We start from the raw sequence: 288,358 nt of genomic DNA, 5'->3' as shown, positions 1-288,358 counted from the left end.
TGCGTACTTGATGGTATCTGGATCTCAAGTCAATCTTAGAGAACATTACTGCTCCCTTCAGCTTATCAAACAAATCATCAATTCTCGGTAATGGGTACCTGTTCTTGATGGTCACCTTGTTCAATTTCCTATAGTCAATGCACAATCTAAGAGTACCATCTTTCTTCTTCACAAACAATATTGGTGCACCCCAAAGTGATACACTCGGCCTAATGTATCCCTTGTCAAGCATCTCCTTCAGCTGCAACTTTAACTCTACCAACTTAGGTGTGCTCATCTTGTAAGGTGCTTTTGATATTGGAGTTGCCCCTGGCACTAACTCATTAGAAAATTTTACCTCCTTGTGAGGTGGAAACTCTGAGATGTCCTCAGGAAACACATCCTTGAACTTCTGTAGAACTAGGTATCTTCTCAACATCTGCATCCTCAACTTCCTTACCCTTGTCACTATAAATGTGAACTACAAATAACATACACCCTTTCCTGCAACTACGCTTTGCCTACATAGTTGTCACCATTCTAACTGATGTGGCTTTCTTCTTACCCTATAAGAATCTTGGTTCCCCATTTTCATCAACACACTCAATGGATTTGTCATAACAATCTACCTTGGTTCTATGAAGATACAACCAATCCATGCCCAACAACATACTGTATGATCCCAATGGTAATATATTCAGATGTGCTATGGTAGGCATACCATTTAAATCAAACGCACAAGCTCTTACCTAATGATGAAATCGATTCTTTCTACCTATAGCCAACTATAGTAACCAAGATTCTACATGAAATTCCTTACTCAAACCATACTTATCCACCAAGTCAGGACTAACATAGCTATAATTAGATCCAGGGTCAATCAAAATAGAAATAACTTGATCACAAAACTTACCGTCCATCTCAACTATAAATTCTTGGTGCTCTGCTTTTTTGTTGTCCATGGTTGCATAAATACGAGGAATGCTCTACCCAACATCCCCAATAGTCTATGCCTCCTGTGCACTGTATACCTTAGGCCTACCACCCTGGCTCTATGGACATTCTCTCCTAAGGCGTTCCTCACCACATGTCCAACATTCCAACCATCCATTACCATTACCTTTATGCCGCTGATGTGATCCATGTCCCCCGCATTAAACTTCTTTTGAGGTGTCACATTTTCTTTCTCCTCTGCATTTTGAGGCCTTTCTCTCTTAGGTCTTCATTTACCTTTACCTTTAACTTTCCCTTTCCATCTTTGTTGAGATTCATTCTTACACTTTGACTATTCATAGCAATGCTTCAATTTCCCAATGACTTCCTCAAGTGACCGAGGCTCATCATACTTAGTCCAATATCTAAATGATAATGGAAAACCACTGACAAATCACTGAAATTTAGCCTTTTCATTCGTAAGATATGTTACATACCTCAATAGATCTAGAAACTTGGTCACTTACTCTTCATATTTCATTGACCCCATCTTTAGCTCATAGAATTATTTGGCCTTACTGTCGTAGTACCATTTTGACAAGTACTTCTTTCTGAAAATCCTCTTGAACTCATGCCAACTCAATTCATTTGCCTTGATGTCTCTGACCTACTTTACATCTTCCCACAAAATGTCTGCTTTACCTTTCAACCTAAAGATATCAATTCTGGCATTCATTTTATCTATGTACTCATGCAACTCAAAGAATTTGTTCATCCTAAGTATCCAAGCCTCTGCATCTTTTGGATTCTTTGCATCTCCATCAAAATTAGGTGGCTTGGATTTCTTAGATTCATCTGGCAAGTATCCCCTATCACTCCTCCTGTAATGATGATAACGATGATGATAATGAGGCTTGTCAGCACCATAACTAGAATAGTACCTGTACTCATCACCCCTCCTATTCGGAGTGTCCAACAACCTGCCATCTCTCACCGTGTCAGCTTTATCTAACCTGTGTCTACCTAGATACCTACTTCCATATGCCCCATTATTTCTTTCTTCCTATCCATGACTGATCCGAAGTGGCCCTTGTTGCTACAGTTTTGACAAACTTTGAAGGAGTATCGCATTAACCTCTGCCTGTTTCTCTTGTGCTTGTATTACCCTATCATTTTCTTCCTTAAAACTCCTTATCTCTTCCTTTAATCTTCTCATGTGACTGCCAAATCATAAGAGTTCCCACCATGCTACTCATCCGATTCATAGGGAGAGTCTTTGTAGTCTACCATCTTGCTATTCATTTTGACCTTTTTCCTGTAAGGCATAATATGTCACATAAACCAAATCATAAAAAACCAACACACCTTAGTATAATTTGGGGAGGATACCTCATCTGCAAGATCATCCAAATCAGCGTGACACATGTATAACATGATCATAACAGTATATAGACATATACAAATAAGCACATTAACACATAAACATCATTCTAGTTAGAGTCTAGTCATCAATGCATGACCATATCGACTACACATACCATGACCTCATGCATGCCAACAACAACCATTATGCCATTGTACACATGGCCACATGCAACCATCAACATGCATAAGAAATGCATAATCAACCATACATACACATGAACACATGTAATCAAGAATAAGCGAACAATACTTGTAACCAAACCTACAAGACTGATACGTGTAACCAAACATACAAGAATGCAACTTAACCTACAAGAATTTAACCAAACGACACATAACAACATGTAAGCAGCATATAATAACATGTATCCAGTCATACACTCATGATGATACATTCCATAATAACAACATCAAGTTCCTCTTAACAACATCACTACAACCGTGATCAACATTATGCAATGCAACAAGCACATGGAATGCAAGTGTAAGAGACACACATGCAACTAACATGCATGCATGACTAACACAAAACCCATCTAGTCTGAGCGGTGAACCATGCTTTGATACCATTCTGTAACACCCTCCTCCCACATCTACCCAAGTAACTGGCCAACCAGGGTAGACATGTGACAAGAGGTTACTGTGATTGGATTAACCTCCTATGTGACCTTAAGGAAACGGAATTGATGAAAACAAAACATACAAAACTTCCACATCAGCTATAGGATCCTTGAGAAGCATCCCAACACTTCAGGTAGCATGCCCCTAGGTCCTACTAAATTTTTTAATCACTTGACCTCTAGACACTTTCATACTATGGGAACGCCAACGTACAAGAACCTTTGAACGCTCTCACAGGCCTACAAGCTAGTGTCTAGGGAGAATTTTGTCCAGTTCTGTGCCAGCGTCCCTGGGATTTGAGCCACTCTTTCAGGCTCAGAGCCTAGGTCACTACTCGGAATGGAATGACATCTTCAAAGCAGTAAAATAACAAGGAAACAATGATGCAAAAGTAATTAGTTCAACAAGCCCTTAACCAAACCCTTATTATCCATGACATGAATTTCGTCAAACATATCACAAACATGTAATCTATAGGTGTAAACAACAGATTTAAGCATAGGGATCTCATACTTATCTGATAATTGCTAAGAACCTGTTATCACAAAATCACTACTAAGGGCTGCAACCAAGCAAGATTTCATGTAACTCTTTCAACCTAACTTTAGATCAAAGCTTAGCCTCTTTGATCAGAGAGGGCTCTCTCACAAACTCTTGATAAAAATCATTCACTACAACAGATGGCTAACTCTTTACTCAGTCATGAAAGCAAAAGGCTGGTTGGAAACATATCAAACTGGTTCTCATTGGGCTATGGAGTCTCATATACTAAGTAAACAAGAAAAACATATTCATTTCATGGAAGTCAAGGCTCTTTGCATTACATGTCAAACATACTCCATCAAAACCACAGCTTGCCAAACACACAGGAAGTCAGAGCATAAGATTATGAATTCTGAGTGATTGTGTTACAACAAGGCTGTAAAAGAACATAAAATATAAAATACCATCATTATATTTGAACACAATAATCCATCGAGAATCTTGAGAAGAAATCAACACTGTTTTACTATTACTGTCACAAGTCTTACAATGGCCCAAATAACTCTGTTTTTGTATAAAATGTCCAACCTTTTTTACATCAGAGTCATTTCTATATATAGCAAACCAAAATAATACTACCTGAGACTCCTCAACAAGCATGAAGGGAGCTCGGAATTCTATCATTAATTATCTTATCTATATCTTAAACAAACTAATTAATTACAAAGGTATTGTGCTACGAAAACAGAGGATTCCATTCCCATTGAAACTTCAAGTCTATCTCCTCGTGTGCATTGATGCGTTCTTGAAACTTGACACCTGTAGCACTTCAATAATAGCCAAGCCAAGCTGGAAGAACATTCACTGAATGAGCAGCTTCGGATGCCTGATATATGGATGATTCATCAACAAATAAGAATCTGTGCCCTATGTTCACGGTCTCTGTCTCCCATTAGTGTTCATGCATTTAAGATCATGCTTCAAGCCATTTAATCCTCTAATAGTCACGTATGATGGAAGAAATCTTATGATCTGGCCATCTCACAAACTGAACAAGTGTACCACTCAACACCTCGGCAACCCTACCAGAACCCTAAAAATTCGGACATAAAGTGAAAACTTTAACAAAAGACAAAATTTCACCTTTTCCTTGAATACTTACACCTGGCACCTTTTTAAACATCTGAATGACTTTCTATAATCTCCATGCTAGCCTCGAGTCATCCCTTTAAGATTTGCTGACCTCAGCACTCAATCTCAAATTTTTCACATAAACAGTCATCTACAGCAGTTTCGTAGCGCGCTACGAAACTGCTGTAGGTAATCAAAACTAAGCATATGAACCTTAAAGCAACAATGACTTAACTCTGCGATTTCTTCAACCATTTTATACAGGTGTAAGGACTTCAAAAAGTTTCAAAAAGTTTCAAAATGATGACAGCCAAAATTTACCAAAATTTGGAAGGCAAATTTCCCCTTGGATCAATTAGCTAGTTTGCCTAGCTTCCTTTTAAAGCTGCTAACTTCTTCCTTTAACACCTTGTTTTCTGCTCTTAAGCTTGTATTCATTTGTTTCATGATTTTTGCCTGCTTCAGAGCTGGCACTGTCCACACATATGCATCAGATACTGAGTCAGCTTGGCTAATCAAACTTGTTCTGCCTTTCATTACAGCCTTTTTATAATTTGTATATCTTACTGCCCTTTCCTTAGAAACATTTTTAATCTGAGGTATTTCTTCCTTTGTTGCTCCAGCTTGTTTCTTAATAGCAATAACATTTCCACTTTGACTGATGATAACCTTATTATCCTTGTTCTTGCTTTTGGCTGCTTGAACTATTCCGGTGAAAACCTCAAGTACCTCTGTCCTAGGCACTTCTAAAGGTGCCTTCTCTTTCTGCGCTTTCTCCACTTCTTTGATTTGCCTTCTTGTAACTGGTCTGCATGGCTTAAAAGCATATTCTTTACTTGGCTCTTCAAATTTCAATCTTTTAGAAGCCCTTGATTTTTTAGAACTTTCAGGTGAGGACTGAGTGAGGTCAATATGCATTGGCTGCACCGAGTGATCTTGCTCAAATTCTAGTGGTTCAATTTGTATTGGCTGATCTTGCTCCAGTTCAATGGCTTCAAGTAAGTCATTTAAACTACCCTTTGAAATAGGACCTTCTTCCACAGTGACTGACTTTCCTTTTTCCTTGTTTAGTTGACCTCTGGTTCTCACCCTTGAAATCTTTTCAACTTCACTTGTTTTAGCTTCATCCTTCCTTTTCTGAATATTCTGCTTTGATGACTGAGGTGTTTCCTTAGATGATGACTTAGGGGTTTCCTTTTCAGATACTCTAGATGACTTAGGAGTTTTCTCCACTGATGCTTCAGGTGTCTCTTTAGCTAATGGCTTAGGAGTTTTCTTCACTGATGCTTCAGGTGTCTCTTTAGCTGCCACAAACTTCTCTGATTTCCTTGATTTAGTTTTAGGCTTCTTATGGTCTGTCACTTCTCTTCTAAGTTCAGCCAAAGTGGGTTCTTCACTCCTTTCTTCCCTTTCTCTCACAGGCAATGGAGTGAGGCCTGTTTTTCTTGGGAAGCCGGCCATAAACACAAATGAATCCCAATCTCTACCAATTTTTTGTAAACTATCCAACACCAGCAACTTTACTAGACCGTGATGAAAAAGGGATGTTTCACAACCATCTTTCTTTAACTGAATTTTATCACACATTTTGCTAATGCTCCTGAACAAATAGAAAGGTATGTCTATTGAAACCTTACCTGTGAAATGTAACAGAAGTTTGAAGTGGTAGGAGTAAACTTTATTGTACCTACCCTCACATGTCAGGTATTTCTGGATGCATGTGAGGAGCATAGCATAATTCTCTTTTATATAACTCCTTGGCACCGCTTTGGTGAGGTCTTCATCTACATAAGGTTCCTTCAAAAACTCTTTGCAGGGACTCATGTCGAACTTGAAGTTTTTGAACCATTCTTGGCCACCCCTCGGAATTTCAGTGACAGTGGAAATAACTTCAGGAGACACCGGAAACTATAACATTGCCACCTTCGAATTCAGTCCAGTGAAATTTAATGCGAAAGCCTTCGTCACCTTTGCATGTCCTCCCTTCAATTTTTCACAAAACCGCCAGCAGCCAGCATTTCGAAAGGCTCTTGCTACACCTTCATCCCTGAGAGTAACATCTAACCCCTCCGGCTCTGTCCTCACACACTTACCAGATCGGTGTTCCCTCCTTTCCATCCTGCTTTGAATATTTTCACACAGGAAACTAATGGTAGCTTGTAGCACGAAAACAAACTTTGACTTTGGAGTGCAGGCTCGCTTGCAGTAGTCCTTTTAAATAAGAACTTGGGCTTCTCATACAGCAAACATGTTTACATATTATGAAAAACCCATTATGATATAACCATTCCTTGTAACATCCCTTAAACTAACACTCAAATGCATGACTTTGGACCTTATGGCGGAATAATGGTTTATCATGACATGGAGAGGACGTAAACTGACAATCATGAACGGACCTATGACTCACTTCTCTCAGATTTGACATTCAAAGGAAAAGCGCTACAAAAAACCCTGAAACCCCGATTTCGTAGCGCGGGCAGTTCAAATTTAACAAGATGCGCTACGAAATCGCTGACAAACAGAACGCTGCGAAAAAACGAAAACATCATTTCGCAGCTAAACTGACCAATCAAACCTGCGCTGCGAAACTGCGCAAAGTACTAATGACATCAAACCTGCGTTGCGAAACTGCGCAAAGTACCAATGACATGACATGCTTTAACTAACAATGATGGAGGGTGTCTAATGATTTTTCCTTTACACGAATTCACATCAATACCTTTTGAAATTCAAATTTCAAATTGACATACACCAATAAACCTATTCACAAGACTTAAAAGCTTTATATAAAACTTATGGACAACCTTATATACATGAACTATAGTTCTAAGTGATAACAGTGGCTCCACTTGGGATAGTGTGCCCCTGTGGTACACTAAGAACACGCAGTACCAGTGCCTTTATCCATTTATTACACTCACATATGGCTGACGAGCATCCCTTTCAAACCTTGTGGGCCTTCTCCTCGGGCTAAAGTCTTCTTGTTCAGCTTGTCACTTATTACTAACATGAAACACTCAGAAAATGATTATTTACAATGATCATGGACTACTTGGCAGATTTTTCACTGATAATAATGCTTTAAGAACCTGCCATTAACAGGTCCACCAGCATACTGTGATCCATCAACTTCTTGTAGAATATAAGTATTGTTTCCATGGAAAGCAGAGATCAAATATGGCCCCTTCCATAAATTCTCAAATTTGCCATGTTTGCCTTTTTCTTCAATCTTGGCTTCCCACTTCAAAACCTTGTCATCAATCTGAAAGGTCACATCTTTAATCTTCTTGTCAAAAGCCCTCTTGACTCTATTCTGATTTTGTTGATAGTCTTCAACCACTTCATTCCTTTTCTCTTGTAATGCTATCAATTGATTAATCCTCCGCTGTATGGCATTTGGCTCTTCTTCAAGTCCTTGAATTAGCTTCATAACTGGTACACCAAGAGACGTTGGAAAAATAGCTTCTGCTCCATACACAAGTTCATAAGGTGAGGTTCCAATAGATCTTTTAGTGCAAATGCGATCAGCCCACAATGCATACTTCAGCTTTAAGTGCCAAGTCTTTTTGTTTTCTTGCAGCAGTTTTTTGATAATCCTCACAAGACTTTTGTTTGAGCTTTCAGCTAGACCATTGCCCTGTGGATAATAGGCTGTTGAGTGACCAAGAGTAATATGGTATTGGTGACAAAAATTTATCATTCTCTTAGACTTAAAAGCCTGAGCATTGTCTGTGATAAGCTTGAGTGGACATCCAAACCTTGATAAGATGTTGTTCTCTAAAAAGGAAATAATGACTGCATCATTAGCTTGCCTAGTTGGTACCGCTTCTATCCACTTTGTAAAATAATCAGTGGCTATAAGTATCCACCGATGTTGGCCTGATGAAGAGGGATGTATCTCACCTATAAAATCTAGCCCCCACTGCTGAAAGGGTGCTTCTACATAAATAGGAACTAGTGGCATAGGCATAAGCTTCCTTTTACCTTCAAACAACTGACATTCATGACAAGCTGCAACCTTCTTGTAAATGTCTTTGAACATGGTGGGCCAAAAATACCCGGCTCTCAATATTTTATTAGCAGTAGCCTTCCAATAATGGTGGCCTCCACAATCTCCCTTATGAAATTCCTCAATCACCCTATCAGCCTCTTCTTCAATCAAACGACTTAATAGAATTCCTCCAGCATCCTTCGAAAATAAATTCTGCTCATAAACAAAATATCTAAGGGATTTCAGCTTGATGAAACGAGCTTTAGACTTGGAAAGGTTGTCAGGGGCTCTGTTGTGCTGTAGAACAAATGAGACATCCTTATACCATTCAGATATCAGAAATTTTTCATTGATCTGAACCAACTCTTCCTCTTCTTCAAAAATTTCTGATATTTCTGCATTGAAATTAATGTCACTGCTGTCTAGATTTGAGTGAGTTAACAGCTCTGCCAACCCTTGACCCTTCACCAATTTAGTTGGCCTAATTTCAATATCATATTCCAACAATTTGGCTATCCATTTTCCTCTTTTACCATCCGGGTCTGCTTGTGTAAGAATTTCTTTAATAACAGCACTTGGCACAAATGCAACAATATGAGAATGTAACACATAGATTCTAAAATCTTTGATTTCCTTTACCAATGCATATGCCTGCTTCTCTAAAATGTTATACTTTAATTCAGCATTAGCCAATGTTTTACTAAAGAATGAAATAGGCTGCTCAGTACCTTGATTTCCTTTTTGCAATAGAACTCCAGCAATTGTATCCTCAGAGGCATATGTGAATATTAGAAATTCCTTGGCGAAATCAGGGCTGATAAGAACTGGTGCTTGAGTGAGTGCTTTCTTAATTTCTTCAAATGACTTCCTTGCCTCAGCTGTCCACTTGAAATCTGCTCCCTTCTTTAGCATTTTTGTGATGTGCTTAACCACCTCCGCAAAGTTGGGAATGAACCTCCTAACAAAATTAACTTTACCAAGAAAAGACTGAACCTCTTTCTTGCTCCTTGGCAAATCCAACTTTGAAATAGCACTGACTCTATTAGGATCTATCTTAATTCCTTCTTGAGAAATGATATGCCCAAGCAATTTACCAGAAGTCAAAGCAAAGATACTTTTGGTTGGGTTCAAAGAAATGCCAAACCTCCTACACTTCAATAGTATCTTTTCAAGATGCTTTAAATGATCTTCCTCTCTCTTTGAAAAGACTGTGATATCATCAAGATATACCACTACTGATTTATCTTTTTCCTCTGCAAAAGCAATGTCCATAGCCCTTTGGAAAGTCGCCCCTGCATTCATGAGGCCAAAAGGCATCTTTGCATACATAAATGTGCCCCATGGTGTAGTAAAGGTTGTCTTCTCCTGATCCTCTGGATGAACAAGGATTTGATTGTATCCTGAAAAGCCATCTAACATTGACATTCTTTGAGAGCCAACAATATTCTGCAACATAAGATCCATTTTAGGAAGAGGATAATTGTCTTTCAGTGAAGCCTTGTTCAAATTCCTGAAGTCTATGCAAATCCTTATCTCTCCATTCTTTTTCCTAACTGGTACCAAGTTAGCTAACCAATTTGAAAATCTGATAGGAACAATAATCTTTGCATCAAAAAGCTTCTTGACTTCTTTCTCAATCAATGGCATTAGCAGAGGATTAATTCTTCTCAATTTTTGCTTAAAAGGTTTCTCATTTGGCTTGATTGGGATTGTATGCTGTATAACTGAGGAATCATATTGTTTCAGATCAGTATAATTCCATGCAAACACATCAATGAACTTCTTCATTAACTCAATGTACTTAACTTTTAGATCAGCTGATAAAAATTTTGAAATTTTGACCAATTTAGGCGCTACTAAATCACCTAGATTGCAACTCTCTATTTCCTCTTCATTTGCTTGCAACCTTGGCGCCTTAAACACATCATTCTGATCAAAGAGTTTCTCAAGTGGAATCAGACCTTTAGGAATCAGATTATTTTGCAGCTGTAACACTTCAAACTTTTCTTTTGTTTCTACTAACATGTTTTGCTGATCAATTTGACAATGTTCAAATTCTCCTTTCAATTCTAGGAAACTTTTCACCTGCTGGTCATCTTCAAAGACTTGCCAATTTAGTATATTATCCGGGATCACTGGCCTATGGCGGACTTTCACTTCATAACTATCAGAAGCATGTTTGGGAATGACAAAAAGACTAGCTGCTACAGCAAGAGAATCTGCCATGGAATTCTGATCTCTGGTTTTGATATTGAAAGTATATGACTGAAATTTCTCCAACATTTCCAACACCAAGTTCCTATAAGCTCTCATTCTTGCATCTTTTGTTTGATAAGCACCTTGAACTTGCTTTATAACTAGCTCAGAATCTCCATACACAGCAATGTTCTTTGCCTTAAACTCAATCAAATTTTCTAAGCCTAAAACCAGGGACTCATACTCGGCCATGTTATTTGTGCAATCAAAATTGAGTTTATAAGACAGAAACTTACTTTCATCAGCTGGACTCATGATCCAAATTCCAGCCCCAGCACCTTCTTTCCCTGCTGCTCCATCAAAATACAAAGACCAGCAACCAGAAATATCTTCTTCATCACTTTGCTGCAACTCTTCACACTGATTTTCTGCTTTTTCTTTCTGTGATTCTTCTCCCACTGATTCATTAAATAGAATAGCTGATCCCAGGCCTGTGTCACAAGAATAAATGGGAAAATTCTGTGGTTTATCCTTGCTGCTCACCATATATGCCATCCTTGTTTCACGGTATAACCTTCTCTGCTCTCCAAATACTGGAATAGTAGCATAAGTCAAATCCATCTGCATGGTACCTTTAATTTTAGCTGCCCATGACCTTGAGAGTAATATTCCAAATTTAGGTGGAACATCTGCCACAACAATATCCATGACAGTGGTTTTAGTTGGGATTTGTGTGAGTGCCACAACCACATCCTTTATCAACCCAATACAATGAACCCTCTTTGAATCAAAAGAAAATAAGTCTTTATAAGGCCTGGTCACTTCTAATCCTAACCTTTCCATAATGACTTTAGGCATAAGGTTATGAGATGCCCCTGAATCCAACATGGCATTATGAAGAGTCATCTCATGTATATTGATGCTTATATAAAAAGGAGGAAACTCATCATTATGCTCATCTTCAAGCCTTGGGCCTAAACAAATGATAGGATTGTCTTCTTGCAAATTTAAAATATCAGCTCCTCCTGGGGGAGAATTAAGCATTTCCACAATCTTACTTCTATACTTGTTCACTTTCAAGATTTCATTAAATGGGACTGATATTTTAATTTTAGCAATCTCATTTTCTATATTGAACACAGGGGTAGTCCTTTCAATTTCCTTAGGAAAAGCAAGAGTTTGATTATCCTTCTTCTCAAGAGGAGAATCACTTTTTTCATCAGCTTGTTTTGGCTTTTCTTTTTTGTCTTCCACTGCTTTTGAAACATTCTTCTTGGGCTGAACCTTATTTGCTGTAATGGGGACATCTCTATTTCTGAGGTTGTATTGCTTTTGGATTTCAAATATGGCATGCTGATAACCCTTTAAGAAATCTGAAGGTTCTTCCTCAGCTTTTAGTTGGCTGGACTCATCATGTTCCTCCTTTGTTAGAAAGATCTCTGAATCTTCTTCACCAAGAAAATGAATAGATTCCTCAGGTTCCTCAGGTTCTTCCTCTCCATCTACCATATTTTGCTGAAACGGAGGTCTTACAGGAGGATCGGCTTGTTGATTTCTATTCTCCCTTGGCCTTTGCTGATTTTGAGGTCTTCTAAACAGAGGGTTTCTAAACCGAGGTTCTTGTTGTGCTTGAGGAGCAGCAGTATTCCCAAGTGCTAATTGGTCCATCAATTTCTCCATAGTCTTCATCATGGTTTCAAATTTGTCTTCTTGAGCAGAGGTAGAAGGCCTCTCCTCTTCCTTTATCTTAGTCTTAGCCATCTTGGACTTTTTAGCAGCAAGTATATTCACCTCCACTTTGATAGCATCATTTTGCATGTCAGCTAGTGTAGCAGACTCTCTTTCTCTGAGTAAGAGAGAAAAATCAGAATCAAAAGACTCAGCATATCTTAACTGCGCCAAAGCTCCAGGAGGTTTCAAGTGAGCTGGAATGGAATTATAAATTTTATTAAACCTCTTAGAAAAATTTTGAATAGTCTCATCTGGAGCTCTTCTTAAGTTATTGTATTCAGTGAGGGCCTGAACTGGATTAGTTCTATTTCCCCATTTCCTCAGAAAGCTATCTTCAAACTCAGCCAAACTGTGAATGCTACCAGCTCCCAAGGCTTTAAACCATTTCCTGACCTCCCCAATGAAAGACTGAGCAAACAATCTCAATTTGACATCTTCATCATCCACTTCATACCTATCAATAAAGTCATTAAATCTATCCACATGCTCTTCAGCTGTAATGTCTTCATCTCCTCCCCATGTTGGAATCCTAGCAACATATTTATTTGGTAGATCATGCAGAACAGCAGGGAGAGCTAAAGGAGCATACCTAGCAGGTACGGCCATAATGAAAGGAGGAACAGTGACAATAGGTATGATATGACCAGAAGGACCAGAACTAGTATGAGATGTAGTCTGAGGGCTATTTGGACTAGCAGAGGCAGAAGACAAAGTATGAGTACGGAAAGGGCTATTGGGGCTTTGTAAACCACTAACAAAAGAACTCCAATTTGGGAGAGGTAAACCAATCTTTGAGTTAAGCAGAATTTCGAAAGGGTCAAGCTCCTTGAGCTGTTTTAAATCTTCTTTCTCTAATAATAGCTCAGAAGAAACAATTTCCCAAAACTCCTCTTTATCTTTTTGTGAAACTAAAGAAGAAGTATCAATACCTCTCTTTTGTAGATCCAAAATAATACCAATTAGTTCTTCTTCATTTTCAGACCTTAATATAACCTCTTGAACTTTATCATCAACAAGTTTATTCTCAGGACTTCTAGAAAACTCAGGAAATAATGACTTTGAAATACTTGAAGTACCTGGTATATCAGAGAATCTTTGTTTACTCCTTGAGATGATATTAGGATTTTCCACAGGACTAGGTGGGTTTGGATCATGGTTACTCCTTGTGTATCTTCCTTTCGAAGCCACCTTTAAACTTTAAAAACAAATGGAGTCACCAAGGTAGAATGCAGCCTCGAAAATCATTTGAACTCCTGCTACCTTCAGAAATTCAATCTTAAGCTCCCGGCAGACGCACCAAAATGTTATCACAAAATCACTACTGAGGGCTGCAACCAAGCAAGATTTCATGTAACTCTTTCAACCTAACTTTAGATCAAAGCTTAGCCTCTTTGATCAGAGAGGGCTCTCTCACAAACTCTTGATAAAAATCATTCACTACAACAGATGGCTAACTCTTTACTCAGTCATGAAAGCAAAAGGCTGGTTGGAAACATATCAAACTGGTTCTCATTGGGCTATGGAGTCTCATATACTAAGTAAACAAGAAAAACATATTCATTTCATGGAAGTCAAGGCTCTTTGCATTACATGTCAAACATACTCCATCAAAACCACAGCTTGCCAAACACACAGGAAGTCAGAGCATAAGATTATGAATTCTGAGTGATTGTGTTACAACAAGGCTGTAAAAGAACATAAAATATAAAACACCATAATTATATTTGAACACAATAATCCATCGAGAATCTTGAGAAGAAATCAACACTGTTTTACTATTACTGTCACAAGTCTTACAATGGCCCAAATAACTCTGTTTTTGTATAAAATGTCCAACCTTTTTTACATCAGAGTCATTTCTATATATAGCAAACCAAAATACTACTACCTGAGACTCCTCAACAAGCATGAAGGGAGCTCGGAATTCTATCATTAATTATCTTATCTATATCTTAAACAAACTAATTAATTACAAAGGTATTGTGCTACGAAAACAGAGGATTCCATTCCCATTGAAACTTCAAGTCTATCTCCTCGTGTGCATTGATGCGTTCTTGAAACTTGACACCTGTAGCACTTCAATAATAGCCAAGCCAAGCTGGAAGAACATTCACTGAATGAGCAGCTTCGGATGCCTGATATATGGATGATTCATCAACAAATAAGAATCTGTGCCCTATGTTCACGGTCTCTGTCTCCCATTAGTGTTCATGCATTTAAGATCATGCTTCAATCCATTTAATCCTCTAATAGTCACGTATGATGGAAGAAATCTTATGATCTGGCCATCTCACAAACTGAACAAGTGTACCACTCAACACCTCGGCAACCCTACCAGAACCCTAAAAATTCGGACATAAAGTGAAAACTTTAACAAAAGACAAAATTTCACCTTTTCCTTGAATACTTACACCTGGCACCTTTTTAAACATCTGAATGACTTTCTATAATCTCCATGCTAGCCTCGAGTCATCCCTTTAAGATTTGCTGACCTCAGCACTCAATCTCAAATTTTTCACATAAACAGTCATCTACAGCAGTTTCGTAGCGCGCTACGAAACTGCTGTAGGTAATCAAAACTAAGCATATGAACCTTAAAGCAACAATGACTTAACTCTGTGATTTCTTCAGCCATTTTACACAGGTGTAAGGACTTCAAAAAGTTTCAAAAAGTTTCAAAATGATGACAGCCAAAATTTACCAAAATTTGGAAGGCAAATTTCCCCTTGGATCAATTAGCTAGTTTGCCTAGCTTCCTTTTCAAGCTGCTAACTTCTTCCTTTAACACCTTGTTTTCTGCTCTTAAGCTTGTATTCATTTGTTTCATGATTTTTGCCTGCTTCAGAGCTAGCACTGTCCACACATATGCATCAGATACTGAGTCAGCTTGGCTAATCAAACTTGTTCTGCCTTTCATTACAGCCTTTTTATAATTTGTATATCTTACTGCTCTTTCCTTAGAAACATTTTTAATCTGAGGTATTTCTTCCTTTGTTGCTCCAGCTTGTTTCTTAATAGCAATAACATTTCCACTTTGACTGATGATAACCTTATTATCCTTGTTCTTGCTTTTGGCTGCTTGAACTATTCCGGTGAAAACCTCAAGTACCTCTGTCCTAGGCACTTCTAAAGGTGCCTTCTCTTTCTGCGCTTTCTCCACTTCTTTGATTTGCCTTCTTGTAACTGGTCTGCGTGGCTTAAAAGCATATTCTTTACTTGGCTCTTCAAATTTCAATCTTTTAGAAGCCCTTGATTTTTTAGAACTTTCAGGTGAGGACTGAGTGAGGTCAATATGCATTGGCTGCACCGAGTGATCTTGCTCAAATTCTAGTGGTTCAATTTGTATTGGCTGATCTTGCTCCAGTTCAATGGCTTCAAGTAAGTCATTTAAACTACCCTTTGAAATAGGACTTTCTTCCACAGTGACTGACTTTCCTTTTTCCTTGTTTAGTTGACCTCTGGTTCTCACCCTTGAAATCTTTTCAACTTCACTTGTTTTAGCTTCATCCTTCCTTTTCTGAATCTTCTGCTTTGATGACTGAGGTGTTTCCTTAGATGATGACTTAGGGGTTTCCTTTTCAGATACTCTAGATGACTTAGGAGTTTTCTCCACTGATGCTTCAGGTGTCTCTTTAGCTAATGGCTTAGGAGTTTTCTTCACTGATGCTTCAGGTGTCTCTTTAGCTGCCACAGACTTCTCTGATTTCCTTGATTTAGTTTTAGGCTTCTTATGGTCTGTCACTTCTCTTCTAAGTTCAGCCAAAGTGGGTTCTTCACTCCTTTCTTCCCTTTCTCTCACAGGCAATGGAGTGAGGCCTGTTTTGCTTGGGAAGCCGGCCATAAACACAAATGAATCCCAATCTCTACCAAATTTTTGTAAACTATCCAACACCAGCAACTTTACTAGACCATGATGAAAAAGGGATGTTTCACAACCATCTTTCTTTAACTGAATTTTATCACACATTTTGCTAATGCTCCTGAACAAATAGAAAGGTATGTCTATTGAAACCTTACCTGTGAAATGTAACAGAAGTTTGAAGTGGTAGGAGTAAACTTTATTGTACCTACCCTCACATGTCAGGTATTTCTGGATGCATGTGAGGAGCATAGCATAATTCTCTTTTATATAACTCCTTGGCACCGCTTTGGTGAGGTCTTCATCTACATAAGGTTCCTTCAAAAACTCTTTGCAGGGACTCATGTCGAACTTGAAGTTTTTGAACCATTCTTGGCCACCCCTCGGAATTTCAGTGACAGTGGAAATAACTTCAAGAGACACCGGAAACTCTAACATTGCCACCTTCGAATTCAGTCCAGTGAAATTTAATGCGAAAGCCTTCGTCACCTCTGCATGTCCTCCCTTCAATTTTTCGCAAAACCGCCAGCAGCCAGCATTTCGAAAGGCTCTTGCTACACCTTCATCCCTGAGAGTAACATCTAACCCCTCCGGCTCTGTCCTCACACACTTACCGGATCGGTGTTCCCTCCTTTCCATCCTGCTTTGAATATTTTCACACAGGAAACTAATGGTAGCTTGTAGCACGAAAACAAACTTCGACTTTGGAGTGCAGGCTCGCTTGCAGTAGTCCTTTTAAATAAGAACTTGGGCTTCTCATACAGCAAACATGTTTACATATTATGAAAAACCCATTATGATATAACCATTCCTTGTAACATCCCTTAAACTAACACTCAAATGCATGACTTTGGACCTTATGGCGGAATAATGGTTTATCATGACATGGAGAGGACGTAAACTGACAATCATGAATGGACCTATGACTCACTTCTCTCGGATTTGACATTCAAAGGAAAAGCGCTACAAAAAACCCTGAAACCCCGATTTCGTAGCGCGGGCAGTTCAAATTTAACAAGATGCGCTACGAAATCGCTGATAAACAGAACGCTGCGAAAAAACGAAAACATCATTTCGCAGCTAAACTGACCAATCAAACCTGCGCTGCGAAACTGCGCAAAGTACTAATGACATCAAACCTGCGCTGCGAAACTGCGCAAAGTACCAATGACATGACATGCTTTAACTAACAATGATGGAGGGTGTCTAATGATTTTTCCTTTACACGAATTCACATCAATACCTTTTGAAATTCAAATTTCAAATTGACATACACCAATAAACCTATTCACAAGACTTAAAAGCTTTATATAAAACTTATGGACAACCTTATATACATGAACTATAGTTCTAAGTGATAACAGAACCATTGTTCCCTCATGTCATTTACCACATTATCATCTATTAGGTCATAGATACATTGTCCATTCATTTACAAGTAACAACATGATGAGATCCATACATAGTTGTTGTCATAAAACATATACATAACCAACATAGTAACAATAGAAATACCATAAATACATTAGCCATATAATCCAGATTTAAACACATACATTTATACATGAAAACCAAACAGATGAATTTCTCATTAATGAATGTAGAAATTGGCTGGGGATTGGACTACCACGTTCCACCCGATCATAGATTGGTTGAGCCAAATCTCTCTTTAGCCAATCACCCTCATGCCATATTCCAAGCATGAATGTGGGACTCATAACCAACCGAAAATAACCAACAAGCATGGATGCTACCAAATTTCTACACCTACACCATGAGGAATTTGAGTGACTTCTAGTCTTTCAGGCTTTACCGCAATCCATTGTCTAATTCGGGGATCACTAGGCCCTACACTGAGACCCACTCTGCAGGCTTTACCATACATCCCATCCCTGGAATACTAGGCCCAACGGAGAGCAATCCACATTTTAGATTTACTGTATATACTACCATTCACCAAAAATGATGCCTAGGCCCACTGAGGCACACAATCTTGGCTTTACCACAACCCACTGTCTAGTTCAGGGGTTGCTAGGCCAGTGGCTTTATCGTGATCCATGGCCCAGTTCAAGGACCACTAGGCCATGTGTTTGTCATTTCGGAGATCCACCCACTCAGCTTTGAATCCATCCGACAATCCAGCTGAACTAAAGTACGAGAAACCATCTCATCAAGGCTATCAAGAAATGGCAAGGCTAGGATGAAAACACTATCACATCTGGTAAAACCCATGACATAACAAAAAAATAACCACATGCAGTACCATGCATTCCAAATATAGCAAGGAAAATACACATGCAAATTGATACCTACAAAGAATCATGTTATATATTCTTGATTCTACTTTTCCTTACTTGATCTTCGCTTCCTCTTGCCTTCTTTGCCTTTCTTGATCCAATGCCCAAGTGATCCAAGGAAACTCTAAGTATCAAGAGTGAGAGAGAGAGAGAGAATAATGAGAGAGCTCCAAAACTGAACTAAAAAAATGCTACTAACTGTTCCTCATAAGCCTTTTTATTAATGAGGCCTCTGTTTCTTTATTTTCCATTATTTTCCTTCAATTTCCTCCTCCCATGAAACCTGTGACCTCTCACATCCCTATTCTCCTAATTTCCATTTCAAAAATGCCATTTTTCCTTTCCAAAGCCTTAACCATTTACTTTGCCAATTTCATTAGCCATAATAAACCAAATGAACACCCCCTAGAATGTCTTTCCCAACATTGAGCTTGGAATAAGTGCCCCATCAACTGTGGTTATTATTTTTAACTTTTATTACATGGAATTTTCACCAGGGATGTTACGGAAATATAACGCCAATCAAAGTTCATCTACCACCAACTATATTATGGGGTGACCATATGGTCCGACAAGGGGTCGTTATTTTACTTATGATCGATTTAATCAACAACAAATTCCATTTCTAACACCTCTTGATTTTCCATAATTGGATAAGTTGAAAAATGACCCCTTATGCCATGATCCTAGGTGGCCACCCATGCTTGTTAAACTTCCTTATGATATTCCTAAGTTTGAAGGGAGGCAGGGATAAAACCCTTTCACACACATCACCACCTACCATCTATGGACTTCCTCTAATTCTTTGGTGGATTATTATGTGAGGTTGAGACTTTTCCAAAGAACCCTAACCGTAGATGCTGCCAAATGGTATATAAACTTGATAGGGAATATTATAGTGAGTTTGCTTCCTTGGCTAATACATTTTTCAATCACTTCTAGCTACCTTCATGGTAGGATCTCAAGATTGATCGTTGGAGTAGAAATAACAATAGGGTCATGACCCTAGGTTCAGGCATATGGGCCAACAAGGCTCCGATGTAGTCTAGCACAACGGTGACATTTTCACATTACCTAGAATGGCTAAGGAGTCTCACTCGAGGCGTGCCACGACCTTAGTTAGATGAGAGCTGGAATCTAGTATCAGGAAGAATCATATAAGAAAATGAAGAAGTAGAGAACACTGAATCATTCTACAAGGAAGTATGATTGCAATAGGCCATACATACTATGAAAGAGATATTTCTTAAATATACACATACTTAAATTTTTTAAAGAACAAGATTAACATACGACTAACACACGATGGTGTAGATAGCAATATTCATCATTAATCTGAGTACGAATGCATTACATCTAGCTTAATGTCTCTTTTCCAACATAAAACACTCTGTACATGACAATACATAAGCATAGAAATAATAGATACAGAGCAACTCTCTTAGCTCCACACCACCACCAACAATAACAACAACCATTTTCTGTTTTCCTTTTTGCCCTTTGAATTGTTCTTCTTTCTCTCTGTGCACCAACCTGGAGTCTAGGACTAGGTCTGACCATCACTTATTGGAGCCTTTTGAGATGCTTTAGGACTAGGACTGAGACTAGGACTATGGTATCCTGATCTCATATCAATCTTCAAGAACATTGTTGCTCCCTTCAACTGATCGAATAAGTCATCAATCCTCAACAATGAATACATGTTCTTGATGGTCACTTTGTTCAAATACCTATAATCAATTCATAAATTGAGAGTAACCGACCAACCAGGGTAAACATGCAATGAGAGAGGCCACTATGAAGGGATTCAACCTCCTTGGTGACCTTAAGGAAATGGAATCGATGAAACACATCAACCATAACTTCCACATCAACAACAACACCTCCAGGATACATCTCAGCCACTCAGGCATCCTTCCCCTGGCTCCCACTGATATTTTAGACCTCTTGACCTCTGGAAACTCTCACTCTATGGGCATGTCAGTGTCTAGGGACCTATGGATGCTCTCATAGGCTTGTAATCCAGCTTTCAGGGACTTTTTCCAACATACCTGTGCCAACATCCGTAGAATTTAAGGCACTTTTCTAGCCCAAAATTCCGGCCACTACCCAGAACTTGTTGTAACATTCACAATCCATCAAAGACACGATGACGAGGCTAATAAACGAAAAATTAACTTCAAGACTAGGTTTGACCATCCCCAGTAAGTGGTATGGTTGTTATATGGTCATTTTTTCATGATGTTTTTCTTTTGAATAGGTGATTCATTATAAATACTGCAACGAGCTAAGTTATAAAGCTCCATTGGCAATATGTTTATTTTTTAGCGGTTTTACTGAGGTCTTGGTGTGGTTTAACACTGAGGATAATGTTCCCCAAGGGGGAGGGTTCTGTAACAACCGTTGGGGATGGTCAGGCCTAGTCCTAAAGTTGATTTTTGGTTTATTAGCCTTGTCATCATGTCTTTGATGGATTGTGAATGTTACGACAAGTTCTAGGCAGTGGATAGAATTCTGGTCTAGAAAAGTGCCTTAAATTCTATGGACACTGGCACAAGTATGCTGGCAAAATTCCCCGGATGCTGGATTATAGGCCTGTGAGAGTGTCCAGAGGTCCTTGGACACTAACATGCCCATAGAATGAGAGTGTCAAGAGGTCAAAAGGTCTAAAATATTAGTAGGAGCTAGGGGAAGGATGGCTGAGTGGCTGAGATGTCTCCTGGAGGTGTTGTTGCTGATGTGGAAGTTATGGTTGATGTGTTTCGTCGATTCCATTTCCTTAAGGTCACCAAGGAGGTTGAATCCCTTCATAGTGTCCTCTATCATCACATGTTTACCCTGGTTGGCCGTTTACTCGCAGGTTAGGCATTAATTATAGGTATTTGAACAAAGTGACCATCAAGAACATGTATTCATTGTCGAGGATTGATGACTTGTTCGATCAGTTGAAGGGAGAAACAATGTTCTTGAAGATTGAGCTCAGATTAGGATACCATCAGGTACGCATCAAAGAATAGGAAATATACAATACTACATCCCAGACTGGGTGTGGGCATTATGAGTTTGCTATATGTTAGGTTCATATACCAATAGGAGTCATAATTTTGAATGACTAAGGTTAAGCCTTGTAATATTGTACATACCTTTGATTTCTACAAATGTTTTCATTATTATAAAAATTAAAAAATGTAAAGAGGGTATGTCCTAAAAGAAAAATCAAAGGACAAAAATAATAAGAGAAGGTCAAAAGAAAATAAAAATATATGAACCCCAAAAAAACAAAAAGACCATGAAAGTGTGCAAGTCTAAATTCCACTACTATTTACTTTTATGCATAATAAAGATTGTTTTCAACTTGTTATTCATGCCACAACCCATGGTAATCAAACTATTTAATCTTGGTTATTTCATGCTTTGAATTTTATGTTTATAGATTAGAGAATAAAATCTAACCAAACAGTTTAATCTTGGTAGATCTTAGTTAGGTGGAGAAAATAAAAGGAGCTCATAAGCTTAATTTGAGCCCTTGGATGATGTAAGGTTAGAATTATATAGATTACTTTTCAAAAGAAAAATAGATGAATAAGGGTTTGCTAGCCTAAATGCACCCAAAGAAATGAAAATTAGAGGTAAGAAATGGGTAAGTAGAAGAAAGGTTGATGAATTGCAAAGTTAATTGGATCAAAGCACATGCATCATGCTTAGATACATTTTTGACATGTATGGTCAACTATCGAAGCAAAGACAAAGGTTTACAAGTTCATGTGATCAACTCCCCCTCATTCACTTTTCCCCTTTACTTACTAATTTCCTATCCACAATTATGTTCTAAGTACTTTTAATCCTACAAGTCAAAGAGGCTCAGAGCATTTCTCTGACTTTTGGTGGGACCGGACCCTCGGCTTAATGACTTATGGACACAAGTGCTAGAATCCCCTTCACAAAATCATTTCCCCTTCATACAAACCATTTCCCTTCATCACCCTAAGAAAACCCATTTTCCTAAGGTTTAAACACAATTTGCCTAAGAAAAGTGAAAACCCCCCATGCAAATCCCTTTCCGATCAAAAAACCCACAAAAAAACTTTTTAACCTAAGTATAAAGTTTAGTGCACGAATGCATACCTTTTACCCTTTTACTAAGGAAAACCACTCCGCCATCGCTTTCATGTTAATTATTAATTTTATTATATAAATCCGATATAACCCTTTTCCTGTATATAAACTAAATCCCTATGCAAATACCCCCAACCCTTAGTTTTAATAAAAACTATATGAATTACCCATATCCCGATACAACCTTACTTAATTTACCTAATCCCGGTAAACCTAAATTAATCCCGTCATTAACCTCACCCGATTCCCAAATCCCGTGATTAAGCCTTGCCCGATCGCTTAACCCAGGATTAATTCCTAAATTAATCCCAAACCGTTGTAATTAAGACCCCTGCCCCACCCAACTCCCGTTCATTTCCTCCGTGCAGCTTCTCTGCCTAGCTACCATTGGATCACAATCACCCAAATCTAACGGACCACAGCCATATCCACCAAGCCTGATAGTCGACCTTTACCCACCCGATAAGGAAGTTTTCCTTGACCCCCGATGGCTACGTGTCATGCTCTAATGTAGATCGGGTGATCCCTCCTAAAAACTGCCCACACCACAAAAGTAGTGTGACAAGCCCCAGTACTACCTCCCCGCTAACTCAATAAACCGCTAGTTATTTGTAAATATGAAATTTCATGCCTTATTTGAAAAGTTGCCCGTTAAGCTTTAAATCTTGAAAACCTGTGTTTGTGTGCCTTTCGCCTGTTTAACAGTGTAAACCCATAAAACCCTTCAGTGCCACCCTGAACCTCTGTGATGCATTTCCACCTCCATTCACGTCCAAAACACTACCATGACCCCTTTCCCAGGCATCCCTGTGCAAATAAATCCATCAAGTGTCTTTCCAGCTGACCGAAGTTTTCTTAATTATTGTTGAATTTTACAAGTAATTAGTCGAAGACCAAAGCTTGGATAAACAATTTTGATACTAGTCGCAGAACCTGTTTACTCCAAGACTCAACAAGAAACCTATTAAAATCCTATATTAAGAAGAAAAGGACAATTATACAAGGAATAAAATATGAAGACAATTACACACAGAGCCGAGAAGAAAACACTTATACAAAGACATGGACAGTCAAAATAGAGGAACCAGACCAAAGATGCAGTTAGAAGACAAATGAATAAAACATACTGAGACTTGATCAATATCCCCTTCCCAATGCTGATACATGTAAAAATAAAAAAACTTACTGTTGAAACACACAATAAAAGGTTAAATTATATAGTAAAAAGGAAAGACACAGAAAGGATAAAGACAAGTCATCAGAGTGAAATAGTATCAGAGTCAGAGTATCATATGAAAGCCAGAAGTAAATAAAGCCTCCAGCGTGATAATTCAAACAAAAAAGAGCATAAAGAGCTAAAATCAAACCATAAAAGCCAGCAATACCACAATAAAAGGGACAACATGAAAGCAATTCAATAGCTACCTCTATCTTCCTGCGAGAAGATATTTGTATTTCCTAGATTAAATCTCAAGTTAGTTTGAGATATTTGTAATAAAACCTTAGTATAAATACTTCACAATTTGAAGTATGTAGGGTGGATTCTTAGACATTTCTATAGACTTCTTGATCGAAAGACTGTAAATCCATTGTAGCATTGACTGAGACAGCAAGCTGGATTGATGAATACAAACCAGATATTTCAAAGGATTCATGTGTAGAGCGAAGTGTAGGCAAGTATTTTCTCACATTGTTGTTATATCTTAAAGTTTTTCCATAACTGGAGTATTGTATTAGAATTTTTTTAATTACACTCTGTTATAACAGTTAGGCAAATACATGTTTTCTACTGATAATCTAAGTTAAGGAATTCTTAATTGCTCCTTAGTTTAGGTTGTTTATTTATAATTTATAGCAAAGGATTCTTAATTGCCCTTTGTTTCCGATCACCCTTTGTTCGTCGTTTCAATCCTGGTTTGAGAATTCTTAATTTCTCTCTCACCCTGGTTAAAGCCTTTTCCACCCCTCTGGCCTAAAGACCTACACTTTACTATGTTATCTTGTCCTTTGAACATTCCCTTTAGTGAGTCGATCCAGTCCTGTTGCTCTTTTGTTGACTCCATAGCCCAATGGACTAGAGACATCATCCTATCCATCTATTTAAAGAACCCCACCACCCAATCTTCAATACAAACCAAAACCCCCTTGAACTTTCATAACTAGCATAAAATCCCATCAAACAAAGCTAAATCATATAGAGAGAGCCCTCTCTGAGCATTAGGAAGGCTAGGTCATGATCTCCAAAAGTGGTTTATGGTTACCCCGGTGATCTCTTTCATTAACCTTGGGAAATTACTGGGTGATAACACTGTAGTTCCATTTGGTTTTACTAATTCTCGAGCTCTTTTATGTGCTTGATGAATAGTGTGTGGCATCCTTATCTGTACAAGTTTGTTATTGTATTCATTGATGATATATTGGTATATTCTAAAAATGAGGAAGAATATGTCAAAAACCTAGCAACAGTATTGATATTTCTAAGAAAGCATCAGTTGTATTCCAAGCTTAGCAAATGAAGTTTCCTTTAGATAAAGGTACACTACTTGGGGCATGTGGTTTCCAAGGAAGGCATAATATTGAATTCAGAAAAGATAAAGGCTATCATGGAGTGGGCAGCTCCTAGGAATTTGGATGAGGTAAGATCATTCATGGGGTTAGCAGGTTATTACAAGAGGTTCATCAAGAAATTATCACATATTGCTTACCCTATTACATCGTTACAAAGGAAAGGTAAGAAATTTGGATGGATAGAGGAATGTGAAGCCAGTTTTGAGAAATTGAAGCAGTTGCTGAAAAATGCTCCAGTTTTAAAGATTGCAGATCTGGAAAAATAATTTGTGGTATGTACAGATGCTTGCAAGAGAGGAATTGGTGGAGTCCCAATGCAAGAAGGATAAGTAATGTGTTATGAATCAGGGAAATAGAATGAGCACGATCAGAATTATGCGACACATGATCTTGAGTTGGCAACAATTGTCCATGCATTGAATATGTGGAGGCACTATCTTCTTGGATGGATATTTGTATTGATGAGTGATCATAGTGGATTGAGGTATCTATTTGATCAACTAAACCTGCATGCCAAACAAGCTAGATGGCTGGCGACGATAAATGAGTTTGATTTCGAGATTAGGTACATTAAGAGTAAAGAGAACAGGGTTGCATATGCTCTTAGTAGGAGGGTATATGTAAATTACATAGCAACTACGAGTTCATATGAGACAGATCTACATGATCAAATCTCGCAGGTAGGACAATAGGATGATAGGTACATAAATCTTATGCATAGGTTACAACAGGGTAAAGGTGACTAGGATGTGGACTATTGTCTCACAGGAGATGTTTTGGTAAAATTTAGGGATATGATATATGTAACAGACATTAGTGAGCTCAACTAACATTGACAACGGTGAAGAATTTCTATTATTGGCTGAATTTGAAGAAGGAAGTGGTAGATTTTGTGTCTAGATGCTTGGATTTCCATCAGGTAAAGGAAGAATGTAAGAATTCAGGTGGATTACTACAACCGATTCTGATTCCATAGTGGAAATGGGAGATCATTTCCATGGATTTTATCCTAGGTTTTCCGAGGAAATCTAGACAATATTATTCTATTATGGTTGTGGTTGACAGGTTGACAAAGGTATCTCTGATACCACTTGTAATAAATATGACCCATAAATATATGAGAATACAAATATACCCAGAAATAACAAGATAGAAATAGATAGAAATGCTTCTTTATTGATCAAAACCCTTAAGGTAGGGAAACACCATACAATCGCTCCTTAAGGAAGGAGAACACTCCACAAGCCATATTCTTATCAATACAATATTCCTTGACATCTCTCAATGTGTAGTCTCTAGCCTCTATATAGGCCTCATACATACAATAACATGGGTCATTACCATGGTTCCCTCAATACCATCTATCTAATACCATGGGCTTATCACATTATTTCTAACTACTTGTGGTCCCTTATATGATGCGGTTTAACCACTTTATTTATTAACTATAGCCCATCCTGTTATTACGTTATTCCCTTGGGTACCTCCCTTTGTACCCCATAGTATCCGCTCTGGGTATACTACATCATTCCAGTGAAGTCTATGTATTCAACTAATGATGTCGCAGAAGTATTCATCAGAGATGTAGTGATGTAGTGAGGTTGTATGGTGTTTCAAAGAAGATTGTGTCAGACAGGGATGCTAAGTTTACTTCTAGATTTTGGAAAGAGTTATTTGCAGGTTTGGGGACAAAGTTGGCCTTCAACACAACTTATCATCCACAGATAGATAGACAGACAGAGAGGGTCAAAAGGACATTTTGAGGATGTATGTGATGCATCAACAATGAAGGTGGGAAGAGTATCTTCCACTTGTTGAGTTTGCTTACAACAATGGGTACCAGGATTATTTGAGGATGAGTTCATTTGAGGCATTGTATGGGAAAAGTTGTAATACTCCCATCATTATAGAGTGTTATAATTAACAGGGTGTTGAGAGGACCAACCATGTTGGCATAAATGGAACAGGAAACAAAGGTTATCAAGAAGAATTTAAAGGTAGTACAGGACATGAAGAAAATTTATGTAGATCTAAACAGGTTGTTTAAGGAGTTTCAGGATGGGGAACAAGTGTACTTCCGTATCAAGCCCAAGAAGAGCTACTTGAGGATTTTATCATGTGCCAAGCTGACACCTCGGTTTTTTGAACCTTTCAATATTCTTGAGAGGATTAGACCAGTAGCCTATTGAATTGCACTACCTCTGAAAGTGAAAGTCCATGATGTTTTACACGTGTCATTTCTTAAGAAGTATGTGAAATATGTTGATCATGTGATTGACTAGTTTGTATTACAGGTGGAGCTAGAAGGACAATTCCAGTCGGAACCTCAGTGCATTTCGTGGGGGAAGATGTTCATGTTTTGGAACCGAGAAATCAAGCTGGTTAAAGTGTAGTGGAAGAAATTTGGGCTTGATGAAGGTACATGGGAAATGACTGATCAGATGTAGGCTATGTATCCTTCTCTATTTGTTGGTTGATCTAACTTTTTTGGCATATGTTTTAGTGTGGTATATGTATATATGTATATGGATGTAAATACCACCAATATTTGTGTTATAATGTAGAAAATCCTATATATTCAGAAGATCATGTAATGTACTAAAGCACAAGACAAGAATCTACTTCTACTTTCAACCAGCAAAAGCCAATAGATTGATGAAAATAATATGAAAAACAAGAAGATAATCAATGGCACATAACACAAGATGTATTTGGGGAAAGCCACTGCTCAAAACCCTACTATTTGTATTGCATATATCGGAAATATGAGTGAAGATACACAACGTTTTCTCACTAGAACAATTCTACACAAGTATGCTCAACTCTCTCAGCTCACAAGCTAGTTCAAGCCAAATCTTTAGCTTATCCAGTAACTCTCCAAGCCCCTAATCTCTTGTGTAATTCCTAGGATGAATAGATCACATTTAAAGGGAATTCATGCTTCCAAAACTAAAAAATCCAAACATAGGATCAACCTCTGATGCATGCATCATATTTACACTCCAGTAAATAATACAACTGATAGTACATTGTCCTTGCACTCTAGTCTCAACTGGGTCTTTCTTAGAATCAACATGCATGAGTTTCTAATGAGGGAATCTTCAGTTAACTAGAGTGACACTTGTGGATGCACTAGTGCACCAAATAACTGTTAACTCTCTATTAGTTCCACAAACAATTTGGAACTAATTTAACTGAAATTAACTCAGTAAACAGAGTAATCTAATTTCCAACTCAATTTAAACTCATACTGGAACCATAAAATTTAAAGAGAACATATACATGACTACAGAAAGACTTCCAACTCGAAATTCCTAAGCTAATTAAGTTAATTAAACTTAATTAACTATTTACACGTTGCTATGAGAATAGAATTCAATTTTAATTCTCATTTTAATTCGAGGACAAATTAAACTAGAATTTCTTGTTTCCATTTATCAACATATAAAGCTCCAATAAGCAGTATGAGTGTCATGTCATTATGGTTGTCAAGTTGTTATGTTCCTCATGTTGGTTTGATTCTCAACAAGATGATCATTGAAAATATTGCAACAAGATATGTTATAAAGCTCCATGGGAAGTATCTTTTTCTTTTTAGTAATCTTGGTGGTTGTACGTGTCATTAAACACCAAGGATAGTGTTCCCCCAATGGGGAGGGTTCTGTAATAACCCTGGTCAAAAATCTGTGTAATAAAGTTAATAAAGAAAAAATAATAACCATGGTCATGGGGCACATATTACAACTAAATGTTGGGAAAAAAAAAAAGTGATGGGGATCACTTGTGATTAATTAGTGGCTATGGAAATTGGCAAAGGTAATGACAAAGGATTTGGAAAGGAAAAGTGGAATTAATTGGCATTTTATTTATGAAAATAATGGAAAATAGGAGAAAAGGAAGGTGAAAGGTTACAAGTTGCATGTGAGGAGGAAAATGAAGGAAAATAATGGAAAATGAAGAAAACAGAGGTCTCGTTAATAAAAAAGGATTTTGAGGATCAGTTTGTATCTTTTTTCAAGTGTTATACTTTTTTAGTTTTAGCTTGGAGCTCTCTATTCTATTCTCTCTCATACTCTTGGACACATTTCTTGGAGCACTCTTGTAGGAGTGTGGCATACTTGGCATTTGGAGCAAAAAGGAAAAGGAAAAGTAAGAAGGAGCATGAGGACATCATGATTAGTAGCTACAACCGTTTTACTTTCAGATACTGAGCTACATGCATGAATTCCTTGCTAGTTATGGCATGCATGACACATGCATGTGGTTTCTTAGTTATGATCTACCATTGGCATGGAGGATTTCCTAGATTGACAGTGGATTTTCCTATCCTGTCCATTTATTTGATATCCATGGTGTTGTGGGTGTCTTTCCTTTTATTTTCGGGTTGGTTCTCATATTCCTTATGGCTGTGGGCTGAGTTACTAGTCCCTAGAAGCCTTGGTTGGACAAATGCTCTGGAAGCCCTGTAAAAACTTGGGTTGAGTTACTAGTCCTGGAAGCCTTGGTTGGAAAAATTCTTTGGAAGCCCTAGTTGGAAAAATTCTCTAGAAGCCTAACAACAGCTGTGGGTTGAGTTACTAGTCCTGGAAGACCTGGTTGGAACACATGTTCTGGAACCATCGACAACTTGGGTAGAGACATATCTGGTGATGGTTAGTGATGTTCGATTGTGAGGTGGAATCAATGGTTGAGGGTTGAGGTGGTTTTGCCTCTGGAATCCCTGGTTTGGTTTTGTTTGATTTTTTCCATGAGATCCCACATTCATGCTTGGAATATGGCACATGAGTGATTGGCTGAAAGAAAGATTTGGTTCAACCAATCTAAGGTCGGGTGGTATGTGCGTGGAAGTCCTAGACCTGATCAAATTTTTCATATGTTGATAAGAGCTCCTTTCCTCTTGTATTTGATGGGTAAGTATGCTTGTTCATATATGGTCTTTATGGCTGTTATATATTTTTTAATTCTGTTAAATATATGCTAGTTATGAGGATGTTTTATGACAATCTTGATGTATGGATCTCATCATGTTTTGATTAGAAAAAAAGTGAATTAATATATGATCTATTAGATGATATTGAAACTATTGTGATAAGGCATCAATGCTTTCTTACGAATCTCATTTACTTTTGAGACCCCTATGCTCAAATTTGTTGTTATGACCTGTAGATTACATATTTGTGATATGTTTGATGAAATGAATGTCATGGTTAGTAGGGGTCCAATCAAGTAATTGATCAAATGTTTGGATTAGTAACCTTATTTCAATGTTATTTATCATTTCTGAAGGTTTCATGAAGTTTTGATAAGTGGCCTAAGACCTAGCCCTAAAAAAATGGCACTGAATCTGGTGTCATTGGCTCAAAACTAGTTGAAAAAGTCCAAATTTGTTGGAATGCCTTGCTGTGGGAGGCCTTAATCGCATGAATGGCTTGTCATGGGAGTGACTGGGGGTCCAGATCAATGAAATGTCAAGTTGTCTCAGGTGTTAGTCACCTGGAAGGGTTGGTTGGCTCCTGAAGGTTTTGTAGTATGTGTGGAAGGTCAGAATGGTTTTGTTTTGGTGGTTCCACTTAACTATAAATGGGGAGTTGAAGCACATCATAGTAGCCTCTTGTCACATGTTCACCCTAGTGGACCGGTTAACTTGGGTAAATGTGTGTGGAAGGTGTTACACTGTGGACCTAAACGTGCATTAGGCTAAAATGAGCTCATCATATGCTATTGCACCAAATTGTACTCATCAAACTACCACACTGCTACCATACGCTCCCCTTGAGGTTATGCACCTCTCACGAACTTTATAGTCCTCTATGAATATATATGAATAATCATGGACTTCAAGAAGGACTATTATTTACTACTTGAAGAGTGATTGCTATTTTTTTCTCCATATGGTCTTTGGCTGCTTCTTTTCTTCTTTCACTGGTTTTGTGCTAGGTCCTATTTTATTTTGCTGCTTTCGTTAATTTTTCCTTGAGTAACGGGGAAACAAACAGTCTCTTTCCATATGGCCAAAGTTATGACATGTATAACACTCTGCATGACCAAGATACAAAGAAATAGGATCAAAACTCCTGCTGCTCATACCAGATTTATACCTTGCTTGAAATGTGCTTCTCCTTCATTGGTTATATTTGCAATCACATGCCTTATGGCCAAACAGGGAACATGAGAAACAATAACCATAAAAACCACAATTATACATGTTGGCCAATCTCCTTGGCTGCTAAAATTGATGCAAGCTCCACTGATTTGATCTATACATTCCGCTCTTGCAGTAAGCTGCAACATGTCCAAACTTGTGACAACTGTAACATTATACTTTATACACGAAATAAAAAAGGACTCTAGTTCCTTTGAAATTTTATAGATCTGCCATGATCTTCTCTAGTAGAAAAATATTTTCTGAATGTAGGAGGAGCTCCTTGAGATTTTCTTCTTTACTGCTACTGGTTTTGCTACTTGATCTTCTCCTAGTTCTACTTATTGTTTCCTTTTTTCTCACTCTTGTTTCTAGTATTGTTTGCTATAGGATTCTTGGGTTCTTCTTTGTTGTTTTTACATACATGCAAACTTGACTCACCCTTTTGAAATCCAAGACTGGATTAATCGAATGGTGATATTTTAATCTCAAGTAAAGTATCCAAGGCCTATTGGGTTGTGTTATATTATTTCCACGACTAGCCCTATATTAGGTTGGGTGGACCTACCTATGGTTTTGTGCATAGTCTTCGCACATGGTTTTGGATACAATGGTTTTTGGTTCATGTCAGGCGGAAAGAGTCGATTGTGCGGACACAACCAACCTCCCTAGGAGCCTAAGACTCTCTAGTGACAAACAAGACAAACAAGAGCAATCCTTCTCTAAACATGCATTTACTATATGGGAAATCAAGTGTTTAGATCCTACCTGTAGTCCAACGCTATTGTAGCAGTCCAACTCCGCTGATCCGGATGAGCTCCTCCTTCACTTTGAAACCTGCATCCACTAACAATCAAACGATTAAATAGCACTTGATAATCTCATAAAATAAAACATATTTAACACATAGACCAAGGAGTACATGAAACAACTCATAAATAACAAGTTATTGAGAAGAACGGACTCATTTGCATTAATAGGTAACAAAAGGAACAAATACAACCTGAGCCTTGGTGTTGTGCAAGTCCCTCCCAGGGTCCATCAAGAGTTCTCCTTTACTTTGACAAAGCTCACCCACTTCCAAATAGAACAAGCAAATATGGCAATCTCTCCTCACAAGCTTCTAAATGGGAGTCCTAATTCCTGCAACATCTACCCTTAGAAATGTTTAGCTTCCAACCTCCCCTCCTTCTGGCCCAATGCCTGTATTTATAGTGCTCAAGAGGAAGTTATTCAGGTCCACCATCAATGGGATAATCCCCTCTTTGGATGGGATAACTCCCTTATTGATGGGATAAGTTCCTCTTTGGTAGGGGTACATGAACCATCTGGAGGCGCTCAATACACGTCGAACAATCTTCTAGAATGCTCTAGAAATGACCACAAGTAACTTTTTAAAGATGAAACTTGCGCATTTTGACCTTTACAGGGGGACGCACCTGCCCCTTTACATACAGAGCGTACAAGGACGCAGCTTTTGTGAACATGGGATGCGTACCCGCAGGTAAGGTTGAGAGAACCTGCGTACCCAGAGATAAATACATTTATAAAGACTTTCTCTCTTTTTAGAGTTTGACATGGAGAGCAGAGGCATAAGACTTGCCTAAGAGGATAGCATGACTATTGATAGAGCCATACTAACTGTAAATAGCCATGGTGACATTTTGTAGTGTAACAGATTGCCCCCTAAAGTGCGAAGCCTGTAATAGATTAGGGTTTTGTATTATCTAGGAAGGGTGAAGCACTTTATCATTTCAAGGATTATCTCGTGGAGAGCCTGGTCAGAACCTACAATTTTCAACACAAAATACATGTATAAGATTATATCATCACTGAGGTAGGCATTCCCATACTCAGATCAAAACTTTAACTAACAGACTAACTACTCTGATACAGGAATGATCTTGCAGTACATCATAATCATAGACTTTTGTAGACACAGTATGGGCGCAGCCATCTGTTTATGATTAGTCTACTTAGATAATGAATACAAAACTCCTCGCAGCCTGGATGGTGGAAACTAGATCCAGGGTCTTCATTTCTACTTCCCGAATTGGTACGATTCTAGCCATGCGAATAAATTAGTTGATGTCGAACATGGTAGAAACCACTTGATTACCAGTCGATGATGTAAATTGTTAACAAGTGTGAGAGAGACCACCAGTAATGTCAATGGTTCTCAAAGTACCCAATACAACCCATGATATGTGAATGAATGAGTTGATGTCGAACATTTCACGGAATCCTTTGATCGAAAGTCAATGATGTAAACTGACGTCAAAGGCGAGAAACCTGCCATTGATGCATGCAGACTTCAAGGTACTGACGATTTCTAAGTCATCTCTCTAGATAATGTGCTGATGTCGATAGAAAGTGACCCGTTGTTGTTCAAGTTGAAGAAATGTTGCTGTAAGGACTGACTCAGGGATGGTCAAATGGATGACAAGTATTTTGCAGATGAAATTTTTGCTTGCAGACCTCTTGAACACATAACGACACGACAGATGGCTTGGTGATGAATAACTCAAAGTTAATCCCCTGACCCGGCTAAAGACTTTCAAAGTGGTTTGATCAACTGTGAGGTAAAAGATTTCCCAACCCAGGTGAATGAAAAGTGTCGTGTTCAAGAGTGGTAATAAAGTTTCTTCTGAGACAAAAGATAACAAATAGGCTCATTCTTCTCTCTTTTCCCCCACCATTTCTGGCAAGTACCTCTTTACTTTTAACAAGGTTGAGGAGGATAACATATGCTTGATTATAAGCTCACCCTTCGGATGAGTCCAACCTAGTTTTGATTCGAACCCTAGGAAGGAGTGGTTCATTCCTGTTTGTAATTGAACAGGTCCTTTACTGTGAAATGTTTAACGAGCCCAGTATAGGAGAAACTCGGCGTTTTTCAATTTTAGAGAGTCTGAAAAACTTAAGAAGACTCCAGGTTGAACTTTTTCGTAGATTTGTGTCCCTCAAGCCCGAAAAAGTATAAAATAATACCTGGGGGAACCGCTTGATCTTGTGACCAAGGAGTACTTTCATAATTAGTGTCACTGACCTGAAAAGTAAAAAGTGATCAAAGACACGTCGTTTTATTTCCATATCGAGTTTGAAACGACAAAAACCCGGCAATCTTTTCCTGATTTTACGGTCAGAAAAGAGCTATAAGGGGACCGTCTTTTAATTCCGTTTTAACGAGTGTAAAAGAAACGCTCGGCAATCTTTTCATATTTTAGGAGTCAGAAAAGGGCTTAAAAGATGACTCTGATATTTTGGTTCGTGAAAAATGACAATTTTCCCTCTAAATCCCTTTGTCCTGCACAAAAACGACACATTACTCATACCTGTTTAAGATAGGCAAAAATACCTTGAAAAATATCCTTCCATGGTGAAAAATGAACAAACCTAGCATTCATTCATCCAAAAAACCTATAAAAAGACTTTTTACCATGTCATTTTTACCATTTTACTATTGAGGTTGAAAAAAGGGTTTTTGGCAAGAAACTTCCCGTGGTTGCTGCGAAGAATCCGACCATCAAAATCGAACGCCGTCTCTTCCAGGTATTTCACAACATCCTCCTCTTCAATTTCATCCAATTAAAAGTTTGTTTTAGGTTTTAGTTTTGATTTTTGGGGGGTTTTGGGTTTCAAAAATCGCTCTGCGGGGTACGCAGGTGCCCTTAGGGTGACCTGCATCCCCCGACTTTTTCCTATACAGGAAAAAGCTCGGGGGACGCAGCCCACCTTCAGGCCAGCTGCGTCCCGACGCTCTGTGTCCTAAACGCGGGGTGCGTCCCCTGCGAAAGGCGGAATTTGAAACCCCAAACTCCACAAACAACCATTTGAATTTCCCCAAATTAATTCTAATCTTTGTTTCTTGGTGTGTAGGGCACTCACCATGTTGGATTGGAGAGAAAGAGAGCACGAGGACCTTGATTTAGCCGCAATTAATCATCAACCTTCCATTGATGCCCTAAAAGCATGCGGACTATATAAATACTGGGCCATACCTGGCATGAGGGTTCAGGTGAGATTCTTGGAGTGGCTGGTTGAGAGATGAAACATTCATGAGCAATGCTTTTACATCGGAGGGCACCAGCTCGAGATAGAGCCCTCTGACATATACTTTCTCACTGGCTTGCCAAATAGGGGCGAGCAACTCAATCTAGCCGGGACTAGGCCGGGTGGCCAATCCCTTGCTAGTCTCCGGGCAGATTGGTGCACACCCAATGCACACCATGCGAAAGGCGTGGAAATCAAACACATCTCTCTGCGTGAACTCAAGGTTATAGCTTTCACGATTACCAGAATTTGCGGTGCAGCCGCTTTACATATTTCCACCGGGTCCCAAATGCGGATGGCGATTGACTGTTTCCAAGGCACCATTTTCAACTGGTGTGATGCTGTGTCGGCCAATATGAAGGGCCAACTGACTAGGGCAAAGAACAGACAACTGAAGACCTTTGGATATGGGCCTCTAGTTGTGAGCTTTGCCTTAGAGAGAGTTCCGATGCTGATCCCTCAGCAACTCACTGTTGAAATCTTGGGTCCTCGGGAGCCAAAGCTGATACGATGGGTTACGGTGATGGCCCGGCATCCTGACGAGGGCACGACGGTTGTTCGATTCCCTGATAGTTATTTTCACTGGTTAGAGGACCAGGTTTTTTCGATTCAAGACTTTCCGTATGCCGAAGTAGATTTTTGAGGTGATCCGGACATGGTTCTTCCACAGGGAGAACAATGGGATGACAGAGGTACTTTATTTTTCACAAGTTTTCAAATTATATATATTTTTTGTTTTTTATATATATCGTCTCAAAACTGACAGTAAAAATTTTCAAAATGCAGATGGTGGTCCACGACGCCCAGCCAATCTCCAGCCTTTTGAGAGGAGACATCCAGTTGCACCGGTACCGGCTCCACAGGACGCGGCTGCAGAGTCACTAGCTGAGTTGGAGCAGGATCTAGAGCGTCTGACGGTGGATATACCTGAGACTACCATAGATGATATTCCTATCAGACTTCAGCGCTATGTAGTCGCAGTCCCTGGGCCGTTTAGGAGATTTTTGTGTAAGGTAGCCCGTGCAGTGGTGTCGTATAGAGAGCACCACCAGTGATTGGCTAGTCACTTTTGTAGACACATGACATTTTTGGCTTGACTTATCATTTTTGCCGATCATAAGGTGTTTTTCAACCTATGATCGAAGACGATGTATATTTTTTGACACACTCCTATCTATATATATATCACTATTACCGGCTTATCTTGTTTAACATATGTGATGAAATGTTTTTAAATTTACTTGCATGATTATCGTAAATGTCTGTCCAACATTCGAGAAGCAATTGCATCTGCTAATGTATTTAAAGACCTTGGAATATGCTGATATTCAATGTAATCAAATTCACGTTCCAAGAGACGCACTCTCAAAAAAAACCTTAATAACACAGGATTTCTAATGGCATATACTCTATTAAGCTGTAATACAACAAGTTCAGAATCTAACCTCACTATCAAACGTCGAATTCCAAATGAAATAGATTCGGATAATAATTCAACCACTGCACTGTATTCTGCAATGTTGTTCGTTGTTTGACCGAGGCTTACCCCATGCATAGAAACTAACTCGTCAGAGGGCGAATAGATAACCCAAGCTGCGGAAGAGATATTCCGTGTACTACGACAAGCACCATCAGCAAATCCAATGTATGTTTGGAGAGGCGTCGACATCTGCAATATCAAGAGTAAAACCAAGATAAGCCAGAATAACGACGAAAAACACACTCTCTAAGCTAAGCACACTGACTAAACTAACAAACATACTAGCTAGAAAGAAAACCTAACCTAACTAAAAATTCTCCATACCCACCATTTAAGCATAATACCTCTTTAGGTAAAGTCCATTTCTGGGTTTACCCAAAGAGTCCCCATCAAAATCTACCAGCTCATAAGCCCCTTTTGCTAGCTTTCGCTTTACAATGTAGGGTCCATGCCACATAGGAACGAATTTTCCAGCACCTAGCTTATCGTTAGCTTGATCATATAATAGCACTAGGTCTCCCTCCGAAAAACTTCGAGGGGTCACATTTCTATCATACTGAGCTTTCATTCGTTTCGCGTGAGTCTCGATTGCCAATGCAGCGTCACGTCGAGTCTCATCTAATTTAGCTAAGTATAATAAACGTTTCTCCTCTTCGGAAGTAGCTGGAAGTAATTCGACAGCCATTTGAAGTGATGGGATTTCGCATTCAATGGGTAACACAGCTTCCAAGCCATAAACTAGCTGGAAAGGAGTGAACCCTGTTGAAGTTTTCACTGAGGTTCGGTATGCCCATAGCGCTGAAAATAACATGTTGTGCCAATTCGACCGATGAATACCAATGGTTCGTCGGATCATGATAACCAGAACTTTGTTGATAGACTCAACCAAACCGTTGGCTTGCGGATAATAAGGAGTAGAGCTATCGTGGCGCAAACCAAGCTGGCTTGTAAGCTCAGTCATCATGATGTTTCGAAAATGGCTCCCATGGTCAGTAATGATTGCTTGTGGGACACCAAACCTAGTTATAATATGATTGAATACGAAAACTGCAGCTGTTTTGCCGCTTGCGTCGAATGTAGGCATCGCCTCGGCCCATTTAGTAAAATAATCAACCGCGAGGATGATATACGCATGCCCCCCGGCCGAGTGAGGGTTACAAGTAATAAAATCGATACCCCATTTGGCGAATGGACCAACGACAATTATAGGGTGGAGAGGAGCAGGTGGTGCGCGCATCTTGCGATCAAACACTTGACAGTTGTGGCACTTCCGGACTGCAATGATACAATCTTTAAACATAGACGGCCAGAAATAGCCAGCGCGCAACACCTTCTGAGCTGTGGCATACCCAGACATATGACCGCCACATGCTCCAGAGTGACAATCATTCAAAACCCTCTCAGCCTCTTCGTGAGTTAAACAACGTCGAAAAACTAAGTCTGCCCCCCGGCGATAAAGTGTATCTCCAATAATTTTGTATTGCTGGGATTGAAACCGAATTTTTCGACGTTCCGACTTTGAAGCTTCAGGCCGAAAGGTTTGGGTTTGGAGATAGATGATTATATCCCCGTACCACGGATCTAAAGTACTGATAAGAAACAAAGATTCGTCCGCAATGGACTCCTCTGCCACAGTCTCTGTGTCAGCACGCGGGAAATCACACATCAATTCCGCAAAAACTAAGGATTTCTTAGACTTGGACTTCTCGAACTCCAAGTCGAACTCTTGCAGGATAACGATCCATTTAGAGTACTTGCCCCCTAGCAGTTGTTTTGTCAAAATATAAATCATAGGGTTGCAATCCGAAATAACTGTAGTTTTACGGAGAAGAATGTAGTGACGAAAACGCTGGACAGCTTGAACGGCTGCCAGGGCCAATTTCTCCACATGCGAATATTTTAGCTCAGTGGGATTTAAGGTCCTACTAAGATAATATATCACATGTTCCGCTCTGAATTCATCTTCTTGAACTAACACCATTCCAATGGTGGAATGCGAAGCTGCGAGGTATAAGAAGTAGTCCTGGTTGTAGTTGGGAGGATGCAACAACGGTGCATGGGTCAACGCGTGTTTAAGTGCATCAAAAGATTGTTGGGCAATCTCGTCCCAAAAGAATTGAGCGTTCTGTTTCAACAACCGTGTAAAACCTTTAGTGACCTCGGCGTAGTTTGGAATGAATCGGCGTAAAAAGTTCGCTTTCCCTTGCAAACTTTGGAGTTGGCGCAAACTCGAAGGAGGAGGCAATTTGATGATAGCTTCGACCTTCGAGGGATCGACGCGAATGCCGGCTTTTGAAACAACAAATCCCAGCAATCGACCCGTCTCTATACAGAAAACACACTTGTGGGGATTCAACCGAATTCGATAATGCCTACACCTCATAAAGATTGCTCGTAAGTGGACAAGGTGATCAGCTCGATGTAAAGAATGAGCAGGCAAATCATCGAGATACGGTTGCACAATGTGCTTGATGTCATGAAATGCATAAGACATCGCCCGTTGAAAAGTGGCCCCGGCATTCTTAAGCCCAAAAGGTAATTTGCAATAAGCAAATGTCCCCCATGGACAAATGAATGCCGTTTTTGGTTGGTCGGCAGGTAGAATATTGATTTGATTATAGCCCGAAAAACCATCCATAAAGGAAAACATTTCACTTCCGGCACAATCATCAATAATTTGATCGATATAAGGCGTAGGATAGTTGTCTTTTGGACAAGCTCGATTTATATCCCTATAGTCGATACAGATTCTTATTGTTCCTTGTTTCTTGTTGACCGGAACAATATTCGATACCCAATCCGTTAACGGGATCGGATAAATGAAACCTGCTTTCAACAGCTTTTCGACTTCTGCTTTAATCGCAGCCGCTTTCCGAGGGTGAATCTGACGCAACCGTTGCCGGACGGGTTTAGCATCCGGGTAGGTCTTTATTTCATGAACAACAATGGCAGGATCGATTCCCGGCATTTCCTCGTAAGACCAGGCAAACACATCGCGGAATTCTTGGAATAGGGCCTTGTAAGTTTGGATTTCATCTTCTGTACATGAGGCACCTATATGAATGTTTTCCTCAATTCCGGGCTTCACTGAAATATCAATGGGAATAGTACGAGAAATATTCCCTAAATTCAACTCTGAATCAGAATGTTTCGTTGGATTCTGAGCGTCTTTGACATATTCAGCGGTAAAGATAGATGAAAAATCATTTTCAAAAGCATCATCCTTAGGTAAAAACGAAGATCTGTGATGGAGATCTTCCCATGGTAGATCGTCTACACTTAGGATTTCGCGAAGTTGTTCGTCAGATGACACGACTTCGGGAAACGCTATCCGTTCTAAGGTTGAGGTGAAAAGTGATTCTTCACTGACCACATTCATTTGGTCGAGCTCGGTTGAACGCGAGTCGGTAAAAGACATGACAGCTTCATAAGCAATTTCATATGGACTCAAAGGCATAGCATCACCGAATGAGTCTATCTCAGATTCAGATGGGACGATCCAAGGATCATCATAAATAATGTTTTCTGATGTAATCATATGAATTGTTGCAAATGAAGGGTCTGCGTTGATTGGAGGGAAAGGAAAAGTTCCCAGTAAACCGGAATCTTTAACTAAACCTACGCCAACGTCCCTATAAGGGATTGTCGTCTTACCGACATGCTGGATACTCTCTGAAGAGGCTGGGTCGGATGAAAAGTATGTCAGCTGATCAATGGTCACGATCTTACCGTTATATGGAAACTTTATTACTCTGAAGACCGATGAAACGACCGCTGTCATAGCATATGACCAACTTCGACCCAAAAGAAGGTTGTAGTCTAGAGGGGCATCAACCACCTCCACATCCAGACTAACGGTTTTACCTTCTACCCCTATAGGCAATTCCTGTAGAATACCAAACGGACGGAACCCACGGCCATCAAAGGCCTTAAGGATGGTCGGGGATTGGTTCAACGAAGGAGAACCAAGCGATCTCCAACATTGAATCGACATAATACACGTAGAAGCTCCCTCATCAATCACAGTCCGATGAATAGGCCTGTTTTTTACTATCACTGGAATTTGGAAAGCCATTTGATGGGGTAGACGCGGTGTACTATTTTCTAGATCGAAGATTATCAGGTTCGGGTCCTGAACATCAACAGCTCCGATAGCCGACAAAAGTAATTTTCGTTGTGCTGGGCATGATTGCAGCACTTCTAAAGCCGACATTGCTGAGGGTGAAACAGCTAAGTCCTCAACAATGTTGTAATTCTGGGCCGCTCTCGCATGTGGATTGAAAGCAGACCTTCGAAGTACACCCTTGGCGGGCGGTTTAATTACTAAGTCCGGGTTAGGTTTCTCGATCTGTAGTGGATCGGAACCAGGAGCTGAGGTTGATGGGTTAGAGTGAGAAGATTCTGCTTCCTTACCATCAACAGGAGCCTTACTACCATAATCTTGCGATCGAGTCGCAATCCTCACATGAGACATCATCAAAATGGGTTCTTCACTGGCAGTCGAGGAAGAACCTATCATCTTACTTTCCTGCTTTGGAAATGGATCTTTTAACACAGCAGGAGTGGGAGAACCTTTGACTATTTTCACAACCTCGGCCCGATGAGGGCAATCTCTTGTAAAATGATCCTCTTCACAAATAAGACAAGGATATCGAGGTTTGCGCTTTTCGTCATTGGTTTCCGACTTTTCCATTTTCTCCTTCGGAGCCTTGTCTGCTTTAGCCTTCTTCTTTCCTTTCTTCTTTCCACCGTTTTTTGATTTGGCCGTAGATGACTCTACAGCGTGAATATCGGCGGAAAGTTCAGGAGAAGACTCTCCTGTCGGGGAATCAGGCAAAGTGATAATAGGAGTAGTTGAAGCCTTGGAAGACTTCTTCTTGCTCTTTGTATTCACGATACCAATCATACCATCAGCGGCATGAGATCCCGAAGGAGCAGCAGCGATTTGATTCGACTTTGGAAGATCTGGAATCTTCTCGTGTAACGTACCCGACTGAGTATAAACTAAGTCAAGGTATTGCGCCTGAGCAATGACTTGCTCCTCAGTAACTACTCCGGCCTTAGCTACATCTTCAGTAATCTTCGGTAATAATGATTTAACAAACCATTCAGCTAAGATTTGGTCCGGGATAAAAACTTTCACTAACCTTCTTCGACGTCTCCACTCATGAATGTGATCAGAAATATACGTGGACGTTGATTGTTTTAGTGAAGTTAATAACTTCGTGCCGTTATCGTATCTGACCGGCAACTGAAAGTGAGTTAAGAACGAGGTAGCTAACTGGCTAAAATTGTAAAAAGAGGCCCGTGGTAACTCAATGTACCACTTGGCCGCGAGACCAATGAGTGTACGCTGGAAAAGACGTAAGCGGATCGAATCATCCGAGATAGAATTTGAAGCACACCAGAGGTGGTAAGTCATCACATGATTGGACGGATCCTCTCCAGACTTACCTTCGAACTTGGGTATATCACTGGGCAACTTATTTGGCATTGGCGGCCAGAACGAAAGATATTGAATTGGATCGTTCGTTAGGCGCGTCAAGTCTGGTAAATCCAAAGTTGCGATAAACGGTAACTGCCGGTTAGGATCTCTAAAACTCTGGGTCACAAGACCAGTCCCAGGAGGAGGATATCCAGGATAACTAGGAACAGGAGTCGCATTTGGGATATTATATCCTCCTGGAAAACCAGGATTAACCGGACCGTACTGGGGTTGTTGAGGTTGTTGATAAGTGTACCCAGGATACGGTTGATACTGGTAAACCGGCTGTTGGACAGCTTGCCCAGGTTGGTACTGTCCCTGGTACGGTGGTTGAACAAATTGAGGTTGAGTAGTGACAACCGTACTTATACCAGGCTGACCTGTAGGCATCTGGACCGTGGTTTGAATCGTAGATCCAGACAACGGTAAAGATGTCTAAGGAGTGGTTACAGAGACAGTAGAAACCGGAGCTGTCGATACTCCAGAAGTGTGGCAGATGTAGCGGTAGTTGCAGCAGCCGTTTGAGATGGAGTACTAGGTGCAATTGGCGGCTGAGTAACTACCGAAGTTACAGAAGTTTGAACATTTGACTGGACAGGTTGCGGTTGCTGGGGTGGACCAAAAACTACGGGTTGTCCAGCTTGAGGTACCAACTGTAAACTTGGCTGCAACACCTGTTGACCCTGTGATGGATCCCACACTAACATTCCGGGGTATTGACCCGTAACAGGTTGAGGATACTGAGATCCATAACCGGATTGAGGATAGGATTGATAATTGTAAGGTGCAGTTCCCATACCTTGAACATATGACTGACCTTGAGGTGGTTGATAACCTTGACCTGAGTATTGACCTTGAGGTTGATAACCTTGAGGTAAATACGGATACTGGGGTTGACCTTGACCTTGAGGTTGATACCCTTGAGGTTGATACCCTTGGGGTTGATACCCTTGAGGTTGCCATCCTTGAGGTTGCCATCCTTGAGGTTGATATTGATACTGAGGTTGACCCTGGGGTACATATTGAGGCTGGGGTTGACCTTGAGGCATGTATTGCACCATAGGTACATACTGACCTTGAGGTTTCCCCCCAGACACGATTTGTGTACCTTGAGGTTGCCCCCCAGGCGTTAACTGAGGTTGCCCCCCAGGCGGTAATTGGCCACCTTGAGGTTGGGAAACGGGAACTGAACCTGACATCATGTAAATGTCTCCTACACCCAATGGTATATTACCACTGTTTCCAGCTAATAACCCATGATCAATGGGTTGAGGAGATGCCCCCGCAAAGGTACCAGAAAGTGATTGATACCCGATGGGAACAGAAGGACCGCCGTGTAAGAAAGATTCAGGACTTTGAGTAAACACGGACGACTGACCAGACATATTTACAGGAGTATAAATACCTCCAGGTGGAAAAGGAGTACGAGGTGTAGAAAAACCTACCCCTGAGTTGTCTAAATAATTGGTTAACGAAAGGTACCAAGTAGTACTTCTAGGAGGACTGTAAAAGATAGATTCACGCTCCCTTAGATCAATAGTAAGTTGATCTTCAAGGTTAGAGACGCCTATTTCTTCCTCTGGAGCAAGTTCTTCAATAGCAATCAGACCAGTAGGAAGATTTTCGGTGATAACTCGTTCTACTCTTGGTGAATCCGGAACACTAGAAGTCGGAGTAACAGGTTCAGATATTTCAGGTTCTTCGCCTGTATCACTAGCAGACGAAAAACTACCAAAAAGCTCAGAAACTGTAACAGCTTCGGTTATAACCTATCTCTAAGCCTTGGTAATCTGAATGGACTACCAAGGAAGATTCTCCTTCTTCAGGTGAACCTACTCTACTGCCACTAGGAGGAGTTACAAGGACCTTTAAACCTTCTAGATTACCGAGGTCGTCTCGAGGAGGTGATCCCCTAAGTCTACGAGATCTTCTCAACAATTCGGCCACAGAAACAACTTCAGGAGACTGGCCCCGAAGTCTACGGGACTGTCTCGGTAATTCCGCCACAGCTAAAAACTTTTAACTACTACACACGAAAACAAAGTAAAATTTCAAATCAAACCACCTAAAGTCTCTAAAGAACCAAACAAATTTGAATCACACGCCTAAAGAATCTAGGGCGTCAAACCAAGCACAAACAGTAGCCTTCCAGACCGAAAGCGCTAGTTGGTGATGAAACCCAACATCGCCGGATTCAGTACAGAAGTGGCGGGTGGAACAGTTACCCCGGCAACCTGCTTAATGAATAGACCGGCACAAGTTCCTCCACTTTAACCGTCTCGAGTGAAGTGAACCCCCCGGAAAATCCAAGTGAGTCTAGCCGACATCTGCTCCAGGTACAGTGGGATCTTCCCTCCACCGTCACCTCAGTAGAATCCTAAAGATAATGGTCACTAAGGTTACCAACTGCAACAAATGCACCTGGGGGAACAGTCTACACTCCGACAGCACGCAAGGGCAGAGTATCAAGCTCAATCCCCTTGCCGACTCCTTGACAATAATCCAAGGTTTACCGACAAGTGACCCCTGGCTCCTCGACAATGGTTAATCCGAGGTTTACCGTTTGTAATACGTGCATGTCTGGCGTCGTTCCCAACGAGGGGGGATTGATCCCCTCACTGGTTCGGACACGAGCTCGTGCTTCTCCTTTAAGAGGAGCTTTCCCAGAGTACAAATGAGACAATTGGATTTATTCTATCACAAGATAAGCTACTTGTTTGGTTTTGTTGTCTTGGAGAGTTAATTACTCACCTACTCCAAGACACTAGCCTGATCTAAATTGGTGTTTCAGAGCCCTAGTAAATAAAAGTTACTACGTTGATTTTACTTTAAGCGTTAATTTTATGGTTTTTCTTAAAGACAAAAGGTAGCGGAAGTGAAACCAATGGTGTGTAGACTCGACTCAAACCACTACAAAGATGCACCTAAGATGATTTACGCTACTTTCCTTTTTTCAATGAAATTCTTAACTAAGAGAGTTGAGAGATGCAAATTTTATAGAAAACAACTTTCTTAGTAAAGACAATCAAAGAAACAATTCTCTTTATCTTTTCAAGCATACAAACATGACCACTCTTTACGTGCACGAAAAAACTCTTTTTCTTTCAAAAACTCTTCAAAGCTACTTGAAACAAAACTTTTCAAAGGAGATGTTTTTGTATTTTCTCTTTTTTAATAAAGCATATAAATCTATCTTAACGAAAATCAATCTTTAAAGCTATAAAATCTATGAAAACTTGACTCACAAGCAAATCAAAAAGAAATTTATTCTAAGCAAACCTAACGAGGCAAAAGCCTACAAAGATGATTCTAGGTTGTTTTACTTGACCAAAATCAAGTCAAGGACTAGCTAATGCAGAATCAAAAGGCTAGTCAAAACAAAACTCAAATATTTTTGTTCTTTTTGTAAAATGGAATTCAATACTCAATCAACAAGCACCTCGAAATTTGCCAAAGAGACAACTCAATGGTAAGTTGCTCTCACAGGTAGACTTTATGACATATCTAACTTCTAAGAATGCTGACAAAACCAGAGAGATCTAAGGCTTGACAACTTCTACCGCCAAAGTCACTACAAGACCTACTCAAAAATCAAACCCTAGGGCTTAAACTTCTATGAAATCCACTAAAACACTCAATGCTATCGAAACAAGTTCAGGTCAAGATCTTTGACAAGAGACTAATGGATCTGGGCAGTAAAAACTAAGAAAAAGCAAAATCTAAGAGAAAAAATGCAAAAAATGGAATTTTCTTAAATTTTAGCAGGGGACGCAGGCAACCCGTTAAGATAGGTGCGGGCCCTCTCTGTGCACACAGCGACAGTGCGTCCAGGGACGCACTGTGCAATACTCAGAGGGTGCATCCTACTGGAAAATTCAAGAAAAACTAAATTGAAACTAACCCTAAGCTAACCCACCCAGAAACAAATTCACAGAGCCAAAAACCAGAAAATAAATGACTTTTCTCAGAGCAAAGTTACATATAAAGGAAAAGACTTTCACATCAATGGAGTCCCCAGTGGAGTCGCCAATTTGTCAGGCGGAAAGAGTCGATTGTGCGGACACAACCAACCTCCCTAGGAGCCTAAGACTCTCTAGTGACAAACAAGACAAACAAGAGAAATCCTTCTCTAAACATGCATTTACTATATGGGAAATCAAGTGTTTGGATCCTACCTGTAGTCCAACGTTGTTGTAGCAGTCCAAATCCGCTGATCCGGATGAGCTCCTCCTTCACTTTGAAACCTACATCCACTAACAATCAAACGATTAAATAGCACTTGATAATCTCATAAAATAAAACATATTTAACACATAGACCAAGGAGTACATGAAACAACTCATAAATAACAAGTTATTGAGAAGAACGGACTCATTTGCATTAATAGGTAACAAAAGGAACAAATACAACCTGAGCCTTGGTGTTGTGCAAGTCCCTTCCAGGGTCCATCAAGAGTTCTCCTTTACTTTGACAAAGCTCACCCACTTCCAAATAGAACAAGCAAAGATGGCAATCTCTCCTCACAAGCTTCTAAATGGGAGTCCTAATTCCTGCAGCATCTACCCTTAGAAATGTTTAGCTTCCAACCTCCCCTCCTTCTGGCCCAATGCCTGCATTTATAGTGCTCAAGAGGAAGTTATTCAGGTCCACCATCAATGGGATAATCCCCTCTTTGGATGGGATATCTCCCTTATTGATGGGATAAGTTCCTCTTTGGTAGGGGTACATGAACCATCTGGAGGCGCTCAATACACGTCGAACAACCTTCTAGAATGCTCTAGAAATGACCACAAGTAACTTTTTAAAGATGAAACTTGCGCATTTTGACCTTTACAGGGGGACGCACCTGCCCCTTTACATACAGAGCGTACAAGGACGCAGCTTTTGTGAACATGGGATGCGTACCCGCAGGTAAGGTTGAGAGAACCTGCATACCCAGAGATAAATACATTTATAAAGACTTTCTCTCTTTTTGGAGTTTGACATGGAGAGCAGAGGCATAAGACTTGCCTAAGAGGATAGCATGACTATTGATAGAGCCATACTAACTGTAAATAGCCATGGTGACATTTTGTAGTGTAACAGTTCATGGGATGCGATGGTTTTCGGTCCATGGTATTGGATGTTTTGAAATGTATAAATATGTATTGTAACATTGAAAAGAAAATAATGAAAAATCAATATGGCAGTCCCGGTTTTGGGATCCAGGGGAAAATCTCTATGTATATGTGTTATTCTCTTGCATTGTTTATTTCATATGTTTTAGAATTCGTATGTAGGTAATTTCTGTATGGGGTTAAAACCTACATTTGGTATCAAAGCTATTTTGGCTTCAAGGGGATGCCTTTGTTGCTGAGGGGTTTTGCTCAGGCCTGTGGTAAACCCTGTTCAGTGGAAGATCTGCAGGACTGATTCTGCTAGTGAAAGTAGATGGCGAGCAGTGGAAAGATAAAGATCGAGAAATTTAATGGTTAGAGTTTTGAGTTGTGGAAACTCAAGATGGAGGATCTGTTGGTGGATAAAGATCAGTGAATCATAGTAGATCCGGGTACTAAACCAATGGGAGTCTCCGATGAAGAATGGAAGAAGTTGGATCAGAAGGTAAAGAGCACAATACGATTGTGTGTCGCGGATTCAGTATTGTTGAATGTATCAGGGGAAGCTACGGCTAAGGCTTTGTGGGACAAGTTAGGTACTTTGTACCAATCTAAGTCTCTGGTGAATAAACTATTCCTACGAAAAAATCTGTATAACTTGAGGATGAAAGATGGAGACTTGGTGACAGAGCATCTGAACGCATTTAATACTATGGTAAGTCAGTTATTATATGATGATATTAAAATTTCAAATGAAGATAAGTGCATTAGTTTGTTGTGTTCTCTACCAGATTCGTGGGATAGTCTGGTTATTGCAATAGGTAGAAATGCAACTACCTTGTAGTTTGATGAAATAGTCTCATCCTTGCTGACGGAGGAGATGAGCCGGAAAAATATGGAGAGCCAAAATGGTGATGCCTTGTCTCTATGAGGACGGTCCTAGAACAGAAAGAAAAATAAGTCATCGAGTGGAAGATCCAAATCTAGAGGGATATATAAATCTCTAGGAAAACCTGTAAAGGTAGTTTGTTGGAAATGCAGAAAGGAAGGGCACTACAAAAGGGAGCTCCTGACAAAGGAAAAGGATCTAATGATGCTCCTTTTTTAGAGGTGAAAACCACTTCAGATGAAGGTGGGGATGTGTACTTGGCTTCTTCAAGTACACATGTAGATCATGAGACATGGTTGATTGACTCAGGTGCATCCTTTCACTTCACTCCCCATAGAGACTGGTTTTGTGAGTATGAGAAATACGATGGTGGTGATGTCTTCTTAGGGGATGATAGGAAGGCTAGAATTGTTGGTCGTGGAAAAGTAAAGTTGAAGTTGCAAGGTAGAAGGGTTAAAACACTTCCAGGTGTTTTTCATATTCCTGCATTGGCTAGAAATCTGATTTCTGTAAGCAAAGTTGGATGATGCTGGTGTAAAAACAGTGTTCGAGAAGGATACGTACAAGATGGTTCGAGGAGAATTGGTATTGATGTGGGGAGTTCGGATTGGAACTGTGTACAAGCTACAAGGTAGCACTATTGTTGATGGGTGTAACAGTTCTATGGTTCTTGAAAGTGGAGCAGAAAATCTAGTGGTCTCTGGAGAGAAGACCAGGTTGTGGCATCAAAGGCTTGGACATATTGGAGAGAAGGGCCTTCAAATACTTCATGGTAAAGGTATGGTAGAAGGTATGAGTAATAACTCTCTGGATTTTGATTTCTATGAAAATTGTGTATATGGGATGCATAATCAGGTAAGTTTGCCCTCTAGTGGTAAGAGGGTGAAATAGATATTAAAGCTTGTGCATAGTGATGTATTTGGACCTGTGAGGGTTCCATCACTGGGTAAGTCTGTGTACTATGTATAATTTATAGATGACTTCTCAAGGAATACATGGATATATTCCTTAAGAAGAAATATGAAGTCTTTGATAGGTTTAAAGAATTTAAGGCTATGGTGGAAAACCAGGCAGAGAAGAAGATAAAGGTGTTGAGGACAAATAACAGTGGAGAGTTATGTAGTAAGGAATTTGAAGAATTCTATAAGAAGTGTGGTATAAAACGACAAAATACTACTCCATATACACCTGAGAAAAATGGAGTTGTAGAAAGAATGAACAATAAGTTGATGGAAAGGGAAATAAACAGGCTCAATGGTGTCAAGTTAGGACAAATTCTAGGAAGAGGTGGTGGAGACAACATGTTACCTGGTCAACTGATCACCTTCATTAGAGTTGGAGGATAAGACTGCACAAGAGATATGGACTGGTAAGAAACCCTCTCTTTCACATCTGAGGATATTTGGATGTGATGCGTATGTACATGTTCCAAAGGAGAAAAGAACCATGTTGGATAGTAAATCTGAAAAGTGCATCTTTATTGGGTATAAGGATGGTTTAAAGGGTTATAAGCTTTGGAACCCAGTAACAAGGAAGGTTGTGTGTAGTTGAGATGTGGTGTTCAGAGAGGTTAAAGATGTTATTAAACATTAAGTCCCATCAAAGGAACCTAAGAAGATAGAGTTTGAGCTAAAGGAGGAAGAATCAGACTCTACAGTAGAGAAGGAATCAGAAGATGAAGAGCCACAAACTCTGGGCGTGAGAAGATTAGTTCAAGAAAGAAGGAAACCATAAAGGTATAGTTCATCTGCTTTCTGTTCAAATTTTGCTTTATTTATTACTGATGATGATCCTAGAACTGTGAAGGAAACAGTAGATTCAAGGGATGCAAAACTATGGAAAGAGGCCATGGTTGATGAAATGGCATATTTGTACAAAAATGAAGCTTGGGATCTGGTGGAGTTTCTGGCTAGAAGGAAACCCATTGGCAGGAAATGGGTTTTCAAGAATAAGATAAATGCAGAAGGAAAGGTGGAAAAATACAAAGGTCGATTGGTAGCAAAAGATTATTCCCAGGTGCTGAGAATTGATTTTGGTGATATTTTTTCTCCTGTTTCCAAGGTAGCTTCTATTAGATTACTTCTATCTCTTGTTGTTGCTTTTGATTTTGAGGTAGAACAGATGGATGTAAGACAACATTTCTTCACGGGGATCTAGAAGAGGAGATATACATGAAGCAACATGAAGATTTTGCAGTGAAGGGTAAGAAAGAACTGGTATGCAAGTTAAAGAAGTCTCTGTATGGGTTAAAACAGTCACCATGGATGTGGTATCATAAATTTGATACATTTTTACGGGGACTTGGCTTCACTAGAAGCAAAGCAGATCACTGTGTGTATTTTAAATTAATTGGTGAGCATGTTATTTATCTGGTCATGTATGTGGATGATATGTTACTGGTTGGAAATGACAAATAAATTATCTAGGATTTGAAGACCCAATTGTCCTCCAAATTCAACATGAAAGATCTTGGTGTCGCACACTATATTTTGGGCATAGAAATTAAAAGAGATCGGGCAAAGAGGAAGCTCTGGTTAAACCAGAGGAAGTATGTCGAGACAATATTGCAAATGTTTAATATGCAGGATAGTAAACCGATGAAGGTTCCTATTTCTGTAGGTGTGAAGTTATCTGCTGAACAGTGTCCCAAGACACAAGAAGAGGAAGAGGACATGTCCTGTGTTCCATACGCAAGTGCATTTGGTAGCCTAATGTATGCAATGGTCTGTACTAGACCAGACATTGCACATGGAGTGGGAGTATTGAGAAGGTTTATGTCAAAACCAGGAAAGGAGCATTGGAGAACAGTGAAGCAGGTTTTCAAGTATTTGCGTGGAACTAGTGATTATGGTTTGTGCTACCAAGGAAGACCAGGATTGGACAGAGTGTTGGATATTCATGGCTTTTTTGATGCAGACTGGGCTGGAGATCTGGATCAGAGAAGATCTACAAGTGGTTATGTGTTTAACCTATTTGGATGTGCAGTTAGTTGGATGAGTAAGAAACAATCTGTAGTGGCACTATCAAATATAGAGGTAGAATACATGACAGCCACTCATGCAAGCAAGGAAGCAGTTTTGTTGCAGAGATTGTGTTCAAGTATGGGGTTAGTACAGGGAGCTATAAGGATACACTGTGACGGCCAAAGTGAAATTTTCTTGGAAAAGAACCCTGCTTATCATTCAAAGACAAAACACATTGACGTTCAATACACTTTATGAGGGATATGATAGAAGACAAAAAGGTGTTGCTGGTAAAGGTGGACACTTTGAAGAATAATGTAGATGCATTGAAAAAATCTGTGAGCTCTAAGAAGTTCTCTTGGTGTAGAGAAACAATGGGTGTTCTAGGGCTGGATAAATGACTAAGCTCTCCTATGGCCCCTTGTGGAAAGAAAAGAACAAGTGGGATAATGTTGGGTTGTGTTATATTCTTTTCACGACTAGCCCTATATTAGGTTGGGCGGACCTACCTATGGTTTTGTGCATGGTTTTCGGGTTTTGGACGTGATGGTTTTTGGTCCATGGTTTTGGATGCGTTGGTTTTCGGTCCATGGTATTGGATGCTTCGGCATGTATAAATATGTATTGTAACATTGAAAGGAAAATAATGAAAAATAAATCTAGTGGTCCTGATTTTGGGATCCAGGGGAAAATATCTGTGTATATGTGTTTGATGTGTTATTATCTCGCATTGTTTATTTTCTATGTTTTAGAATTCGTATGCAGGTAATTTTTGTACGGGGTTAAAACTTACAAGGCCACGATGCTCTTCTCCATATTCCGCTTCTTTCTGAAGGACATCACTTCAGATTCTAATCTTTTACACTCATATTCATTCTCTTTGTACTACTTCCTCATGCCTTCCTCAACTCTTTCCGATTCTACCAATTTAATCTTTAAGATGATGATCTCCTCCTTGAGTTTGGCCTCCTTATCATCACAAATATGCAATATTTTTTCTTGGCCCTTGCACGTGGTTGTTAATATATAAATATCAACTCTAAGAACCTTAACATTATCCTCATTTTCACTAGTCAATGCAACATGATCAAAATATGAATCCTGAAAATTGTAACTCAACAGAATATCATTAACACTTATACCTTTGGATTAATTTTGCTGCAAAACCTTTGGTTCTTGATCTCTCGATTTTTTCGTATTATTTGTTGAACTGCTTGCACTAGGAAGATGAGACTCTTGTGGCCAAGCTTCCTTATTTTGAAAGACATTCCTTTTTTGAAATTGTTTCCTCTTATTCTTGGCCATTCTGATTTTTTTTTTTTCAAAATTTTCGCCAACAAACCCCAAATCTACTCTCTTGCGATAGAGTTGCAACCAAGAGCCCCGCTCTGATACCAATTGTTGGAAACCTTTTAACACTACTTAGAGGGGGGAAATGGTGGGGTGAATCAGTAGTGTGATTTATATATTATTTTTAGCAAATTAAAATTCACTTACTAAATCATGCATATAACCATCTACATATTATATCATCACATGAATATAACAATGTAAGTAGCTAAATCAAACAACCATGAGAGAAACAAAACCATAAAATACAACCATAAAAACCATCACAAAAGAGACACAAGATATTTGGATGAAATCCCTTCACTGAGCAAAAAATCATCCTTGCTGCTATTGCGTTGCTCTGAATATTCTATTAATGCAATTATAGTCTTTTTACATAGATTGGTGACTTCGATCAGCTAGGAGATTCGACCTCATATACAATCAGCCAAATCCCATCAGCTTGGATACTCTATCTACTAATCAACTTAGAAGAATATGCTCTCACATGGATCTACGAACTACGATTTTCTGAAAGGCACCATGATCAATCAATCCTAACCCAACTCCAATTGGACTATCCAACTATCATTGGATTGAGAAACCATTCCTTTTGTTGAAACTTCATAATCACTACTCCACATCCATGAATTCACTACTCCTCTACTATATGTAGAACTCATTTCATATATTTTCATACTAGTTCCCAAGACTTTATGCTCAACTTGATTTAGCTTTGCAATACGATCTATAACGATAAGACATTTGTTGGGTAGGGTCCCCGTAGGTCAAATTTTTTTAAAGAATCCATATTTTGGGGAGAGGAATTCGATTCACGTAGTGTTTTAGGAGTCCAAGGGGCTTTAGGGTGGGTCAAAGCCCCTTATTTTGTAAAATAATGGGATTAAATTTTATGTTTTGAGTCCTCCCATGGTTTGCGGACCATGGTATTGTAAGGAAACAAAATATATAAAGGGATGTCTTAGTAAGTCAAAGGTGATGGGCCTCTAAATTAGACATAAATAAAGGCCCATGTTTCTAAATTAAACATAAATTAAGGCCCATATGACCATATTCAGCACATTAAACCTCTCTTTTTGCATTAGATAATGTATTTTTAGCTTTAATATATTCATTAGGAAGGTTTATGGATAATTGCATATTTGTGCCTAATATTATTTATTTTTGTGGAATATTGTGAGAATATTGGGTAGATTATTAAGATTTGGAGGAGGAGATAACTTAGGGACTTTCTCCCTACTACGGGAGGATCAACATTAAATAATAAATCAACAAGATATTATGGAATTATGGCATAAATTGTGGAGCTCCAAAGATTGAGAAAATCTAGGAATGTGTTCCCTGCCATTTAATGCAAATTCCTAGTATTGGGAACCAAATCCACTAATCAAGGGATTTTAGTGGGGGAAGCTTCCTCCTTTCAAAAGGAATGATTCCTAATCATTTTGTATAAGTACCAAGTCAAATTTTCCTCTAGGGGTGGATTTTTATTAGTCTTCTTGTGGAGAGAACTCACATTTTTGCAGCTCCATTGCCATTTCTTGCAGGGATGTAGTTGTATTGATGGAAATAATGAATACTGGTGACATGTTCAACTTCTAAATATTGGTCTCCTCAATAGGATTCTGCTTTTCCTTGGTCTTGGCCATCCCAGGATCCTCAAATCCCTTTTCTATGATTTTATTTTCTTCTTTTCACTTCTTTTTCACATGCATCTCTTGTTCTTGTTTCTTTCTATTTCAGCATTTAGTATTAATGATTTCTTGTTGTAGGATTGGGTTAAATGGTTGATGTAAGTTACTTTGCAGGATCAAAAGCATCATTTCATCCTTATAAAAATTTGTAAGGTAATAATAATCTTTGAGCTACTTCTATTAGTTTTCTTATTCCCAAATCTAGATTTCTGGAACTCCTTTGTGGCAAATAACAAGAATTTTTTGCTATTTTTTAGAGCATGATAACGAGATTCAATCGAGTTGGTTCCACTTGTATTAAATTAAAAAAACATTCTAGTTAATAACAAAAATCACCCCATTGAATTTTCACTTGGTTAGGTTAGGCATTTGATATATTTACTAGCTCATTAGTTCTCGAATTTCTAGATTTTAGACTAGTAATTTTCTTCCATTTTTTAGAATGGGTTTACAGAGGTATTTTTGAGTGATTCCACTTGGAATGGAGTCTCGTGACATCCTAGTCAATAAAAAAAATTTCCCATCCAATTTGGATTTGATTTGGTTGGTAATTTGGTGAATTATAACTCCTTATAGGAAATATGTTGTTTCTTGTAGTAGTACTATAGGAAACCCTGTAGAAGCCTTCCAACATGTATATACTTGCCCAGATTCACTCAAGAAGCTTGGTTATTGTCCCTTAGGGTTGAATCAAGACCCCTTGGCTATAAATCAATTATTAGGGAAGACTAAATACTGCTTAGGATTTTCCTCTTTACCCATGCAAAACATTTCAATGATTTGTGCTAATGGACAGATTTATGGATTGGATAATACAATGACGATTTTCTTGAATGCCACATCTAATGAGCTATGTTAATGGATCTAAAATCTTTGAAATGTAATGGTTTCAATTTAGTTCATGATCTTTACTTTATGCAATTAGAATAGGTTTCTTTCCCTATCCTTTATTTCTTGCTATAGGTTAAGGTTTCCATTTCAAGCATTTCATTTTCTGCAATTAGTTTAGAATTTGACTTTATTACATGCACTCCATTACATCATGAGATCAAGGGAAGAACACATTGTATGCTGCACATATAGTGTTAATACCTCTTAAGTTTGTATGAACCTCGGTTTGATAATTAAAGTTGGTAGCCTTGGGAGTTGCAACATTCTTGTTGCAAAACCAAGGTTCATCAAAAGGCATGTTATGTTACGCTTGGACGTTTTGAGTCTATAAATATCTTTTTGTATTTGAGTGAAGGGGAAGGCTCTTGCAGCTATGTGTGTGAAGACCATGGTAAGTCTGCAGCTGCGTGTGTAGGATAAGAAATATCGTAATTCAAAAGATTTGAAGATAATAAAGAAGATTGTGAAGGAAAATCTGTGTACTAACATGTTGTGCTTATTTTATGTAATTACTATTTACTTTCATGTTGTGCAAGTAAAAGATAGATCAAAATTGATATATGAATGTTTTTATAGTTAATTACAGTTAAGATCCATTTATTTATGCATAATAGATAGAATTTGGATCTGTGAGTAGTCTTTTTGTATGAATAGATTAGATTCGGTATAATACTAAGTAAGATTGCATAACGTAGATATAGATCTAACACTAAGTCAAGATCCACACTCCATATCCTTCTGGATGCAGAAACCTGGTTCCAACATCCCCCAATATCACCTTGGGTGAGATTGCGGTCTACGCAAGTAGGTCGTTGCTGAAAGGGCTAGTGGTATAGGGTTTTGTTGGTTAGTGCAGCTAACTCTGAACTTGGGTCTTAGTCCCTCAAGCCAACAAATGGTTCCGTTGTCAGGACCAGGATCTGTCTGAGTGATATGTGATGTGGCATCTGACCAGAAAAGAGATTCAAGACTACGTTGATCTGAAGTTGCGTTAATTTGCAGCACAAGAGAATAGAAATATGTGCTTGTCAAAAGAAAGGTGGTTGCAGAGGTATATCTATACATAACATCATGATATCTTTTTTGCATCGTTCCCTTAAGAGTTGCACACGTGGCTTTCAAAAATAGCTAGACAAAAGACCCGTTGGAAGCGTGACGAGCCTACTGCATGGACCCCAGAGCTGATTAAGTGGCTCAAGGATATTGGAAATATGATCACAAGAGTTGTTTATTCCCAGATTGATAGTGTTCTCGGACGCTTTATTACTGAATTCGAAATTGACACATCGGTATCCTACAGTGAAGCTAAGTGCCATTTTTTCAAGGGTTCGATAGATAAGTATTTGAATTCCTTAAATCTCTGGATTATGATGCTATTATGTAAAAAGGGCATACTGCGCGTGCAAGTGGATTGATGTTTAAATGGAACAAGACGAGACCTACACGTAGTAGAAAGAGATTCAGAATATACTACGATAATTTTGCTGAAGCTATTAACAATACGTTATTGGGTGAATCAGAAAGCGAAGAAGAAAGGCACAACCATAGTACACCTAGAGTGCATTGCGGTCAGATAATCAAGGCACTTTTTGGATTCCCCATCCGACCACTCCATCTCCACCTTCACCTCCACCTCATAGAACTACACCTCCACCTCCACCTCCACCTCCACTTCCCTCATTTAATATGGCTAACACAGTAAATATGCCTATTTTTAAGGGTGAGGGATCAGAGGATCCTGAGAAATTTTGGTTTGTCATAGAAGCTGTATGGAAACAACAATAGATCAATGATGAAGATATGAAGAAAGCTCAACTTGTCACAGTGTTGTAGGACAGAGCGCTATCATGGTATATTAAGTACAATACAACAAACCTAGTTGCTTCGCTAGATGAGACGAAGAAAGTACTGAACGCAAATTTCAAGAAACCAAAGTCACAGTCATAATTCAAAGAGATAGTCAATGAGACTTCCTGGGAATTAGATTAGAGACTAAAATGTTTGTTGGTACAAGTCAACTCTAAGATCTCTAATGAGCAGCACAAAGAGTGTTATATAACTATGCTATTACCACATCTCATATTATCGCTATCACAATAAAATATGGCATCACAAGCTGAGGCATTAGAAATTGTAATGAAGCTAGAAGCATCACCGGTAGAGGATACTCACATAGGAGTTCAACATATACATACCCAATTAGCGATCTTACATATGGAGCTATAAGATTTGATGAAGGGATAAGAAATTTGGCCTGATACGTACTCAGACGTTTGGTTCATAAAGTGTAAAGTGGAAGGTCACTATTAGGATGAGTCATCTATCCTAATTATTTGGCCATTGGAGGTCCTAATCCTCTAAAGACAAAACCTAATGCTGGACCAAGTACTGAGTCGATTGTTTGGTGTAGTATTTGTCGAGTTGTAGGCCAGCAAACGACTAACCACTGTTACCTATTACAGAAGCATGTGCAGGCGCCAAAGAAATTATTTTGTAACTTCTGTGAGTTAGTAGGACATGACGAAATAAATTGTTGTAGCTATGATTTAATGATAGATTAAACTGCAGCATACCGAATGTAAGCTCAAGGTCATGCGCAGGAAGATCATGGTTCACCTGCAGCCTGCGGACGATTTTAGGGCTAAGGACATGGTTGATGAGGGGGTGCTAGATGAGGTGAGGGTCAAATTATATGTTATAAATATGGTGAAGTTGGGCATTTTGCATGGGATTGTCAGAATCCTACCACCCCTTCCTGTAAGTATTGTATATAGTACGACCATGTAATAGAGGATTGTATCGTTTTGATGGCTAAAATGCAGGAAAAGAAGAATCATCAGCCTGCGTAGAACTTGCAAGTAATGAGGGCTGAACCATGTGGAGATGATCCAAGTGTTAACATAGTGTCACGAAGTGGCACAACTACAGGAGAAGATAAAAAAAAGGGAAAGAAGCCTATGGGAGATACATGGGTTAGGAAGGTTGGAGAAAAGAGTACCTAGTTCAATATGTAGAGGGAGAAAGAAACCTTCATGGAAGTGAAGAAGAGTTTCATGGACCCAAGATCTTTGACATCAAAGATGCGGATGCAACTAGTACCACAAAAGAATAATCCTAAAGTGGTTACTATGAGGGAGAACCCTAATCCGACCATTCTAAAGTGCTTTCGGTAGACCTGTATGAAGTTGCTAAGGGATCAAAAAGCAGTGGAAGGATTGCAAGAACTAATCGACAACTACGCTAGTAAAGAGAAGCCACAGCCTGAACAACACGTGGTAAACAAAGTAAAAAAAAATAAGAAAAAAACTGGCCGAGAAATGTGATTAACTGCGCAGATTGGCAAATTCAAAATGGATCAAGTAATTTTGGACTTGTGCTTGGATGCGAATGTATTACCGAAGTAGAATTGGGAGCATATGGGGCGACCAAAGCTACAATGGTCAATGATTCAGCTGTGCATGGCCAATCATCAGAAAATTATTCTGATCGGTCGATTGAAGGGCATTGTTGTGGACATGGAAGGAGCAAGTGTGATGGCAGATTTTGAAGTCATTGAGATTGTGGACAACAAAAATTTGTATCCTACTTTACTTGGAATCAATTGAGCTTTTGATATGGATTCCATAATCAATATGATAATGAGAAGTATGGTATTCAAGAATAATGGTACCAGGGTCATTGTTCCTTTGGACCCCTCTAAAGGAGAGCGATATACATAACCTGTCCACGAAGAATATGGTGATGAAGATATTGACCATATATATAAGTTAATTGCATGGGACGAAGATTGGATCAACTCCACAATAGATGGGAAGATAAGATTGGAAAAGGATGGGTCGTGTGTCTTCGACTCTGATGAAGAATTGGAGAAGTTTCTACTCTGCAATGTAATAAACTTACAAAATCTCTTCACTGCATCTCAACAGAGGTAAGTAATTTACCTTACTATGCTAGGCTAGGTGATGCCAGCTTATTTCTTAATGAGTTTGAAAGGGATGTACCGGAAGAACAATGATTCCAAGCCTTGGCTATAGCTTTGAGTACTACACCTGTGCGATGGTGGGGCACACATAAGAACATTATAGGAGATTGGAAGGAGAATCGCTGATTGATGAGGCTTAGGTTTGGTCATGCAAACACAAGACTCATAGAGAAGTAAAAAGGGAAGGATGATCCCCAGGAACACTTGTCTCATTGTACTATGGCATGGGGTGAGAACCTCGAACAGAATGGGTACATATATTTTTACACACTTTAGATGTGATACCGATGAATTGGTATCTCAAAACAGAGCTACGCCATGGCACTGCCGACTAGTACAATTTGAAGGAAAGCTTCATATTGACCTTTATTTTTAAAGATGGTTTTTAGTGTATCGATGATGCTCTTTAGAAAATCAGAGAAACAATTTTCCAGACACCAAATGAGACAACGACTTGGGTACAACCCAATTTGAATGCACAGTTGTAGCATGCAATTGAATGCTATAATATGATCATAGAGGAGGGCGAGGAATATCCATGCAACATTAACATCCATGAATTAGAAGGACAACAAAAGGTTATAGGATCATAAGTTGAGATACTTGACATAACACAACCTGTTAAGATGAAGCAAGTCAATATAGGCTCAAAGGCGGAGCCCAAATTTGCACACATCATAGATTACTGGGATGAGGATACAATATATAAGGTCACCGAATTACTACATGAGTACTAGGAGTTGTTTTTGATGAATTTCACTGAGTTAAAAGGTATTGTAGGAGATCTGGGCATAATGAAGATCACTTTGAAGCTAGATGTGAACCTCTAAAACAAAGATCATATAGCCTAAACCCAAAATACAAAGAGAAGGTGAAGGAGGAGCTCGAGAAGATGGTCATAGCTGGAATAATTGAAACTATGGAAGAATCCGAATGGGTGAGCCTGATGGTAGTGCAAGAGAAAGGGACTAAGGGAGAATTAAGGATTATTGTCGATTTAAGAAAGTTGAACAATGCATGTGTGCATGACGTGTTCCCAACACCATTTACTGATGAAGTTTTGGATAATGTAGGAGGATAACAGGCCTACTCCTTTACAAATGATTTTTCGGGTAACCATCAGATTAAGATCTCAATGGAAGATAGGAGTAAGACCACTTTTTCTACTGAATGGGGACCGTTTCAGTATCCAGTCATTTCATTTGGATTGAAGAATGCCCTGATGATATTCTCTAAAGTTGTCATCGCAACTTTTAAAGAATTCATTCACAAATTTCTAGAGGTTTACTTTGATGATTAGATAATGTTTGGCCTATTAAAGAAGCATGTTTCGAGCATGCGCTTGATGTGGGATGCCTGCAGGAAATATCAAATCTCACTAAACATAAAAAAAATGTATTTTTTGTGTACCCTATAGAATACTATTGGGACATGTTGTTTTCAATCAGGGGTTGATGGTGGACCCTGTAAAAATTGTTGTTGTTATCAATCTAGATCTATCGAATCACATAAATCAACTACGCATGATTCTAGGGAATAATGATTATTATCGAAAGTTCATAAAGGCCTACGTGTAGATCACTGTGTCGATGGAAAAATTACTGAAGAAATATGTCACCTTTTGTTGGGACGATGAATGTCAAAAGAGCCTTGACATGTTAAGGATAAAATGGTCACTGTGGTGATTCTAGTGTTTCCAGATTGGAAGAAGGAGTTCCACGTTCATGTAGATGTGTCGTGCATAGATTTGGGGGCTATTTAAGCACAACTAGGAGAAGGGGATCTTAATCACCCCATCGCATTTGTGAGTTGAAAGTTATCTAGGGAAAAAATAAATTATTCCAGAATGGAATGGGAGGGCTTAGCTAGGGTGTATGTGCTGAAAAAATTCAGGCATTACTTACTAGGCACACACTTCAAGATGTTCACGAACCATTTTACACTGAAGTACTTGATGAACAAGCTTGTATTGGGGGGGAGAAGATTTGTAGGTGGCTATTTCTATTCCAAGAGTACAATTTTGAGGTAATAGTTAAGCCAGAATGATTGAACGATGGGCCAGATCATTTATCCATAATTGAGACTGACAAGGAACCAATGAATATTGAAGAAGGATTGCCCGATGCACAACTCTTTGCAATAAGGGTTGTTGATTATCATTCCACTGATATCATTTACTATTTGTCTACTAGAGTAACCCTTTAAGAATATATGACTTAACATAAGAGAGAACTCGTATGTAGAGCTACAAATTTTTCTCTGATTACCAAACATTTGTATAAAATGGTCCCCAATGAGATATTACACAAATATGCCCCTGAGCATGAAATACACTGCATTTTGGCAGAAGCACATGGTGGTGTCGTGGGAGGAAACTATGTAGGAAAAAAAATTGTGCAAAAGATTTTAAGAGCATGACTGTGGTGGCCCACGATGCAAAAGGATTCCAAAAAATATTTTAGTGCTTGCGATGTCTGCCAAATGATCGAAAGACTGTTGAGAAGGGATGAGTTACCATTGAATCCACAAGTCACCTTGAAGGCCTTTGCTAAGTGGGCAATTGACTTTATTGGGCTGATCAATCTGCTGGGAAAGAATACTGGTTCGCGATACATTATTATTGTGACAGATTATCTGACCAGGTGGGATGAAGCACAACCGGTAAAGGATTGCAACATAGACACTGTTGTGCACTTCATCTTTGAATATATCTTATCGATATTTGGGTGTCCAAAGATCTTGATGAGCGATTGAGGATCACATTTCCTACACAACACTATTGAAGCATTAATGGAGGAGTTTCAGGTACATCATCAGAAGAGCACGCCTTATCATCCTCAGGCGAATGACATGGTTGAGGCTTTCAACAAAATTTTGGAGAATGATCTAACTAAAGTATGAAACGTCAAAAAAAATGATTGGGATGTGTGTATACCAGTAGTTTTGTGGGCATAGAGGACTACCTACAAGAAATTGTCGGGATAGACTTCGTTTAGATTGGTTTATGGACAAGAAGCCATAATGCCTATGGAATACATAGTATCGAGTCTTAGAATTTCCATAGCCATGGACACGGTGGACAATGAAATTATGGAGGAGATATTGGAACAACTTCTCACACTCAAGGAAGATCGCTTTATTTCAGGATTTCACCAAAAAGTGCAGAAAGGAAGGGAAAAGGCCCGACATGACCAACATATTAAGCAGAAAATTTTAAAGAATTTAGACTTGGTGTTATTGTATGATAGCAAGTTCGCAAAATTCCCATGAAATTAAAAAATGCATTTGTGAGGACCACATTGTTTGGGTTATCTTAGATGGTGGCGCAGTTCAGCCTGCGAAGTTGAATGGAGAATTATTTCCAGGACGAGTAAATGGGAGTAGGTTGAAACTCTATAGGGACGATTATGTCCTTGGTCGAACTACGCAATGAATACATGAAAGAAGAAGAGTCTTAGAGCTACAGGAAGTTGGAAGGAAGCACAAGACTTTAAACTACGTTGCCAAAGAAGGACTTCCTCGAGGAGGAAGTGCTGCGCAATATTAAGGAGGATTGCATAGGTGGAGGAAGATGAAACGAAGAAGGAGTAACTATGTTGCAGGGAGGGGTTTGACATAGTTCATCTAGAATATGACCATTGGGATTGATACAGTTGACTTGACAGGGAAATTGCCATTAAAAGGAGTGGGAGGGATGCATTTAATGAGCAAATCAGGGAAAATCTGCCACCAAATTCACATTTATAAGATGGATCTGAAGGAGATCATGAAGTTTGAAATTCAAAAGGGTTATAAATATGGAAACCTGCTCCACATTTGAACACTTTTCTCACTGAGATTTAGACTAGTGGTTTTTCACTTAAGTGTGATCTTAGCGTTCTGTTACATGAATTGGGAGGATATTGAGCACAAATTTCTTAGACGAGGGCTAGGATTCCTAATGAATGCTACACCACCAACACCTGTCATTGGGCCGAGGTCCCCAAGGATGAAAACTACTGGCACAAGCACGCAGAAGCAGAAGACAAAGTAGCCTCCAGTTAGGCAATCATTGAGAAAAATCACTAAGGAATAAAGAACTAAGGAGAGGATGGACAAGCAGAAACAACCGATGGAGCCCCAAGATTCAGATGTGGAAGAAGTGGCCGATGGAATAGAAGATATCACCACAAAAGATGTAGAACCAATCTCCAAGTTTCCACCTTATATGCCATCGTGAAAACCAACCTCAAAAGCTACCAAGGACCCAAATGCTATAAAATTCAAAGTATTTACACCACTGCTACTGGATGAGGTGCCGATTGAGGGAGAGTTGTTGGAAAGGGTACCACAACTGCGCATGGAGGACTTGGATCTTAATGATCAGAGCAAGTATCCCCAGTTCAAGCCCAAAAAGTATCTAAAATTAGTTTACTATGAAGAAATTGGAGTAACAAGGGTTGAAACACTACTGTGGGTGACAAAAATTCAGTGAGTTGGGCTATTGAATATGTTATATATTCTGCACTTTGGGCATAGCAATATCAACACAATTTGTGTGCGCCAGCTATTGGCGTTGGTGCATGATGGATATCTGTGGCTGGGGGTGAGGATCCCCATTGATGATATGTTGATTAGAAGGATAATTGTGCTTCCCTACCAAGGAGCGAATCTTGCTGACGCATTCGTCAGAAAATATCAAGAGAAAAAGCTGGCTGAGAAGATGAAGGAGTATGATCTAATCATGAAGTCTAGAAGATTTCTCATCAACTCCATTAATGATCTAGCTGTGCACTTTTCCACGTACATTTTGGCTGGGAAAATAATGAGAAAGTGTTAGGTGGATGAGGTATCCACGTCAGTTGTATCATTTGCTGCGTAGTGCAGTAAGGGTGTCCAGTTTAACTAGGCAGGATATTTGTCTCAAAAAAAATTGGATGACTGTCGGGAGGCATAAGAGGAGGGAATACAATTCCACTATACGTGGTTATTTCTCTTGATAACATTGACAACATGGAGAACACTAGAGGAGTCATAGTTCCCCACTAGGGATCCACATATCTAAGAGGCTACAAGGTTTTCCTCGTTGTGGGCTTCCAAGGAGCTGACCTTTATTACAGAGAACAAGATGTTTTGGGTCTTGGTTGAAATGGAGTTGCACACGATGATTAGCCAGAAGCTAAGGCTATCACCAGTTTTATTTGAGAAATACAAAGTAATTGTAGACTTCAAGGTTGAATTTCACCATGTACACATCTGCGCCAAGAAGGACCTGGAGGAGGTATGGTAAAAGCTACCATTCTTGGTCACTGATGATGACATCGCGTAAGTGGTGAGCAACTGGCCAAGTGATTGGCTAACTCCACCAATAGAAGGAGAAAAGAAAGAACAAGTAGGCACCGATCGAGCAACAACAAATTTTTTAGGTGCATGGACTGAGAAGCAGCCAACTAAGAAGGGAAACAAGAAAGGCAAAAAGAAGTGACTGAGAAAGTCACAGTTGAGCTAGACAAGGACACTGCGCTGGAGATGGAGTGCACAACCGATAAAGAAGAGGAGGCCACTGAAGGCGGTGATTAGGGTGGTGAGGACCCTTTTTTTGACACTGAGGAGGTAGATTACCCATTCATAGTTAAAAGTTAGAGACAAAATGATGGAGGAGCGCAAAAGAAGAAAAAATGAGACAGGTCCACTAGTGAAGAGTTGATGGTCCTCACTGAGCGGGACATCGAAGAGATTGGGGACACAGTTCAAGAAATTTCGGAGGAAATGTGGGGAAGCATTGAACACGAGTACAAAAAAACGTTGACAGAGGTCCAACAGGGCCTCAAGAAGCTAGAAGTTCAGGCAAGTGCAGTTCATGCAAGCGTGACATAGGCGAGTGTGGGTCAAGTGAGCATGGCACCATTTAGTACAACTACATAAATCACATACGAGCTTCGGGCTATGCAACTACCAGGGGGATCTCTACATTTCGAGATAGTTGAAGACTAAGAGCACGCGCAACACTGGAAAAATCTGAGTCTCAACCTTGCGGTGCTCCCCATTGAGACATTGCGCAAGTTACATTAGGGAGTCACTAGTGAATTGAAGATACGAGAACAACATGCTCTGTTGGTGATTAAAGAAGTTAGATATGACAACCAACAGATGTTCGAGGCTAAGAATTAGGCCATAATGGAGCATGATGAGGTCGCCATGCACAGACAAAAACTAGAAGAGGCCATCACCAAAGCATGCAGTGAGCTACCAAAGCTTCAGATCCAGATAGAGGTAGTACCAGAAGAGAAGCTTCAGAAGCTTGCGACAGTAGTAAAAGACTCAAAGGTGCAAGTTTAAAAATAAAATTTGAGCTGGAAATGCATATTGTAGAGTTGCAAATGAGGCTGCAGTCAACAACTCCACTAGAGGTTCGCCAACAACGCGCAACAGACATCAAGGCTACTATGGAAGATATAGCCACTACAGTCAAGGATGGTAGTCAAATCTTTGAAGACACTACGAAGATATGGACCTCACTGTAGGAGGACCCACATGTACAGAAGATACAAGCAGAGATCCGTGACACACAACAAAAGTTTGGCGAAATCAAAGTGATGACGCAGACCTTAGCACCTACACAACGGTTTTTCCTGTCTCTAGGAGGGATAATTTTTACAGGGATAGATTGATGAGATGTGGTGAAAAGAGAAAATCATTTCAACATTGACGCAATCATGGACCGAGTGTTATAGAAATTTTTGTGCCTTACAGCATGAAGCATGAAATTTCAATAATCTAAGGGATCCAAAGTCCCTAAACATGTTGTTCCTACCCCTAGAGGAACAAGGTCAGCAAACCACAGCACTGAATATCAGTTCTCCACCTGAAAACACTCAAAAACAAGCTAATTCTGGATCATGTCAACTGCTCCACTAAGCATCTGTGCTGAATGTCAACTGCTCCACTGTCTACCTGCGCTGAATGTCAACTGCAAGGAAGGCTACCTGCGCTGGGCGAGTTGGGACATGTGGCACAGTCATTCCTCAAGGTGTCAATGCCCAGGAAGCTTCCAAAATGACACTTGGATCAAGGAATTCGACTGGTGATGAGTAAGAGGGTCTAGATCTCCAAGTGGAAGCAAGAACCTCCAAGTGGACTCAAGAACTGAAGAACAACTGAAGTGGGAGAGGACACTAGTCAGCTTCATGCCAGCTACAAGCTGACTCATCCTTTCTCCAAAACTCCTATATATAGAGCTCTCTCATGAGGTCTAAGGAGGCTGGAATCTTGTGAATGTAAGGAAGTGTTGTTGGTTTGAGTATAGAACTATTGGGTGATTTGCTTTGAAGGAGGTGAAGAGGAGATTTCTTTCTGCTGGGAGGTGATGCTGGATTGGGCCTCTTATGGTTGTGTCACTTCCTGAACTTTACTTCTTCCATTAATAAAGCATTTGAGGTTCTTCTATATGCATGTGTTTCAATGGTGTGTTTTTATACTTGTGTATTTGATTTATTCTAATCCTTGAATCAATTATGAATGTATGCTTCTTGTAGTTTCCCTCTCTTGTTATTTTGCAGGATCTTGGTGTAGCTGGGCCAGTGAAAGAGCAAGGAGCTGGGAGCAAGCAACAAAGAGAGAAGATTGGATCAATCATTAGCGGAAGACATCGGTTAGTGGATCTCTTTCTCCCCTCTCTTACATCTCATAAAGAAGTAATCTCAAATAGCTTTGCTTTGATTGTTGCTGAGGTACTATCACCCTTAGAGTGGGATAAGGTCATTTCGTATTGGATACTTTTCCCAACAACAAATTGGCGACTCCCCTGGGGAGCGTATCTTGTTGGTTGTTTGTGTTTTTTCTATTCATTTCATAAACACATGGAGTACCGAATCGAACTGCATTTGGATCTTTCAAATGCAAAGTAGAGGGCAGCTACTCTAGCTCAGTTGCTGGGCATGTTTATGACTTGAAGAGCTGATCCACAAGGACTCTAAATAGCTCTTAGTGATAGCTTTTCATCCTCCTTTTCATCCCTTAGTGTGTACTTGATTGATAGCTTCTGATTTGGCCAAAAACTGTTGATTTTTGAGCAATCTATGACCCGGAAACTGAGAAAAACGAAAGTTTATCTCTTCAGTGCAGGCACTGTGAAGGCAGCCTGCATTTCAGCGCAGATCCCGAAGGGGCTACCTGTGCTGAATGTCAAACTGACAGTGTACTACCTGCGCTGAACCAGTTTTTCCTAGTGCTACTGGGGTTCCCTCCTGTTTGTTGCCCTGTTTTCACCCTTGTTTTTGCAGCCTATTATCAGTCAATGTACCTATCTGAAACCAACTTTCCTTGCCACTATTCCGCCTCGGTTGTATAAAGAAACTGTATTTGTTCTTTTTGTATTTCTTATATCATTTGCAGTTTCCCGTAACGAAAGTGAACTAGTCTTGCTGTGGCCTCTTAGATCTAGACCTGTGATAAGTGTCGTTTTGATCTTAAGAGTTAGTTTGTTTGCTGTTCATAGCTGATTGAGATTTTGCTTTCGTCATATGGTTTGAATTTATATATTTCTAGTGTCGAAACAAGTAAATCTTAAGGTGTCTTTTGATTTTGGAAAAGCTTGTTTGTTGGGTGTGGAGCCTTATTATCTTCTATAGTACCGGCATTTGGACCCCAGTTCAAAATGGGGCGGCAACGCCGCCCGTAAAATGATCGCTGCCGTGGGGGGTCCAGGGGGGGGGCGGCAGCGACTTTATGGAGCCCCCCCCTAGCGGGGGGTTTCGGGGGCAGCACCCCCGAAGCTAAAAACAGCTATAAAATTGCCTTGTAAAAGTATAGTAATTTCTAGTCAATCTGGGCCGTTCATTAGGCGGATGATCTGACGGTAGAACTTATGTTTAGTTTAGGGTTTTTTTCCCTAGAAGGCAACCCCTCTCTTTATATGAGGGCATTGTATTTGAGGCTGATATAGATGTGTATTCGGTGAGCGAGAAACATAGAGGTGAGACTGTGAGAGAAAACAGAGGATATTACAGCGGTTTTGCTGTAGGTTGTATCTCTTCATTTTGCTGGATAATAGAAAGGAAGGACTGGCTGTTCGGGGTGGACGTAGCCCAAACTGGGTGAACCACGTATATCTGTGTCTCTCTTGTTTTGTGCATTTTCTGTGTTTATATTTCTGCAATATTTTATGTGTTCCATTGCTCCGTAATATATAATTTTCTAACAACTGGTATCAGAGCCGAAGGTCTATTTGGCTGATAAACTCGCAGGAAAGAAGGGTTCCTGGTTCGAGTGGGAGCAATGGCGGAAGATGGTAAGTTTAGGGTCGAGAAATTCAACGGCCAAAACTTCTCGCTGTGGAAGATGCAGATGGAAGATTATCTGTATCAGAAAGATCTATACCTACAATTGGGCGGAAAAACAAAGATGCCGACGGGTATGAAAGACGAAGAATGGAACCTTCTCGATAGAAAGGCACTCGGAACAATACGGTTGTGCCTTGCTGCGTCAGTCGCCTTCAACATTTCGAAGGAAACCACGACAGAGGGTTTGATGCAGACGTTGTCGAAACTATATGAAAAACCCTCGGCCTCAAACAAGGTATTTCTTATGAAACGGTTATTTAATATGAATATGTCGGAAGGTGGATCTGTTGCAAACCATTTAAATGATTTTAATACAGTTACAAGCCAGTTAAGTTCTGTAGGGGTAAACTTTGATGATGAAGTTAGAGCTCTGTTATTCTTGTGCTCATTACCAGAAAGTTGGAATGGTTTGGTAATGGCCATTAGTAACTCCGTTTCTGGATCTATTACTTTAAAGTTTGATGATGTTGTCGGTGCTATCCTTAGCGAGGAAATGCGACGGAAAAGCTCCGGTGAGACATCGGGAAATGCTTTGAGTGCAGAGTCTAGAGGAAGAAAAATGGAAAGAGGAAAGAGCTCAGGATATCGCAGTAAATCAAGGAAAGGCAGATCCAAGTCCAGGTCGGGGATAGTGTGCTGGAAATGTGGAAAGAAAGGACACCTAAAGAAAGACTGTAGATCTCAGAAGGGAAAAGAAGGAAATGCACAGCAAGAAAACAATCATGAAGCAAATGTGACAGGTGAGGTGTTACAAGATGCTTTGATTCTTTCTTTCGAAAATATTACTGATTCCTGGGTGGTAGATTCAGGGGCCTCATTCCATGCCACACCTAAAAAGAAATACTTTTATGACTATGTTCAAGGAGATTTTGGACAAGTTCGTCTGGGTGATGACAAACCCTGTAAAATTGTTGGAATGGGTAAGGTTCTTGTAAAACAGCAGAATGGAAACCAATGGCTACTAAAGGAGGTAAGGCATGTTCTAGATCTAAAGAAAAATATGATTTCAACAGGGCAGTTAGGCAGTGAAGGTTGTGTGACAACTTTCACAGATAAAGCTTGGAAGGTCACAAAAGGAGCCCTGGTAATAGCAAAAGGTGAAAAGGTTGGTACATTGTATTTATGCAATGGTATTTCTAACTCTGTTAATGCTTTGACTTCCAAAGGAGCAGATGCAGCATTATGGCATCATAGGCTCGGACACATGAGTGAAAAAGGGATGAAGATTCTTCACTCAAGGAATTTGTTGCCAGGTTTGAAGAATGTTGATTTGGATTTCTGTGAGAACTGCATTTATGGAAAACAGAAGAGAGTCAGATTTCTCAGAGTTGGGAAAGAAAAGAAGAACGAAAAATTAGAGCTTGTGCATACAGACGTATGGGGACCTGCTCATGTATCATCTCTCGGTGGCTCTCGTTATTATGTTACTTTTATTGATGATGCAACTAGAAAAACATGGATTTATTGTATTAAGAATAAATCTGATGTATTTGATACTTTCAAGAAATGGAAAGCTTTGGTTGAGATTGAGACAGGAAAGAAATTGAAGTGTCTTAGATCAGACAATGGAGGTGAATATTGCAGCAAAGAGTTTGATAGGTACTGTTCAGAGAATGGAATTCACAGAGAGAAGACAGTTCCAAGAACACCACAAGAAAATGGTGTGTCAGAAAGGATGAACAGAACAATCATGGAGCGTGCAAGGTGCATGAGATTGCATGCAGGATTGCCTTTACAGTTTTGGGCAGATGCTGTAGATACTGCTGTTTATTTAATAAAAAGAGGACCTTCAAGTTCCTTGGATGGTGGTGTTCCAGAGGAAGCATGGACAGGGAAAAAGGTAAACTACTCTATTTTAAAACCTTTTGGTTGTGAAGCCTTTGTCCATATTGATAAAGAAAATAGAACAAAGCTTGAGGCAAAGTCAAAGAAATGTACCTTTATTGGATATGGTGTTAATGATTTTGGTTATCGCTTATATGATTATGAAAATCACAAAATCATTAGGAGCAGAGATGTAATATTCAATGAAAAGGTCTTGTATAAGAATCAGTTGCAGGAAAAGAAACAAGAAAAAGGAAACAAGGAATACGCAGTTCTTGATGAAATTACTGAAAAAGTAAAGGTGCCTGAAAATAATAATAATCAACAACCACAACAACAGAAACCATCACAACAACAGCAGGCACTCCAAACACCTGAAAGTGGTGTTAGAAGATCTACCAGGACAAGTAGATCTCCTGAACGATACTCTCCTTCATTATATTATTTATTGTTGACTGATTCCGGTGAACCTGAATGTTATGAAGAAGCAATGCAGGTTCAAAGCAAGAAGAAGTGGGAGGTAGCCATGGAAGAAGAGATGGACTCCTTAATGCATAACCAGACTTGGGATTTAGTCAGGTTGCCTGTAGGAAAAACTACATTGAAGAATAAATGGGTTTACAGGCTGAAGGAAGAAGATGGAGGAAAGCAAAGGTACAAAGCTAGACTTGTGGTGAAGGGGTTTGCATAGAAGAAAGGTATTGATTTTGATGAAATATTTTCTCCTGTTGTTAAAATGACTTCAATCAGAACTATTTTAAGTCTTGTAGCAGCTGAAGATTTGCATCTTGAGCAGTTAGATGTAAAGACAGCCTTTCTCCATGGGGATTTGGAGGAAGAGATATATATGCAGCAACCACAAGGATATGAGGTGAAAGGGAAGGAGAAACTTGTGTGCAGGTTGAAGAAGAGCTTGTATGGTTTAAAACAAGCTCCAAGGCAGTGGTATCTAAAATTTGACAAGTTTATGTCTGAACAAGGTTATACTAGATGTCACTCTGATCATTGTGTTTATCTGAAAAAGCAAAATGATGGCAGCTATATTATATTGTTATTGTATGTAGATGACATGCTTGTTGCAGGATCTAACATGCAGGAAATAAATGTGCTCAAAAGAAAATTGGCAAATTCATTTGCAATGAAGGATTTGGGTGCTGCAAAACAAATCCTTGGCATGAGAATAACTAGAGACAGGAAAAATAGAAAATTAACATTGTCTCAGAATGAGTACATACAAAAGGTGTTGAAAATATTTAACATGGAAAATGCAAAACCAGTTAGTACACCTTTTGCTAGCCATTTCAAACTTAGCAAAGAAATGTGCCCAAAGACCCAAGAAGACATGGATTATATGTCTAAAGTTCCATATGCATCAGCAGTTGGAAGTTTAATGTATGCAATGGTCTGCACAAGGCCTGATATTGCACATGCAGTGGGAGTTGTAAGCAGGTACATGAACAATCCAGGAAAGGAACATTGGATGGTAGTGAAATGGATTCTCAGATATTTGAGAGGTACCACAAATCAGGCATTATGCTTTGGTGGTTCAAACATATCCCTACAAGGATATGTTGATGCAGATATGGCAGGTGACAGAGATAATAGGAGGAGCACTACAGGATATGTATTTACTATCGGAGGAACAGCTGTCAGTTGGGTTTCAAAAATCCAAAGTGTTGTTGCACTCTCAACAACAGAAGCAGAGTATGTTGCTGCTACAGAGGCTAGTAAAGAAATGATTTGGTTACAAAGGTTTATGGGTGAATTGGGTAAGGAGCATGATATGGGCACGTTATACAGTGATAGTCAAAGTGCCATTCATCTTGCAAAGAACTCAGCATTTCATTCCAGGACAAAACACATACAGCTCAAGTACCATTTCATACGATCAGTGTTGGAAGATGGAGAGTTGAAGCTGGAAAAGATACACACTAGTCAGAACCCTGCAGATATGCTAACAAAAGTTGTAACCAGGGAGAAACTGAGAATATGCTCAGTTTCAGTTGGTCTTCAAGGATGACGATGAAGATGAGAAATAGCTAGGTCCAAAGAGGAGTCATTGTCCAGCAAATGGAGCAGCGGTGGAGTTGCTACAATCTGTCTCCAAGTGGGAGATTGTTGGGTGTGGAGCCTGATTATCTTCTATAGTACCGGCATTTTGGACCCCAGTTCAAAATGGGGCGGCAACGCCGCCCGTAAAATGATCGCTGTCGTGGGGGGTCCAGGGGGGGGCCGTTCATTAGGCGGATGATCTGACGGTAGAACTTATGTTTAGTTTAGGGTTTTTTGCCCTAGAAGGCAACCCCTCTCTTTATATGAGGGCATTGTATTTGAGGCTGATATAGATGTGTATTCGGTGAGCGAGAAACATAGAGGTGAGACTGTGAGAGAAAACAGAGGATATTACAGCGGTTTTGCTGTAGGTTGTATCTCTTCATTTTGCTGGATAATAGAAAGGAAGGACTAGCTGTTCGGGGTGGACGTAGCCCAAACTGGGTGAACCACGTATATCTGTGTCTCTCTTGTTTTGTGCGTTTTCTGTGTTTATATTTCTGCAATATTTTATGTGTTCCATTGCTCCGTAATATATAATTTTCTAACATTGTTTGCTTTCACTTGAAATTGAATTCAAAGTTATAAAACAACTTTCTTTTTTGTATTACGTCAACATTAAGAAAGAGAAAAGAAATACCTGCATTGTGCATGTGCATTTTGACAGTTTGCATGTTGATTTAGGAAAAAGTGCATTAGTGTGTGCTCTATGATCTGTGTGAAAAGATGATGTCTTTCTTTTCCCTCGGTAGTTAAGATTTTCAAAGTTGAAAGATTGAAAAGCTTGCTTATCATCTTAGACTGCATTTAGGAGTGTTACTATACATCTCGTGGTGATCCATAAAGGCAAACTGCTAAACAAGATCAACCTTAAAATAAATTGAATTTACATAACAACGCATTGAAACATAACGCAAACACATAGAGGTCTAAGCTAGAGACGTGTTCCGGTGTCGTTAAACGTGATATCTTAGCGTTGAGTGGTTGGGTGATTCCTCCACGGTGAAGCGATAAGTATCGATACGGACTTGTGCTCCCACGTACTGTCGCGTATATATTGGGAGAACCCTATAGGAACAAAGCCTTTATCCATAGGAAGCCGTGTCGGCCGCCCTACTGATCGCAATGTAGTGAACACAGCATTCACGAAGATCGACCACTCGTACCGTAAAACGTATTCTGTGGTTTTGCGAAAAGTTTGGCACACCCTCTGCCTAGAACTCCAGAGTAGTTTCTTTTGGCCTTTTTCAAAATCTATAACTGAAAATGTCCATCCGTGCATTTGTCACTTCAGGCTCGTTAAAACATCGAAGGAGACTAGAGTCATCTTTAGCTTTTTCTCAACTCTTAAAAAGTGAAAAAGCAAGTTGTGTCTAAAGCGTCGTTATAAAATTTATTTTAAATGGAACATAATCACCTTCTATTCCTGCATTGATCTGTAAGTTGAGAACATGGAACGCCCCAACCAAGGAATTCCACATGATGGAAATCCTAGTCCTTTCTCCTCTTGGGGAGAAGTTGGTGCGCCCCACATGGCCACATTGTCGCTTCTAGGACTGACAATTGGCCTGCCTATTTGGCTATTCTCAACCAATGTAGTTCAGAACACCATGGTTCCTGAACAGTCGAGTCAACAGTTAGATCAGTCTAGAGCTGCCCACCAGCCTTCTACTTCCTATAACTCTTCCTCCAATCCTTCATCTTCGCAAGGTAGAGTCGGCAAAAGCCAAGCTCCCATGGAGAAGAAGGAGAAGAAGAAGAGAGAGAAGAAGAAGAAGGAGCCTAAGGCGACTGGGGGCAAGCAAAAGACATCTGACAAAAATCCACACACAGCACAGACCGGGCCTAAATCGCCATGTGTCATATGTAAAGGAGACCACTTCCATAGATATTGTCCCTGTATTCCCCGGATACTAAGGGACTGGTCCCCTCGGTTGCACAATTCGGGAGCATCAACCTCTGATAATCATGTTGAATGCTTACCGTCAACCAACGAAAGTGAAGGTTCAAGGCAAGGAGGGGAGCAAGATCCCCCTGTAGACTGTGTGAAGGCGATCACGCCATCCACCGTTGTCCCTTCTTAGACGAAGCGAAGAGAGTTTTGGAAGATCGTCCGGCTTCACTGTTGAGACTTCCTCCTGGATACAAAAAACTCGTGCCAAGTCCTTCGTTGGTTGAGAATACAGCTGGCCCACTCAAGTGGTCAGCTGAAGCGTCAGTCATTGAAAATGAACCTACTGAATCCAGACCGGACGAAAGTCCAAAGGTCGAAATGGCAGTTGACCCGGTTCTTCCTTCAGAGGTTTCATCCTCAAATGACACCGTCACTGAAGATTCATCTTCAAATGAAACCCTCACTGAAGAGAATAAGGATGACACCATCCAGATTCTTTTCATCAACACAGACTCTGATGAGCGTCAGGGAAATGCGCCCATTCCTTTATCGTAGGAAGGAACATCGTCAGGGTCATATCCGGCCGTGTATTCGGTCCCACCACCAAGCAACCTGGTTGTATCCTTTGATTGGAACCAACTAGGCAGACCCAGGTTTCCAGCCAGTATACCATTCAGAATCATCGTCCAAATTTATAGAATGGTAATGGCTGGCACTATCATTGGTGAAGGGGCATCTGTGAGTATCCTTTCCTCTATTGCTTGGAAGGCACTGGGTTCCCCGGCGCTTTTGCCTGAGATAAGAAATCTATCGGGTTTCGATAAAGGAACCAGTCGACCATTATGGATCCTCCCCAATGTACCTATTACATTGAAAGGGAAGACCATTCAAATGAACGTGGTGGTCGTTCAAGGACCCTTGGATTATAACCTACTCCTTGGACGAGACTATATATATTGCATGGGAGCTATAGTCTCCTCACTCTTTAGAGTAATGTGTTTTCCACATGAAGGAAGGGTGGTCAAGCTCGTAGACCAACTTTCATTTCCGGGATCACACATCGCAAATAGTCACCTACCAACCCTCAATGGTCTATTCAATCAAGAAATGTCTCCACCCCCAGTCCTCCTTCCCGATGAGTGCGATTGATTCGGAAAGATGGGACTGGAACCCAGGGGGCATGCATCCTAGTCTGCTTCAGGCAGAGGAAAACCTCGGGTGTAAGATAGAATTTCCGCGAGAGAATATGACTAGTCCGTACCCCGTCCGTGGATGGAAGAGGGGTTGTTATGGAATAAGATTCTTTTGTCAAAGTTATGTGTTTGACGGAACAGGGTCATTCACCGTTGTCTATTTAGGTAGACATCGCCGAAGAAGTGTTCAGTTTGAAAGATTAACAGAACAATATTTGGGTAACCTGAAAGAGGTAAGCCTCCCTCAATAACACCAATGTTTTATCTTTGAGTAGTGTTCTTCTCTTGTCGCAAGTAGCTGCTCTCTTGTCGCAAGTAGCTGCTCTCTTGCGATCTTGCAAAAGATCTGTCAAAAGTTGGGCTGACGGGAAGACAAGTACCGCATAAGACCCGTTAAAAATAACGAGAAGACAAGTATCGTTAGAATTAGACTGGCAATACGACAAGTAGCTGTGAACACCCAAAGAAAAGCAGAGGTGAAGGAGAGGAGGGGCAGCCTTGAAATTGTATTTTATACCTGGGGGCATGCAAACCTTTTGGAGTGCAAGCTAAGAGCGGTTATTTATCTGTTTTTGGGATTAGCCGTTTCCGAACTTGCATAAAGAAAGGATGAGAGGGAGCATAGCTTTGGTAAGGCGCGAGCTCTATAAAAAATGGGATCTTACAGGGGACATTTCTTATCTTATGACTGGTATATTCGAGCAGTTTTACCGCGGAATTTATGCTCGTTAAAAAATAGAAAAGCGAGATCCGAGCAGTTTTAGTACATAGTTCATGCTTGTTAAAAAATAAACATAAGATTGAGCATTCAAGCTCATTAAAAAATGAACATACCCCGGTAAATAACCATTGTGATCGTAAATTTATTGGCCATAAAAAGCCTTGGTCATGTTTTGCACCTGCCACCTCCATTCCATTTGGCCGATCGTTCACCTCCATATGATTGTTTACCTATTTTGAGGAACAGCTGTGAAGAGTGATTTCATCTAGCCATCCTTGTGACACTGCCGTGATTGGAAAATTCCAACTTGTACCTGGAATCTTCTGCTATCCCTGTTTATCACTCGTTCCTCAAAAGACGAGTCTTCTTTAAGCTCTTTTCATCTGACTTGTAAAATATGAAAAGTTTGCCGAGTTTTGGCCTTCCAGCTCGTTAAAGTGACCGGAAGAGCTATCCCTCCTCTAGATTTTAATCTTTTTGGACATGAGGGATTATTGCACAAAAAGGTCGAGCGCTTGTTTTATTCGGCTCGTTAAAGTTATCGAAAATTCATTCCTTCTGTATTGTTTTATAATTTTTCGGACTTAAGGGATTAGATGACGAAAAAGGAATTTTGGAGTTAACTTTCTGTACCTTTTCAGACTCTCTAAAAATGAAAAGGACCGAGTTTTCCTTGTCGTTAGACTCGTTAAAATGATTAAATAGTGACAAACTTGTCTTTAGACTAGAACGAGTTTCCCTATCGCTAGGCTCGTTAAAACATAGCGATGGGCTTGCCCGAAGGGCAGGTTATAGAACAAGCATATGTTATCCTCCTCAAGCTTGACAAAAATAAAGAGGTACTGGTCAGAAATGACTGGGGAAAAATTGGGAGAACCTCAAAGCTTTAATGGTAGCAAGTCGCTCTTGAACATGACACTTTTCCTCCGTATCACATCGGGTTGGGTTGTTTCATTCACCGATCTCATCACCATGGTCTCGCCAAATCATCCACATTTGGGGTAATGCTACCGATCCATCGCATCAGTGTCGTTATATGTTCAAGAGATGTTGTTCAGAAAGAGTCAACCGTGTCTCATCCACTGCCATACATTATCCTTCATCCATCCATGATCGCCACCCTGAATCATATGTCACAGATTGTTTTCACCTCCACTAAAATCATTAGCTCCGTTCCGTGTCACTGATGTGGGATTCATTAAGGCCCTCCTTTGACAGATCACTTCTTGTAGACTTCAACTCATTATCCAAGAGGTTGATCTAGGAACACCCCCCTCAGTACTTTGAAGCTTGCATGCCTCAATGGCAAGTTTCTCACTTCCGGCGATAGGTATACATCAATGACCTTCGACCAGAAGATTTTGCGTGGTGTTTGACGCCAAGTCCTATATTCACACCACGTGAATTGTACTGCAGTACCTTGAGGGTCATTATCATTATCGGTGATTCCTCTTGCGCTTGTTAACGGTTTACATCATTGACCGGTAATCAAGCGATGTCTTTCCATGTTCGACTTCAGCGCAATTCTCACATGGATCGACTTGTACTTAGAGTGAAGATCGAACGAGTTTGAAGACCCCGGATCTAGTTTCATCCATCCGGGCTGCGATATATATTCAGGAAATATAAATACATTTGACATGTACATCATTGCAGCAGATGATCATCCTACTCAAAGGATGATAATTTCAGCAGAGAATTATCAGTCTACCATCAGACGATCGTCTGTTCTATGTTCCAAAATGAATTTATAAAGCTGAGCATGGGAATGCCCGCCTCAGCTAGATCATGAAAGCAGAATGAAAAATAATGTATTGTATTGTATTTTATTACAGGTCACCTCTCAGCGATTGAATGAACTTCGGATCCTCCTGATAAAGCATTTCACCCGATAAACGACCTCATACTTTAGGGGGCAACTGTTATAGACATTTTTGTGCCTTACAGCATGAAGCATGAAATGTCAATAATCTAAGGGATCCAAAGTCCCTAAACATGTTGTTCCTACCCCTAGAGGAACAAGGTTAGCAAACCACAGCACTAAATATCATTTCTCCACCTGAAAACACTCAAAAACAAGCTAATTCTGGATCATGTCAACTGCTCCACTGAGCATCTGCGCTGAATGTCAACTGCTCCACTGTCTACCTGCGCTGAATGTCAACTGCAAGGAAGGCTACCTGCGCTGGGCGAGTTGGGACATGTGGCACAATCATTCCTCAAGGTGTCAATGCCCAGGAAGCTTCCAAAATGACACTTGGATCAAGGAATTCGACTGGTGATGAGTAAGAGGGTCTAGATATCCAAGTGGAAGCAAGAACCTCCAAGTGGACTCAAGAACTGAAGAATAACTGAAGTGGGAGAGGACACTAGTCAGCTTCATGCCAGCTACAAGCTGACTCATCCTTTCTCCAAAACTCCTATATATAGAGCTCTCTCATGAGGTCTAAGGAGGCTGGAATCTTGTGAATGTAAGGAAGTGCTATTGGTTTGAGTATAGAACTATTGGGTGATTTTCTTTGAAGGAGGTGAAGAGGAGATTTCTTTCTGCTGGGAGGTGATGCTAGATTGGGCCTCTTATGGTTGTATCACTTCCTGAACTTTACTTCTTCCATTAATAAAGCATTTGAGGTTCTTCTATATGCATGTGTTTCAATGGTGTGTTGTTATACTTGTGCATTTGATTTATTCTAATTCTTGAATCAATTATGAATGTATGCTTCTTGTAGTTTCCCTCTCTTGTTATTTTGCAGGATCTTGGTTTAGCTGGGCCAGTGAAAGAGCAAGGAGCTGGGAGCAAGAAGCAAAGAGAGAAGATTGGATCAATCATTAGCGGAAGACATCGGTTAGTGGATCTCTTTCTCCCCTCTCTTACATCTCATAAAGAAGTAATCTCAAATAGCTTTGCTTTGATTGTTGCTGAGGTACTATCACCCTTAGAGTGGGATAGGGTCATTCCGTATTGGATACTTTTCCCAACAACACCGAGGAGGCCATTTAGCTTTCACAAACATTAGAGAACAAGATGAAGAACATCAGGCAGGCACAAAGAACCATTGAATTGGCGACAACGGGGATGATAATTGAGAAGTTGGTCAAGGAAGTCCGACAGGCTACCACGTAGTGCCTAGAGATAGTTCAGCCTGTGAAGGATGCATACAATAGTCTCAAAGAAAATATTCAGGACATACCAGCTCAGTGACTCGGGATGAGTGACATCTTTGTGTTAGGGGCATGTTGGGTAGGGTCCCCCTAGGTCAAAGTTTTGTAAAAAATACACATTTTGAGGAGCGGATTTCGATTCATGTAGTGTTTTAGAAGTCATAGGGTCTTTAAGGCAGGTCAAAGCCCCTTATTTTGTAAAAGAATGGGATTAAATTGTATGTTTTGAGTCCACCCATGGTTTGTGGACCATGGTATTGTAAGGAAAAAAGATATACGAAGGGATTTCTTAGCAAGTCAAAGGCATGTTATGTTACACTTGGAAATTTTGAGTATGTAATTATCTTTCTGTATTCAGGTGAAGGGGAAGGCTCCTGAAGTTGTGTGCATGGAGACCCTGGTAATTCTACAACTGTGTGTGTAGGGTAATAAAGATTGTAATTCTAAATACCTGAAGATAATAAAGAAGATTTTGAAGGCATATCTATGTACTTACATGTTGTGCTATTATATTCTTACTATTTACTTCTGTGTTGTGCAAGTAAAATATAGATTATAATTGATGTATGAATGCTGTTACAGTTAAGATGCATTGATTTATGCACAGTAGATAGAGTTTAGATCTATGAGTAGTCTTTTTACATAAATAGATTAGATTCGGTATAATAATAAGTAATATCATATGAAGTAGATATAGATCTAATACTAGGTCAAGATCCACACTCCATATCCTTCTAGATGCAGAAACCTGGCTCCAACATCCCCCAATATTGCCTCGGGTGAGATTACGGTCTACGTGAGCAGATCCTTGTTGAAAGGGTCGATGGTATAGGGTTTTTTTGGTTAGCGCAACTAACTCTAAACCAGGGTATGAATGTTGTTATAGTTTATTATAGTTAAGATCCATTGATTTATGCATAGTAGATAGAGTTTAGATCTGCGAGTAGTCTTTTTGTATGAATAGAACAGATTTGGTATAATACTAAGTAAGATTGCATATCGCAGATATAGATCCAAGACTAAGTCAAGATCCACACTCCGTATCATTCTGGATGCGGAAACCTGGTTCCAACGTCCCCCAATATTGCCTTGAGAGAGAATGTGGTTTGCACAAGTAGATCATTACTGAAAGGGCTAGTGGTATAAGGTTTTTTTGATCAACACAACTAACTATGAACCTGGGTCTGAGCCCCTCAAGCCAACAACAATATCATCAAATCAAAATAACAACACAAATATTCTCTCTAATCTAGAAAAATAGTGGCCACAATCTATCAAATAAAATTGAATAATATCATCACCAACAACATAAAAATATCACACACTCAACCGTAATATCAAACCCTCACTGAAAAATATAATTGCTACATACTATAATTAGAAACATACAACACAATGGCTATGTGCCAAATGCATTAGCAATCCCTGTAAGAACAAATGTGAGAGTCACCAACAAAATATACTCCAACAACATGCAAAAAATCTCCAAACAATATTTGCTACAACAGCCTCAAATATGATATAAACATTGATGCAATGCTTCAACAATCTAGTGCATTCACTGCCATTTACAATGACTCACTAAAGCAATTCTTCTCACAACTAGGTTTGAAGCATACTCACATTATGCAACTTTCTCTTCGTCACATACACACATCATCAACCCTCACTTAACTCCAAAGTGAAATATATAAAACATGAAGGGAAAAATTGGCCTATGGGCTGAGATCAAAGGTACACAAATTGTACTAAGTCAATCCACTAACATCAGTACTTGTGCACTAAATGTGTTCACATCATTGGAGGACCTTTTCAAATCATTCTCGACCTTTACAACTTAATATAGGAGCCTATGGGAATTTCCATGCCAATTTTCATTCGATTTGCGTGAGGATGCAAAGGATTTTTCCTGAAAAACCTCAGTCGCACACACAACACTAGCTTAAATTGACTGTTCTCATGCACATGTCTCCTTCCTAGCAAATTGTTGGCTTATGGGGACCTGACCTAGGTTCAGAGTTAGTTAGCCAAATAAATCCCTACACTACTGGCCCTTTCGGCATCAGCCCGAGGAGCGCGGACTGAAGTCTCACCCAAAGCGGTATGGGGGATGCTGGAACCAAGTTTCCACACCCTTGAGATGGTTGTGATGTTAGATTATTCCAACTATACCTTCTTTCATATAGGTTGCTTCATGCTCTATTCTAACCTTTAATACTTTTGCAAAGTGTTACAATCGGCCTTTGTGCAGCCCTAACCAGGGGCTGAGATGCTTTCGCGCTGCTAGGGCATTGAACTACACTATTTCTCGAACTAGACTAAGTATCTTACTTATCTTAGTGACAGATCTTAATTATCTTCGCGTAAGCAGATATTCTACCTTATTTTCACTTAACCAATACAATTATACTCATTCGTACATCATATAAGCATTAGAAGTGAAATTCATACCCAATATAACAAATGCAGAAATAGAAAATAAAGACGCAAAAATGATAGAAACTTCTCTTTATTAATACTTCCAGATGATTACAGACTCGACTCTCCCTGTGCAGTCAGCTGCAAGGGTCCACGCACTTAGTTGCAGACTACTAGGCCTCTGTGCACTCAGCTACAGAGCCTCTACCTATGCTATGACCCAAAACTTAGACTTACACTTTAGATCTTTCTTGCATACATCTTCATTATCTCCTCTATGAATTATGCTATCAAACTACTTCGAGCTTCACTCTATTTATACAATCCCATGGTCTGTGGACCATGGGTAGATATTCTATAGCCGACATCACATTATCAAAATAAGGGTGGACAACCCTATGACTCTTTAATAGTTATGAGCTCCACGCCCACAAAATGCAGAGTCTTTACATTGGAATTACAAAATTAGACCAAAATCTGGGCTCTAAGCCACAAAACTGCCCTTGGGGGATCCTGCACCCAACAGGCCCCTGACACAAACATCATGACTCACCCTCGAGTCACTCTGTAGGTGCAGAGATCTTAGCGCAAAGACCTCACAACTCCGATTGGATTGCTACAAGTTCAACAACGCACTGACAGAGAAATCGGCCACACAATGACAGATAAATTGGGCGCACGCACTACTAATTCCTTCTTTTGCTGGACAAAGTATCCTTTTGGTGCAGTTCTAGTTGTTAGAAAGTGAATTATATCTTCAAAATGTCCATCCGGTACGCGCACAACAAAGAGTTGCGCGTCGGGTAATCCTTCCTCCAAACTAGTAGGTTCTTCCCCTATCTTGATGTGCGATAGGTGATCTGGTCCTGTATTCAATCGTCCAGGCTTCAAAACAACTTCAAAGTCATATTCTTGGAATAATAAAAGCCATCTGTAGATTCACCTCCCCAACACAGGCTTATTGACTAGGTATTTTAGCACAGAGTGATCTGTATACATCTTAAAGTGACCTCCTAGCAAGTAGTGTTGATACTTCTGGAGCGCATATACCATAGCTAGCCCCTCACACATAGTGGTGGAATAGTTCTTCTCTGCTTTGGATAATCTGTGACTTGCGAAAATGATAGGGTGATCCAAGCCTTCTCCACCATCCTGTGTTAGTATTGCCCCCAGCGCTATACACGACGCGTCAACATGGACATGAAACTATTTCTTCTAGTTCGAGAAGACAAGAATTGGTGTAGTGACCATCTTTTCTTTCAATATATCCAGGCTTTTCTTACAGTCATCGTTCCAACAGAACATGACATCCTTCTTCAATAATTTTTCCATCGGCATAGTGATTTGGACATAGCATTTGATAAAATTTCTGTAATATCCTGTATGTCCCAGAGTAGCGTGCAACTGTTTCACACTTCTTGACTCTTTCAAGTTCAGAATCACCATGATCTTCGTGGGGTCTACCATTAGCCCTTGTCTGCAAACCACGTGACCCAATAGGTTTCTAAAAGGAACAAGAAACACACACTTCTTGAGGTTAAGCGTGATTTGGTATCTTCGGCAGGTATCTAGCATCAAGCGCAAGCTAGCTACATGGCGCTTAACCAACCCAAATATAGTCCAGTCATCGAAATAGACTTCCAAGAACTTATGAATATATTCCTTAAATGCCACAACAACCATGCGCGAAAAGATAGCAGACACATTCTTCAATCCAAATAGCATGACAGTATATTGAAAGCAACCCCACTCAGTTGCGAAGGTTGTCTTGTTCCTATCCTCTGGCATTATTTTGATCTGGTGGTACCTTAAGAATCCATTAGTGAAAGAATATGCTTCCTGATGCACATGTCTGCTTCCTAGCAAATTGTTGGCTTATGGGGTCCTGACCTAGGTTCAGAGTTAGTTAGCCAAACAAATCCCTACACTATTGGCCCTTTCGGGATCATCCAGCGGAGCGTGGAATGAAGTCTCACTCGAAGCAGTATGGGGGATGCTGGAACCAAGTTTCTGTACCCTTGAGATGGTTGTGCTGTTAGTTTATTCCAACTACACCTGCCTTCGTGCAGGTTGCTTCGTGCTCTATTCTAACCTTTAATACTTTCGTGAAGTGTTACAATCGGCCTTCACATAACCCTAACCAGGGGCTGAGATGCTTTCACGCTGCTAGGGCAGCGAACTACACTGTTTCCTGAACTAGACTAAGTATCTTACTTATCTTAGTGACAGATCTTAATTATCTTCACGTAAGCAGATATTATAACTTACGTTCACTTAACCAATACAATTATACTCATTCGTACATCATATAAGCATTAGAAGTGAAATTCATACCCAATGTGAAAAATGCATAAACAGAAAATAAAGATGCAAAAATGATAGAAACTTCTCTTTGTTAATACTTCCAGATGATTACAGACTCGAATCACCCTATGTAGTCAGCTGCAGGGGTCCATGCACTTAGCTGCAGACTACTAGGCCTCTGCACACTCAGCTATAGAGCCTCTACCTATGTTACGACCCAAAACTTAGACTTACACTTCAGATCTTTCTTGCATACATATTTATTATCTCCTCTATGAATTATGCTATCAAACTACTTAGAGCTTCGCTCTATTTATACAATCCCATGGTCCATGGACCATGGGTAGATATTCTATAGCCGACATTACATTATCAAAATAAGGGTAGAAAACCCTATGACTCTTTAATAACTACGCGCTCCGCGCCCACAAAATGCAGATTCTTTACATTGAAATTACAAAATTGGACCAAAATCTAGGCTTTAAGCCCCAAAACTACCCTTGGGGGATCCTGCACCCAACATGCCCCCAAAATAAACATCGTGACTCGCCCTCGAGTCACTCTATAGGTGTGGAGATCTTAACGCGAAGACCTCCCAACTCTAATTGGATTTCTACAAGTTTGGTAGCGCACTAACAGAGAAATCGGCCACACAAGGACAAAGAAATTGGGCACGCGCACTACTAATTCCTTCTTTTGATGGACAGAGTATCCTTCCAATGAAGTTCTAGTTGTTAGAAAGTGAATTGTATCTTCAAAATGTCCATCCGCTATGCACACAGCAAAGAGTTGCGCATCGGGTAATCCTTCCTCCAAACTATTAGGTTCTTCCCCTACCTCGATGCGCGATAGGTGATTTGGTCCTGCGTTCAATTGTCCAGGCTTCACAACAACTTCAAAGTCATATTCTTGGAATAATAAAATCCATCTGCAGATGCACCCCCCCCAAAACAGGCTTATTGACCAGGTATTTTAGAGCAGAGTGATCTGTATACATCTTAAAGTGACCTCCTAGCAAGTAGTGTTGATACTTCTGGAGCACATATACCATAGCTAGCCCGTCACGTGCAGTGGTGGAATAGTTATTCTCTTCTTTGGATAATCTGTGACTTGTGAACATGATAGGCTGATCCAAGCCTTCTCCACCATCCTGTGTTAGTACTGCCGCTGGCGCTATACACGATGCGTCAACATGGACATGAAACTCTTTCTTCCAGTTTGGGAAGACAAGAATCGACGCAGTGACCATCCTTTCTTTCAATATATCTAGGCTTTTGTTACAATCATCGTTCCAACAGAACGTGACATCCTTCTTCAATAATTTTTCCATCGGCACGGTGATCTGGGCATAGCCTTTGATAAACTTTCTGAAATATCATGTATGTCCCAGAGTAGCGCACAATTGTTTCACACTTCTTGACGCTTCCAAGTTCAGAATCACCGCGATCTTCGTGGGGTCTACAATCAACCCTTGTCTGCAAACCACGTGCCCCAATAGGTTCCAAAAAGGAACAAGAAACACACACTTCTTGAGGTTGAGAGCGTTTTGGAATCTTTGGCAGATATCTAGCATCAAGCACAAGCTCACTACATTGCGCTTAACCAACCCAAATACAGTCCAGTCATTGAAATAGATCTCAAAGAACTTATGAATATATTCCTTAAATGCCGCAAAAACCACACGCTAAAAGATAGCTGACACATTCTTCAATTGAAACAACATGACAATATATTGAAAGCAACCCCACTCAATCGCGAAGGTTTTCTTGCTCCTATCCTCTGGCGCGTTTTGATCTGATGGTACCCTGAGAATTCATCAGTGAAAGAATATGCTTCCTGACCACCTACATTGTCCAACACATCATCCGTGAACGGAGTTGGGAATGGATCATGTACACAAGAATCATTCAATTTTCTGAGATCCATGCATATCCTTATCTCGTCCTTCTGCTTCTTCTCTTGCACCACCATTGGGCTTACCCAGTCGGATTCTTCCACAGGCTTAATGATGCCTGCCACGAGCATTTTGTCTAGTTCTACGCAGACCTTCTCCTTGTATTTCGTATTTAAGTGGCAAGGCCTCTGCTTAACTAGCTTCACGTCAGGTTTTAATGTGATCTTCATTACTCCTAAATCTCTGATTATTCCTTTCAAATATGTATACTTGGTCAGGAATAAGTCCTGATACTTTCAGAGTAACTCAACGACCTTATCCAGTGTCGTGTAATCCCAGTAATCTCTGATCTTTTTGAATTTGGGTTCTGCCTCCATACCAATATTCACCTGCTTTGTTTTAACTGGCGTGGTTATATTAGGATTCTCAATTAGTGGTCCTTGAACCTTGTAGTGGCCTTCTAGTTTTGGAATGTTAATATTCTATGGATCCTCATCCTCCTCTTCAGTAGTTACATTATAACATTCCAGTGCACAACTCAGCTAAGTAGCCCATTCAGGCTGTGTCAAGTCTAAAGAATCCCGGGGGATCCTAAAGATGGTTGCTTTCACTTCTTGTAGCGATTCCTTAATACTTTCAAACCCATCCTCAAAAATAAATGTCATCATGAACCCTTCACGTAGGATATCCCATTCTCCTATCCCACGGAAAAGCTTTGTTTCTACATACCAATTCATTGGAATAACATCCAGGGTATGATAGAATAGTTGAACCCACTCAGGTTGTGGCTTTTCTCCATACGCCAGTGTCCACTTGGCCAGATGCACACGTGGATCATCATATCCATTATACCTGTTTGTCAGTTGCATATTAGGCTTCCCAAATTGTACTCACATCATTCTCCTACATTCGTGCCAATCATCAAAACTCCATTTTTTTGTAACCCACCATCTTGCACGTGTAGCACGCAGTACCCAGTCTAAGGCCTGGAAGCATTGTTGTTTCAGCACCTCCCTTTCAAATGCATCCAAGAAGGTATCAACCTTATTCAGTCCATCATAAGTAGGAAACTTTCTTACTTTTGTCGATACGCATCGCAACGACCTGGTCATCATATTGCAATTCAACGTAGTTACCTCATGTAACCGATTCTACCATCGTTCTATTTCTTCATCAGAATCCAAAGTGCAGGAGCTTTGGTACTCCCATGTAATCCGTCCATCTATGGTGGGATTCGCCCAATCTTGGTCTCGTGCTGTTATCTTATAAATCCAGTCCAGATCATCATCACTCTCATAGTCGCAGACCGGCTCCGTATAACTTGATCCTTCAACAGGGTCCAGGGGTACAATTATGCGCAGTGACTTCTTCTCAAAGATCATTTTCCTCTTCTTCATATTAATTACCCCGTTCATGTCAGTGTCCCAGTCAATTCCTAAGAGCGCGGGGCAGGGATCGCTGTCATTAATAATCTTTATCACTTTGAAATTTGCCAGCGTGCTCACTCCCTCGATATCCATAGTTATTCCCTGCAATCAGCCCATGAGTATTATTTTCTGTTGATTCGCCATCCTTAGCTGAATTGGAGACCATTGCAGCGTAGGTCTCCCCATTCGCTCCCATGTCTATTTTGGTAGAACATTCGCATCTGATCCCAAATCTAGAATGACTTGATCCATCTCGTATTCTCTGATATGTACGGTTAGTCTCATTTCTTGTCCTGTTCTTGTATTATGTTTTCCAATCTTGCGGACTATGCGCAGTTCACCTGGCATGGTCCCAACGCATCTGTTGATGAGTTCTTGTAGCCCTTTCACAGCCTTACTGTTGCGCATTAACTTCATACATGTTTCCAGGAAAGTTGTGAGCATAGGTGGGTCCATTTCTGGCCCGGGCATATCTTTGCTTCTTGAAGTGGAGGCCTCCACGAAGCTCTTCTTAGCTTCCATGAAGGTTTCCTGAGAGTGCTCCAAATCAAACTCGGCCTCTTTCGTCGAGGCTTTACGAACCCATGTACTATCTTATAGTTGTTTTGCGATTCCACTTCGGAGCACAATGTTTACGTTCAGATCTTCCTCACATGGCTCAGACCTCATCATCTGCAGGTTCTGAGTTGGGGGAGGCGGTACCATTCCTTTGTCATGTATCATAGCTATCAATGTTGGAAAATATTTTGTCTCATGATCAAACAATGTGCAATACTTGCACGATGGGCGCATTGGATTAGTGCAATCGCAGTCATATTGTCTCGACCCTCTGCAATTGTAGCAAATCAACTGTCCACGACCTCTACTAGGTCCTCCTTTGCCTCGGCCTCGTCTGCGCCCCTGAAATCTTGTTCACCCATTCCTACATTCTGGTCAAGGGGCCGCATTTTGGCCTGAACCCTGTAGGTGGGAGTTCTATCCATCATCAATTCATAGCTTATACAAGTACGCTCGTCATGTCCCACCGACCTAAAAGAGTTGTAGAACAACTGTTGCAAAGTTTACGTATACTTCTGTAACAGGTGGCATGTTTTTCGGCTATTTGACAGATAGTGCACCACAAAGTAGGTGTCGTGCTAGGTACTGCTTGAGCTTCTGACCTTAAAGGAATCGGTCCTCCTCCTGCGAGGTAGTTTGTAAAGACCGGGCAGTGGTCTTTGTCATGACCTTGACTTTTGCATTTCATGCACGATACTTCTTCGCGCACTTCTAGTTGGGCCGTTCTGTCCTGTTTCAGAATTTGCATCTCAAGGCATAGATTCTTCAGCTGCGCGTGGATCTGATGAACCCTTAGTTTAGGATCTTGCATTGGGGTCTCATATAGTCTCATGGAAATCTCTAGGGCCTCTGCCTAAGTCGTTATCTTCCGCTACGAAAACGCACTCCTTAAATGTAGTAGTAGCGAAGCTACAAACCACTCGCGATGTTTTCCATCTGTCAAATTCATATTGGCTTCTTGGATCGTACATTTCATTCTATGATCTAGTTCCCACAGAGTCTCACCTGGTAGCATCGTGATCTCTTTGAATCCCACAATCGAGTACGTTTCAAACTTAGGCCTGCTAAATTATCTATTTAGCGATGTTTGGATATCCGCGACACTCCCATTTGGGTTATCATTGGAGTACTTAATATACCAGGTTAGCACGTGATCCTGAAGGGTGCTAACCAGCGTCACTTTCTTTATATGGTCATCTGTAATACCTTCCGCTTCCCATACAGCCCTTACAACGAACCAGAATTCGTTTGGATCATCATTTCCCAAACCTTTGAACATAGGAAACTTCTCTATGTTTTCCATACTGAACCACAGTGATGGTGGAGTTGGTATGGGAGAATATGGAGGTGATGGCGGTGAAGTTGGTGGTGGTGTGGGTGAAGGTGCGATTCGCGAAATTCTTTGCCTTATCAAATGAATAACACTTCATAGAGAGACCTTTGCGAGCTCTTCCTCATCCCCTCGCGGAGGTGAAATCAAGGGGATATTTTTAGGACCATTATTTCCTTCGTTCCTGTAAACCTTTTTGCTTCGCATAGCCCTGAACATCAAGGTAACTGCATGACCCACTTTTCGTACAAGAACGTTTTAATCCAAGTATTCAAAGATTTTATGTACTTACCTCGCAGTCCTTTGAGAAAGTGTCATTCTACCTTGCTGTAGCTAACTGAGGTGTCAACCACAAACTCAGTAACGAATCCTCCTATAATCCGATCGAGCCAATGATCAATGGCACACGCGATCTTATCCTTTGATGCTTCCAACCTTCGCACTAGCTCCGGGGTCCACACAATAGGAGCGTCAAGTTTCCACCTTCGTTGGCTATCTACTAGGTTCATGATCCACTCGTATAGATCAGTAAGGAAGGACACAAAAAATATTTCATGGATCTCCGTATATAGGTAGTTGTCTAACCACTCTTCTTTTGACAGTCGCAGGTTTCTATTCTCTTGTGTCGTGAATTCTTTTGTCCAACGAACCTTCGATTTCTTTCTTAGTTGGATTCCAATGATATGACATCACACATCTCTCATGCAGATTCTGGTCTCGACAACGAAACCATTTGTTGGCTTATGGGGGTCTGACCCAAGTCCAGAGTTAGTTAGCCAAAAAAAATACCTACAGTACTGGCCCTTTCAGCATCAGCTTGTGGAGTGCGGATTGAAGTCTCACCCGAAGCAGTATGGGGGGATGTTGGAACCAAGTTTCTGCACCCTTGAGATGGATGTGATGTTGGTTTATTCCAACTATACCTACCTTCACGCAGGTTTCTTCGTGCTCTATTCTAACCTTCAGTATGTTCACGAAGTGTTACAATCGGCCTTCGCGTAGCCCTAACAGGGGCTAGATGTTTCCGCACTGTTAGGGCAGCGAACTGCCCTATTTCCTGAACTAGACTAAGTATCTTACTTATCTTAGTGGAAGATCTTCATTATCTTCGCGTAAGTAGATATTATAACTTAGGTTCACTTAACCAGTACAGTTATACTCATTCATACATCATATAAGCATTAGAAGTGAAATTCATACCCAATATAACAAATGCGTAAACAAAAGCGTAGAAATGGTAGAAACTTCTCTTTATTAATATTTCTAGATGATTACAAACTCGACTCGCCCTACGCACTCAGATGTAGGGGTCCACGCACTCAGTTATGGAATATTAGGCCTTTGCGCACTCAGCTACAGAGCCTCTACCTATGCTACGACCCAAAACTTAGACTTACACTTCAGATCTATCTCGCATACATCTTCATTATTTCCTCTATGAATTATGCTATCAAACTACTTAGAGCTTCACTCTATTTATACAATCCCATGGTTCACGGACCATGGGTAGATCTTCTACAGCCAACATTACATTATCAAAATAAGGGCGGACAACCCTATGACTCTGTAATAACTATGCGCTCCACACCCACAAAATGCAGAGTCTTTACATTGGAATTACAAAATTGGACCAAAATCTAGGCTCTAAGCCCAAAAACTACCCTTGGGGGATCCCGCGCCTAACACAACTTGTGCTTCTAAGTCGCATGCATAAGCCTACATGTGAGTGACTAGGCTAGAGCATAAGTAAAAATGATGGAACTTCAGTTCAGAAATTCTACCACCTTTTGGATCACCTTCTCCAACATTTGTACATACCTCTAAACCTTTTCCAAGCTCAACGAAACCTCAAAAAATGGATTAAACAAGTCTCCCAAGTGTCATTTCCAAATTGACCTAAAGGCCAACAAACAAGGTTGATAAGAGTGCTAATAATTCCTCCACTCTCCAAAAAAAATCTACAAAAAATGCAACACATGTGTATTCTACTGAAGCATCTCTGCAAAATCATCATCAAGAGAACACACTACTACAACAATTCATCCTCATGAGCATAAGTATGAGGACCTAGATGAAGACCTAGTATGCCAATTCATCAAGTGTGGCAACTCCATCCATGAACACCATACAACCAACATGCTACATCATCAAGGCTTACATCATACAGTTGACATCAATCCCAACACAATCATCCAAATGCCAACTTAACTAGTTGCAACCATGCTACAAGGAAGACATCCAAATCACCAACTAGTATACAATGGGTTGACATCAATGCCAACATTAGCTATCTGGAACCATGCACACCATAATGTGAGAATCCAAAAATCTAGTTCATTGGAAGAAGTGGAGTTTATATCTTTTCTAGATAAGAATATTTTGGATCTCTAAGAATCTATATAAATAGATCAAACCTTGTATTTAAATGTATTTATTGGAACTTCTAGATGGTAGATGTTCTAGATATATGGTAAACTAGATATGTTTGAGTTTTCAAGTAAAAAGAATTATTTGAAAAACACATATCTATGTGTTGACCTAAAAGGCCATGTGTTCAACTTGTGGACACGGTACAATGTATTGGTGACATGTGGGTCAAGGATTACCATATTTCATATGACATGGCATAATATGACATCGAGAAACATGAGAAAAATACTGCCACATGTTAGTGGTATGGATTACTGACATGGCCTAGAACAATGAAACTTTTTAGGGCCATAACTTTGTGTCAGAGCTTAGAATTTGATGAAATTTATATCATTGGGAAGCGCTCAATGAGTAGAAGATGAAAATGGCCTTATAAAGTAGGTTTGAAATGGTTAAAATAAGAGAAATTTGATACCCCACCTACATAAAGTACCTTAGGGTTTGCAAATGTACAATTTGTAAACTAAAAAAGGTGTGGAGGGGATTGGGTGTGTTACAGTTATGGATTGTATTATTTTTCCACACTCTATCTTTATTATTTAATTTATATTCTATTTAATTTTCACTAAGTCTCTAATTATGTGCTTACCTTGTTATATATATGATTTTAGGTGGACGTAAATCTATAGGTCATGATATGTAGGAGAAAGTATCAGGGAAAGTAAAAGTGAAAAAGGTCAGGCAATTGTAAAAAAATGAAAAAAAAAAAGGTGAATACTGATCACTTATCACACATTTTATTTTATGCATGAATATTAAATCATGATGGAGGGAGAGATTTCAATTTCCAAAAAAGTACACCACTTACTACAAATAGAATTGCACTACCATGAATTTTATATTTTATATTTTCGTAGTAATGTAATCCCACAAATGAGGAATTAAAGTATGTTGTAACACATCATTTTCCCCTAGTTTGTAAATATAATTAGGTCTCGATGTTTCCATGAGTCATAACATAAATGTTTCATCAACATTTAAGAATGGAATGGACAATTTAAAAATAATGGAAATGTATTTTGATTATTAACGAGAAAATTATCAAATAACTAATTGAAGGTTGGAGTTCCTACACGAGCCATGAAGCCTTGAGAAAGAATTAGCGAAGGACTTAGGAGATCACTATGCCTATCGAATAAATAATCTTCATTGAAATACACATTTCCAAATTACCAAACTCAATTTGAATTTTTCTTTCCCTCTCTTTTCACTTTCCCAAATATCATTTATTGAGGGATTTCGGTAGCTAGGTATAGAACCTCCCACAATTATGGAAGTATGAAGAGATGGATGTGATAGTTGAAAATTTCAAGCAAAGGTACCAACAAGTACCCATCCCTATTTGTCATGACTGACCATGAATTCCTCTATCAGCAAAGGAAAAATTGTGAGTCTTCTTGGGTAAGGAAAAGAGGACACATGTGGGGGTGGCAAGAGCAACCATTTTTGACACGTGGAGAATAAATAATGTAGTGTGCATGTAGGAATGGAGTTTTCATGATTAAATACAACACCCATGAGTGGAAGGAGAGAATTTTTTGAATAGATTTATTGTTGAGTTTCTATATGAAATTATAACTCAATTTGGCTATAAAAAATCATGCAAAATGTTGTCAAAAGTGATATGGGTGAATTAAAAGCAATGGGACCTACTAAACCTTGAATTTCAATTTTGAATTTGGGTAGAAAAGCATGAACCCAACTTGGGAAAAGAGGGTTGCAAATTTGATGCTTCCTAGGCAAGTAAGCGAGCACCGAGAGGTAGGGGTGTTGAGGGACTACATAGGAAGTGAAGGTACTTCTTGGTGCTAAAATAAACGAGATAAGAACACATCTATAAGAATTTATGGAGGTCATGGGTCTGTTGTTAGAGGGTCTTCTACCATTTGACTACTTGTGAAGGAGAGTGGCCTTCACACCAATCAATTTCCTTGAGAAAACTAAGTTATCCTATTGGTATCATGGCCTAGCTAGGGGGTGGTTGGTTCTAGAAAGAGACAAGCACAACTAAACCTATGGATAGGTAGAAAAATCGAGCAAATAATTTTTAGAAAAGTATCTTCATTTGTATTATTGGTGTATATTTGTTATAATTTACTTTATATTTAATGTTTGAATGGATTCTTTCTACTAGATATGACTATGTCATATTGATTTAGTTCCATGGCTAAGTATGTTGGTTTAGTGGGAAATGATATTGATGATGTCAATGGGAACTTAGACACATTACCTTGTTGATGAGATTCATAGGTGGAATATTAATTTTTTACAAGACTAAGAAAGTCTTAGTCTTCATAGAACATCTAATGATGAGATTTGAAATGTCACCAATGTACACATTTTTAATATAGATCTAATCCACGAGTCATCTTGGGATACTAAACATGGCATAAGTGACATATTATTCCTTAAGATTATCTAAAGAATAACATTAATATTCCTCATATATCATTCTTTAGTTGAGCATGGATCTAGGATGATGATATATAGTGTGATATCGTGGATTGGCTAGAAAAGTGTTAGCCTTGTCATAATAAATACTTAAGGGCTTTGCACCCCTCTAGGATCGAGTGCAGAAGCTAGGCGTAACCATTTGGTTTACATATGGGCTAATTCAACAAGGTTCCTACTTTCTCAAGGAGGAATTCCTACTTTCTTGAGAGGAGAATACCTTGATAATTTGAAGTGGACATTCATAACTCCCATTTGGGATCATCTTGGAAGTACTTCTCCAACCTGCCTAATCAAGCTTGATGGATACGCTAATATAACTTTCAAAATATAGAATTGAATATATATATATATATATATATATATATAGACACACACATATTAGCACCTACTAAGAATTATATTTACTAATGGCATGCCATGGGCCAAGGTGGCTTACTAGCCATGAAAGCATGGGTGTATCTTTATCCTAGGCCTATGAGTATAACTATACATTACTTAAGCGGGAAGGGGATTCTCAATATAATAGTAATGCATGGTGGTGCCAAATAATTCCCCTAGGGAATTGTAATTTATGTGTAGGCTTATGGGTTAACAGGTATTTTTTTTTACCTTGCTATAGGCTAGCTACATAGGTTTGATTATTTTGTATGTATAAATATGCTAGCTTATCTTGGGATGTTTCACATAAGGGAAGAAGGGTTAGATTTTGGATTCCATTGTCATTTCTATAATAGTCAATAGAGAGGAAAATATAACGATGATGGAGGCATTTCAGTTGGTCACAATCGGGTCTCACCCAATCCTCAGATTGTGGGAACCTTCATCCAAGCATGTTATCGCTTGAATTTGAAGCAAATTGTTGGGCATGGAATCCCCCCATAACATGTTTTGGGGCTCAAAGCCCAAGTTTTTAGTGATATTATTATAAAACTCCGCAAATTGCAGGCGCGAAATGTATGCTAGAGTCATAGGGCTGTCCGCCCTAAGTTTGAATGTCATGTCAGCCTACCCATGGTCCGCAGACCATGGGATTGTATAAATAGAGTGAGGCTCTAGGTGGTAAAGAAGATCAGATGAGAGAATCTAATGGATAGAATGAGATAGCGAGCATAGAAGAAGAGTCTAAGTGTGTCTTGGGTCGTAGTAGTAGGAAGAGGCTTTGCAGCTGAGTGCATAGAGGCCTAGTAGAGTTTGCAGCTAAGTGCGCGGACCCCTGCAGTTGAGTGTGCAGGGTAGAGTTGAGTCTGTAACCAGAGAAAATATTAATAAAGAAAGGTTTTGTTACAAATTCTGTGCATTTATTCTGAGTTATTACATGTTTGATCACAATTGCAATGATACTGTTTATTTACTATGCGCACTTGTATGGATGGTGAATATTGTTAAGTATAACTAAAAACTTACAAATAAGCTAAGTTAATCAACTAATACCGGGCTACTATAAGGACTAGGGTAATAACACTCTTTGGTCCCCGAGTAGGGCTTTCGAAAAGGCAACATCACAGGCTGAAAGGAAAGGGTAAGTGCGCATAACGACGGGAACGTAGGGTTGAACCGCGGACCACTTGAAACCATCAGACATCCCCAGGGTGTGTAAACCTAGTTCTAGCACCATCCCATACTACTTCGGGTGACACCTCAGTCTGCGCTCCACGGACTATTGCCGAAAGGGCTAGTAGTACTAGGATTTGTTTGGCTAAATCACCTCTGAACCTGTGTCAAGCCCCAATAAGCCAACAAGTGGTTCCATTGTTGGCAACGGGATCTGCATAAAGGATGTCTGATTTCATGTCACTGGAATCCAATAAAGAAAGAAATTGAAGAGTGGTTGGACAGAAAAATTCACAAGTTCATGATGTAGGAAAACAGGAATCCATGAGTATCAAAGGAACAGTGGTTAGAGCGCTACCTAGATATGGAAATGCATGCAATTTTCTTTGCATCCTTCCCCTCTGAGTTGTATGAGTGGATCGCGAAGCTAGAAGATAGTCAGGGAAGGTGTAGACTCGACAAACCGATTGTGTGGACTCCAAAATTATTACACAGACTAGAAGTGTTGGAAGATAAGATCGCACGCGCTGTGGACCATTGGCTCGATTGAATTATAGGAGGATTTATCACTGAGTTCGTGGTAGACATGAAAATAAGCTACAGTGAGGTGGAACAACGCTTCCTCAAAGGACCGCAAGGTAAGTACATTAAATCTTTGAACACTTGGATTAAAATGCTATTGTGTGAAAAGTGGGTTATGCGAATAAATTGATGTTTGGGGCTATGTGAAGTGGGAGGATCTATAGAAACGAAGGTAGCACAGAGATAGAAAATATCCCCTTGATTTCGCCTCGGCAGGAAAACGAGGAAGAGCTCGCAAAAGTTTCTCGAGAAGCACGGTTAGTCTGATAAGGCAGCAAATTCCACGCCTACCACCTCCACCTACACCACCACCACTCTCACCATCGTCACCTCCATCTCCGCCCACACCACCTTCGCCACCACAACAGTTCAATATGGTGAGCGCGATAAAATTTTCGGTATTTAGAGGAGTAGGGAATGAAGATCCAGACCAATTTTGGTTCGTGGTAAAGGCCATATAGGAAGCACAAGGAGTTGTGGATGAAAATATAAATAAGGCAACGCTGGTAAGCGCATTGCAGGATCACACACTAATATGGTACATTAAACATTCTAATGACCATCCAAACGCAGGGATCACAAATATCCAGGCTGCACTGGATAGGGAATTTAGCAGGACAAAATCAGAGACACAATCGATTATTTGGTTTAAGGAAATCGCGATGCTTCTAGGCGAAACCCCATGGGAGCTAGATCAGAGACTAAAGAGTATGATTCGTGAAGCCAACATGACCTTGACAAATGGGCAACACCGTGCATGGTTTGTAGCGTCACTAACGCCACATTTAAGGATGACGTTTTCACAGCAGAAGTTATCCACCCAGGCCAAAGCTTTGGAGATTGCAATGAGACTGGACGAGACCCCAATATAAGATCCTAGCCTGGGAGTCCAACAAATCCACATGTGACTGCAAAATTTGTGTCTGGAAATGCAGAGCTTGAAACAGGATAGGACAACTCGGCCAGAAGCATGTGAGGAGGTATGGTGCATAAAATGCAAAGGCCAGGGGCATGACAAGGACCATTATCCAGTCTTCACGAACTATCTAGCTGCAGGAGGGCCGATGCCATTAAGACTAGAGGCACAAGTAGGAACGAGCGCGACGCCTGCATTATGGTGAGAGATTTTTCATATATGAGGAAAACACGCTACAGATAACTGTCACCTATTACAGAAGTATATGTAGACGTCCCAGCAATTGTTTTGCATTTTCTGCAGGTTGGTAGGCCATGATGAGTGCACCTGCAGAAGTTATGAGCTAATGATGGATCAGGCTCCTGCCTATAGAGTGCAGACTGAAACACGAGCCCTCGATCCAAGTATAAAAAAGACTGAAACTTTATGATTGAAGAATAGGCAACAAAACACCTTTGCAAGTTAACAACACAAGACGAGTGAAAAATTAACAAAAAAAAATGTGTTTCAAGATGCTCTTAACAATAAAAATCAGCAACAAAAAGCTTGGCAACAAAGACCAAAAATATTAAAAAGACAACTTTCAAGAAAGTGTCAATCAACAAATTTCAGAAAGTAGGAAAAGCAGATGGTCACAAAGATGTAGTTTTGACATGCAAACAAAAAAGTCATCAAAACAAGATTTGACACAAAGATTGAGATCAATCTTTTTGCCCTGGAAGACCAGAGTAGCGAAGATTCCCAGAAAGAAATCTTGTGTGCTTAAACAAAAACGATGATGCTTGCCACAAAACAAAACAAGACCAACACTTCTCACAATTGGAGAGAGTTTGAAATCATATACTTGCTGTAAAAATAAAGACTGACACAAAAAAAGTAACTATTCATGACCGATTCAGACCAACAGAGAGATCTTCAGAAACAAAAATATTTGAAAAATCTTGAAAATTTTAAGATATATGCGACTGTGTTAGTGCACAGCTGTGTGTATACGCTATTCAGCCGAAGGAAACATGCGTACATATGCCTCTGTAAACTAGGAAAACAACGTATATAACAGATTACAAGAAAAAACAAAAAACAGTCTGAAGAAACTGATCAAACTTACAATTCAAGTTCCTACAGGAACAGACTACTCAGTCATAGCAAGTAAATAAACAGTTGAGCCCTAATTGGCTTGAACAAACCCAAACTAGGAACAACAATATTGTTGTCCCCAACGGAGTCACCAATTATGTTAAGGGAGAATGTCCCCTAGGGTCTTTGGGTCACTACCCTAGTAGAGCGGGGGTTATCTATAAAGAAAAACACACGTTCCACATAGCCATTATGCTAATATAAACAAACTATGTGAAGAGGGGTGCACCTGGGAGTCTTTCGTTTGGGAAGATCCAGCCAAAGTCCAAACCCTCTTGGAGTTCCTTTTGCTCCTTCAACCTGCAAAACAATCAATTCAAGAAAGCACAATAGTATATAGACTAAACATCATAAAGAAATCAATCTTCATATCATATTGAAAGTTAGTTAAGCAATTGAAATAATCATTCATTCATAAATCATAACATTGATATCATAAACATGGAGAAGATTCATATCAGGAACAAGACAAGTGTTTCTTTTATTATAGATAACTAAAGTACAGAAAGGAATTATTTCACCTGAGTCTTCCTTTCCAAGCTCCAAGTGGAACCGTCCTCCAGATTCATCCAATCTCAAGCCTTCAACAAGGTCCTTCCATAACTCACTCAAGGATATCTCAACAAAAAAGACATCATAACTCAAGGAAACAAGGGTTTCCTGTAATGGGGGAAGTGCTGGAAGCACAGGGATCTTCAGACCTGATCTGGGATAATCTCAACAGAGTGATTTTTCTCTCTATTCTCTCCTCCCTTAGGCCTTCCCATTGAATCCTTTTTATACTTCTCTGAAAGTATTTTTTTAGTTGGGAATTCGTTGGGAACAGTTGGGCCATGGGAACTAATAGGTAATCAACAGGTAAAACCCGCGATCTCCACTTGAAATTAAGGAAATTTAATTTTCTTAAGTGTTTTAAGACATATACACGGGTTGGGTATACACAGACCCGCATACACATGCATTTATTTTAAGGCAATGTCACGTATAGGGAGTAAAACATTGTTTTTTAAGTATTTGGACTAGGTTTGGAAGGAGGGGTTGCCCTAGGCCATGAGTACAACATCACAAACATCAAGAGTGAGATTTGGAGCTATAACATATGTGCAACACATGAAACTTCCACCTTGACCAATCCATGTGATTAGGTCACATATGGATGGTTCAGATGGATTATGGAATTTTTTGATGGAGTTGATGGTTTTGTGTTTCATACTTGATTGAATAACTACTCACTGGGAATCTCATTTGGACATTTTTTCTTACCCTCTATGGATAGAGAGATTCTCAACGATGGGTTAGGGTTTGGACATAGTTTCTCATATTTATTTTGAGAGAGAAAATGGGTTCGCTCCACCCTTTGGCCACGCCTCAAGTTGCAAGCGATAAGTAAGGTTACATTTTTCTTTGTTGGTTAGTCTAATTTTTACAATTAAGGTACATTAGTGTTTACCTAAGCTTGATAGTTTAAACTTTGATTAACATTCTCTTTTTTGGGTTTTACCAATTTTTGTGTGTTTTTTTAATTATTATTATATATATTAAGCAAGCAAATTAATCATTCATGTTTATTGCAATTCAATCATTATATTTTTGAAATTCAACAAACCATTTTTTAAAGCCATCAAACCATCATTATTCATAGCATAAACTGATCCTTCTGTTGGGCTAGTTTCATTGATCAAATTTTTTGGTATTTGTCTATATTCTTGACCGTCTAGGTCTACAGTATTGATCTATTCATTAAGGTATATTTTAACATTGATAACAAATATCCCACAAATCTGATTTAAACTTCTTCTTAACGCATGTGCAATTTTGTTTTCCTTTCCCGTAATGTGTTTGATGCTAAAATAAACTTCACTAATGAAATTCATCCACCTTTCTTGCCTTGCATTTAGATTAGGTTGACTAAAGAAAGATTTCATGTTGATATGATTAGTTACCAATGTGAATTTCTTACCCAAAATATGGTGTCGTCACATTTTCTAAGCATGAGTTATTGCAACTAATTCTATATCATACATTGCATAATTCTTCTCATGATCCTTTATCTTTCTAGATTCGTATGCTATAACACGATTATCTTGTAATGATACTTCACATAATCATTTTATACAAGAATATGTGCACATTGCATAGTCTTTATTGGGATAAGCAATCTTCAGTATAGAATCTATAGTTGGAAAATATTTTAACCGATCAAAGTTTTCTTGACATTTTTGGGTCCATACAAACTTAACTGCTTTTTCTGTAAGGAAATTATAGGATAGTACAATTCAGAGAAACCTTCAATGAATATATGGTAATAACCTTTGATTCCCAGAAAGGATATGATGTTAGCTAGATCTTTAAGAATGCGCCAATTTGGAATTGCCTTGACCTTTTTAGGGGCTACTACAAATCCTTCTTTGGATATTACATACCCCAATTACTGAATCTTATTTTGATAAAACTCACGCTTACTAAATTTTGCATATAGATGATGCTCTCTAAGTGTTTCCAATACTATTCTTAAGTGTTTTTCATGTTCTTCTGATGTTTTATAGTAAACTAGAATTCCACCAATGAATATCAATACAAATATGTCTAAGTACTGGGTAAACATAACATTCATTAGACACATAAATGTGGTTGGGGCGTTTGTGAGTCCCAAAGGAAGAAAAATGAACTCATAATGGCCATATCTGGTTCTAAAAGAAATCTTAATAATATTTTCATATTTAATTCTAATTTGGTGGTAACTAAGAGAAGAATATTGCTCCCATTACTTGATCAAATAGATCATCAATTCTAGGTAATGGGTATTTATTTTTTATTTTTGACTTGTTTAGTTGTCTATAATCAATGCATAACTGAAGAGTCTCATCCTCCTTCCTTACAAAAAGTACTAGTGCTCCCCAAAGTGAGACACTTGGTCTTATGCATCCCTTGTCCAACAATTCTTGAAGTTGCATCTTTGACTCAGCTAACCCTGGTACACTCATTCTATAAGGTGCCCTTGACATTGGTGTTTCACCAAGTACCAACTCAATGGTAAAATAAATCTATTTTTCGTAGAAACCTCATAATTTCATCCGAGAATACATCTTTGAATCCTAATACCATTGCAAAGTAATCCAAAGTCTTTGATTTACTTTCCCGTGTTAATGTTCCACCTATATTCCAAATAGTTTACATCCCTTACTTGCACATGGTTTTGATTGCGGGTACGATATTTGTCTTCTTGATATTGGCCTGGGTATACCACTAATTATATGTACTACTCCTCCCTCATTGGTACAAGTAATAGTATTTTTTAGCAATTAGCATGATAGCTATATGATTTTCTAGCCAATCCATATCCACTAACACATCATATGATCCTATAGGTAGAATTCTCAAATTCATTTCTGCATTCAACCCATTTGAATTAATAGGACAGTCTCTAACCAAATTGGTAATCTTGATTTTTTCACAAGTTGTTAAATGTACTAGCGAGGATTTTTTATGCTTTTCCATTTTCAACTTACATTTGTCCACTATTTTTGAACTTACAGAACTTAAAATACCTCCTGGGTCTAATGGAATTGACACAACTTGGTTAGAATGTTGCCTTCTATTTTGATCATAGTAGATTGAACTTCAGCTTATCATTCCTTCAGGATTGCATTCATTCTGGGAAGACTCCTAGCCATATCATTTACCTTGGAAGCATCTTGTACGTTATGTAAATGTTGATTAGATTTAACATTATACATACAATTTCAAAGTAAATGAGGCTTTTCACAGCACCAACAATTTAAGGATTCTCTTTCCTTTTCATTGACTCTTTTACCATTTAGATTAATTTGTCTAGTTCGTATTTGTGACTAATTATTATACTAGTTATTGTTCCTATTATAATTTCTATTTTGATGATTCTTGACAGAATTCTTAAAAGAAGAGGAGTTGAACCCTTTATTCTTTGTATGAATCTATCCTTTTTATTACTTTTCCAGGTTTTAAGTTACCATTCCTTTGTTTATATTGTTTCTAACATATTCTGTCCTTTCAGATAGCTTCATGCATTACCTTGGGATTGTCATACTCGATATTCTCTCTAAAGGAAAGGGGTAAATAGTTGATGAATCATCTAATTTTATCTTTCTCCTTATGAATGTATGATACATATCACAAGAGATAGGATAATTAGTGACTAAATCATCCATGGTCATCTGGCCAAGATTCAACTCATGAAACACTTTAGCTATATCAACATAATACCTTTTTTGTTAGATATTTTCCTTTGAAGTGTTTTTGAAAATTCTCCCAACTGATATTCTTGTGTTCTGTTATGTATAGTTCTAATTTCATACCACCACAGGGATGCCTTACCTTGTAGCTAGTATGTGGCCAATATGTCTTTCAGATTTCTTGAATATGTGCATGCTTGAAAATATTTATTCATGTTTAATAACCATGCTCAACTTCCTTATCTGATTCACCATCAAATACTGGAAGCATAATCTTCTTAAGTTATCCTTGCAATTCTAATTTTTATTTCTTCACTCAATTAGGTTCCACTAGTGGCATTTTGGATGAAATATGTTCAATTCATTCTACATCTATTTCCTTTTAATTTTCATATTTGAGATATTCTCTCTCATCTATACCATCATGATCCTTCCTTTTGATGGATTCCTATTTATCTCCATTATTAAAGGCTTTTCCTAATGTTTTTTTATTTGGATTTTTTTTTACACTCTTTATAAGTTTCTCTTGGTAAGAACTAGCTTTCAACGATTTTTTATTATTTGCTCTAATGCTTGCTAATTCTTCTTTTAGACCTTTCAAAATCTCTAACAACTTCATTGAATGTGATGATGCCTCACCACCAAGTTGTACCCAAATTTCCCCTCCATCAAGAGGTCTTGAATATGGTTATATCATGACTAATTCTTTATGTTGCTCCTTACTGTGTAAGACAAAAAATTTACTCTGTTAAATTGTAGTTGTGATCTAGCTCATAGGATTCAGTGCTGTAACTTTACTTCTATGATACCACATGTAATGTACTTCTAAATTGTACACTAAAAAAATTGTTACCCTTACTTAATTCCAATGTTGGAATGTTATCATTGATAATTGACCAAAGATTACTCCAAGGCTATATAGAGAAAATATCTTTTGATGTATATAACCCTAAATGTGATTTTTCCTTCTAACATGTATATATATTTGAGGAAAATAAAGAGGTTTGAACCTTTAACCTTAGGTTCCATTGTATTTAAACAACGTTTGTTTATCCAAAATCTCGCAATCATCAAGTGATATGGTTTCACTTTGATGATATAAAAATATGTTTGGGTATTTAGGTAATATCACATCATTGTTAGTCTCATGATTACTTGAACTTAGTACATACACACTATTATCATTTTGATGACTCACATTAACCATTGTATCAACAATCTTGAGCTATGTAATTTATCTACTATGGTCCAAAGTCTAGTTATATTCATGAGTGTTTACATGGCCTTGAGAATGAACCCAATGCGAATCAAACCGACAACCTTTTTATTCGTAGTGAAACATGCTTCTACTACACCACAGATCCATACTTTGATTCACAGTTGGGATTAAATTTATGTGAGTCCCATGCTATGTGTAACACATGCAACTTCCACCCTAACCAATCCATGTGATTGGATCACATATGGATGGCTCAGATGGACTATGGAATTTTTTGATGGCATTGATGGTTTTGTGTTTCATACCTGATTGAATGACTACTCACTAGACATCTCATTTGGACATTTTTTCTTACCCTCTATGGATAGAGAGATTCTCGACAATGGGTTAGGGTTTGGGCATAGTTATTTAACTTTCTCATGTTTATTTTGAGAGAGAAAATGGGTTCACTCCACCCTTTGGCTACGCCTCAAGTTGCGAGAGGTAGGTAAGGATACATTTTTCTTTGTTGGTTAGTCTAATTTGAACAATTAAGGTACATTGGTGTTGACTTAAGCTTGACATTTTAAACTTTGATTAACATTATATTTTTTGGGTTTTTACCCGTTTTTGTGTTTATATATATATAAAGCAAGATAATTAATCATTCATGTTTCTTGCAGGTCCTTCAAGAGCTTTTGAGAAACCTTCTACTCACAGCTAATTCATTTGGGGTTTCAAGTTTTTTCTTTAGGCCTTTAGAGAGGGTCTTTCTTAAATAATACCCTTGAGCATGTTTTTCCCTTTACATATTTTTGTTTAAGGTTTCCCCTACAGATAAGACAACTGGTTCAAGCTTAAAATGTCTCAGACTTTTATGAGCGCTACTACTCCAAAAAATTTGAACCTATGGCATCTAGAAAATAGATTCACCTTTAGGGGTTCATGTTCATATAACATATGATTTTTTTTCTCTTGCTCGCATAATTTTCTGGAGTCTTGGTTCAATAGTTTTTTACTTAGTTTTTATTTCTTATTTCTAGGGTTTTAGTATGAGGGTTTCATCAGTATGAGGAAACTTATGCTAGCTCTTCATCGAACTTGTCGTGAACAATGAAATTATATAACTAGGTAACAAACCCTAAACCATAATTTCCTTTCTTTGTTACTCTCCTTAGGTATGCCTAATTTAGATTGTTACCTTCTGATTTTATTTAATTAAGTGTTTTTCTTTCAAATTTCCTTTACATATTTCCAATTGAACATTATTAGTCAAATAAACCCCTGTGAGCAAAATATCAAAGCTTTCCATGGATGTAGAAGATTCATCCAAGTAACAAACTCTTCTTAACTAATCATATCTAACTCTTAGTACTAGGGTTTATGGATCTTCAAGTCTTTTCTCATTCTTTTGGCACATTTTTCTTTTCAGAATATTGTTCCTATTTAGGAACTTAAGGGTATTGAAAACCCTTGTACTTGGCTATAACTATATCAGTATTTGGATTTGAGAACCCCAAATACTATTTTGAAAGGGGGTGTTTATGGTTCATGAATATATATAGTAGAGACAAGGGATTCATATTTGTTAATCTTGTCTTACTTCTTTTTTTAAATATTTACATACTCAGATTCCTAACCACCCATATGGGTTAATGGGCTTATAAGGCCATGATTGTTGAAAAATATTAAAGGTAAGTTTTCTTTTATTTTAATACTATCAATTCTTTCAATTTTTAAATATCATATGAGGGTTATAATATAATTCCTTTAATGTTACAAGTTTTTCTTTCAATATCCCAACTCATGGATGCTCAATAAAGTAATTTAGTTTTTCTTCTTACTAGGTATGCACCTTTCTTATCATCTCTCTCTTTTCTACAAGCTTAGAATGCAAAAAAGATTGAGGCCAACTAATGACAACCATAGATACTTCTTACAGTATTCAAATAGAGATCATCATACTTGGTCTTGAGTTATGCCACTAGTTTAAGAGTGAACTTTGATGTTCTTCATGTTAAACAATTTATGTTAGTTTGACTCCAAATAATTCTAGGAAGACTCGTTTTGGAGTAATCATGTTTTATGATAATCTCTACATCTGTTTTGGATGTCTAGGGTTCTTGAAACCATGAATTCTACTTAATTATTTTATATATTTTAAGAAAATAATTTAAATTTACTATTATGTGCATGTGTACTTAGTCTATGAAATTCCCATTATTCTGTGGTTTATTTCAATATGATTCTTGATCAAGAATGTATGGTTTCTCTTTTTTAATAATTTAATATCTCTTTGGCTTTAACAATATATACTTCCTCCATTTTCCATAATGTCCCTATTTGCATCAATAACTCCTTTCTTTACTTTTTGGACAAAATCCATACTTAGAATTCTTCTAGACAAACTCTATGTAAATAGGGTGGTTATATGATGCCTTATGCAATAGCTTCTTTCACTACTTCCTGAATGTAATTTTGCTTAACCGACTAGTATTGCATGCATTAGATGTTATTTCCCAAGGTTATCCCTCCATTCTAACCACAAGCATGTATAACGTGTTAGATTAGTATACTGACTATATAGTAATTTACAATAAGTCTATCTACTAATTTCTCTTTTTATCTAATATTATGACCCTAAAACAAAACAAAAATAGTTCCCCAAAAATACTACCATATTTTAAATTTAATGTTCAGATGAGTTACTATGTATCTACCTCTACATACTAACTATTTTTTTTCTTTCGCTAATCAATACATGCATTATTTTTGTCCATGCTTAATAAAATCACCTACATGTGTAATCACACTTAGTAGAAACATGATAGAAAAACATATATTCCTAATAAAAGAGTAGTTGCAACATTCTTTTTACTTACCTGACACTTTGGAAATACAGTAGGAAATAGCATGTTCCTCCCAACCAATGAATGCAACCACAAAACCCCCCCCTAAACCTCAAGCTTCTCTGTTGTTAGAAACTTATCATCCCTTTATGGTTTTCTTCCTCCTTTCCTCACAAATTTTAGTAGTGTCTTTCCCTTTTATGTTTGTTCTTTTTTTCTTTCCTATACCTAAGATTTTACAAGTATCTCTTTTCTTAGCCTCTTGCATTGCATTTCTCTCCAGCTATGCTTATCATTTCTCCCCCACCGAACATAACATCTCTCTCCAGTTACATTCTCTTACTGGTAGTTATTCCTCTTGGAATCTTGGGAAAACATGGGAGGGTATAACTATGACAAATATCATATTTTTTCTGTCCACTACTTGGGACTCAACCACTTTAGTAGTTTTATGGTAGCAGAAAATGTGACTACTCACAAGCTCATTCCCATAACATTTCCAAAAATAATTATATTTATTATTGGACATAAATATTTACATATGTCATTCAAAATGTTTTGGATTTATTCTTGGCCCCATGGCCAATGTCTCTAACATAAATGATTACAAGTACATTTAAATCATAATATCTTGAAAAGGTATTAGAAATAGGGGTATTAAGACACGCAAACACTTGTTGAGAGAATATATCTCCCACACACCAATATAGGAAGATAACTAGTTGGAGAGAGCCTCTCAACCTATAATGATGAATAATACAATAATTAATTATGATCACACTCATAAGACAAGTAGGAGGTGTATACTCCAACAATCCCCCTCAATGACTACATGTCTTAATACAAATCAACAAAGTCTATACATTGTCCAACACATGATCATTATCAAAATGTGTACATCCATATAAAGGATCAACAATCTATTAGAATGCATGGGTACCTAACCATTGAAACCACTAGTATACTAAGATGTCCCTTTAAGTACATGGTTCATTCAATAGATATCCTTTACCTTTAATTACCCTTGCACCACCATCATCCCAAGTTTTCTTAGATTACCCATAACCATGCTCTGAGTTTTTTCGACTAATCCTCAACCATGCTACATGAATCTGTATCCACTTCCATCTCATAATTGGTTTCTAGCTCAACACAAACCAACACTACAAAGTGGTTTCTAGTTGACCAAAAACCTACACTTACAAGGTGTTTTTAATATTACCACGAACTTCATAGGGGTACACATGCCTTATCAATCTTACATTACAACATACTTAGGTGCATAATATTAAAAACCTTGCAATGACCACTATAAAATATCATAGACTTGCTACAACTACAATGTGTGACTCATACTACAATTCGGTAATGAGTATGTTTTTTTCCCAAGAAAAAAATCATAATTTCCATTGTCAAAAAATAAAATTTCATGTTGTATCATCTGCATAAAGCTTACACTAATATTAGAGATGGACCAAACCACCTATCTAGTGTCACAACATAGTTCCAAAAGAGGACCATAAATATTTACATAAAAAGTCATATAATATAAACATGATAATAACTTCATAACAATCATAAAATATGTATCAAAAATCAAAATCATCTCAATGATCATGGAATATCATCCTATATCATTCCCCCAACGTGCTCGATGAATGGCCTATGGAAGAACTGATATATTTCATGTTCTCTATGTTCTTAAATTATCCACTGCCCCCTAGGTTGTTGCATGACTTCCTTGGAAAGGTTGTCAGAAATCTTGTTCCTTTCCTTGTATATGTGCGAGCAGACAATAAAATCAAAGAGTGATTTAGTGTAATGACCTCATCTAGTAATCCGCTGAGTGTGTGCATGTGACAATGATATGCAAAGTTGAACCATTTATGACAATATTTGAGTCCCCAAAGATCTGTATCCTATTGCAATTTTTCTCAAGTGAAAAAATGAGTAGGTGTCTGAGGCTATTTAGGTATGAATAATTGTTAGTGCCCCATCCTAATCCCATTTTGAGCTTTTAATAACATCTTTCTGATATGAATAGTATTTCTCCTCCCCCACAACCAGTGTCTTGGGCCGATCAATCAAAATAAGCCCATGGTAAAATTCAATCAATAACTTCACGAGTAACAATACGAGTCGGTTTCTATATTTTCTCCTCAGGTACTAAGTGATGTAGTGCTTCAATGTTATTGCATATTTATGTCCACTAAATGAGGGAATCCTGAAATAGGATCCGATTCCTGGCCAGCCACATACACTAATAGATAAGTAGGGGGAGATTTCAATTTTTTGTGATGTTGTTGAGGTCCACCATGTTTTCCAAGTAGTCATGGGTTGTGCCCCATACCATCTGATATTGATGTCGAGAGAGATATATATCTGATTCCACACCTGCTTTTTTGCTGGGAAATGAAGGAAGATATGGTCTATGTCTTTAACCTATTCCTTGCAAAGGCAACATCTTGATGGTCCATGTATAGAAAAATGATTTAGGTTATCATCAGTAGGTGCTTTGTTTGATAATATACACCACATGAACAACTGAGATTTGTGGTGCCTTTAGCTTCCAAAGGGGTCACCACCAGACAACCTCCACTATTTCCTGTTCTGATATAAGGAAAGTATATCCATCTGGGGGTGTCTAATGACTGCAAGGGGATGCAGCCCAGATGATTCATCCTCTTGATCCATAATTATGACAAGTGACTAATAAAGTGGCCCAATGTACCTGGTCTAATTGTTTCTCCAAATATATGGTAACACTAGGTCCTGTGATGATAACCATGCCTGTGAAAGCCATGAAGTGTTTCTCCCATCTGCAATTTGGGAGAGATGAGTGATACCGACCAATTCAAGATACTGTCTAAGTGCCAGTGGTAGTATATGTGCATTTCCACAGCCCAACCATGCATCAATTCCAAGGCGTATATGCTCACCTGATCCAATCTACCATGCCAGTCCTATTTTTATGATTGATATGGAATGATAGTTTTCTACATGATGGAGGAACCAATACTACCCTTGTTTTGCCTTCGAACCCATTCCATAATTTTAAGAGGGTATATGTATTTGTGATAACCACCTCTTTCCATAAACTATATAATGTTATTATATGTGAGGCCATTTTTGTTGCCAGAGCTGATGAAAATATATTAAAATCCTTTATACCCTAGCCTCCCCATTTTTTGGGCTTTCCAATTTTCTCCCATTTCACCCAGGAAAAGGTCATTCCAACATGCTTCCCTCTCCATAAGAATATGTGGCATATTTTTTGTATTCTGTTGGTGATGCCTTTTGGTATCCATGCCAGAGCCATCTAGTATATTGGTATAGCCTCTATTACTGATTTAATTAGTACTAATATGCCTACTCTAGATATCCATCTTTGTTGCTAGATGTTGATGCGGCCTTCAATTTTTACAATGAACCAAGACCAGTCCTCTATGTGGTAATCCTTTGGTTTGAGTCTAAATCTAAGATACTTGAGTCCGACATCCATGTCTAGTCTTGTGAATTGAAATTGTTGTAGTGCATGTCTTTGTTCATTTAGTAAACAACATACAAGCATAATGGTTTATTTCTTGTAATTGGGCATCATTCTTGTAGCTTACAAAATAGGGACAAAATATGCTTGAAACAAGTGGTGTCTCGAATAGATCCATCTAAAAATATTAGTACATCATCAACAAATAAAATATGCATAAGATAGGATACATTTGTCATCTTGAACCCACTTAAATACCTAGATGCTCGGGCATTGGATATGAGCCGACTTAAACCTTCCATGATCAGGAGGAATAAGAGGGGTGATAAAGGACACCCCTATTTGAGGCCGCATTCATCATGGAAAATTTTGGATGCAGCCCCATTGATGAGTATGCTATATTAGGTCCCTATAATACTAGTGATTCCACCATTACTATTGTCATTGTAGCCTTTATTGTTCTTATTGTGCCCCTATTTTCCCCATATTGTTATTAGTGTGCCCCATAGAAGCCCACTATTATTATTGTTGTACCCTTATATTACTATTGTTATGTCGGCTTTGATTATATTGTAATGTAAAGGATATTTTCCCTTAGAAGAGGCTGATTTTGAAGTCGTTGATCTATCTTTTCTATCTTTTTGTGAGTTGGTTCATAACATTTGGTATCAGAGGCTTGGATTCTAGGTTTTCGTTGCTCCAAACATGTCATCGTAGAATTTTCGCTATAATTTTTTTTCTGTTATGGTTTAGAAGCTAAAAAAACCCCATTTGATACAAAATCTAGACGATCCTCAGGTCCAAATTTCAGATCTTGTCTCGCAATATTTTCAGATATATGATCTAAGGAAATTAATGTTTTTGCAGGCTCCCGAATTACATCCCAAATAGGTGACCTTGGGAAAATCGTCATAGCTTTCTCTCTGAGTATCAAATTGAAATTTAGTAAGAAGTTTCATAAACATAATAGAATTTATTTTTATTTACATCTTTGTCAAAATCGAAGGTTGAAACAGTGACATGTGGCACTTCGTACAAGTTAGTTCTACTGAAAACATGTATAATCAGATCATCTTGGGAGATTGGGCATAACTCTTCCTTGGAGAATCCAATTTTGATCAGACTGGTGGCATTGGAAAGAGGACTCATAGGGCTACTACAGTTCGCAATTTCAGACCTTGGAGATCCAAAATTTCTGAGATACATCAGATTTAATATCAAGTTCCTACAAAGAGAAAAAAAGGTGTGTAGTTTTTTTTTTTTGCATGAATTTGGCTTGAAAAATTAGTTTGAAGGAATTCAAAGAGAATAGCGAAGCATAATTATCATTAGTTGATGCCCCAAAGAAAGAAAATGGAAAACCTAGTAAGCGACCTAAAATCTCTAGCATGACTCATGAAGAAGAGGAAGAAATGCAACATGATATATCAAAATTACGAGACCAAGTGCAATAAAATTCACTCTCACAAAAAGTAACAGAAGATAAAATGGATGGTTTAAAGAAAGGCATGGAAGCTAAGATGAATGAGATGGAAGATAAGATGGATGGTTTATTGAAAGGCGTGGAAGCTAAGATGAATGATGTGGAAGCTAAGATGGAAGGAAAAATGGAAGAGTTGAACACAAATTTGACAAAGTTGCTACAAGAAATGTTTACTAATGGTGAAAGGGTAGTAAAGAAATGCATGATGAAAACAAAATAAATGTTAATCATGATTTCATTGACTCTAACGTTGGATTGAAGACCCACCATGTTCCAAAAATCGGTATGATGAAGTTTGATGGCAATGATCCCGTAACATGGATACTACAAATGGAGCAATATTTCGATCTCCATACTATACAAAACTCACAAAAGGTATGCATTGCAACTTTGTATTTGGAACAAAATCAGTTTGTATGGTATTGATGGATTTTCTCTCGTAAACAAATTGTCACTTGGGAAATTTTTACAAAAGAAATGATAGCACATTATGAGGATACAAAAAAAACACCTTTTTTAGCCAATTGTTAAATCTCAAACAAAAGGGTTCAATGATGGAGCACATTAAGGACTTCCAAAAATTGAATATAAGGGTAAAATTTATTCCAGAGGAGAATAGGATTGATGTGTTCATAGGGACTTTATAGGATAACATCCAACATAAGGTTCGCCTTTGGGAACCTGATTCATTGGAGAAGGCATTCAGGTTGGAAAGAAAAGTGGAAAGCAAAATTATGGCAACTAAGAAGCCTATCACTCACAACTATAAATATGGAAGTGTTGTTGCCCCTACCCTTTCACAACCTACAACGTTTAAACCAAAACAATTGGAATAAAAATGAGAAAAAGGGCTTTTTTACAGTTGTGATATAAAATACACTAAAGGTCATAAGTGTGTTGAGAAGAAATTATTTTACATAAATTGTGAATAGGAGGAAGAAAAGGAACAAGAAATGTCAAAAGAAGAGGATATACACCAGGAACAAACCCTAGAGAAAGAAGAAATGAATCTAACCATATATTGTAATGCATTGGCTAGAATTATCACTCCTCAAACTATCAAGATAGAAGGACATATCAAGAAGAAAAAGGTAATAGTTTTGATTGATTCGGGCAGTACTCATAATTTATTCATTGTAAGATAGCCAAGGAATTGAATTGCTTCCTATATCCAGCACCAGAGTGTCAAGTGATGGTTGAAAGTGGAGGAACCATAAATTTCTCTGGAAAGTGCCATAATATCAAGTTATCCATGGGAGAATATGTATTTAATATCCCAATGCTTTCCATTCCAATGGGTGGTGCTGATGTTTTACTAGGAGTCCAATGGTTACAATTCTTGGGTACAATAGATTTTAATTTTCAAAAACTTTTCATGAAATTTTGTTCAGAAGGAAAGGAAGTTGAATTAAAGGGTATCACAGGGAAATCGGGAAAGATAATCAGTTCTAACATAATGACAAATCTTCTAAAGAAAGAACAACGATGAGTAATTGCATAATCATGTTCACTAGAGGTTCCCACATCAAAATCATATATTTCTCCAGATCTCCAAAAAGCCTTGGACAATCATTCCAAGGTATTTGAGACTCCCGAAGGCCTCCCACCTATTCGTGATCATGATCATGCTATTCATTTGATTCCAGTAAGTGTTCCTCCAAACATCAAGCCTTACAAATATCCCTATGCCCAAAAGAGTGAAATTGAATGTATGGTTGCAGAAATGCTAGAGGATGGTATAATTCAACCTAGTCAAAGTTCTTTCTCTGCTCCAGTAGTATTGGTTCACAAGAAGGATGGATCATGGTGCATGTGTCTGGATTATAGGGAGTCAATAAGCTCACTATTAAAGATAAATTTCCCATTCTTGTCATTGATGAATTATTGGATGAATTGCATGGATCAATTTACTTCACCAAGTTGGATCTTCATTCAGGATATCATCAAATCAAAATGAAGATTGAAGACATTCTGAAAACATCATTTAGAACTCATGAGGGTCATTATGAATTTTTGGTCATGCCTTTTGGCCTTACCAATGCATCTTCTACATTTCAAGGTTTGATGAATTCCATTTTCAAACCCTTAGAAAATTTGTGTTAGTATTTTTTGATTATATACTAATTTACAACAAGTCTTGGAAGGATCATGTTCAACATGTTGACAAGGTGCTCAAACTATTGGAGGAGAAACAATTATATGCAAAAAGCTACAAATGTTTCTTTGGAGTACAAGAGGTGGAATATCTGGGTCATATTGTATCTCATGAAGGTGTTAAGGTAGACCCTAGCAAAATTAAATCCATTAAGGAATGGAAAATCCCCACATCCATAAAGCATCTGGGAGGATTTATCGGGTTGACAATATATTATCACAAGTTTGTTAAGAATTATGGGAGAATAGCAGCACCTCTAACAACATTATTGAAGAAAGACGCATTTTCATGAACTCTAGAAGCAACAAAGGCCTTTGAACCTCGTAAAGAGACAATGTGCCAAGCACCAGTCTTAGCTATGTCGGACTTCACAAAAACCTTTATTGTGGAATGTGATGCCTCAAGAAATGGAATTGGTGTTGTTTTAATGCAAGAAGAAAGAGTCCCCATTGCTTTTGAAAGTCGTCCAATTGAAGGAAAGTATTTACACAAATCTATTTATGAGAAGGAAATGTTGACAATACTACATGCACTTAAGAAATGACGACCCTACCTAATGGGAAGACACTTCAAGGTAAAAACAGATCATGATAGTCTTAAATACTTTTTAGAACAAATATTATCTTCAGAAGAACAACAAAAATGGGTCACAAAGATGTTGGATTATGACATTGAAATCATCTACAAAAAATGGAAGCAAAATGTTGTGGCAGATGCACTCTCAAGAAAGGATGAGGATGTGGAAGCATTGTTTTGTTCCATTTCTATTATCCAACTAGATTGGATAAACGAAGAAAGGGATGAATGGAAGAATGAAAAAAAGGTTTGGGCACTCATTCAAAAGTTACAACAAGATCCCAGTACATCTAATACATTTAGTTGGAAAAATGATTCGTTATGGTACAAAGATAGCTTTTACCTATGTAATAATTCCCAACTCAAACAAAAGATTCTTATGGAATTGCACACTTCTCCCTTAGGAGGGCACTTAATATTTTTAAAATCTTACCACGGGGTTAAGAAGGATTTTTTTGGGATGGCCTTAAATTGGATATCCAAAAGTCTATGGCAAAATGTTTGGTTTGCCAACAAAATAAAGTTGAAACAATTAAGATCCCAGGCCTATTACAACCTTTATCAATTCCAAGCCAATGTTGGGAAGAGTTTTCAATGGATTTTATCATAGGTTTATCCAAGTCCGAAGGAAAGAGTGTTGTCATGGTGGTAGTTGATAGACTTACCAAGTATGAACACTTTTGTGCATTATCTCATCCATTTAAAGCCAGTACAGTTTCTACTGCATTTATGGAAATAATTCAAAAGCTACATGGAAACCCATAGATTATTGTAAGTGAAAGAGATCCAATTTTCACTGGAAATTTTTGGAGAGATTTATTTTCCTGTCTCGATACTCAGTTAGCTCATAGCTCATCGTATCATCCTCAATCTGATGGGAAAAATGAAATAGTAAACAAAAGTTCGGAAGGATATCTTCGTTGCTTTGTCTTTGATAAACAGACACAATGGGTCAAATGGTTGCCTCTGGCTGAATAGTGGTATAACGCTTCCTTCCATGCTGTAGCAAAAATGACCCCATTTATGGCACTTTATGGATGTCATCCACCATCCATCACATCATATTTAAGAGAAAATTCTAAGGTTCAAGCAATGGAAGATCACATCGGGCATCAACAACAAGTTTGCAAACTCTTAAAGGATAACCTAACTTTGGCACAGAATAGAATGAAACAACATGTAGATCAACATCACAACGAAAGAAATTTTGATGTAGATGACTGGGTATTCCTACGGCTACAACCATATAAACAAATGTTCCTCAAGCAAGCTAAGAAGTATAATAAATTATCACCAAAGTACTATGGTCCATACAAGGTGTTGCAAAAGATTGGTACTATGACATACAAATTGGAGCTTCATGCAGCTTCCCGAGTGCACCTAGTTTTCCATGTTTCATGTTTAAAGAAGGTTATTGGTGACAAGCTCCCAGTTCTAACAATATTGTCAGAACTTGACGAGGAAGGAAAAATCATATTAGAACCTGAAGCAGTCACAGAAACAAGAACTTGCTAGCTATGAAATCAATAAATTTCAGAGTATCTCATCAAGTGGAAGAACTTACCCGCTGAAGATTCCACATAGGAGGATGAGAATTTTATACAGAAGCATCCAGAATTACTCAAGCGTTGAGGACAACTTTTTTTTGAAGGAGAGGGGAATGTTAGGTCCCTATAATACTAGTTATTCCCCCATTATTATTGTCATTGTAGCCCTTATTGTTATTATTGTGCCCCTATTGTCCCCATATTGTTATTAGTGTGCCCCATAGAAGCCCACTATTATTATTGTTGTACCCTTATATTATTATTGTTATGTCGGCTTTGATTATCGTGTGACCCCTTAGACTCCTATATATATAAATGATGTTTATTCATTTGTATCATCCAAGAATTTTTCATTTGTGTAATGTAAAGGAGGTTGCCCCCTCGAAGAGGCTGATTTTGAAATCGTTGATCTATCTTTTCTATCTTTTTGTGAGATGGTTCATAACATGGTATATGATGCAGATGTGAAGCAACACATAATCCATTTTATGAAAGTATGTGGAAGGCCAATATGGGTAAGAATAAGTTAAAGATATGTCTAGCATGCTCTCTCAAATGCTTTAGAAAGGTTTGTCTTGAGAATGATTCTCTTAATGTTCTTGAGCTTAATGGAATGTAGCCCTTCTTGTCTAGTACCAATGGCTTCATGGATCTGTCTATGATTGAGGAATGCAAATTGCTCCTTGGATATGTTCTTGGATAAGATGGGCTTGATGAAAATAGCAATGATCTTGGATATGATTTTGTATATGCAATTGCATAAGGAAATAGGTAGATAATCATAAAAAATCCAGGGTTTATCAACTTTGGGGATGAGTGCTATAAATGTAGAATTAAACCCCTTGTGCATCTTCCTAGATAGTCTGCAATCCTTGATAGCCATGAGGAGATCTAAACCAATATGGTCAAAAAAGGTAAGATAAAATTCAATAGGCCATCCATCTGGTCCAGGGCTTTTGTCTTTTTTGAACCACTTCAGAACAACTTCAATCTCCCCCAGTGTGACAGGCTTGTTCAATTTCTCCACATCCTCCTCATCCACAAATCAAGGCATTGTCCCGACAATGCAGAGTACTTCTGCAATGGTAGCTTCTCGTGGGGCTCTAAACATTTGGGAGAAATGTCTAGTGCCTATATTTGCAAGCTGACTAAATGTGTTGGCCTCCCTGCCATTTTGATATCTTAAATTCCAAATCGTATTGATTAATTTCCTCCCCCTCGCACATTGTTGGAAGAATTTAGTATTTTCATCCCCGTCCTATAGCCAAATAGCCCTACTTTTTAATCGCCAAGTATACTCTTTCTGTCTTAAGAGTTTAATCTTTTTTGCTTCCAACTTGATAAGTTGTCCGTTCCTTTCAATGCATATATAACCTGAATTGTTAGTGCCCTCCATCTCCTTAATTTCTACTTCAATTTTCAGTATTGTAGCGTCATCTCTTATCCTTTTCCCTTTTTCCCATGATATGGTCCTGTGCTTGATCCGGGGTAAATTACCAGATATGACTGCGGCTGGTGAGGAGTTGTTATCTTGGCCACAATGAATCCAAGATTCCTTTACAATATTATGCAATTATGCTTCCTCAAGTTGTTGAGGGTAGCCGCTTCATCCTCCATCTCAGATATAAATGCCCCAACATAGACGTCCGGTACATGGGGGTTCTCCGATGTTTTCCTGGCTAGATGTTGAGGTGGATCAATCGTCCAAATTGGTGTTGTATCCATTGAGTCTGATGAGTAGTCAACCAACTCTTCCTCCATGCAAACGATGTTTGTTACGGTTATTGTTGTTTCGATGTATTGTGCACAAATAAGTTCTATCTGCTTCAAACAATACCCTGGCCCAGTGAATATTCTAAGCAGACCTCTAGCCAGTCTGTTTCCCTTCCACAGCTTGCATTCTATCCTCACCCGCGCCAATAACTATTATCCCCATCCAAAGTCAGTTAGGTGCCCAAAGGTCATCGTTCATTGAAACTGTCGTCGCCATTTTGACAATGTTCTCATGTCGTCCCAAAGTTCCGCCGCGATTCTAGGGTTCCATAACCCTCTCGTAATGAGTATGTTATTATTCTACACACAATTTTACATTTTTTGTCTATCATCATTCAACTTCTCCACATTCATCTTTAATATGAATTTAATAAATGTCTTAAATCTCCATATTTTACTTTACTTGCTATTTGTTTACTATTTGTTAGAATTGAGAATTCTAACCAAAAAAAAACTTCATATTAAAGTCATGAATCCCAATATGCTTTAATAAATCCAAGATTACAAAAACAATAAGAATAGGTCCTCGCCATCTTGTTCACATATTATAGTAGGTCTAATACGCTGGCCATTACCTATCAAACTATCTCATCAACATGAACAAAATTACTTTACTACCACCTTTAAATTGCCTTCAAAATGCTTCACATTTGGATAGACTGCTACTTATCTTTAATGTTTCTAATCCAATACATTGTTGATATTTATGTGCTTCAGCAGCTGTGATCTTTTGGATCAATGCCCATGATTAAAAAATCTGTTATTGGATCATGCCCAATGATCAAAGAACCATCACCATTTCTCATGCCCAAAACTAGTTGCGATTCTCCTATGTTATTCATCACTCGGCCTTTTCCCTGTAAATGAATGTCATACATTATTTTGTTAGTAAACACCAGACTCACTGGCTTCAATGCTGGGAATTTCAGATCGGCGTCATAATCGATCCCTGGCATAATGACCAACACATTGGTATTGGCGCCATAATGATCCCTGGCTTGAGCCCCCACTGCATATATTTGTACCAGTCTGCCATATGATCTCTTGCCTCTGAATTTATTGTGTAAACTCATTCCAACGAACATTGTCGTGCCCTTGAAACAGGTGGTCATGTGAACAGAACTTTTCTACGTGAATTGACAAATAACTACTCATCAACGTAATCCTCGACATGGGCTCTTCTTTTCAGCACATCGTCATCCTCTCAACTCTTAGAGTGTCGCTTAGATTTTGAATGGCGGACAGTGCGGTGGTTATCTGCATCCCTGATGATGAAGAAAAAGAAAAACAAATGGATCATTGTTCAAATTACACAAACTAGGAATGTAGTTTTAACTTTTCAACAATAGTGCTATGATCAGCTAATCAACAGCAACGGGTGCCAGTAGTTCCCTTCGTTAATACGTAAGCATCCACTCACAACCATACGGTATTCGCTAGTCGTTTTTCTTGCACTCCTCAAATTTCTCAACCAATCAATGGACACAACACCGAGAGAATCATAGACAATCCTATACCCTCATGTATAAGGTTTTTTTGAGTTGTTTTTGTGTGATTTTTTGGATTTTCTGGTGCTGGAATAAGTAGAAAAATTAGAAGTAAAATGTTGATGTATTATTTAAATTGGTTTTTTGACTATCTGAAAAGCACCCAGGGCATTTCGATCGTGCAGCGGTTACCATTAATCTTGTGATTTCAATAAATTCCGACAGGATTTTACGAAAATTAAACCGGAAAAACTTCTACAAAATCTCACTAAAAACAACTCACTTTTGGTTCTCCTGGATAGACTACTTACTTCTACTACAACAACTCCCACAGTCTCTTCTCCTTTAACAACTCATTAAAAAAGTGGACAAAAAACACACACACTGCAAAACAATAATATTCTACTCTACCCATGCCCTTGCGTCTTCTACTAAAGAGTGAAACCTAAACCTACTATAAAACCATATCAAAAATTTATAAACATATTTTGTTAATTGAATAATGTTACATATAAATACATGTTATTTTATGAGAGAAGTTATCTTCAACAAAACAATCTCATGGTTCATAAAATATCTTAATCTTAAAACTCTACCTATTATAATTAATAATACAATAATTAATTATAAACACATTCAGAAAACAAACAAAAATTATATACTTAATTAATTATAAACACATTCAGAAAACAAACAAAAATTATATACTTATATATGGGAGTTATATATACACTTACTATTAAAAAATTATAAGACATTTCCGACCAAAAATATCATCTATACACGGTGATGTAAAATTTATATATAATATAATAGTATTATAATGAAATGGCATGGATTTATTTTAAATTTAAATATATTAAATATTAAGAAATCATTTTTTTTTAATTTTACATTCAAATAAATATTTATATTTTAAAATCATCGACCCTACTTTCCATTTGTTCAAGAATCTTTAGGTTCATTCTCTTGTAATTTAATAAACGAACTTTTTAGTATATTAAATTGATTATAATGATAAACGAACTTTTTAGTATATTAAATTGATCATAATGATGCTATGGGTAACTATATCCATCTTTAAAATTATAATGGATATTTTTTTATAATTTATTTTAAATTTTAATAAAATTATAAAATTTAACTTTTTGTAATATGCTTTATTATAATAATTGAGTGGGTTTAATGGTTAAGAGCATGTGTTTTTTTATCAGAGGTTACAGGCTCACTAGAGGGGTAGAGTATGTATGCCTTTATAGACTTAGTATTCAAATCGTGGGTCCCTTATCCTATAAACAAAAAAGTCTTATACACCAATTTGATGTCTGGCTTGATGTGACCTTAAAAATAAATATTATTATTATTATATATTTTATTATATTCCCATAAATAAATAGTATTTCAAAATTATTTAATTTAATTAATACATTATATTAATTTTAAGATTGTATATATCATAATTATTTATATTTATTTTAATTAAATTTAGATAATTTTATTCTTATGATATACAATTTTTTTTTAATAATTTGAAAAAGAATTATATTAATTTAAAACAAAATATATATAAAACTGAGATATCTGGAGAGTCGGTTGTGGACGAATACGATTATGCTAAAGGTTGGTTACGTGGAAAGTTGGTTGTGCACGTTTTCAGTATACTTAACAAAATGGCAAAGTTGTGTATGATAGTCTATGTGAGAGGAAGGTGTGTAAAACGCAGATTTTTTTTAAATGAAATAAATACACATGACTAAGTTATTTTATGACAAAATGAAGTGAGATGATATATAAATATAAAGATAATATTAATATAAGGAAAATGTTGCAGTAAAATGTTAAATTAATAAGAAAATAAAATATTCCTTTAAGTTTTTTAAATTAATAAAATTATAGAAAATAAAAAAAAATTAAGTTGAATAATGTGTTAACTAATTTTATACATAAAAATTAATATTTATAATATATATTTTTTTATAAGATATATGTATTTTTTTATTTATTTCTATTTACATATAATATAAATAGTATTACATAGAATTGATATAGGTTCAATTTAATCTTGAATTTATTAAATATGGAGAGGGATTGAAAGTTTAAAGATATAATTTTTTTTAATTTACTATTAAAAAATAAAATGAAAGGATTTTTTTAACTTTTAATAAATTTAAAGTCAAAATAAATATATGTTAGTTTTAATAACAATTATGTTATAAAAAAGTTACTCTAACTAATAAAATCACTATTTTTAAAATTCTAATTTATTTATTTAATTTTATCTTAATAAAATAAATAGTTTACAGTATTAAATGGGCAAATATATTAAGTGGTTAGCTCATAGTTTTGCAACATCAATTGTATGAACAATAGTTTATTGTTGTGAGGAGAGGCACTCTATAATAGCTAAAAGAAAGTTTAATGTAATATAAAAGTTCTTTCTAATTCAAAGTTTAATATAAATCTGACATGTAATATTTTAAAAAGTATTAATAAAAAAATAATTCTCTATATTATATGAAACAAGTGAAAAATAAAAGTTTTTTATAATTAAAATATTTTATTAGTGTGTTGTTCAAATCGGTATAGATTGGTTTTAACTCCACACATATTAAGAATAGAGAGGAATCACATCTCCTAAGGTGTAAATCTTTAGTCAATTTTTTCAATAAAAAGGAGACTCCATATCTACCAAGAATTGATATGAATAAAATCTCTTGATGTATGATCTTTTTATTAATTTTGTATCTTAATGGGTTTAATCCCTCCGAGAGTTGGGTAGATTTTTAGTTAAAATGTATCTACGCTCGTAAATATGAAATTTCACTGAAACTTGCTTTCTGTTACAATATTATATTCGCTGGAAAAAAATATTAAGATTTATGTTTCATGTAATTTAATTATTTTTTTTATATCAAATTAATAATATTGATTATTTTTTTGTAGATCAAATTAATAATATTGATGATAGATGATTATTTATATTTTATATTTTATCATTATTTTCAAATATAAAAGTCAAATAAATTTACTTAGAGTGATGTGAAAAAATGATTAAAACCCTCTTCATCTACATTTAAATCTGATAAATTTTATGTAATAGGTTAAATATAAAAATAGTTTAAGATAGACTATATACTAAACTAAATGCGTATGTAGTAAATAACTATTTCTTATGACTAAATAAGATGTTTCATCAGACAGTAAAAAGTATTTGTAAATAACATTATGGATTTTATGTAATGGATTAAATATAAAAATAGTGCAAGATAGACTGTGATAAGCTAAATGTGTATGCAGTGAATAACTATTTCTTAGGACTCAATAAGATATTTTACAAGAGAGTACAAATGTCAGTGATATATAGTAATTTAAAGTTAATAGATGTAATGCATGGAAATTGGAAGATCGTGTAATGAACCATTACATTAAAAAATAACAATTAAAAGAAAGTATAGGATAGATTCCATTCTATGTTATATTGTAATGGTTTTTAATAATAAAATTATAAAATTGTTTTATATATAATGATGAGTTATATTGGTATATATATAAAAATTAAAATAATGGTAATTTATATTATTAATTAGTATATTTAAATATTACATTGAAATTTAATTAATAAACATATAAAAACTTAATATTATAATTTAATATAAAAACTTAATATTACAATTTAACATTTTTTATAAGTTATATATTTTTTTATATATAATTTATACAAGTTAGGTTATTCTTACATATATGAAACATAAAATCTATGTTATAATATGAAATTAAAAAAAAAAAATTAAAAAAAAATTGAAAGGAAAATTATATATAGAGAGATAAAGAGAAGGCACATAGTGTACATCATTTTTAACCATGGAGTTAGCAAGTCAAATCTTTTGAGTTACAAATCTCTTTAAGAATGAAAAACCTAAAAAAGTTTGCACCTCAATAGATTGAATTCTCTGGGTGTTTGATAGATCTATGGTTAAGATGAAACTATACTAATTATGTATGTATGCATATACCATATATATTTTTCATCATTTAAATTGCATTTTTGAATAATATGACTATATAAACGTTTTAATCATAAGAATATATATATATGAATGACATTAGAATATTTTACAACCCATATTGTCCCCCCACCCCCACACACACACATATAATACTTAACCTTGAAATATTTTGTTTATGATTCACATTAAATTTTAATATTATTATTAATATTTTTTAAATAGCACATATTTATATATATGAAGAATTGAATGAATTTCACATCTACCTCATATAATACTTAACCTTGAAATATTTTGTTTATGATTCACATTAAATTTTAATATTATTATTAATATTTTTTAAATAGCACATATTTATATATATGAAGAATTGAATGAATTTCACATCTACCTCTTATTAAGAAATAATTAAATTTTGCATTTTCAATTACTTCTTCTCTTTTAACATTGAAATATTTTATTATGATTCTCTCTCTCTCTCACACACATATAAAGTATAATTAACATGCATATTCAAATAATTTATTTAAGTTTTATATTAAAATATTTTTAAAAATATATAAGAATTATACATTTTCCTCATATTTAAAAGTGAATTGTTAGCTTAGTGGGTCTTGACCTAGGTTCAAAGTTAGTTGCGCCAAACAAATCCCTACACTTCTGGCCCTTTCGGCATCAATCCACAGAGCACGGATTAAAGTCTCACCCGAAGCAGTATGGGGAGATGTTGGAACCAAGTTTCACACCTAGAGATCAATGTGATGTCATTTTATGCCCTAAATCTGCCTTCGCGCAGATCGATAAGCCTTTATGGATTATCGATATAACTCCCTTTAATCAGCCTCTAGATCTCCACGAAGGTCTACGACTGTCTTTTGCAGACCTTGAACATGCTAAGCTGCTACTTACGTGCCTCAAATATTTCTCTTAACCTAGTAATTACTCAGATCGACCTAAGTGTTCGATAACTTTAACATACAACAAGATACTCTTCATGTAAGCAATTAACATCAATTGCGTTCATATAGCAATATAAATTGTGTAAGGTCACGCATCTATACATCATTATTTCATAAACCCATCACAACATAAAGCACATTGATATAAACAGAAGTAAAGAGATAAACATGGGTATTTCTGCAACAATCTTCTTTATTAATATTCAGTTCATCTTACATACTCAAACTTCCCTGCACACTCAGTTGCAGGGGTCCGTGCACTTAGTTATGAACTCTACTCTAGGCCTCTGCACACACAACTGTAGAGCATTTCTTCCTACTCTTCTCCGCTAACTCTCTAGACTTCTCCCATAGATAAAACTTCCTTACTTTCTTGCCTTAGACATCCTAAGACACACCTATTTATACAATCCCATGGTCCACGGACCATGGGTAGATCCTCAAAAAGCTGACTCAACTTACATAAAGAAGGGTAAAACCCTTTATGATTCTTTAACTAACTATGCACTCCGTGACCACAATTTGCAGAGACTTTACATATTTATACAACAAAAATTGGGCTTTTGCCCCAAAATTGACCCTAGGGGACCCCATCCTAATAGGCCCCTAACACAAAGATCGTGACTCACCCTTGAGTCACTTGGTTGGAGCGGAGATCTTACTATGAATATCCCCAAGCTCCACTTGTGCAACTGCTACCTCAAACACGCTTTGCATGGTTTCCTGCTTGATTTGTTCCGCTAGGTGGCCGGTCCTTCACTGTCCTGCTTGATTTTATGTTGCGTGCTCAACAAGTTCGCCAATTTCTCCTGAATATTGGTAGAGACAATGTAGGCCTCATCCAACCAAGGCCCCATTCTAGCCTTAAGAATGGCCTCTTTCTTCTGCGCTACTTCCACCTATGTAAGCAGTTGCTTCGCCTCCTGTAGCTTGGCAAGGCATTGTGCTGTAGAAATGGTGCACACTGTCACCCTCACTTCATCATATTATTGTTGGAGTTCGCGGACTTCCGTATTTAAGACCTGTAGGGTGTGATCTTCCTGTAGGGCCGTGACTACCTCCATAAATTTCTTAAACAATGCAGTGCAGTCCACCACCATGGCATCCATCGTCGCGACTCCATATTTCATAGTGGCTTCACGCTGTTCCCTTACCTCTGGTGGGGTTGAAGGCTGCGACTTGAGATCCAGTTCTGTTATCTTCAGGTTCAGCTCAAACTAGACTCTAGCCACCTCTGCCTTAGCGTCACGCACACCCATAGCAATTTTTCTGATCTTTTCCTCCAACGGTGTGTCCTCTGGGATATGTAGTTCCGGCACTGTCCTACATGCTTTTGCCACTGCGGCAGCGAGCTAGGTTCTCTGTGCCTGAATTTTTTCCTTGGCCTGCAATGCCTCCGACTTCTCAACGAACATTTGTTCGTTGTTCACTCTATATTCACTTATGAGACTGAGCGCGCACTGCTCCTAAGCTCTAAAATCTGTTGTCAAACCTACCTGTAGCGTGTGAAGGTACTTATTGGGGAGTGTGGCCAGGTTGAGGCTAATGTTCTTCAAAGAACTTATGATGACCTTGTCATCGGCCATCTCTGTGCTCAAGGATCCATATAGCACTGTGACTGCCCAAAGATCCAATGATCGAACCATATCTACTGCTTGAGTGGTCCTTGGTGCCAAACTCGTTGATGCAGTGTTGATCTACCCTGTGCCTACCTAGATCCTACTTGTCTGAATTTGCAGCTCATGCAAATCCTTCTGGGTGGTACTTAGCGCCTGCTGGTGGTGTTGTTTGAACTGCTGGAACAGTTTTGCTGTGGTATTATGCATCTTGTCACATATTTTGTCTAGGTCATCGTTTGTAAGAGTAATTGGATCCAGCAACGGCTTGGTCGCTTTTGATTTCTTCCGCGGTCCTTCCTTTCCTTATTCCTGTACCATTTGGTCTGGAAGGGAGTGCTCTACTCCTCCTAACCACCGCCACCTTGCTCTGAGTGTTCCTCCACTATTTGGGGTGAAGGAGACTTACCACTACGCTTGGAGCCTCTCTCTTCTTGTTCGGCCTACTGCTTTGTGGTGCGCTCCTCTTCCACCTAGGACTTCTCCTTGGCCTCTTTTCTCTGCTTCTCATCCAACTGCTGGACCTTCTACTTTGATGCTTCCTTCTTATTCTCTTCTGCGGATTTTTTGGTGCCCGCAACCAAATTAGATGGAGTATGCCAATCTGTCGGCCAGCGCTTGATGACCTCCTGAATAGTGTCTTCTGTAGCAAGGTAAGGTAGTTCAAACCATATTTGTTATGGATCCTTCTGTGCTCGGATGTATACGCAGTGGAAGTCAGCTTTAAAGTCCACGTACTCTGAAAGTTGTTCAAACATGGTTGGTGTTAACCATGGCTTCTAGTTGATGGCCATGCGAATGCTCGCCTCCATCAGCACCCAGAAGACTTTGGTCTCTATGGTGCGTGCGATGTCCTTTGTTGCCCAGAGGGATGTAAACTGTGCAGCCTCTGATAAATCCTTATCCACGGGAGGAAACTAGCTGTCCTCTGACAGATCCCAAGAAAATAGCACAATGGAGAGAAAAAACCATGAATAGGGGAATGTTTTACTCTCATCTTGCGCCTCTCGACAGTTCATGAGGAACTGTCTACAAAGGTAGCGCGCCGAGTTGAACTGCACACCCTACGCGCACTGTGCATCCAAAGAAATCAATGGCGTTGGAACCTCGTCCACACAACATTTCCTCATGACTTTTCCCACAAGGATCTGCACGGCAATTTTAACTGTAGGGCTGGTGATTGAGGTAATAGAGTACCCACGCGGCTTCTTCACGAGCTTGAATTTGTACTTCATTTTCTCTGCGAGTTTGCGCTCGCTCGTCTTTCCACCAGACTCCTTTTCCAGATTTAACCCTGAGTGCAGAAACAGCGTGATCCGATGGATCAACATATCAGTGATAGGGATCGGTGCGCTCAGCCACAAGCATCTGTCATGCACTAGGGTCAACAATTGTTTGATCACTTTGAAGTTAATTTTGGAGTGGTGGTAGTGGGGCACCCACAATAGGTTCAACAACCCTGACTGATTCACTCCATAGGCTCCAGTGCGGTGACAAATTATTCTTTGTAAAAGACCCTCTTCATATAGTTCTTTGTTGCCAAGTGGGGGAACCTCTCATGGTCTGCCAGATCCCAGTCTTCCAGTTTGAGATGGAGAATCTGCGCGAAGCGCGAACCTTCAAAAGTGATGTTCTCCAGTAATAGGGTTGTATTGAGGAGGAATTTTCTTGCATATGGGTCCTTAGGGACCTTCACTTTTCCCTTGCGCGGAGGGATATAATCCAGAAACTTGGATATAGGATCCACCCCCTCGGTGTCTATGTCCTCCGCGCCCTCTTCGGCCTCCAAATCCACCACTTTCCCCTTATCCTTAACGCTCAATTTTTCTTTCTTCTGGGCCTGGGTAGCGAAATTCTTTCTCAGTGACTCACGCACTGGCATGGGCTTCTTCTACTTCTCCTTCTTAGGTTTGGTCACTTCTCTCACTAGTGTAGGATTCGGCCTAGGCGACCTCGGCGTCGTAGGCACAACAGTTGGAGACTCCCTACCCATTACCTCTGGAGAAGCTCCCTCAGTGGCCATAGCTCCTCTAGTACTAATATTCTCTCTTCGTGTGGACATCATGCTGAGAATAAACCACTGATTATCCTCTGATAACTTATCAAATATAGAACTAGTGACTAAATCAGCGAAAAACTAAGGATTCATAAACAATCGACAGCTCAACACAGAAATTCTAAGGATGTAAAGTGTTTTTCGCTAGATGGGCAAGTGTAATTTATAGGCGAATTCAAATTCAAATTCAACCATTCCTCCCTAAATCCGTCCATAAATGTTGAATTGGCGGCAGATTTCCAAAGATTTCAATCTTAATTTTAGCCTTAAATTCTGCTCCCTGCTCCTCTTAACCATTTCCTCACTGTCAAGTCATGAATAGTGATTGTAACAATCACTTTTTGGCTGTGCTGCATAGTCTCCCCCCCTATAGCGCAGCTCCCTTCTAGCTTCTTCTGGTACTGTGACATCATCCTATTTCACATAGCCCCCCTCTCGCGTAGCTCTATAAACCAAGAGTGTAGTTTATAGTCCCATGCCTCCTTGCAGCTGCCTAGAGCGCTAAGACTATGCTACCATCATGTAGTCATTGGGCCAGTCCTTGGTGTATGGCTTCAATCGGCTTCCATTTACCCTTCTTGGAAATGGGTCTCCATTCAACTTCACAAGTTGAACTGCTCCACCATTTGTAATCTCTTTGATAACATATGGCCCCAGCCAGTGCATCTGAAATTTTCATGGAAACTTATCAAACTTACTGTCATATAACAAAACCAAATCATTTACCTAGAAGGTACACAATTTGATGTGTCAATCGTGGCAAGCTTTTTTACGTTCCTTCTGAACATGTTGATGGAATCCAACAAAAAACCTATCTTCCTCGAGCTCTGTTAGCTACGCGAGCCTTTTTTCTAAGGCTTCGCGGTAAGGCTCCGCGGTCTGCCATTCCTGTGAAAGCCATGATGCATAGACTAGGCACGATATACTCCATAGGCATGACAGCTTCCACACCATAGACCAACTTAAAAGGTGTCTGACCAATAATATTTTTTAAAGCAGTTTTGTAAGCCCATAACACTGCTCGTACGCGCATGTCCCAATCATTCCACTACGCGTTGCAAACCTTCATCGGCGCATTCTACAATATCTTATTAAAAGCCTCAACCATTGCATTAGCCTAAGTATGATATGGCATACTCTTCTGATGATAAACCTGGAACTCTTCTGCCAGCATGCTGATCATTTCATTGAGAAAATGTGTACCGCGATCACTCATCAAAACCTTTGGGCAACCAAACTTGGTCAACACATATTCAAATATAAATTTCGCTATTATTGCCCCTATACATTCCTCCACAGGTTGTGCCTCCACCCATCTGGTCAAGTATTCAGTTCTGATGATGATATACCATGCACCTATTTTCTTACCTGGAGGTTGAATCGGTCCTACAAAATCAATTGCCCATTTCTCAAATGACTGCAATGACACATGCGGATTTAGAGGTAGCTCATCCCTCTGTGATGGAGTACCCGTTCTCTGACATGCATCACATGCCCTACAATATGCTTTAGAGTCCTTATGCAGCGTCGACCACAACAACCCAAAGTGCAAAATCTTCTGCGTTGTTTCTTTTCCTGCATAATGCCCTCTGCAGCTCCTCCATGAGCTTCAGTGAGGATATTGTTCTGTTCAAAATTAGGAACATAACGTTGAAGTATCTTGTCTAATCCCATTTTATATAAATGGCTTGCGATCATAGAGAAATTTGCCGTGTGCACCACCAATTCTTTCTTCTGTTGGCTGGTGTATCCTTCTGGAGTCATTCCTGTGGTCAAGAAATGGATAATATCCGCAAAGTGATGATCTGCTATGCGCACCATGAAGAGTTTCATGTCAGGAAGCCCTTCTTCCAAATTAATAGGCTCCTCTCTTGTTTCAATGCGCAACAAATGGGCTAGTCCCGCGTTCAATCTTTCGGGCTTCACAATTACTTCAAAATCATATTCTTGAAACAACAGTAGCTATCTGCAGTCCCGCCCCCCCAACACAGGCTAATTAACTAAATATTTTAATGCAGAATGGTCTGAGTACATCTTGAAATGTCTGCCTAACAGGTAATGTCTAAACTTCTGGAGTGCATACACCATAGCCAAGCCTTCGCGCTCCGTCGTCAAATAATTTTTTTCATCCTTAGACAACTTCTTGCTCACAAACGCTATAGGATGATCCAGTTCTCCTTCGCCAACCTATGTCAGCACTACTCCTAGCACAATACATGAAGCATCCATATGCACATGAAATTCCTTCTTCCAATCAGGGAAGACTAGGATCAGGGCGGTGACCATTTTCTCCTTCAGTACATCCAAGCTGCGTTGGCATTATTCATCCCAATAGAATGTAGCGTCCTTTTTCAGTACTTTTCCATAGGCATGGTAATATGAGCATAACATTTGATGAACTTCCAATAATACCCAGTGTGGCCCAGTGTTGCGCGCAATTGTTTCACACTTCTTGGTGCCTCCAAATTAATTATTACCGCAGCCTTAGCAGGGTCCACCATAAGTCCTTGCCTGCATATGACATGACCCAGCAAGATTCCAAAAGGGACGTAGAACAAGCATTTCTTCAGGTTTAGTGCAATCTGATACCTTCAGCATGTATCCAACATCAGGCACAAATTGTCTACATGGTGCTTTACTAGCCCAAACATTGTCCAATCATCAAAATATACCTCCAAGAACTTGTGAATAAATTCTTTAAACGTTGCGATGACTATGCGCGAGAAGATCACCGACACATTCTTAAGTCCAAAAGGCATCACTGTATACTGAAAACATCCCCATTCTGTCACGAAGGTGGTCTTACTCCTATCTTCTAGCGTGATCTTAATCTGATGGTATCCAGAGAACCCATTAGTGAATGAGTAGGCCTCCTACCCTCCAACATTATCCAGTACTTCATCTGTGAACAGAGTTGGAAAAGGATCATGAACGCAAGCATCGTTAAGCTTCCTGAGATCTATGCAAATCCTTATTTCATCCTTTTGCTTCTTTTCTTGAACTACCATTGGACTCACCCAATCAGATTCCTCCACTGGTTCAATAATACCTGCTGTAAGCATCTTGTCCAACTCCAAGCAGACCTTTTCCTTGTATTTGGGATTAAGGCGATATGGACTTTGCTTAACGAGCTTCACATCTGGTTTCAAAGTTATTTTCATCACTCCCAAATTGCCTATGATGCCTTTTAAGTCTGAAATTTGGTAGGAAATAAGTCCTGATATTTGCAGAGCAACTCAGTGACTTTATCTACTGTAGCATCATCCCAGTAATCTCCAATATTTACAAACTTTGGCTCCGCCTCTGTGCCAATGTTCACTTGTCTAGTCTTCAATGGTGTGGTGATGTCTGGATTTTATATCTATGGTCCCTCAACTTCGCGGTGGCCTTCGGCCTTTGGGATGTTAATATTCCTTGGATCCTCATCATCTTCTTCAGTAGTCACATTATAGCACTCCAGCGCATGGCACAGATGGGTACTCCAATCCGGTTGAATCAATTCTAAAGGATTCTGTAGTATTCTAACGATTGTTGAATTAACATCCTACAGTGCTTCATCGATGCTTTAAAACCCATCCTCAAAGCTGAAGGTCATAAAAAATCATTCTCTTAAGATGTCCCACTCCACGGTAGCATGGCAGAGCTATGTTTCTAGGTACCAATTCATAGGAATGATGTCCAAAGTGTGACAGAAAATATGCACCCACTCTGGCTATGGCTCTATTCCATAGACCTTAGTCCATTTTGATAAATGATCATGTGGATCATTTCTCCCATCGTATTTTTCAGTTAACCGAAATTTTGGGTGAACAAATCACAATCTCTTCATTCTTCTGTACTCGTACCATTCATCAAAATTGTCTTTATGCATACCCCACCATCGTGTAGGCATAGTGTGCAATGCCAAACCCAGTGCTTGGAAGCGATGATTCTGCGGTACTTCCCTTTCAAATGAATCTAAAAATTTATCTACATAAGTCAAACCATCATAATAAGGTACATTTCTTACCTATGTTGACACAACATATTGATTTAGTCATCATATTACAATGCAGCGTAGATACTTCGTGCAAGCTATTCTGCCAGTGCTCCAATTCTTTGTCTGAATCTGATGTACAGGAGATTTTGCAGTCCCATGCGATTTTTCCATCTGCCGTTGGATTAACCCAACCTTGGTCCCATGCTGTTATTTTATAGATCTAGTCCAAATCATCATCGCCTTCCTCATAGTCACGGACTAGTTCAGTATAGCGCGGTCCTTCTGTAGGGTCCAATGGTATTACTACGTGGAGCTATTTCCTTTCAAACGACATCATCCACTTTTTCAAATTGATTACCCCACTCATGTCGATAGCCAAATCAATTACCAAGAGCGTGGGGTATGGACTGTTTTCATCAACAATCTCTATTACTTCAAAATCGTCCAACGCGCTCGCACCTTCTATATCTACGTCACTCCATGTAATCTCCCCATAGGGATAATATTCTATTGTTTTTCCATTTTAAATTGGATTAGAGACCACTGCAACACAGGTCTCCGCATTATTCCCCATGTCTGTTTAGGCAAAACATTCGCATCCAACCCGAGATCCAAAATAACTTGATCCATGTCATAGTCTCCTATTTGCGTGGTAAGCCTCATCTCGCACCTTGTTCTCATCTTGTGTTTGCCTCTCTTTCTAACCACGTGGTGTCCTTTAGGAGCACCTTCCGTACCAGCACACTTATTTATCAATTCTTGTAGCCATTTCACGGCCTTGTTGTCACACAACAGCTTCATACAATTCTCCAAGAAAGTGGTGAGCATAGAGGGGTCAACTTCTTCAAATAGATTGTCCTGCTTCCTAAGGTAGAGGCCTCAAAAAAGCTTTTCTTTTCTTCCATGAACATTTCCTTTGTGTGCTCCAGGCCAAACCCAACTTCCTTTTCTGGAGCCTTGCGAACCCACTCACTTTCTTCAGGTTGCTTTCCTTTATCATCACTGGTCATCATTCCGCTTTGCAGCATAATATTCACATTAGGATCCTCCTCGTAGGGCTCAACCCTAATTATTTGTAAATTCTGGGTAGGTTGTTGAGGTTGCGCCTTCTTCTCTTGCATCTTAGCTATCAGTATAAGGCATTCTTCTATCACGTGGACAAACTAAGTACAATATCAGCAAGATGGGTGTGTCTGGCTCATACACTCCTGTGTGTAGTGTCATAGCACTCCACAATTGTAACAAATAACTTGTCCTCAACCTCTACCATGTCCTCCTCCGCCTCGGGCTTGTCCGCACATGGATATCCTCTGCACGCTCCCCTAGTGCCTTGATCCAGAGGTTGAGTTTATGTTTGCATTCGATACGCAGGCATTCTTTCCATCATCAATTCATAGCTACAGTAGTTATGCTCATCGTGGCCCACCGATTTACAAAAATTTCATAATAACTCTTGCGGCGTCTACACAAATTTTTGCTGCAGGTGACAATTGTCCGTTACATGTTTTTCAGCTACCTGACAGATAGCGCACCATAGCACAGGCCCTGTACTTGGTCCTATGGCAGCCGCATACCTCAGGGGTATTGGCCCCCCTTGTAATATAACTTGTGAAGATATGCAATGATCTTTATCATGCCCCTCGCTTTTACATTTTAGGCACCAAACTTCTTCACACACCTCCAGTCGAGCAACTTTTTACTTCTTTAAGCTCTACAACTCCAAGCATAGGTTCTGCAACTCCGCATGAATTTGTTGGACTCCTAAAGCAACTTCCTAAATAGGTGTTTCATGTAATCTCATCATGATCTCCAGTGCTTCTGCTTGAGTCCTTATCTTTTGCTTCGATAAAGAAACCCTGAGGTGGGGTAGGAGCGAGGCTACAAACCATTCGTGGTGCTAATTATCTATGAGATTCATGTTAGCCTCACGGATCTAGCACTTTAGTCTCTAATCCAACTCCCAGGGTGTTTCTCCAGGCCTCATCATGATTTCCTTGAATCCAACGACTGATTGTGATTCATACTTGGTCCTACCGAATTCCTTATTTAGAGCAGTCTGGGTGTTCGCTAATGATGCCAATGGGTTATTGGTGCAATACTTAATGTACCATGTCAATGCACGATCTTGTAGAGCAATAACCAATAACACCTTCTTTATATGATCATCTATAATACTCTGTGTCATCCATACAGCATTCGCAACGAACCAAAACTGATCCAGGTCCTCACTTCCCAAGCCCTTGAAAACAATCAACTTCATGGTATTCGACCTATTGAATAGTGGCGGATGTGGTGGTGGTGTGGGTGAAGGTGTATGTTGTGGAGGTGAAGGTGGAGGTGGTGTGGGCGAATGAGGTATTCGCAGAAAACCCTACTTTATCAATTGTACAACACTTTGTAGTGAGGCCTGTACTGCTCCCGCATCATCACTCGAAGGAGGCTCTATCAATGGACTATATTCAAGACCCACTCTTTCCTGATTTCTAAATATTCGTCCACTTCGCATAGATCCAAACATCAAGGTAGTGACATAACCCGATTTTCACACAAGAGCATTTTAATTCAAGTATTCAAATATTTCAAATACTTACCTCGCGGTCCTTTGAAAAAGCGTTGCTTTACTTCACTGTAGCTGACTGAGGTATCGACCACAAATTCTGTCACAAATTCTCCTATGACTCGATCAAGCCAGTGATCGACAATGCGCGTGATCTTATCTTCAAAAGCTTCCAACCTTTGCACTAGCTCCAGGGTCCACACTATTGGATCGTCAAGCCTCTAGCTTCCTTGGTTGTCTCCCAATTTAGCAATCCACTCGTACAATTCGATCGGGAATGTGTAGAAGAATATTTCACGTATTTTCTCATATAGATACTTGTCCAAACACTGTTCTTTTTTCAAGCGCAGATTTCAGTTCTCTTGCGCTGCGAATTCGTGGATATTTCTATCCAACCACTTCTCAATTTCTTTCTTTGTTGGATTCCAGTGATGCAACATCACACATCTCTTTATGTAGATCCCGATCCCGACAACGAAACCATTTGTTGGCTTAGTGGGTCCTAACTCAGGTTCATAGCTAGTTGCACCAAACAAATCCCTACACTACTGGCCCTTTCAGCATCAATCAGTGGAGCATGGAATGAAGTCTCACCCGAAGCAGTATGGGGGGATGCTGGAACCAAGTTTCCACACCCAGAGATCAGCGTGATGTCGTTTTATGCCCTAAATCTACCTTCACGCAGATCGATAAGCCTTTATGGCTTATCGATATAACTCCCTTTAATCAGCCTCTAGACCTCCACGAAGGTCTATGACTATCTTTCGCAGACCTTGAACATGCAATCTTATACTTACGCACCTCAAAGATTATTCTTAACCTAGTAATTACTTAGATTGGCCTAAGTGTTTGATAACTTTAACATACAACAAGATACTGTTTACGTAAGCAGACATCAATTGTATTCATATAGCAATATAAATTATGTAAAGTCGCGCATCAATACATCATTATTTCATAAACCCATCACAACATAAAGCGCATTCATATAAATAGAAGTAAATAGATAAACATAGGTATTTCTACAACAATTAATATTCAGTTCAGCTTATAGACTCAAACTCCCCCCCCCCACTTAGTTGTAGGGGTCCGTGCACTTAGCTACGGACTCTACTCTAGGCCTCTGCGCACACAGCTACAGATCCTTTATTCCTACTCTTCTCCGCTAACTCTCTAGGCTTCTCCCATAGACAAAACTTCCTTACTTTCTTGCCTTAGACATCCTAAGACACACCTATTTATACAATCCCATGGTCTGCGGACCATGGGTAGATCCTCAAAAAGCCGACTCGATCTTACATAAAGAAGGGTAAAACCCTTTATGATTCTTTAACAAATTGCATGATCCACGACCACAATTTGCGGAGACTTTACATCTTTATACAACAAAACTTGGGCTTTTGTCCCAAAACTTGGGATTTTTCCCCAAAATTGACCCTGGGGACCCCAGTCCAACATGAAATACAAGATTTTTTTATATTTTTAATTACATTATCCCTCTCTAATAAAATTGTGTTACTCTATAGCTAACCAAAAAATTAGTATGTTACTGAATATGGACATGCAAATATTTTATTTGTAGTAAAATCTAAGTGTGAAATATTTTTACCACATCTCTTCTTCATACTGGATTGTAATATCAACAACGAATTTAGTAAACGCTTAGTGAAAGTGGGATTATTGATGTTTTATAATAGTTTTAAATAGAAATTGCACTAGATGTTGCAAGGGAAGCATTGTAAGTCAATAGTATATGGAGAAAGAGCATAGATGACGTAGATGTGATATGTTACAATTTGAGTGAGAAAAAACTTAATATTACTCAATAAGGTCTTCAAATATGATGAAGGAAAATTTCAAGGATGAAAAAATATCTTGAAGTTTAAAAACATTGGCGAATCTCACTAGTCCCTAATATTAAAACTATAAAATGTCTATTGATGTATTTGTAAAATTATTCAAATTTATAATGATTATATATATATTCTCTATATAATGTTGGATATTTTTAAGGTAAAATAATTTTATATTTTTAAATTTGGGCGAATGTTTTTTTTGGAAAAATCATGGAAAATTAGCCCACTTGCGAATATTAGCCCCTAAAATTTTCAATGAATATGATGTTAAACAACATAGATTTGTTGCAATGTAAGTGTTATGATACCTGAACATGTCACAATAGGGATTTGTTGAGTTGGATTATCTGTTAACAACCATGGATATTGCAATGGTTAGCTCACCAGAATAGATCTTAAAATTTCTACTACTACAATCAAGCTATGCTCGACTCAATGAGTGTTAGTAGAATGAAAAAGCACAACATAGATCCTGTGAAATGAATATGGGACATTAGAAAAGCCACATAATGCAACACCATGCAAGTAACATTTACCCTACAGAAGCGAGATGTGGGTAAAATCTCTAACAACATGAAGTATTATATATTACAGGTTATTTTTTATCAATAGTAAAGGAAAAAATAGAACAAGGAAATGGTTGGAGATATCTGGGCATATAGAGACATGAATAAGAATAAGCCTTCATCACATTATGAGATATTTCAACTACATTTATTCATAATACATAAGCACAACCCCACACAAGAAACACAATTTGCATTGTCCTTTCAAAGAAGTTAGTTGTCCAAATTCAAAATCAACTTCCAAACATTTCAAATAAGATAAAAAAAGGAGATAATAATATTGTCCTAGTCTACTCAACAATTGGATAAGTACGAGTAGTGTAACTACCTTCAATACGTGCTATACTTATGATGAGTATTATGCATGAGATAATAAAACCAATATAACCACTGTATGCTACACAGATTGGAAAAATGCTTCTTAGACCAAAGTTGCACAATTACATGGGATATTTCTTACAACCATACTTATGCTTCTTAGATGAGAGTTGCACAATTACATGGGATATTGATTACAACCATACTTATGCTTCTTAGATGAGAGTTGCACAATTACATTGGATATTGCCTACAACTATACTTAACGAACTTTAAAAGTAATATGGAAAATCTCATTTTGAACAAAAAATGTGTAAATCATTGGGTTGAACATTAGTGGCATAACATATGAACAAGATTGTTTTATTTGAGACAATATCTACTCCAAATACAAGAAGAATTTCACTATGAAATCTATACCAGCAATCTATCTTCACTGAGTTTGAAGAAACAAAATATATTTTCAGACATCAAATCTGTGTGGGAGGGTTTTAGTATTTATCATGCCATAACTCATTGTTGATATCATAACATTAATACCCTTATAAAGGCTCAGTCTAGCAATATAATTTAGTGAGCTAACATATCCAATGAAGCAATCTATTTAATTATAGTAGACCATGAATAAATATAAAGTATCTTCACATTCAATAATAATAAAACCAATATAAACACCATTTTATATGTAACACCCTCCACCCACATCTACCCAAGTAACCGTCCAACCGGGGTAAACATGTGATGAAATGCTACTACAATTGAATTCAACCTCCTAGATGACCCTAAGGAAATGGAATCGATGTAAACACATCATACATATCTTCCATATTAGCCACAATATCCCTAAGAACCATTCCAACACTTCTGGTAACAAACCCTTGGGTCCCACTGAGGTTTTAGGTCACTCGACCTTTGGATGCTCTCATGCTATGGGCTTGACAACATCCAGGAGGCTCTCGACGCTCTCATGACAAGGCATGCCAAAGTCTAGGGACTATTTTTCTTAGTTTTGTGCTAGAATCCCTGGTATTTGAGCCACTTTTTCAGGCCCGGAGCTCAAGTCACTGCCCATAATTGGATGACGCCTTTAGAACATAAAGATAACAAGGAAAAAATTATGCAAATGCAAACACTTGAACAAGCCCTTAACCAGACCTCTATTAGCCATGAGAGACATTTCGTCAAACATGTCACGAATATGTAATCTATAGGTGTAAACAACATATTTAAGCATAGGGGTCTCATACTTATCTGAGAATCACTATGAAGCATTGTTCCCTTATATAATTTGCTGCATAATCAACTATTATATCATAGATCAATGTTCACTCATTTACAAGTAAAAATATGATGAGATCCATACATAGTTGCTATCATAAAACATATACATAACTAGCATAATAATAACAAAAATACCATGAATACATGAGCCATAGAATCTACATATATGAAAATACATTTACACATGAAAAAAAAGGGAATAAATTTCTCATTAATGAATGAAGAGACCAACTAGGGATGGGACTACCATGTTCTACCTGACCATAGATTGGTTGAGCCAAATCTCTCTTCAGCCAATCACCCCCGTGCAATATTCCAAGCATGAATCTAAGACTCATAACCAACTGAAAAGAACCAAACAAGCATGAATGCTATTGGATTTCTTCACCTACACCTTGAGGAATTTTAGTGCCTCCTAGTCTCTTAGGGTTTACCGTAATCCACAGTCTGATCCAAGGATCACTAGGCCCCACACTGAGACCCGCTCTCTAGGATTTACCATACATCCCATCCAAGGACTACTAGGCCCAACAGAGAGAAATCCACCTCTTGTCTTTATTGTATATCCTGCCATTCACCAACAAGGATTCCTAAGCCCACCGAGGCACATAATCCTTGATTTACCACAACCCATAGTCTACCTCAAGGGTTACTAGGCTAGTGGCTTTACCACGATCCACAGTCCAGTTCAGGGACCACTAGACCATTTGTTTCTCATTTTGTAAATCCACCCCACTCAGGTTCAAATCCATCCATCGATCCATCTTGATCGAAGTATGAGAACCCGTCTCAACAAGACTATTAGGAAATGTCAAGGCTAGGCTGAAAACACTATCAAACCTAGCAAAACCCATGCCATGATAGAAAAGAACCACATGCAATACTATGCATGCCAAATCTAGAGAGGAAATCATAGATGAAAATCAATAGTTGCAATGAATCCTATTGTAGTTGCTTGATCCTGCTCTTCCTTGCTTGCTTTTTCCTTCCTCTTGCCTTCTTTTCCTTTCTTGATCCACTGTGAAAATGCTCCAAGAAAAATCTAAGTGTCCAAGAGTGAGAGAGAGAGAGACAGAATAATGAGAGAGCTCCAAAACTAAACTGATAAAAGGTACTAACTGATACTCAGAAGCGTTTTTATCAATTTGGCCTCTATTTTCTCCATTTTCCATTATTTTCCTTCAATTTCCTCCTTACATGCAACTTGTGACCTTTCCCCTTCCTTTTCTCCTAATTTTCATTATTTTTATAAATAATTGTGCCAAAAATGCCATTTTGTCTTTCCAATTCCTTAGGCATTGCCTTTTCCAATTTCCTTATCCATAATAGACCAAATGAACACCCCCTAGGATTTTTTTCCCAACATTCAGCTTGGAATAAGTGTCCCATCAACCGTGGTTATTATTTTTATTTTTTATTACATGGAATTTTCACCAGGGCTATTACATAACCCTCCCCATTGGGGAACATCGTTCTTGGTGTTTAATCACACATATACCTTAACAAAATAGCTGGAAAGAAAACATACTTCTCATGGATCTTTATAACATAGCTCGATGTAGTATTTACAATGATCACCCTGTTGAAAGAAAACCAACATGACAACATAACAACATGACAACTATAATGACATGACACCCATACCACTTATTGGATCTTTATAACATAGCTCATGGTGGTATTTACATCCATATACATATGTACATATATCAAAACATCACACCAAAACATATGCCAAAAAATATACCAACATCATACCAAAACCACTTTACCTCAACCGACAAACAATGAAGGATACATAGCCCATATCTGATCTTCCATTTCCCATGTAGCTTCATCGGGCCCAAAGTGCTTCCACTACACTTTAAGCTACTCGATCTCTCAGTTCCGGAGCATGAGCACCTTTTTCTGCAATATACATTGAGGCTCCAGTTGGAATTCTCCATCTGGTTCCACATGCAATACATACCAATCAATCACATGATCAAAATATCTAACATACTTCTTAAGCAATGACATGGAAAAAATCATGGACTTTCACTGTTGGAGGAAGTGCAAGTCGATAGGCTACTGGCCCAGTCCTCTCATTAATACTGAAGGGTCCACAAAATTGTGGTGCCAACATGGCACATGATCCAATGCACAAGGAGCTCTTTTTTGTTTTGATGTGCAAGTACACTTGTTCCCCAACTTGGAACTCCTTAAACAACTTGTTATGATCTACATAGCTCTTCTACCTATCCTATGTTGCCTTTAAATTCTTCTTTATAACCTGCATCTCATGTTCCATGTCTTCCAACATGTCTAGTCCAATCAACATCCCGTTAACTGGAGTGCTCCAACTGATGAGACTATTGTAAATCTGCCCATACAATGCCTCAAACAGACTCATCTTCAATGATTCATCATATCCATTGTTGTAAGCGAACTCTACCAGTGGGAGATACTCTTCCCACTTTCGTTGTTGATGCATCACATACATCCTCAACATGTCCTCCAATATCCTGCTGACCCTCTCTATATGTCCATCTGTCTGTGGATGATAAGTTGTACTAAAGGCCCACTTTATGCCCAAACCTGAAAACAACTCCTTCCAAAACTTGGAAGTAAACTTTGCATCATTTCTTGACACAATATTCTTTAGAACTCCATGCAAACTGACCACATCTCTAATGAATACATGTGCTACATTGCTAGTTGAGAATGTAGACTTCACTTGAATGAAGTGCACAACCTTTGTCAACTTGTCCACGACAACCATGATGGAATCATGTTGTCTCACTGGCCTCATAAAACCTATGATAAAGTCCATGGAAATGACCTCCAATTTCCATTCTGGAATTATAATCGGTTGTAGTAGTCCACCTGGATTCTTATACTCTGTCTTCACACACTGAAAATCAAAATACCTAGCCATAAACACTGTTACATCCTTCTTCAAATTCGACCAATAATAAAATTTATTTACTATGGTCAATGTATTCTGATAGTCTGGGTGACCTTAATATCATTTTGCATGAAACTCTCTCAATATCAACTTCTAGAGCTCACTACTTTCTGACACATATATCCTACCTTTGAATCTAACCAATCCATCTGTTGTAAGGCAATAGTCCCCATCTGACACACCTACACTTGTACCATTACCTATACTTGTACTTGTGCTACTACCTATACATGTACCTGTACTGCCACTTATACCTATACCTGTACTACCACCTATACCTATACTAGTACTCTGCTGCAACTTGTGCATAATATCCATGTACTTGACATCCTATTGTCCTGCTCACAAGATCCTATCCTGTAAGTCTATCCCATAGGAGCTTATAGCTATTAAGTGATTTACCTATATTCGCCTACTAAGAGCATCTAACACCCTATTCTCATTTCCTTTTATGTACCTGATCTTGAAGTCAAACTCATTGATCATGGCCAACCATCTAGTCTGTCAGGCATTCAGATTCAATTGTTCAAACAAATACCTCAACCCAATGTGATCACTCATCAATACAAAACTCCTACCAAGAAGATAATGCCTCCACATATTCAATGTATCTATGATCGTTGCTAACTCAAGATCATGCATCGGGTAGTTTTTCTTGTGATCATTTAATTTTCATGGCTCGTAGCATACCACCTATCCATCCTACATAAGGACCCCACCAAGTCCTCTCTTGCAAGCATCTGTGCATACTACAAACTCCTTATCTGAATCCGCAATATTTAAAATAGGAGCATGTGTCAACAACTACTTGAGCTGCTCAAAACTGGCCTCACACTCTTCTGTCCATTCAAAATTCTTACCTTTCCTCTGCAATGATTTAATAGGATAATAAATCTGTGAGAAGTTCCTGATGAACCTCCTATAATATCCTGTCAACCCCATGAAACATATCACCTCATCCACATTCCTAGGAGATACCCACTCTATGATGGCCCTTATAATTTTTGGATCTACTGCAATTCTCTCCTTAGAGACAACATGTCCCAAGTAATGTACTTGGGTCTAGAAGAAACTGCATTTGTTGAGCTTAGCATACAACTGATGCTCTCTCAAAAATATGAACACTGTTTCCAAATTATCGGCATGCTCTTCCTCATTTTCAGAATATACCAATATGTCATCAATGAACACAATAACAAACTTGTCCAAATAAGCACACAACACACTGTTCTTAAAACACATAAATGTAGCTAGGGCATTAGTCAAACCAAATGGAACTACAACAAAGACATAATGCCCATACCTAGTCCGGAATGTGGTCTTGTAGATGTCCTCTTCATTGATGTGTACTTGATGGTATCCTGACCTCAAGTTGATATTAGAGAACACTGCTTCTCCCTTCAGTTGATCAAACAAATCATCAATCCTCAGTAATGGATACATGTTCTTGATGGTCACTTTGTTCAACTAGCTACAACCAATGCATAATCTGAGAGCATCATCCTTCTTCTTCACAAAAAATACCGGTGCGCCCCAAGGTGATACACTTGTCCTAATGTATCCTTTGTCCAACATTTCCTTCAACTACAACTTCAACTCTACCAACTTAGGTGTGCTCATCCTGTAAGGTGATTTTGATGTTGGAGCTGCCCCTGGCACTAACTCAATAGAAAATTCTACTTCCCTGTGAGGTGGAAACTATGAAATCTCTTCGAGAAACACATCCTGAAACAACTGTAGGACTGGTACCTGCTCAAAAAAATTTCATCCTCAACTTACCTTTCTCACTAGAAATGTGCACTACAAATAACACACACCCTTTTCTGCGATTGCGCTTTGCCTGCATAGTTGTCACCATCCTAACTAATGTGGCTTTATTCTTTCCCTGCAAGACTCTTGGTTCCCATTTTCATCCACACACTCAATGGCTTTGACATAACAATCCACCTTGGTTCTATGAAGGTACAACCAATCCTGCCATTGTCTAACTTACAACTCCTTATTCTTCCTTCAATCTTCGCAATGTATCTGCCAAATCCGAAGAGTGCCCACCATGCTACTCATATAATTCATAGGGAGAGTCTCTGTAGTATACCATCTTGCTATTCATTTTGACCTTTCTCCTGCAAGGCATAATATGTCAGTTAAACCAAATCATAATAAACCAACATACCTTAGTATAATTTGGGGAGGATACCTCATCTGTAAGATCCAAATCAACGTGATACATGTATAAACATAATCATAACAACATATAAACATATAACAACTAAGTGCGCCAACCCATAACATCATTCTAGCTAGAGTCCAGCCATCACTGCATGACCATATCACTACACATATTATGACCTCATGCATGACGACATCAACCATACCAGTGTACGCAGACAATACACAATCATAAACATAGACGATACACCAGTGTACCCGCAGACAACACATTAGCATAAACATGGACCACACACATGCATAAACACATATAGTCATGCATAAACGAAAAATACTTGTATTTAAATAGGTGGCAACATGCAACCAAGCATAGAAGAACGATACATGGAAGAAACATATAACAACATGTAACCAATCACACACTCATTACAACATACTTCATACAACAACATCCTCTTTCACATGGTGACATCACTACAACCATCACTGACACCATGCATATGGAAAAATCACATAGACCACAAGAATGATTAACACACATGCAAACGACATGAATGCATGACCAACACACTGTCCATCTAGTCCGAGGGGCAAACCATGCTCTGATACCACTCTGTAACACCTTCTTCGCACATCTACCCAAGTAACCGGCCAAATGAGGTAAACATGTGACAAGAGGCTACTACAATTGGATTCAACCTCCTAGGTGAAGTTAAGGAAATGGAATTGATGGAAACACATCATACATACCTTCCATATCAACTACAGGACCCCTAAGAACCATCCCAACACTTATGGTAACCAACCCCTGGGTCATACTAAGGTTTTAGGTCACTTGACCTCTCGACGCTACAATGCTATGCGCCTGACAACATTCAAGAGGCACTAGAATCTCTCATGACAAGGCTGCCAATGTCCAGAGACTATTTTTCTCATTGTTGTGCCATCATCCCTGGGATTTGAGCCACTTTTTCAGGCCTAGAGTCCAGGTCACTACCCAGAGTTGGATGACACCTTCAAAACAGAAAGATAACAAGGAAACAATGATGCAAACACAAAAACTTGAACAAACCCTTAACTAGACCTCTACTAGCCATGACAGGAATTTTGTCAAATATGTAATCTACAGGTGCAAAAAGCATATTTAAGTATAGGGTCTCGCACTTATCTGAGAATCACTATGAAGCACTGTTACCTTATATCATTTTGTTGCATAATCGTCTATTAGGTCATAAATACATTATTCATTCACTTACAAGTAAAAACATGATGAGAGCCATACATAGTTACTGCCATAAAACATAAACATAACCAACATAATAAAAATAAAAATACCATGAATACATCAACCATATAATCCACATATAGGCCAGTACATTTACACGTGAAAAACCAGGGGAATAAATTTCTCATTAATGAATGCAAAAACCAATTGGGGATGAGGTTAACACATTCCACTCAACCATAGATTAGCTAAGCTAAATCTCTCTTTAGCCAATCACCCCCGTGCCATATTCCAAGCATGAATCTGGGACTCATAACCAACCAAAAATAACCAAACAAGCATGGACTCTACCAGAGTTTTCTGCCTACACCATGAGGAATTTTAGTGCCTCCTAGTCTCTCAGGCTTTACTGTAATCCACAGTCTGATCCAGGGATCACTATGCCCTACACCAAGACCCACTCTCTAGGATTTATTGTACATCCCATCCCAGGACTACTACGCCCAACAAAGAGAAATCCACCTCTTGGATTTACCATATATCCCGCCATTCACCAGCAAGGATTCCTAGGCCCACCGAGGCACACAATCATGGCTTTACCGCAACCCATAGTCTGGCTCAAGGGTTACTAGGCTAGTGGCTTTATTGTGATCCACAGTCCAGTTTAGGGACCACCATGCCATGTGTTTGTCATTTCGTAGATCCACCCCACTTAGCTTCAAATCCATCCAACAATCCAGCTCAACTAAAGTATCAGAACCCATCTCATCAAAGTTACCTAGAAATGGCAAGGCTAGGCTGAAAACATTGTCACGCTTGACAAAACCCATGCCATGGCAAAAAACAACCACATGCAATACCATGCATGCCAAATATAGCGAGGAAACCATACATGCAAATCAGTACCTACAAAGAATCCTACCGTACCTACTTGATTCCGCACTTCTTTGCTTTCTTTTTCTTGCCACTTGCCTTCTTTGTCTTTCTTGATCCAATGCCAAAGTGCTCCAAGAAAACTCTAAGTGTCCAAGAGTGAGAGAAAGAGAGATAATAGTGAGAGAGCTCCAAAACTGAACTGACAAAAGGTACCAACTAATATTCAGAAACCTTTTTATCAAGTAGGCTTCTATTTTCTTCATTTTCCATTATTTTCCTTCAATTTCCTCCTCTCATGCAACCTGTGAGCTTTCCCCTTCCTTTTCTCCGAATTTCCATTATTTTCATAAATAATTGTGCCAAAAATTCCAATTTTCCTTTACAAAGCCTTAGCCATTGTCTTTGCCAATTTCCTTAGCCATAATAATCCAAATGAACACCCTATAGGATGTTTTGCCCAACATTAGGCTTGGAATAAGTGTCCCATCAAACATGGTTATTATTTTTAAGTTTTATTACATGGAATTTTCACTAGGGTTGTTACATGCTACACAAATTGACAAAAATATTCTCCCTCGGATTGGATTGCATAATACACCCCTAAGCACAATGCAAATTTTAATACAATTAAAAATAATAACATTTCTATATATAAAAATGTGAAATTTACATATAATATAAAGAGTATGATAAAAAAAAAAAAAAATCTATATCTCTAAAATATTAAGAAAAAAAATGTTTTAAAGTATAAATCTTTTTTCAAAACATTCACATAAAAAATTTGAATTTAAAATTTTTTAATTACTCTTAATATATTCAAAATTAAAATAAATTTATAATAATTTTAATTATTAAAAAAATTATAAATAATAAAATTATTACTTTGTAAAATTCTAATTAATTTACTTGATATCACTAAAATGAATATCCTACAATTTTAAGTGGATAATTCATAGGTTTTCCATGTCAATGGTATGAGCTAGTTTATAAATATGGAGAACTGCCATGTTTCAATGAAACTTGCTTACCGAGTTATTCATCTAGCAATAATATATTTATTCAAGATTTTTTTAGGATTTATGAAATAAGTTTTTAATATATTAAATTGATTATAATAATAGGGATAGATGATCATTTACATATTTTATGTAAATGAAAATTAAAAGTAATACACCCTATCTTATTCTCCTTATAGAAGTAGGTATTTCCCCTATCGAGAGCCTAGCTATGATTAGGCTTCTGCTGTACAAGCACAAACTCAATAACATAGGAGATCATAGACTTCCTAAGCTAGCTTTAAATTCTAGCCAAAACCACCTAAGGCTCAAACGGGGGTGGTATAAAGACATGAGGGCTTGGTTAAACTATTGGGAGATCAACGAGAATGATGCATTGCAAAACATTAATAACATTAAAGATATTGTTACTTCTAAGTTCAAAGAAAAAATGTGGTGTGAGAAAGATTTAGCGGCTAAAAGAAAATTAAGTTATTATAAGAAGGTCATCAACCCCACCCTAGAAGATCAAAAGTATCTCTCTATTTTAACTAGCTCAAAGAAGAAAATTAATATAGCAAAGATTAGAACGAATTCTCATGAGCTCCATAGTGAAACAGGTCATTGGGCAGTTCCTAAAACACCATGGATAGAAAGGATCTGCCATTTATGTGAGAATAGGAACATTGAGGATGAAAACCACTTCCTCTTAGAGTGCCCCACGTACAACCACATTAGATCTCAGTTTCATAATCTTTGTCACAATACTGACCTTCCTAGCCTTTTACAATGTCAAAATTATAGTGAGCTTGGGAGACTTCTCTCCAAGCTTTTTGAGCATAGGAATAAAATCTTAAATGAATCTAAATAATTTGTTTCTTTAGGTCCGATAGACCAAAGATGGTCTCAGTGGACGTTAACCACCACCACCATCATCATCATCATGAATTTTTAATTTTTAATATTTGATATATAAAAAAAATATGTATTTTAACTCTAAAACTCTAAAATCCAATTTTACAATTTTTAATTTTTAATTTTTATTGTATTTAATTAAACAAATAATATTTCAAATTATTAATATATTTTATAACTTTAAAATTCCTATAAAACATCACTCTATTTTATATTTTTATTAATTAAATTTAAATGTCTTTGTTTTCATTTTTTTCCCTTTCAAAATAACTAAAGAATTATATTAATTTAAAACCAAATGCATTTAGTGGTAATGATATGTTAATTAAATTTAAATATCTTTGTTTTTATTTTTTATCCCTTCTAAAATAACTAAAGAATTATATTAATTTAAAACAAATTGCATTTAGTGGTAATGAATCGGATGTGCTTAGCTTTGGTTGTGTTAGAGTTAGTAGTGTATAGTGTTCTACATAGTTGCAAAACTATTATGTATCAATGTTGTGCAAAATAAATCATGCGATTAGGAGTGCTGGATTATTTATTGGGATGAAAAGTTTATATTTCGGAGATATGACTAACCCCTTTATGAAAAATGTAAATGATAGCTATGGTCAAATATGAAAGTAGTGGTTGCTTTAGGATATAATTTTCTCAAACTTACAATAGAACTATTTTAATAATACCATGGTCATTAGCGAATTGGGAAGCTAATGAAACTAAGGTTGTTATCTTTCGGAAAATAAATTTGGATAGAAAGATGATCCCTCCTTCTCCTCAACTCACTATAGTTTAATATTTAGTGATAAATTATTTTTATTTGTGCTTTTTTTTTTTATTTTATTAAGTTAAGCTTTGATGGTGCATCTAAGGGAATCTGTTGCAGGCGATTTTGTTGCACTTAGTCAAAATGCCCCAAACCCTGACCTCTCGTCATCTGTTACACTTCTCATTAATCCCCTTCAACGCCAAAAGAAAAATGTTCCCAAAAGTTATAAGAATCGTGGATTACATTGGATCAAAACCCTAATTTAATACTCCATCACACTTAGCCTCATGACAATCTATAATGATGCATATTGCATACATGCAACTTGCACTGGTCAGCACATGTTTCCTTTACTGAAAGTGCGATGACACCTAGAAATGAGGAAAAATAAAATAGAATTTCAAAGCTTCCTTCTCTAGAAGCTTTGGGAGTTGATTCATCCATTTTCTGTTGAATATGATCTCGAATTCCTACTAATGAGGCTTTATCCCTTATCTCATGGAACTTACCTCCTTTCAAAGTGGATCTAGCCCTAGTATGGTGGATCTAAAACTTCCTCATTTTCCCTATAAAAGTAGTACCTGCTATAGAGTCTGGGTTGACTTTTTGGAGACTATGAGTCATTATGCTGTCATTTTGAGTTTGGAGGTCCATAATCCATCCTTCTGCATTGATGATATTAAAGGCTTTATCATTGTGGAAAGGAAAGGACGAGAAGGTTGGGACAAATTTGCAACTTGAAAGCCTCAACAAGGGGTGTAATCTTTAATTGTTATCATTAATACAAAGTGCATTGTTTTTCCCATACATCATGCCTTTGGTTACACTTGTGTACAATAAGGTTCCTTGGTCTCTTATTTAAAGTTATTTTATTATACGATGTTGTATATCTCGATCTCTTTGCTTGCCTTGGCTAATTTGTAGGCTTTATTTCTAGGAGTTAAAGCTCTAGAGCTGGAGTTAACGAGTCAAGAGAAGAAGAAAGCTTGCACTGAACATCAGGTAGGTCTTCTTCTTATATTTCAAATATATCTAGGGAAAAATAGTGTATTTTGTTTAGTTATTTCTAGGTTAAGCCACTGAAGCAAGGGAGATCGTTTCTGTCCGCGTAAGGGATTTATATGGAAAATGGGTACCATAGGTTTGTTTCTCAGTCATTGGTCTATGGAATTTAACTCGACGATGGAAATTTCATATGCACATGTGTGGATCATATTTTCATTTCTCCCTCTCCTTTTTTGGGGTGAAGGAATTTTTAAAGATATAGGAGATAAACCAGGTTGATTTATTTTCAGTGACTTGGAACATGGAAATAATTTTTCATGTGCTGGAATTTGTGTTGAAATGGATTTCTCAAAAGGCCTCCTTGAGATGATTTAGCTAAATCTTAAAGGTTGGCCTCACCTCTAGGCTCACTATGGATTATGAATAAGTTCTAATCAAATGTAATATGTGTTACAAGTATAGAGATTTCGTGAAAAGTTGTCCAAAAACTTCGGTTTCTTAAAGTCTTCCAAATCCATCAGCTCCTCTTGAAGAAGAGAAATAAGAGAATAAGCATGGATTCATTCTCGTGAAAAGGAAACATAAGAAGCATGGAAATAATAAGCACCAAACATGTAAGGTTGAAGCTCTGCATCAACACCTTTGTAACAATAGTTTCAAAGTCCTGAATGTTTATGAGGTAGAAGGTGAGAATATTGAGGTCCAAGTGTATTAGCCACTGCCACATCTGATATCTTCAAAGAATACTCATGTTTCAAAGATCCCTCTTGAAGATGAATAAGGCCTAGATCAGGACTCTCCAAAGAAAACTTTTGCAGTGGAAAAGGTTTCTTGAAAGGTTCGTCATACATTGAATGATGAAGAAGCTGGTAAGGTGGATGAAAAGAAATTCAAATCCTCCTCTTCTTCCCCCTCCTCTTCAAATGGTATTAAAAATAAGTGTTCTTATCAGGCAATAAGAAGAAGCAATAAATATCATAGTAGAAAGAACTTTGGTTATGAGCTCAATCTTGCACCCCATGGGTCTAGTAGTGGACAATTTTCTAACAATTTATAGAAAAATTTTGTTTCTTCATTTTCTTGTTTAAACAATTCGTTAGAATTTCTCGTGCTCCCAAAAAGCATTAGGAATAAACATTTAAAGATTTAGCTTTAGAAGTTTGCCCCCTATTTTTATTGAGAGAATATTGGTTTTAAACCTTTTATAATTTTGTGACACCTAGATAATATAACACTTAATTTACAACAAATTTTCAATATAATCTAAATACCCATTCTTATTTAAATAATAATATAAAAAAAAATACCGTACTTCAATTAAACTTGCTTCCAAGTTATTCACCTCATAATATTACATTCGTTCAAGAATCGTTCAAGAATTTGAAATATTTATGTTTAATGTAATTTAATAAATAATTTTTTTAATATATTGAATTCATTATAATGATGGTGATGAGCGAATATTTATATCTTTTGTATATTTGTAATACTCAATATCTGTTTGTTGATTTATTTTATTTTAAAGAATATGAAATCTAAATTCACAATATTCTTTATTATATTTTTGATTTTATTGTAGTCAATAAAATAAAATAATAATTTAAAATTAATTTAATATAATTAGTTAATTTATTTTATTATATTTATAATTATATAAAACATTACCATTTTTATATTTTTAGTTATATATATGAAAAAATATACTAATTTAAAATTATAATATGTATATATACACACACGAATAAATATTTACGACTTTTGTATGTGTAATACTTAATATCTGTTTGTTCATTTATTTTATTTTAAAGAATATGAAATCTAAATTCACAATATTCTTTATTATATTTTTCATTTTATTATATTCAATCAAATAAAATAATAATTTAATATAATTAATTAATTTATTTTATTATATTTACAATCATACAAAATATTACAATTTTTATATTTAATTAATTATATATATATCAAAACAAAATATATAGTCATCCATGTGATTATTAATTTGTTAGTAAGGAAATTAGAATAGTAACATAAAAGAGAATATTTTAGTCATATGAACACTTTATCTAATGTCGCAAAAATATAAAGATATGAAAGTCTATAAAAGTATGATATTCTACTATAAGATTAGGTGTTTTCATCTCTTAAGATTCTATTTTTTTTGTTTTTAATATGAAAAATAAAAACTATAAAATAAAACATTTATGTCATTGGAGAGTCCACATGAATCATATCGGATACTTCTATTTCCTGCTTTAAATTGGATAAATTCAAATAAGTTATCTTTTTAGTTAATATTGATACTTTATCATTAATTTTCCTCAACGATATCTACACTTTGTCAATACTGAGTAAGATATCATATTGAGTTTTTAAGCATTCAACTAACACTTTTAGCATTATAAATTTTACCTTCCAATATATATCTATGGTATGAATATATCTAGCTATCTAGTTCTGGTATTCCCTGCTTTAGGAATTCAATTTCCCACTTCTTTATCCACTGCAGTATCGAAGATAAATCTCTACTCTACCCTTGCTTCCCACTAGGAATTTTGAATTTCCCTTTAAATATAAATTGGAGTGTTCTAAATATAAGATGTCATTTATTGCTCCACCACCAATTGAGTTATCAAACAAGGAGGTGTCAAGTTTCATTGCAACCTCAATGACCTATTGACCCAAGGAACTCTTATAATCATGGCACAAGGGATAGGAAACTAAGATAGATTATAATGGGTGGGTGAAATGAAAAATTGAGGTCCTCGTCTACAACCATATGTAAAAACCAAATACTTTGGGAGACATAGAGTTAGAGCTAATAAGAGCAACTAGAGAACCAAATTCGAACAAGAGACCAAGGGGAGGAACAAGACCCAAATACTCTCATAAGGGTGAAACGAAGGGAAGAATAAAGACAGATATCTACCAAAAACCAAGAATGTGACTAGCAAACTAACATTGATAGATAAGAATGGAACTAAGACCCACAAAGGAGCCAAACCAGAGCAAGAGACAAACGGGGGATTGAGACACAATGACCCCCCAAGTATCAAACTAAGGAGAGATGAAAGAAAAAATATAGAAAACAATAAAGGGACTTGCAAGGTTCCACTAATACACAAGGCTAAAATTAAAACCCAGAGAAGAACCAAAACCATAGGAGAAAATTAGAGAGTCACAACACCTCTATGCCAAAACACAAGAAAACAAATCTAGAAAGACTCTATCCCTACCACCATCTAGGAAAAGGTTTGTATTATGGCTGCTTAAAAATTGCAGAGAACAAAAATTTCAAGAGTAACAATGGCAAAGCACTACCCATTCTCTTACTTGAAACCTTTGTATGATGCCAACTATCCATAAGCTCACCTCTTTCTTTGCTATAAAAGATGTGTCATCACCATATTGTCATGTACATGGAATAGACCTTGATCCAAGTGCCAAATGGATGGATCATTACGCCAAGAGGAAATATACAGCTAGTATGGGGGAGATTTTGTAGTGAAGTGTTATATCAAAAATAATTATAAAAAAAAAAAGTATTGTGAGCTTAAATAAAAAAAGTAACTAACTTAGCCATAGAAATTAAATGGTTGGTAAACATCAATAGGGAATAATCCATGAGAAGCATAAAAAACACTCACATCAGAATACACATCACATTATCAAGATTTAAAAGATCATAAAAATTAACAAAATTATAACTTTATTTTAAATGATTTTACTATTATTATTATTATTTTAAAAATAAATGATATATGGGCTAAACATATGTACATTTAGAAAAACATGTAACACAATTTTAACTATGAAGTTTCACCTCCATTTTTCCATGGAGATTTTTAACCTATAAATAGGATTTGTTACAATACAATGGGGCAATATCATGGTTTATCAATACCATAGGCCAAAAAAACAATAACTCATTTCATATGACACTTGTTCATATGTTTTTTTTAATTAATCAATTTAATTAAAAGTGTAGAAAAGACATAACTATTTTTATATAGATATCAATCTTTGATGTGTGACTACTACTACAAATATTCAAAAATATTTCATGGAGGTTAAATCCTTGTGGTGACCGTGATTATTAATAATTAAAATAAAATTATAGAAGTCATATACCAATTCAGACACACCTCAAGATAATAAAAATATAAATACAAACAACAGTAGGAACAATTGTGTTCCTCAACATCAACGTCAAGTGCAATGTGACAGGGAGAAAATCATATGCGTCCAGCAATTACATTGTGCATCATTTTCCTCTGAGGAATCATTGAAGAAACACAAAGGAGGAGACGTGAAACGATTTTCATAGATGCGAATATCGGCCACGCAAACCAAAATATCGTATGATAGCGTACCCCAAACACTAACTCACGCCGTATCATTGGAAGTGTTGAATTGCGTTTGGAATCACGTCACCGAGGGCCCCAGCCACAAGGGTTATCAATAATGAGATTGTATCGCTAGTCTAAATGTCAATTTTTAGAATTGTACATCTATTTTAAATATGATTTTAAATATGAATTTAATAAGAGTACAAATTTTTATTTATTTATTTTTTTTAATTGTAAATCAAAATTTCCAGGTCCAATTTTTTTATGAACTGATATTATTTAAATATTTTATATAGTTATTTAATTTATTATTTATTTATTTATTTGGGTCGACACGAGTAAAATGTCAATTTTGATGATGGACGGACATAGTTTCACGTCATACTAGGCTGTAGAATGCGCTGCGAGGGATCCAATTTCTTTATGTGTAAATTTCAATTCAATTTTGATGACGGATGAATAATGTTACACATCATACTGGGTTGTAGAATGAGCCTCTGGACTCAACTAGCTAATTGCTAACTCCAATTGAATAAAAATGACAACCTATGATCGTATATTGGTAGATGGAGAAAAACAACTTTGTCCACACACTTACTGAGCTCTTCTAGACATGTTAGCTATCTTAATTGATAACATAAGGAGGGGATCCATTTTAGTGTTGATAATATATCATGCTTTTCAATGTGATTAGTGAATAGAACTTAAAGTCGATTGATCCATTTATAGAAATAAAATTTACAATTGATAAAGTAATCAACCAAGGGAAAATTAGTTTTACCTTTGAATGTTTGGAAAATTAGTTTCACCTTTGAATGTTTGCTTAGTATCTTACTAGAAGTTGTTATATTAAAATACTAACTTATGGCTTTATGGCCATTCAACCATTTGCATAGCTAAGCTCTTATGCATTCTCCATGGACATTCTTACACAACAAAATGTCTTTTGTCAATCTTGTGATATTTTAAGGATGACACTTGCATGTATCATACATATTATGTTTAGGCTAGTGAGTAGGGAATATGGGGCATGTGCATCTACGTATATATGTGTTTACGCTAGTGCGCCTATGTTATATTTTGAGGTTAGTGTCTTTTTTATTCTAGGCCAGGAAGCCTATGTGCTAAGAGGTTAGAAAGCCTTGCTTTGTAAGTATCTAATCACATGCATATTAATAAAATATATCATTGTCACAAACCATATCAAACAAGAGAATATGGGGAGTTAAGACTCCACATGTGGGAAAGTGGGTTTAAGTGCTAAGCGATGAGAAGCTTAAGCCTAGGGAGCTAACCCATTGTTAAATTATACCAAAAGTAAAAAATGACATCTTTTCACCCTAACTCCATAAAGCAAATTCCTTAAGTGCTAATTGTCAAAAAGGGTACATGTGTACAAAAGGGAGAATTTTAGTGTTGTTTAGGGATTTTGATGAGGGGATTCACATAAGGAACTTGGTTTATTATTGAATTTTTTTATGGGTGAATAAAGGCATGACCCTATGAATCTTGGAAGAGTAGTGGTACAACTCGATCCATTGTAGGTGTAGAGAAGGGAATACACTAACCTTGGGTTGTGTGAGCTGATGGGGGATGTGAAACTATTGGTTGGAGGTTACTAGGTTTTCGTACCTTGTCTATGTTAAGTAATGGTTATGTACTAGAGCAGGATTATGTAATCATCTTCCTCTATAAAGTCAAGGCCCCACCTAAAAGGTTACCCATTATTGCTAGAGCTGGAGTAGTGGATTCTATGGCTACGTGAAACTTTTGAGTTATGTATCCAATTGGCATTTCCTTTATAAGATAAGTGTTTATAATTATGTTTATGGTTATTCCATTGTATTTATTTTTTTGTATCTTCACATGCTAAATATGGTTAGCAATTTAAAATATATCTATTGTGCATTCATATTCATATACATATGAGCACTACACAATAAAATTCATTAGACACGCATTATAGATGCTCTAAAAATCATATTCAAGGGAAACTTTTCAGAAATTTAGTGTTAGAGGGAGTAATACACCCCAATGGTTGAATGAGGGTGTTACAAATCCAATTATAAGTAAGAAGATATGAGAAAAGATGGGGGTTAATGAGTAGAGAAGATATGAGAAGAGATGGGGGTTAATGAGTAGGCCAAAATACTTGACCTTTCATTGCTCATTCTTGACACTCTTGTCGCTTATTCTCATTTTCTTTTCCATTTAATTATTACTATTATTATTATTATCTTCTCTAATTTACCTTCTAAAGCTTGTATTGTGTTTTTATTTTTCTTAATCATTCTTTAATTTATTAACTACTTGTGGGTATTAAGTGTCACAACTACTTATTTTTGTTCGGGTCCATTTTGGATAACATTTCCCTATCGAGAGAATTTTTAGTCTCCAAAATATTTGAAGGAAACCAAACTCTATATCAATGTGCCCCACATTTACTTCTCTACAACATGGCTCTGAACTCTAACTTTTAGTTATATCTATGACTCTCACTCTAGCTCATGAGTTTGGCTCCTACATTTAGTCTTAGTTATGGCTCTAGATCATGTTTTTAATTGGATTTCTTTTGCAATACAAAAGTGCATTCACTAACTCCCGACACTAGGAAATATTCATATTAAAACTCTTGGATCAAAATTCAATCCAATATTTAGCATGCAAGTATTTTTCATTCTTATACTTCGAGATGGTCCATTTTGGTAGCCTATGGAATCTAAATGAAGTTCTCATCTTTGTGTGTTCTCACAAAATCCTAGCAAACCTATGCAATAATGTAGTGAATTAGACCAATTTCCTTTTTCATTGGGCTATGGAGTTATCCCAAACAATTATCTTGATCCAACAAATGCGTATTGGGAAAGAAAATTAAAAATTGCATATACGAGAAAAAATATATATACCTATCCTAACCAAACTTGGAAGAAATTGGAGGGGTCACTTTCAATTATAAGTGGACTTTCAGTGTAACCAATTGATTTGCTTGTCCAAGTCATGGTTGAAATTATTTGTTTATAGGCAATGTTCCAAAGAGATTCTTCCATCATTCAATAACAATAGTTCCATGGTGAAGTTGCAAAAATAAATTGTTGTTGAAAGTTTGTGCAGAACTATATGAAAAGCTCTTGTTGTTTACTAACAAGCTCATTATCTTCGAAACTAACATATACCATCCATCAATAGCATTGCAGATGCATGTTGGATTTTTATTTTAGGAAGATGTCTTCTTATTTAGACTTTACTCTAGACATGAAATCAATAGCTCAAAAGTTGAATGCAAAGTGGTAATCTTTAACATCACTTTTATTCATCCCATGTTCACATCCTTCTTATGGATTAGTAAAACCCATCTATGGCCATTGAGAATCCATTGGAACATCTTGCCCATCTCCATGAGCATTAGGGAAGGGTTCATCAAATCCCTCAAACTTATTTTCAACATTACTCTCCTTGAGTGAATATATGAGAGATCATAATTTCCCTCCCATGGAGCATGTGGTGAATGGTGTTCTTCTTAATTTGAGATATTAAGGTCTTCACTTTTATCTTCAGAGACATAATCTGATGTAGATAAATTTTCACATATTTCATTGGATTTCTCATCTAAATCCTCTTCTTAATTTTATTGGAACAATATTGGACCGTTTAGGATATCAACACCACATTAATCAATATTTTTTTAAATGAATTGACCCTACAGTAACTCTTTCCAACTGCACTTTCCCTGTTGCGTCAATAAAAATATCAAGTTCACATGAAAAAAATTCTAAAGCAATTAAAAAGGATGAATTGATTTGAAAACATTTCTTGGCGAATATCATAAAGGAATTTCATAAATCTGGTAGTGAAATTTTTAACTATATCTTTCTCATTCTCTAGATTTCAACCAACTTAAAGAAAAGAAAATGTTGGTCTTTCCTTGAGAAATATTTCTTAACAGAAAAAATATTATAATACATCCCAACTAGTGATGCTTTTGAGTAGTGATGAAGTAAGAAAATCACAAGCATTTCCTTGTACATTTTGGATGAGAAATCATCCACAAACATCACTGTTATCACCAAAAAATTGTACACATGTTTGCATAATCGAGAATATGCTAAAAGGCATCCAGAGGAATGCACAGGTGAATATTTTCTAGTTTAATGCATCATGAAGTTAAAAAAATTAAATTTCTCCTAAGGTCCAAAGTTTACAAAGATAAAAAAATTGATGTTGCCACAGCTATTTCTTTGATAGTCGCGCACGGGGCATATCCTCCAAAATCCACACAGTCGTAGAAATGGATGACTTAACGATTCAGGATCACTCCACACACTTGGAGCCGATTCTCTAACATGATCTCAATTCAAGACAGTCAAATTAGAGTCGCCCTGAAGATATGCAACCCTCAATGGAATCATATTTTCCTACTCATGTGTCATTATCATGCATGAACCAAGAGGGGGAAGATGGATTCAAAAAATTCTATATAAATAGGCCATGGGAGAGCCAAAATATGAGACATTGTTATGCTGGCCAAATTGATATTAGAGCAAACCACCATTCCATTATTGAAGCCAAAGAAGGGAAGAGCATTAGCATGCTAGCCATATTTCTTCTAAGCAATCCATCATCCTAATGAGATAATAGGAATCCACCACTGGAGATTCTTCATACTTCTTCAAGAGAGAGGAGAAACTTGCAAAGAAATTGAGGAAAAGAAGCTCCCTTGCAGAGGATTTTTGAGCACCATAGCTCAATTAATTCTCTTCAAGTGTCTAAGATTCATCAATTGTATTCAACCTCTACTACTAGCAGTCAATAAAGGGAGAATTTTCCATTATTTTGTTGACTTGTTTGCTCCATTGAGAATTGTTTGTGTATTTACCTCTTTTTTTAGTTTATGTTTATGTATGCATTATTTCGACTATTTAAAATGTTGCATTTATTTAAGTTTGTCCACTAACACCACCAATTCTAACTGTGATCCTTTGCAGGGAACAATAAAATATTAAGGAGGTGCCTTTTGGTACACCATTGCCACAAAAACACTACCACAGGAATGTCGACCATACTGCTTTATTTTCATTAATCTAAATATTGTGTTTGCAGGACCTCAGGGACCTATTCTGAGCACATGGAATTAAAATTTTCTTTTTCTTTGCTTGCATGCGTGGGTTTTTCTCTTACAGATGCGCATGCGCATCTTTGTGTGACTAAACTCACATGGTCGCTAGAAAGAAAAAATATCCTTGTATTGTTTCTTTTCTCAGGTGATTGGCAACCTTTAGTGAATTGCCTTCACCTCTGCATTTTGTATTTTTTGTTTAGTATGCCTAGTTGCTTTACTAACCTTAATTGGTGGAGAAATTAGAGTATTTTTCATTTTTATTTTCAATACACACATAGCTTAATTAGGGAGAGAAGTAAGTGGCCAAATTCCACATATGTTTTTCAAACTATTTTGCTAAAATTTTCTACAAATCACATAGCTTAATTAGTAAAGGAGTAAGTGGCCCATCATCCAAAAATATTACTACTAACCAAAGCATTTATTTCTTCATTTTTGGGACTAGAAGAAAGTTTTATTAGAGAAAGTAAGTAATATTTGTTTCCCTTACATATCATAGATGAACATGGGTTTTCATATGAAAAATTTCTTAAAGCATTTGAATTTCCATCTCCCTTATTGAAATTCACATAGTATAATAGGAAAAGAATAAGTGGCCCATAATCCACAACATATTTATTTTTCAATGCAAGGAACAATCAACACTTAGTGTAATTAGAATGATATTGTAAAGGATCATCGAATATATGCATCTTAACACACTTCGTATGCTCACTTCCATCACACACTAAGCTTCCATATGCTTTGTACTTGAATGCATTCAGTTTCCGGAGCTTTGGGTACTTAGTTTATTTTGGCTTACAAAATCACTTCATAAGTGAATTAAGACTCCTTAAAAACAACACTAACTTGAACCAACAAAGTTTCCCCACAGGGGCCACCAAAAAATGTATAATTTAGGTTAGGACCATTGGGGGTAGGCATCCCATAAGTCGTTGAATTTCTAGGGAGCTTAAAATCTTTCAATCATTCCACGGAAAAGAATACCCGAGCATGGCAGAGACCCAATTCAGAGGGGATTCAGCTTAGGTTCAGTGCGTACAGTACTCTTTGGGACTACCTAACCCATTTAGTGCTCAGTACTGGTAACTAACTACCAAGAAGCTGATGACTTGAATACTCACATGGGATGAAGGTACTTTAGTGGCCAAAATATAGGGAATCCTTTCCCTATAGGTGACAGTGTAGGCAACATTTGAGCCTCATTTCGATTACCTTGGTTTATTCTTTCACTACTAGAAGGTGTCACCAGTTCTTTCAGGACGTTGCCCTAGGACCCATCAAAAGATATCTTTACAAGCCCTAGTTACTTTGAGAGTGGCAAGGACAATTATGTCTACATAGGATTTTTTATCATACACAACAAGCAAAAAACCCTTTTTCTTGTTTGCTTGATCACATAGCTCGATTGTAAAAGGAAAGTAACCATATATATATATATATATATATATATATATATATATATATATATATATATATATATATATATATATATATATATATATATATCTATATATATATATATATATATATATCTATATATATATATATATAGATATATTATGTATGTGATATTATACTTATATCCTTCCCTCCCCATATAAAAAGTAGCACACTCTCTAATCGACACCATAAGGGACCCCACGTCTCTCCATCGATCTAGACATTTTTTGAACCTCCCCCCAATACCGGGAGGTGTGCCAAGACTCCCGCCATTTTGGCGTAGAGGACGTCATGCAACCACCATTATTGGATTTTCTTTTATTGGTGAATATTTTCTTCGGACCCCTCCCCGTCAAAGTACACCCTTCACCACTCCAGAAGCGTCCAAATGTGCTACCCCTTTGGGTAGCCCACACCACTCCTCTGGATAGTCCACAAGACACCCATCAAGGTAGTTCTCCTGAAACTTCCCCACAAAGGAACCCTTTGCATATAGCTATCCAAAATATTTTTCGTGACGGTAGATAACTCGCAGATCCCATTCTTAACTTCTTTAAATCTACCAGATTTAAGAAAGCTAACTAATGACCCGATTTCCTATGGAAAAAATTGGCTAGCTATACCCACCAAGCTCCCTTCAGACATTCCAAAGGTCGAAGGGAAACAACGTGAAGACCCAGGAAACCATGTCATGATTTTTCACCTGTGGTGTTCGTCTAATAGAATCATTGATGGTACTACTAGATTATGGCTATTTCAACACACCCTTACTAGGCTTGCAGCGAAATGGTACGTTGACTAGCCTTATGCGTCACACATAAACTTTGCTTCCCTAGTGACAAATTTCCTCAACTTCTTCCAGCTCTTGGTTCACCATGATTCAGGCCCGGAACTCCTCACCCACTTCAAACAAACACCTGCTACCCACATCTCAAATCATATACATGAATGGCAGAATGACGTAGCCTGTGCAAAGCTCAGTTTGAAGATAAAGTCCTCTTGGACTTATTTTTGAGATCCCTCACATCATAAATCTCCAAAGATGTGGAAAATTCATCCCCACATACTGAGGAAGAATCCATTAGTAAAGCCCTATAGTTGGAGCTTATCTACACCCACTTTGGGTACATTTATAAATATCACAAGCATTATCAAACTGAAATAAACTGTTTTATGCATCTTTTGAATTATCTCCAAAGAACATGGCAAATTTATCCATGGAAATATTTGTCAAGCAATGAACTTATCCTTACAAACTAAGGGGACTTGTGTACAATGATTTATTTCTTCGAGAACCTTATCCCTTTACCATAACTTGAAGAAATTATTTTTTGCTTCATGGAGAAGATGAAATATTATGACAACATGAAAAAAACTCTTCAGTGAATTCTTCATATAGATCTTATTGCAATTATGGATTTTTTTCGTAAACTTGACAAGGCATCTTTCATCAAAATATAGAGTTTCAATAATGGAGTTTCCATGGATTTCACCATCTAAAATCTTGGATTATTATTATGAAATTTGTTGAGTAAGTTGGCAGGGTTTCTCATTGATGTCAAGTGATGTCAAAATCAAGTGGAGCTTATAATGACTTAGTTGTTTACTAGGTATCCTATCTTTGAGGTAGTTTTTCTATAGATAACTTGTTAAAAATAACATGAGTAGTATTTTTTTGAATAGTCCTCTCAAATAGATTTCAAATGGTATATGTGATCCAGGTGCATATTGCTGGTCACCCACCTATCCCACCTAGGTCTCCAGTTAGTTTCTTTTGTTTCCTTGTTTATTTCAACATTTACTATTTTTAGCAATTTTTCGGGTCCTGAACTTCCGGAGCAGTTTTGACCCCCTAAACGGAGTTTTTTTGAGGTTCGTTGCAGGCCCATAGTCATAGGTAAGGGCTTGCTGTAAAACATTTAGTACATAGAGAAACCTTTCAAACAAGGTATCGTACACGCCAAACATAGATAATATGACTAAGTTATGACCCTGGAAAGTTGGCTACCCAACTAACCCCAACGAGGCCCACAAACTCTTGGTGTTACATCTCCTTGGGTTAGGGTTTTGGTTGTTTAGGGTTTTCTCATGTTTTTCAATAATAAATAGGCCCTTGGGCCTCATTGTAACACAGTTCAAAGGCATGTAACCGCTACATCTCTCCTGATAGATAAGCAACCATTGCCCAAGCTAGTCTTATTTCCATTCTGTTTGTAAGCATATTTTAGTATTTGATATTAATGAAATGAAGTGTTATTTCTATTGCATCTTTGTATTTATGGTTATGTCTATAATTTTTTGTGTTCTTGTTTAAATTCGTATCAGTGGTATTAGAGCGGTTTTCTCTTTCTATGTTTTTCTTTGCATGTCCCCAACGAGGTCGGGATATAAGGAGTTAGGGCTTGAACTGGTCGAACCTTTGCAAGACTGGCCTTGCAAATCCTAACGACCTCCCATTGGGGAAAAAATAAAGACGAGGGGGAAGAAGATCCTTTCAAAATCTTGCTCAAAGAAGCCGTTGAGTGACAGAGGAATGTGATGATGGACAACTTTGCTCAGATCCTTTAGCGACTACCCAAGGGTGACACATATACTTCCAACAACTACTCTGGAAGCACCACACCCTTTAAAGTACATGTCAACTTTGACATTCCCATATTTCAGGGTCAACTAGATGCGAACACCATAGATAAATGGTTAAATCTGTTAGAAGGATATTTTTTTGTTCATAATTTTTCCAACCGAGAAAAGATTACTTTTTCTCTTCTCAATGTCGCCCCCACATCAAGGGCTAGTGGGAAACCTACTGTGAGCAGAAGGATGAAAGTACACCCTCACTATTTTCGTCCACACCCACTTGGGATTTGTTTTAGGATGCCATCAAGGAGTAGTACTACCCTATAGGGAGCTATGAGGATAAATACATAAAGTGGACCACACTGCGACAGGGAAGGGACCAAGACGTGCTTTACCAATGTTTTTCATAACCTTTGCACAAAGTTGGGTATCAAGGATTCAAATAAAAATTTGGTACTCAAGTACCGCAACTTCCTACACACATTCATCCAGGATGAGATCGAGTTCCTAGACATCTCCTCACTTGGCATGGAATACCGATACGTTGTTAAAATCGAGTAGAAGCTTAAATAGAAAAAGTGAGACTTTGGATCTACGAATTCGAAGCAAGGGAAATTCTCCCCCAAACCTTAGAGCAAAGGGCAAAGCCAAGGCGGGGTGACCCAAGATAACTCGTCGAAGCCACAATAAAAAGAAACACCACGAGGACAAAGAAGGACACGGGAAAGTGGTGTGAGTTCCATAAGATCTCCACTCACAACACAAGTGAGTGTCGGGCCAAGCAATCACTAGTGGTCGAGCTGAAGGATTCTGAGTCTAACGCATGTTTCGACTCTGAGTTAGAACTCGATAAGGGGAATGACAAAGGGAAGCAAATCATTGACATGGAGCCCAGTGCCACTGTGGCCACCACCAAGATCTAGAAGATTGAGCCTGAAGATCCAGAGGAGGAGGAGCTCCTATTCCACTCACAAACGTGGGTGAAGGGTTCTCCGTTATATTTCATTATCAACAACAGGAGCCAAAAGAACCTCATTTCAGCAGAGGTCATGAAGCAGTTGGGCCTACCGACTACAACACATCCACAACTATATACCATCGGGTGGCTTCACCAAGGAAGATATCTTTGTGTCATCCAACAGTGCCACCTTCCATACAACATCAAGCCCTTCATATATGAGGTACTATGTGATGTTGCTCCTCTTGAAGTTTGTGATGTATTATTAGGAAAACCATACTTATGGAAGCGACATGTTGTATATGAGTCTAGACCTTTCTCTATTATTATTTCTTTGGGTACCAAGTTATACAAGATACTGGAGGTAGCTCCACCTACCACCATCTCTTTGATCTTTGCTAAGAAATGCAATAAGGTCATCTCCTAGACTGGGAATTTTTTTCTTTCTTATTCGCTCTCAAAGCAATGGGAGGGTCATAGCCATAGCCATGGCTCTCGGGAAGGGTTCCTCCAAGTAGCAAAAGTGGGTGGATACGTCATGGAAGAATATGGGAACATCTTCTCCTCGCCCACAGGGGTACACTTGCATTGTCAGGTCAAGCATTCAATTGATCTGACTCTCGTAGCACCTCTACCAAATGGGCCGATATATCATTGCTCCATTATATAAAATGAAGAGATCAAGCGTAAAATCTTGGAGTTGTTGCAGAAAGGGAACATCGGACCAAGTTACTCGCCTTGTAGGAGCTCGATTTTAATTGTACAGAAGAAGGATGGAACCTGGAAGCTCTGTATTTATTATTGAGGATTAAACAAAATCAATGTAAAGAATAGGTATCCAATCCCACAGATTGATGACCTGTTGGACCAACTCAGGGGAGCCAAGTATTTCAACAAGTTCGATCTAAAGTATGGTTATCACCAGGTTCCAATAGAGCCCACAGATGTATGGAAGACCGACTTTAAATTCAAGGAAGGCATTTTTTAATGGTTGACCATTGATAATGCCCTTCGGGTTGAAAATTCCCCCTGCTACTTTTATGTGGCTAATGGATGCCATCTTGCAACCCTTCACCAAATCGTTTGTGGTGGTTTATTTGGATGACATCCTCATCTTCAGCAAGAGTTGGGAAGAACACTTGCAACACATTAGACAGGTCCTTCAAAACCTTCAACATCACAAAATGTGTTCCAACTTGGAGAAATACACCTGTAGCATGAGCCAGGTTCAATACTTGGGTTACATCATAGATTACTGTGGCGTGCATGTGGACACGACCAAGATCCAAGTCATTTGGGACTTTCTATCCCAAACCACTCTAACAGAGCTTCACAACTTTTTAGGCCTTGAAAATTTATATTGAAGGTTCGTGTTGGGATTCTCCCATATCACTTGGCCTTTGAGTCAAATTACTAAGGGTGGGGCAAAATAATTTTTTCCTAGTTTGAGTCCCAATAGAAGGCATTCGTTGAGTTGAAGCACCGCCTCTGCTCTGCACCAGTACTCACACTGCCAGAAATGTAGCAGCCATTTGAAATCGAGACAGACACCTCAAACTATGTTATTGGTGCAGTCCTCACTCAGAACAGGAATCTAGTGGCCTATCATAGTGAGACACTTTATGATACAATTAAGAAGTACCCCACCTATGATAAAGAGATATATTCCATCATGCAGGCTTGCCAATAATGGAAGCGCTACATTCTGGGGAAGGAGACGGTCATCCATGCCGATCACCAACCTCTTCATTTTATACAAACACAGGGAAGTTTCAGAATGATCGCCACTAGAAGTGGTCTACATATCTGAAACAATTGTACTTGAACATTAAATACAAAAATGGTAGCACCAATCATGTTGCAGAGTAACTCAACCAACCCCCATTTGCAGTAGTGACTACTGTTCTCAACTCTTGTGTTCACGAGACCTTTGGACGGCCACAACTATACAAAAATGATTTAGAGTTCACCACGACATACAAGATGCTAGTAGCTGGAAATAAAGTTCATGATGTCCACATCCAAGACACATTATTATGCTACCTGGGCCACCTTTTTGTTCCTTCAAGCGAGCGTGCCACTCTTATTTGGGAGGTGCACTACAGTCGGCTAGCAGGACATTTTGGTGTGGAGAAAACTATGGTTGTACTACAAAAGTACTTTTATTGGCCCAAACTCTGACTAGATGTTGGGAAATATATTAGATACTTCACTGCCTGCACCATCGCCAAGGAAACCATCAAGAAGCAAGGCATGTACACTCCTCTTCCTACTCTGACTGTATGTTGGGAAATATATCAGATATTGCACTGCCTGCACCATTGCCAAGCCAACCATAAAGAAGCAATTCCTATACACTCCTTTTCCTACACCCATCTAGCCATGGGAATCCATCTCCATGGACTATATGTCTGGCCTCCCTTCTACCAAGAATGGTAATGACTGTGTATTTGTGATCGTGGACATATTTTCTAAGATGGATATATTGGCAGCTTGCAAGAAGAGTATCACAACAGAGGACACTGCCAAGCTCTTATTTGAATGATTATGGGTACATTTTGGGATCCCATAGACCATTATATCAAATCTGGATAACAGGTTCCTAAGCACATTTTGGTATATCCTCTGGACACTATTGGACACCAAATCAATTGCATTCCATCCCCAGACTGATGGCCAGATGGAGGTCATCAATAGGATGATAATGCACATACTCCGCATGTACAAATCCAAGAATCCTCAAACCCGGGATGAGAGTCTTCCATATGTACAACACAATTATAATAGAGCTCTCCATAGCTTGACTGGTCACAGTCCCTTTCAAGTGGGTCTAGGATTTCAACCATTGTGTCTGATTGATGTTGCCATGCCTCATGTGACTACGCAGAAAGAATCCACACATGTACTCTATGAGGTTGATAAAGCGACCATATTTATTGAACGCATCCAACAAATCCACTAGCAGGTTCACGACATCATAGAGAAGTCAAATTCCAAGTACAAGCAATGACATGATCAAAATCAGGTGTCACACAAGTTTCAGGTGGGCAACAAAGTCTGGTTTCATTTGCAGAAAGAACGCCTTACTGAAGCCCATTAGAAGCGCAGACCACTCCAATATGGTCCTTACACCATTACCAAGGTTATGGGAGACAATTCTTTTGAACTCAGCAATCCCCCATTCCTTGGCCTGCACCCAATGTTCAATGTGGACCGCCTTCGACCATACTTCCCACCATTGCAGGAACCATCAGACATTGCAGAACAACTCACACCAACAGAGTTAAACCTAGACTACATGGAGCATGCCACAACTAATCGGATTATGAACACACAGGTCAAGGAAACTCACCAACAAAAGATCCACTTATATCAGGTTGTCAAAGTTGGCCAACGCCTCCACCAAGGCAAGTGGCTCACTAGGGACCAGGTTCAACAGAAGTTTCCTCACCTCATGGAGGCTCTGCGTGCAATGGGGACCATTGCTTCCTAAGGGGGGAGGAATGATCCAGGTGGATATTGGTGGCCACCCACCTATCCCACCTAGATCTCCAATCAGTTTCTTTTGTTTCCTTGTTTATTTAAGCATTTACTATTTTTAGCAGTTTTTTGGTTCTTGAACTTCCGGAGCAGTTTTGACCCCCTAAACGACGTTTTTTTTAGGTTCATTGTAGGCCCATAACCATAGGCAGGGGCCTGTGGAAAAACCTATAGTACTGAGAAAGACCTTTCCAACAAGGTATCGTACACGCTAAACGGAGATAATATGACCAAGTTATGACCCCGGGAAGTTGGCTACCTAACTAACCCCAATGGGGCCCACAAATTCTTGCTATTACATCTCCTGGAGTTAGGGTTTTGGTTGTTTAGGGTTTTCTCATGTTTTTCAATAATAAATAGGCCTTTTAGCCTCATTGTAACACAGTTCATAGGCATGTCGCTGCCACATCTCTCCTCAGAGATAAGCTACCATTGCCTGATCTAGTCTTATTTCCATTTTGTTTGTAAGAATATTTCAGTATTTGATATTAATGAAATGAAGTGTTATTTTTGTTGTATCTTTGTATTTATGGTTATATCTAAATGTGATACATTCCTGTTTGAATTCAGATCAATATGGCACTTAGTCTAACTCCTCATGAATGATGAAATACTCAGTTTCACAATTTTGGAGTCTAGTCATGGTCCCAATGGGTCATAGTTCCAAATGGTCAGTAGATATCTAGCTATTCGGGGGGTTGACCCAAATCCTTGACTTAGCACCATTCTGAAGGTAAGGTGGACACCATAATAAAAGTCATCTAGGTTTATCTAGTTCTAGTAGGTAATCTCGTGATCTAGACATGCACGCAACATGCACTATTACAAAGCGCTCAGATCCAGATCTAATCAAGTAATGAAGACCCGCATTGAGGTTACACAAAGATAATGTTCTAGCATTTGATACATCCCGATATCCAAAAGTCAGGTGGTGCAAGTAGCTTGATGTTTGAAAGAGGGTCCAAGTTTCAGATTCCTAAATCGATTTCTTAGCACCTATTAGGGATAGGCCATCAGTTCTATCCCATGGTCATATGTGAAAGGGATGCTACTAAAAATAACTATCATTTGAAATTTGGTGGCGACGAGCACCAAATTTTGTTTAGAAACAAGCATGATTAAATCCCAAAATCGAAGAGGTCAGAGCTTGCATCTATAAGAAGATTGAAAGACAACATGAGAAAATAAGTTCACATGCATATTAAAGTGTTGTAATTGTAATAAAAAAAAAGAGCACAATAACTTAATTTTCATGCAGAGAAGAATGTGGAACTTAATTGCAGAACTTGAAAAGAAGGAAAACTAAGATAAAGAAGTAGACGAGTGTTGTTTAGTATGCTACGTGTGAAGATTGATAATATATGGAGTGGTCGTGAGTTTAAGTAATTTCATATTTGAAGCCTTAGTAGCGATTTTATAGAAAGGACGCAACAACCAAGAGCTAATCTAGGAGAGAGAAGTAGAGATGGTGAGGATTCTTAATTAGACTAGAGAATTAAAGGAAGAGAGGTGTCTACGAAGAATGGGGCTACAGATATGAGAATTAGACAATTATTTAAACAATATTTTAACTAAAGGATCCTTATATTTGAGTGTGAAAATTGATGAAAGAGGGATTTGAAAGGTTGATAAAATATGCGCTTGTAGATGTAAGGGTTTAGAGCTTCCTTTAGGTTGGTTCCTGTAAATATCAAAAAGGGGTTGGTGCCTACAAATAGTGGGAACAAGTGCTTTTATCAAGTTAGCGCTTACAAAGAAAATGGGGTTGGAGCCTCTAGTAGGTTGGTGCCTACATAACTTGATAAATATGGAGTTGGATCTCACATTTGTACCATAATAAAAAAGAATTTGTTGTTTTCTCTTTTATGGGCTTCCACGTAATGTTCTTGTGTTCAGAATTTATAAGATTGCTGAAACGTTGTCTATTATTGTATTGCGAAGTATTTTAAATTGGGAAAATAACTATTTAAAAGTTTTAAAATAATGATTCACCCCCCTTCTCAGTATTTTCCTAGTTTCTAACAATTGGAATCATAGCAGGTTCCTTCAGTAGCAGTCTAAACAATTGGAAGGTTGATTTGAGGCAATGGCTAACTAGGATAGAAATTTAAAAACAAAGGCTCCTACCTTTACTAGAATGAATTATGTATTTTGTAAGGTAAGAATGAGAACTTAAATAATGTCACTTGGTGCACATGTATGGGATACAATGTTGAGTGGCTATAAAAATATATATGTATCAATTGATAGAGATGATACACTAGAGTTTTGTTATAATGCTAAAGAAATGAATGCAATCTTAAGTGATTTACCTAAATTTGAATTGGTTAAAGTCATGCATTGCAAAATAGCCAAAGAAATATGGGACAAGGAGATGACCCACTATGAAGGCGATAGTAAGGTAAATAAATCCAAAATCCAAGTCTACATATTACAATTTGAATCATTAAACATAAATGAGGATGAGGATATATCTAAATTCTTCCTTCGAGTGGATGAAATATTTAACACAATAAGTGGACTTGATGAACCTGTGAATGATTCATTTGTAATTCAATAGGTGTTGAGATCACTTACTGCCAAATTCAATGCTAAAGTATCAGCCATTTAGGAGATGCAACATTTCAAAACATTTACGTTGGATCAACCGAATGGAATCTTGATTTCCTATGAAATGAGAACCTCGAAAGGAACATCTCCATCAAAGGATGGAATATTCAATGTTGATAAAAACACCAAATAATATCAGTAAGAGTCAGGCCATGGATTTGATGAAGAAGAAGCCACTTTTGGTAAAAATTTTAAGAGGGGATATGACAAATACAAATATAAGTTGCTCTTAAAATGTTTCATTTGTGGAACTATAGGTCATTATGCATCTAAATATCCATGTAAGAGAGATAAAAATGAATATGACCATAAGTATAAGTATAGAAAAGTAAAGAAGGAAAAGAAATCCAAGAGGAGATTTTATACTCAAGAAGAAAACAATTACTCAGAAGATGAAGATGAACAGTCCTTTGATGAAGATAGACTAAAAGAAAGAATGAAAGACTCCATTCTCATGGCTCTAGAAACCCAAGATGAAAGGAAATATTTTTTTGACGTAGATGAATAGGGAATTGTAGTATATCTGGAAGGAGAATTAATCAATGCCTTAGAATAAATACAAATCTAAAGAAAAATAATAAGAAGAAAAAAGATTTACTCATTGAGTATGAAAGAGGAGAAAAAATATAAATATTCAACACTTTTTCTTCTAAAAGTAGAGTTGGAGGAAACAAAAAAAATTAATGACTCTTTGTTACAAAAACTAAAATAAAAAGACAAGGAGTGTGAAAATCTAGAAAAAGAGATGGTCTCTCTTAGAAAGGAGTTATAGAAAATGAAGACTCAACTTGATTCGGTAGGATCCATAAATACAAGTGGCCTTGAAAATAGTTCAAAAATCAAAGTTGTTAGATGGAAGTGAGACTATGACTAGATCCTAGTGCTCGTCGACCTAATTCCAATGGCATGAACAAATCTCAAATCCAAGTTCGTATGGTCGAGATATGGCTTGTCAAAGTTTTGGTCTAAGTGGACAAGTGGTAGGCTTAAGGCGACTACAAATTGACCAGGACCGAGGCACGGAATACGGCTCTCGAGTACAGACAAAATTGTAGGACGGCTAATTTGTCTAAGAACCGCCAAAAATTGACAAAGTTGGTAAATATCAGTTGGCTATTTAAAAATAAATAAATATATATATATATATATATATATATATAATTGTTTGGGGGGGGCGCCATGCCTGCCACCCCCACTCTGCATTTAAATATTGCACATTGTATTAAAATGGAAAATATAATGTATATGGGTTGGGTCGAGGCCACCTAGTGCAGATCTCACCCACCATAAAAACATCACACCATAGTTTTGTGCCGAGACGGGCGGGGCTCGAACCCGCTTGACCCACGTGCCTGACCCCACCGAGAAGTCTCACAACCACCAAGAAAAATGATAGAGATACATATATATCCAATGACGGGTCACATGTCAATAGTTATCAAAGGTTTCAATAGTTAAAAAACCACACCCCATATTTATATCACGTTACAACAAAAATACCAAGAAAAATGACGGAGATACATATATATCCAATGATGGGTCACATGCCAATAGTTAGCAGAGGTTTCGACAGTTAACAAACCATGCCCCATGTTTATATCATGTTAGAACAAAAGTGCCAAGGTGGGGGGATTGGCGGGGTTAGAACCACCGACCTCCCCACCGCAATTTCTCCATCGAACCAACACGCCAGGGATGGAGGCTTTGTAAATTCCGCCACCCAACTACTTTATAATGTGGTATATCCCAAACGCATGGGGAGGATCCAATGGACGAGGAGTTGAGCCGAGAGGCAGAACCATGTGGGGTGGAACCAAGAGTGGTCCAGGGGCCCAAAAATCTGAGCAGAGGCATCAAAACGATTCTCTGAATATTCCCTAGAGGGTCAGGAGTGACCTTGTCAGAATTTGACAAGTTTATAGTCGTTTTTGGATGATTTTTTGCTAAGAAATCAATGGTGGCGTCAGTTTTAACAGTTGGGATCTCTGTTTTTAGGCCATCTTCCAGATTGGAGGTATAAGGGTCATTTATGTAATGTTGCTTGTACTTGATTTCTTCGATGCCACTTAATAAAAGAAGGCCTCCCCACTATGAAACAAGGCCCAGAGACATAGCCCACACTAGGTGAACTCCGTAATCAATCATGTGTCTTTGATCTTATTCTTGTTTATGTTTTTCTGCTTCTTTTCATGTGGATTATGTTTCATGGTTAAAAAATTTTGTCATATGTAACTCTTAATGCATCATTGAATTTAAAAGATCTAGATCAAGCTTGGTATCAAAGCAAGTCTTCTTGATGTGAGTTGCATGAGTGAATGCTAAACATGAACAACCTCCAAAAAGGTGGAGGAAAAATTAGGTGCTTTGATCCCAAAGTGGGGCGAGCACCACGAAGACACAACATGGCAGATGATGAAGCTCAAATCGAAGAAGAGCAAAACTATCACAAGGTTTTCTACAATATGGTAGAGAAAGTTGATGAGCTATTCGTAGAGTATGAGAAGACAATCAAGCCCAAGAAGAAAGAGCCATATGACCATGCATAAGTAAATCATGGAGACGGTGGAGAAGAGCCACCTCCCTCTGCATCTTCTAGTGATAGTTCTTCTTCTTCTTCATCATCATCTCATCACTCTAACAGGCATCAGAGGAATACATCTAAAAAGCCTTTTTTTAAACTAGATGTCAAATTTCATTTACCCATTTTTAGAGGATAATCAAATGCATAAAATCTAGATAACTGGATAAGACAGGTTTAAGTGTATTTCCACATACAATAAATCAAAGAGGATAAACTCAATATCTAGCTAGCATACATTCAATTGAGTTGAACCACTCTCATCTGGTGGGAAGGCAAGCTACAACAGGGTGGTAAGGATAGTCATGAAATTCTTTCATCTTGGTCTAAGTTAATTTGTGCTTTAAGGGGACAGTTTTACATATTGGGATACAAACAGAAAGCCATGATGGAATGGAAAATGTGAAAAAAAAGTAAAGGTCAAAGTGTTCATATTTTTATAGAGGAGTTTAGGAAATAAGCTCTAGTAATGAATATTCCACTAGACACTTCTGAGACATTGATGAAATATATTGGCTCTTTTCATGGTTATTTGCGTCATTCATTATTATTGTTTGAACATAAAACTATTGATGACACTAGTGTGAAGGTTGTGCATCTTGAAAACAAGGGGAAGCATGAGAAAGATGACCACCCAAAAAGGGCAGCAACAACTAAGAGAATATCTGCAAAGCCCTCTTGTACTCATTGTGAGAAAGAAGGGCATGATGAGGAGAACTGCTCGAAATTTCACCCAGAAGTAAGACCTAAGGGGAACAATAGAAAAGAGAAGCAAAAGAAAGTTGCAACCGTGCAACAAGACCAAGAGTCTGAATCAGAGGAGGATGAGAATATCACAGCTACATGATTTGCAGGCGGTGGACCAATTGACCTGGGATCAGACTCTGGTGACTAAATGAAGATTGCAGCACTTCAGATTACAACAGATGGACCCATCGACTTGGGTTCTAATTTAGGTGATGGGACAAAGATTTCAGCAGATGTTGTACCAAAAATGAAGAGGGAACCAAATGCGGCATGGCTTCAAGAAATCGAAGAAATCAACCAAGAATTCAGGAAGAGAATGTTGAATTGAGGAGACTCCTACAAGAAGCCGAGAAGGAGAAACAAAGGTTGCAACATCAATTACAAGCCAAGGAAGAGGCCTTGGGAAGGTTGCATCATAACAAGGTTGAGGTGAAAAGTGATTCTTCAATTTCATGTACTCTTTATGATGATGATTTCGCTGCTTTTGATAAAAATACTACAAGAATTGGATCAAAATTGTTGAGGAAAATGGGGTATCAAGGAAAGGGCCTCGACATTAATGGCCAAGGCATTGTGAACCCCATGAAGGTGGAGGAATTGCCTCATTATGTAGGACTTGGATACGTCAGAAAGGAAGTCAGGGAAAGCTCCAAGATAGCCAGTGACCAACCAATGACAGATGAGGAGAGCACTTCATCACATTCCAATGAAAGTGAGGGTTCCACGGGCACGTATCAAGGGCGCACCATAAATAAGTGTTCCTCTTATTTATTATTGAGGATTTCTATATCCTCTTGCTATAACCTTTATAGTTTCTTCATCTATAATTTTTCATTCAGTTGATGTAAATACAATTATGAGTCCTTTTTCAACCAATGGTACTACAATTAGAATATTTTTCTTTAGCCCTTTAAGTAATAATGCATCAGCTGCTTTTGTATACTTCTCAAGTTCGATTCTACTTTTTCCAATAAATTTTCTTGGAGCACTATTTCCAAGAATCACCTTACCATATTTTTTTTCTTGAGAAACTCAAACTTATCCTTACATCCAATCATGTGATGAGAGCATCTTCTATCTATGCACCATTCTTCTTCATCCTCAAATGAGCACAAAGCAAGACCACAACTTGTTTGTTCTTCTTCTTTCTGATTATTATTAGAAGTGTTGGTAGGTCCATTCTTCTTAGGTCTTTTGGAAACAATATTCTTATCTTATTGTTTGTCATGTTATCTGTGGAGGTCCATTGATTTGTTCCTACATTCTTGTGCTACATGCCCAAACTTGTTACAAGTATAACATCTTATATGACTAGAAAAGGGAGTAAAGGGATTATAATATTTTTGTTTCATATTCCTTCTATTGAAATCAATAGCTTTGTGACCAAATATGTTGCAAGCAAAGTAATATCCCTTAAAGAAACTTGAGAACCTGGGAACTTATGAATTTCCTGTGAAGTGGCTATTTACTTGAGATCGAAACAATTTACTTCTGCAATTAGCTACAACATGTCGATACTTATGACATATAGATAATTCAACATTGTTGACCAGAGGAGAGAATCAATTAATGTTTCTATTATTGGGGAAAATGATTTGTTTTAAAAATCCATATTCCTTGGATGTTGATCTGGTTGACCTTTTATCTCTTTAACAAGAATTCCATATGTCATATTTTTATCCTTCAAGATCCTTGCAAAATCCTATGGAATAGATTTTCCTTTTATAGCTTCATGAAAACCAAGACCAAACTTAATGGAGGGAGACATTTGGCTACTAAGAATGTTATCCAAAATTTTAGTACTATTTTGAAATTTCATATGTTTACCATTTTCTTTTGATTTACCTTTCAGAATGTTTACCTCAACTTCCTTTTTGTGGTATTGTTCTTCCTTTTCTAGATATTGCTTCCTCATTCCTTCTTCAACCTTTCTTCCTTCTTCCAATTTCTCTTTTAATTTGATAATTTCTTCCTTCATCCCTTTCTCTTGTTCTTCAAATGTTTGAAGTAGCTCTTCATTTCACTCGTTTGAATTTTCAAGATCTTCTCTTAGAGAGACGATCTCAGCTTCAAGACCTTCATAATATTGTTTATATTCTATTGCAACATTTACCGATTTGATATGATCCCTGTTATCATATACCTACAATTTATCCTTAATATTGATAATCCTTTTCAAAGAAAAATAAAGTTTTCTTCTAAGATTAAGAACTTATTCTAACCTATCTTCTTTTGAATCAATAACTCCATCTAACATAACATACTCATATTTTGGTACATCATTATTTTCTTTAGAAACATGATTACATGTTGGTTATGATGAAAAATCCTCCTTTGTTTTTCCTTCATGAATGTCCTGCAAATTATCCCATACTTATTTTGCAGTTTCATAGTGCATAACCTTTCCTAATGTTGAATCAAGTATGTTACCAAATATTTCATTTAAAGCTTCATTATTCTTTTGTAATTCTTCACTTGATGGAGGAGTTTTAGTGCAACCATTACATACTAAATTCCAAATATCAGATCCTAGGTTCATTAAATTAGACTTGATCTTTTCTTTCCATTCCTAGTAGTTATCATCACTTAGCATAAACGTACCTTTATTGTCTATTATTTTTGTCTTGCTTTGTTCTTCTGTTGCAGATTGTCCTTGATCCATGAATGCATATATTTCTACAACATCACATGCATCATTGTTATTGTTCCCCTAAATTGAATTCTTCCTTTTAGTTGCCTTCTTCTTTTGCTTCTTTCCCATCATCGTTGATCCACTACAAGAAATTAAGCTTCAACTGAAGTGACCTGCTCTGATACCAATTGTTGGGAAAAATACTAAGAGGGGGAGGAGTGAATAAAAGTTTTAATTTACTTCAAAATTTTCATTTCTTATTTTTCATTCTACACGCTACTATAACTTTTGCAACTCACGTGTGTACGTGATTTCTGTGAAGTAAAACCACATATATTCAGCTAACTAGTTTTTCATATGTTCCATAACATATTCATATGTAACCAATGCATCATTATGTCATTATTCATTTATTAAGCTAAAACTATGAGCAATAAATAACAGATAGATCATCAACACACAAGGAACATATCAACACACATGAACACTAGGGCTTTTAGGTGGAAACCCAATGTGGGAGAAAACGACCATTGTCGTTGTCTTTATCTTCTTATTTTATTATAAAGGAAAACATATTACAATCTTGTATTGGTGCAGCCTCATACCAATATGAAGGAACCTATCTATAAAAGACTACAACCTTCTCTCGTTCTCCAATAACCACTAGAAGGGAGCTCCAACTCTCTGATCTTGTTTACCAACCCCTACTGGAAGGGAGCACCTACCCCCTACAAAAATTCACCAGCTACTACTAGAAAGAAGCTTTGACTCCATAATTGAAGGCTCCAACCCTCAACAACCCTTGTGAACCATATTTCATACTAGACCCACTTGACTCAAAAAATCAAACCTGTAGGCCACTTTTCACCATATTTTTAGACTGGACCCACTTCTATCATTACATAACAATTCTAAAATGAATCATTGAATCAAATCATCGAATCATTAAACCAACTAAATTTTCAAATCAATCACTAAATCTTAGTCAACCAATGCAACTAGATCAAACCAATTCATATCATATCATATAAATACACAACCACTCATAAGTATACCAAACCATATATTGTTCATCACAGAAACCAATAGTTATCACTACAAACCTTGATAAAATGCATGTCAGAATGTATACACTACTTCTATGAAGCACACATGTGTATGTACATTATTCCTATGAAGAGGACCTGCATAGAGATCTCAAAATATTGATAGCTAAATCTAAATCATTGTTATATTGAAACAACCACTGAACCAAATATTGAATCAACCACATATCACTAAGCCAATTACATATCAAAACATAGTAGCATCTTTACTAATCAACATTCCATTCCATAACCAACGCAACCCAACCAATACTGTCAAACACAGATTATTATGATAGAGACATCATCGATAGACAACAACAAACATAATAGAACTGATCAAATTCCATTGAAAAGTCAAACTAGAAAACCATAGAAGACATATGTGACTTCCATAAAACATATTAGTGAGCAACAACCATGCATAAAACCGACGTATAGATTCTTAACACACTAAAAAGATTTCACAAAATATATATGTGACCACCCAGAAGCCGATGTGCGTATGTACGTGACCTTACAGAGGAAAACCAATGTACATATCTGAAAGCACTGAATCGTACTTTCGTTGCAACCACAACACATACTTCACAAAATTTATTGTCACACATTGATATCAGAGTATAATTATCACCAGAGATCTATCATTATTAGCTATGATAAATAACAGATCAAGCAACCATATCCATTAGTCTTCACTATTCTTTCAAATCTATCATATCTAAGCCTCTTCCATGCTCCATGGTGCACACATGTTTCACATTAGATTACACATTAATAATCCATAACTTGCACACATAACACTTTGATCTCCATCTCCTTATATAGATTTTTCCTTAGCCAATATCTTAGGCCAATCCCTTAGTAATGTCGTTGTTATTCTTTGACTGGATCAAACAATTATTGATGCACCCAGTACTATGGGCCAATATGATGGTAAAGACCCCTAGTATGCAAATTACCATGGTGCGGATTATGTATGTGATGCTACTTCTTAATGCTTTTGTATGTATGCGACCTTTCTTCACATAACCCACATATACTTTTTCAAACTTTGTCTTTGCCATCAATCTGTCACTAAACTATCATTTCTCTATTCATACTAGTTGTGGCATATTATAAACATCTTGTTATCAAAATGTTAACATCTTTATCAAATAGATTTCCATCAACGACGACACATTAGTCATAATGTCTATATATATATATATATATATAGAGAGAGAGAGAGAGAGAGAGAGAGAGATCTTAACTTTAGATCTACCAAAAGTTGAGAGATTAAACCACTCTTTGAGTGAAAATTTTGAGGAAAGATTCGCATCTCAAGATATTTGATTCCTCTTGGCACTTGACAGATCTAAAGTTAAGATAAATCTATGTTGGTTCTTGTTAATATTATTTATATCTATATAAATTACACATCTCTATATATAGAAATTTTCTTATTTTTTATTTTATTAAAAACTTTGATATGGATCATTATTTTAATATGGTAAAATGTATATTAATTTATAGCTATTATTTATATTTTATATAAATTTGACATCTCTTTTATAGAAATAATCATATTTTTTTTATTTTATTAAAACTATAATATAATTAAAATAATGATGATCTCTCTTTCTCTCATTAAAATTTTAAAATTTAAAGTAAAAAGTTATTAAAAAATACCATAGATATATGTATGTATTATAAATTTTTTAATAAAATTTAAAATAAGAATATCTCTATATATAAAGGTGTTAAATAGTATAATAAATAATTGACATGAGTATATCTTAATTTTACATCAAATTTTTAGAGTTGCAAATATTTCCTCCAATTTTACATTTAAAAAAATGTTTGCATTTTAAAATAAAATGACACTTATAAATTTCTAGAGATGTTTTCACATAAAATTTTATTTAAAATAATACTTATATTAAAAAATAGTAACCAAAAAAAATATTGACTATAAATAAAATACTTCAATTTCTATATTAATTTTATATCAACTTAATGTACAAACATAAAGTAATTGCTTTTTAGTATGAAGGAGATATGTCATTCCTCCACTACTTAATTTGGCTATGATGATATGTAAAAATTGTATATAATATTTAATTCATTCTATATTTATTTCAAATAAAAAAATTGTATATATTATTAAAAGAAAAAGTTCAATATGAATCATAAATCAAATATTTCCATATTTTTTAGTATCAAATATATTATTTTTAATTAAAATACTAGAAAGATTTATAATTCTTCAAATACTTAAAATAGATTTGAAATATAACATTTTTAAAAATATTATTAACAAAAAAAATATCAATATATATTGACAAAATCCTATTAACAGTTTCTATTTCCTAATATGAAAAAACATCCCTAAAAATAAATCTAGACTTATATATATAAAATTAAAATAAATTTTTATTAATTAATTCTATTTCATGTAACTAATTTTACCATTATCTTGTTAAATTATACAAACATATTATTAAATTTGCAACATTTTTTAATTTTAATTATATTTCAATGTGATTGATTTGATAACTATCTAAACTTATTAGTGATCTTAAAAAGAAAAGTCAATAGCTATGATAATGAGTCTTGGCTTGTTCTCCAAAACCTTGTTTAGAATGACACATTTTTTAATTTAGTGTTTTGAATTTTTTATATGTGAGAAAAGAGATTCTTCATAATTATTTGCCCATTAAGGAGATGCACATGCTCTAACATTTTTTATATGCGATCTTTCATAAATATATGTTTTCGAATATGAGTTTTTTTTAGGTTATACCCAAAGTAGACAATAATCTTATTTTTTAAGGTTATACCTAAAGTAGACAATAAATTAATTTATGGAATCCCTCAAAACAAAAGAATCTACGAACTTTTTTTTTCCTTGAACATCGATTTGAAAACTTAAAAATTGTTCGTGAACAAAGTCAACAAATATTTGATGCAGTCAGATTTTTTTAGATTATACCTAAAGTAGACTATAATCTTTTTTTTTTAAGGTTATACCTAAAGTAGACAGTAAATTAATTTATGAAATCCCTCAAAACAAAAGAATTATATGATTTCTTTAATAAATCATTGTTTATTATTTATTCTAAAACCACAGTGATCTACTTTGCTGGTCGATTCGTTGAATACCATGCTGATGTAATTTTCAATTTGTATGATGTTTTAGCCCTGAGGAGTTTGACTAAGAAGAAATCAACTAAGCAATCAATTTTAATATCACCAATATAATACACTTATATTAATATAGATTTATTTTTATTTTTTTTACAGAAATGAATAGTGGGTATATTAGATATTTGGCCTTAATGCCAAAAAGCGGATTACAAAAGATGAGACTAATTCCACAAGTACCGCACAATCTTGAAAGGCCATGGCATTTATGCTTAGCTCACATCTCTTTTTGGCTGCTACTATGTGATCGATTTTAGAGATTTCCCCAAGTTTGTGGATACATACACACTGAGTTAACAAAAGGTAGTAAAACATGACAGCTATCTAAATTAAGGAATTGGTTCCCATGTTTCCTGTCCACCTCCAAGCAAGGCTCCAGCTGTAAGAAGGGCTGCTTTGTTGGCTTCAATGTCCACCTCCTTATTATTAGCTCTCAACACATGATAGAAATTCAATTTCTAGAATGAGTCCCCAAGGTCTGTTATTCTGAAGATCGGCTTTGCAAGCCTTAGGTCCGTTGGCTTAGAATGTGTCACCATAGTGTTGATGATAATCTGAGAGTCTCCAATTACATTAGCCTCCCTGATGTTCAGCACTTTCAAAATCTTGAGGCCTTGAAAAAGAGCTAAAGCCTCAGCTTGAATGTTAGAAGCAATGCCCAAACCCCAGGCGAAACTGTGGATTCTTATGCCATCTGGATCCAATATGACGCCTCCAGCACCAGCTCTTCCAGGATTGGCCTTTGCAGCCCCATCAAAAAATAGAGAGTGTCTCCGATGTTTTATTGTCCAATCCTGGAATCCTTTTGTTGTAACTCTTATTTGCCATTCTTTGGGGAGGGAGATACTATTTGCAATTTTTTGGAACTGAAGATCGAGGGAAGAGCCCCAATTTATATCTTGTTGGTTGAGACTTGAATCGTCTTTATGTTCTCTCAGACACTCTTTTAACTGGCGTTTAATCTTGACTACCACAAGCTTGGGATCATGTTCGTAGTTTTTGAAGATCCTTTTATTTCGCTCAAGCCAAATCTGCTAACAGATTATTTTAGGGAGAGCAGACCAAGCAACGCTGATAATTTTGTTTTTTGGAGGAGGCCCAGGATACCTTTGCAGCCATTTAGCAAAAAAATCAGGAATGGAGGGAGGCAACGAGACGCTGGAACTCAAAGTTCCCAACAGTTTGGTCCAAATCTGCAAAGTGAAGGTGCATTCAAGCATCAGATGAGTTACGCTTTCCTTGTTTACCTTACAAAAGCTGCACCTTGAAGGACCGTGGAAACCATGCTTCTGAAGATTATCATTTGTCAAGATTTTAGAGTGACATAGCAACCAGTTGAAGAAGTCAATTTTAGGCAAGGAGGGATAATGCCATATCCGTGTATCCACCAACCTGCGTACCCCATCCTCTTGAGTCCCATTTTCGAGCCAACGAAGGAGCCAAACCGTGGAGCTTGGAAAGTAGAACTTTGCGCTCCATAGACAAATCTGGGGGCATTTGAAGATTCCAGCCAGCCCAACGTGAATCGCGCCAGACTGAAATGTCCCACAGCGTATGCATTCCAGCGTCGTTCATCCATCTGCACAACGCGTGAAGTGAGCTACAGTGTCCCAACATATGAGTTTAGAGGGGTTTAATTTCTTCACATGTTAATTTTTTTATAAATCAACATTATTTAAATGTTTTGTATCGTTATTTGAATTTTTCTATTTTTAGATTTTTTAAATTTTTTATTTCTGTAATAATAAACAAAATTTCAACTTTGATGACAAACTAACAAAGTCACACATCATAGACTATAAAATAATTTTCATATATATCAATATATTTGTATTCCATTTTCGACAAACAAAACTATAAATTTGTTGGTTAATCATAGCCAAAGATTTGACGCAATGAGAATTAACGTTCTCTAGGTTTAGTTTAATAAATTAAATGCCAAATGCAGGTTTGAATTCTAGTCAAAGCACTGAGGAAGAAGCAACATACTTAGGTTTCATTGCTGGATCAAACACCACCCGACACCATATCTCCAGCCTCTATCGTATCACTGGAAAGGTTGAATTGGGTTTTGAATCACCTCACCGAGGGGCCATGCATCAGAGTGATGAACAATGAGATTATATGGCCGGTCTAAATGCCAACTTTTAGAACTAGCTAGTTGCTAAATCCAGTTAAATGTAAATAACAATCCGATCTTATATTGGAGGGTAGAGAAAGACAACTTTGTCCTCACAGTTTTTTATCTCTCTTAAGCAATAAATGCTAGTTGTTGCAATTACCAACATGGCTGGTGAATTCATTTTAATGTTTATCTCTCTTAAGCCATAAATGCTAGTTGTTGCAATTACCAACATGGCTGGTGAATTCATTTTAATGTGTATAATATATTATATTTCACATTATTATGAGTGAAGATAATTTGATTGTGATCTATGGATTTATATGAATGAATTCTACAACAATACATATAATAATTAATTTCAAATTTCGTCACCTAGAGTCATATTATATTGTATTATAATCTTGGGAACATTTAAATTTGATTTTCAATTTTCTGTTTCACATGTTTTGTTTTGTTTTGTTTTTGGAAATTATGTATGAAAATACTAAGAGTTTATAAAGACATTTATAGGTATATTTTTCATATATTTTCAAGTTTGAGTTTTTATATATCTTGGGTTTGACATAAAAGTTATAAGGTTTTTATGAGAGAAATTGAAAGCACCGAAAACATATATCAATAAATTAGATTGAGAAATTATGAATCCTTTCCTAGACCACTGACATCATAGCTACTGAACAATTAAGAATTCAATTGTATAATACACAATAATTTGAATTTATGCTTTTTAATTCCCACCTATGTGAGACTTTACCAAAACAAATAGAGATACTCTATGTGACCTTGATAAAATTCACATAAATTAAAGAAAACGATCTTACAGATTTTGGGTTTCCTTTATTTCATACAATTACATCAAATTCCACACAACCATCAAGTGTACAAACATGATTTTCCATGAAAAACTCTATAATTATATTAATATCATGCAAAATTCAAATTCCAAGAGGGTTTGTAGGGTTACATGTGAACAAAGAATCACCCAAAATGTACTTCAAAACTCTTCTCTTACAATAGCTTCAACATATCCCAACACTTTTTTCTAACAAAATTTTGACAGAGTTTCAGTACATAAAAATTGATCCTTCATTACATCAAAATGATTCATATATATAGGCTCTCTAGACCTAAAACCTCTAGTAGTATTAAGTAATCACTAGGAATCATTACAAATAATTAGTAATTTCATAACTAAATTCTTCTATAAGTTTCCAGCTATAGGGTGCTAAACGTTTCCAACTGTAAGGTGTGTCTCGTCCTACCTTGGCTATCCAAACTTGGTTGTAGTGGCCTCTCTCTCTCTTGTGCATGTGCATTGGCTAGTATGAGGTAGTGTTACTTTGACTAGAGTGTTGTTGGGGCCGCCTTGGCTAAGTTGGCGTATGTGGTTGCGGTTGTGTTTGTTGTTGTTGGGGTGGCCTAGAGCTCCATTTATGATGTTGTGGTATTGTTCCTCCAGCCTAGGACTATGCAGGCACCATTTTAGTGGCAAGTATATTGAAGTCCATCATTCCTTTCCATTTTTTTATGAATGGGATGTGACACATTTGTGCATCCAAAATGACTCCATCCATATTAGTGACTACATCATAATCCACTTGGCCTTGTTCCTTGAAAATTCTCTTTAAAATGACCAAAATTTCAAAATAATCTACATAAAGGTTGACAATGTCTCTTCTCCAAATCCTTCATGATCATTTTTTATTTCTAATAAGATCTTCATGAGAGAATCCTTGGGATATAAATCTCCATTTCCATAAAACATGCTGGGAATTTCCTTTTGTATAAAATCTCCAATTTTCCCTTGAAGCTTTGTATCTCCTTTTTTATTGCTCCAACCTTTATCTACCATTGTCATAAGATTTTTCTTCCTTTTCATCTAGTCTTCTCTTGTCACTGCACTGGATCTATCAATATCCAATTTTGTGATATCTTCCTTAGACATGTGATTGAGGAACTCTATTATTATTTCATATTTGGTGGGGAAGTCTCCAATATTGTTCTTTATTGTATTTATTTCTCTATTAGCCCCTTTGACAATATCTATCTTCTCTTGAAGTAGCTCCATGTGGTCCCAATTCTTGTCCATTTTATATTATTATTCTATCCCAGGTTACTCATTTTGCAGCTTTGAATGAGGATTTACTCAAGTGCTTCCTTTTCAACACATCTAGATTTGCTTCAATCTAATGGTATTCCTCTTGTTTTAGACACAGTTCTATCTTTGTGCTCTCAAATTATTCTCCCTTATTATTTAATTCTTTCTCCTGACTAGAGATTAGAGCCTGCAATTTCTTGGCACCATCTCACATCATCATTGATTCAACTTGTCCTTCCATAGTTTCACGAGTTTGGTGGGACTGAAATGTCTCACCTAAATTTTCTTTCATTCCGTGAACTTGTGTCTCCAATAACACAATTGGTCTATGCACTCTTTGTTCTTTGTTCTCATATCATAGAGATTTTCCTTATTCTCCTTTTCTGCCTCTACTGGCTCATCGATTTATCTTTAGTTTCTTCTTTAGGGTCATTATCTCCCTCCCCTTATCTCCATCATAGTTTTGTATGGCTTGAAGTCACGATGGTGTGTATATCCAAACAAGTGATATTTTCCTCTAGATTCTTTATCTTGGTCTTTCTAGATCTACATACCATTCTCTCATATTTCAATTGGCTACCTGTCTTATTATACATCTCTTGCAGATTTCTTGATGTGGCATTTGTCGTGTTCATTTGTCTATGCATCATGTGTGTCACCTACATGTCCAGTGTCATGAGATCTGTGGATGGGAAGTCATCTACTAGAAGGGACATCTGGTGAACCTCATAATCTTCCATGGACCTCATTGTTTCTGATTTAGATTACAAAACTGGCAATTTGAAAATTCCCTTTTCATGATCCAAAGCACTTTTGACTTGCAATTTGGGGAGTGGTTGGTTCTCAGAAATTATTATATCCCTCTTTCTTTCCTTGTCCAATTGAATGGGCATTACTTTAAATTGTTCCATGATTGACATTTTTCGAGGCTTGAAGACCTCATCTGATTCTGTTGTCTCAAATGTTGACATAACAAAAGTCATGTGCTCAATAGTGAAAGCTAGCTTTGTTGGGCTTGCCAGTTGGCTATTATACAGTGTTAAAGCCTGAGTTTTATATATTCATCATATTCTTCATCTTCATTATCTCCCTTTGCTTCTTTCCTTTGGCCCTCTTGGAGTTGTGCTCCTCTCCTTGGTGTATGTCCATGGGCTCTGATGTGCTTCTTTTCTTTCTCAAGAGGCAAGATGTGCTTGATTTAATAGGATGCAAAATTGCTTTGACCTCATCTCATGTGGATTTATTTGCTCATTCTTCTACTATGGGGTTGGGGTCATGCTTATGTTCTTCTTTTTCCTTGTCCTTTCTTATTTGATATATGATATTATGTGGGTCATATTTCCATGCACTTGCTTGCGGGGAATCAAAGCTCTTCAGCATATTCTCCTTATATTCAAGATGTTCCTTGTCCTTACCACAAATGGACCCACCTCATGAAAGAGGGTGAATTTCATAGTATTTTTACTAAAAGTAAAATGAAAGTTGTCACTACTAAACAATTTCCTCATATACTCTAGTAGAAGATGAGTTGAGTCAGAAATGTTGGAAATTGATATGGTATTTCTTCAAAACCATATATCCTTATTATTGTGTACTCATCAAAGAGGTACTAGACACCCACTCTAGTGCGAGGATTGAACTACAACGTTTCCCTAAGGAACTTAGGGGCTCTAGGTAGAGGCTTACCATGCAACAAAGCATATACAATAGACATACATGATGAGACATACTTGAAAAAGCCTTTGTTGTTTTCTAGTTTCCTTACCATGGTCAATTACTTGAAGACGAGCAACATGGTATTTTGTTCATTGACCATTTTGAGCTTCAGGCTCTCAAGGTAAGAATATTTTTGGTGAATGAAAAGATAGACTAGATAGGCTTGATATTAGAAATACCTATCGTCCTCAAACATTATCAATTGGGAATGGATTTCATCAGATAGGAACTGGGGAAAATCATACTTTATGTAGGCCTTGGTGACTAAATGACATAAAGTAACTAGGAAACCTAAGACAAACTCATTTACTTGGGCATCAGTATTAAGACCAAGGGCTTGAGCAATCATGGAAAATATATTTGGGCATAGATTAAAATACAATGATAGGATATGGAGGAGGCCTAAAAGGGGTGATTACTCCTTCTTTGACATTTTTGTGGATCATTTGTTGCTTGAGTTCTAGGGGAATGCCCTTCCATTAATATTCTAGTATTTATATGTCTAACTTTTGCATGTCTGCCGTGTTTGAGAATGATAGCATATATGCAATAGCCTCTCGTGTGAACTTAATAATTGCCTTATATCAAAAAATGATGACTCTCTGATCCGGTAAATATATGTTGGCACACCATGTAAACATCTATAGGAAACGATATACTTGCGGGACTACTTCCAGGACCATATTTGATTCAAATAGGTTATTTTGTTTTCATGTTGAATCAAAGGTATTGTGTACTAGTTGTATGGTTTTTCTTATGTCGTAAGTGGTAAAAACCAGATCTCGAACATTAGCATCCTGGTCAAAGAAATCGGGCTCTTTAGCCTTTTCAACTATTTGGACATCACAGGCACTTGGTATAGGTGGTGTATCCATTAAAGACAAGGGATTTGTCGAGGGGACTTAGTTGGCTTTAGTGGAATAAGGGAGGCGACAATATGTTAGGTTTATAAATGGGACTAACTGGCCAATGTGTGACTTCCACGTGGCTCAATGAGATTAGCTAATACTATGGAGGGAAATTTAATTCAAACTTGCTGAGTTGTGGCTCACTTGGCACCCACAAGTATTGAACTAGGGTGTTTTGAAGAAATTTGTGTTAGGGTTGGAAAATTCTTGGGTTTCTTAAGATGTACACAGGTTAAGCTTATGAAGTGGAAGTATATTTGGGATAAAAAGTGGGCTTTCACGAGCGAGAGTAAGTGTTTTTTTCATGCAAGTGAAGTTAGGCTTACTTCTTGAGCTCAAATTTATTCAAATTTTGGTTGGGATGAGGGTTTATCAAGTTAAATTCATGACGATGAAGCAAATTGTCCATTCAAGACTGTGAATTCGAGCTTGGAGGGATCATAATTGAGCTGGAAATGTTCACAGATGTGCCTACACTATGAATCAGAGATAACGAGAGGGTTGGTGTGGCATGTGGAGGGCCCACATGGGGGGTTTGCATTGCACCTATCAAATTTCCATTCAACTTTCAATTGAAATTATTTCTGAGGTGGGAAGGGCACAAGAGGGTGACACATTTCACCCTTCACAACCCTCGACAATGTTAACCTTCACACGGTTTGGGTGGTGTGGACTATTGCGGACCATGTGATCCGCTCCTACACCTGTCGTTTGATCATGATGTTGCGCCTTGTGCACCTGGCCCTATTTTCACCTACCTTATTGCGCCCATCATTGGCTTTACAATTTCCCTTTGTCATCCTCGTAAGGTGGCCTTATGCCTGCTACCCTCTTGCTCTGGCACTATGGCTTGTGACCTTGCTCCCTCCCTCCCAAGGCCATTTAAGGAATTTAACCTTAGGCCTTTGGCTCATTTGGGGGAGTCTTTCATCATTTCTTCAAGTTTCCTTGAGGCCTCCTTTAGATTTTGAAAACCTCGAGTAACAAATTCTCAAGGGTGGTGTATTTTGGCACCAACAAAACACATAGATTTTACACTAGAAATTTAAATGGTAAAACTAGTTTTGAATGTTTTCTTGGTATTCATTTAAACAATCTCAAGTTAGAAAGAAAGTGATGGCTCAATAAACATTCAACTATTTCCATTGTCAAGCTCTTGTGCATCCTCCCTTGACCCTCTTGCCCAACAAAGTGCCTTTCATGAATGCAATTCCAAGAAGATATAAGTAGAGATGGGGGATAATGAGAAGGCCAAAATACTTGATATTTCATTTCTCATTTTCAATTATTTACTCTCTTATTCTCTTTTTTCTTTCTCATTTAATTATTTATTTATTTCCATTTTCTCTCATTTACTTTTTAAATCTTGGATTTTATTTTTCTTCTTCTTAAACCTTATTAATTTTTGAACTACTTGTGGGTACTAAGTCTTACAACTATTATATTTTGTTTCAATCCATTTTAGATCACACATCCCTATTGAGAGGATTTTTTTTCTCCATATTTGGAGGAAACCAAGCTCTACATCAATGTGCCTCATTTTTGCTTCTCTAGAACATGGCTCTCAACTCTAACTTTTAGCTCTAGCCAAGGCTCTAGCTCTAGACAAGACTCTAACTCTTAGATCTAGTCCTAGCTATGGCTCTAGCTCTTATTTATAACTAGACTATTCCTGTGATACAAAAGCATACCCACTAAATAGAGAAATCTTCATATTCGAACTCTTGAATCAAAATTCATTCCCATCTTTAACATGCAAACCATTGTCATTCATATACTTGGAGGCAGATCTAAGTCAATTTTTGTTTTACTTGTTCACATGAGACACCAACAAGCACATGCTTTAACATAGTGAATCCAAAAAAAAATATATATTATTCCCTCTTCTACTAGGATTAATTAATTTTGACATGAAAAAATTCTATATTGGTTGTAAATGCTTACAAACACTCTAACATTGCAACATTGTCATTTGCATGGAATCCTTCATGTGCCATCATAGCACCTTATTTTACCCAAAAGAGTTGTCAATTATTCTAAATGTGTGGTTGTAGATTACATCAATGCATATAGTCTTATTGATGAGAAAATTTTGTAACCAATGGTTTACCCAATATAAATGTATTTCATGAATTAATCCATCATTTTGTTTGCTTCAATGATTATCATGGATTCTCATGGCATCCCCAAAGCTACTAACCTTCATGCACCAATATTTAACCCATCTCTAAGAGGGGAGTATCCTGTTGGAGTATTGAAGGAAACAATTGGATTGGGGTTGCCTTTGATGTCAACATCAACTTGCTATCCATCTTGTTGACAATTCTAACCTGTCATATTGATAAAAATCCTTCAAAAGTTTATGCTCCTTAGTTTGGAAATGTTGTCACATTATCATCTCCTTTAGTCTTCATTCTCCACAATCTTCTCTTGATGGTTCAATTTGTAATATGAATTTTCCAACACTTTTGTTTTCAATGTCCAACCAACTAGTAGTGGTGGAAAAGGTTCTTGGTGTTACATTGTTTGCTTGACACAATCTTCTTACCTATGTACCACTAAGTTTGTTATTTCTTTTGGGAAGTCTTCTTTTCATTCTTCCTCTAAAAGCATGTAGGTATGTGGCATGTAGCACGTTGCTTGCTTCTCTCCAGCAAGATGCCTTAAGATGGACTTTCTTCTGGCAAGGAAAACATACTTTAAAATATTAATAGTTGGTACAAAAATAAACAAGGGGTTTATTTCTTAATACATAGCTCTTAGTCTTCTTATTATTATTTTGGTTGATTGACTTGATGCTTTTGCTAGGTGTTGCTAGAATTTGAGTCTATAGAATTTATTTATGTAATCCACCATAAGAATAATAAGGTGATAGTGTGCTCCCATATTCATTTGTTGTTTCCATTTTTCTAATGAGTAGGTAAAATTTGTAATATTTTTTTTCCTTCAAGAATGTGATATTATTGGTCATGGAATTTTCTTCTATGCCACTAAAACCTAAGCCTCACGCTTGACTCTTAGTTCAGCTACAATGGATCTTCTAATGCCTTGAATTTGCTTGCTTAGCCCTTGACCATCATAGCCCATGAATCATAATATCTTGGAACCAACACCTCTAGAGTGCTTTTCAAAATCAACTAAATTCTCTTGTGAAATCTCTAAATAATGTGGAACAATTATGCTTATGTCATCATGTTGTTGGATTTTCTAGTAGTACTTGAAGGTTTCTTTGTGTCCCTAGTCCCTTAAACAACTTGTTTTATATTAGTTAATGTCGCCTTCTTGTCTACCGATTCTTGGTGATGCAAACCATCATTTGAGTGTAGTACTCCTTCTACCAACTATCCATTTGAATTTCCTTCTCTCCGAGTTGCATAAGTTGAACTCCAATCTTGCGACATTCTACCATCATAGGGGTGATGGAATCTTGGCATTGAACAAAGTTCTTCTTTAGTAATGGAAATAGTTTTGTAGAGGTCTAAAGGTATTTTCCTACCTCTATTATTCTTTGATCAAAATTTGTACCTTCAACTACCATAATACCAACATTATTCATAAATGTAGGACTTATATCCTTCATGCTTTGCCAACATGGATCCTCTATGGAAACTAATATTATTCTCTGCAATCTTTGCTATGGATTGATTATATGTCATTTCTCTAAGTAACTTTCTCACAAACAACCACATGACAATACAATGACAATTAAGTCTTTTAGGTGTTTTTTCTTATTGTTAATCAACACGCCAACACACCCTTTACAATAAAGTAGTCAAATTGATTATTGATCCAAAAACTTATATTGGTTTGAGTAACTTTGTGTCTTCACAATAACAACAAATCCATTTATTCAAACTCTATCCAACACACTAATTCAATGGATCTATGTAATGTGTATATATGAATCAACTTTAGTGATATGCATGCTAACATTAATGGCCATTCATAAAATATGCAATTATACATTTTTAAAAAGGGAGGGGCTAGTTCCCAAGCAGAAGCATTATAGGGCCCTCTTTTTATTACATTTATACATATCAGACAAGCTGATAATTGTCACATCGAAACCATCATTACAACCGGAATATTCGACATCACATCAGCCGGAATAATCGCCATGGGACAGCATATGCTGCAGCGCAATGTTGCAGCAACCCGAAGGAGGTTTGAACGCGGACGGGATGCGAGTTAGCCAACTGCCCAGTCTAGTCCACTGGGCCATGCACTCATATGCAATATACAATTATACATGCGATTATGCAATTATACATGCGGTTGGTCAATTTGTTCATTTTTTATTGTAAGAAAGCCATTATAACATCAAATCATTTGTAATTCATAAATGATACCGTGTACAATTAGGAGCTTGAATAAAAAGTAATCAATGCCACCATATACCATGGGAGTTATCATCTACGGAATATCCAGGAAATAATGAACGAACCAACAAACGATTCAGCGGTCTATTTCCTTCAATTGCAATGTCACCCAAAATCAATGCATAAATATAATATTCAAATGAGGAATTACCACGTCACTTCACTATCATGAAATTCGATCACTTCTTCAAATGTAAAGACAAGAAGTCTCTGGAAAATATTGATTTTATTGATTTTTTTGAGAAAAAAACGCTGATCTGTATCATATATTAAAATCAGTACATGTAAAGACAAGAAGTCTCATGTAAAAGACAAGAAGTCTCTTGAAAATATTGATTTTTTTAGAAAAAAACGCTGATTTGTATCCTATGTTAAAATCAGTACATGTAATTTATTGAGTCTAGTATCTCATTATCATATGTCAGTGATTATTCAAGGGATAAAAAACACACATATAACAAAACACACATATAACAGGAGTCTCATATAATAACAAAATGGATAATTTTATAGAATTATTACTATCTTTTATGTGCATATAACAGGTGACTTGGCAATGAGAAAATATCACAAAGCACTGTACTTGTGTATTTAAAAAACAAGAAAACACTGCAAGAATAAACAAAAACTTATAAAAATTAAAAAGGGCCACCCAAAAACTTATAAAAATTAAAAAGGGCCAGCCATAAACCCAACATCATAGATAATATGGCCCATATATAGAGAAATGTGCATGAGACCAGTGATTCCCAATATAATATGGCCCATATATAGAGAAATGTGCATGAGGCCAGTGATTCCCCAATACTCAATTTAGATAAAATGGAGTTAAATTCCCTATAAATATGATGGAAATAGATGTGCTCAAAAGATTCTTTGAGGAAAAAGATATTCAAAAACCAGCCCAGAAAATAAATATAAATATAAATAACTTTAAATATAAATAGAAATATCCTTAAATATAAATACAACCAACACTCATGCAATAAGAGCTAGCGAATGTGGTCCTCAATGTTAAAGTCAACCATCAATGTGACGCGGAGAAAATCAAATGTGTACATCATTTTAATTGGAAGACACTATAATGTGCATCATTTTCTTCCCAACAATTATCAATGGAATGAAATGATCTTCATATGTCGATTTGTTGTGCATCATTTTCTTCCCAACAATTATCAATGGAATGAAATGATCTTCATATGTCGATTTGTTGTGCATCATTTTCTTCCCAACAATTATCAATGGAATGAAATGATCTTCATATGTCGATTTGTTTTTATTTACGGAATGAAATAATGTTCATATGAATATTGTTTTTAATAATGTTCATATGAATATTGTTTTTATTTCACTTTTCACATTTGGAAAAAAAATCCATATTTTTATTTTGGTTAAAAGACTATAGGCCTTTTAACAATATTTTTTTTCAGAACGAAAAAGCATAATAGTATTATATTGAGGTAATATAACGAAGACAATATTACATCAAAAACTAATTAATGCTGGAGAGTTTCATAAACTAAAGGAAAAAAGACAGAACTAGATACTATATATGCCCTTTAACAATATATCATATTCAACAATTCAATGGAGTGAGCATTGCATTAATGTCATGAGAGATGGGTTAATTAGTCAATTTTGAGTGCAATTTTAACATGAACTCAAAGCAATGAATTGAATTTGGAATAACCTTCCTTAAGTCACAAGAGGTATCAACTATGAAAGTAATTAATTGTTAAATACAATGAAACAAAAAAAGGAAAATTGATCTTATATTAGAGAATTGAAAATAACAAATTTATTTTCATAGTGTTAGATATTATTATTAGCCATATAGGTAGTGTATTTATTTCACTATGAATAATTTATCATATTGAAATGAATAATTTATCATATTTGACACCATGAATAATGAATGTAATTTAATTCTAAGCTATGCATCCCTATAAATGAAATTGACAACAATAGACAAAGCAATCAATCAATTATAGAGAATTTATATTTTCACTCTAAAACCCAAATAGAAAAACTGGGTTCAAAAGGTTGCTTAGGCTTCATTTTAACAATCCAAGTTACATCACAACTCATATCTCTATGGTCATTCAAATATGTACATAGCTAGGATTTCGTGCATCATTCCTATTGGCCAGCAAAAACCCCTTTATTTGTGCAATCTCATTAATCTATATGTAGAGATTAGGTGTAATGGGAAGGCCAAATTTCTCAACCTTTTTATTTCCCATTGCTAGATCTTTCTCTCCTATTTTCATTTTCTTTCTTATTTTTTTCATTTTATTACATTTACATTTTAAAGTTCCATTATCTTTAAGTTTTCCCTAAGCCTTCATTAATTGTTTAATTTATTATTTATACTAAGTCCTACAACTATTCATTTTTTCCCAACCCATTTTATATTAGGGAAATCCCAAATACTAGGAGGAAACATACAATAAAAATAAGGAAAATTACTTAAGTAAACGCTAATCATACAATATCCAAATTTGAATTGAAAAACACTAGAAGAAAAATGGATAATGACCAATGGAATGTACACGATAGTTTATGGATCAATAGTGACCAATTCATCTAAATCTCGAGGGCCGGGAGAGAAGAAGAAAATACAGAAAACATAGAAAGGGACTTTTTTTTTTAATTTAAAATAAGGGAAATTGTTACAACTACATTGCAGTGGACCAATATGTCCTTTTAGAATGTCAAGCATGTTATTTATAACCTTATTGAGTTGCAATATCATGGGTGAATATGATGGATGGATACTAGGGGTAAATACGATGGATTGATGCCACTTTCCATTTGGATCATTCTTCCCCCTCTTAGGAAGCAATGGTCCCCATTACGTAAAGTTCCCTCCTAAGAAGCTTTGTTGAACATGAGCTAATTAAGAGAAGGGTTTTGTGTGGTTGACCCATAACTGTGGGTCTCTGGATGACCCATAACCATGATGAATGAAGGTATGAAGATAGAGGTACCCTGTAATGCTTGTAGCCAACTGTGATACTAACAGTTTATGGCCTAGTAAATGGAATTTGATGGCAAGGGTTTCCTTTGATTGACCCATAACTGTGGGTTTGTGGGTGACCCATAACGATGATGATCAAAGGTCCAAGGATAGAGAAATATTGTAATTCTTGTGGGCCAAATGTGACAGCAAAATTGTATGTACTATGGCCTAAAAATTGGACTTCGATGACAAGGGTTTTGTCTGGTTTACTCATAACCTTAGGTTTGTGGGTGACCCATAACCCTGATGAATGAGGGTGTGAGGATAGAGATGTATTGTATTTCATGTGGGCGAACTAGGAGATTGATAGTGCATGGCCTAACAAATGGACCTCGAGATAGTTGACTTCTTGGTTTGCATGGTATAAATATGTTGGCTTATATGGTGCCTTATCCTTATTTTTTCATCCATTGAAAACATGTAAGTGAAAGTAACAACAACAACAACAATAAAAGACAGCCAAAATTCCATGAGCTTTAGGGAATATCAACTCGATTGAACAATCAAAGCCTCCATGAGTCCTGCTACAGGATCAATAACTGAATAAATTCAGTCCACTTTCTTCCAATTCATCGTAGAAGGTCCCATGTTTGGGATAATGCATAGGATATCCCTGAAACAATATGGACATTGTAACTTGATGACTATCTTGTTTAATATTGAAACTTCTAGACAATCATAAGCTTAGGTGTTATAACATCATTTATCACTATTGTAGACTACATGCTTGATCAGGTGCTCATGTCCTAAGTGTCGTAAAATGCTCAAAATTTAAAGTGCTTAGAATTGGTTCAAAGTTGAATGATTGGAAATTTCTCGTCTTCCCGATTCCAGCACCGCAAACAGTTCGAAAAACGGTCGCCATATGAGGAAGTTATGGCAAAATGAAGAATTTGTCCATAACATTAGAAATTTTAATTTTTTTTTTGAATATTCCGCCGGGCACGAAATCCGAGGCAACCACCAAACATTAAATGTAACTGCAGTTAAGTTGGCGTAATTTTGGCAGGAGCGCCAAATTTGGCGGACCCGCCATAATTGGCAGAGCTAACTGGAGTTAACTAAAGTTAGCTGGAGTTTTTCTAGGGGCAAACTGGAGAAACTTTAAATGGCCATAACTTTGGCTAGGAAAGTCGGTTTTGGACGAATTTTTTTTTGATTTTGGGTATTTTCGACCTTTTGAAGCCATTGGTGCAGGTCTTACAGCCATTTGAGGTCATTTGCAGAGGTTTTGGAGCCGTGAAAGTTCTAGGAGCCACTAGGGCCCAGTTTTGTGAAGACTGTATAGGGTTGCAGGTATCCATTGGAGGTGATCCAATAGTCAATCCTGAAGGATTCAAGTGTTCTGAATCCATTTTTACCATCTATTTCTCCTGTAGATGCTTCTATTCAGCTGTATTTTCAATTTTAGCATTTAATAAAAACAAGGACAAGCCCGGTTGGGAGCTTTGGACCCAGCAGACGTAGCCCTGGAGAGGGTGAACTGCTTTATCAACTTCTTTTGCATTTGTGGTTGATTTATTTTGCAGATAAAATTCGTTTTAATGTGTTAAATAGTAAAAGGAAATAACTCTGCTATGCTTAAATGGGTCATGAACAGCTGCAAATTTCATGTGTTTTCTTTCTGCAAGACATGGAAATCTTTTAAATATGTTTAATTCTGAATTGAATACCTTGCAAACAAATTTCAAGTAGTTTCAAATTTAGATCAATTTGGTATCAAAGCTCAGGGTTTTTGTGGAAAGATCTTATAACTGTCTTGCAAAGTATTGATGCTTACCAGGTTGAAACTTAAAAGAGGGGAAGGACAATTTACTAGAGAACGAGAGAATCCTCAGTCAAGGAAGGCCAGAGAGCCATCACCTCCACCTTCAATTTCACCCTCAAGAGTCTCAGCAGAAGCTTCAAGGATGTCTGAACATGAAGGAGAAATTCCTACAGAGACAGATCCAAGAGAAGAAGAAAGAGTCTTCAGAAAGGCTTTCTTGGACCTCACTGAAATGGTGAGGATATTGTACCAAGAAAGAAATGAGAAACTGGCTGGAGAAGGGTCCAAACATCCACATGAAGGAGAGGGCTCTTCAGGAGGTAAGAAGGATGATGATCATTCCAAGAAAGGACATGGAGGAAATGGTGATCCACCACCCCCATCTTCACCTTCTTCCTCTTCATCCTCGTCTTCTTCTGTTCATAAGCATAGATCCTCTGAAAAAAGTCCTTTTTTGAAGCTTGATGTAAAATTCGAATTACCTATGTTTAATGGTGAAGTGAATGCAGAAAATCTTGACAACTGGATTAGGCAGTTGGAAGTTTACTTGAGGATCCAAAATATGCATGATGATGCCACAAAGATTCAGTTGGCTTCTTTGAGAATGGATGGAGTAGCATTGGTCTGGTGGGAGGCCAAGACTAAAGAGGAGATCAAGAAATTTGGTAAGGTTACCTTAACATGGCCCGAATTTCTGTTAGCCACTAAAAAACAATTTTATCCTCTTGCTCACATGCAGAAGGCCATTATGAATTGGCAAAATTTCAGACAACTTAAGGGTCGGAGTGTCCAAGACTACACCCAAGAATTCAGGAGAAGAGCTCTCTTGTTAGGGGTAGATTTGCAGACTCAGGAAACCTTGCTGAAATACATTGGTGGCTTGCATAGCTACCTTAGACACACCATATTGATGTTTAACCCTACTAGCTTGGACGAGGTTTGTGTCCAAGCTACCCATTTAGAGGCAAGGGGAAAAAACACATTTGAAGAGGGTAGAAACAAGCCCCCCAAGGGGAAAAACAAAGAGAAAACCTCCAAGGGAAAGAGCAAAAAGAATGCATCTGTCAAATAGGAGAGTGAGAAAGTGATCTGTAAACACTGTTCTAAACTAGGCCATGAGGAGAAAAACTGTTGGAAATTATATCCTGAAAAAAGACCTCAATTTAACAAATCCAAAGGGAAACAGAAAACTGCTGCTACTACATCTACACCACAAGATTTAGGGGAAGATTCAGGTGATGAAACCAAAATTGCAGCCATGGGTTTGAAAAACTTGAAGGGAAAAGAAATTGAAACTCAAGTCAGCACTAGTACCTCAAACTGCCATGTACAAGCTCCTAATGAGGAAGAAAGAATTGAACTGTTTCATGTGAGGGTGATTTCAAAACATACTAAAATTGACACACTTTTTGATAGTGGGTCACAAGCAAACCTTATATCAGAGGACTTGGTCAAGCAGCTTAAACTTGAGACCGTTCCAAGTTCAAAGCCATATCCACTTGGATGGATTTGCAAGGATGAAAATTTACAAGTTTCAAGAAAGTGCACATTGCGCTTTGCAATTACTGCACATTTTATTGACACAGTTGAACTTGATGTGGTACCTTTTGATATAGCAGGAATTGTTTTGGGAAGTCCTTACTTGTTTGACAGGAAAGCTATCTTTCATCGCCATGAAAACAAATATCATCTATTCAAAGATGGCAAGGAGTTCATTGTTAGAGCTCATCGCAAGAAGACAAATATAGCGATGGTGAATGCAGAACAGGTAAAAAGGTTGGTCAATTCAAGTAAGAATTTTGTTCTTCTTATGATTAAGCCCAAGGTTGATGTAAATCATGAGTCATTTGACAATTGTGATCCAAAACTTAAATCAGATCTGTATGATGTAGTTGATGCATATCATGAGATGTTTCAGGAGCAACAGGTTTGCCTCCTAAGAGGGAGATTCAGCATGAAATCCATTTGCATCCAGATTGTCCTCTTCCAAACATAGGCATGTACCGCATGTCTATTATGGAGAATGCTGAAATAAAGAAGCAAATCAAGGACTTGTTGGACAAGGATTTCATAAGGCCAAGTACTTCGCCATGTGGGTCACCGATTGTATTGATTCCAAAGAAAGATGGCACTTGGCGTATGTGTGTTGATTTCAGGGCCTTGAACAAGATAACGGTAAAGAATCGTTACCCACTCCCAAGGATAGATGATTTGCTAGACCAGCTGAAAGATGCTCGATATTTCACTAAGCTAGACTTGCGCAGTGGATATCATCAAGTAAGAATTGAAGAAAGTGACATTTGGAAGACAGCCTTTAAAACCAAACAAGGACTCTTTGAGTGGCTTGTCATGTCGTTTGGTTTGTGCAATGCACCTGCAACTTTCATGCGGGTAATGGATGATGTCTTGCGTCCTTTTCTTGATGATTTCGTTATTGTCTACTTAGATGACATCTTAATTTTCAGCAAGTCTAGAGAAGATCATGTCATGCATGTTAGAAAAGTACTTGATGTTTTGAAGAAGAAGCAGTTATTTCTTAAAATGTCAAAGTGTGAATTTGGAAAGACTTCTTTGGTTTATTTGGGACACATAGTAGGAGGAGGTGATTTGAGAATTGATCCTGCTAAGATTGAGGCTATTGTGAAGTGGCCTACTCCCAAATCCATAACAGAGGTAAGAAGTTTTTTGGGTGCAGCTCAATATTGGAGGAAGTTTATCTCTAACTTCTCTTCTATAGCAGCTCCTATGCATGCAGTGACAAGTGTGAAGCATGCTTTCCAATGGGGAGGCAAGCAACAAAAAGCTTTCGAATCTTTGAAAGAGAAGATTAGTTCAGCTCCAGTCCTTGCATTACCGGATTTGAGACAGCCATTTGAGATACAAACTGATGCTAGTGATTATGCTATGGGTGCAGTTCTTCTACAACATGATAAGCCTATTGCTTTTCATTCTGAAACTTTTAATGGTGCTGTTGTAAATTATCCTACATATGATAAGGAGTTGTATGCGTTGGTACAAAGCGTCAAAAAGTGGAAACACTACTTGATGGGCAAAGAAACTGTTATACATACCGACCATCAGCCCTTACAGTACTTGCAATCACAAAGCAAGTTACAACAGTCACAACACTTCAGATGGATGGGATTCTTGCAATAGTTCCATTTGGTAATAAGGTATAAGAAAGGTACTTTGAATAAGGTTGTTGATATGCTTTCAAGGCTTATTATTGGTGCTGTTACTTTACTTAAGAATGATTCCATGGTACATGATAGTTACATAGAACAATATGCATCTGATGATGACTTTAAAGATGTGTATGCTAACTTGAGTAAAGGAAATCATGTAGAGGAAAATGACTATCACATGCATAAAAATTTGTTGTTTCATTTGGGCAAGCTGTGTATACCACAGGGGGAGAGGATAAATGTCATAAGAGAAGCTCATTCTTCTCTTATTGCTGGCCATTTTGGTGTGAGCAAAACAGTTGCACATCTACAGAGGTATTGCTATTGCTATTGGCCTCGCATGGTAGATTCTGTTTCAAGGTTCATAAGAGGTTGTTCATTATGTGCTACAAGCAAGTCTAGCAACAGGAAGCTTGGTTTTTATACTCCTTTGCCGGTACCTTCTAGACCATGGGAGAGCATCTCTATGGATTTTGTAGGAGGTTTTCCAAAATCTCGAAAGCAGCATGATTATTTATATGTAGTAGTTGATCATTTCAGGAAAATGTGTATACTTATGCCTTGTAAGAAAACTATAACTGCTGAACAAACTGCTGAATTATTTTTTCATCATGTATGGATTCACTTTGGTTTGCCTACTTCCATTATTAGTGACAGGGATTCCAGATTTGTGGGGAATTTTTGGTCCAACCTATGGGAGATGATGGACACAAAGTTGAAGAAAAGTACTGCTTTCCATCCGCAAACAGATGGACAAACCGAAGTTGTGGACATAACCATTGTGCACCTCTTGAGAGGTTATTGCAGCAAGCATCCCAAGCTTTGGGATGAACATTTGCACTACATACAGCATGCTTGCAATCGTGCCAAACACTCTTCCACAAACACCTCACCGTTTGAAGCTTGTTTTGGTTACTTGCCAAAATCACCTCTTGATTTCATTCTTGAGAAAGATGTTGCCATTGAGGGACATAGTGACATTGACAAAGCTTGTTCATTCATTGAAAGAATTCAGCAAATACATCAGCAAATTCAAGAACAGCTTGAGAAGAGTCAAGGCAAGTACAAGGAAAGACACGACAAGCATAGAGTCGATCACAAGTTTCAAGAAGGAGATGAGGTATGGCTGTACATTAGTAAGGAAAGGATACAAGGAGAAGGTAAAAATCTGAAGCCTATTCGTTATGGTCCATTCAAAATCCTCAAGAAGGATGGAATTAATGCTTTTCAATTAGATTTGCCTTCCTACATGCAAATGTATTCTGTTGTCAATGTGGAGAACTTACGTTTGTATGAACCTCCTTTGGTTGCTGATCATGAAAATGATGTTCAGCTGCTATCTATAGAAGATTTCTTGCCAGAATTCTTAGATGAGCTGAAAGAAGATACAATCCTTGACAGAAGGACACACACTTCAAGGAGGGGCAGTGTAGATTATGTTCGGGTTGGTTTCAAAGGCAGCAAACCGAACAAGGCAAAGTGGATGGAGGTGGACAGAGTGAGGGAGCTGTACCCTCACCTCTTTAACAGGTAGTTGAAGGCTTTTGGGGTCCAAAAGCTTCCCAATGGGGAGGCGTGATCAAGTGCTCATGTCCTAAGTGTCGTAAAATGCTCAAAATTTAAAGTGCTTAGAACTGGTTCAAAGTTGAATGACTGGAAATTGCTCGTCTTCCCGATTCCGGCGCCGCAAACGGTTCGAAAAACGGTCGCCGTATGAGGAAGTTATGGCAAAAAGAAGAATTTGTCCATAACATTAGAAATTTTAATTTTTCAAAAAAAATAAAAAAAGGAATATTCCGCCGGGCACGAAATCCGAGGCAACCACCAAACATTAAATGTAACTGCAGTTAAGTTGGCGAAATTTTGGCAGGAGCGCCAAATTTGGTGGACCCGCCATAATTGGCGGAGCTAACTTGAGTTAACTAAAGTTAGCTGGAGTTTTTCTAGGGGCAAACTGGAGAAACTTTAAATGGCCATAACTTTGGCTAGGAAAGCCGGTTTTGGACGATTGTTTTTTTGATTTTGGGTATTTTCGACCTTCTGAATCCATTGGTGTAGGTATTACAGCCATCTGAGGTCATTTGCAGAGGTTTTGGAGCCGTGAAAGTTCTAGGAGCCACTAGGGCCCAGTTTTGTGAACACTGTATAGGGTTGCAGGTATCCATTGGAGGTGATCCAATAGTCAATCCTAAAGGATTAAAGTGTTCTGAATCCATTTTTACCATCTATTTCTCCTGTATATGCTTCTATTCAGCTGTATTTTCAATTTGAGCATTTAATAAAAACAAGGACAAGCACGGTTGGGAGCTTTGGACCCAGCAAACGTAGCCCTGGAGGGGGTGAACTGCTTTATCAACTTCTTTTGCATTTGTGGTTGATTTATTTTGCAGATCAAATTCATTTTAATGTGTTAAACAGTACAAGGAAATAACTCTGCTATGCTTAAATGGGTCATGAACAGCTGCAAATTTCATGTGTTTTCTTTCTGCAAGACATGGAAATCTTTTAAACATGTTTAATTCTGAATTGAATACCTTGCAAACAAATTTCAAGTAGTTTCAAATTCAGATCAATGCTCATATATGGCATAGGCAGATCCCTATTCGCTTGCAGTCCTCTATTTCAAACAATCATTTTTCAAAAATCATATGTGATTCTTCCCACTATAAAGTGCATACATACTCGATTCCTATGCATGCTTTCCACATACACCTTTTAAAACATGAAAAAATATATAGAAAGCTAGTTTCCAAGCGAGGTTTACGGGTTGCACCGAAATCTCACATACAGAATCTTGTGGCCTAATCAAATTAGGTTTTTGGTGATATATATATAAACCCCATGACTAGGCCTAAATTCATCCCTAATGAGAGGTATCCATACTATACCCAAATTCTCCTAGATGAATTTTCTTTATTGCATTTTACTTCTGCTCTATTGGGGTTCTCAACCCTAGCCCTTCGGAACTTTCCCCTTCAACACTAGGCACTAAAAACCCTCCCATTGGTGAATGATATTTAATTGCATCTTGTTTTCTTAATTTTACCATTTACCATTGTGAAGATTGGACTTTCCACACCATCGGAAACATTTGTACGGTGATCCAAATTGTGAACAGTTGGAAAGCTTCCAAATTTGGCATAATATCAAACAAATATGACTCTTCTAGCTACACCAAAAGGCACTCCAAAAAGAAAAAAGGTCAATGGGTCTTGACTGGCATTTAATATGGAAGAATTATTGAAATATTTCTCCAAATGAAAACTTTCAAAAATTTTCTATTCTTGTTTGTTGATCAGAAGATAATAAGACTCAAATGGGAGTCTAGCTCCCACTCATTTAACCCTCTAAAATGGATGCACTTTCCACGTGCAATTTTCACTTGTATTTCCATTGCTACAAGTATAGATTCACCACTTCAACACAAAGTAAAGATATGGTTCATATTTCTCTTGATTTTTCTCTAAATGTATTTTTGATAAATTCAAAATGTGCACACAGATATACCACCAACCAAGATTTGGTGACTGAATGGATAAGAAAGATTGTCCTGCAGGTATTACATAGTGGTAATACACCATGTTTGAAATAAAACACTACTTCTATTTTTGTCTCCATTGTGATGTTATTAGAGTTAACATATTTAGTGTCAATTGCACTAGTAGAATATTTGAAGCTAATATTCAACCATCACTTCCAACACGGAAATGAAGTCTACAATATGTAAGGAGAACAAGCTTCATTCCTCATGTTTAATGCATTCTTTGTAGTTTGAGTTTGTGCATAACAATGCATGTTTGGCTAGCTCCAATAAACAATTTTTTCTATCCATCATATTTCTACCCTAAGAAACATACACTTCTTCATTATTTCCTCCACCAATGTATCTGTTGCAATCTAGAAAGCAAGTTGCACTAATGTTTCTCAACAATTGTTGAGCTCTTCCTTTTCCCAAATGATAGGAATCTCCATTCTGGTCCAATTTCTTACCATTTAGTTGGTTTTAGACAAATTCCTTGGATAGTTATTTAAACCAACATGAGAGAAACTAAGAAAATTGACTATATTATTACAGGATGGTCCTCTCAAAGATCATATCTTACATCCAAAAACTATTATTTAAACATCGATAGAATAATTTGATCCTTCACTAATAATTTCTTATTGGGTACATGTAGGACGAAAACCATTGAACAAGCCCAAGTAGAGAATTCTGTAGGAAATTTGTTCATCTCTTAAGTTGATTTCCATGCATTCCTAAAACCAAGTACATTGTCCCATGTTTGAAATATTATGATCAATTCCAACATGCATAACTGCAATTAAATCTAATTCTATTGATCCTGGAAGAGGGGGGCCTTTAGAACACATGCATAAGAATGGAGTGGTTTCATTTGAAATTTCAATTAGATCTATACCTCTAGACACCCAATCTGTGGATATAACCATGGACATAATCCAAAACCCAATGGGGACCTCAAAACTGAAATAATACCAGTCGTAGTGAGGAAGATGAGATTTTGGATATTTGAAGGCCGAGAAAAAACTGAAGTCTAAAGAAATATTTATCCCATAACATTCCACCCTTAATGAAGTCCAAAGTTTTATCCCTATTGAATCCTAAAATTGTCTCTTTTTGATAACCTTGTTACACTCCATCCTCCTTCTTTTTTATTCTAATAACTCTAATTAAGAATCAGTTTACAAGGTTCATGGCAATAGCAAGTACTTAAACATATTTTATTTCATAAGTTTCATTGTTGTTTATTATTTAACTCAATATTTGCATAAGCTACTGAATTCCACCAATTTTGCACCTAATGATTCATTCTACAACATAGTTGAAGGTTTGATGGGTTCAGAAACTCCAAGTTCTGAGGAACAAGACATATGGGTGTGGCCAATAGCTGGCATAATGTTATTTACCTATCTTCATGATCTAGATCGATGATAAGAACACCACATAGGCCCAATCAACGTGGAATTCAACCAACGAAGAAGGAGCCAAAGGCGAACCAGGAGAGCAAGAAATTTAATGGAAGAAATTTTTAACCTCATGATTTTCTTCTCTAATAGCAAATCATGAGGAAATCATGAGATATTATCTTTTTATGTTATTTTTATCCTTTTTCAAGTAAGATATGCTCGTAAATCTCTAAAACAGTTATTGATAGAGGTTATAAATCTACCTCTCGGCATGATAAACACAGTCTTGCATATTATTTTGAAAACTTTGTTTACAGTTATAAAAACTTTGTTTTGTTTGATAACTTTGTTGTGCATTGTCTCAGTGCATATATAATCCTTTGAAGAAGTCATGTTGTTACCTACATCTTGCAGGAGGCCACTCTGGAGTTGCAAGTTTTTATCATTTTTTATTAACATTTCAATTTTGTGTTTTATACAATGTTTAATTAGTTTATCTAATTGTCCAGTTTTGATTTTGAATGAATGTTTAGGATTGAGTTTAAAATAGGATTTTTTTAATCATTTTGCTGTAGGATGAATGAGTGAAGCTAAGATCTCTTATGCACATGAAAATACAGAGTGTGGATTGATTTAAGATTTGTAGTATAGTTTGAGTTATATTTGAGTTACGTTACATTTAAGTGAAGAAGATTTTGATTAAGTGTAATATTTTAGATAAATTTCCTTTTTTGTTGAAGCAATTTGGGTTTGATTTCAGAGTAATTTTATTTCTGCAAGTGTGATCTTTCTTTTGAGTAAGTGTGATAATTCTAGTTTGATATTTCTTTCAAGAAAGTGTGATGTTTCTTTCAAGTAAAGTGTGATATTTCTTTTAAGCAAGTACAATAATTTTGATTTCATTTTTGTTAAAGAGTGACATATTTACTTTCATGTAAGAGTGATAGTTGTTAGACAAAACATGTGCATATTTAATCTAGGAATTGCTTGAATAATAAAGACTTCTAGTACATACAGTGCACATACACTTCATCAGTATACTAGATTTGGTCGATAATTTATGTAGTAATTTAACATCAATTAAATTACCAAACATTTTGGCGTCGTTGTCGAGGAAGTGTATATAGGATTTATTTTCTTTTCTTTTCATTAACATATACCTATGTGTGTGTGTGTGGAAATATATTCTAGAGTTAGATTCATAAGTAGACGTAGGATTTTAATTCCAACATCATCATTCACCCAACCACGACCTCGTAGTGCCACACTAAACACCCAAGCTCATATTCCATCAATTGCAAGCAGACCTAGAATTCTTGAGGTACATAGATCTGAAATCCAACCTAAAGATTCACCAACTTCCTCTACTGTATTCATAGTGGAAGAAGAAGATCCTACATCCCCAACAGAGGGAATAATATTTCTATCTTCAACTGGAGACAACTTCTAGGAAAAGCACTGGAAATTCCTAGTGAAGAAGAAGAAGAAACCGATTTCAACATTCCATTGATAGAAGAACCATAGGAGGAACTATAAAATCCAATTTTGGAACATTATATTAGCTCTGAGGAATCTTGGTAGAAGGGGAAGGAGAAGTACATAATGTGAATGGTGAACATAGGTTTGGAGGTGGAAAAGGATGAAATAGAGGAGGTGGAAGAGGTGGAGGAAGAGGAAGAGGAGGTGGTAGAGGAGATCTAGAACCTTTTGTATTTCCCATCTTTGATGAAGATACCACAACCACAATGAAAAATATCTCACCCTCTATCCTCCCTAATTTCTATGGATTACGAAATGAGGATCCTGAAACATTTCTCTTTGAGTTTAAAGTCTTGTGTAGATCCTATGACTACTTGCTTGATACTCATAAGTTGAAATTGTTTCCATCCACTCTTAAAGATTCAATATTAAAATGGTTTATGGGCTTAGGAGCATATTCTAAAAGAACATGGGAAGAAATGAAAAATGCGTTCTTAGAAAAATACAAGGATTATTGCATGCCCCATAACCTTAAAGATGAAGTCTTTAAAATTATGCAAAACTAAGATGAAAACCTTGAAGATTTTGTTGAAAGATTTTCTTATAATGTAAAAAGCGCTAAAATGCATATTCTAGATGAAGAAAATTTGAAAGCTCTCTTGCTGAAATTTATCATAGATGAGTGGATAGATCTTCTCAATTTGATGGGTAAAGGAGATATTTCTCAGTTATCATTTCGAGATATTTGTGAGTTATGCATACCCATTTCAAGAGGAAAGACAAGAACTGGGAAATATCCAAGAGATCCTGTTATGTCTAGGATTTAATAAATCTGTAGCTGGGACAGTAAGTAGGGTTGAAATAGGAAATTTGCTTACCAATTTCAAAACAGGTATTTTTGGGAATCTTAGTGAAGAAATAGATATGCTTAAAATACAAAACAAGCAAAAGGCTGAAAATGTTGCATTATCTATCTTTTGTCCAAAATGTAGAAAGAAGCATGCCTTGAGAGAATGCCCCCTTGACATAAAAAGTGTAGAAACCTGTGTTATATGTGGAAAAAATCATGATAAAAAGGAATGTCCTTGAATACCGGGTCTTAAATTTGTTTATCAAGAGGAAACAATGCCAAATCAAGTAGAAGATCTTTGTTTTATTGCTAAGATACCATGGCAAAATCCACAATCAAGTATGACTTTAGGTTCGATCAAGTGAGACACTTTCAACCGTTGATTTTAAAGTGTGACTGCTTTTTCCAAATATCGGTTGGGTTGCCTTCTTGGCATGGCAAGATATTTTCACTGCTTTTTCCCATTCTTCCATGTCACTCTTGAAGATATTTTTACTGCTTTTTCCCATTCTTTTATGTCACTCTTAGAGGCCGATAGGATTATTAAATTGGAAAGTTTCACCAGTCACCTGATAAACCCCCCCCTACTCTGAGTGCATGTTTCAATGTGGGTGATTGTAATGGACCTGCTTCCGATAATGAAGAAGCAACCACAACCTTTGGTGGTATTTTCTGAGACACCAATTCTGCAACCCGGGAAACAACTACCTTGGGTGCTTGTTCCAATCTAGCTTTCTCAAAGGTTGGTAATATAACTCCTGTCTTCAACTTTTGTTTCACGTTGCTTGCTTCTTGTACACTAGAATAACCAGTTATTGATGTTTTCTTCAAGCTTGTTGCTTACAATACTTGAGAGATTCTGCCTTTTGATAAGTTCTTGAGAGAACCAGATTCCGATGCCTGACAAGTGCTCACCCCACATGACTGTTTGATACCTGCCTCTGATGTCTTAGATGTTGCCATTAGTCAAAATACAGTTTTCTGAAGGGAAGTTGTTTGTCTACTTCCATGAATCGTATACTATGCAGTAGTAATCCTCAATTTGCAATCTCTAACACCACAGTCATCTAATAAGTTTAATCCTGGCACAAAGTATTGTGCTGGAATTTTATAATAGCTCTTTTTTATGCGGTGCCGACGTAACAATCCCTCGAGCATTCTAAAACACAGAAATGTCGGTTTGAAGCTCTGTAAAGAGCTTTTCGAAATTTGACTTCCATTCTCTGATTTGCCTCGAGAGGCTGGGCTTGCAGAGGACACAATCGAGGCAATGTTGCGGTGTTAGCTGGCGATCGATCAAATCTGTGGCCTTCCCAACTTCATTTTCCATCCTTCGGAAACAATTGTTTAAAGCATGGTTTGAGTTTGATAGGCGGTCAGTTGTGCCCTCCCATGCGCCTTCAAAATCTCCAAGGTGGAAAGCATTTTGGAGTGATTCTGCATAAGAGAGGTCCAATTCTTCTCTCCACATCATTCCTGAGACATCTGGTAGCTTTTTTTTCCTTGAGCTTTACTTTGTAGCATCATTGAAGTTTTAAATAATGAAAAATAAGAAATTTGTGCTTTTAAGCTCTATAGCTGCATGGGTCGTTCATTATCGTGTTTGAACTAAACTGATAGAGCATTTCTCAAATTTTGGATTTGAACATCTCATTTTAGGCAAAATCTCGAATTTCAGGTTGTTTGAGAGGAAGCGAAGCCCAGCTAATCTGCACATTTAAATTATAGTATCACGCATCGTTTTGTTAAAAAGTTTTCAGTGCTTTCGAGTCGACACGGGATAGTCAGTGACTTTATGCGCATCAAATCCCTTATTTTTCTACTCAGAGTTGAGTGTCAAGTTGCAGGTGTATTCGTGCATTTATTTCACAAGGCCAAAGTGGGATTCGTTCACAAGGCCAAAGTCTGATTTGTTGTATTCCTTTTCGGGAGAAGCTGTCTCTGGCGGTATGATAGGGCCCTTGTAAATCTTGTGTACTCCAACAAAACACTTCAAGGCTATTGATGTTGGTGCTCAAATAAATTTCACCCCTAGCTTAAGGTCTAGAATTATAGGCTTCGAGGAGGCTAAGAGTTTGGAGTAAATTGTGATATTAGTGGTGGATTGTCTTTCTTTTTCATTTCCCCGTTATTTCATATTGTGGAGTTTAAATATGCCTGACTGTCTTTTTAGTACTTGCATGGAGGCTGCAAGCCTTTCACTTTTTACAAGTCAAGCTAAATTTGGAAATTCAAGCAAAAATGGAGTTTCAAATGCCCTTAGTTTTAAAATTCAAAGGCCCCTCATATTTGGAACCGAAAGATTTAATCGTTGTAGAGAAGAGAAAAATACAATAGAGTTAATTATAAACTTTCCAATAGGAAGATTTAAGGCAGGTAGGGTTAAATGCCAGATGGATTTTGATTCTGAATGAGTTAAAGATCCTGAAGTTGTCACTGCTCCTTTGAAAATGGTTGGAGGAGATCTAAGCCTATCTCAGTCAAGAATAGGAAATAGTGCAGATATAAACAAAACATCTAAAGAAAAGTAATTGCACAATGATCCAGTCCAAAAAAACAAAGTTTTCCACAAACCAATTAACTCTTCTAGAAAAATTCAACAATTCCAATTTAAGGATTATCAACCTCTCTTTGTACCTTTTGAGACAATTGCTAGTATATTGTATCTAATGATAATTGCTTATTGAAAGAAAATAACTATAATAATGTGTACACGTAATTATCATGTTTAAGTATCCACCTTATCACTCGACTTCTAAGCTGAAGAGGGTGGATTTTTACCTGGACATTGCCACCTATTTATATGAGAAATTCAAAAGGGTAACACTCATCTTGCCACTCTCATGATCTGAGTACTCTGGAAAAATGAGCAAAGCACGTAAGGCAGCTTGGGAAGCTGCAGGCATATAAGGTGACGCTGAAGCCAAGGCGATCGAGCAATTCAAGGAGATTTTCCAGGACTAAAATCCCCCCTGGTTCTTCCATTCTGTTTGCTATTTCGCCCACCAGGCTAGTGATTGTGTTTTCTAAGGATGGTTCGATTCCCGAAAAGGCCACAGTAATGATAGAGAACAGGGTCATGGCTGAAGGGATCCTCGCATCTATCATTGGAAAAAGTGGTGTATCTCCTCCCGCCAAGGCTTCAATTGCAGACAGATTGGGTCTCCAAGTCGTATTTTCCCGAGCTGGACCATTGTTTCGCTATTGTACTCAATGGCTTGGAGCTTGAGGGCATCACATTTCCACCCACGGTTCGACCCCCAGGGGCCACAAAAGACTTCGTGCTTGGAATTCAGTACTCTGAAAATGTCAGTGAGGGCTTGAAGGCTGCATGGGAGGCTGCAGGAATATATGGCAAGGCCGAAGCCGAGGCCATCGAAGAATTTAAAAAGGCATTCAAGGATCAGAATTCCCCCTGGATCTTCCATTCTCTGCACGAGTTCACCCACAGGCTTGGCGATTACTTTCTCTAAGGACTGTTCGATTCCGGAGAAGGGCAGAGGAGTGATAAAGAACCGAGTGCTTGCACAGGGAGTTTTGGCTTCAATAATTGGAAAACATGGCGTGTCTCTAACAGCCAGAGCTTGATTGGTGGTTCGATTCTCCCAAGCCTGCACAGTAATCGATTGACGAATTGGAGGAATGAAATCTCGCTGCGATAAAACTCTATCATGGTTTTCCTTTATTTTATGCGGCGGGTTTTCTTTTTCTCTCTTGTCGTTCAAGTTTTTCAGATTTTGAACTCCAAAATCAGAATCAATTTTTATTATAGCAAATATTATATATATATATATATATATATTAAAAAGATATATGTCATTTTGATTGAGTGTGGATGGAATTATACTAGACCATAGGAGGAGTTTTCGGGTACTTTATTTTTATTTATTTTTAATCATTTTATTGATTTAATATATAATATTTAATATTTATTAAGTATTGATATTTATTTTTGAGTTTAGATTCATTTTGATTTCGGATCTATCAAGTTTTTAGAGAAATCATATTTCCACTCTAAAAAATATTTTTCATTTCAAAAAATTCAATCCCTCTGAGTGCTCAGTAGATCTAGAATTAAAATAAATGTACGTTGATTTAATTATAATGATAATGATAATGATAATTATTTATTTTATTTTATTTTTTTATGTAATTTATCTAAATAAAAATGTTATTTTAATTAATAATTATAATTATATATTTTATTTTTCTAATTTAATTTAATTACTATTTTTATTTTAATATAATTTGACTCAATAATACTTAAATCTTCTAGAAAAATCATATAGATAATAAAAAGTTAACGAGTTTCAAACTTAGATATAAGTTCATCATCATCAAAACTATGATAAAGAACAAGATCAACAAATCAAAAATATATAAATCTCAGAAATACAAAATAATATTAAAAAAATATCTCTTTTCTAAAACATTTATCTATATTTTAAAAGTAACAAATTAATGGTCAGTGATCTATTTTTAACCGGAACCGATTTCTACAATTCCTTGGAAATATTGAATATATATATATATATATATATATATTTATTGTACTATATCTGAATGTTTATTCTTATAATGCGACCTATTGTTAATAACGACTAAATTTCACGGTGTGGTTATCACAAATATAATAAATCTAAATTTTGTGGGAAGGTTAAATTATGTGGGAATGCTATCGTGATCACTTTTTTATTAGATTATTTTGATAGATATAATTATGTTGAGAGGCGCTTTACAGTTTAGTTTAGGAGGGATGAGTGAGCGTCATATGTGTGTGGTGAGTGAGTGAGTGTTAGATGTCTGAGAGTTAAATGAGTAAGTATTAGATGTTATAATTTTTTAGATAAAAGAAAATATAATATACATATTACATTAAAATATATAACATATAAATATTACTTATAAATTAATATCAATTTTACCATATAAGTTAAAATAATGATTTCATAACCATTTATAAATATAATTAATAAGTCGGTAAAAACTTAATATTTAAATATGACAAGAATTTTAATCATGAATATTTATCATAGATATTATTAACTTCTAAATGTATATTTTTACAATATCATGGGCCAATACCCAGAAGATAAAGATAGAGAGAGGGAGGAGGGAAGAAAATCAGAATACCATGGTTTATCAATACCATGGGCCATCTAGGCTTTTGCTTATTATGTTATGGATTTGGGCTTTTAATTTTTCTATTACAATACCATGGCTTATCAATACCACATACCCAAAAACCATAACTTATTTCAAAATCAAAATATTTCACAAATACATAATTTAAATTTAATTTTATAGCATTTGTTAATTAAATCTAAAAGCAAAAACATTATAATTACTTTTGAGGCATACCTAAACCCTCCATCCTCATGACTACTAAAAATATTCTTATAAAAATTAAATCAAGCTTTTAATAAATTAAAAATTAAATATAAGAATGCTTTTATATATACATATGTGAAATTTATATAATATAAATAATATGATAAAGAACCAGGATAGATGCATCTTAACCGAAGATCTAAGTGAAGAGAGAAAGCAAAGTGACTAGGAAAGATAGCACATGATTCTTTTAAGTTTTTTTTATTATTGTATTTTCTTTGACATGATTGATCCAAAATATAGGTTTAATATTTTACAACCAATTATGTTTTTCTTTTGGATACTTTCTTACATACAATACAATGGGCTCATATTTAAGAGAGAGTGTGAGATGGAGGGGGAATAGAGTGGGGGAGAGGGAGGGAGATAGTGACAGAGTTGGAGGGTGGAGAGAAAGAGAGAATGTGATGGAGGCAAGAGACAGAGGGAGGTGGGAGAGAAAGGGGGAGAGAGCACAATAGAGAAGGGGGAGAGAGAGATGGAGTTGGAAGGGGAATAAAGACATAGAGAGAGAAAGGTGGAGAGGGAGAGGGAGTGACACGAGAGAGATGGAGAGATGGTCAGGGAGAGAGGAGAGCAAGAGGGAAGAGAGAGAGAGAGAGGGAGAGAGATGGATAGATATGGAGAGAGAGTGTGTATGTTTTGAGGGTGAGAAGGAGAGACAATGGGAGATAGAGATATAGATGGTGGGAGAGAGAGGGTAGAAGAGAGAGGTAAATAGAGGGATGGAGGAAGAGATATATATATGGAGAGAGAGAGAGAGAGAGAAGGGGAAGAGAGAGAGAGAGAGAGAGAGAGAGAGAGAGAGAGAGAGAGAGATAAATATGGAGAGAGAGTGTGTTTGTTTGGGGGCTAAGATAGAGAAACAATGGGGGAGAGAGAGAGCGAAAGAGAGAGAGAGAGAGAATGGGAAGAGATAGATAAGGAGAGATAGATAGATATGGAGAGAGAGTGTGTGTGTGTGTGTTTGCAGGTTAATATAGAGAGATAAAGGAGAGACAAAGGGAGATAGAGATATAGATGCAGGGCGTGAGAGGGAAGAAGAGAGAGACAAAGATAGGGAGGGAGGAAGAGAGATAGATATGGAGAGAAAGAGAGAGCGAGAGAGCATGACATGTGTATAAGGGACTGAGATAGAGAGACAAATAAGGAGATATGAAGAGAGATATAGATATAGATGACAGAGAGAGAGAGGGAAGAAGAGAAATATAGAGAAAGGTTGGGAGAGGAAGAGAGAGAGAGAGACGAGGGAGAGAGAGGAGAGAGGGAGTGAGATAGACACATAATGGAAGGTGGAGAGAGAGGGAAGAAGAAAGAGACACACAAAGACAAATATAGACATAGAAGTAAGATCTAGAAAGTCATGAACATTTTTGTTTTTCAGTGTAGTTGTTGATTTCTAATTCTATTTTATCGCTTGCAGTATATGCATTAATTTCAGTGTAGATGTCGATTTCTAATCCTATTTAATACCTTACACTAGATGCATTGATTTTAGTGTAGATGTTGATTTCTACTCCCGTTTGATTGCTTGCATTGGATGCATTGGTTCCAGTGTAGATATTGATTTTTAATACTATTTGATCGCTTGCACTAGATGCATTGATTTCAGTGTAGATGTTGATTTCTAATCCTATTTAGTGCCTTACGTTAGATGCATTGATTTTAGTGTAGATATTGATTTCTACTCCTATTTGATTGCTTACCCTGGATGCATTGATTTTAGTATAGATATTGATTTCTAATTTGATGCAACTAGATGTATAATGTACATTAATTTCAAAGTAATTAGATTAATAATATGCATTGATTTTAGTGTAAGCACATCTCTTCCCCCTCCATCTATATCTCTATCTTCCATTGTCTCTCCTTCTTTATCTCTATATCTCAACCCCCAAACATACACACTCTCTCTCCATATCTATCCATATATTTATTGTTACATTATCACTTTGCCCTCAATATTTTTATTTCATCATTTTTCATCATTCAAGTTACCAATAGTCTCTCTCATCTCAACAAACTAAGGTAACTAGAAAATTTAAAATTAAATTGACCAAATTAATGTTAGACATATTTAGCATATTTAAAATTATCAAAATAATTAGATGCTCAACAAATTTTTTATGATCCATCATAACTCCAGATCTATCAAGGGTCGAGATGGATCAAATCTTTCCAGGTGCAAACCTTTCCTCAAGTTTTGTGCTCAAAAAAAAGGTTTACACTTCGAGAGATTTGATCCCTTTCGGTGCTTGATAGATTCGGGGTTAAGATGGATCTAGACTGGTTATAATTATATATATGAAACCTATAATTATAATTATGGTAAGCTGATAACATGCATTTAATGTGTTAGTTATTATTATAATTATGACACTTATAATTATAATTATGGTAAGCTGGTAACATGCATTTAATATGTTGTATTATAACTACGTTGCATCCAATATTATATAATGACTATATTATTATGTTATATGTGATGTGAATTAGTATAGTTGTTAATTACTCATTACTTCCCATTATGGTAGGAATTTAGTAATTAATTTGTTTGTTGATTATTATTAATTTAGTGTTAATGAATGCATTTTATAATGTTTAATTTTTTAAAATAAATATTTTCTTTTCAATAGTATTAAAAAAATAATTTTCAAACATTTGATTGAACCAAATTCTTATTCCAACCTTTGCACAATATAATGTCATGTAGATAATTGTCTAAAATATTTTATACCATAATTCTTGGATATATTTGTAATGTTTTTTAGATATTTGTATAGTGATTTTTTATTTAGCTTTGCATGAAAAACATCTAAAAATAATACCCTTGAAAATAGCTCCTACAAATAACATATTTACCATTAATTGCTATTAAAATTGTAAATGTGTATATTGACTAGCGATTACTACCTACCAAGTCTTTGTGCTTGAGCAAGCAATCAATTTATGCACTTCACATCTCAATTTATTAATTCTTGACAAAACAAAACTATAAGATTTAATTTTCCTATTAAACAATATTAATTAAAAGTTGATCAATATAAATTATAAATTTTTATACAAATTTCCTTAAAAAACATAATTTCTAATTTAAATAACAAAAACTAAATGCAACACTTATTGTAAATTAAATATCTACAACACTTAAATATTTTTAAATATATTAATAATATTGATTAATTATATTACAGCTGCATTACATCCAATATCGTATAACCACTACTTTACATCCAATATCATATAGGTTTAGGTTACATGTGAATTAGCAGAGTTGTCAATTACTTATTATAATATTAATTAATTAATTTGTTTTTTTTTTTTTTCAATTCTAATTAGTGCGGATAATCATTGAAATGTATTTTAATTTTAAAATATAAATTTAATTAAATATGGATAATTATTAATCATGGAAATATATTCTAATTTAAAATAAAACTTAATTAAATTAATAATTTATTTGCAAAAAATAAATTGCAGGCAAAAGAAATTATTCCAATTTTCTTATATAATTGAGAATAATATGAAAATAAAATGAATACCTTCTTCATTATTTCAACAACAATATTTCAAAAATTAACATTTCGAGCACATGTTAGTTATAATGCACTTTGAAATTTTACACAGGTTAGTTATAATGCACTTAAAAATTTTAAAACTAAATTATTAATAACATTAACTATATTAATGAGTAATAGAAGTATGTTGGATTATGATGGTTTATTCACTATATTAATGAGTAATACAAGTATGTTGGATTATGATGGATTTAAGCCAGTGCTAAATAGTAGTTTACATCTGCTGTTTTGTAAAGAAATATTAAAATTATTTATTAGAATAATATTAAAAGAATTAGCAATTAAATTGTGTAAATATAGTTGTAAAATGTAATTTTGGGTAGAATTAATTTTAATATAATTATTGTGATATATTAAAAGAATTAGCAACTAAGTTTTGTAAATGTAGTTGTAAAATATAATTTTGGGTAGGATTGGTTTTAATCTAATTATTGTAATATATTAAAAGAATTAGTAACTAAGCTTTTTAAATGTAGTTGTAAACTGTATCTTTAGAGTAGAATTGGTTTTAATCTATTTAGGATGTTGAAAATTATCATTTAATATACATGTTAATTTAAAAAATTAAGAAATAATACGTCGTCTTATTTATAAATAGTTACTTATAGTATATAGTTTGTTTTGGATGTTCTTTGAAATATTAAATGTTATAACTATTGGATATTCTTTGAAATATTAAATGTTATAACTATATTAAATAAATATAAAATGGTAAACATACTTAGTAACGATAAATATATAAATTTAAAAATATAAAGAAGTTATTTACTATGGAAATTACAAAATTAGTAGACATTTTTCATGTTAATTATAATAGTAAAATTTTTAATCAATATAAAATATATTTTGCAACATTTTAATAAAAATATCAATTACCTAATTATGTGATATCTTATTTAATTATGCAATGCAATAAAACAAAAACAAAATTTGATGTGAACCATGTATTTTTGGGTTAATTATGGAATGTAATAAAAACCAAAACAAAATTTGATGTGACCCATGTATTATTGGCTCATTATTTGAGGTATTGGACAATAACATGTCCAAATTAGCAACTAATCCATAAGAGTAAATGTCAATAAAATAAATTGAAAAAAATAAAAATAAATTTTAAAATTACACTTTCTTAAATTGAAAAATATTTCTCATATTTAATTAAATTAATAGATAATTAACAAATATCAAATACATAATTCGAGGTTGTAGAGTATTTTATTTATCACTATTAAAAAAATTTCTAGTCGAGGTTTTTTTACTATCTTAATTATAGTGAAAGTTATTAGCAAAGGAAGACGGTCAAAAGTTTTAGTAAAAGTTTTTAAATTGATACACGTAAATGGTGACAAACAAAAGTGCACCCATATATATACGATACTGTGCGTTTATAATTGAGTGTCGTAAATGTCATTATATCTAATTTATAAATGAATTCTTTATTATTTTAAATTAAAATAAAAATTGCATTAAAACTTTCAAAAACATATAAATAATAAATACGCAGATACATGATAATATATAATTTATTTAGACAATTCTACCTTCAATATAAATTTCATTTTTAAAAATAAAAAACATATATAAGAAAAACCAAAACCCAATACACTACTTGTATAGACACACCAATGAGCATTTCAAAATTTTATATCTAAGGCATTAGGATGTCATTAGACAATAAGCATGTCTATGAATGAAATTAAAAACTAAGTGATGCACTTAATGATCCAAGAATGGATCGATGGCTATAAAAAAGCACACTTATCCTTTTTTTTAAATAAAATGGTGTGCAAGGAGCATGTAAGCACTTTAGTGCATCCATCTCTCAAGCAAATCATTGTAAACACATTGGTGCATCCATCTAGCACATCACATCATTGTAGGGTAGTATTATAAAAATGATCAAACCATGAGTTTACTTTTAACTTTGGTTTAGTGATTCTAAACATGCAAGCATTAATGTTGACTATTTTTATATGACCATGACCATCCATGGTATTGTTATTTTATAGCATTTATCAATGTATTTGATTTGTTATTGAATATTATAAAATGATAGTATATTTTTAGTTTGAGAGTTAGTTTAATGGGTTGAGTTTTCATTGTTAAAGTACTTTTGTTATTCAGAGGTTATGGGTTCAATTTTCTAGACACTCTCTAGTCAAGATCCGTAGTTGAAGCGGCAAGAATTGATCTTTTCAAGTAGATCTGTACAAATATCTAGTGGATGTAGACTCTGTAGATGAGGTAGCATGAAGTGATCCTTTCTGATAAATCTATGTACAAATATCATGTGGATGTAATGATCACCAATCTCTAGATGAACCACATAGAGAAAGAAAAAGATACCATATTTTCATTTTTTTAAATTGTATTGGAAAGTTTCTTTTATGATCAACATAAAATTGATAAATATTAAAATAAAAAATTATGTCTCCTTTACACGAATATATATATATATATATATATATATATATATATATATATATATATATATATATATAATCTTGTCAAATTTGTAATAGGGATTCTATAAATTTAATTTAGCTATCAATAATTATTAGGTGGATGGTAGAGATTTAACCCCCACAAAATATTGTAGAATATTCTTAGTAGTATTCATAATCAAAGGTTGAGATTTATTTCAAAAGTAGTTTTGCCCTTTCTACCATTTTAATTAAATTGATTAATTAAAAATAAGTTTTATATGAACAAGTGTCATCTAGAATGATGTGATATGAAATGGCTTATGGTCTTTTGGGAATATGGTAATGATATTGTAACAAAGCCTATTCACAGGTTAAGAATCTTCATGTTGAATTGGGGATGAATCTCCACGGATAAGAATCTTGTTAAATGTTATGTTTTCTTAAATGTATATATGTTTAACTCATATATGAATTCTTTTTATAATTAATCATCATAATAACAATAATAATAATAATTTAAAATAGAGATATATTTTAGTTTTTTTTTTAATCTTGGAAATGTGAGATATATCATGAAAGTGTTTCAATGCTTACCATGCATTAATCTCCTATTTACCAACCATTTAATTTATATGGTTGAGCTAGTATATGTATATATGAAATAATTGAATGTATGTGTGTGTATATATATTCTAATAATAGACGTTTTTTACATCCTTGGTGTATTTCCTTCCACTATTAAAATGGAGTTGACATATCATATTTTAAAAAATATTTAATGACAAATAGAACGGTTCAATGTTTTCCATAAATAATGTAAACCTTAAGTTATATATATATATATATATATATATATATATATATAGAGAGAGAGAGAGAGAGAGAGAGAGAGAGAGAGATCTTAACTTTGGATCTATCATGTACTAAGAGGTATCAAGTCCCTTAAGGTGAAGTTGAAAACACATGAAGAAAGGTTTTCACTCTAGAGATTTGATTCTTTTCAGTGAATGATAGATCTAAAGTTAAGACAGATATATGTTAGTTGCACCAAAAAGTGCTTTCTACAACCTAGTATGAAGGAGATGTGTGATTATTTGCATGCTCAACATGGAGTTGAAATGTGACATTCAAAACATATTATTAGGGAAAAAATATATTTCAATGTCCATTGTATCTATAAATTAATTGAAAAAAGAAAATGTATTATGCTAATAGAGACTTTCTACAACCCAATATGAGGGAGTTGCGTAATTCCTTCCATGCTCAATATGGAGTTGGCATAGGGCATCTATATATATATAATGGATCTATCTTAACTCTAGATCCATTAAGAAGGATGACATCCCTTGAGGTAAAAAAACTTTTTAGATAAAAAAAACTAAGGAAAAGTTTGCACTCAAAGTGAACATAGATATACACTAGTATGTAGTATGATCTAGTTGTATTTCTACTAAAACACTTCCAACAATGAAATCACTTGTAAAATTTTAGCCATATTTTCAATTTAGTTATTCAAATTTCTATGGCTATATAGAGAGGTGTAATATGAGGAAGATGTGTAATTCTTTCCATGCTCAACTAGAAATAAATAAGGTTCACCTAAAGTCATATATATATATATATATATATATATATATATATATATATATATATATCTACTTACTTTTTTTGCATCCTCATATGAAAGAGATTTGTAATTCCTTTTAATTTCTATATTCAATAATATATATTAATATCAAATGTTTGTGTGTATAGAGATAAAGCAATTGAAACCAAAATATTTTTTGTTGTATCAAAATACACATTTTATAGCCCAATATTGATTGAGAGGTGTAATTTCTTTTATGTTGAGATGAATTTTATATGTGGTATTAAAAAAATATTAATAACATGACCATTATTTCAATATTGGCCATTAATAAAATATTTCAATATCCACCACCTTAAATAAAATCTTTTTATATCAGTTGTATATATTTTGTAGAAATTCCTTGTAGATTCAAATTGCTAATTGCAATATGCTAAAAAAATAGACTTGAATCTACTCTACTCATTAGCGGAAACAAGTAAACGATTGCAAAATCACGAAGCATACAAGAGAAAGAATTCAATCAACATATTACACAATGATTTCCTGGGAAAAGCCACAGCTAAAAACCCATGCTATCTGTATATTGCATTAGTCGGAAAATATGAGAAGATTACAATGCTTTTCTCAAGCTTGAGAAACCTCTGCACTATTTCTATCTATCTCACAACTTCCTAGACAAGCCTATGTCAATACTTAACCAATTTTTTGCTAGCCCAAGTCACTATTTCCTTACGTTGTTTCCTTGGGAATTAACCCCCTATTAATAAGGGAAATTACTCAATATGAATTGTGCAATCCTCATATGCCTTCCTCTGATTGCATGCACCACCTATACAATTCAGATGATTATACAACTAATAGTACATTGTCCCTAAACTCCAATCTCAACTGGGTAACTCTAAGATTTGACATGCATGAGTTATTTTTGAGTGAATCATCAGTTTATTGGTTGATCACTGCAGGCAACACCACACTACTAGACCTCCCACTAGTTCCTCTAATAGTTGGAACTAGTTTAGTTGACTTTAACCCAGTTAAATCGAATTAATTAATTACAACTCAAAATAAACTCAACCAGGGCTTCTATAATGTAGGAGACACTCTACATTACTCAAGTTAGACCTTCAACTCGAATTAACTGAGCCAACTAAGTCAAATTAACTTAGTTAACTAATACAAGTTGTCATTTGATGTGGACTTACAATTTTATTCCCAATTTAATTCAAGGACAAAATTAAATTAGGATTTTCTTGTTCAATTTTCAACACTCCCTCTCAACAAGAAAGGGATTATTTTCTACCCCGATCCTGCCTTTGTGAAACTTGAATTTACATCTTGACAATGCCTTTGTTAAAATATGTGCATCCTGTTCATATGTAGGAATGTACTCCAACAACATGATTCTCCTGTGCACATAATCTCATAGATGGTGATACCAGATGTCGATATGCTTGGAACGATCATGAAAAACTGGATTCTCAGAGAGTTTGATACAACTATGATTGTCATAGTAAATCATTGTAGGATCCACCTGCTGACCAAATAACCCAACAATGATCTTCCTCATCCAGATAGCTTCACAAGCTACTTGACTAGCATCCATGTACTCTACTTCTGCTGAACTAAGTGCAACTGATCTTTGCTTCCTATTGTACCAAGAAAATGTTTCTAACCCAATACTGAAGATTCCCTTTGATGTGCTCTTCCTGTCGGATGGACTCCTTCCCAATTTGCATCTGTGAAACCTTGAAACTTCACTCCCTCAATCTGTCTGTACCAAAGACCAAACTGAGTGGTGCCTCTGAGGTATGTCAACACATGTTTAGATGCCTTCCAATAGAGTTAGGTTGGCTTAACCATAACTTGACAAAGTTGGTTAACTACAAAACATATGTTCGGTCATGTGTTAACCAAATACATAAGTGAAACCACAATTCGCCTATAAATAGTAGCCTCCACTACTTCACTTGAAGTAGCATCTTCCTTCCTCCAATTCCATGCTAGAGGAGTCTCCATGGGTTTGTTGCTCTCCATGTGGAACTTCTTCAGTATCTCTTTGGCATACTTTCTCTGAGAGATAAATAGTTCCTCATCTCCTTTCCATAATTCAATACCAAGGAAATAATGCATGAGCCTCAAGTCCTTCATCTCAAGTTCTCTTGCAAGATCCTCTTTGCAAGATTTTACCAAATTCTCATCACCTGTTATAATTAAATCATTGATATATAATACTATAATTAACAATTTACCTTCAACCACAATATGGTAAAGGTTTGTATCTACTTCACTTTTGGTGAAGCCCAACCTGGTGAAATAACTGTCAATCTTGGTGTACCAAGCACATGGTGCTTATTTCAATCCATACAACGCTTGCTTGTGTCTGCACACATGCAACTCTCTGTTGAAGGTCTCAAATCCTTTTGGCTTCTCAATGCACACCTATTCCTCTGTCACACAGTTGAGGAATGTTGTCTTCACATCCATCTGATGTATCTTCCATCCCATCTGTGCTAAAAGTGCTATAATAGATATGATTGAAGAGTACCTTTCTACTGGAGAAAAGGTCTCCTCGTAATCAATTCCCTCCACTTGAGAGAACCCTCTAGAAACAAATTTGGTCTTTTGTTTCTCCATACTCCCATCTTCTACTTGATTTACCTTGTAAATCCATCTAGAACTCACCACTAACTTGTCTACTGATCTTGGGACTGCTTCCCAAACACTGTTTCTGATAATGGAGTCATACTTCTCAACCATGGCATCAACCCATCCTATTTTTTTCACTGCTTCCTCAAATGAGGATGGCTCAATCTCTACACTCTCATTCATTAGATCCATGTAGCTAGTGTACCGGTATGGTGACCTCCTCTGCTTGAGATGTGATGTGGGTGCTCCCACATTCTCTCTAGCATCATGCATAAATATTTCAACCTCTCTAGTGAACTTCTTTCCATCTTTGGAAGTCTCTACATGAGTGGGTTTTTCCACTCTCTGCTCCTCTACATGTGGCTTCTCCACATCATCCTGAGGTTCTTCATTTTGAGCTAAAATCTCTTCTTCTCCATGCGACTGAATCTCCCTCGCAAGGGAACATCTCATGGCCTTCTCTTCATTGAACCTCGCATATCTAAAAACCACTATCATCTTGTGAGATGGTAGGTACACCCAATAGTTGTGAGGTGTATCTGTGTACCCCAAAAATATGTCGAACTTAGCTATTGGCTTTATATTTTTCCTTGCATCCTTGGTAACATGACAATAGATTGATGAACCAAAGATCCTAAAGTGTACCACATCTGGTTTCTTACTTGAAAAATATTCTTTTGGTGCACTCATCTCGAGAATCCGATGAGGACTTCTGTTCTTCACATATACAATTGTGTTGCATTCTTCATCCCACAAGTGTAACGATCGGCCTTGATCATGTAACATTTCATATGCAACTTCCACAATACTTTTTTTCTTCCTTTCAATGACCCCATTCTATTGTGGGTTGTTGGGTGCTATTAACTCCCATCAAATTCATTTTGATGCACATAAGATCTTGAATTCATTCGACAGATATTCTCCACCGTTATTGCTCCTGAGAGATTTAACTTTCTTGCCAGTGTATTTCTCAACAAGTGCCTTAAATTTAAAAAAAATAGCGAACGTCTGATCTTTCTTCTTCATGAAGAAAATCCAACAGTTACGAGAAAAACCATCTACAAATATTACATAATACCTATGCTTGGACATGGAGGCTATCAAGAACGTTCCACACACATCTAAGTGAACTATTTCAAGGATCTCTTGTGCTTGAATGTCCTTATCATGAAAGGTATTTTTGGTGTACTTCCCCAATGTACACACTTTGCATGTGTCTCTTTGCTCTAGTTTACTCGTGGGGAGTCCTGTAGAAATTTGTTGCATGATCTTCAAAGCTCCATAGTGGAAGTGATCCAATCTTCTATGCCACAAATCACTGATGTCTCAGTTCTGCACCTTCTCTTCTTTTGTTCTCAAAGAAGCACAATCTTCTACAATCAATTTGTAGAGGTTAGTCACCCGAACCTCGATCTGCTTCACTTGTCTTGAGGCTATGTGAAGAATGAAATCCATTCCCTGCTAAATATCACATCGTAGCCATGCTCCTCTAACATGGCAATTGGAAAAAATTATTCTTCAAACTCGGAACATACATGACATTTTTTAATGTGACAGGAGAACCAAAATCACTCTGAACGGTAATAGTATCGATGTCGGTCGCATTATACCTCCCATCATCTCCCATTTGGATGTGCATCTGGAGGTCCTTCTCCTCCAAGTCATTGAAGAATTATTTGTTGCTGGTCATATGGAATGAGGCTCCACTATCCAGATACCCCACATTACCCATCACCGATGTCACCATGCAAGTGATGCGAGTGAAATCCAACTCGAATTATGAAGCAAGAGCTTCACCTTCCACTCCTCGTGAGGGCTTCTTGTCGACCTTCTTGTGTGGACACTTCGTGGCATAGTGTCCCAACTCGTGACACTGAAAAAATTTAATCTTCTACATGTCCTTATTCTTGCCGCCTTGATTGGAATCTGATTTGGAATCAGATGACTTCCGTTTTCATTTCTTTGCCTTTCCAGCTAAGGAACAATTCTCCTCATCATCATGCCTGGATGAGGATCCATCTATGGTATTCCGTTGAATCTCATCTTGCACCAAGTCGGACCACAAATGCTCCCACTTTGGTAGCTTCTCCCTTCCATTTACTGAGTCCTATTAGTTGTGTCAGCCCTTGGGAAGGCCTAAAAGTGCTAGGCTAACCAGATCGTCTTCAACAACTGTAACACCGACACTTCCAAGCTCATCCCAACATTAGGTGAACTTGTTCAAGTATTTTGGTATTATGTCATCCTTCTCCATCTTGAATTTTTGAGCTTGTCCTTCAGTGCCAGCTTCCTGTGGCCATTGTTGTTTTGAAATAAATTTGTCAAGGCCTTACACATTTCATATGGAGTTTCCTTACCATGGAGGTTCAAGACAATATGATATCGAACTCCTAGGATAATCCTTCTAGCCTTTGCAACACACCTTATCCACTCTACTAGATCTTGAGCATCAACTGCTGGAGGCTTAGGAATATATTTATCTATGAATTCCTTAAGCTCATTGTCTTCCAACACTACCTCCATCTTGTCTTTCCAAGCAATATAGTTCGAACTACCCTTAAGGGTATATTCGAGTCTCAATCCGTAGAACGACGTCCTATTGGCTCTGAAGTATGATACCGCAAATTTGATTTCACCTACAAAAGGAAAACTCATATTCTCCTCTTCTACAGTGATTTTTTCTCTGATACGATGTAGAAATTCCTTGTAGATTCAAACTGCTAATTGTAATATGATAAAACAATAGACTTGAATCTACTCTACTCATTAGCAGAAATAATTAAACAATCACAAAATCATTGGGCATACAAAGAGAAAGAATTCAATCAACACATTACGAAAAACCTCTGCTATATGTATATTGCATTAGTAAGAAAATATGAGAAGATTATAATGCTTTTCTCAATCCTAAGTAACCTCGACACTCTCTCTATTTGTCTCATAACTTCCTAGACAAGGCTAGGCCAATAATTAACCAATTTTATGCTTGCCCAAGTCCCTATTTCCTTGCATTGTTTCTTTGGGAATTAGCCCCCTATTAATTAGGGAAATTCCTCAATATGAATTGCGCAATCCTCATAGGCCTTCCTCTAATTGCATGCACTACCTATACAATTCAGATGATTATACAACTGATAGTACATTGTCCCTGAACTCCAATCTCAACTGGGTAACTCTTAGATCTGACATGCATGAATTATTTATAAGTGAATCATCATTTTACTAGTTGATCACTACAGGAAACACCACACTACATTGTAGGTAGCACCATACTACTAGACATCCCACTAGTTTCTCCAACAACTGGAACTAGTTTAACTGACCTTAACTCAGTTAAACTAAATTAATTAATTACAACTCAAAATAAACTCAACCAGGGCTCCTATAATGTAGGATACATTCTACATTACTCAAGTTAGACCCTTAACTCGAGTTAACTGAGCCAACTAAGTCAAATTAACTTAGTTAACTAATACAAGTTGTCATGTGATGTGGAATTACAATTTTATTCCCAATTTAATTCAAGGACAAAATTAAATTAGGATTTTCTTGTTGCATTTTCAACATATTTATACATTTGTATGAAATAATTGAAAGTGTCTTTTACATCACAATATGAAGGAGATATGTATTTCCTTCCATGATTAATTTGAATTTAACACTGGCACACACACACACACACAGGCATTGTTGAGGGAATAAGTCCCCTAGGGCTTTTGGGTCAAAACCCTAGTAGAGTAGGAATAATCTACAACAAGAAACAAGAATTCAACTCAGGAAACATGCTTAAACAAACTAACTATGAGAGGATGAACATACCCAGATGTCCTTCGTTTGGGTAGTTCCAGCCAGGGTTCAAACCCTTTGTAACTCTTGATGATCTTCGAACATGCAAATCAGCCAATTCAAATACACATAACAGCATATAGATAAAGCATTGTTGCGAAATCAACTTTATATCATATAAGTAGATGGTTAGTTATACATTGAAATAGTCATTCATATATAAACCATAAAAATAACATCAAATGCATAAACAATGTTGATATCAGGAACAAGACAATGTTTCTTTTTATTGTAGAAAACTGTAATAAAAATATGGAAAGAGTTCACCCGAGTCTTCCTCTTCCGGCTCCAAGCGGAACCGTCCTCCAGGTCCGTCCAGTCCCAGTATTCAACATCCTCCTTCCATAACCAATACCATGATATCTCCAAGCATATGAGAGAACATCAAAACTCAAGGAAAGAAGGGTTTCTTGAAATTGGGGACGTGTTTGAAGCATAGGGATTCTTCAGACTTGATCAGGGGATAATCTCAGTATAGTAATTGTATCATTTCTCTCCTCCTTAAGGCCTTCCCATTGAATTCTTTTTATACTTCTCCCAAATTAGTTTTTTAGTTGGGAAACAGTTGGGAATAGTTGGGCCACGGGCACTAATAGGTAATCAACAAGTAAAACCCGTGATCTCCGCCCATAGTTAAGGAAATTTAATTTTTTTAAGTGTTTTAACACATATACGCGGGTTGGGTATAGACTGACCCACGTGTACACGCTTTTAACACAGGGAAAAGTAGCGTACAAGGAGTAAAACACTGTTTTTAAAATATTTGGACCAAGTTTGGAAGGAGGGGTTGCCCTAGGCCATAAACCAAGCATCACAAATACAAAGGGTGATATTTGGATCTATAACAGATGCCCCCTAATATATGAGGTCAGAAGGGGTACATGATGGCCGAAATGTATTAAGTATATGGAAAGGAAACCTGTCAAAAACTAAGAAGGACTTCACCAGATTTTAGCCTGCCAAGCCAACAAAAGAAGATCAGAAAGAAACAACTGTCTGAGGCAGGCATACCCATGCTCAAAGAAAGTAAAGCATGTTCGCATATCAAGTACAAGCGAATCCACTATGTATACAAGTATAAGGAACTGAAAGTACATAACGGATCATCTGATCATGATCGAACAAGTACATGTCTGAATATCACATATAAGAAGATGATCAATGAAGCTGAAAGATGAAGCTGATCACTGATGTCAAAAACTGATCCCAATAGTACCAAATGAACATGATGGAATAATATGATACTACATCACAAATCGGATGCCAACATATAGGATGTCGTTGTGAAGGACTGCAACATATAATGTGGAATGGTGTCAACTAGCAGCAACAGGAGAAACTGACAAGTGAACCAAATAATGCTGATGCAACCTGAGGTCTTCACCGACTGTCGTGGTACATTTCTACACAATGGGAATAAATGATCTGAAGTCGACCATGTGAGAAATCATTTGATTACCGGTCATTGATGTATACCGTTAAAAAACACGAGACTACTCACCGATAATGATAATGAGAGTCAAGGTACCCAGTACAATCTAACAAGTGTGAATAGATGAGCTGAAGTCGAACACCTGGAAGAATCTATCAATCAGGAGACAATGATTGTTTCCCACTGTCGATAGTGAAGGATCTACCACTGATGACTACAAACCCCAAGGTACTGCCAAATGGACTCTAGACCTTTGCCCCAGAGCAATGAGTCGTAGTCGATAAGGAAAGATCCACTAGAAGGAAGGCATTAAGGCATCCTTCATAAATCTAGCACGAGTGTAACCCGTAGGCCAATAATTTGGAAGGAATCAGACGAAAAAAGATGTAGTAACCTGACTGAAGCACATTTCTAGCATATACAAGATGTAGCTAGTGCACAATAGAAACCCTCTGAACCGACCAATAATGAAAGCTGACACAGAGGTGAGGAATCCACCAATAGGGTCAAATGGAGACCAATGCACTGCATGAATCCCAATGTGTGATAATGAAAGATGATGTCGAAAACAAGGGAAACCACTGAATCAAATACCCATGATACTGATCGATGCTGAGCACAAGGTGACCTATCAATAATAAAAATAGGGCCAGGGTGTGGCTCCAGGCTTGTCCTCGGAGAAATATGTCGTCATCAATAAGGAAAAGACCCGCCAGCAAGAAGTCAATGGAGACCTTCTCAAACCGACATGAGTAAAGGACCAATATAACTGATGTGATGATAGACAAGACACTAACAACCAGGGATGGCCGACTGAAAAATAGGTCAAGAGACACCACAGAGAGGCCGACTCAGGCTTACTTCCCTTGAACAAAAGCACAACTCAATGATGACCATGTGGTAGCATATGATAACTTTGTATAAGTTCGTCATGCAGGAGGCACGAATGAACTCTCCATATGATTGGAAGAGATAAACAATCGAAGGAGAACTGACTTAATAACAAGGTTACGACATACCTAAGTCAAACTAAATCTCGCCCAAATGGAGGAGAGACTTTCTTTTGAGGGCTTTGTTCAAGGGTGACACGACTGACTCTAGCTGCCAATAACATATGGAAATTTTGTCCCGTTCTCGCTCTTTTTGGAATATGTAATTTTTTTGTCTTTTTCTTTAAGCTGGAAAAAGAATAAAAGAATGCTATAGTACAGTGGAAAGAATGAGTGTCAGTGAAACAGATGATCTAGTTCCTGGGATGGGAACATTCCTATGCTCAATGCAGGGAGGCGAAGCTGGTCAAGGACACTCAAAGGGATGTTCCTTCCACGGGTCTGAGGGTGTGTCAAGTTGCAGAAGCTAAGGGATTGCAAGTTTGATTTTGCAGAAGACATGGTCAAAAAGTGGCTTAAACACAAGTCCAAGTGAAGCTGGCTCAAGGCCAAAAGGTGAAAATGGTCAAAATGCAATGCAGTAGTACAAATCAACACAAAGGAGCCTCTAGGGTATAAGGCCAGAATGAAGTGACGAAGCAAAGAGAAATGAGTCTTCAACGGGCAAGTCATGGCGGAACTAGAGAGGACTCCCGAGCCTACTCAATGAAACAACATGGGAAACCAATGTCATTGAGGTGCTAACTATGATGCCCATGTAAAGGATGGCTCTACCATCATGTCATGATTTAAAAATCGGTGAGTGAACATGGTTTACTAACCATAACATGATGGGATCGACCCTATGGCAAGTGTATCAACAAATGGAGGCTAGTATGCAAAATGCAACAGAAAAATGGTTTCCCTAACTTATATTCCAGTGAGTAAATGATACCTGCCATGACAGGTCAGCAGTCATGGAACCGATGTGAAAATTCCAAAAAAGCGTCCAAAATGTCCTGAAAAACAACCTATTCCCGACAATCCAAGCTCACAAGTTAAAAGATTCATGAGACGAAAAAAATTAAATTTTGAAAAAAATTGACATTTTCAAAGCTTATAAAATGACTTTTTGACTCACCATTTGTACCATTTGTGTTGAGAGCAAAAGCTGTGGAGAAAAAGAGAGCAAACTTTCCCCCAAAGAATTGGACCGTTCAAATTGTATAAAAATCATCAGGTAACCCCCAATCTTAGCTTGCATTACTTTATGATTGTTTTTAGAAATTTTTATTGAGATTTCACCGTAGGAATTTATGTTAAAAATTTCAATGTGGCGTATACGTAGGTTGGATATTATAAACCCACGTACACGCAAGCCCTACACGCGACTATGTATGAAAGGGACCCACGTATACGCGGTTTGAAATTTAAACACAAAAAACTAACGGTTGGAAATCAATTTTCTTTCAGGATGACAATCACCTGGAGAGAGAGGGAGCATACTACCATTGATAATGAAGTTATGAATGATCAGCAGGCCTTAGATGCATTGAGGGGATGCGGTTTATTGAAATTTTTCAAAATGCCAAATATGAAGGCGAACACCCACTTGCATGAAATGTTAATCCACTATTGGAGTATTGAAGATGATGTTTTTATGATTGATCAAATGCCTTTGAGGATAGAGGTATAATATATTTACTTTATCATTGGTCTCTCTCGAAGAGGAGAATTTGTATATTCGACTGGCCAAACACGAGCTAGTCTTTTAGTGGAAGACTACGTGCATATATACTGTCCGGGGCATCCTGAGAAAATTGGAAGCAAACTTCCAATAAAACATGTAGAGAGTTTGTCCCTGAGGATCTTACTGTTCATCATAGCCAAGATAAGAAGATCAGACTCATTGCACCAAGCATCAAAACTATCCATGAGCTTGGTCCTGGAGTGTCTCACTACAGTTTTTGATTGGTGTACACCTCTTCTTACTAACATGAAGAGCCAATTGTCCTCCATTCAGAAAGGAAAAACCGAAAATTTTGGATACGAGACCATTTTGTGCTCCTTCTTCGAGAAGGTTCTAGGGCTATGTCCCAGAGTATCAGTTTCTATCAGTAGCCCCTGAGATCCTCGAATGGGCAGGTGGGCTGACCTGATGAGACGCCTTGGAGGCAGAGATGTGCTGAGGGCTACTTTTAATGATGAGTTCTTCCCCTGGTGGGAACAAAAAATCATCATTGTGGACAACTATCCCTATGCTGGCATGGATTTCAAAGGAGATCTGGACTTGGTGCTACCACCAAACGCCGCATGGGGAGAGATAGGTAACCATTTTTTAAGTTTTATCAATTTTTAAGATTTTTTTTATGTTTTTTAAATATGAAAATGAACTTAAAGATATTTTTTGATGGGATTAAAATATTGACATAATGATCATGTTCCAGCTGTTGGTCCGGTATGACCAGACGGATTTCCATGGCACAGTTGCCGCAGAAGAAGTGCCGAAGAGGCAGCTACAGAGACAGAGAGGGTCCTATATGCAGTCCAAAGAAACTTGGTGAGATTGACTCACCGAGTACTGATGGAGGCCATAGAAGATCTACCTGAGGATATGCAATGCCACGTGGTAGGAGTGCCATGCAACTGGGTTCACCTTTTTCGACGTGTGGCCAAAGCAGTAGTCATCTACTTAGCCACTCATCTTGAGTCGGGTCATTAGATATACTGGACATGATTATGGGCATTTAGTCCGATTTTGTATATTATTTTTGAAACACTTTATGTACACATGGGTGATTTTATGATATATATATATATATATATATATATATATATATATATATATATATATAGTTCCAGATTTTTGATGTTTGTTTTTATCTTGATGAATGAATGATATGCCAATCTAATGCTTGATTAGCGATAGAATCTGCTAATGAATTGTCAGATCGTGGAATGTGCAAATAAGTAATAAAAACAAATGATATTTGCAACACCCTCACTCTAAAAAATTGGCGATATAAATAAGGATCCCGAACCTGATAAATGTTATTCAATTGTGACACTACTAGCTGTGAGTCAAGATACACTACCAACGAATCAATTCCATAAGAAATAGCTTCGGATAGTAAATTAATGATGGCAGTATATTTAGCAATATTGTTTGATGCAGAACATATACATACTCCCATTGACACCATCAACTGACCAGATGGATAATAAATCACCCAAGTTGCGGAAGCAAAATTCCGAGTGTGCCGACTAGCACCATTAGCGAATCTGAAATAGACCAAGTCATCCATCGACACTTGCTAAAGCAGATAAAAAAAGTGTCGATATCACAAAAAACTCCCGATAGAATATGTACAAAAATACAAAATATACAAAGAAGCCATTTTCTCAGCTGAAACCTAAGTAAAGTACTTCTTGAGGTAGAGCCCATTTCGGGGCTCCGCCAACTTGTTCCCTTCAAAATCGACTAATTTATAAGCCCATTTTCCTAAAAATCATTTCAATATGAAGGGACCATCCCACATAGACTTGAATTTGCCTACCCCTAAGGCGTCTCTATCTTGGTCGTAGACCAAGACAAGGTCGCCTTCAGAAAAGACTCGAGGACGGACAACTTTATCGTACTGAGTTTTAACCCTTTTCTTATGAGCCTCATTGATTATGGTGGCATCTCAATGCTGCTCATCGAGATGTTCCAAATGAAGGAGGCGCTCTTCAAGACTAGAGGTCTTGGGAAAGAGCTCAACAACCAGCTTAAGGGATGGAATTTCACACTTAATAGGAAAAATAGATTCCAGCTCATAAACTAACTAAAAAGGTGTAAAACCAGTGGCAGTCTTTACTGAGGTTCGGTACGCCTAGAGAGCCAGATACAACATGAGATGCTAATTGGAGCGATTTTTGTTAATTGTCCTTTGCAGGATCATCTTGAGGGACTTATTCACGGCTTCAACTTTCCCATTCTCATGAGGATAATATGGAGACGAATGCTCCTATCGGAAGCCCAATTTAAGAGCCAATTCGGTCATCAGTTGGTTTTGGAAATGACTGCCATGATTAGTGACAATGTCTCTCGGGATACCGAAATGAGAAATAATATGATTGAAGAGGAACAATGCCGCTGTTTCACTATCATTTTTATAAGTGGACATGGCCTCAGCCCACTTTGTAAAGTAGTCTACCGCCACTATGTTGTACTTGTGATTTGCTGTTGAAGGCAGATTACAAGTAGTAAAGTGAATACCCCACTTTGTAAAAGGACCAACAGTGAGGGAAAATAGGAGTTAGATGCGCATGCATCTTTCAAGTATAAACTTGACAAGGGTGGCAAAGTTTGACCTATTCAATACAATCTTTGAAAAGCGAAGGCCAAAAGTAGCTGGCATGCAAGATTTTTTGGGCTGTAGCAAGCCTTGAAAGATGACCACCACAAGCTCCACTATGGAAAAAATTAATCACAAACTCTGCTTCCTCTAAGGTTAAATAATGCCTAAGTATTGAATCAACCCCTCGACGATATAATGTATCACCAACGATGACATACTTCTTAGCCAAGTGACGTAATTTTCAACGTTCATCCTTGGAGAAAGTGGGAGGGAACTTCGAAGTTTGGAGATAGATTATGATATCTCCATACCAGGGATCTTGTGAAGAGATGAGGAACAGATATTCATCGGGAAAACTTTCCTGATAAACAGTATCTTCGCCACAAGGCAGCTCAGAAATTAATTCTGCGAAAACCAATGATTTCTTAGACTTGGTCGAAAAGAACTCGAGATCGAATTCTTCTAAAATAACAATCCACCGATTGTATTTTCCCCCAATCACTCGCCTATTTAGGAAAAATTGGAAAGGATTGACCGTCGCTAAGACAAATTTTTAGCGTAGCAGAATATAATGGCGAAGCTGTTGGATAGCATGGACAACTGCCAATGCTAATTTCTCAACCGGAGAATAGCGTAGTTCAAGGCCTACCAAGCCTCGACTCAAGTAGTAAATCACATGTTTCGTGAGAGCATAATCTTCCTGAACCAGAACCATACCTATGGTTGATTCTGCAGCTGCAACATATAAAAGGAAATCTCTACCATAATTTGGTGGACTCAAAAGTGGGGTAGATATTAATGCTTGCTTCAAGGCATCAAAATATCATGTGCAAAGCCGTCCCATAAAAATGGAACTCCTTTCCTGAGAAAACGCATAAATCCTTTAGTTATCTCAACATAATTTGCTATAAACCGTCTCAAGAAATTTTCCTTCCCCTGAAGACTTTGAAGTTTTCGGATGGAAGACAGGGGAGGCAACTGAACTATTGCCTCTACCTTGAAAGGATCAACTCGAATCCCTTCAGTTAAAACTATGAACCCTACCAACTAACCAGATGTAACCGCGAAAACACACTTATTTGGATTCAACCGGATCTTGTAAAATCAACATCTCTCAAAAACCAACCGAAGGTGACTAGGATGATCGATTATCTTTCGAGAATGTGTAGCTAAATCATCCAAGTATGCTTCGATGACATGCTTTATGTCATGGAAAGTGTATGACATGGCCCATTGAAACGTGGCTCCAGCATTTTTAAGACCAAAAGGCATCTTTTTGTACGCAAAGGTACCCCAGGGACATATGAAAGTTGTCTTATGCTGGTCTTCTAGATGGATAGATATTTGATTATAACCAGAGAATCCATCCATGAAGGAAAAAATATCATTACCGACACATTCATTAACTATTTGATCAATAAACGGTGTGGGGTAATTATCTTTCGGACAAGATTTATTCAAATCCCTAGAGTCAATGCACACTCAGATCATTCCTTGTTTTTTATCAACCGGTACTGGATTAGAAACCCAATCCGTTAGAGGAATGGGGTATATGAAACCCGCCTTGAGCAGATTTTCTACTTCAGCTTTAATAGTTGCTGCTTTCCTCGGTGTAAATTTGAATCTCTTCAGGGGAACACTCGGCTCTAATGAAGACATTTTCTATCACATTAGGGTTCCTAGAGATGTTTATCAGAGTGATTTTTGAAATGACTGACATATTACCTTCGACACGGATGTGTGCTAGAGCCAAAGGGTTTGAAACCGTACAAACATCGCTAGTAAGCAGATTGGAGAACTTGGATTTGACTTCCTACAATGGGGGAAGAAAGTATGAATGATGGTGTAAATCTTCCCAAGGTCGATCTACACCTGTCATTGCTTCTAAGATTGCTTCCTCAGATGGTAAGACTGTATCTAAGAAATCCATAACAGAAGTAGAGTCAAGGGTCCAAGCTGGGGCCACATCACCATCTAACTCTTCCTTTAAAAAAGGAGTAGGATGGTCGTCTGTAGAATTAACGATAGACTAATATCTAAGCTTTACTACAGACATAGGGAATGCCATTCCACCGACTTGTCCTTCATCTAATGTTGTTGTAGGCAAAGGCAAGGTCCAAGGGTCTGAAAAATAACGAGTCCGTAAGAACTCTTCCCATGAAGACTCTTTGGAGGACAAAATGGCATTGATTCTAGCTATAGGAGTGGGAAGATCAAATGTAACCATCAATGAAGAATACATCCCAACTCCTAGATTCTCGATAGGTTGACAGGGGTTATCAACCAGCATAACAACAGAATCCGAAGTTGCTCGAGGGTCAACTAGAGAATAATCCAATTGATCAACTTTAACAATTTTCCCCTCATGAGGAAAACAAAGAACTCAAAATAGAGTCGAAACGAAGACATCCATTTCATAAATCCAATTCCGTCCTAAGAGGAGATTGTAATCTAGGTTGGCATCAACGATTTCTATTTCGATATTAACAACCTTTCCTCCAACACATATAGGAAAGGCCGGGATAATCCCGTGTGGCCTATGAGAATGCCCGTCAAATGTTGTCAAGAGAGTGGGTGAAGGAACATACGAAGGCGATCCAATGGCCTTCCAACATGACATAAACATTACGCATGTGGAAGCTCCCTCATCCATAACTGTTCGGAAAATATTAGTTTTCTGGTAAGTATACTTTATTTGAAAAGCCATATGATGAGGAAGTCTCCTTTTGACATTAAGCATGTCAAAAGTGAGCACTAAAGAATTGTTTGGATCAATTGCCCCTATCACTGAAAGCAAAGCACTTCGTTGAGTTGGACACGATTGGAGTACCTCTAAAGCAGACATAGTGCATGGAATTTGAGCCAGATCTTCCACAATGGAGTAGTTCTGGGTTGCCCTAGCATTAGGGTTGATAGTCACACATTTGGCGTGTTAGTGCCTAGATTTACCTCAGGCTGAAAAGGTAAGATCTAGGGCCAACATCAAACCATGCTTAGCATGGTAGCTAGCCCTACCAGGTTAGGAGAGGGTTCTCCCTAGGTCAATCTCAGCAAATTATGATCGATGAGGGCTTGAGATGACTGAAATATCTACTGATATTAGGCTAGGTATAAGTGCAAGAGAGTTTGATTGAATAAAATAATGCTTTTTGTTGGCTCAGATGGAAAGGTAGATTTTGGGTGCGGGGATTGAGGCTCAGTCCTGCAGAGATCTCAATGGGGCAAGGTAGGCAATTTTTTTTGGCACTTAAAATTCAATGAGATGGAAGGAATAGACAGGTGAGGTGTTGAAGAGGGCAAGAGAAATCATGGATCCTCCCCAAATAGCTGAAAACATCAAGAAACTGAAAACATCAAGAAAAATTCCTTACCATTATTTCAAAAACTGATTTTGTACTAAACTTGTCATTGTGTGTAGCAACTGACCTCAAAACATGCACAACCAAGAATCACTCATTCATTTCGATCATATCTTATAATCCGGGAGCCGGTTATGAGAGTGTGATATACTGTTGGAAAGATTTTTCCGAGCTTCTTCTGATGGACACACTTGTGACATGTTTTGTGTTGAACATCATGTGCAAAAAATCTAACAAAACTAGACATAGTAAGAGCTCATGTTGATCCCTGGTGATAGGCTGCGAAGACTAGAACTAACATCGGCTCCATTGGGGATGGCAACTCCTTGGAGGTGCCAAGAACTACAGATCTCTGGAAAGAAGACAGTGCCTCTTCCATTGGGCATTGATGGTCAAACAACTACAAACCCAAAACAACTCATACCAATCCAAAAACATACACATACTGAAACATGTACATAAACAAATACGCAAACTAAAATGCTGCCTCGGGCAGCTTATTTGTGTACAAATCTAACCCAGTTTGTTTCAAAATTGATAGATCAAGTAATGTTGTAATGCCATATCAACCAATCAAGTAACTGTGACAAGGATGCTGCTTGAAAGTGCTTCAATTAGGACACAAATGTAAATGCTGACAGTCATACATGCACATAACAAGTTTGGTTATGTAAAAGACAATTTGATCTATCATTCAAATTGAAAAAAATTTCCATGTATGTTGTAATAGGATCGAAAAAACCAGACTCTGTTTGCTGCTCCAACTCCTCAATACATGCTTTCAGCTGCAAACTATCAATGAAAATATCCACGGGCAGTGTTACCTCCTGTTCCTTCTGCTGAAAAAGGTCCCCAAATAATGGGACTCGACAGTCCAGATCCTGGGACTGTATTTGGGTCTCCAATTCAATTAGATCTCCTTCAATTTTGATGGCAAACTCTTGCAAAAAATTGAGCTTAACTTCATGGCTGCATCGACAGGATTTCAGATAAGAAGAAAGACATGAAGCAAAGTTATCATCTACCTCATCATCCGTGCACATATCTTGCCATTCTCTAAAACCTTGAATAGAGGGCACCTCTATTTTGAATTCTTCCTCTTTCTCCATCCATGTTCCAAGAAAGATATGCCAAAAATCTGCAAAGGACTTAATAGATCTGACAGGAAAACCTTCAATCCATTTTTTACATTTGCCTTGAAACAAATCAAAGAACAATCTGATGAAGACATCTTCCTTTTTAACTCTAAGAATGTCCACAAATGTTTTAAAATTTTCTATATGTTTTAGAGTCAAAGTCAGATCTTCCCCATTGAATTTAGGGCCATTACTCAAAATGTATGCATCCTTTGGTAATTGATTAGGAAAACCAGGAAGATTAGAAAAATTGATACATGAATACCTTGAACAAATAGAAGCAACATCTGAGTCCTTCATTTAGCCAATGGAGCCACCATCAATACTTTGAAATTCAGGACTTCGAACAGTGGAGTCACCAGGTAGATGGTTTCAGGCTTCATATGTGTCTAACTGTTGTCCGCCATCAGTAATCAGATCTAACTTGATACATGTACTGGGGAAATTTGCAAGTGAGATGTTTAGTTCATAAGACTAGACCGGAGATTGATTGAAGCAACTTTTATCTACTTTTGCTAATGCAAAGCAAGAGCGTTTCGAAGGCTACTTGGCTAACTTCAGGCTCCATCTGTAGTCTATAAAACAAAGAACACTAACAAACAAATAAAATTTTCTTCCCCAGTATGGTCGCCACTATGTTAGTGCCTAGTTTTACCTCAGGCTGAAAAGGTAAGATCCAGGGCCAACATCAAACCAATCTCAGCCTGGTAGCTAGCCCTACCAGGTCAGGAGAGGGCTCTCTCCAGGTTAATCTCAACAAATTATGATCGATGAGGGCTTGAGATGATTGAAATATCTACTGATCTTAGGCTAGGTATAAGTGCAAGAGAGTTTGATTGAATAAAATAATGCTTTTTGTTGGCTCAGATGGAAAGGTAGATTTTGGGTGCGGGGATTGAGGCTCAGTCCTGCAGAGATCTCAATGGGGCAAGGTAGGCAAATTTTTTTGGCACTTAAAATTCAATGAGATGGAAGGAATAGACAGGTGAGGTGTTGAAGAGGGCAAGAGAAATCATGGATCCTCCCCAAACAGCTGAAAACATCAAGAAACTAAAGCAAACTTCAAGCAGAGCATTGCACTTTCAATGTATTCTACTTACACTCTTGTTTGTTTAGTTCAAAAGAGACAAGAAAGAGAATGACATACATAACATATAATCAAATTGAAAATTACAAAGAGAAGCATTGTACCAAGACAAATTGCCACATGAATCCCAAAGAGTGTTGCAAATCCTGGTCTCAATTCCTTAGCCAAAATGAAAATATGAGTGTACAATGAAGCTGAAGGCTTTCTCAAAAATCCAACCTTCTACCAAAATCCAACACCTACACTATGAAATTCATAAAATATATACATTTTCTCATCCTTGTACTAAGGGATTCAGCTCAACCATTTTCTTCAAAATAGAATTAGTTACATTAAACTTGGGTCGAATTTCTGAAAATAGGTGTTGAAGATGAACTCGTATCTCCTAAACCATAGCAACTGTTACAAAAATGAAAGAGGTTTTGGTAGATAAGGTTATTTTTGAAAAAAACCTCTCTCAAATTTAGGAAATGCATTTCCAGTAGCTCGCAATCTGTTCCACAAAATCATCTCTAAAACAGAAAATCATTAAAAATTTAAATCTGTGAAAATGACCTGTAAAGATCTAGTCACATATCCCAATTCGTGACACTTGTGAATAAACTAAAATGGGTTTTTTAATATGGCTCGTGCTTCACAAAAAATCCTTGGGTTTTGAAAAATTACTTTCCATCTGTTGTAAAATGGCCCCGCACTAAAATGACTAAAACAGTGAAAAATATGAAAAATTTGCTTTGTTTTAATGTAGGCTCCAAATATCACCATATATCTCCCACATAGTAGCACCTGTACATAAAATAAAGGAGGTTTTTGTTATTTAGTATGTGATTAACAAAAACCTCTTTCACTTTTGAAAAATTCCTTACCATTATTTCAGAAATTGATTTTGTACTAAACTTGTCATTGTGTGCAACAACTGACCTCAAAACATGCATAACCAAGAATCACTCATTCATTTCTATCATATCTTTTAATCCGGGAGCCGGTTACAGGAGTGTGATATACCGTTGGAAATATGTTTCCGAGCTTCTTCTGATGGACACACTTGTGACATGTTTTGTGCTGAACATAATGTGCAAAACATCTAACAAAACCAGACATAGTAAGAGCTCATGTTGATCCCTGGTGACAGGCTGCGAAGATTGGAACTAACATCGGCTCCATTGGAGATGGAAACTCCTTGGAGGTGCCAAGAACTACAAATCTCTAGAAAGCAGACAATGCCTCTTCCATTGGGCATGGATGGTCAAACAACTGCAAACCCAAAACAACTCATACCAATCCAAAAGCATACACATACTGCAACATGTACATAAACAAATACCGCAAACTGAAATGCTGCCTCAGGTAGCTTATTTGTGTACAAATCTAACCCACTTTGCTGCAAAATTGATAGATAAATTAATGTTGTAATGGCATATCAACCAATCAAGTAACTGTGACAAGGATGCTGCTTGAAAGTGCTTCAACCAATTCACAAATGTAAATGCTGACAGCCATCATGCACATAACGAGTCTGGTTATGTAAAAGACAATTTGATCTATCATTCAAACTGAAAAAAAAAATCCATGTATGTTGAAATAGGATAAAAAAAACAGACTCTGTTTGCTGCCCCAACTCCTCAATACATGCTTTCAGGTGCAAACTATCAATGCAAATGTCCACGGGTAGCCTTACCTCCTGTTCCTTCTGCTGAAAAAGGTCCCCAAAGAATGGGACTCGAAGTCCAGATCCTGGGACTGTATTTGGGTCTCTAGTTCAATTAGATCTCCTTCAATTTAGATGGCAAACTCTTGCAAAAAATTGAGCTTAACTTCATGGCTGCATCAACAGGATTTCAGATAAGAAGAAAGACATGAAGCAAAGTTCTCCTCTACCTCATCATCCGTGCACATATCTTCCCATTCTCTAAAACCTTGAATAGAGGGCACCTATATGTTGAATTCTTCCTCTTTCTCCATCCATGTTCCAAGAAAGATATGCCAAAAATCTGCAAAGGACTTAATAGATCTGACAGGAAAACCTTCAATCCATTTTTTACATTTGCCTTGAAACGAATCACAGAACAATCTGATGAAGACATCTTCCTTTTTAACTCTAAGAATGTCCACAAATGTTTTAAGATTTTCTATATGTTTTAGAGTCAAAGTTAGATCTTCCCCATTGAATTTAGGGCCATTACTCAAAATGTATGCATCCTTTGGTAATTGATTAGGACAACCAGGAAGATTAGAAAAATCGATACATGAATACCTTGAACAAATAGAAGCAACATCTGAGTCCTTCATTTAGCCAATGGAGCCACCATCAATACTTTGAAATTCGGGACTTCGAACAGTGGAGTTGTCAGGTAGATGATTTCACCCTTCATATGTGTCTAACTATTGTCCACCATCAGCAATCAGATCTAACTTGATACATGTACTGGGGCAATTTGCAAGTCAGATGTTCAGTTTATAAGACTAGACTGGAGATTGACTGAAGCAGCTTTTATCTACTTTCGCTAATGCAAAGCAAGAGTGTTTCGAAGGCTACCTGGCTAACTTTAGGCTCCGTCTGTAGTCTATAAAACAAAGAACACTAACAAACAAATAAACATTTCTTCCCCAGTATGGTTGCCACTATGTTGGTGCCTAGATTTACCTCAGGCTGAAAAGGTAAGATCCAAGGCCAACATCAAACCACACTCAGCCTGGTAGCTAGCCCTACCAGGTCAGGAGAGGGCTCTCCCCAAGTCAATCTTAGCAAATTATGATCGATGAGGGCTTGAGATGATTGAAATATCTACTGATCTTAGGCTAGGTATAAGTGCAAGAGAGTTTGATTGAATAAAATAATGCTTTTTGTTGGCTCAGATGGAAAGGTAGATTTGGGGTGTGGGGATTGAGGCTCAGTCCTGCAGAGATCTCAATGGGGCAAGGTAGGAATTTTTTTTTGGCACTTAAAATTCAATAAGATGGAACAAATAGAAAGGTGATGTGTTGAAGAGGGCAAGAGCAATCATGGATCCTCCCCAACAGCTGAAAACATCAAGAAACTAAAGCAAACTTCAAGTAGAGCATTGCACTTTCAATGTATTCTACTTACACTCTTGTTTTTTTAGTTCAAAAGAAACAAGAAAGAGAATGACATACATAACATATAAGAAAATTGAAAATTACAAAGAGAAGCACTGTACCAAGACAAATTGCCACATGAATCCCAAAGAGTGCTGCAAATCCTGGTCTCAATTCCTTAGCCAAAATGAAAATATGAGTGTACAATGAAGCTCAAGGCTTTCTCAAAAGTCAAACCTTCTACCAAAATCCAATCCCTAAACTACGAAATTCATAAAATATATATATTTTCTCATCCTTGTACTAAGGGATTGAGCTCAACCATTTTCTTCAAAATAGAATTAGTTACATTAAACTTGGGCCGAATTTCTGAAAATAGGTGTTGAAGATGAACTTTTATCTCCTAAACCATAGCACCTGTTACAAAACTGAAAGAGGTTTTTGTAGATAAGGTTATTTTGGAGAAAAAATTCTCTCAAATTTGGGAAATTTGTTTCCAGTAGCTCGCAATCTGTTCCACAAAAGCATCTCTAGAACAGAAAATCATTAAAAATTTAAATATGTGAAAATGCCCTGTAAAGATCTAGTCACATATCCCAATTCGTGACACTTTTGAATAAAATGAAAGAGGTTTTTGTTATATGGCTCATTCTTAACAAAAAATAACTTGTTTTTTGAAAAATTACTTTCCATCTGTTGTAAAATGGCCCCGCACTAAAATGTCTAAAATAGTAAAAAAATATGAAAAATTTGCTTTGTTTTAATGTAGACTCCAAATATCACCGTATATCTCCCACATAGTAGCACATGTGCATAAAATGAAAGAGGTTTTTGTTATTTAGTATTTTATTAACAAAAACCTCTTTCACTTTTAAAAAATTCCTTACTATTATTTCAGAAATTGATTTTGTACTAAACTTGTCATTGTGTGCAGCAACTGACCTCAAAACATGCATAACCAAGAATCACTCATTCATTTCGATCATATCTTCTAATCTGGGAGCTGGTTACGGGAGTTTGATATACCATTGGAAAGATTTTTCCGAGCTTCTTCTAATGGAAACACTCGTGACATGTTTTATGCTGAACATCATGTGTAAAACATCTAACAAAACCAGACATAGTAAGAGCTCATGTTGATCCCTGGTGACAGGCTGCGAAGACTGGAACTAACATGGTAGAACCTTTCGGTATCCGAGGTATAGACTCAATAGAGGGTTGCTCAAAATGATGTGGATCCATAGTTCCAGGAACAGATTTATCCTTGGATGTTTCAGTTTCACCATAATCACATGACCGTGTAGCCACATTGATATGAGAACCCATCATGAAAACATTTGAGGAATTGTCCCCCTCCTGGTTGCCCCCTGCAGAGGTACCACGGTTTATGTTCATGCCAGCAAGCAACTACTGGCCTTGGGGAAAAGGGTTAGTTAAGACAACTTGGGAGTTAGAAGACCCTTGTTGCACTAACAAGCGCTGAGCATCTTGAATTTTTGGGCAGAGATGAGTCAAATGGTCACCGCTGCATAACTTGCATGGAAACTTAACTTTCTTCTTAGATTATTTTCCACCTTCACCAACATTATTGCTGGGTTTTTTCACATTACTCTTCCCATCTTGATTCTTCTTTTTACCTCGACCCTTCTTCTTCCCTCGGAATTTTGATTTCTTTTGGGGTTAGAAGCTTGAACGACGTTTACGGAATAAGGTTGAGAAGGTGTAGGAGTAGATGGTGCAGCCTAATTGGAAGAAGCAGTTTGTATAGACAACTGCTGCAATTGGCTCAGAAGGTTCACCGCATTCGCATCAATCGATCCAACAATACCATCAGCATGTGGGCCTGGCTTCAGTTTGGCTATATCAACCGTGGATCTAGGAGCATCAGGCAAGATCTTCTGAAGAGTCCCAAACTGAGAATATATCAGTTCTAACTGCTAGGCGTGAAAGATAGCCTGCTCTTCGGAATAAACTCCGGACATAGAAACATCCTTGGAGATCTCGGGTTGTAATGATTTTAAAAACCATTCGAGATGGAATTCAGGTGGAATTTCGGCTTTAATGAGCCTCTTTCTCCGTCTCCATTCCTGGATATGATCCGAAATGTGAGTAGCCATGTCCTGATGAAAATTGGCCAGAAGTTCAGTTTCGGCTTCGTAACGGACAGGCAACTGAAAATGGTTTAAGAAAATGTTAGCCAAATCGGCGAAAGACATAAAGGTGCCCCCTGGCAACTCTATATACCACTTAGCCGCATTTCCAGTTAAGGTGCGCTGAAATAGTCTCAACCTAATCGAATCATCGATTAGGGAGTTAGATGAGCACCATAAATGGAACATGGTTACATGGTCGCCCGGGTCTTCACCACTCTTCCCTTCGAATTTTGGAATATATGATGAAAGTTTGGTTGGGGCCGGAGGCCAAGCCGGATTATATCTGATTGGATCATTCATCAACTTAGTCAAGTTTGACAGATTGAGCGTGGCTAGAAACGGATGTCTCAGAGGACCTTAGGGATTCCACCCAGATCGGGCAGGCTTTCCGAAAGTATGAAAAGAATGACCTGGATTTTGAAAGGCACCAGGTTGCCCGAAGTAACTGGTAGAACCTACTGAACCAAAAGGTGAACCTTGTGGTCCAACAAAACTCAGAGTTTGACCAACTCCAGCTGAAAAACCTCCGTAACCAGCAAAGTTTCCCCCTAACAAATTATTGTAAGGAGCTGATAGCCCCTGGTAAGGGTTCCAAGCATTAGCTAAGGGTGGAAAACTTCGAAATGAATTGACTGAGGAATACGACACATTCCCTTGTTGGCTGAAAAACTGATTCCCAGTTCCTATCCCACTAACTGCAGGGTTTGTCCAACTCTGAAAAGGATTAGTACCTTGACCTGTGAAAGGAAAAGGCATAGACCCTACCATCGTATTGGAATGTGGTATATGACCACTTCCAAAGGGGAAACCCTGAAAATAAGCCGATCCACTCATCATGGACGTGGAGGTAGTTAATGGTACACTTAATGGACCTGAAGGAATACCTTGAGAGGGAATTTCAAAAGGGAAGAATCCAAAGCTGGATGCATGAGCTTGGGAGCTTCCACTCGTCGACAAAATGGAAGTAGACCCAAACAAGGATGTGCTGGCAGTAGACCCAAATAATGATGTAGAGGGGATGGAAATAGTTCCTCCCCCTTGCACTTATATAGGAGTTTCCATACTCACAGCACTCATGGTGGATGCCATGCTTCCAGCAGTGGTCATCGAAGGGATGTATGTGTGTTGACCTAGGCTTGAAGGCCTGTGTGTTGGAGTTCTGACGTATAATAATACGTCTAGATGATCTGAAGGGAGAGGAGAATTCAGAGCCGCAATTGACTTTGAGATCTCTTCTACCTCAGTATTATCTTCTGACTGGAAAAGTACTCGACAAATAACTGGTGTGTTCCTCTCTAACTCTGTGGTAGTACCAAGTCTACCTTGTACACTAATTCCCCCAAGCGGAGGATCAATCTCTGATGCGCCCGCTGCCACTGGTTGAAAACCACTAGCAAAATCACTCCTACACCTTCTAGGACAAGGCTCTAGACTCGCAGGTGAAATCCCACGAAGTCATTGGGACCGTCTAAGTGATCGGTCAGCCCCTTTGAATTATTTTAATAATATCTACTTAAAGACTCTAGAAAATTGAAAGCTAGGCTGACTAGGAGCACATAACACACACTAAAATATGTCCATAAAGAATTCAACAGTCAAACAAATTCCAAGTATTTCCACTCTGAGTGATTAGGACTAGACACTAAAATACAAGAAAGTGAATAAAAAGGGCCTTTCGAAAATAGAATGGGGTAATTACGCCCTAGGTCTACTAGCGAAGGTATCGGAGGTAGTTACGCTGACCTCCAAACAATAGCCTTTGCCGGTGCAAGCCCCCAAGCTTCGCAAGGGTGCCCTCTAGAAGTACTGTTGAACGTGATGCAACGTCAACCTCAGGTGCCACGAGATTCCCCTCCGCAGCCACCTATGTAGATCCCTAGGATTGGCAACTAAAGACACCAACTCGCATCAGAAGCTGGGCGGAATAGTCACGAGGTAAGCTCCGACAAGTAAGAGAGGGGGTATCTCTCATCCTTATCTTCACAAACCCTCGTGCTTAACTCCTAGTCATGGAGCTTTCCCGGTCTCCCTAACGCTATTGGATTTCACTCTTTATTTAGACTTGTATGTTTCACAATTTAGAGTGGCCTTAGAGATTTTACTCTCATCTCGCCTAATCCAAGGCCCTAAATAAACCTAAAACTTGTTGGTGTAAACTGAATGACAATATAAAAAGCTCTAGTTTATTTTATTAAGCGCTTGATTTTAAGTGGTTGTTCTTTTTAAGTCAAAGGGACAATACGAAAGTGAAACTGATGGTGTTCTTATGATGCAAAAGAAATTAATAAAAAACTAACTTATATGCAATGCACTTGTTTGTTCTTCAATGAAAAGCAACTTCTATTTGGGTTCTAAGAAACTTTTATAAAGAAAAAAAAATTTCCTTTTCTTTTCTTATAGCAGAATTCACATTCACAAAAACTAAAAAACTATTGATGCTTTAATAATGCAAAACTACCCTAATGCAAAATGTATGTCATAATGCAAAATTCTAGATTACTCTAAAAAAGAAATGAAAGCAGTTTGTTTATAAGCCAACAAGTGTTTGAGAGGAATAAGAATTTTGAACACAAAATCTTTCCCAAAACAAGAAGGATTAATAAAAAAGATCCCAAATCACTCTCAAAAACCAAAAGAAACCAAACTCAAATTCGACAAAAAAAGAAAAAAGAATGTTTTTGAAGGACTTTTCTTTTTCAAGAAACAATAAAAACAACTATTCAAAAGCACTCAAAATGCCACCAAAGACTCAAATACTGAAAGCAAATCACAAGGAAACTTTGCAAGTTATCAATTCAACACAAATGAAAACTTGAACAAAATAGGTGTTTCAACTTGCACTAAACGATCCAAAAGCAGCAAAAAGAGCTTTGAGAAAACTGATCAAGAAATCAGGAAAGACACACTTTCAAATTCATCAACAAGAAACTTTCAAAAAGCAAGAAAAAGTGAATGGCCACAAAATTGATGGGAAGCAAAGTAAGCAAACCATAAAAATGAAGTTTGACACAAAGATTGCAGACAATCTTCTATTCTGGAAGACCAGAACGATCAAGAACCTCTATAAGAAGCCTTGTGTGTTCAAACACAAATCATAAAACTCACTGTAAAGAAAACCAAGGCCAAAAACTCTTCAAAGCAGGAGAGAATTTGTAACAGTAAACTCAGTGAAAAATTAAATTATGAAAACAGAAACTCACCACTCAGAAACAACACAGACCAAGAAACAAATCTTTCCAGAAAGAAATATTTAAAAAAATCATGCAAAAAATTGTATACACAACTGTGTCTCTACATAGCTGCGTGTACACACGCTTCTGCCAAAAGAAACTCATGTATATTCGGTTTCAGTTCACAGAAACAAGCATGTGTACACTTCTGTAAACAGACAAAGGTGCATATATGAAGTTTTACAAGAAAAATAAAAAATGAGGCTTGATGAAAAAGATCAGACTTGAAGTCTGAGTTCCTATAGGAGCAGGTAGTACAGTGACAGCAAGAAAACTAAGAACTGAGCCCTGATTGGCACTAAATAACCCAAACTAGGAATAACAAGATTGTTATCCCCAATGGAGTCACCAATTCTATTGAGGGAATAAGTCCCTTAGGGATTTTGGGTCAGAACCCTAGCAGAGCAGGTGTAATCTATGGCAAGAAAAAAGCATTCAACTCAGGCAACATGCTTAAACAAGCTAACTATGTGAGGATGAACATACCCGTATGTCCTTCGTTTGGGTAGCTATAGCCAGGGTTCAATCCCTCTGCAACTCCTGATGATCTTCGAACCTACAAATTAGCCAATTTGAATACACATAGTAGCATATAGATAAAGCATTGTAGTGAAATCAACTTTATATCATATAAGTAGATTGTTAGTTATACCTTGAAATAGTCATTCATATATAAACCATAACAATAACATCAGATGCATAAACAAAGTTGATATCAGGAACAAGACAATGTTTCTTTTTATTGTAGAAAACTATAATAAAAACATGGAAGGAGTTCACCTTAGTCTTCCTCTTCCGGCTCCAAGTGGAACAACCCTCTAGGTCCGTCTAGTCCCAATGTTCAACAGCCTCCTTCAATAACCAATACCATGATATCTCCAAGCATATGAGAGAACATCAAAGCTCAAGGAAACAAGGGTTTCCTGAACTTAGGGAAGTGCTTGAAGCACAAGGATTCTTCAGACTTGATCAAGGGATAATCTCAGTATAGTAACTGTATCATTTCTCTCCTCCTTAAGGCCTTCCCATTGAAGTCTTTTTATACTTCTCCCAAATTAGTTTTTTAGTTGGGAAACAGTTGGGCCACGGGCACTAATAGGTAATCAACAGGTAAAACCCGTGATCTCCGCCCATAGTTAAGGAAATTTAATTTTTTTAAGTGTTTTAACACATATATGTGGGTTGGGTATAGACTAACCCACGTGTACATGCTTTTAACATAGGGAAAAGTAGCATACAGGGAGTAAAACACTGTTTTTAAAATATTTGGACCAAGTCTGGAAGGAGGGGTTGCCCTAGGCCATAAACCAAGAACCAAAAATACAAAGGGTGATATTTGAAGCTATAAGTCACACACATTGCATAAATCTATCATACGCCAAGGGGGGTCAAGGTGAAAACATCTTTAAAATTAAGAAAGTGGAAAGTTTTCATGACTAGGGATTTTATCCCTCTCATCACATAATTGATCCAAATTTAAGATGAAACTACGTTTATTTATGTGGCAATGATGCATCCTTAGTAGGGAAGAGACTAGGTATTTGTTCTTGCCTCGTCATTTAGTGGATTAAAATGTTGAATTTGGTTCTTTTTTTTTTAAATCCACATAATATGTTTCAACCATTTGGATTGCACCAAACGCTAAGGTGCATCTGATAAATTTATAGGATGTATTGTTAGCAATGCACTATGTTACATCAAGTGTACTGGTTAGACAATAAAAACATAAAATCCCACTATTGTTTGGTGATCCTTATAATATTATTCTGCGACATACTCAATGTTTATATATATTATAATTGCATCTTTGAGATATATTGTTATAAAAATATCCCAGACTTGTAAGTTCTCTATGACATGTGCGGATGTACCATTTGTGATGGATCTCTACACATCATGCTCACTAATGTCTTTTATCTATATAAATGGCTTTCCTATGCTTCTTAGTATGTTTTTAAATATTCAATAGGACAATTACTAATGTTCTTGTAAAACCTAAGCATATTGTGAAACATAGATAATAAATTTGATTCTCCCACTTAGTTCCCTTTATAATAATAAGTGACATCATGCTCATTTCTTTTTAATACTATAACTACACCATTAAAAAATATTCATAATTTCAAAGCTATAGGAAATATATGAATGCACCATTAGTAGTGTCTTGATGTACATCGTTGTTATAACTCAAAATGAGAGTCCCTTGAGTCTTTTAGAGAAGAAGCATTGAAAAAATGTTGGAATGTAGAAACAATTTCATGGAAACCCTAGAAGAAGAAAAAAAAGTTTTCCCCCTCCAGTGCCCCCAAAACATTGGCAAGAGTAGTTACAACACCCCAGATGGCCTAGAAAGAAGAGTTGAATGATTTGAGCACTCAAGCATGGAGTGCCTAAGTGGCTATGATTTCGAAAGTGCATCAAAAATGGGTAATGAGGTCGAAGAGGGATCAAAACTTATGATAAGGATGAAAGGATTAAATCAAAATTAGTCAAAAAATATGTCTAGATTCATCTAATCTCTTTGTTAACTCATCTATGAAAGAAAATATCTCCATGAGGCAAAATGAGGAAGATTGATAATAGGTACATGGTTTTGAACCGAGATATCAACTCTACCTTGTGATAAACCAACACCTACGCTAGTGAGCTTAACTATGAGGCTTGGTGAGAGGGAGAAGCTTGGGACAAAGAACCTTAAGGAGATGAAAATTTTGTAATTATTCAGTATAGTAGAAAAAAAATATTATGCCCCACTTATGCATTGTTTATTTTATTTGAGTATATTTGTCTTTGGTTTTTGGTTTGTTAATGTTAGCATTGGTTTCTAGAAGATTTTAGTGTGTCTATTGGTTTTGCTTGTAGGTTACATGTGTGGGGACTATAGCCATGATATTTGGAACTCTCGTCTAACAAAAGGAATAAATAAATAGCATTCAAAAGTGGGGTATTCTCCATCTCCATATTACAATCCAATATTCCTTATTTGTATGTAAGTCATTAGGGATTAAAGATAGTGCAGAAACTACTATTTGTCCTATGTCTTTGGTAGGGTTATGGGATTAGTACTCTAGAAATAGGGAAATTTTAGGTAAAAATTTGAAGATTATACTGGGGATAGTCACAATAGGTATCTCTTAGTTTTTTATTTTCTCATTTGTCTACTTTCATTATTTTTTTTCTCTTTTTAAGTGTTTACTAGATATTTCGAAAGGATCGGGCCTAAAATTATTAGACTAAAAACTGAGAAACTAAGTATAAAAGCCTTTCAAATCTCACATCGAGCCTTCAAATGTTATTGAAGTCTTGTTCATTATCTTATGTGAGTCATTTCAAAGCGTTGCAACTATATGTTAGGTCCTTGACAGACCGTTGAAGCACTCTAGGAAAGTTTTTTCTAGGTTCTTTTGAAATTTTCATCTTTCTTGTTGTCTCCTAATCCCAAATCTTAGGTTAGCTCTAGATCTATTCCATCAGAGTATTCACTCAGTAAATTCGTCCCAGATCCACTTATAAATAGTGGATTTAAAGTAATATCAAGGGCTTTGATTCCAATCTTGGGTTTAATTTGCCACAAAGACATTGGGGCTTAGTCCAACGTTTTCACCATTATCTTATATTCATTTTTTCTAGTTGCTATGAATAGTGTGTGAAATATTCATGTTTTTTTCTTAGAGGTATTCTTGCTAATAGGTAGGGTTTTTAATTTTTGTGTGCAATTTTTTGTTCTCCCTTCAGATTTTCTTGGTTTTCTTTCATGTTTTAGTTTAGATATGCTTGTCGATATTCAAACCAATACAAGAGAGAGTAGTGAGGACTTTCTTTGATGTATGTATTCAAAATATATAACACTCTCTAATTAGGATTCATAAAAAGTGAAATTTTGCATATACATATTTTTAACATTTTTTTGTGAAGAGTCAAATAAACACCATTTCAATTTCATGATATTATCCCTAACTTAATCAAAAACCACTAAAAGCAATAATAATAATTTTTTCAAATTTTTTTTATTTTCTTTGGTAACACACTCCTTAGCTTAGGATTTTAGGACCTTGGAATAGGTAGGAGAGGACATCCTTTGAGGCCACATGACCAACACTAGAATATTAAGTTAGGGAGTGAAAATCCATTCATAATCAGATGTTCCTTGTGAATCCCTTCTAACATGATGGTCAACCATGAGTGATGACCTCTAGTATTGTTGCAAGGAAGCTGCAACACCTAGGGCTACCAAATTTACTTCATCAACCCGGGGTTTGTACAAACATGGGGGTGACAGTGTTGTATACACAGTAGATGAAATGGTTTGCTCTTGTCACTTTTCAACTAGTGTGATAGACCACTAGGGTTTTTCAAACCAGTCTTCTATTGACTAGAAGGAGTCTGACTACTAACAGTAAATGGAAAACTATCTTTAATGCAGAAAGGAAATGATGCCTACTCTAGGAAATGAAAATCCTGAATTGGAAAGTGCTATGAAGTGACATGAGATTATCTAGCCAAGCATTTACATATTACTTACAAAAGATACCTAATTTAACCTTTAATTCTAACATATATTTATTTAGACTAAGTAAGCATGGAAATTATCCTAAAACTACTATGACTATTGTATGCATTTACTAACTAGAAATTGTAGAAAAAAATCTTTTTGATTTTCAATTTTATGAATGTAAATGCTAAGTGAACCAATCTGATATTTTGCAGGGGAGATAGGCATGGGGAAGCAGGTCCAAAATTGTACTAAGGGTATGGAAGCCAAGTGGAGGCCTAACCTAAACTCAGATGATCATTTCTACTCAACTTAGGCTTAAAACAGGTGCTACAGGGTTTCTTGTAGTACTACAGGATGTCCAGGTTTACTACAGGAAACATGCTGAAAGCTCTAGGAAGGTAGGAGAGGTGGAATAAAGTGTGGGAAAGGTGTATGATGGTGGGATAAGGCATAGAGGAGGTTTATACTACCAAATTCTCATCCCAACTCTTCAAGATGGTTGGATTTTCTCAAGGGAGATGTCCAATTTGCTACAAAACAGAAATTCAAATTAGGGGGTTGGTAGACTTTGGAAGTATGGGTGAAGACTTGAATGAGGCTGGTGAAATGAGTTCTCCCTACATATTAGAAACTTGTCCAACAACCCAAATTCTTTCATTCATTTATGCATAACTTCATTTACATATGGAAAAGATGAGTTGAATTTAGGAAAACCAGAGTTATTGTTGGCTAATGGCGAAATCTGTGAAATGTAATACTTTGTAGACTAAAACAACTTCAAGAAACCAAAATGACAACTACAGGTACTTCTAAGGAATTGTAAATAGTAATCTACTCAATCAAGAACCCTAGCCATGCAATGATCTAAAGAGACAAATCTGATTTTGGGGATGTGAGAGTAGGGCCCTCAAACCATGATCCCATGAGGGAGATGAGGAAGAGGCCACTATCACAAGTTTTTCTGAAGTATTCAATTTCACTATTGTACCACTGATCTACCTTTCCAACTAATGGGAGAAAAAATAAACAATCATGCAAGTATTTGTAAATGAAATAAAGCAGAAATAACTTTAGCATCTAACTACGAATGTGAGGGCCTCGACTGCTAGGGTTGGGCCCTAACCCAAGAGCTTCAACCCTCTAAGTCAACTCAGTGCTGGATCAAGGAAAGCCTTTTCATTATCACCAATATGTCAAAAATAACAAGAGAAAAACAATCACAATATCTTAAGCTCAAAATTACCTTTTGGCTGCAATAAAAATTCAAATCCTAATGAGCACCTAGGCCTTCTTATTTATACAACTGAAGCTATCAACAACTTCCTTAAATTAGTGAGGCTTGGCTCCCAAACTAGAGATTAACTTGTTTTCAATTATCATTGGCTTGGATGCCAATGAACTCTGTGGGCTTGGCTGCTTGTAACTTCGTTATGATGAGATATGGTAGAGGAATATCTGAGTGATTGAGGAGTTAAGGAGGGAGATCCAATCTCCTAAAATCCCTCTTGCTTTTCTACTTTGAGTTCGTGCATTAAAATTAGCCAAAAACTACTCCAAATCCTGAAATTAATGCACATTAGGCCACATGACATAACATCTCACCTTTTCCCTTCTCACCATGCAAAATATAATAAAATATGTAAATAAATGTGAGAAAAGTTGATTTTAATAAGATTGAGACTGCCATTGAGGCCCATATATTTTACCTATTAATGAGCCTCATCATCACCCCCTTACTAAAAGTGTTTCTCATCCTCTGAGCAGCTTAATACATGTCCATGTCTTTCATAGCTCTTGTGGCCTCTCTAACATCCTAGACCTCTATTGATGGAGTTTCCTCTTGTGGATAAAATCCTACACACTTCTCTATTTCCTCCCACTCCTTTATTTCCTCTTCCTCCTTTCTGCCTTCTACCATACCCAATAACAATGGTGGATTGAGTTTCAAACCAATCCAATTGATTTTGAGTCTCTATAGTCCCTTCTTATATAGTGGGGTCCTTTCTAGTGCATCTCTCATTCTTTCAGGGGAATGATACTCTTGCTTATTTTTCTGTGTTTCATGTAGTGCTGACATAGTTTCTTGTAGGATTCTCTGTGTTTCCTGTAGGAGGATTTTTCATTTATGAAATGGGGTCAAAGGTTATTTTTTTTTTTTATGATTCTGACCTGGTGATAGGCCTCCTAACATAAGTGATTGGATACTTTAGGGAGGCATGTTTTGATATGCCCTCTTCACGTTTTATTTCTAGGAATACTAGCGTTTCTTTCTCTTTTGGTGAGTCCTCAATAATGATAGGATTCTTTATGGGTGTTTGGGGTTTCCCCTATTTGATCCTAATGCTCCTCCTTGTTTTGAAATATAGGGGAGTATGCCTCTGTCTCTTCCCTTTTGATTTGATAGGGGTGCTTAGGGTAGTTAAGGCAGCAATTACCTCCCTCTTAGTTGGTTCAGGAGACAACCTTGGAGATTCCTCCCTTTCCTTGGTGTGTTCCTCAGGGCTTGTTTCTTCCTCCCGTTCTTGCTCTTCACCTTTTTCCTCTTTTCCTTCTTCTTTTTCTTCTTCTTCCTCCGTTTTCTCTATTTTTGCCTCCTCTTCTTCCTCTGGTTCTTTTCCTTCTTCTTCAGGTTCTTTTTCTTCCTCTTCAGGTTCCTCTTCTTCCTTTTCTTCAACACTAGAGGTATTGTCCCTTTCATATTCAAGGGATTGTATGTCAATCACAACATCTCTATCCATGTCTCTGAATGTGGACCATTGAATGGGGATTCTGAGTTGGCTCATGACATCCTCTAGTATTAGCTTAATAATTCCATTGTGGGCTAATTGTTGATGTTTTCCCTCTTGGATTTTAGGATCATGTAAATTATTGATTATAGTAAGAAGTAGGGTATGTTGAGTCTTCTGTCATTAGGTATCCCCTCTCAAAATATCAACTCATGGAGGAGCCTAAATTGATAGCCATAGACTATACTAAGCCTCCCTTCACAAGAGATATATTTGAGAATATTTTAGCTTACCTCATTCCAAGGGTAGGGAAGGCTTTCCCTTCTTATCCCATTTTTATCCTCAATTTTCTCTTCATTCCATAAATCAACAAGATATTATGGAATTATGGCACATAGTGTGGAACTCCAATGATTGAGAAAATCTAGGAATGTGTTCCCTGCCATTTAATGTCGATTCCTAATATTGGGAACCAAATCCACTAATCAAGGGATTTTGGTGGGGAAAGCTTCCTCCTTTCATTGGAAATGATTCCTAATCATTTTTTATAAGTACCAAGTCGAATTTGTCTCTAGTGGTTGTCAGGATATTTCGACACATAGGAAATAGTTAAGTATAACTTGGTCTAGTGTAGAGTTAGGTAAAGTGTGTTTCTTTACTATTTAATTTTGTAACTTACAATCCGACGGTCACGAAATATAGTGATCTGATGGTTCATTCTCTCCTCGGTATTACTGACACTTGATCCGTGGCTTAACACCCGATTGGTCCATGATCTCTATTTAAAGAGCATGGAGGGTCATTTGCAAAGTAACCATTAATGAGAGAAGCTTATGTAAATTTTCATTCTTTTATTAATAAATTGCCTGAAGTGGTCAAGTTGGCTCAGGCTGTGGATTGTTTCCCTCTTTGAGGGTTTTAACCATGTCAAGAATACTGGTGTATTGATTTGTGATCTATTTGTGAACAGTGTCCTTTGGTGTTCTATCTGAGGAACTTACCCTGTAAATTCCTACAAGGTACTAGAGCCAAGTTGAGGGCTGCATTCATTGGTGATCCAAATCTGAAGCCGGTAGAACTGCATTCGACTGCCGTTTCCTAGATCTATTGTTTCTGACTGCTTTTGGGCCAAGAGGACTGCTATATTGTGTTAGGAGGATCTGTTCTAGTGAGGAACCCCTTCCGTTTCATGTGAAAATATTTCCAGTAGCCCTAGCTACGTCACTTTAAGATCTGGGGGTATACAATGTTTATTTGCAATTTCTAGTTATTTTCTCTCTGTTTATTTTGGTTTATTTATCTCTTTGTTTTTTATTACTGGATCTACACCTTTCATTTCTGTGTATGCTCTTTGCCCTACGACTCTGTGAAATCTAGGCAAATAAAAAATAGAAAGGAAGTTTTTTTCTCATGCGTATGTTATTTTCCACTGCACCTTAGTGTGATCTCAGAAAATCAGAAACATTGAGGAAAATTGTTAGTTTCCGGGAAAAGCTAACTTCAAACCATAAGGTTTTTTTTTTGTTGAATGTCCATTTTGGGTTTTGTGGTTTTTGTTTTGTAGGAAAAAAGAGCTTTCTCAAGTAAGCACGCACCCCAAAGCTTCGGTGACTAAGAAAAAAAAAACCCCACTTCCTCTTTTCCAATAATTACTAACTTTTTAAACTAGCTCACTTGGTCGAAAGTTACTTTATGAGAATAGAGGTCTTGAGTTCAAGTCTTTTTTTTTGTTGAATTACTTTTTCAAAAAAGAACATGTAACTTATGTTTTAAAGTTACTTTATGTAAAAGTGTTCTCACCCATTATAAAAAGTGAGTCACTTATAATTCTGAAGTCTCTTTATCTTTTATTTAAGTTACAATTTAGTGGGTAGCTTATAAAGTACCATTGTAAAAGTGACTTTCATTTATTTATAAAAGTGATTCATATTATTATTTTTTTAAGTGAGCTAATTAGATTAAGTTTGGAAAGGGGGTGGTTTTTTTTTTTTTAAATATAACATTATCATTCATTTCCGCACATTCCCACACTTCGTCGGCATATTCAACCACTTTTCTTCAAAAAGCCATAACTTCTTCATTTGGAAGCCATTTTCAGAGCCGTTTTTTTTAATCAGCCTATTTTTTCGAGATATTTCCATTGAAATACTTGGTTTCAACATCTATAGCTTCATTTCATGTTAAAATGGAAAGTCCATGTCAAATTATTCTTGACAACACCAACTACTTCCAATGGTGGTCCTACATTGTGGATTTACTTAGAAGTAAAGGTCTTTATATAATAGCCTAATGCCAAGAAACCAAACTGAAAGATGAAGATAAGGCAACCAAATGGGAAAATAGGCAAGATCAAGCACGTGGGTTGATAGGGATTTCTATTTCTCCAGACCTTAGATTCCATATCGCAGAACTTGATACTCCAAATGAAGCAATTAAATAGATCACTAAATATTTTGGAATTAAAATGAACTTAGAGCCCATCAACTTGAAAATGAGTTTCTTACATTGGACCCCAATAATTTTTCTTCCATTGAAGATTTTTTGTCCAAGTTCAAGATCCTTGGACTTCTCTTGGAAGGTGTTAAGGTTAAGAAAGAAGACGGTAACCTTATCTATTCCATTCTTACTAAGTTGGGACCATCCTACTCTGTGTTTGTTTCCACCTTTCATTCTACAAGAGAAGCCTTCATTTCTCAAGGACAAGACTACAAGTCCCCTTCCTTTGATGCCTTTTTTGATTCTTTAATAAGAGAACAAGAAAAACTCTTACACCTTGGTCTTCTTAATCTTGGAAACTCTTCTAAGAAAGCCTTAGTCGCCCAGCAGCAACCAAATTCAAAGAATCCTAAGAAGCTGTATCCTAAAAAGAATGGTCCTAAACCAAACAAGGGTCCTAAGCAATTTCAGTCTCAAAAAGAAAAATCATTTCAACAAAATGATAAGGAAAATAAAAACAAAGGGAAGAAGACTCATAGATATTGCCACTTTTGTAATCGAAATGGCTAATCAAGGACAAGACTACAAGTCCCCTTCCTTTGATGCCTTTTGTGATTCTTTAATAAGAGAACAAGAAAAACTCTTACACCTTGGTCTTCTTAATCTTGGCGAGAAATAAAGATGGCTCGTGCAGAATGTGCGTTGATTAACGAGCACTGAATAAGATAAAAATATAAAATCGTTATCCCCTTCCTTGCATAGATGATCTTTTAGATCAATTGAAGGAAGCTGTTTATTTCACCAAGATAGATTTGCACAGTGGATACCATCAAGTCAGAGTTGCAGAGCAAGATGCATGGAAGACTGCTTTCAAAACAAAGCTGGGATTGTATGAATGGTTGGTTATGCCTTTTGCTTAACTAATGCTCCTACAACTTTAATTAGATTAATGAATGATGTACTCAGACCTTTTCTTGATGATTTTGTTATTATGTATCTGGATGACATTATGATTTTTAGTAAAATGTGGGAAGAAAATTTAAATCATGTTAAGCAGACATTAGATGTTTTGAAAAGAGAAAAACTTTATGTTAAACTCTCAAAATGTGAATTTGGAAAAACATCTCTAAACTACTTGGGTCATATAGTAGGGGGAGGTGAATTGAAAATAGATCCCTCTAAAGTGGCAGTCATTGTGAACTGGCCTAAACCCAGGTTTGCTACAAAAGTGAGAAGCTTCTTAGGAGCAGCACAATATTGGAGGAAGTTCATTTCTAACTTTTCCTCAATTGTAGCTCCCTTACATGCTTTAACAGGATTGAATAAGGTGTTTCAGTGGGGAGGCAAACATCAGAAAGCCTTTGACACCTTGAAAGAAAATATTAGTACAACACATGTACTAGCACTGCCAGATCTACAAAGAACATTTGAGATCCAAACTGATGCCAGTGACTATGACATGGGGGCAGTGTTGACACAGCATGGTAAACCCATATGTTATCATTCCGAGACGTTTAATCCTGCAGTAGTTAACTATCCTACATATAATAAAGAATTGTATGCATTAGTTTAGAGTGTGAAAAAGTGGAAACATTACTTAATGGTCAAAGAGACAGTAATACATACTGATCATCAACCACTTCAATATCTACACTCCCAAACTAAGTTGCAGTAATCAAGACATTACAGATGGATGGGTTTTCTACAATAGTTTCATTTAGTCATCAGATATAAAAAGGGCATACATAACAAGGTTGTAGATATGTTATCTAGACCCATTATAAATGCATCTATCATACTTAAGCATAATACTATGCTACATGAAAGCTACATAGAACAATATGCTTAGGATATGGACTTTAAAGATGTATATGCAACTTTGAGTCAAGGAAAAAGAGTAGAAGAATTGGACTACCATGTGAAGGACTGACTCTTATATCATTGTGGGAAACTCTGCATTCCACAAATTTGAGGGAATAAAGATGATTAGGGAAGCACATACTCCTCTGATATCAAGTCACTTTGGGGTAAGTAAAACAGTTGCACAGCTGCAAAGGTTCTGCTATTGGACGAAAATGAATGAGACAGTTTCTAGATATGTAAGAGGGTGTGCTATGTGTGCTAAAAGCAAGCCCAGCAACAGAAAACTAGGTTTGTACACTCCATTGCTAGTTCCTTTTCACCCTTGGGAAAGTGTTTCCATGGATTTTGTTCGAGGACTGCCTAAATCTAGGAAAGGTCATGATTATCTATATGTTGTTGTGGATAAGTTCAGCAAAATGTGTATTTTGATACCTTGTAGTAAACAGATTACAGCTGAACAGACTGCAAAATTGTTCTTTGAACATGTATGGGTTCATTTTGGATTACCCACTTCCATTGTATCTGATCGAGACACCTGATTTGTGGGGAAGTTTTGGTCGAGTCTGTGGGAATTGATGGACACCAAATTGAAGAAAAGCAGAGCTTGTCATCCACAAACAGATGGCCAAACAGAAGTAGTAAACAAGACAGTGATCCAGTTACTGAGAGGATATTGCATCAAACATCCTAAGCTTTGGGATGAACACTTGTGTTATGTGCAACATGCTTACAATAGAGCAAAACACTCTTCTACATAGAGATCTCCTTTTGAGACCTATTTTGGTTTCACACCAAGGTCTCCTTTGGATTTTGGCTTTGGTAAAGATACCATGGTTGATGGACACAGTGATGTGGACAGGACAACTAGGTTCATTGAACTGACCCAGGAGATCCACCAGGCAGTACAGGAACAGCTGGAAAAGAGCCAAGCCAAATATAAGGCTAGGCATGATAAGCATCGGATGGAGCATAGTTTTCAAGTTGGAGACCAAGTCTGGTTGTATATCAGCAAGGACAGGATGCAAGGTGAAGGTAAGAAGTTAAGGCCTATCAGGTATGGACCTTTTAGGATACTTGAGAAGATTGATGAAAATTCTTCTCGCCTTGATCTACTAGCTTACATGCACATCTACTCAGTCGTAAATGCAGATTGCTTGAGATTGTTTGAACCTTCAATGATTGAGGACCTTGAAGAGCAGAGTCAATTACCTTCTATTGATGACCTACTACCTAAATATCTTAATGAATTGCAGGAAGAAACAGTGCTGGACAGGAAGGTAAGGACGATGCGCAGGGGTGATGTGGAGTACCTCGGGATTGGGCTCAAAGGTTCAAAGTTGAGCAGTGCAAAGTGGATTGAGATTGGATAGGTGAGAAAACAATACCCTCACTTAGTCGATGCTTGAAAACCAACTTTTGGTGGTCCAAAATCTTTTTCAGTGGGAAGGCTTTGATCCAAATCGGATCCATATAAGACTGTCAAAGAACCATAACTGTATCAGGTCGGGGAAAATCTCTAAAGAATTCCAAAATAGTGATCAAAATCACCCTGAACCAGTGGAAATGGCAGCCAGTGTGGAACGACAAGGACCTCAGTAAAAGTGCACTAACCGAGGCCCATGGAGACTATGTGGGAGGTCAAAGTAGCCCCTGGGAGCCCCGGATCAGGAAACAGAGGTGGAATTTGATGTTGAGTGAACAAGGCCATAATGGAGGAAACCCAAGCACCCAGATGCATGGGGAGCCTAAGAACCGCGGGCGGAAAAGGAAAAAGTGCTAAAGGATAAAGGCGGGACTTGCGCTCTAGAAAACCGACGGTATTGATCGGGGCGCCCTTAAATGGTAAGAGGTTTTGGACGAGAGTGGAGTGATTCCATTCATCGATCGACACGTGGCAGGTGGAGGTGAGTGAAAACCACTGTTGATTGTGCACTGTCGGTCGAGCAAGTCAACTGCGTGAAATGTGCGTATGACGTTGGATCTGGAGACCCAGATCGGATGGCTGAGATCACGCCCGCTGGAGGAAGCGGAATCGACAAGGGAATACGCCACAATTTGTAAAGATTTGGAATCTGTTTGATCGCCATGGTGGAGGAAAGATTCATCCATGACGTAACTGAAGAAACGAACCAATGAAGCAGGCTGGTGTGAGTTAGAGGAGGACTCGTGGTCACTCCCTGCGAGCTGATGATGACGCCGAATAGGGAACTCCAAGCACAACTGCAGAAGGTGAATCGACAAAGGTGGAAGAGGAACCAAATAGTCTTGGAAACAAATGGCTAAAAGCCATGAACAAAGATAGAATACATAGTCAAGTTAGACGAAGTCAGAGGGACAGAGAACCCCGAGACATAGGGGAACCAGAATTGCGAGAGTATGATGGAACACAAAGAAAGAAGGCAGTTAAGCAAAGCAGAAAGAGGACAGAGGGCCAAGCTGACCAGAGGTAGTGTCGAGCACCAGAGGCTTGAGAGATCTGAGCCATCCTAGAGAGGATCTGTCCGGGCTGAGCACCACATTGGGCTCTCCCCTGTAGACCAGAAGGTCACAGAGCTAGTAGGAAGAAAGAAGTCTGTGTACTCAAGTGGCTTGGGGAATCTAAGAACCACCCTTCCAAGAAAATCTTCTTCACGAGAACTCACTTTGATTCCTTGCATTATAATTCTCTGCTTAAAGACACAATAAAACAAGGCCACCACTGAAAGCTGGACCGGAGATATAGCCCTGGAGAATAGGGTGAAATCCTTATTAATTTCTTGTGTCTTTGTGTTTGCTTACTGTATTTCTCTGTTGTTTTTCCCTTTAAATGTTTGTGTATTGGGAATCTGATCGATTCGTTGCTTAAATAACACAGATCACACACCAGCACATGAGTCTGTAATACATTTAATAAATAAAACTTTAGCTGATGGCACTCATAGGGTGAATATCAGATCAAGTGGTATCAGAGCTCAAGGTTGTAAGGTTAGACAAGCTTGTGTTGGTTTAGCTGTGAATGCTCACTAGATCAAAGCTCAAATTAGGAGAAGGAGAGTTGGTGGAAACTAATCCTGACATTGGGAGAGTCTATTCTCAGAAGATAATGTTAGAGGAAGGTTCTGTGGGGCCAGACCCTCAATTCATAGAAAGTTTCCTAGCTATAAATTCTATGGTTGAAGAAATGTATAGAGACTTTAGAAAGCATAAGGTGGAGAATTCATCAAGATCTAAACAAGATAAAGAAGAAGATGAGTCTCACTTCCATGACCACTCCAAAGGAAAGGAGAAAGAGGAAAGCTTTCTCACACCTCCTAATAGTCCTGTGCATAATAAGAAAGAATCTTTGATTAAGTTAGATGTTAAATTTGATTTGCCTATATATGATGGAGAGCTAAATGCTGAAAAGTTGGACAATTGGATTAGACAAATTGATGTGTATTGCAGGGTACAGAACATAGACTTAGACAAGAGTAAGATTCAGCTGGCAAGCCTATGCCTAGTAGGCAATGCCTTTGTTTGGTGGGAAGGCAGAACCCAAGCTGATATGAAAAGACATGGTAAGACCATCTCTATCTGGAGTGAATGTGTTGCTGCAATCAAAAAGCAGTTCTATCCATTGGCCTACATGCAACAAGCCATGATGAGTTGGCAAACTCTTCGACAGTTGAAAAGGCAAAGTGTGCAAGGGTATGCTCAAGAATTCAGAAAGAGAGCATTGATGTTGGGTATCTCATTAGACTCACCAGAGACTCTTTTGAAGTATATTGGTGGTCTACACAACTACATGAGTCATACCATCCTCATGTTTAATCCCACTAGTATAGATGACGTATCTGTACAAGTTACTCATCTAAAAGCTAGAGGAAAGGATGGAAATCTAGAAGTTGGGGGACCATCCCAACCCACTGTAAGCAAGAGAAAGGAGAAAAGAAAACAGAAGTGGAAATCAAGGAAGGCTAACACTGCACAAAAAGCCAAGGCTTCATGCACCTATTGTAAAAAGGATGGGCATGATGATGAGCATTGTTGGATTCTGCATCCAAAGCTGAGACCTAAAAAGTCTGAGGGCAAGAAGAAGAAGACTGTTGCAGCTATTCAGAAATATTTGGGGTCAGACTTAGGAGATGAAACAACTATATGAACCACATGTATAAAAGGTAAGAATTCTGAAGCATCTACTAGTAATTCTGCTCAATTTGTTATTGATGAACAAAATGAAAGAAAAAGACATGAGCTTTTCCATATTCGAGTTATTTCCAAAAATCAAAAGATTGATACTTTGTTTGATAGTGGCTCACAAGTAAATTTAATTTCTGAAGCAATTGTAAAGAGATTGGGATTAGCAACTACACCTCACAAGAAACCATACCCATTAGGATGGTTGAATGATAAAGCACAACTACAAGTGACTAGACAGTGCAAACTCAAGTTTTCTTTTGGGTCAACATTTGTAGATGAAGTTGACTTAGACATAATTCCTTTGGATATATGTGGAATTGTTTTAGGAAGCCCTTACTTGTATAATAGAAAGGACATTTTCTATAGAGCTGAGAACAAGTATCTAATTGTTAAAGATGGAATCGAATACTTTGTAAGAGCTCATAAGCTCAAAAATAATTATACACTCATAAACTCAGGGCAGATGAAAAGAATGATAAATTCATGCAAACAATTCTTACTGATGGTTGTAAAGGAAAAGAAACCTGATAAAACCAATGTATTTGAGGGTTGTAATGCTGAATAACAAGCTGATATAGAAAAGGTTGTTTCAGAGTATGATTTCTTATTTCAAGAACCTAAAGGTCTGCCACCAAAAAAGGGAATAGTACATGATATTATTTTGAAGATGTTCCATTGCCTAACATTGGGATGTACAGGTTGTTTGCTTTAGAGAATGCTGAAATCAAGAAGTAGGTGCAAGAGTTACTCGAGAAAGGGTTAATCAGGCCTAGCACATCACCATGTGGGTCACCAATCGTTTTGGTGAGAAAGAAAGATGGCTCATGGAGAATGTACGTTGATTATCGAGCATTGAATAAGATAACAATCAAAAATCGTTATCCCCTTCCTTGCATAGATGATCTTTTAGATCAATTGAAGGAAGTTGTTTATTTCACCAAGCTGGATTTTCACAGTGGATACTATCAGGTTAGAGTTGCAGAGCAAGATGCATGGAAAACTGCTTTCAAAACAAAGCAGGGATTGTATGAATGGTTGGTTATGCCTTTTGGCTTAACTAATGCTCCTACTACTTTCATGAGATTAATGAATGATGTACTCAGACCTTTTCTTGATGATTTTGTTATTGTGTATCTAGATGACATTCTGATTTTTAGTAAAACGTGGTAAGAACATTTAAAGCATGTTAATCAGACATTAAATGTTTTGAAAAGAGAAAAAATTTATGTTAAACTCTCAAAATGTGAATTTGGCAAAACATCTCTAAACTACTTGGGTCATATAGTAGGGGGAGGTGAATTGAAAATAGATCCCTCTAAAGTGGCAGTCATTGTGAACTGGCCTAAACCCAAGTCTGCTACAGAAGTGAGAAGCTTCTTAGGAGCAACACAATATTGGAGGAAGTTCATTTCTAACTTTTCCTCAATTGCAGATCCCTTACATGCTTTAACAGGATTGAATAAGGTGTTTCAGTGGGGAGGCAAACATCAGAAAGCCTTTGACACCTTGAAAGAAAATATTAGTACAACGCCTGTACTAGCACTGCCAGATCTACAAAGAGCATTTGAGATCCAAACTGATGCCAGTGACTATGCCATGGGAGCAGTGTTGACACAGCATAGTAAACCCATATGTTATCATTCTAAGACTTTTAATCCTACAGTAGTTAACTATCCTACATATGATAAAGAATTGTATGCATTAGTTCAAAGTGTGAAAAAGTGGAAACATTACTTAATGGGCAAAGAGACAGTAATACATACTGATCATCAACCACTTCAATATCTACACTCCCAAACTAAGTTGTAGAAATCAAGACATTACAGATGGATGGGTTTTCTACAACAGTTTCATTTAGTCATCAGATATAAAAAGGGCATACATAACAAGGTTGAAAATATATTATCTAAACCCATTATAAATGCATCTACCATACTTAAGCATAATTCTGTGCTACATGAAAGCTACATAGAACAATATGCTCGGGATATGGACTTTAAAGATGTATATGCAACTTTGAGTCAAGGCAAAAGAGTAGAAGAGTTGGACTACCATGTGAAGGACCAAATCTTATATCATTGTGGGAAACTCTACATTCCACAAACTGAGAGACTAAAGATAATTAGGGAAGCACATACTTCTCTGATATCAGGTCACTTTGGGGTAAGTAAAACAGTTGCACAGTTGCAAAGGTTCTGCTATTGGTCGAAAATGAATGAGAAAGTTTCTAGATATGTAAGAGGGTGTGCTATGTGTGCTAAAAGCAAGCCCAGCAACAGAAAACTAGGCTTGTACACTCCATTGCCAGTTCCTTCTCACCCTTGGGAAAGTGTTTCCATGGATTTTGTTCGAGGAATACCTAAATCTAGGAAAGGTCATGATTATCTATATGTTGTTGTGGATAGGTTCAGCAAAATGTGTATTTTGATACCTTGTAGTAAATAGATTACAACTGAACAGATTGCAAATTGTTCTTTGAACATGTATGGGTTCATTTTGGATTACCCACTTCCATTGTATTTGATCGAGACACCCGATTTGTGGGGAAGTTTTGGTCGATTCTGTGGGAACTGATGGACACCAAATTGAAGAAAAGCACAGCTTTTCATCCACAAACAGATGGCCAAACAGAATTAGTAAACAGGACAGTGATCCAGTTACTGAGAGGATATTGCATCAAACATCCTAAGCTTTGGGATGAACACTTGTGTTATGTGCAACATGCTTACAACAAAGCAAAACACTCTTCTACACAGAGATCTCATTTTGAGACCTGTTTTGGTTTCACACCAAGGTCTCCTTTGGATTTTGTCTTTGGTAAAGATACCATGGTTGATGGACACAGTGATGTGGACAAGGCAACTAGGTTCATTGAATAGATCCAGGAGATCCACCAGGCAGTACACGAACAACTAGAAAAGAACCAAGCCAAATACAAGGCTAGGCATGATAAGCATCGGATGGAGCATAGTTTTCAAGTTGGAGACCAAGCCTGGTTGTATATTAGCAAGGACAAGATGTAAGGTGAAGGTAAGAAGCTAAAGCCTATCAGGTATGGACCTTTTAAGATACTTGAGAAGATTGGTGAAAATGCTTTTCGCCTTGATCTACTAGCTTACATGCACATTTACTCAGTCATAAATGTGGATTTCTTGAGATTATTTGAACCTTCAATGATTGAGGACCCTGAAGAGCAGAGTCAATTACCTTCTATTGATGACCTGCTCCCTGAATATCTTAATGAATTGCAGGAAGACACAGTGCTGGACAGGAAGGTAATGACGACGCGTAGGGGCGATGTGGAGTACCTCAGGATTGGGCTCAAAGGTTCAAAGCCAAGCAGTGAAAAGTGGATTGAGATTAGACAGGTGAGAAAACAATACCTTCACTTAGTCGATTCTTGAAAACCAACTTTTGGTGGTCCAAAAGCTTTTTCAGTGGGAAGGCAATGATCCGAATCAGATCCATAAAAGACTGTCAAAGAACCATGACTGTATTAGGTCGGGACAAATCTCTAAAGAATTCCAAAACAGCAACCAAAAGCACCCTGAACCAGTGGCAATGGCAGCCAGTGTGGAATGACGAGGACCTCGGTTAAAGCACACTGACTGAGGCCCATGGAGACTGCACGGGAGGTCAAAGTAGCCACTGGGAGCCCTGGATCGGGAAACAGAGGTGGAATTTGATGCTGGACGAACAGGGCCATAATGGAGGTAGCCTGAGCACCCGGACGCATGGGGAGCCGGAGAACCGCGGGTGGAAAAGGCAAAAGCGCTAAAGGACAAAGGCGGGATCCGCGCTCTGGAAAACCGACAGTAACTGATCAGGGCGCCCTTAAATGGTAAGAGGTTTTGGACGAGAGCGGAGTGATTCCATTCATTGATCGACACATGGCAGGCGGAGGTGAAAGAAAACCGTCGTTGATTGTGCGCTATCGGTCGAGCAAGTCAACCGCGCGAAACGTGTGTATGACATTGGATCTAGGGGACCTAGATCAGATGGCTGAGATCGCACCTGATGGAGGAAGCGGAATCAACGAGGGAATAAGCCGCAATTTGTAAAGATTTGGAATCCATTTGACCGCCATGGTGGAGGAAAGATTCATCCACAATGTAACTGAAGAAACGAACCGACGAAGCAGGTTGGCGCGAGTTAGAGGAGGACACGTGGCCACTCCCTGCGAGCTGATGATGACGCCGAACAGGGAACTCCAAGCGCAGCTGTAGAAGGTGAATCAACAGAGGCGGAAGAGGAATCGAACAGTCTTGGAAACGAATGGCTAAAAGCCATGAACAGCGACAAAATACATAGTCAAGTTAGACGAAGTCAGAGGGATAGAGAACCCTGAGAGACAGAGGAACTAGAATCCCGAGAGGAGGATGGAACACAGAGAAAGAAGGCAGTTAAGCAAAGCAGAAAGAGGAAAATCGGCCAAGCTAACCAGAGGCAGTGTCAAGCACCAGATGCTTGAGAGATCCAAGCCATTCCAGAGAGGATCTGTCCTGGCTGAGCACCACATTGGGCTCTCCCCTTTAGACCAGAAGGTCACAGAGCTGGTAGGAAGAAAGAAGTTTGTGTACTCAAGTGGCTTGGGGAATCCAAGAACCACCCTGCCAAGCAAATCTGCTTCAGGAGAACTCACTTTGAGTCCCTGCATTGTAATTCTCTGCTTAAAGACACAATAAAACCACCACTGAAAGCTAGACCGAAGATGTAGCCCTAGAGAATAGGGTGAACTCCTTATTAATTTCTTGTGTCTTTGTGTTTGCTTATTGTATTTCTCTGTTCTTTTTCCTTTTAAATGTCTATGTATTGGCAATCTGATCGATCTGTTGCTTAAATAACAAAAATCACACACCAGCACATGAGTCTGTAATACCTATAATCAACAAATATTTAGTTGATGGCACTCATAGGGTGAATATCAGATTAGATGTATTATGTGTTCCAACCTTATCTTGCAACCTTCTATCTGTATATTAGATAACTCATTAATGTGAAGGTAAAATCGTTGAATTTTCACCTCATGATGTTGTAATTAAGGACCTAAGAGATCCTAGATAGATTTTAGCTACTAGCATTGTTGATGATTCTACAAGGTTGTATAAGTTTAACAATTTTGGGTCATCAAATCTTCCCTCAGTATTTTTTGCTCATAATGATGGAGTGAGAAAACTTTGGCATGAGCCATTTGGTCACTTAAACTATCGCTTCCTCCAGAATCTATGTAAAGAAAATTTGGTGACAGTTCTTCCAATGGTATCTTGCAGAGATGGGGTTTGTTCTGGATGTGTACTCGAAAAACATCATCGGGATAGTTTTGAAAAACGTGCCTCTTGGCACGCCTCAACCCCTTCACAGCTTGTGCATAGTGATTTATGTTGTCCACTTCTAGTTGTTTCATTCTTTGGCTACAAGTATTTCTTAACTTTCATTGATGATTTCTCCAGACGCACTTGGGTATACTTCTTAAAACTCAAGAGTGAAGTATTTAACATGTTCTTGACCCTTAAGGCCTTTGTTGAAAAACAATCTAGACATCAAATTCTTAAGCTAAGATCTGATAATGGTGGAGAATATGTTAACAACAAATTCATCAACTTTTTCACTGAGAATGGAATTCAAATGCAACATACTATTCCATATACTCCACAACAAAATGGTGTAGCTGAAAGGAATATTCGCACCTTAAAGGAAATGGCTAATTGTATGCTTCAATCTAAAGGACTTAGTCTTAATTTTTGGGCAGAAGCAATTAACTGTGCAAATTACATAATAAATCACACTCCTACTAATGTTTTAAAGAATATCACTCCAGAAGAAGCATGGAGCTCAATTAAACCAGATGTAAGTCACTTTCATGTTTTTGGAAGTGAAGCATGGGTCCATATTCCAGATGAGAAACATAAAGCTTTAGAACCTTAGAGTGAAAAATGTATTTTTGTTGGATATTTTGAAGATGTCAAAGGATACAGACTTATTCCACTTAAGTCCAAAAATGTTATCATTAGAAGAGATGTAAAGTTTGCTGAAAATATATCGGCCTACGAGCCTAGTTCGGCGAATGTGCCACCTCTCTCTATCCCTTTTACCTCTGAAAATATTTCTTCTTCAGATGATGACAACGAGGATGAAAATCCTCCCCCACCTTCTCAGGATCCTCCTTCAGCTCCTCAACTTCAAAAATGGGTCCGTGCTACTTGGGATGCAGCAGGTGCTCTTGTCGGTGATCCTACAGATCAGCAACGTACACATTCTCAATTCGATAGAGCCTCTTCTTTACTGGCTCAAGCTTTAGCTAATTATGATCCTAACACCTTTGCAGAAGCTTCAGGCCATCCAAATTGGGACGCAACTATGAATGAAGAATATCATTGATTATTGGCAAATGATACATGGGATCTTGTTCCCCTTCCATAGGGACGAAAACTTGTTAGATGCAAATGGGTTTATAGAACCAAGTATGGACGAGATGGAAAAGTTGATAAACATGAAGCTCGTCTTATTGCTAAGGGATTTTCACAAGTTGAAGGCATTGACTATATTGAAACCTTCTCCCTTGTTGACAAAATGAACTCTGTCCGCCTTGTTCTTTCCCTTGCTGCCTCTTTCAAATGGGAAGTCCATCAGATGGATATTAAATCTTCCTTCTTGCATGGGGACTTGCATGAATAAATCTATATGGAACAACCTACTAGATTTATACAAACAAACTCTAGCCTTGTATGTCAGCTTAAGAAATCCCTTTATGGTCTCAAGCAAGCCCCTTGGGTTTGGTATGCCAAAATGGATAGCTTTGTTTTAGAAACTGGATTTTCTAGGTGTCATTCTGACAATACTGTCTACACCAAGAAAGTGGGAAAGTCTCTTATGATTCTTGTTCTTTATGTTGATGATCTTATCCTTACTGGTAGTGATCCAAACCTTATAAACCATGTGAAGTCCAGCCTTAAAAAGAAGTTTGAAATGACAGACTTAGGAAACTTGCATTATTTTCTTGGTCTTCAAGTGTTGCAATCCAAGGAAGGTATTTCCCTTTCCCATTCCAAGTATGCATGTGATATTTTGCGCCATTTTCACATGGAAGACTGTAACCCAACCCCTTCTCCCTTTCAGTCTGGAGCCAAACTTTCAGTCACTTGTACTTCCCCTGAAGTTGATGCTACCTTATACCTTCAACTTGTAGGAAAAATTTTGTATCTAACCCATACTCGTCCTGACCTTTCCTTTGTTGTTGGCCTTATTTTCAGTTTATGCAAAACCCACATGAAAGCCATTGGAAAGTAGCTAAAAGAATACTTCATTATGTTCGAGGTACAGTTCAGTTTGGGATTCATTACAGTGAAAAAGCATCTCCTCTATTGGTTGGTCTCACTGATTTTGATTGGGCTGGTGACCCTCATGGTCGGAAGTCTACTGCAGGTTATGTGTTCACTCTTGGTTCAAGACCTATTACATGGGCTTGCAAGAAACAAAGTGCCATTTCTCTTTCTTCAGCAGAAGCAGAGTATCATGGTGCCGTAGAAGCTAGTAAGGAAGCCCCGTGGCTTCGTCTGATCTTGTCAGAGTTTCGCTTTCAGCAACAACATCTGACTACACTTTGGTGTGATAATCAAATTGCTATTCAAATATGCAAATATCTAGTCCAACATCAGCGTAACAAACACATTGAATTGCACATGCAATTCATCAAAAATCTCATTCACGACCATGTTCTTGAAGTGCAATATTGTTCAACAGATTATCAAGTTGTAGACATCTTTACAAAGGCTCTCACAGAGGTGAATTTTACTAAACTTTTATTTATGGTTGGAGTTCGGGAAGTTTTCACTAAAGGGGGATAGGCTCTAATGCCTCCTTCCTTCTCCTATTGTGTCATACTTGTACATCCTTCAATCCTATCCCAAGTTATTCTTAAGGGGGGATGTTAGGACATTCCAACACATAGGAAATAGTTAAGTATAACTTGGCCTAGTGTAGAGTTAGGTAAAGTGTGTTTCTTTACTATGTACTTTTGTAACTTACAATCCGACAGTCACGATATGTAGTGATCCGACGGTTCATTTTCTCCTCGATATTACTGACACTTGATCCATGGCTTAACACACGATTGGTCCATGATATCTATTTAAAGAGCATGGAGGGTCATTTGTAGGGTAACCGTTCATGAGAGAAGCTTATGTAAATTTTCATTCTTTTATTAATAAATTGCCTGAAGTGTCCGCGTTGGCTCAGGTTGTGGACTGTTTCCCTCTTGAGGGTTTTAACCACGTCAAGAATACTGGTGTATTGATATGTGATCTATTTGTGAGCGGTGTCCTTTAGTGTTCTGTCTGAAGAAATTACCCTGTAAATTCTTACAGTGGTAGATTTTGATTTGTCTTATTGTGGAGAGAACTCGTATTTTTGCAGCTCCATTGTATTTTCTTGCAAGGATGTAATTGCATTGATGAAAACAATGAATATTGGTGTCATGTTCAACTTCTAAATATTGTTCTTCTCCATAGGTCTCTGAGTTTCCTTGGGCTTGGCCATCGTAGGAGCCTCAGAGCCATTTTGTATCATTTGTTTGTATTCTTTTCACTTCTTATTCACTTGCATCTCTTGTTCTTGTTTCTTTCTATTTTTTCATTTAGTATTAATGATTTCTTGTTGTAGGATTGGGTTAAATGGTTGATGTAAGTTATTTTGCAAGATCACAAGCATCATTTCATCCTTGTAAAAGCTTTGGAAGGTCATAGTGATCATTGAGCTATTTGGATTAGTTTTCTTATTCCCAAATCTAGATTTCTGGAACTCCTTTGTGGAAAAGAACAATAAATTTATGCTATTTTTTATAGCATGCTAACGAGCTTCAATCGAGTTGGTTCCGCTTGCATTAGATAAAAAAACATTCTATTTAATAAAAAAATTATCCAATTTCATTTTCACTTGATCATGTTAGGCATTTGATAGATTTAATAGCTCACTATTTCTCGAATTTCTAGATTTTAGACTAGTAATTTTATGTTATTTAATAAATTTTTCCCATGTATAGATGAATTTGTGGATAGATGCAAACAATAATGTGTGTTTTCGGAGGAACTTCTACATTGTAGGGAGACCTCATCTCGTTCGCCTTATCCAAGCCTCATCCACCCATGTCTCCAAAATCCACTAAAATCTCAATCCGAGTTCTTGTTTTATAAGCAAAAATTTCCATTTCCATTGAGAAAATGTAGCCATCTTGAAGCCCTTGCTTGAGTTTTGGGTAGTGTCCACCACCTCCATGCCTTATTCTTCAATTATCCACCTTTCCCAAGCTCCATTTCACCTTCTATACGACTTCCTAAGCTTTCGGCTTGTTCTTGTAATAAAACAGGGGATCCTATAGGAACTAGTACATCCTATAAACATCTTGTAGCAGCCTGTTTTGAGCCCGAATTGAGAAAAATCATAATTGAAGCTAGGATCAGGCCTCTGATTGACCTCCAAACCATCAAAACCATTGTACCCCTCTTCCTTCACACCTATCTCCCTGCCAAGAACAAGGAAATATTAGCATTTGCATTTATAAAATGAAAAGAGAAGAAAAATAGTTCTTTTTATTTCTTAATTAGCACATGCATGTAGCAGTTAATACTCCCTAGATCAGATTTCGTGCTAAGCTAGTTTAAATCATCACATGTGATAAATATGTTTAAGTTAGGTTTATTTTACATTTAGTTCATGATCTTTATGCAATTAGAATATGTTTCTTTCCTTGTGATTTATTTTTTGCAATAGGTTAGGGTTTCCATTTCAAGCAGTTCATTTTCTACAATTATTTTAGGATTTGATTTTAGTACATGCACTCCATTACATCATGACATCAAAGGAAGGACACATTGTATGCTGCACATATAGTGTCGATACCTCTTAATTTTGTACGAACCCTGGGTTGATAATTAAAGTCGATAGCCTTGGGAGTTGCATCATTCTTGTTCCTTTCTTCCTTCTTGTACTGTCTTCCTATACCAGCCATTCCTTCACTTTCAAATTCTTTTAACTATATGGGAGTGATGAGAAATGATGTAGAGCATTTGGAGGATGATGCTAGGTCTCATAGGGAGTAGTGTAGGTTTGTGAAAATGGAGAGGATGCTTTGTTTGTTTTTTTTCAAGAAATTTTCAGGGAGAGACAAAGTGTAGGGTTTGTTCTTGAAATTATGAAATGGGGTGCATGAATGATGGATAGGTAGTGAATATGAAGTCGATGGAGGGCTTGGAGTGTTGTGGTGACTTGGCCTTTGAAAAAATTTCTTCTTTTAACTGTTTTCCCCATTCCTTGAAATCATCACCCTTCATAATTTGACTTTTCCACATTGCATGAGTGAATGAGTGAGTTGAAATTAACTAGTTGAAGGTGGCCGAGACTGCTGACCCATCCTTAGCTTATAAAACCTCATCTCTCATGCATTGACAACAAATTTCTAACTATAATATGCTCAAGTTAAGAGGTCAAGAATATTTCATACTTGTACGTACCTAATGGATGTTGGAGACACATGTATGCTGTTGCTGAGTAGATGTTGCTATGCTACTAATGACTTGGGTACATCTTCTTGACTGCCTATTTAATTTTTTTTGATCTCATTTTGCAGATGGGTTGTCTTCTTGTTGATGTGTAGGTGTTGGGGGAACCATATCAACCTTCCCTAAAGAATACCTGACCTTTTGAACCATTTATCCATCATATTGCCTCTTGTAGCTTCTTTTGGTGTTCCTATAGAGATCTTGTAGTAATTCAGTGCAGCCTCTTATAACAGACTTTTTTTGTCCATATCTCCCAAATAGTATAATGGATTGACCTGAAATTTTTTGAGCATGTTTCCATCATCATTATGCACCTCCCCATAAAAGCATCTTGGTCAATAGATGCACGAATCTCAAGAAAAACTAAAAATGGTTGAAGGTGATGGAGGCCACTTTCTTGGAAACTGTGCCCTGGAATTTGCTGAAATTGCTTGGGCATGTTACCATCATCCATATGCATCTCCCCATGAAACAAATTTTTAAATGGATGCATGGATATCAAGAAAAATAAAAAATGTTTGTATGTGATGAATGTTGATTTCTCGAAAAATGTGCACTAGGTAAATTATATGGAGCTTAATGCACCTCTAGCTTACTAAAATCAACTTTTCTCATCATTATTTACATGTTTTAATTATGTTTTGCTTAATGAGAAGAGTAAAGATGAGATGTCATGTCTAGCAGTCTGATGTGCATTGACTGTAGGTTTTGGATCAAATTTTGGCTAATTAAAGTGCAGGAACTCGAATCGAGACAAGAAAGAGGGATTCTAGGAGACATGATCTCCCTCCTTAACTCCTCACTCACTCAAAGATTTCTCAATCAAATCTAATTAGCTCGGAGTTGCAAGCAACTGAGTCATGAAGTTCATTGGCAGCCGAGCCAGTGACAATTGAAGACCAGCTGATCTCGATATTGGAGCCAAGCCTCCCTAAATTTAAGGAAATTGTTGGTAATTTCAGTTGTTTAAATCAAGAGGCCTGGAGCCTCATTAGGATTCAGATTTTTTGTTCAAGATATCTAAGCATTTTTCGAGTTGAAACATTGTGACCAAGCACTCTTATGTTTTTATGATTTCTTTAATGAAAATGAGCAACATTCCCTTGACCCAGCACTAAGTTGACTCAGAGGGATGAAGCTCTTAGGTTAGGGCCCAACCCTAACAAAAGAGGTTCCTCTTGTTGTATATGTATGCTTAGGTTATCTTCATAGTTAGAGATAAACTGATTTTGGTGTTGTTAATTTGCAAGTATTGGTAGGATTAATTAGTTTGCTTCCATTTGTGGATAGTTTTGATAGTAGCATTGTAGTGATAAGAAGATATTCCAGAAACGCTGACACAAGTGATTTTCACATAATTTATCCCTTGCAAGGATCATGGTTTGAGGAACACTTCTCATACAACCCAAAAAGATAGAATTCTTGCTTTTTGTGTAATCTAGGGTTTTCTTGCTAATTAGGTCATTATCTTTCAGTTTCATAGATAAGTTGCAATTGGTATTTTCTGATCTCTTAGGTTCTGCATTGATCTCATCTCGCTTTCATATTGGTTTCAAGCACTTCCATGCATGAACTTAGCAAGTAAATGGTGACAACTCTGTTTTTTTCCTCTATTTGAATAAACCCTTCTTGTCTTTGATGAATTTATGTATGAATGACAAGAATGATGTTTGTTGTTGCAGGAGTTTCTAAATTGTAGGGAGACCTCATCTCATCAGCATCATCGAAGCCATATCCACCCATGATTTCCAAAATTCACTAAGGTCTCAACTCGAGTTCTTGCCATTTTCATTGAGCACATCAAGCCATCTCAAAGCTTTGGCTTGAGTTCTAAGTAAGTGTGTACCACTACCATGCCTTATTCCCTCCTTATTCACCTTTTCTAAGCCCCATCCCACCTTCTAAACCACTCCCTAAGATTTCAGTCCATTCCTGTAGTAAAATAGGGGATCTTGTAGGTGAACTAGTACTTCCTATAGACATCCTATAGGAAAACCTGTTGTAGCCTATTTTGAGCCCGAATTGAGAAAAATCATCACTAAACGCCAGGATTAGGTCCCTAATTTCCCTCCAAGCCATCTGAACCATTGTACTCCTTTTCCTTCACACATGTCTCCCCTGCCAAAGAAGCAATCAAGATTAACATTTTCATGTTTCAAGAAAAAAGGTAAAAAGGAAAAAGGTTCTTTTATATTTATTCATGCACACAACAGATAGTACTTTCAAGATCATATTTCATGCTTAGGATAGTTAAAAACTCACAAGCATTAGAGTAGGGTTCTTTTGCAAGCAAAGTATGTTAGCAAGTAGATAGAGGATTTCATGTTATTTTGCAAGCATTTCTTTCAGTCTTTCCTTCATGCAATAGACAACATTTATTTTCTTCCAATTAGGGTAAATTTCCCTTCTCCAAGTTGGTAATCAGACTTCTTCTAGTTAATAGAAGGCTGGTTTGAGAAACCCTAGTGGTATATCGCCCCAGCTCAGTAGTGACAAAGAGTAGACCAATTACATCTATTTGTGTATACAACACTCTCACCTCCAAGTTTGTATGAACCTATTCTGCTTGTCAACAACTCCCCCATTTATTAGTATTAGTAATAACATTAATAAATGGGGACCCTTCCAAAAAATCAAATTTTAGCATTTAATCATGCCTTTCTTATTTTTAGAATAAAATAAAAATGTCAAAATAGAACTTGCTAAAACATGGAAATTTACCTTTTCACACTTTAAGCGCATAAAACTTCACAAACTATGAGTTTCTTATAAAAAGCGCTACATGATAAAAAGCCTTAGAATAACTTTATAATGGAAAGTCATGAACATAAAGAAAAACCTTGAAAAACCTGCTTTAGAAAAGATTATTCTCGCATCGCAAAAGGTTACGGTGGACATCCCTTATAAAAGTTACCACTTGAAAATGCGATCCGCGAGAGTGCGAGATCATGAATCCTATAACCTTATCGCATCGCAAATTTCAATATTGCAGTGCTACTTGATGAAACATAAGAAAATATTGCAAAATGCGATAGCATCTCGCAAATCGCATATCGCAGCAACTCATGTGGCGGTGGTTTTTAACGAAAACAGATTTGCGATATAGCGATTTGCGATATTGCGAAGCAAATCGCAAAATCGCTTTTATCGCAATTCGAAGGGCTCAAGGTTCTAGGAGAGTACTTTCCGGCGTTCGATGCAAAGTTATGAACATTAAAGTTTAGCATAACGGTTCATTAGTGGTCATTTATTAAAAATGATTTGGATCAGTGTAAAGGACCATTTGACGCAAGTTGATATCTTTTGATATGATTTAGAATTAAAGACCCTCCGTCACCTTATTTTCATCCTTCTATTGATTATTCCTGTATTCACTATCATCTTTATCATATTTTTCTCTCTTCTTGCAACTTTCAAGAAGAACACACAGAGCGTAATACATGAAGAAATGGTGAAGAAAGGTAAGGCTCCCATGTCTGAGAAGTCAGAAATGACCCCATTATTCACAGACACTACCTGTAGTCGGGATGCAGGGACATCTACGTGGGAAGCTATGTATCAGTTGTTGGAAGAGGAGCAACTGAGAATTATGGAAGTAACAGTTACAGCGGATGGACACAACTCTTCTAATGCATCCCTAACTGAACTTGCATGCTCGTTTCTACACCGCATTGCTGCAAGGTCGAAGATACTCCCCTACACCGACATGGTGAAATGGATTATAGATGATGCAGACATATCCGATAGAGAGTTCAAGATGGCAAGCCAGGAGGTCATGGGGTCATTTACTCCAGACAATCTGAGGCTTATGTACCACTTACCAGAACCCCAAGCCATCTACAACAAGCAATTTGTCGAGAAATTCGCCAAGGAGAACGAAGACTTGGCAGAATGCACAAAGAATTGGTTTGCCAATGAGGAAAGACTGAAGAAAGATAAAAACGGTATGTACGCCACTGGTTCTCTTTGTTCCCCTTACTGTTTTGCCTCCGCAATGTTATGTAGACTGTTTGGTAAACTAGACATCAACAAATTTTCATCAGAATGGTTACCCCTAGTGGATGTGGCTGTCAATGCCACAATAATGAATTGGGCCCAAATCCTGTTAGATAATTTAGCCACTACAATTTTAGATTACAAAAGAAAGAGAAGCATTTCTTCGAGGGTTTACCCTCCATTTTTTATGAGTGCCTATGTTATGGATGCTATTCGTTTTGTTTCCAAATTTCCAGTTATGGGATGGAAGTGGACGGTTCAGAATCCACTTCCCATTCAAATTTATCACAAAGCCATGTGGGAATCAAATTTTGTGCCCCATTTCTTCAAAATTTGTCATGGAGTTATACTCCCAATCCATAAAAAGATCTACAACAGAGATGCCTCAAGGTTTTCCCAAAAAGCTGAGGTTGATATTCTCCCCATGGCAAGATGGTTTGGGAAAGAATTGTTCACGTATATCAGAGTGTTTGGCAGCATTGTTGCACCCCATGTGCTACCTTTTTATGTCCCAGACAAATTGATGGCTAGGGAGATAGCCTATCAGACCTGCGGCATGAGGGGAATGAGCAAAGTACTGAAAGATTCCAAGAAGGCCATTTGGCCCCAATTTCCTGTAGTATGCAGAGCATTTGCATTGCATGACTTAGGTCATGCTTTCAAAGAAGTTAATAATGTATTATCTTTACAACTACCTAAGTTCCCGGGAAGGCAATATGATCCCTTTGGTGTTGTAAGTGATTTTACTACAATGGTTAAAATAAAAGTATTTTCCCATGAAGAAGATCCCTTTGATGACGTTTTTTCTACATAAAAAACACATTCAAAGAGGTTCAACATACAACATGAATTCTTTTTGACCAAGAAAGTCTCCAAAATTTTGACAATTACAGAAAATAGAGGTTATCTAAGGTCCCATTGGACCAATTACTCATCGAACCAATAAGGGAGCCTACTCCCAGTGTTAGCATAAGTGAGGATTCAAAAGAGAAGTCCAAAACAAGTTCTGAAAAAGAATCATCAAAAAAGTCGGGCGATCAATCCAAGAACGAACACAGTAAAAGCGAGGAGTCAATAAAAGACACAGCTCAGTCTATAACAAAGTCTGATCAGCAGGCTTTGTCTGCAAAGCAAGTCGAAGTTCCCACTCCTCTTATAAAGAAAATAAAGCCACTCGTAATTGATCTAGAAGGGGAATGGGAAAATTTTAATAAGATACTTAACACAGAAGAACAGAGCACAAAGCCACCAACAAATCCAAAAGAGACAACCACAGAAATGGTAATAGGAAGGGCTACCAATACTCAGGAAACTGAGCACATTCCTATTACTCCCTCATCTGAGATTGTACTAAGAATAAAGGAAATTCCTCCTCTAGACATATTCTATAGCCCTCAACATAAGGCTGTTGTCAAAAGAAAAATAAAGAAAAGAAAGCTAGATTATGTGCTCACTCCCGAGGATGAACCTCTAGATGTTCTTTGGAAAGAGCCCTCTATAGACCCATCGAAAAATCTAACTAGGCTCTCACAGGTCGCAGGTGCATACGCTTCGGCAACTATTGATAAGGCAACAAAGGTTCAATTGCTACTTAAAGAGAAAGAAGATAGGATTTTGTTTTTGGAACAACAGTTACAGCAAGTCAGCATCAATCAACAAGCAGAAACACAGTTGGCAAAACTTCAGCAAGACTTCCAACAAATGCAATTGGCACATCAAAGCAGTTTGGCTAGTAAAGAAGAACAGTTACAAGGTATAAAAGAACTGCATAAAGATGATCCCAAAATTGGGGAGTTTATCACAGAGGCACTTGGTCTCAATTCCCAGCTCTTGCAACAAAAAGAACTACTATGCTAGAAGATTTCGCAATGGAATTCCCATTGCGAAATGAATGATAATATTACAAATCAAGTCATAGAATTAAGACTTGAATATGATTCAATTTTTAAAAAGGTCTCAGACTTCCTAAATTGGTATAAATCCAAAGAAGGGAAAAGAGCAGACATACCCATAATTGACGAATGGCACAAAGAAATTTTATTTGCGAAATGGGATTCTCGGCTAAAGGAAGTAGAACAGGCATTGGAAGATGCAGCGGTGGTAGCAAATAGTGTTATTGAATGTGTAAATGAAAATTTGACAAGGTTAATTTGGTAGCAGAGACCACCCTTGGATTTCTTCCAAAAGCGCAACAGCTACAAGCAGTGTGGAAAAAAGCAGCAGAGGAAAGGGTGGAGGTGATTAAATAGGTAAAAATATTGAACTGGGAAGCATACTGGTAATACCTGGTGAAACCACATAGCCAATGGATGACCCTGAAGTGCCTGATGACTTCTCCCGAGAAGATAGTGCCAGCTCTTACCAATACCGTATTTGTAGGACAGTTGAAAGCTGAAGTCGGCCAACCGACACTCTTAAAACCGATGCTGGATATTTGTGATCTAAAGAATCAGATGTAGGATTAGTCATAGATACAGTGTATTTTTGTTTTATTTTATTTTTTCTTAAAATGAGGTAGGTCATTTAAACCTCCTCATCTATTTTTGTAATATTTATTTTTAGATTTCATAGAGTAGTATTTAAACCCCTCTCATGCATTTAGAGAGGGGTCCAGAGTTTTATCAAAAACATTCTTCAGAACGTGCATCTTGCCCCCCACTGAGGAGGTTTTGATAAAATTAATGGAACGAGATTTATTTTCTATATGAGTTTAATATCTGCTACTAAATTGCACTTTTTTACTCTTAGTGGATGTTAAGTGATTTGAAGATAGATCTATATTGTTGCAACTCATGAGTAGGACGTATTACAAATGGTATTTTTATCTCCTAATGCTTTTTACTTATGTGTCAAGCAATAAATCATTTTCAGTTATTTATATATGAAAGTTTGAATGTTTAGTTATCATTATTGCACTTCTGTATGGTGATGACTTACTCTTTATGCTGAATATGTGAATGACTCTTATGCGATATATTTCTCATATTTGTTTCGGCTAACTTTTTATACGAAACAATCATTTTAAAAGGATTCTATTCTCATTGTGTTTGAATGCTTTTTTTTTTTAATCTCGCTGAATCAGCAACGGCGATGGTATCATACTCGCATTACATGGGGTCAAATCCCACCGACTGCCACTATAACAGCTAGGAGGAACTAGCCAGCCCACAAGGAACGACCCCTCAGGATAAGACGAGACTTGAACCCATGACCTTCACAGCGGCACGAATGACTTAGCAGACCGTCCGCTGACCACGAGGCCAAACCCCTGTGGGCGTGATTGAATGATTTTCATTATCAACCGCTTTTAGAAATTATTTTAGATCGCATAAGTAAACGTTACTCCTGGGATATTTTTAGAGTTAGATTTTTTCTTTGATTATGATAGATTGCATATGATAGTTAGAAGATAGATTCGATTTAGAACAATTATTCACCCCATAAAACCCCAAAAAGAAAAACATCATCCCATTAGCACACACATCATAAACATATTGGGAAATTAGTCCCATCATCCCCAGTCGGAGCCACTATTCCAAACGGAAAAGGAGCTGCATTAAGGTCCAGACTGGGTGGTTATCCCCCTTGTTGGAGTCTCAATTTTTCGAGCCTTCAACAGAACCCCGGTTGATGAAGTAAATTCGGTAGCCCCAGGATGTTGCAATACTAGTGCTCATCACAAGGGACATGTCCTGATTCAAATTGGATCCTAGAAAACTCTCCAAGTTTTCATGAACTCTTTAAAAATTATGCCAAATGCTACAAGTTTTATAAAGATCAAGCTTATTAGAGATATCCTCATAACAGTTGCAATTGGTGATCAGCATGGAGCAACGAGGACCCTCGATCAAGCGAGTAGACCGTCGGCCCATGGTAATGTGCGTTATCACAAATTAGCAAAACCAAAGGCCAGTTCGATAAATGGGGGCAGTTTCTGATAGTCGCTAATCGCATATCGCAGGGAAAACCCCTCAAAGAAGGAAAGGTCGCAAGTACCCGAACCCGAAAATTACAAAATGTAACGGATATCGCTCTGATTCTGTCAGAAGCCACAAAAACCGACAAAATATCGGAGGGGCTTCGAGCGGTAAGCGGTTTCGGCTGAGTTCTGCTCGATGCCACACAACAATCGCCACGCAGTAGAAGAGAGAGAAAACTGCTCACATCAGATGGGTAAACATCATGTTACTTATCTGTCCGATATGGATGATAACCATAGGATTTGGAGGCTCCAAATCAACGGTAGAGATGCGTTCCAATGGATGACTAGATCTAACGAGGTAAACAGACAGAGTTGTATAAGGTTTGAAGTCCGACGTGGACGATGCATTGGTAGAAGGTCGTGTTGGTGGGAATTCTTGGAGTTAACAGAATAAACAGTCGTTTTGAAAACGTCCAAGAGAACTGACACTCAATTCGTTATGAAATAGGTGGCCACCTCCGTGTGAGGCGTTATACAGTGATGATTATGCAGAATAGAGGGATTCAAATGGGCAGAGGCAGGGAAACCGAAAAGCCGGGAAGTGAAAACGAACAGTCAGAAAGTAGATTGGCTTAAAGCCACGAACTGACAGAGAGAGCAACAAGCAATAAAGCCGTAAGGGAGCAAGTTAGTAAGCTAAGAGAAAATAGAAGAAGTCGAGTTGACCTGTGGAAGCAAAGGCAGCATTGAGCCAGAGTTAAGACAGAGCTAGAGAGAGTCAGAGGGTCTATGTACTCCAGAGAAGGCTTGAGAGGTTCAAGCAAACTCCTCTGTATATGCCTGTCATGTATGAGTCTCAAATTGGGCTCATACTACTCTGACCAATAGAGGTTGAGTTTCACTAAGGAGAGTCTGTGTACTCCAGAGACTTGGGGGATCCAAGTATAGTCTTGTTGATTTATATCTACTGTGTGAGACTCAAATTGAGCTCACTGTTGTAAAAACTTTTCTTTGAAAACATAGTAGAGAGGCCACCACTAAAGGCTGGACCAGGAAACGTAGCCTAGGTGTATTGGGTGAACTCCTTATTAAATATGTTGTCTTTATATGTTTGCATGTTATGTTTTCCTTAACTACTTTTGTGCCTGTGTATTTCACAATCTTATCGATCCATTGCACAAAGTAACATAGGCACATCCATGCGCATGAGTCTGTAATACCTTAATTGTTTGTCTTAGATCAATTTTGGTACAAGTGGTATCAGAGCTTTAGGTTGCTAAGGTTAGACAAGCTTGTGCTACATTTTTTTTTGTTGAATGCTAACTAGGACAAAGCTCAAATTAGGAGAAGGAGAATTGGTTGAAGCTAACCTAGAAATTGGAAGAGCCTATCCTAAGAGGAAAATGGCAGAAGAAAGTCCCTTGGAATTAGACTCCGAGTTCAGGGATAGTTTCATGACCATGAGAGCCATGGTAGAAGAAATGTATAGAGAATTTAAGAAAGGTAGAGATGAAGACTCATCAAACTCCAAACAAGATAAGGAGTAAAAGAATCTCTCCTCCATGACCATTCTAAAGGCAAAGGGAAAGAAGAAAATCTTCCCACACCTCCTAATAGCCTTGAAAATAAAAAGAAAACATCTTTGATTAAATTAGATGTTAAATTCTATTTGCCGATATATGATGGAGAGTTGAATGCAAAGAAGCTAGATAATAGATTAGACAGATTGATGTATATTGCAGGGTGCAGAGCATTGATTCATACAAAAGTAAGATTCAACTAGCTAGCCTACACCTTGGAGGCGTTGCCTTGGTATGGTGGGAAGGCGGGACACAAGCTGACATGAAGAAGCATGGTAAAATTCTTTCTATCTGGAGTCAATTTGTTTCTTCAATTAAAAAACAGTTCTATCCACTAACTTATATGCAGCAAGCCATGATGAATTGGCAAACTCTTCGATAATTAAAAGGGCAAAGTGTACAAGGCTACACCCAAGAATTTAGAAAAAGAGATTTGATTCTAGGAATTTCTTTAGACTCACTTGAAACTCTGTTGAAGTATATAAGTGGTCTACACAACTATTTAAAGCACACCATTCTCTTGTTTAATCTCACTAGCATAGATGAGATATCTGTTCAGGCTACACATCTAGAGGCTAGAGGCAAGAATGTGAACCCAGAAGTTGGGGGATCATCAAAACCAACTGCAAGCAAGAACAAGGAAAACAGAAAGAAAAAATAGAAAGAGAGGAAGACAAATGTTGTACAAAAGACCAAGCCTTCATGCACTCATTGCAAGAAGGATGGGCATGATGATGAACACTGCTAGATTCTGCATCCAAAGCTGAGACCCAAGAAGTTCGAGGGAAAAAAGAAGAAGGCTGCTACAGCTATTTAAAAATATTTGCGGTCAAACTCAGGAGATGAAACAACAATCACAACCACATGTATAAAAGGTAAACATTCTGAAGCATCTACTAGTAATTCTACACAATCTACTGATAATGAAGAAAATGAGAGGAAAGACATGAACTTTTTCATATTAGAGTTATTTCCAAGCATCAAAAGATTGATACTTTTTTTGATAGTGGCTCACAAGTAAACTTAATTTTTGAAGCAATTGTAAAGAAGTTGGGATTGCTAACCACACCTCACAAGAAGCCATACCCATTAGGTTGGTTATGTGATAAAGCAAAGCTACAAGTGACTAGACAATGTAAACTTAGGTTTTCTTTTGGGTCAGAATTTGTAGATGAGGTTGAGTTAGATATAGTTCCTTTGGACATATGTGGAATTGTTTTAGGAATTCCTTATTTGTATGATAGGAAAGCCATTTTCTATAGAGCTGAAAACAAGTATCAACTCATTAAAGATGGAATTGAATATATTGTAAGAGCTCATAAACTCAAGAATAATTATACTCTCATAAACTTAGGGCAAATGAAAGGAATTGTAAATTCATGCAAACAATTTTTACTGATGGTTGTAAAGGAAAAGAACCTGATAAAACAAATATATTTGAGGGCTGTATTGCTAAACAGTAAGCCGATTTAGAAAAAGTTGTTTCAGAATATGATATAATATTTCAAGAACCTAAAGGTCTGCCACCCCAAAAGGAAATAGTATATGATATTAATTTGCAACAAGATGCCCCATTGCCTAACATCGGAATGTACAGGTTGTCTGCTTTAGAGAATGCAGAAATCAAGAAGTAGGTATAGGAGCTACTCAAGAAAGGGTTCATAAGACCTAGTACATGACCATGTGGGTCTCCAATTGTCTTGGTGAGAAAGAAATATGGCTCATGGAGAATGTACATTGACTACTGAGCACTGAATAAGATAACGATAAAAAATTGTTATCCCCTTCCTCGCATATATGGTCTACTAGATCAGTGGAAAGAAGTTGTTTACTTTTCCAAGTTGGACTAGCATAGTGGCTATCATTAGGGCAGAGTTGCAGAGAAATATGCATGGAAGACTACTTTCAAAGAAAAGCAGGGATTGTATGAGTGGTTAGTCATGCCTTTTGGCTTAACTAATGCTTCTGCTACTTTCATGAGAATAATGAATGATGTACTTAGGCCTTTTAATGATGATTTTTTCATTGTATATTTAGATGACATTCTTATATTTAGTAAAACATGGGAAGAAAATTTGAAGCATGTCAAGCAGACTCTAGATGTTTTGAAAAGAGAAAATCTCTATGTTAAGCTATCAAAATGTGAATTTGGAAAAACATCTTTGAATTATTGGGTCATATTGTAGTGGGTGGTGAATTGAAGATAGATCCCTCCAAGGTTGCAGTCATTGTAAACCGGCCTAAATCCAAATCTTCTACAGAAGTTAGAAGCTTCCTAGGAGCAGCACAGTATTGGAGAAAGTTTATTTCTAACTTTTCCTTGATTGCATCTCCCTTACATGCTTTAAGAACAAGGTGTTTTAGTGGGGAGGCAAACAGTAGAAAGCCTTCGACACCTGGAAAGAAAAGATTAGTACAACACTAGTACTAGCACTGCCCGATCATCAAAGACCATTTCAGATTGAAATAGATGCCAGTGACTATGACATGGGAGCAGTGTTGATGCATCACAGTAAACCCATATGTTATCATTATAAGACATTTAGTTCTGCAGTAGTTAATTATCCCACATATGATAAAGAATTGTATACATTAGTACAGAGTGAAAAAGTGGAAACATTATCTAATGGGCAAAGAGACAGTTATACATATTGATCATCAACCACTTCAATATTTACACTCACAAACTAAGTTACAACAATCAAGACACTATAGGTGGATGGGTTTTCTAGAACACTTTCATCTCGTCATCAAATATAAAAAGGGCATACACAATAAAGTTGCAGATATGTTGTCTAGACCAAGCATAAGTGCATCTACTATACTTAAGCATAACTCAGTATTGCATGAAAGCTACATTGAACAATATGCTCAAGATATAGATTTTAAATGTGTATATGCAACTTTAAGTCATGGCAAACAAGTAGAAGAATTGGATTATCATGTTAAGGACCAACTCTTGTATCATTTTGGAAAGTTATGTTATGCATTCCACAAACTGAAATAGCAAAGATAATTCAAGAAGCACACACTTCTCTAGTATCATGTCACTTTGGTGTAAGTAAAACAATTGCACAACTGCAAATATTTTTTTATTGGCCAAAAATGAATGAAACCATTTCTAGATATGTATGAGGGTGTACCATGTGTGCTAAAAGAAAGCCTAGCAATAGAAAACTAGGCTTGTACACTCCACTACCAGTTCCTTCTCACCCTTGGGAAAGTGTTTCCATGGATTTTGTTGGGGGACTGCCTAAATCTAGAAAAGGTCATGACTATTTATATGTTGTTGTGGATAGGTTCAGTGAAATGTGTATTTCAATACCCTGTAACAAATAACAAAGTTGTTCTTTCAGCATGTATGGGTTCATTTTCGATTACCCGCTTCCATTGTATCTAATCGAGATTCCAGTTTGTTGGGAAATTTTGGTCAAGTCTGTGGGAATTGATGGACACTAGACTGAAGAAGAGCATAACTTTTCGTCCGCAAACAGATGGCCAAACAGAAGTGGTCGATTGGATAGTGATCCAGTTGCTTAGAGGCTATTGCAGCAAGCATCCCAAGCTTTGGGATGAACATTTATGTTATGTGCAACATGCTTACAACCGTGCTAAACATTCTTCTACACAAAGATCACCTTTTGAGACCTGTTTTGGTTTCACACCAAGGACGTCCTTGGATTTTGTCTTTGGTAAAGACATAGCAGTTGATGGACATAGTGATGTGGACAAGGCAACCAAGTTCATTTAACAAATCCAAGGGATTCACCAGGCAGTACAGGAACAGCTGGAAAAGATCCAAGCCAAGTAAAAGGCAAGGCATGATAAGCATCGGATTGAGCATAGTTTCCAAGTTGGTGATCAAGTTTGGCTATGTATCAGCAAAGATAGAATGCGAGGTGAAGGTAAGAAGTTGAAGCCAATAAGGTATGGACCTTTCAATATACTTGAGAAAATTGGTGAGAACGTTTTTTGCCTTGATTTACCAACTTACATGCACATCTACTCAGTTGTTAATGCAGAAAGCTTGAGACTATTTGAACCTTCATTGATTGAAGATCCCAAAGAGCAGAGTCAATTGCCTTCTATTGATGATATGTTGCCTAAATATCTTAATGAATTGCAGGAAGATACAGTTCTAGACAGGAAGGTGAGAACTACATGTAGAGGGGATGTTGAGTACCTCAGGATTGGACTCAAAGGTTCAAAACCAAGTAGTGCAAAATGGATAGAAATTGGGCAAGCGAGGAATCTATACCCTCACTTGATTGATGCTTAAAAACCAACTTTTGGTGGTCCAAAAGCTTTTTCAGTGAGAAGGTTGTGATCCGAATTGGATCCTATAACACTCTCTAAGTTTTCATGAACTCTTTAAAAATTATGCCAAAGGCTACAAGTCTTATAAAGATCAAGCTTATCAAAGATATCCTCATAACAGTTGCAATTGGTGATTAGCGGACAGCAACGAGGACCCTCGGTCAAGTGCGCAGACCGTCGACCCATGGTAACGCACACTATCACAAATTAGCAAAACCAAAGACCAGTTTGAGAAACGGGGGCAGTTTCTGATATCACTAATCACATATCGCAGGGAAAACCCCTCGAGGAAGGAAAGGTCGCAAGCACCCAGACCCGAAAAATTACAAAATATAACAGATATCGCTTCGATTCCGTCAGAAGAGGGGTCCCGCAAAAACTGGAAAACATCAAAGGGGCTTCGAGTGGTAATCGGTTTCGGCCAAGTTCCACTCGATGCCACACAACGATCGCCATGCATCCGGCAGAAGATGGAGAAAACCACTTACATCGGATGGGTAAAGATCATGTTACTTATCCACCCGATATGGATGATGACCGTAGGATTTGGAGGCTCCAGATCAACGACGGAGATGCGTTCTGATGGATGACCAGATCTGACGAGGTAAATAGACAGAGTTCTATAGGATTTGAAGTCCGACGTGGATGATGCGCTGGCAAAAGGTCGTGTTCGCGGGCATTCTTGGAGTTAACGGAATAAACGGTCGTTTTGAAAACGTCCAAGAGAACTGAAACTCAGTTTGTTATGAAATAGGTGGCCACGTCCCTGTCAGGTGTTATACAGTGATGATTACATAGAACAGAGGGATTCAAACGGATAGAGGCAATGGAACTGAAAAGCCGGGAAGCGGAAATGAACAGTTTGAAAGCAGATTGGCTTAAAGCCATGAACTGACAGAGAGAGCAGAAAGCAGTAAAGTTGTAAGAGAGAAAGTTAGTAAGCTGAGAGCAAATAGAAGAAGCCGAGCTGACCTGTGGAAGTAAAGGCAACATCGAGCCAGAGTTAAGACAGAGCCAGAGAGAGTTAGAGGATCTGTGTAATCCAGAGAAGGCTTGAGAGGTTCAAGCGAACTCCTTTGTATGTGCCTGTCATGTATGAGTCTCAAATTGGGCTCATGCTACTGTGATTAATAGAGGTCAAGTTTTAATAAGGAGAGTTTGTGTACTCCAGAGACTTCGGGGATCCAAGTACAGTCTTGCTGATTTATATCTGATGTGTGAGACTCAAATTGAGTTCACTGTTGTAAAAACTCTACTTTGAAAAAATAATAGAGAGGCCAGCACTGAAGGCTAGACCAGGAGACGTAGCCCAGGAGTATTGGGTGAACTCCTTATTAAACTTGTTATGTTTATATGTTTGTCTATTATGTTTTCCTTAATTGCTTCTGTGCCTATGTATTTCGCAATCTTATCGATCCGTTTCACAAAGTAACATAGCCACATCCATGCACATGAGTTTGTAATACCTTAATTGTTTGTCTTAGATCAATTTCGGATCATGTCC

The 288,358-nt window shown here is 37.4% G+C and overlaps 1 pseudogene; it reads left to right on the top strand.

Annotated features, from left to right (window-relative positions):
- The first annotated feature begins 209,391 nt into the window (after positions 1-209,391).
- Positions 209,392-210,234, top strand: LOC149236197 (chalcone--flavanone isomerase-like; annotated as a pseudogene).
- The last annotated feature ends 78,124 nt before the right edge of the window (positions 210,235-288,358 follow it).

This window comes from Pinus tabuliformis, chromosome 8 (assembly GCF_031772625.1).
Source record: "Pinus tabuliformis cultivar Carrire ecotype Pingquan chromosome 8, CPIR1, whole genome shotgun sequence".
NCBI classification, from domain to species: Eukaryota; Viridiplantae; Streptophyta; class Pinopsida; order Pinales; family Pinaceae; genus Pinus; species Pinus tabuliformis.
Note: the sequence above shows the minus strand (reverse complement) of the source record. Positions and strands in the feature narration are given on the sequence as shown.